Genomic DNA, 288358 nt, shown 5'->3' with positions numbered 1-288358 from the left:
ATGTCTCACCAACTTTGTACTAAGGTGGAAGTTCTTCAGTGGAGAACAAGATGTTACACATAATAGATACAAAAGCAATCCTCTTTCATTTTATTTTTATCTCTAAGTAAAAGCAATTCTTTTCCTATGAATATACCTTCTCTATCGAATAATGATCAGTAACTTCTAGTTAACCCATCCTCTAACACAAAATGCAGTAGGAACCTGGCAGCCCAACCCCACACTGCAGGCACCTACTACATCAGGGGCATGACACAGGTGGGGATGCTGGAAGCTTAAACATCATGAGGCAAAAAGCAAGCACCAGGGCAGGGAATATGTGAACAGACTGGAGTTCAGTAGTGTGTGTGTGGTCTGCTGTGATAGGGTTGTGGAGTGTGCTCATGGGAGACCTGATGATTGTAGTTCTCACTTTCCCCTGCCTCGTGCTTTCTCCTGCCAAACCTAACTCTCAGGATACACATGCATAGGAAATACTTTATTTTTATTTTCTTGTTGCAGGGATGCCAAGAAGGATTTTACCGTACCACCTTTGGAAAATGCTCTCCTTGCAACTGTAATGGCAATGCAAACAGATGCCTTGATGGATCGGGAATCTGTGTGGTAAGGAATTCCTCAGCCACTCCCTCAGAATGACTGCACTAGTTTTTGTATTTTCTTCTGATAAGATGAACCTTTTCATCTTCTTTTGCTCTTGCATAAGGTTTCGCATGAAAGAAATATTTCCCAGGCAAACCCAAGAAACTGTGGTCCATGGTCTAACTCCTATTAACACCAATGCCACCAATGCTCAGTTTCAATATAGAGCAAAAACTGTCTGTCCCACAGAAGCTTTCTGCTGAAAGTCAGGGCCAAGATCAAAACAATAATGAGATTATCATAGCCAAACTTCATTCTCACTTAAATGATCTCTGCAGAGTCAAAACACTTTTTAGTATGCAGTATTAGTGAGAGTCAGTATGCTGGGGAAAATTTTTAGTCCATCAGAAGTGTGGAAAGAGTTTTGTATCCCCCCAGAGAAAAATGCATAAATTCAAACACATTTCATTCTCCCTCTTATGAATACAGTACTGTATATCATATAAACAATTTACGATGCTGAGTGACCCCTGTGAGTGTATACACATGTGTTACCGATAGCAATTCTGCTGCATGGCAGCCTCCTGCTGTGAAGGAACAACACAAGGAGGTTGAAATAATATACCAAGGGAAGAGCATGTTGAACTCCAAGGTAGTATTACAATTTCCCATATGTTCGGTCTCACTCATTATCAGCTCAGACAAAAAGCTGTGAGTTGCATTAGTAGTTGATCGCTTGTAGCTCCACAGCAAAATTCAGGGCAGTAAAACCAACTTCAATTACTAATGCGTAATCAGAGCAGTAATATGGTAAAGAAAGGATGGAAGTTAATACTGTAATGTATCTGAACCACATAGCAAGAGCTAGGCATTAGTGTATTCTTTACAGGTTTGTATAGATCCCAGAGCTCCAGTCTTTGCCATGGATTTATTGTGTTACTTTTGACAAGTCATAAACCTTTGCCCTCAGTTTGTCTCTTTGTAAAATGGCCTTATAATACCCACATACCTTGCATTGCTGAAGCTTCTACCAAGTTTTCAGTTATAGCTATACACAGTGCCATGCTCCATGGAATATTTCCATTTCCATTCCCATGGGAGGAAGACAGTGTAGCTGTTCAGCCCAGGAATAATTATTATGGTTTGGCCACTGTAGTGTGCATAGGATCAGCTAGTTTCTGCAGAACACATATTGGCCTAATTGGTTAACATTAAATTTTTAAATGGTTTTACATTGTGAGGCATTCCCAGCTATTCTCTTTCACATGCACATGACTTCTGTGCATGGGAAAATGACAAGAGGAAGTTTCTGATGGAATACTTCAGAACAAGAGGGACAGTTTAGCAAACGTCTGCTTCTCGTGACTCTGGTAACCAAAGAGATTCTGAAGCAGAATATATGAGGTAGGAAAGTGATTATATCCTCAGTTTACAAACACAACAGAAGACTTGCTTCCTGTCTTCTACACAAAATGAGACTGATGTCAAGAGCTGGAGAGAAAGAAAAAAAAAAAAAAAAAAAGAAAAAAAAAGTTGCTGTATCATCAGGAAATAATCTCAAAGGATCTATTCTCAAATATATTCTCTAATCTCAAAGGATTCCTGACTGATGTTTCTCTGGGATACTAAACTCCTTGACGTGATCAGGTAGTAAAGAAGAAACTAAGAGCTAAAGCCCAGTTTACTGCTTGAGTTCAAATAAGCCATTGGATGGCTAGTCTGAATGGTTTAATAAGCCATTAAGCTCAGGCTACTTACTTCTGAATAAAGATGGACAGGGGAAAAAATAAAATAAAATAAAATAAAATAAAATAAAATAAAATAAAATAAAATAAAATAAAATAAAATAAAATAAAATAAAATAAAATTAAAATAAAATAAAATAAAATAAAATAAAATAAAATAAAATAAAATAAAATAAAATAAAATAAAATCAATGGCAAAATAAGAGTAAAAGGGAGAGGGAAACAGAGGGAGTGGTGCAAGGAAAGAGAAGCATGAAAAAGGGTTTTGAAGGCATGATAATAAAACAGAATGAGAGATACCCATGGGGACTACAACAACAGGACTTCCCTGAGGATGTGGAGGTCTCCAGGGAAGATCTTTCAATCTTTCAACTGGTGAAACTGGTAAACCACAAAGTGTGACTGAGATAGCCTGGGAGAATAAATGCTTAAAGAAAGAAAAATGTAATTTGGATTAAAACAGGCAGAAGCATGTTAGATGAATGAATGTGAATAATTTGGGGAAAAGAGAGTTGATGGTTAAGAACATGATTGGTGGTAGTATAAGTGGTCAAAGCAGCCACCCTTATGGACCATTTTCAAGAAGCACAGGAATGGATCTGACCAAAGTGTTCTGTGGGCTGAGTTTGGGTCAGAGAGCAGTAGGCACCTGTATGGCTGGGAATTTCAGGGAATAGGTAGGATTACATGGTAATAAGAGTTCACTGGTTTCTCCCTCCTTAATTTTTAGGCAAATTATTCCAATGAATGTTGCAGTGGCAACCACTACAACTGATAGTTAGACATATGACTTTCTGCATTCTGTTAATTTTTGAAATGCTGAGGAAGGAAGGGAGGAAAGGAGGAAGGGAGGAAGGAAATAGAGAGGAGAGAGAGAGAGATTCTGTTCATATCTTTCATTATTGTTGTTGTTGACTTGCATTTATATCCGTATAAACCTGTTATCTCCCTGTTTCTAACATGCAACTGTGTTCTGAAGTTTTATCACAGGCTTCCCAGTGGCAACCCAGGTTACCCTAACCATGTGTTATAGATGTTCATGAACAGTCTTAAGAGAAGATTTTTAGATGAACTGATGTTCAGCAAAGTTAAAAAGTTTTATGTTTGCATGTTTATTCACACAAATGAATTATTTAAATGTTAATATATATATATTTAAGTTAATTCTGCTAACAATGATGGGAGACAACGTGAAAACAATAACAATATTGTATTCTGTGGGTGGATAATTATTTTTTGTTGTTGCTTAAATAATAACTAAGCTGTAAGACCTGAATAAATGAACAAGCTTCAGGCATTATGAAAATGAAAAAGTACCCTACTTCAAAAGGGATGAAATGTAAGGGTCAGATTCCATACAATGCTCTAAGACCTTCATATTTTGCAAATCCCCCAAATCAGTTCAGTGAGTGTAGTTCCCACTGCATACAAATTAATGAAATTTTCATTGGCCTCTGCCCTCAATTTGAAATCAAATAAAATTAAACTGCTATCAACGAAGCCTTAGGGTAAAGTACTCACATCCTTAATTCCTGCTGACATAAGTATCTATCATCTGGTCCTGTTTTAAAATTTCTCTCAGCTTATTCATAGAGAGTAAATCCAACCCATTTGTCTCTAAAAGCTTATCAAATGATACAATCAATGAATCAACAATCTCATTGGGTAACCAGACAGAATAAATTATTGCAGAGAGTCTTTCTTGGATAAATGTCCACATAAAACTGGTGCAGAAATCAATCACGTCATCCTGTGATTATAACTGAAGAGCCACTCAGCCCAGCTTTTAATGTGCCCATGTTAGAAGAGCAGTCAACACAGTGCAAACTCCATTTATGATATAATATAATACAGATGTCAAATAATACTTCATTTCAAATACATTATCTGGTAATGCATGTAAGGCTGATAGGGGAAGAAACAGTAATTTTTAATATAGATTTTAGACTTTGATATTTTAATAGTATTTTAACCTTCTCAACCCTAGCTAAAATAGGAAAAGGAAGTCACTTGTAGGACCATGTAGCTTTTGATTTTGGAAAGATTCATACATGTAATAACTGGGTCAAAATGTAACAACTACAAGTTGCAGTCTGCTGACAGAGTGATGTGCATGTCTCCTGCATAAAGCCCAAGCAATGAGGTTTACTGTCAGTAAGATCTGAAGATACGAGGGGAACATTTTGCCTCTTTCACCACCTTCAGACCCTACCCCACCAACAATCCACAGCTGAGCTATTTCTTTAGAGTGTCTTTGTTGAGGGATCAGCTATTGAAAATTCAGCTATGGCTGCAGGCTTCAAATGACTTGAAAACTGAGCAGAACTTCACAGTAGCCATGATGATCATCTCTGATATGAGTGGCATACAGAGGTGAAAAAGCTTGCCTAAAGCAATGAGCTCTAATACCATATGCCATTAGCAACATAGTCAGGTTTTACAACATTAAAAATTTTGCTTTACATTAGGAAGGAAGTCACTTGAGGTGGCTGCACAGTACTATGACAGTAACTTCAGAAGAACACAGCAAAATGAATTGGCAGCCTGAAAGGATTAAAAAACTGCAAAGTTGGATGCCCTCACAAAATTTTTGTTGGACTGAGCTATCAGTGTGCAATAACCACAGAAAGTGGTTACTGCTATTAATGGAGGGTAAATATTATTCTGTGGCTAGGTCTTCATAAAGGCACACAGAGCAGGAACAGTAAGTCTGGAGAGAACATTACAGCTTGTGTGTGCCTACCTACAAAACTTCAAGTGCTATGTTATCCTCTGCTACATATATTTGATCGGTATGTATCTAAGGCATCCAAAGAGTACACAAAAAAAAAATAGATGCATCAATAGATAGATAAGTAGATAAAGACCATTTTCATAACAAGAAAGGCCAAAGAATCATAATGATGGAGAGGATAAATTCTCTCCTTTCCAGCCTTTTATGGAATTCTCAACAATAGAATGTATTGTCATGTAAGTGATTTGTGTTTTAGTGTTTGGGTTTACATCTGAGTGGAAAGGTTGGAACCAATTTGGCAGTTCTGCCTGAGAGGATAATATGTTCCACATGATTGCCAAGGCAGGTCTGGAGAACCGCCAGTGGATCTACAAGCATCCATCAAGCATGAGCACAAAACCACAGGGAGCTAGTAAAACTCTCCAGCTTATTAGGTACTACTGGCTTCATGAAGAGCCTTGCAGCTTACAGCTCACTCTTTCCTTCTTTAAAGATGGACTGCATCTATCTATAGTGCCCAAGGTGATACACCTTTGGAAAGTTAACAAGAACTACAACAATCTGATATTGAAATGCAGCCTTTGTCCAGAGGGTTTTTGTACACACTTGTTGTCAGAAGTGCCACTGTTTAATAGTGTCAGTGCCTCAGGTGGAGAAATTTCCCTCCCTCTTGGCTCTGTTTTAACATAGAATATTTGCTGTCCTAATGGTTTTACTATTGAAACTTTGCAACAACGACACTAACGTGATGAGTTTCCCTGCACCGCCTCTTCAAGAGGCTTGTAGGAAGCCAGACCAAGACTTCAAGGAAGTGTTGCCCTTTCTTTCACACTAAACTAAGGCAAGAGATGGCTGGAGAAGGCAGAGAGCCAAGTGTTTTTGGCAAGACATGAGCTTCTACTTTCCTCAGTTCATGACAAGTTCTACAAACCAAAACTTTGAAATAGATGGGCCGCACTGACCCAAACCAGACAAGTTTCAGAACTGAGTTGGGTTGCTATTCTCATTATTTTAGGTGGTCAGCTGTCTTCACTTTAGTAGAGGTTGCACAACATTTAGTGTTTCTTCTTAGCGCCTCATCTCTTCCATGAAATTTTGAAAGCTAACACTGCAGCTCACCCACAGTGGCTGGAGAGAGAAGGATAGGATCATAAACCTTAAAGATGAAAAATATAAAGCATGTAAATCTCATGGCTTTCAAGACATTATGCTGAAGCCCTTTTTTTACTATTATTATTTTGGGACAGCAATGAGTTTTGGCATGCTGGCATGTGCAACACTATGCAGCTCTGTAGGACACCTCCCAAATTTGGAGAAGTTTAAATCTACATCCAGATAACTATACCTCAGGCCAATCTCTACTGGCTTAGCAATAAATACAGACAGACTGGACAGTAATATAAACCAATTTCATCACTCTACACATATAATTTATTTATTCCCATTCAATCTTTCTGCATTAACAATTGCTACAAAACTGCCTCTAAGAAGAACAAGAAATAAGGGAGTAAAAAATGAATCAGTTCTTGCTATCTTGTAACAATGACTGCTTTCATTTGCAAAGTAATATTCAGAATTCCTAACTGAGGCTTGAGGGTACTTCCATATTGCACAGACAATATTTTTAGGGTTTATTTTTGTTAGTAGCAGTATTTTGTTCACTTTACTAGCCTCACTAGAAGCAGGGCTGGGTATTAACTTTTGTTGACCTGGAAAGCCTCCATACCATCCCACATTAGATGCCTAAAACAGGTGCCCTGCATCACTCTGTGCCGGGTCCTGTCTTCCTCCTTTAACTCTAGAGGGTACACAGAAAATTTGTCATCTGTCTCAGTTACCTGTGGAAGAGGTACAGCCTGCCTAAATTGCACTGTGTTAGCCTTTCAAGGAAATAACCTTCCTAAAGGAATTGCCTAAATGGCACATTTAACGAAGCCGGTGCCTTTGAAGACCATTAAAATGAGCTATTCTCTCTTCAGGATCCTAAGTTAAGGTGGGACAGATTCACACATCTTAGATTTTTAGTAATATTCATTTGCAGAAAAGCATGTTTGCCTTTTGGATGGACAAATTATAATTTTACTTGTCCTGCCTGACGAGAAGCAATAAACTCTTCAATATTATTTCTGCACAAGCATATTTACAGAGCAGAACTGCATCACACTAAGTGATCCGTGATCTCAGAACAGCAATTCTGGTTCTGCAGGGAAGTGCAGGAGCTCAGTGATGACAGTCACACACACACACACACACACACACACACACACACACACCAGCACCTTTTCATGTGCGAATATGTGGAATACAGATGGTTACAGTAAGGGCAAGGTAGAAATGCTCACCCTGACTGATGACAGTCCATGAGACTAGAGCAGTTTGACCAGCAAAGGTCAAACAAAGGCATTTTTTAACACAGGAAAATACAATCCAGCCACTCTGTCATATGACAAGTTGCTGCTGGTGTAATGAGGGATGAGTGATGGTGTGCTATATCCTCATATAGAAGCTTTCAGAAACCAGGCTGTTATCACATCAGATTACTTCCTCTGAAACTGGATTGTCCAAGGAGAAAGGATGCCTCTGCCTATTTTTGCTTTATGAAAATAAAGGCTGTATTAACATGGGCATATGGAAAGAATTAAGCATATAATTTTAGCTTAATGTAAATTCCAAACATAGTTTCCAAAAAAAAAAAAAAAAAAGAGTATTTTATAGCTTTGTTGCAATACTTTTCACTGCATAGCTGTATCTGTTTTTGTGAGCTGTATAACTGTATCATGTCTCACCCTGTTCTGTGCAAAGACAAGCAACAATTTTCTGCTAGCTTCAGTGCTTGATGTCCTTAAAGACATATCAAATGGCTACTTTCTAGAGATCTTTACTTCCATTTTCCTTGTCTTTCAAAGGAAACAAACAAAAAAATGTATACTGAGTTGCTTTATTTGGAAAAAAAAGGGGGGGGGGGGGGCACGAATATTACTAAACATTTCACAGTTTTGTGAATTCATTTGAACAAATCACTGAGACAGAGAAGGCTGTGAACAATCACACACACAGTCAGGTTTATGACACCTACTGTAAATGATGCCTTTCATTCTAAAACAGGTATGAATACTTGCACCAAGAATACCCCTTGTAATCCTTACAGCAAAGCACTTCCTTAATATCCAGTTTCTCAAAGAATGCTAAAAAAGGAATTCCATTTTTTTATCCCATGATTATTTCTCAGTCAAAAGTGGCCAGTTCAGAAGCAAAACGTTTATCTCAAACTACTAAACCAGCCCCACTCGGCTCTGAGGATCCCTCATGAGCTGCAGGGAGTGTATCCTCCCTCCTTCAGAGATGTCTCATAGGCTTACTGTAGTTAGTAGCTTTGTTGGAGATGCCAAGCTAACACAAAATAAAACATAAAAGGACACCTTTTATCACCGTAAAACTGTAATTCTAAATATCCACAGGAAAGCTGATTTGTTAAATAAGACAATGCCATTTCGCCATAATCACTAACTAGAGAAAAACCTCAAAAGTGCCTCCAGCACTCATCTACAATGTTCTTTGGGGTAAAAGGGCCTTTTAGGACTTCCCTTCAGTTTAGAAGATGAAAAGCATTGCAGATTTAAGGAGCAGCATTAGCTACCTTGATGCCCTGCTGTTATCATCACATTAGTGTCTGAGCTCTGGGAACCAATAACGGATTTATTCTGCTAGTACCCACACACTGTTTTGGGGAGCTGAGGCCAAGAAAGGTGATGTGAATTGCTCAGAGGGAGAACAACGAGCATGATAAAGGCTGCAATTGAATGCAGCCCACCTGAGGCCTCCACCAGCACATTAGATACAGGTTTCTTCTTTCTCTTTGAGCTCTCAATCCCCACACTCTCATCTCTTTCTTGCAGTGCATTAAAATTGCATGTGCATTGAATAATGACAAACACGAGCTATTTTTTTAATGGCGTTTATGTTTATGCTCTGCAACTATTGGTTTCTAATTCATTTACAGATCCATGGAAAAAGAGACTGACCTTTATTTTCTTTTTTCCTTGTCTTATTCTACCTGATATAGAGTTCTCTGGCCAAATCATAGCTTTGTAGAAATAAATAATTGCTGTGCAATGAATTTTGTATAACTAGAAAAATGCAACAACACAAAGTCTCCTTGAATCAAAAGAGGTCTAACTAAATTAATAAGTCCTAACTGGGGGACTTTAATGAGATTCAAATAAAGAAGATTGGCTAAAAAACATCAGATGTGCTCTGGCAAGAGTGATTGTCCTTTACTAAAATGATGCTTTTCAATTGAGATTGATGATATTGGCACATAGGTTTATGAAAACAAACCATCAGTGTTGCCAGGGCAAAATTCTGCCACTAAACCAAACTTTTAATATTGGGATACAAAACTCATTTAGCAATGCATGCATGTGCGAGTGAAACACAACTATTTGTTTTCATTAAACATCTTCCTGAATCTCATTCCTCTTTCCTCATACTATTTTATTCAAAGAACACGCCATGTTTGGAGTAGAAAGCGAGTTTCAGATCTGTAGGGTCTTGGCTCGGCAGGACAGCAGCAAGCTAAGCTCAGCCACCCCCAGCCTGGTGGTACTGAAGAAGCTCTGCCCACAGAACCCAGTGTGAAACACCACCAGTGCTCCCAAAATCTGACACACAACTTCCGAGTTCTTCCAGACACCACCAGCAGCTGACAGCTTGGAGACTTCTGTGATGAGATTAAGTGACTGCCGGAGGAGAAACCAGGGCACCACAGTCATTTCCTAGCACCTGCACCAACTTGGAACACCACATAAGAGGTCCCCTTGCAGGGCCTTAACCAAAGGTCTCTGCAGTCAACATTGTGTCTCCCGTGGTGGCAATAGGACATGTTGTTTGGGGATAACATCTAGCCTGGCCTGTTTCTCAGGTCTCTTGGCTTCATACTCCACCAGCACTCACAGCTGCTTTATTAAGGAACATTAATATATATAAATATGTAGCATACAGACATCCTGAATCCTCTTAGTGTTAATTTATGAACACATTCTCCATGAATCTCTCTTGGAAATTTTCACCCCTGCAAAAATTGTTGCCTCCTGGCAGCAAGTTGCAGAAGTTTCTTATCTTCTGGATAAAGAAGTACCTTTTAAAGTCAAACCTCCTAAAAGTGAAGTCTCCTAATAATTTTACTGAGTGTTCCTCTTCTCCTGTACTACAGATTTTGAATGAACAATTGTCCTGCATTCAGTTTATTCAGTTTATTTATTTTAAAGATAAATAAATATATTTATTTATCTTTATTTTACATATCTCAAATACCCTCTCCTGTCGGCCTTTCTCTCCTACCTGAACAGCCCTAGCATTTTTGGTCTCTATTCATAAGACACTGGTGAATACTGAACAAATCTGTTCTCAGGACCAAAGCTTAGGTGATCTAAATAGTGACTTCCCCATCCTGAAAAGTGACCATTACACCTGACCCTTTGCTTCCTAGCCTTTACCAGATTTCAATTTGCAAAAGAAACATTCTTCAAGTCCTCTGACAATTTAGTTGACTTTTTTGAAAGTCCGGAAATGTCCTCTGAATCCCCTTCATACACTTGCTTATTTGCACCATTATACAGCAGGTTAGTGAAGCAGGACTCCCTGACTCAGATGGTGCTTAGCCACATACGCTGAGACCTTCTTCTTCATTACAGATGCTGTCATCTCACCAGGGATGGAAATTACATTCATCAGTCTATAGCTTCCATGATCTGCTGTTTGTAGGTCTGAAGAGGAGAATCAAGGACATGAACCCAAAACCACAGCAAATATGCACTGCACAGTGCTCTGCACACTTCTGCCATGGACCTGGCTCTTTGCTTGCTTTGCATTGCTGTTTGCATCCATACTGTATCAGTAAGAAGTGGTGTCATTGCAGAGTTCTCGTTCAGGGATATTGCAAAACCCATTGCACAGTTGCAAGAAAGAAAACTGCTTCTGCACCCTTCCTACTCTCTGAAAAGCAATTCAACAAGACAGTTAGAATTTGGAGGGTTGTGTGTTTTCAATGGCAGCTTCTGGGTATTTTACTGAAATGAAGGTGGGAGCATTGCCATGTGCACAGGGGAAAGCCCACGTAATCTGTCACATCTGTGTGTATCCATTTTTAAATTAAATGATGTAAAAATGCTTATTTGGGCCTGCAGAACCTCTGAATTCAATTTAGTGTCATTTACAGAGAAATTTGACTTTTGTATGTATGTTATCTGAGAGGCACAATTTTGTACCCAGCATCATGAAATATTTTCAAATAAATATTCTGTATAAGTTACCATAGCTTGATTTATTGTCATGGAACTCCAGTGGCTGATTTTCCTCTACATGGGGAATTATATTTCCTCAGAAATATCAGACTGCAGAGATAAAATTTGCTTAGAAAGTGAGAGACATTTTGTGCAGTTGCTCTGTATTTTATAGAAAAGCCGCTGCAAATGTAGTTTGGCATGAGAAAGAAATATATTAGGCTCCCAATTCTTCCCACCATTAAGCAGACCTCCTTTAAGATGAGAACATGGCATAATGATAAAGCATCCCTTGATACTGTAACAGATTTCATCTCAGGAGAAAAGCATCAGAGCCACATGGTGTATTAGCCACCATTTGCCTGCAGATTCCCCTGATGCTCTTTTCCAATCATCGAGCCCAAGGAGAAGCCTCACTGAAACCTGCCTAGACTGAAATATGTTGACAGCATTTACCATCAGACATTTTTCATGTTGTTTTGATAGCAGCAAAAGGGATCTTTCCTGCTGGCACTTACAACTCAGAGCAAAGCTGACCGCTACACCTGAGTACCCATGGCATCTCTGACAGCAGCCGGTGCTGTTTCTGCTCCAGCACCCAGCACGCACATATGTCTGTTTTGTCCTCTCCTGCACCTTGCCAACATTTGCTGGCTGGCCAGTGTGATCATTTAGAGCATTTTTATTTGTAGCTGTGCTAGCTAATAATGGGTCTGGTTTCATCCTTTGATTCCTTGAAGGATTGGGGTCTGGCATAAACCCCTATTCTGCTTGGCCAGGTGTTTAGCTAAATGATTTCTTTCTGAACTAGGCAGTACTTTCATCTGACTTTCATCACTCTCTCTCTTTTCACTGAAGGGCTGCCAAAGAAACACGACAGGGGAGCACTGCGATCAGTGTCCGGACGGCTTCATCGGTGACGTTGTCAGAGGAGTGCCCACCTTCTGCCAGCCTTGCCCTTGTCCCCTGCCAGGAGCTGCCAAGTACGTAGAGTCTTTGTTTGTCTTTGGTTTGGGCTGCTTTGGGCCCTTTGTAAGGTGGGGGCAGCATCCCTGCCTGGGTGCATGAGACAAAGCTGCTGCCCTTCCCAGAAGAGGAAAATAGGAAGGCACTTATAATCACAATATTTGATATATGAACAAATTCAGGTTCTCCCTCTCTTATGTAGGAGAGATTACTCAGCTGAAAGATAAAAGGAAGGAGTGGGAGAGCTCTGTGACAGGCATGCTGCCACTTCAGCTGACACACAGCCACCTTCAGGAAAGAAGCTCTGAGGCCTAGTAGAAAACCAAAGATGAGCCAACGGGATCCAGGTGTCACCCACTTTTTGCCTTCTGAAGAAGCAAAAAGCTACAAACTGTAACCACTTGTTGGAGACCTAGTGGCACATCAGTAGTGCAGATGAACAGTATATTATCAGCTTCCTCTTTCTTGAGTTCCACACTCCACAAGAAAGACATCCAGGCAAATTGCAATGCAGGGCCCAGAAGAAATGCTATTAAACACTTGCCAATAGGTTGAGGCTATTTTTAATTGAGCTACCTACTCCCCTTGTGTGTTTTTCTGTTGTTGTTTTTTTTTTTTTCTTTTTTTTTCTTTCCCATTCCACTTCCAAGCGGGGCTTGTCACAAAGGGCGAATTTTCTTATTGTGTTTGTTTGTGGTTGCTATAGCATTACTCATCCAGTCCTAAGGTGGGATGAGCCTGCTCGGTGGCACAAGCCCAAACTGGCAACAGGACAAAATCTCTCTGGCCAAAGTCCTACAGGTCACCTCCTGGCTTTCGTGGCGAGGTGCAGACATGAGGAGAGCCGTGGGGTGAAGAACAGCTGTTGTTGAAAACCCACAGCTCTGACTAGGTTAGAGAGAAAACCCTCAAGAGACAGGGGGAGAACCTATTTTTGCTTACATTTATAAAAGCTTAGGAGGGGGGGTGCTCACAGACAAGGCTTCCTGCTTCCTCCAGTTTCAGTAGCAGAGGTAATGCCAGAAATAGTAGAAGTACAACAGTCGGAAGCTGTGCTTTCTCCTTAGCAAAAGGGATTTTTTTTAACCTATTGGGCACAAAGCAGCCACATGGGTGTAAGGAGCAGCACTGCCAACCACACACAGCCTGGGTTGCCTGCTCCCAAAACCCAACCAGGACACAGCAGGGTGGCTCAGGCACACCTCCAGGCCTTCCTCCCTGCAGTGCCACTTGGCAGAGCATGGCCGCTTCTGCCTGAGCCCAGACCCTGCCTGAGCCCACAGACCACCAGGCTTTGTGGCAGTGCCCCCAGCCACAAGCAGCCCTACAGATAAGGAGCTCCTAGAGATAAGGAAGCCCTGAACCCAAAAGGTCAGAAGTGTGGGATAGGGAACAGGACTTGCTAGGAGCCTTCATGAGGAAGCTTCAACATCTGCATGCAACCCCTTTAGAATTATCCCTGTAAAAATACACTTCAGTTTTTCAGAGTTTTCCTTGGAATCAAGTCCTGAAGGCAACATCTAAAATAGTGTCCTGACACAACTTGCCTTATGCCTGTATTTCAATAACACGCAGAAATTTCCTGTGCAGCTTCTTGCATGACAGAGACCTGACCACAGCAATAGCCTTCAGCTGGGTCTGGAACGCAAATAATAAAGACTGAGCAACATTCAGCCTTGCATAACTAAATTCAAAGGCCAGCCATTCTTTCTTATTCTTGTATTTTTCCTCCATTAGTCCTACTCCATGTATAGTAAGGCAAAACAGTAATTCTAGCAGACAGCAGAGAAGCATTAAATGCCTTAAATAAAGAATACGTAAAGGTTATTGTTTTGAACTCTGTTTCTCTTTAGAAATAACCAGTGAATCTGTAATAGTTAGACAAAGTGACCAAATCTGTAAACTGACAGACTCATCAGATACATATTTGTTCTTGGGATTCATCTGCGTGTCATCAGCTTTTCTGGCCAGACCATCTTCATGTCTACTGTCCAGGGAACTTTTGGAGTAAACCACATGAAGTGTAATGTCATCTCTTCGGAATAAAAAAGGGGGATGGGCATTACTTCACAGTCCAGCAGATGTTACTTCTTTTTAAACCTTTGGGAATTGTATGACCTTTTCTTCCCCTAAGAGGTCACAAAAAATACAAAATCTCAGGAAGGCTTCAGTCTTATTTCATAACGTAAATCCACAATGCGGTTTGTATAACTACGTGAAGGAATTAGGCTTTGTAAAAAAAGAGGAAGGCTGCCAAACTCTCATGATTTTCTTGACATGTTCTCATAAAAGCTTTACTGAAGTCAATTTGTGAATTCTGCGAGAAGGATCTCATTTTGTGTTCTCTCTGGTTATATGAAATGTTTTGAGACAACACAGACCCAGACACAGTTTTATTTGACCCTGGGTGTCCTAGTAGCTGAGAAATGCTGATGGAAAATCAAATTTTGCAGGAATTCTTGTCACCTTTCAATGCAGCTCTTTCCTGGAACAAGCAGTGTGTAGATCATGCTCTTTCCCATTGCTCTGAGTCTTTTGAAATCCTGTGCAAAAGGGATGCAAACTGCTACAGCTGCCCAGCACAGCTCAGCATCATACTGGAACAGGAGACAGAGAGGAAGATACAGACTTACAGTCTTGATGCTGTCATTTCTCAAGGGGCACACTACCCTTTAGGAACCAGAGGTGGTACCACTCAGGATGTTAGCTGCAGGTCTCAGGGCCTCCATTTTAGAAATCGTGGGCCTGCAGCTGACATCTACTGCCACTTAGTGTGCCAGTTGCTTCCCAGTACTGGGAACAGATCTTGAACAGATTGCAATCTAACTGGAAACACCTCTAGGACGTATGTCTTCTAACAGCAGATGTATTTAAGTCATATATATCACTGTATTTGAAGTGTATGGAATTTGCACTTTCCAAATTTGGCTGCTGCTCTTTCTTGTCTCCTATTTTGTTGCACAGTTGTTAAATCCTGAAAACATCAGAAAGCAAGGAATCAATGGTTTAGAATCATGACAATGCAAATTACAGTACAAGACATTACTGCAATCAGTATCACTAAAGGGCAAGTTGATCTCACAAGGGGCCCCAGGGTCTTTCCAGATTTCTCAGAGAGACCATGGAGAATCCTCAATTACTGTAGATGAGGACAGCACCAATTAGTTCAGTTTTCCACTTGCTACTTCCAGATCAGATTTAAGGAAAATTGTGGGATTTGCACAGGAAATTACTGTACCCATTCCAGAGTCTAAATTCCTGAAGGGCGCTCTGCAGTGCCTTTTAAAAGCAATATCATGTCCATTAAAGTACAAGAGAGAAAGCAATTAGGTTTGCATGACATACATATTTATCCAAGTCCCTGGTCTAAAAGACGTGAAATAAAACCTGAAGGTGTCTCCGATCTACACTGCAATACAGAAATGTACATATATCTGGGAATTATATAGCTCCATAGTGTCATACACTAATTAGTGCTTTCTATACTCAATAAAAGACTAGACAAGGAGTATAGTGTACATCACATATGAAGTTTAAGGATACCTGTGAAAATATATTTAGTCATGAGGAACCAAGAGACAGAGTTTGCACTGACAGCACATGTCCATCATTTATAAAGATAAACTCCCAAGTGTTTGCCATTGCCTGCTATTCTAATGATTTACTCTAATGAAATTCCAGCTTTGCAGACTCCTGTTACCGAAAAAATGGAAGCGTGCGCTGTGTGTGTAAGGAAAACTATGCAGGACCTAACTGTGAAAGGTAAGAAACTAACAGGATGACTTACTGGTCAAAATGCCGAAGTCCATGAGCCTTCAAAGGAATCTTTGCACACTGGGGAGAAACATTGTGGATGTGTATTCATTTGACTGAATCATGTTTGTCAAAGGATTTCATTCAGTTCATAATAAAATCTGTAAGGATTCGCTGTGGAGACATCTCAGGGTAGGACAGGCTTCTACATCTGATGTATTTTGATCCAGTTCTTGCACTTTGTATACCCTCATGTGGTGATCTTTGTAAAAGGAATACAACTTACAAATCAAAATACAAACCAGAAACAGCAGCTGAAGTGAAAAATTGCTACCACAAAAATGCCTCTTGCAATTCCCTGCTCTGAAAAGATATCAGGCTTCTGCCAATTAAATGCTTCAAAAGCAAAGGAGAAAATGCCTTATCTGCTCACATTCTTAATGAGCAGATTCCTTCTTCGTTAAATTTTAAATGTATTTCACAGACATAATTAAAGCAAACAACCACAGGTCAGTGCTGCTTTTCAACTTTCCTTATACCCACAAGCAATTTCCAGTAAATATCTTCTAAATTACAAAGTACACAAATAAATGGAGCTATGCAGAGAAATATAGCTCTCCTGTCTCGTAAAGGCCTATCTTACTCACCATGGACACACATGGACAGTGTTTCAGTGAAGAAACGTGATTATAATTCAAAAATTCTCCTTGAGCATCCAATAAATTAAAAGTCATCGAACACAAAGACTGAGGGGATAGTTCAGACCCTGAATTTCTCAATGCTTCATTTTCATTTTCCTTTAAGCCCCTGAAGTATTTAAAAATTCAATCCACTGTCATTAATGGGCAAGGTCTGAATTCAGACAATACTTTTCTAGAGAACAGAGAAAGGGTATTTTCTCCCGATGCAAAGAGAAATCAATGTGAAAAGGGTAAGATGGAAATAGATAGATAGATAGATAGATAGATAGATAGATAGATAGATAGATAGATAGGTAAGTGAAGACTTTTGCCCTTATAGAGGGTGTAAAAATGTCAGCCTATTACCTCCACAGCACTAGCACAATGACAGCAATAGTGAAAGCCCTCTTGACAGATGGCACAAAAATGTGAGGGGGGGAAAAAAAAAAAGAAAGCCTTCTTTCCAGGCCTGTGGCTGTATGCTTTTGTTCTTAAGAAATGTCAGATGTATGCACAAAGGATAACACAGACAATTAAAAGGTCAGTGAGGTTTCCTAATAGTTATTAAAATGTCATCCTAAACTACAAGCAAATCAAATTGTATGAAATGAGCAGCATATTTATTGCAGCAGCAGAGAATGGCAGCAGCTTTCTTTTCTAACAGCCACTACTCAGCCTTACACGCTGCAGCTGTCTCAAGGAAGGCAAAACTGCATAGATGGGTTAGGAAAAGCTACAGAAAGAAATCAACCTGCCCTGGTCACTGGGTTAAGTCCTTGACAAGCTGCTAGGGTAAGTGTCAAGCAGTGACAAAGGGCACTTCCCTCCTCCTGGATTGCTGGTCCTGCTCCCATCTGTGACAAATAGGACAAAAAGCATTTCAAAGACTAATGAGAGATGCCTTGCTCATCCCTGTCCCCTCGCCAAAGAGCAAGCCCCTGCCCTGTTCACACTGCTGCTGGGCATCACCACCACTGCCTGCTGGTGCTGGCAGCAGTCGCAGTGTAGGAGCACCAGATGAGAGGGGACATTGCCCCTGCCCTTCCTGCATCCCATAGAGCAGCTCATGTCCCCAGGGCAGAGGAAGGCAAGGTCCCACTGCCCTTCATCCCTCCCTCCCCTCCCTCGGGGCAGCGAGCTGCGGATACGCTCCTTGGGCAGTGCCTGGCAGACAGCCCGCTCCGTTTCCCCTGGTGCTTGAGTAGGAGGTTCCTTTGTGCTGCTCCAAGGACTTGGCACAAGTCTAGCTGGTTTCTTTAATGTGTGCCAGTGGACAGTGTGGTGGAAAGCCTGTGCTAAGAACTGGGAAAACACACCTCCCAGTTCAACATTTGCTCCTGGACTCCAGCAATAAAGCACTGAGGTGGTAGCAGCTGAAATCCAGGTTTTCTTAGTGCCCAAAAGTTAAAAAAGATAATTGAGAGAATGATGCTTTAATGTCCAAAGTGAATAGATGAGAAAGGTCCTTTTGGCATTGCCAGTGAAGAGGAAGTTAATTTTTTACTCACAAATAATTGCAGGAAGCAAACACGGCTGTAAGATGAAACAAAGTTTAACTTAGCAGCTTTAGTATTTCCACAATGCTGATAAATCACAAGGGAGAGGAAATGTTCTTAGCAACAAAGAGCCCCTTATTGATACAACAGAGGAAAAAGACATTTACCACAGGCCTCTACTTTTTCAGACCATAAAGTGCAGAGATGGAGCAATGCTTCCATCCATCCATCCCTGCTCTTCCCAAGTGCTACCAACCATTCAAAAGAGGCCAGCCACAATCCAAGCCTGTGACATGCCCTCAGTGGCAAAGGGAAGGAGAAAGTGAAGTTGACACATTTATTCACACTCTAAAATTTCCTATTTATTTTAGACAGCTATTCCAGATGAGGAGATATGGCTAATAAAAGTGAGTCAGATGGTCATAAAAAGCAGCATTCACTTCCAGGCCCACAAGTGTATCTGTGAGGATGTGAGCAACTGCCACTGCATTTCTGGCAAGTGAACTCAATGTCGTATTTCAGAAAATTAAAAAAAAAAAAATCATCTTGCCTTCATAAGAGGGCAGAAACTGTAGGCCTGATGGGAATCTTTGCAGTCTTTGCTCGTCACTGTCTGAAAGCCAAAGCTTTGCAGTAAGCAAAGCACCCTTCTCACCCAAGCATTGCTCAGTGGCTTCTGTGAGTTGGTGGACATGTGAAACAGACAGGCATTTGGAAAATGCCTAAGCACAGAAAATTAAAGGGAAATGCTGCAAGATTTTGAGAGTTCAGAAGAAATCATATAGTACAACCTTTTTTTTTTTTTTTTAAATCAGAGGGGCATGTTTTTCTTTTTTAAACTTCATAAACATTTTGAAATTTGGAAAATATTACTATCCCACATTGTCTGAAATGTCCAAAAACTATAGTAAGCCTTTTGGCATAGCTGTGTAGGAGCATCACCCATCATTGCCTGCTCTAACTCCCATGGAAATAGGGAGTGACTCCATCAAAGTCAGTTAAATCACAATCTTTACACTCAGCATCACATTCATGTTTCTTCAAGGGGTGCAGAGAACTCCAGGTCACACTTTTATTCTTTACATCTGGGTCACCCAAGTGATAAGATCTGCACCGAAAGTTCTGGCAGTGCTGCAAAGAGACAAATAGACTCTTTGCCATTGGCAAAGGCAGTATTTGAGGCAGCCAAGTGGTTTGTATTAGGATGCTTAATATTTTATATGTGTTTTTACTGTGGGGGTTCAGGCCTGGAACATGAACAAAGCAGCACTGAGGAAATTACTTTCTTTATTAAAAAAAAAAAAAAAAAACCTTCAGCAAATGTAGGAACAGATCAAAACTGGAAGCTCTTATCAGATCTCCCACATTTTCATTGCTCAGACACAGCATAACCCAGACTTGTCTATGTTCACATTTTAGGAGACAACAGGCCTCAGCCCAGGTCCCCAGCCAGAAACTTGGAGAAATTAAACCAAACTGCCTGAGAGCTCACCCTCCCCACACACAAAGAGCAGAACAAACAGCGTCTGAAAACAGGGCTTTATGGACAGGAGAAAAGACAAGGACAACAGGGTGATAAAACAGGATGACACAGAGTACTCCTTACCTAAATCACACTGACAGCCATTCAACCCTCTGATATCTTCAGTGAACAATCGCTGTGCCAACTAGTTACCCCATGGTCATTCTTCATCCCCAGTTTGGGGCATGAGTCCTCAGCCTCTGTAGCGCAGGCTACGAGGTCACTCATGCTCCTGCAGTGACACCATGGGTGGCATGGGCTGTCCCCATCCTGCCAGCTGAACCCCCCAGTCTCTCTCTTTCTCTTTCTCTTTCTCTTTCTCTTTCTCTTTCTCTTTCTCTTTCTCTTTCTCTTTCTCTTTCTCTTTCTCTTTCTCTTTCTCTTTCTCTTTCTCTTTCTCTTTCTCTTTCTCTTTCTCTTTCTCCTTCTGTTTCTCTCTTTCTCCCTCTCCAAACCTCCAAAGGCATCCTCCACTCCTCCTGGGCTCTTACACTTCTGGCCTCAGCCACCAGGCTAACATAGAACAAATCTGAAACACAGTGGGGATGTAAAGGGAGGCTGTTTTCGTGCCTGTTTGATTTTGCAAAAGCCAGGCGCCATCCCAATACCATGTCATAAATGTATTTATTCAGCCCCCTTCCGGTCAGAGCTCTGGTATCTGCATTATAACGAAAATGTCTGAACTTCCTCTGAGTTTCCACATCATGAAAGGCAGTCTCTTGCCCCAGTTTCCTATATAACACAATATAGTTGGAGAGATCCAAAGCTGAAAAGACGAAAATAAACACTGGGACTGCATCTCTGCCAAGGTCATGCTGTCATATATTTTAAAACAATGGGAACAAATCATTGCACTGCTAAGGATACAAAAAAAAATAATGCAGACTGAAGTGATTGAGATACCAGGAGTGTTCAAGAAGGGGAAAATAAATAACTGTACAGATTGAGACTAGAGCACAAAACAGCCTCTGCAGAAATACAGCTCCTAATTTGCCTTCTGTCCTTTTGTAGTTGCTGACCGTCATCAATTCATGGGGACATAAATAAGGTCAGAGAAAAAATGCTACCACAGATGGCAATGTCATTGCAAGTCGTCTCTGGGCTCTCTTTTCCTTTCAGGTGTGCCCCTGGTTACTATGGGAACCCTTTGCTAATTGGAAGCACTTGTAAGAAATGTGACTGCAGTGGCAACTCAGACCCAAACCTGATTTTTGAAGACTGTGATGAAGTGACTGGCCAGTGCCGCAACTGCCTGCGCAACACCACGGGTTTCAAGTGTGAACGATGCGCCCCGGGGTACTATGGGGATGCCAGATTTGCTAAAAACTGTACAGGTATTGTCTGAATCATTTCATAAAACATCTGGGAGTGGGTCTGGGAGGCAGAGGGTGCTCCTGGCCACCTGGTGGGATGATTTGGGTGCTCCATTGGATCAGCCCTGGCACTAGTCCCCTGTCATTGCCCATGAGCAAGTCTCAGAGTACAGACCCCAACATCCCAGCTAAATGCCTGGGCACAACACTGCCTACATCTTGTTTTAAACAAGGTTCCTTGAGCTTCTTTTGTGTAGACACATCACCTTTGTGTTTGTTGATAACACTCACAACACAGCCAAAGCATGCAACCACCATGAACATCTGAAGTCCCCCTGGGTTCAAGGTATAGGGCTATAGGCCTTGGGGCATTTGTGATGTCTTGATCAAACTTACACCCTTCTTGAAATTCACTGTACATCTGGACTTCTTACTAGCTTATTACAAAGTGCTAAGGTGTGTTTGGAGACATGGAGATTGGAGGCCAGGAGGATATTCTGGACTCAAGCATCTTATGTGCTGCAGTCGTCATTTATGGGCATATTATGCCACTAGCAGTCCCTTCTAGTTTTGTTCCTGTCTCTAGGATTAATTCACATCTTTAAGTCACACACTTAAATTCCATTTACACTGAATGAAAGAGATGGTGCCCACACACAGCAACACAAAAAGCCAATCCCAGGTATCCAATCCAGCCAAAAAGACAATGGCTGTAGGGAGCAGTGTGTCTCAAAGCTCAGCTCATGCTTGGATCTGGCCACCCAACCCAGGCCTGCAGCTCAATCTCTTGAGGTTGCAAAAGCAAACCCTATTTATGTGCTTCACTGCCTAACTCAGCTCACCAGAGATGATTTAACAGCAGTTCTCCCATATAGAATAACAGGATGTAGCTACAGATAGCAGTTTTCAGCCTCTTTTCAATAAATTTCTTAGCCATTTGTCCTTCAGCCACACTTCCAAGCTTTCTACAAATGTCACTCAGAAATAAAGGTAAATTTAGAACCTTTCTCCACCAATAAACCACAACAGTGTTCAAAGCCTTAATTCCATATTAAAAGCTTGGTACCTCACAAAGATGAAATATTATCAGAAGTGCTTTTGAAATGAATTCACTCTAAACATTTCTGTAAAAAGCTAAGAATTATCAAGTTAAATAAGAAGACAATTTGGTTTTCTTGAGCAGCAACCTAATCCAAATTTTAATCTTAGAACCGTAATCTTGCCAACTGTTTTGGGGGCTAGATTAGATCCTGTCATACAGGTGAGACTTTTCTTTCACTTCTTGATAAAAGAACTAACAAATGAAAGCATTGTAGATGCAGGAGCTGGGAGACACCAATTCATACTTGTGGAGAGATCAAAAGGTTGATTACCCTACAAAATTCATAACCAAATTGTGTTCTCACATTAGTACAAAAAATGAGTAGTTCCACTAACTGTGGTTCAGTTTCAGAGAAATACTCCAATGTTAGCACATCATGTTTAACTTTGAGGCTGTCTTACACATTTTCATTGAAAATACCATGGATGTTCCATGTGGAATGTAAATACGAAGACAATTCATAGAGAACAATGAATGGGCTGCAATAAAATAGCAGTAAACAATTTGGTTATATGAGATTCTGCTGAAACCATGAATCACAAAAGCAAAATGAATGCCAGATAAGTCACTACTGTTTTTCTGTTCTGCTAGAGATTTTGTTATTCTATCAAAGTGTTCCAAGAATATTTTAATCTTTAAAATAATATATTTTAGAAGGTCAATTAAATCCTGAGAGAGACACTTTAGAGTAAAAATAATACTTTTTGAAAAGCCACTTGTGCTGGCAGGAGAAATGCAGCTTACTCAAGTTAAAAAAATGTAAAACCCCACTTACTCTTCATTGTAAGTGGTAGGAGATATTTACTTTTTGATATGCTCAAGCTGATGATGGAATTGGAGTCTACCATCAATCCCCCATAGCTGGAAACCTTAATTTAGTGGGAGCCTGACACAGCATTGAGAAATTCCACAGGCTTGCAGAGAGATATGTAACTAATAATTAACTTCAGCTGTACTGCTTTCCTTAGCCCATTTCCCAGACATCACCCTCTCTAGAAGGTGATGTTTTGGGACTACTTTTTTTCGCCAGCTGGGAAGCTTTGAATAAGTCTCTTCAGCACAGGCTTTCTGCTTTTTTTTCTCATATTCAATCTTTTTTTATCATATTTAACATTTTTTCTCATATTTTTTTCTCATTTTTAACCTGAGAAGCCCTTGATTTTGGTTTGACTATCTGTGCAGAATCCTATGTATAATTATTACATCGGTCTTGGGATGGGAAAAGTGGGTTGGACGTTTTGAAGACTATTAATTTTAAGACCCTTTCTTTTTCCCCCAGAATGTAACTGTGGAGGGAGAATGTGTGACAGCCAGACCGGAGAATGCCTTGCAGACAGTCCCGCAGTTTCTACTGGCACAGACTGCCCCACCATTAGTAAGAATAATACTATGAGAACACCAAAAGTGACTGCTGTTCTTGTATTTCAATGCTTGCAGATACTAACTTAAGAGCTTGGCTCTCCAGTGAGCTTGGCACTTATACCTTGATCCTGCAGTGCACTTAAACATGTGAAGATGCGCAATGTCCTGCTGATTGTGTATTTAAAATATATGCTCAAGTGCATGTGAGCGCACAAGTACGTTTTGCAATACAGACTGAATATTTAGCTACCAACTGTGGAGCAGTAGAGATGTATCACCAAAGCCACTTCTCTAGACATAGTGACTGCAAAAAAATATTCCAGCCCTAAAAATTGCCATGACTACTTTATTGCCACAACTACTGTCTTGCATTTCACTTCTGTTTTTTCTAGTTGTACATCTAGTATAAATTGTTACTGTTGAGAATTTGACATATACACATCAGTCAGTTGCTTTTCTGCTCTCTCTTATTCTAACTATAGGAAGCTTGTGGAGTTTCCAAAAGTACTATGTTGTAACTACTAGTAAGCATTGATTATTATATTTTTTTAATGCTAGTATTATTACATCTGTGGTTTAATGCAGAACACATAGGACATACAGGCTCCTAACCTGTTCCCAAGAAGAAGGGGGTCCCAAAATGCAACCAGAATGAGAACATTTGGCAGCTTCTGCCAACAAGAATACAGAATAGATGATACAAGCAAAAGTTCCTGTAGGAATCTGTTTCACGTTCATCTAAATCTCTAATTTTACTGGTGGCACAAATATCGCTAAAAACAAGGTAGCACTGGAGGCATTCAGCCAGAACAAGGATGTAGTGCTGTGCAAGCATAATTCAAATGTGTTGCAATTGTGCTTTTAGAAGTTGTCTTCCTAATCAAATATGCATCCAAGTGTCCAGCTGTTGGACATCCTTACTTCTCATACCACCAGATTTTAAATACAGAATTCTGGCTTCTGGCAAAATTAACTTGTTTCTCCGCGCCCCCCCCCCCCCCCCATCTGTTGTTCTTTGGGACACAAACAGGAGGAGCCTCTAGGGAATAGCCAGGAAATGCCTCATCTCTCTCTCCCTACTGATTACAGAGCCGCCTCGACAGCCCCTCAGAGCAGTCCCATCTGGTGCTGCTCAGCTGGAAGCACTGTGACTGTGTTGTGGGACCTTTGGAAGTGGTATATGAAAGTGAAAAAAAAAAAATGGTATCCATCAGGACCCATCAATGACAAAGAGCGGGAACCCAATGGGGCAAGGGCACTCAAAAGTAAATTCAGGATGTCTGTTGTTAACTGATACAAACACTAAAAGAAAAAAAAAATGACGCTTTTATTTTCTTATCAGGCTGTGATAAATGTATTTGGGATTTGACAGATGACATCCAATTAGCAGTCCTGGCTATCGATGAAAGCAAAACAATTTTACTGAGCATTTCTACAGGTGTTGCAGCTCAAAAACGCTTGAATGACCTGAACCTCACTGCTACCTATCTCCAGGTACAAACAGTGGTGATGTTTCACTTTTTTAATTTAATTTCATTATATGAATTTCCACTCCATTTGCTTAAATTTCAATTCCTGCCCTCACTAAAGAAACTTTCTTCGCGGGTGCACTGACTTCTTTTCCCCCACACACAGGCAGCGATGTCTGAAAAAAAGAACCACTCTGTGATTTGGACCATCCAAGTTGATGATGCTGCAGATGAAATGAATGATCTCCTCAGAGAGGCAGAGACCCTTGAAGACCAGGTTTGTTCACAGCCTCCTGCCAGAGCACAGAGGCTTTGCAGCTTGTCATATTCACATGCTGGCATAGGAGGCTCACCAAACAAGGGTAGCTGAGAAAGCTTTCCATTTTTAAACCTTCTACTTTACTTAGGCTCAGAATTAGAAGTATAAAATCAAGTCATCAAACTTGATGACTTGATCTTCTTGAAGATGACTTCATCTTCTTGATTCAATCAAGAAGATGAATCAAGTCATCTTCTCAGAAAAGGAAGGGAGCAGGGCCAAAGTCTGCTGAGGATGGTCAGAGGTTTGTCAGCTCCCCTCAGGACCCAAGTTCCCACTTCAGTCCCTACACCCCAGGCACAACATTTGATCTGAGGTAGACACACTGCCTTAGTGTTTCAGAGCAAAGTAACCAACATTAAAGTAATTTGGACTGACTTTGGGAGCCCTTGTACTATATTTATTTTACATGTACGCCCTTGTAAAAATCCATTTAGCCTGATTAGACACTTCACAATACGCTATGAAGCTGCCAGTGTAAAAGCCTTTTGAGGTACCCACTAAGACAGAAGCTGATCAGTACTCAAGATATGTTTTAACACAATTATAATCGTAAATGTTATATCCTCATTCAATTGACAAGCTATAAAATTAAGGTTATCTACTCTCAGCTCACATAACACTTCTACTGCACCCTAAAAGAATACTGATATATGTTAAGAGAAGAAATAAGGTTCAAAAATTGTTTCTCCTCTATTTTAAACAGGTATTATTATCCAGTTTTCTGTTGCTGATATATATATATATATATATATATACATACATATAGTGAAATACATCATGTGATGTTATTCCCAAGCAGAGATAACCACAGCTGCAGTATGACTAGAGTATATTTCATGCTTATTGCAAAAAGCCAGACCTTGTATTCACTTACAATTCCTTCACGAGACAAATTTATACCTTAGGCTAAAACTGAGATACAGGAGCAAGAAGAAGAAACACAAAGGAAGAGAAAAAAGGGTTGTATGGAGATGTGGAAGAGAAAATGTGAGGGTTAGTATTTTTTAATCGTCACTTAACAGAAAGGGCACTGCAGAATTACAGACTGTGTGTTCAAAAGAGAGGTTTGAATAAGAATAATAAATGGGATCTGAAACTCCCAGAGTCTGCTGGGGATGAGCTTAGAGTAAAATCACACAAAGCTCAATCCTAAATGTTTGGCAGAGCCCTGGGGGAGCCATGCACCTCTCCTTCCCAGGCTCTGGGCAGATTCCAGGACAAGTCTCCCTGTGCCAGTGGAAATTTGAGGATAACTGAGAGCACCCCTCACTCATGCTGCTATGCTTCCCATCAAATTTGTGGCAATTGGGAAACCTGTCTCAGTAATTGCCCATGCAATTAATAGTTAATAAAATGTTTGGTGAGGAAAGAGCATTATGCAAATGTGTTCTGCAAAAGGCACCTCCATCGCTGCCTTCCAACTCACCCTGGTGCCACTGCAGGCTGCGTGGCAGGAGGGAGGCTGCAGCCCCTGGCCTGGTGGGATTAAACAGGCATGAAGCCAGCACAGCAGCAGCCTAAAATCTTCCTGGCTTATCTCCCAAACTCAAACTGGTTTTACAGTGGGGATTCTTGCTGCTGCAGCCCCACCAGGGGCTTTAAACCAAAAACCTTGCTATTGGCATGCTTGTGGTGCTGTCTTACATGTGCACACACACACTCCAAGCCCAGGAAATGTTGAGAGTAGCCATATTTCCTCCTCCTTCCTGAGACATAGTAGTGAAAATTAAATCCAAGGGCTCCCAAAGTTAATGGCTGTTTAGGAAACACGATAACTGTGTCATGGTTCACTTCCCTTACATCCTCACCTAGTGCCTCACCATCACCCTTTTGGGGCCATGTCACCTCGTGCCTACATAGGGGAACACAGTATGGTGTACAGCCTCCACCATAATATAGGATAGGAGTGTGGCTATGCTCATTTTGAACCCTGACTCTCATTTTCTTAATTTAACAAGTTGCATAACTGGCAGCCTCGCATGAGGGAGACAGTGATCTAAAAATGGTGGGGAGCTTCGCACCTTGTTCTTCAGTCTATATGTTTACTCAGGAAACATGATACACAGCAAAATGAGCCAGCCCTGCTGAATGCCTAGGAGACTCAGCAGATGGGAGTTTTACAACTGTACATAATTTATGGCAATTTGATTGCAGCAAATGATGGATAAATATGGGACAGATTTTAATCTCTCACTCTGCAATTCTGAAAATACCGACAAGACAGCCCTTCACTTCAGACTGTAAATGCTACTTTATATGATAAATGGACTTTCACATACTCATCAGGAGAAAGCAAAATGTGTGTTTACACTGCTCATCACCACACACACATATGGATCTGAAAAAAAATCTAATATCTTGCTCACATGGTTTATTCATAGGGAAATCAAGCATCCAGCAAAGGCCTACTGATACAGAAGGAAACCATGAAGACCAACAACCGTGCTACACAGCTCATACAGCAGCTCCATAATATGAAGGATAACATTCAAGGTAAATAGATTTCTTTCTGTTTCAGCTCAATGTGAAGCATGTGTTAATGAAACCTCCAGCAAAAAAAATGTCATTGCACCTGGGCACTCTCACAAAGCAACCCATAGGCTTTAAACATAAGGCTCTTAGAACCTGCAATGCCATGATGAAAAGTTGTCTCTCTTCAAAGGCAACTGACACTATGGGTTGATTTGGTCTGACAACCAGAATAAGAGCTTCTCTTTTTTTCTCTCTCTGAAAGAGAAAAATAATTATAAATAGGTTTACATGGAATACTTCAAAGTAATTCAATTTGTAGTCTCTGACTGAATAGCTGCTGAAGGTATTTGTATAAACATGTGGAGAAAAGAAAAAAAAAAGAGCTGGTATCAGACTAGGGCTGAGTGCAGCCACAAACACAAGCACAGGATGGGAAGTGAAAGTGCTTAATGGCTTCCCTGTTAGAAGATTCATGCAAATGCACTTTTCTGATCATGCTGGTAAATAATTGAGGGCATGTGAACAGCTAGACAGATTTTTTCAAAAAAAAGATGTTTCCTTTTGAACCCACGGTAGTCAGTTAGATCTGACTAACTCTGGTGATCTCTCTGTTGAGTTTTACTTCCGTTCAATTTTTTGCATTTTAGGAAATTGTTCCTGTGTAGGATTTCTCTGATTCATATAACTTCATGCAAATGCTTCTTAAAAGCAAAAGTTGCTGAATAGTACATCATTTCGTGAATTTGCCATTTCTCCAAGCTCAGTGTGGAAGGTGAAAGATAAACTTGATGACGAAAATCTCCCAAAATTAGAAGAATGTATCCAAGTGCATTTTTATGTTACAATGGGACAAACTGTCACCATGTTCTGCTCATCTGTGTGTATGATGTGAGGGAATGCAGATAAAACTTTTATCCATCTTTGGACAACATGATAGAGCAATAACTGCATCTCTAGAACTAACATAAATTTCAGAACATTACTTTTCTTCTGACTGTAAATGTAGGTATTTTAGACCTTTGCAGATGAAGATTTTTGATTTACAGCCTCAGAGACTGCTTGGATCTTCAAGAATTTTTACTGTACCATACCTCTAAGGATAAATGGCAACAGTGAACACTTTCCCAAGCACAATTGCACTTTAAAAAGTTTTCCTAGTCAGAGAAGATCATCTTTATCTGGAGTATCTCTGACATAATGTTATTTGTGTTCATATATATAACTAAATACGTGTTCATATATAAAACTAAGATTAAACCAGTTGTAGCCTCTTCTTCTGTAACTTCAGAAAGCAATAAAACCCCAGGTGAGCGTACACAGAAGCATCCCTGTCCCCTGTAAACCCGCATCATGAAAGTATCCATCCTGCAGTAGAGAACACTAATTTCTCCCAGTCCTTTGCAAAGCCAACAGTGTAAAAAGCTGTTTATGGCACCAGAATAGAAAGGCTGATGGGCAGATGAAGTTAACTAGCCCTTTTTCAGTTAATAGAAATCCTTGATTAACAGACCCGAGTAGTTCTGATTTAACACAATTATTGCAAGTTCTGTGGCAACTTTTGTAAGGAAGATCTGTAATACCCCAAACATTATCCTTGCTGATCATTACCTCCATGGGTGCTTCAACCAATATTTCAATTTTAGTAAACATAGTTAGCAATCCTGTCACAAAGATGAGGCAAGCTAAGACCATGCACACAGCATGTTAGAAATGTTCTACTTTCTTATACCTACAGTGGTAGATCACTTCTGATTACTGCTGCATCTCTCACTTTTTATTTCTATAGTTACTGAGTACAGGTGTCAGCCTAAGCCTTGTTGTATGTCACCAGCATTCACTGGCTGACTTGTGTGGATAGTTCTTTTGTATCATTAGTTGTCTGGGGGAGGACAGGAATTACAGAAGGCAGAAATGTGTCTAGTTTGGGGCACAAATAGCAGAAGTCATGTTGGCCTGTCATAGAAGAAGCAGCGCCTATGTCTGTGATGAAAAAGAGTGTTTGTTCAACCCAAAAAAAAGTTGCAAGCAAGTGGGTGAAAGTTATTTTCACCGTGCATAAAAATATTCTCCAGCATCACTACTGCAGAAGGCAAGCCAGGCTCTACTGAAGGTAAGCTGAATGTGTATGCACATATCTGTATGTGTATACATGTGTGCCAGTATGAGAAGGAAAAAGAAAGCCATGGAGGCACTTGTGGTCATCAATTGCTGCTGAGACTGAGCATTTAAAGCTTCACTAATGAGTTCAGGAGCCATCCAGAAACTGCATGAAAGGACATTCTGCCAGAGAATCAGTTGTGCCACAAGTACACATAGATATTTTATTAAAAAATTATAAGATCCGTAGAGCTGCCTTGCCAGATCTGGCTATCCACAAATCCAGTAATGAATGCAAGCCAAAGCTACTCACAGGGTATGAAAGAGGAGGTGGTTGGTGTTCAAGGCCAAGGATTGAAAAGTGAGAAAACTTTGTAATGCTTGCTCAGGGAATGGGTAAACTCAATTTCAGCTGCAAGGATTCAACAGCATTTTTTGAACTGAGACCAAAACCTTGAAATAATATCCATCTCCAAACCAGCTAGGCAGCATTGTGCCAGAAGCCTTATGTTACGTCTTTAGGGTGCCTCAAACTTCTTCAGAGGGACAAAGAGATTATTTCAGTCTCTTTGCTGATGTTGTTGTTTAATAAGCATCACATTTTTGCAGTAGCTCTTAAAAACCACGATCTTGGAGGAAAGCCCTGGTCTGCTACATGCCGCAGAGCTCAGAATAAAAAGACGATCCCAGCCTGTGAGAACTGCCAAGCCAAATAATGCAAACTACCCATGCCTATTTAATCTCATCCTCTTCTGATGAGACCCCCACATATGCCATGAAGTGTGATTTATTTACAGCTTTAATTTTAAGACTGTATTAAAGATACTAATTATCCATCATAGAGTGGTAGCATAATTAAAATTTTCTTTCGCCAGCAGCAAGAGATGGATTCACAAAAGTAAGAGTACTCCACAGAAGAGCGCTTACTTCTCTATAGCATGCTGGATTGACCATCTGTTCCTTTTTTCCCACAGAAATCAGCAGCAAGATGAAATACTATGCAATTCAACAAGAGCTGAGCCCTGAGGAAATTGCCCAGAAGCTGAGTGTGGCTGAGGAGATGCTGAAGGAGATCAAACGCCGTAAGCCTTTCACTAATCAGAGGCAACTTGCAGCTGAGGAGGAAGATGCAGCAGAGGACTGTAAGTTTTGAATCTGTTTTCAATTCATCCAGATGTTGATGCACAGCTGGCAGGAGCTGGGCAGCTTGGGACATAATGCTGTGCCCCTGGGGAGGACCAGGAGGTGCTGGTGGGCTGGGCGGCTGCAGACATCACAGTTTAGGAGAATATAAGACCAAGTATATGAGACCTGTGTGCCCATTAGCAGACTTCTATCCGTAATTATTTACACAGGAAGTGAAAGAGATTAAATAATAATTCCTGCTCCTGATGGTTGGAAGAAAAAAAAAGCGCACAAGATCAAATCTGGGAAAGAAAAGAATAGGAAAAGTGTTATCTGCCAACATGAAAGGAATTCTGGTTTCAGTCCCTGAGTGTGGTTCATCACAGCCTGTCTCCTAACCCAAGCCAGTACAACTCTGCTGACTTCAGGAGACTGTCAAGCATTAAACAAACATAAGGACTACAGCTTTTCCTTTCCCTGCCTTTCTCCACACCGCTAACAGAGCAGTGGAAAAGGGGCCAGCAGAGGCATAGCTCTGATGGACACGCTCACTGAGCCCATCACAGCAGCCAGAGGTGACACTGTTTCCAAATGCCTACCCCAGGTCTCTCCTTGCTGCTCCCATGGCAGAACAAGCAGCAAAATGTGTTTGTGTTGCACATGTGTCTGTGTGTGTGTACGTTTGTCTGTGCCTGCTATGGATTAATCAGTGACATCTGATTTTTTTCCCAGTGCTACAGAGAGTTGAAGAGTTTCATGAGAGGTACAATGACACCAGATCTCTAGTTTCTGATGTGAAGGAGCAGTTCCGTGAATATGATATGAAGCTGTCAGACTTGGAGGAGACAGTAAACCAGGCATTTGACTATGTTATACAAACAGAGGATATGAATCAGGAAAACACAGCCAATCTTCAAGAACATGAGGTATTATGCAGTATATTTATCATAAGTATCTGTGAATAGTTCATGTTTGCCAGTGCTTAAAAGAGTGGATTGCAAACAATTGAGATTCAGGAATTACCACACACACACACACACACAAAAAAAAAAGGAAATCCTTGGGCTACTCAGCAGGATGAGCTTGACACTCCAGTTCTACACAATAAGTTGAGAAGTACAAGGTGTATTACTTATTCATGAAGTCACAATAAATGCCAGATTTTGGCACAGCATGTCGCAGCTGGCCGAGGAAAAGATGGTTACTAATGCCTAAACATAGGAAGTTGTATTACAGCAAAACCCAAGAAGCTTAAGATTCCAACTAGCATGGCTGCTATAAATACTGTGGTGGAAATGTTTCACCTGTTATGTACTGATTTATAATGTGACACTGGAACATGTTGCCCAGAGAGGCTGTGGAGATGTTGAAGGTCAGGTTGGATGAGGCCCTGAGCAACCTGGTCTGGTGGGAGGTGTCCCTGCCTATGGTAGAAGGGTTGAACTGGATAATATTTGAGGTCCCTTCAAACCCAAACCATTCTATGATTCTATCATGATGAAGGACTTCATGCTCTCTGAAGTAATTACATTCTCTTGAAATAAATATTTATAAAGGCAGTGCCAAATTCATGCCCTGGTGACTGGTTTCATACTGTCCCATCCAAACTTTCTCCCTGGTCCTCTTTAAACGAAATGCCTCAGTTTTTCATGAAGAGCAGATGACTATCTTTATATCAGGAAGCACAAAGCCATTCTCTAATTGCTCCACAACAGATATCTTAAAACTGTGTTTCCTACTTGGTGGGTGAACTGCCTTGCTATGAGGCTACAGCAGTTTTCCCTTATGCTCTGTCCAGATGAATAGTTCTAGTATTTTGAACAAAGCAATTGGTCCAGAGGAGAGCTCAGATATCTTCCTCCTAGAACCCCTGTGGAAGGGGGAACATTTGCATGTCAGTGGTGGTGTTAGGTTCAGATAACATCTGGAAATTGAACTTTCAAGTCCTTCATCCCAGAAAGATACTTAACTCATCAGTCATATAGAGAGATTGTGGTGGGGTTTTTTTGTTTGTTTGTTTTGTTGTTGATTTTTTTTCCTTCCAGAAGTTCTGTGACTCTTCTTTGTTTTCTTAAGAGATGCAAAACCAGAATGTCCCACCTAAATATGTTTTCCTCAGTTACTTTTTCATCGGGGAAAAAAATGACAAAGATAACAGTTCGGGACCATTTGATCCTAACTGCTTTCATTTCAATGGCTGAAATTGTTTGGAGTCTGGAAGAGAGCAGTTTGTGATCTTGTGTGATCACAAGAATGATCTTCTGAATTCAGGCTAATCTCTGGGTTTCATAGCACCAGTGGCTGCACTTTGAGCTCTTGAAATCTGCCATGCTCAAAGTTCATGCTGATGTGGAAGGTTTACTAATTCAAAAGATAAAACAGGCACATTAAAGGTTCTTGTGAATCCTTCTATGAGGACCTTGGGATCTTTATTTATAAAGAGTCTTCTGCTTTTTCATTTTTAATTATTATAATGCCAAACTGCAGATTATCTCACATTTATGAATTGAAGCCTTAATTATGCTGGTTGTAGTCATAATTTTTCTGGTTTTAACCATTTGGATTTTCACTATTCCTCGCAGTGAAGGCACATGCTGTATAAAAATATTGTTCACATTAGCTTCATTATTGACATGAAAAAGAATTCTCAAGACTGTAAGAATTCTCAAGACTACAGACAAAAAAAAAAAGTTTCCAGGCCACAATGAAAAGTCCATGTTTAATTTGTTTCTGCTGGCAATGCACTGAATAATGCTTCATCCCAGTAACTGCTCAGGCTGTAATATGAAAAGAAATTAATTCATACAAATAAAAAAAAATATTTCACAAGGACAAGAAAATGTAAGAAACAACATTATAGTATGCAGCTATTAGGGTTATCTATTAAAAACAGACTTAATTTACCTGAAATCTACTTTATCACTTTATCTTTTGAATTAACTTTAGTAACATGACAAAAACAGTAATACTGTTCTAGCAGTTCACAAACATTTTTGGATGTTTTTTTTTTTTTTTTTTTTTTTTTGTAGAAACAACATGAGAAAATAAAAGAGCAGGTAGATGAAGTGAATGGCATTCTGCTAAGTGCCACAACTACTTTGGCAGGACCACAAAAGATCAACTCAGAGTTAAGTGAGGTAATAAAGGTAGGTGCCATAGTGACTTGTTTAAATGGTATGTCCTGAATTTCTGAACTTTTGAAAAGTCATGTGCTTAGATCACTGAGTGAAAACCTCTAGTTTTTTTTTACTGCTTCAAAGAAATACTGATGAATATTTCCCAAAAAATGTGTAAATCTTCCTGAATGGAAAGCCTTGTAATTACATTTTGCTGTCTTGGAAAAATAATATATTAGAAGTATACCTTACTGCAGGCACATCTACTGAAGGATTTTGCTGTAGGGTTCTCATTTCATAATGAGCAGCTGCCAAAAGGCCCAAAGGTACTCCGTTGGCAGATTGCACTTTGCTAATTCCACCAAGTGAGCATGGGAGACAGCTTAAGATCCCACATCTCGGTATTAAAAGCAGTGATGGTCAGAATGTAAAATTTACATATAAACATATTGTCTTATTGAAATCCTCATCTGCAACTGTCGAATCCAGTGTTATGAATGAGACAAGGTGTTGTGGGAAATTTTTACTTTAAAATTCCACATGGTTTTTGTTTTTTCTATATTTTTTTTTAAATAAAAGTGGGATTTTGCTAACTAAAACTTTTGCCATTTTAAAAAAACTTTTATTTCCATGTCTTACATTAAGATTTTGAGATAGTTTAAGACAAATTAAAATTCTCCAAAAGTGATCATTTTAGTCATAGGTGCCCAAAGCAACACAAAAGCAAATACCAAACCCGTTCATTTTTCTTTGGAAAAGTAATTTGTGAAAGAAGAAAGAAGACAGCTTTCTTTAACTATAGCAATCCCAGGGTGATCAAGCAGTATGATTTTTTTTTTCTCCTGTGTTTTCTGTAAAATAAATTGCTGCAGCTTATCGTTCAGTATCCCCCACTCCTGTGGGTAAGTCTGCACATACAGATGTTTACTCTGCAGGGAAGTAGTATGAGAACATCATGTATCTTCCATCCTCACCAGCGATGAGTATCTTCACGCTCCACTCATTCATTCTTTTTCACTCCCTCACTTTCATCCTTTTTTTTCTGGTATTTTGAGGCCACAATGATGATCACCAAATTTACCAGCAAGGTTGTATATTGGAGACATGAATGCAGGTCCAACAGATCTTCCCCACAAATACTTCACATAAGGAAGGCATATGGCTAAGGCAAAGCGATGCTACTTCTCCTTGCCTATACATACACAGAGTTAGCAGTCTGAAGGAGTCCTGTAAGTCAGACTAGCCCAAGATGTCCTCCTTCCATGAGGGCTATCTCTATGCAAAGAGAGAGAATGTGATGAGGGCCTGTTCTCACAGCTGTGTGTGGCACAGCTTACAGCTGTATTGCTAAACTCCCTGCTCCTCTCCAGCATCACCTCCCCTACAGATTGCCCCTGAGGCACAGGCACTTCTCCATGTTATTCTCCAAAGAAGCAGGTCTGGGAGGGCGGCAGCTGGCCAGGGCCAAAACAGTGCCAAGGATCAAGCAATAATAGGATGTTGTGAAAGCCAGCCCACCCCAGCACTATTTCGTTTGCTTGTATAGATAGAGTTTAAAAGTCCCAAATGCTAATGTCTGTCCTGCAGTCTTACAGAGAAGAGTTTTTTAAAAAAATGGTTTCCATCTCCTAATTTAGTAAAAACCACAATGAGTGGATCTTGCAAAGTTTTGGTTTAATTATTCCACCTATTAGCAATTCACACCAAAAAGCTTCACATTGGCACCATTCTGGAGCAAATATAAAGGGTGGTAAGATATTGTTCAGCTGTCTCTCTTTTATATTTCATGAATGTTTCTCCAATATCTTTTAAAGGGATTTCTGGAATTTTTGCTGATTTTTATTTACCTGTGTTTGCCTTGATCCACCAACATTCATGACAGACTCTTTCCTGACCTTTACTCTCCATTTTATGCTAAGTGTATAACAAAAAACAAAATAAAAGCATTATAATAATGTAGAAAGGTACAATAAAACATAATAATCAAAATATAGGTTTGATTTTTTTACAATATTCATCTTCTTTCCTTCCTTGTATATTTTGTTCAGAATGTGTCAGGGCTCTCCGCAGAAATAGATGGAGCGAAAAAGGAACTGCAAGAAAAAATAGCCAATCTGTCTCTGTTTGATGATGATTTGGTAGAAAAGGCTATGCATCATGCACACAACCTACAAGGACTTGCTGATGAGCTGGACCGGTAAAATTTAACTTCAGCAGACTCTGTTCATAGAAATGCTACTGATTGAACAGCTGAGTGAACTTAGAGACAGGCAGAAACACCGTAACATTAGATATGCTGTCTGTAAATAGGTATTAAACAAATTGCTGGGAACTCATGTATGGGAGGAAACGTCATGGTCCAGAGGCAACAGCTGAAATTGAGCAAAGCAAAATCTATTCATCTTGTCAAAGAATAAACAAACATATATCTCATGTGGTATTATTCTCTTTCAAATTTGGCACATTCTCTTCTTCCCATAGCAAGAGAATAGGAAAGGTAGATTACTAAAAGTAATACAATACAGGCAAATTAAACGGGGTTTACAGAAACAGCTTATGTCAATAAGTTATGTCACATTACTGTTTAGCAGTGTGGGCCAAAACAAATGGGATTTGTGATAATTTTTGTTTGAGAACTGGTTTACACATGTAGTTCTGAAAGAGTGGATTGTACACCAATGAAACTAGCCCCCTGCAACACCAAACATTTACGGCAAGGCTATTTTGCTATTTTGCTGAAAAATAGCAAATACATAAACTTTCCTTCAGTTTACTAAAAAGTCACCTCTAGGCAGATTTGAAAGTTGACTTTATCTCCAATTGGTACTAGACGTGAAAAAATCACTGCTGCAAATGATTTGTTATAGAAAATGCCTCACCAAATTCTACCTTAAGTAACATCATAGACATATGTTTTTGGAAGATAAACTAATAACTACTAATCAAGTGTATTATCTAAATACCAGTTGTTTCTTAATATTAGTATGCACTAGATGGGAGATTAAAACAGAGAAAAAATAACAGATGGTTTTCTTTTAAAAAACTGCATAAAGCTGCCATCTGAAACTGTTGTTCTATAATGCTACACAAACTACAGACAACCTAAAAAACAAACAATATGTTCAGTCTGAGATCGGCTATCTGGGGGTAGCAGAATTGCTTGAAAGAAAATACCCCATATGGCTAGCCTTCATCCCTCACTACAATAATTTAAACATGATTACCAACTCCAACACATTCAGAATTTAATAGAAAGCAAGCAGAAATAATTACAAAATATCCAGATGGAAATGTGCTGACTCTTTTATTTGTTGAGAAGATTGTCCTGCAGTAAAACTTTAATCCTTTAAAACTTTTAGCCTGTCTTCAAATCTTTTTTTTTTTTTTTTTTTTTTTTTTTTTTATGGGTTTGCTTTATAAGCCCATTAGGCTTTTATTTGGTAGAGGTTCTTCTTTTGTCTTGGGGGAATATAGCAGGAAATTCTTGCAACAGTTCTGGAAACTGGAAAATTTATAAGTCCTCAGTGTGCAATTACTTTGAAGTGAATACACATACATACATATAAGTATATATTATATATATAGTGTGTATATATAATATAATATATATAATAATGTATATTATATAACAATATAATCTATCTAATATGTATATAGGTTATAATATATATATCTAATATATACTCTAAATTCTGTTTATCAGAAGAATATTAAAAATAATACTTGAAGTTACTAACAGTTGAAGGTTGAGCTCTAAACCAGCTGCTGTTTTAATGTCCCCTGAAGACCAGTTGCAACCTAAAATACAAATCAAGCTCTACCATGCCAGCAACGCTATAATGCATTTCTTAATTTTAACTTTTTGCAAAATTTCATGACCAATAGACAGTTCTATATCTGATCTTCCCCCTTTTCCCATTTACATTTGGAAAATACAAACAGCCTGGTGTTACAGCTCTTCTGATCACTCGTACGCATAGATCTTTCTATTCATAGCCAGAAGTTATCCCTGTAGAAGGGAATGGATCTATTATTCTTTCAATTTATGGAATATGTAATCTAGAATTTTAAAAAAAAATAATAATGATAAAAGCTTAGATGTTACTTGTTGTCTCTCACAAAGATATTAAAGGCAACATTCCCGACATTAAACGTCTGGGAAGTACCTTATATCCACATAGTTTTCTCCTGCTTTAGTTTGGCACAGATGGTCATACCCAATGAAGAGAACATGGCTCAGGCTAAGTGTATTTGTATGCAATTATTTAGTCAGAATTCACAGAATATTAAGAAAGCTACTAAATTTGAAGCTAGTTTGATTTACTTTGTCTTCTTCCTCCTTTTACTGTCCCTTTAACAGGAATTTACATGGTGTTGATACAAATGGGTTGGTACAAAGGGCAATAAATGCTTCAAATGTATATGAAAACATTGCCAGTTACATTGAAGAAGCTAATAAAGCCGCACTGCTAGCACTGAACACAACAAACCGGGTCAATGATGTAAGTAGTTTTCATAATATCAGCTTTTACTTTGCAATGCTGCAGGGGCTTTGGATACCTAAGTATGAAGAAAAAACAAGATCTGGCTTCACAGTCAGCATCAAAGTTCTCACTGCACATTTTGATTCATTTACTATTTCCTCAATTAAATACTAGGTCATTAATTACTCTGCCAACCTAAATTTCCCTGTTATATGAAAAGATACAATAGGTCCTTCCTGTCCTTAAGTAAAGAAGCATCATAGGGAGATGCTTCTTTGTGCTGTTCACACAAACTGAGGCACTCCTGTAAAAGTCCAGACAACTCCCTGGCCATGTAGGAACCCAGAGCTGACATTCAGTGTTTGAGTCCTCCTACTCCACACAGCACCGTGTGGTAGGAAAGGTGGTCAGCACACCTAAGAGGAGCATCGCTATTTCTCATTAAAAGTTAAAATGAGGCAAGTAGCCCACTTGCATACTCACTGCTGTGATGAGGATGCTAATTTTGTCTAGGGCAAATATTTTATGTGAATTTCTGTATGTGTAGAGTTTTAAAAGTCTTTAAAAGTAGCAATTTGTTAGTGGAAGAGAAAGAGGAATCAGCTGTATTGACCCCTAAGGATCACTGGGCTGTCAAGCCCTCTGCTTACAGCATGCTACTAGGGACCATAAACAGCCCCCCATGCAGCACGTGCGTTCATTACCCATCAGAGGCGACAGTCAAAACAAACACAGTGCCCAAATAATGTGCATCATGAATACCAAGTTGGTCAGATTGAAGTTGATAAACTAAGAGGACTTCTGTGCTTTCTGCATCTTTGTTATTCGGTATTGCTCTCCAGAAAGTATGCATTTCTCTGAACTTTTATTGCCGTCCACAGAAAAATTGCTTTTAGACTTCTTTTTCTATTCCAGCTGCTAATCTTAAAATGTCAACAAGGAGAATGAAACCACTGTGATTTTGCAATTGCATTTATATCAAGTAATACGTTACCTACAATTAAACACAATAAAAAGTAAACATTTGGTAAGCATTATTATGACTTTATTTTTTGGAACATACTTGCAGGCTGCAGTTGGAATTGATACTCAGGTCATCTACCATAGAGGTAAAAGCGAAGAACTTCTCAACCGAGCCATGCAGCTGCAACAGACAGCAGATTACAGTAAATATATATCCTTTCTACCTTCCCTGTAAGTTTATAAACATGTACACTAAAAGACATTTCAGAAGAACATCACTAAGGCAGAACTATTGCTGTAACAGAAGAGTGTATTGATCGAAGTGATAATACAAAGTATTGAAAAGGCTACGGGCACAGTTTGAGTAGTGCATGTGTCGTCATCCTGCCAGGTATTGAATGTTTATTTCATTTACAAAAGGACCGTTTAAGATATAACCACTATTTAAATATCTGATCCCACAAACAGGTTTTCACATGTAAATATAATCAAAGTAGTTGACTGAAATCAATTCTTAATAGTTTAAGTGCTCAGAAAGCTGAATTTAACCAGTGAAGGATAATAGTAAATGTTAAAGGATTTTGACCTCTTTTTCACTGAAAACGAAGGAAAGTACTAAGATTACAGAAATGGCCTCTTCAGTTTTTCTGGACCTTCTGAATTCCTTAAAACTTCTCCTTTTGGAGCTATTCCAGCAGTCCAGGTTAATCAAAGAGAGATGGTGGTGACTGAAATACAGTTTTCCAGATTTTTCTAAGGAGCCCTGGGGAAAGAAAATAATGGCAATGAGTTTCAAGGTTGCTCTTGACATTGGATTATGTGAAGTTAAGAGTGCTACTGTGCCATATAGTAAAAGATGTCCTAGCATATTGCCAATGGTGTATTAAAGGCTAAACATACCTCTACAGGAGAAAACATACCTTTTTCAAATGTGTCTTTGATGCCATTCATCTATACCTCCTGTTTTTCCCCCGCAGGTAATGATTTAACTGTTGCAGACACCAGCCAGCATGTTAATGGCACTCTGGCCAGAATGAATGCTCTGCGAGGCCAGCTGATGAGAGCCATCACAAAAATGCAGTCAGCAGAGCCAGGTTGTACAAGACTTCTTTATGATGCATTATCTTCAAATGCTTAAGAATGTATTTTATCTTTGCATATGGCCTATGAAGATGGTATTAAGATTTCAGTCCCAGGAAGACCCAAAGGAATTTGGCTGAAACAAGAGCTAGTCAGTAAAGATAAAAATTTAACATACTCATGGTGAAACATTTTTCCATCTGAAATTATTAACATACTTTTTGATCCTCCTTGCTACAATTACCCTCCCCCACGTAACTCTAGATCATTTCAGGGCTTAGAGATCATACAACCCTATGGACAAAAGCAATTTTGTCAACTTTCGTTGTCAATTCACATATACATCATGTCTGCCATATAGTGTATCTGGGAGGTAATTACTGACAGTCTTGACTGACAAAATCTCACCTTCATTTTTCAGTAAACAGACATCATAGAGCATACAGCAAGTATACTCAAAGATGTTCAAAGTTTCTTTCACTAACTCTAACTAAAAATATTTTTTACTGCTAAGATGTTGTATTATGTAAAATAACACAATTTTACAAATTAATTTAAAAAGAAAAAAAAAGTCAGATATGGAATAACAAAAACACCTCAGTGTTTTTGGATTTCTCTCCTTGAAAAATAATTTTGATGAAAAATATTCAACATTTACATGCATTATTAAAAAATAAATAAAATGAAAAACAATGCACTTTTTCACCTCTGTTCCAACATCCTTGGGTATACAATATCCATCAAAATCCAGGGATAATGAAAATTTTGAACAATCCAGAATGATGACGAAATGAAATTTATTAAAATTAAGAACTAATGTAACTGTGGACCAACTGCAATGAGTTTTGACTATTCCTTGTGGAAATCAAGAGAAAAACAAAAAACTGAGGTTCGGTACCCATTCTGCAGAAGGTAAAATCCTCTTAGTCTCATCATTTTCAAAGTGCTGGCAACAGATGGTTTGAATCTTTGGCAAAGTTCATTTCTTTTCATTCCCTATTATTATGTAGTAGAGGCCAGACAGCGCTTGGAGCAAGCTAAGCAGAAGACTGCACAGGCTGAGAGCACTACCATGACAGTAAATCAGGCTACAACTCCCATGGATGAGAACGTGAGGTTGTGGTCTCAGAACATGCAAGACTTCCAGCACAGCTCAGCTGCATACAAGAGTGCCGTGCATTCAGCTGGGGATGCAGGTATGGTGGCCTGAGTTTTGCTATTCCATAGTGTTAAAAACGAAGGGAACCATAGATTCATAGAATCACAGAATGGTTTGGGTTGGAAGGGACGTCCGAGACCGCCTAATTCCACCCCCCTGCCATGGGCAGGGACACCTCCCACTGGCCAGGTTGCCCAGGGCCCACCCAGCCTGGCCTTGGACACCTCCAGGGATGGGGCATCCACAGCTTCTCTGGGCAGCCTGTGCCAGGGCCTCACCACCCTCTGAGTGAAGAATTTCTTCCTAACATCTAATATAACCCTACCCTCTTTTAATTTAAAGCCATTACCCCTTGTCCTATCACTGCACTCCCTGACAAAGAGTCCTTCTCCAGCTTTCCTGTAGGCCCCCTTTAGGCACTGGAAGGCTACTGTAAGGTCTCCCTCTCTTCTCCAGGCTGAAAAAAAACAAATCCTTCAGCCTGTCTTCACAGGAGATCTTCATATGAAGATTCATAGGAAGATTTACACTGTACTTTCATTTCTTATAATCTTACAGAATTTTATCTATAGGAAAAAAAAATAAAAATAAAAAATAAAAAATAAAAAATAAAAAATAAAAATTGCAGTTGCTAGAGATTCATTCTCCTTTAAAACTTTTGGATACATGGGCATTTCCAAAAATGACTTAAACACTTAAGGGCTGAAGTCTTGCTGGTTTCTCAATCAGTTTTACCAGGGTGCCAAGGCCACACTGAAAGGTAGGCAGATTGTTTAAATAATGCTTGCTATTATCATTGGCAGCTCAGCTATTATTTTTGTAACATTGGGAGGCATTTGGAAACAGTGCCCTTTTGTCCTCAGTAGTACAAACATGGAGTTGAAACTGCCCCTGATTTGAGGAGCTTGTAGTCTAAATAAAGGGGACAAAGAGGATTAGGCAGGAAATATAATACTTAAGCGGGAAGATTGCTGAAGAAGCTTGTAAACATCATATTAATTCCACTTTTATTATGAGGGGGGCGGAGGAAGAATAGTAAAAGAATTAAAAAAAAAGTGAGGGTTTGTTATGAAAAGCACAGGGTACTGCTACAAAGGGGGCTGGCATGGGAAGTGCTCCAGTTAGATGTGGCTGTGATTCATAGCCTGGGGAGACAGATGCTGACATGCCTGGGGACCGCAGAGGGCTCTCAGATCAGCTCTGTGCATTGCCAGGAGGGGATGACCTGGCAAGAGGAACGTCCATCAAGGCCCAAGAGAAAGTTACAAAATATGTTCAGCCAGGTGCCTGCACCATCATGCCAATAACACTGCTATGGCAGAGGAAGTCTGTAAGCTGACATGCTCAAACTGTCTTTGAATAAAGCTTTCATTTCATTTTTGGAAGGGTAAGAACATGTCTTGGCTGTACAATTTGAGAAGCTTCCCTGTGTTGCCATTGCACAGGAAATTGATGGGCTTCAGCAGAGAGGTTGAAAGACAGTTTGGGAAGGAACGCACAAAAGGAGAAAGTGTCTGGAAGGTTATAGTCAAGGTTATTTCCTCCTTGACAGTTTGCCTTCTATTATTTTTTGTATTTTAGTACTGGGTAAGAGTAGCTTTCACCTTCATCCCAAAGACTAAAATAAATAAATAAATAAAAATCAATATTCTTCTATGTTGAAGAATGCCATTATAAAGGGCAAAAGGAAGAGATTTATGGTGATATTTTATAATAGTACTAGGAGTAATAGATGCTAGTTTGGTGCTTCCATGTCACAGTTGTGTTTCAATTTTCATACCTCCAGTTTCAAATAAATTAAAAGCCAGCTTTTCAATATATCAGATCAGATACAGTTTCAATTCATTTGCTGATTATTGTTTTAAAGGGACATTTGAAATTTTCTATATCACTTTCTGAGCTTGCAATTTCTTACTTTAAGACTAAAGTTGCTTTGTTTTGTTTTTCCAAATGATCATTGTAACATAATTCATTTCAAAAGGCAGAGCAAAATTCTGTAAGTTGATTATTTTACTATGGTGTTGTGATGTGTTTTTTTTTTTTAATGTAGAATGTTTAATGAATACTAGAATTAATATGTTACATTAATTCACTTTGCTTCTTTCACGATTTGTTGAAATAATGGCACTTTAATATACAGTAAGGTTTATATGGAATATCTGAGTACTGATCCCCTACATATAAGGACTTTGAGGTCTTAAGGGGAATAACTGGAAGATTGGGTCCTCTACCTGCCTCTCTACTATCTTAAGAGACAATAGGAAAAATACAAGTGGAGAAAAATAAGAACAGGTAGGAGCAAGTTGAAAACCCCTAAAATATAACTGAAAACCCTACAAATCTGTTCTTAACCTTTGTAGTGAATCCATGTCATTAAAAATTAACTATGAATACCAGATCTTTCTTACATGCATGCAGCTTGTGGCTAAAATCGCATTTAATTATACTCAGCTAGTTATACCTACACCTAATTAAAAATGAAGAATTATATGATGTGTAAATATCCTTCAAAGGGCACCATGTCAGTGCAATCTGATGTGACGAAATTGGATTATAATTAGGGGCAGTCATTTTATCTTCTCTTTATTTTTTGAACACAATAAAGCAATAGATTTCCCCTTGACCACGATCCTTCTCCCACATGTACCAGGAGACACAGCATTGAAAGACTGGAGGTCCAGGATTCTGATTCATGACCCTGGCAGAAGTAGGCAGGAAAGCTGAAGAGTCGGGTAGTAAGTACAGTTTAGGTGCACTGCGTCGTTCACTAAGGCTCTCTACCACTGTACAGCATGGAGCTGTTATCACAGCCTGAAAGCATCAGTGTTACGGTTAGCACGCTGAGCTAACAACCATCACCTCTGCAGCTGTTGCTGCTATCTGGGTGATAACCTCAGGGAAAGACACACAGCTGAGAGCAGAGGGAAGCAACCTCTCCAGCTCCCCTAAATTGAATATGAAAAGCTCATGAGCCACAGTTTCTCTGTGCAGTTCCCAGGTCAGATGCAGATCTCCAGTGCGATGGTGAACAGTCCTTCTGCTCCAGTTGCCCTGTCTGTAAGATTAGGTTTAACATTTATCTGCCTTGAATGAAGATGAAAAGGTTAAAATGATTAACATTTGCAAAGCTCCTCGAGGAAAGTGTTACAGAGGTACAACATCACAGCAGTAACTAGAAGTCCCATAAACAAGTAGCCACTTTTGTGCAAAGAAGACATCTTTCCAAAAACCTTTGCAATACTACATTGTGATAAATCACTACCCTTCTGAAATCTCACACACCACAGCTAGGACTTGTTCTGAAAGTATAAGGAGATAGGCTGGCTAAAGTAAGAGAACAAGGAACAATTTTCCTGGTGTAAACCCAGTGTTACGAAGAGGAAAAAATTAAAGCCATCACTTCTTTTCTAACTGCAGTGCAGAAACTTGAAGAAGTCTTCCCTCAACTCCTGAACAAACTGCACACAGTAGAACAGAAGGCACCAGCAAACAACATTTCTTCCAGCATTCGGAGGATCAGAGAGTTAATTGCCCAAACCAGGAGTGTAGCAAGCAAGGTAAAACTTTTGGATGGGACATTGGGATACTAGTGCTAATCATCATATGCATCTTCCCAGGGGCTTCATTTTCTTGGGCTATGTTAGAAGCCTGAACCTTGACATCTCCTCCCAACAACTGGATAAACAAAGCACTGTGAAAGTCATTAAAATCTTTGCAGTTGCTATTTGCAAGCAATTAACATTACCATTGTATTCACCATGGACTATTTCTAGTGCCAGCAACTTTATTTAAGTAATTGGCATAGCGTTAATGATTGCCACAGTAAAAGAACCATTTACAGGTAAAACTAATAGTTCATTACTCAACTGGCAATATTAGTTACAAGCAATAGTAATTATGGCAACTTAATACGAACTCTTCTGAGTTGACAGCATTCCTTTTTTTTTCTTTAAATTAATTTTCTGCAGAGTAGGAGAATCTTTGGCTCATACATATTTAATGGAGAAAAATACTTTCATTTTCATACATAAATTATGAGGGATTTTTCTGTAACGAGAACACTGAGGTCAAAAATTAAAACAATATATTTGAGTTAATTCACGTAAATAAAAAAAAAAAAATCAGTCCATTATTATACATTCACAATGCTGGAATATGCTGCCCGTATAAATTTAAAAAAAAAAAAAGGGGGGGGGGGGGCAGAATTCATTTAGTACATGAGTGCATGTGCAGAGTTTGTTCTTCAAATATATTCCATTATCCAGGCCTATTGTGCTTACACTTGAAATCATTATTTCAGTTGTGTTGAAGTTCATTTTGAACTAAAATCCTTTTAAATTTGAATAGTATTTCATATATATCTCTACAGATTCAGCAGTAAACCAGGATTACTTGTGAAATCCTGGCCATACTATTCTGAGAGCAAAGAAACAAATTATGGGCAGAAGTTTTAAAGTCCTGTAAGAACTGCACTATGGGTATACACAGTGATGTTGCCCTGATTCAGCTAAGCACACACCCATGTCCCATTGAAATGTAATTTACATTAGCAATATATTTAAGCATAGTTAATGAGGAGCTTCAATCATTTTTAAAATTAATTTTCTACATCCTCTTTACAGTGTCTTCCACAAGTTATTGTTATAAACATACAATTTTGAATGGCACATACATAGGTGCCAATTCCATTCCAGCAGTAAGGGAGGCCGCTGGCTAAATGTTCTTGCACGCTTACCTTAAGTAAGGTCCCCAGGCAGCAATAGTGTGTCTCACTTAGAATATTTGCAACCTCAGGTCCAAGTTTCTATGACGTTTGGAGGCCAATCAGCAGTTGAAGTCAATCCAAAGATCAACGTGGAGGAACTGAAGTCTTTCACTTCCATGAGCTTGTACGTAAAGCTTCAGAAAGACAACCCACAACTGGCAGCATCTCCAGACAGATTCATCCTTTACCTTGGAAGCAAAAGTGTAAGAGAATCACCCATTTCATTTATATATATATATATGTACATATATATATATTTATATTTATATTTAAAAAATAATAATAAGTTGTGATAGGTTTGAAATTTATTTACCCTTGTTTTTCCTCTCACCTTTTCTCCGTGTCTCAAAATAAGACGTGTCTACTAAAAAACTGCCATTGATTAAGTGCCAAGCTTAGAACAAGTGTTCCCAACATCCCTGTCCTTGAAAGTTCTCACCCCAAGAGCAGTGAAGGGTTCTCTCTAAGAGGCAAATTAGGCTGCCTATGCAGAATGCCACTGTGATTGTCACTACTGCAAGCCACAGTTGCCATCTTCACTGCCAGTACTGAGCTGTTCTGAAGCAGCTACTGTTATCCATCTGGCTTTCATGGGCCACATTTTAGCCAGTTTTATGCTGCTGAGAGCACCGATTCCAGGCCTCCAAGGCCAGAAGTCCACAAGATAAGAAGGTTGCCTTACCTGTGACTTACACTGCTGTTGTACATCCGTACATCTCTACTTTGAAACACCTGGAAAGGCCATATGCTTTCATGATCTGCAAGTGTTGTGAAACAACAGCTCATTAAATTCTGGTTCCTGAAAGAAAAAGAATCGTATCTCACAAGCCAGGTATAATCCTGGCAAGCTGTTAGTTGAGTAAATCAGCATGCTTTTCTTTTTAAGCTTTTCTAAAAAGAACATCTACTGAATATAAATTAAGAGAAACCCCTCTTGGCAGAAGATTTAATTGCAGTGTAGTACCTGGCCTTCAGACGAACACTTCTTCCTATTTTCTACATATGACACTGCACTGTAAATAGCGATGAACAGCTTCCCATTAAACATGACCAATTTACAGTCAGTAAACATCTTATCAGCTTGTATTTACCTGATTAAAAATGGGGAAAATATCAGAGATTTTTTTTCTGTACAGCTCTTTTGGTGAAGGAAACTAATTAGAGAATTAAGCTTTTGTTTGTTATATTTATAGGATATGTATATGACACCTTATATTTAAAGGTGTCATTTTGTCATATATAGCCCATGCCTTACTAACATTATGCAATAAATTTGTTTTGACGTAGGAGCTCTGACATCTTTCTCCATTGTTTTTTTAGGTTAAAAATTACATGGGCCTTGCAATTAAAAATGACAACCTTGTCTACATTTATAATCTGGGGGGCCAAGATGTGGAGATACCGCTGGACTCCAAGCCAGTCAGCACCTGGCCTTCTTACTTCAGCATCATCAAAATCGAAAGGTAAATAGATAATGTACATTTCACCAGAATCAAAAAGCTAATAGAAGAAAATCAAAAAGAAAAAGCTGGGTCAGAATTGCCCATCAGTAGTCTTACGTGTCTGGTTCTATCCCTGCTGAAATAAAAGGAAATTCTCTTCCCTTTCAGACAGACAGGACCCATGGGGCCTTGAGGGGGAAGGGAAAGTGTCATTTTTCTCTTTCTTTTCCTGCAGAATACCAGCCTTCTAATGAGGAAATAAAAACTCTTCCTGGAGCTAGAGACTTGCTTGTTGATTTATTATTTTTTTTAAGTCTAGCAAACACAAAACTCTCTTCTCTTGCAATTCCCTTCTGCAGGATTGGAAGACATGGCAAAATACTTTTAACTGTGCCCAGTCTTAGCAGCACAGCTGAAGAAAAATTCATCAAAACAGGAGAGACCCTTGGGCCTGGCTCTCTCCTGAATTTGGAACCTGAAAATACTGTTTTCTATGTTGGTGGAGTGCCTTCAGACTTCAAGGTTGGTCAGATAAATGCTCTACACTCAAATAATACAAGCTTATCTTGCTGGGCTTCCCTTTTAACACAGAAATGGTTAATAAATGAAATGTCCTTATTTAGTCTCTTATCATCCTAGGACTCTTTATCTTCTAGCTCTAGCAAAAACTATTACTTTCTCTGTAGTGGTTGTATCTTATCACCGTATTGTATCATGTCATAAAGTACAATGATGAGATTCCTACTAGCTGTCAGTAAGGTTTTCTGAAAAGTAATAATAAGGAAAAAAAAAAAAGCTTATTGACTTTTTAAATTAAATTAGATTATTAAATTAAGGCCTAGTAGCCCAGCTCAGTAGTGCAGTGAAGTTTTCAAGCTACCAGTTTATTTCAATGCTATGGGTTCTTGGTACTTACAATTTTTCTTTTCCAACAGTCACAAAAGTGAAAGGTAGCACACTCTTAACATTAACATGGTGTAGCAGAATACAGTGATTTGTTTGAACTTAATTTATCACTGGCTTAAATCCAGCCTTACAATGGCATGAATACTTGCCCATGCAAAACACACCTGAGGACTTGCATGAGGCTGGTGCTTCAGCCTGGTTCCTAGTGGACAGCACCCACCCCATCACAGTCAGCATGAGTTAACACCTACCTCACTTACCCACCTCATATCAGGCCATCTTTTTGGATTTAGAAAATGTTATGAATGATCTTTGCTATGAAAATTGACCTGTCTGACTGAAAACAAACTTTAGGAAGACTTTGAGAATGCTACCTTCTTGAAACTGACTGTAGTAGGTGCTAAAATGTCCAGCTGTTCCACAAGCAGCCCTTCTAACTACATCAAAACAAAGATTAATTCAATTCACTTACATACTCCTGAGCTTTCACATTGTTGTGACTACCAGATATATACCATGATTTGAATTTTAGATTACTAAACCCTGGAAATACAGTGCAAATTACCTGGGAATAGGACTAAGGAATAAGTAACAGTTGCACAGGAAAAAAAAAAAAAAAAAAAAGTAAAAGTAATATGGCAAATGATCCCTCCAGGTTTGGTCCAGTGCAGATGAAAAGAGAAAAAGAGAAAAATGAAGAACAGGAAGGAGAATGGAAAGCAAAGGATTCATGGCTTCATTTGTTAAGCATATGTGTCTCTTGCCCGTTTAGGAATAGGCACCTCACATTTTTGTTTATTAACATACAATCTGTTTTGCTAAAAGCTAAATGCCATAGCATCCCTATGGTAAATGTTAAAATACAAAATGTGCCACTTAACCATTAGACATCACATGCTTAAAATAATTTAACAGAATAGTAGAAAAAAAAAAAATGGAAAAAGAAAAAAAAAGATCATTTGCCAAATCACAGGTTCTGTGCTGCAGATGAGAATCTCATTTTCTCTTACAGCTCCGTATATTCTGTATTGCTGCATTACAGTTATTATTATATTGTAAGCAAAATGGAAATAATGAGAAGCCAAAGAAAAGTTACTGGCAGTGATCAGACTCTGAAGTACAAGAGGTGTTATTAATATCACACCTGTTCCACAGGGCAGAGTATTTTAATATTAAAAGAATGATTCACTAGCTCTGTCAGCTTTATTCTATTGTATTTTTCCCTACACCAGTGTGGCTATTTAAATTCCATTTGCAGTGACCTTTGTTAAAAAAAGGAGTTTCTATATCCTGCTAACTGTTTAAAATAATACCTACTGAGACTTAGACACTGGTACAGTCTTTGAATCCAAGTACCCTGGGTTTAAAGTGTTCTTTCATTTCTTTCTCTTTCATCATGGTATGAAATTATTTTTCAGGCAGCAAAAGACATCTATACGTTAGACATTAAATGTCTGCTGAGAGGGTGAAATACATCCAGCAAGGTCTGTGATTAGTCAAATCCTAACTCTTTTTCTTTTTTCCAGGTGCACTTCCTTCAAAACTGCAAGAAAGGTTCTTGCTGGCAGTCGCCTCACCTGCCCTGACGTTCTCTGTGAGGGCATTTACAAGCTCCGTTTTCACTTACAGGGCATTATCACGATAAGTACTGCAGGGACTATTCCAAGTCAGCAGCACCCCATTTGTCTCAAAATATGAAGAGCACACAGAGAAAACTGAGGCTTTCGTGATATCCGGATAAAGCAAGTGTCTTTTTACTTTTCCTCTCCCTCTGCACAGCTCCCTCATAGCTTAGACCTCCCTGGCTTCATCGGCTGCCTGGAGCTGGCTACCCTGAACGACGATGTGATCAGCCTGTACAACTTCAGGAACGTCTACAACATCGACACCACCACATCGCCACCTTGTGCTAGGTAGGGGACAGTCACTGATTTGTACGAAGTGCCACTCCTGGTAGTTCAAACCTGATTCAGAGTGCAGATGGGAAGGGGATGCTGCGGTGCCCAGGAGGAACTTTGTCGCCTTTAATTTCTAGCCACTCCTGGGCAGCAGAGCCCATCCTCGGTTAAAGGCCACAGAGAATTCAAGTGAATTTTGGCACAAACCAGACAAGCTTTTAATAGGAATATATATATATTCTTATAATGAGGAGGTGTCTTTACCCTGCCACTTAACAAAGATGAGCAAAGAATTTTCCCATCCTCTACATACAGCACAGGATAAAAGCATGATCTAACGACAAGGGAGGTAGATACACCTTTAAAGTTATACATTAATTTTCAGGAAAAAAAAAAAAAAAAATCCCAGAAAGAATTTGAAAGAAAAATTCATCAGTCTCACCACTTCCAGAAGCAAGCATCAGTTCAGAACAATAATTTCAAAAAAATACTTTTATTGTAAAGGCCTTTAAATTTCCCAAAAGGAAAATGGTGCTGACACTGCCAAAATTTGCTCCCCTGTATGGTTTTGTTTTGTTTTGTTGTTTTTTTCATAGAAATAAGTTGGCTTTCACCCAGAGCCGAGCTGTGAGCTATTTCTTTGATGGTTCTGGCTATGCTGTGGCAAGAAACATTGAGAGAAGGGGAAGATTCAGCCAGGTGACTCGGTTTGACATTGAAGTTCGAACACCTACAGACAACGGATTGATCCTGCTGATGGTTAACGGGGTGAGTACCAAATTCTGCTGGTAGCCTTTAGCCATGAGCACCACAAGTTCTCCAGTAGTTACAACGTCTTGTGAAATCCCAAATATTTATGTCCTTATATTTAACTTCTGGAAAGAGAAAATATGTTGTGTCCATCTGGCGCATATACGCATTAGGAGAAGAGCTGGATTCTGCTGTAATCCAGAGACATCTAGGACTTCAGGGTGTTTATACTGCTGTGGCAACACTCTGAGAGAAACTCCCATTAAGACCAGTATTGCATCTTTGTTTAAATGTGAATGCACAGCCAAATCTATAGGAAATTTCTGTGAAATAGCTCCTATAAAGCAGTGACTTCATGATAGCTGCCACTTTATAGCTGTATCTCAGGGAGTACTGCAGCTAAACAGTTATTTAAGTTACTGAAAATAGAAAGAAACCCAAATAAAAAGGCTAGATCCAAATGTCACCAGCTTTTCAGACATTTGATGGTGATGCAAACTCAGAAATGGTTTAGAGAAAGAAGATGCCATATGCAAATATCCTCTGAAGACAACTCAGATTACTTTTTTTATCTTTGGGTGTCTCCACATCAAACTCCTGTCTTGTGTGGATTACAGCTTGGTAAAGCCACAGAAAACAATTTACTATGTAGATTCAGACCACAGACATACACTTGTCTACATACTACAAAGGAACAAATCTATTCTCAGTACAGAGCTAACCTCTAGTTTGTACCTTAAGGATAACTTCCCGAGGAGAGTTATGGTGAGCAATTTGCTCTGCAGCATAGCATGCCACCACTAACCTTTGTTCTTAGGAGGTTCTGGTCTAAGCAACTGCTTTTAAAAGTTTAACAGCCTCCACTGTGGATCAGTCATGTCTCTTCTAAGCAAAAGTGCCTGGAGGTTTGTTGGATATGTATGCTCTTTGTATGTAACGATGAAAATTGTGATCAAGTTGGATGTTAGTTGTAGAAGCCCATGCCTGTGCACAGACACTTTAGAAAGACTGCGTAAGATGCTCCATTATTCAGTTCTGCAAGGACAGCTCATAAATATTCCAAGTTCCATTTTCAAGTTTTGCTTTTCAAGACAAACCCAAGCTGCAGTTTCATAGAAAAGCACTAGATTAAAACCTACTTTTACTATTCTAAGTAATGACTCTTGAGGGTGGAACCACTTGTGTCACAGGCAGCAGTTCCTGGCCTGCAGTTGTTTTTTGAGAGTTATTGTTCCCATGTCTCCATTAGGCATGGGAACAACAGCATGAGCACTAGAAGAGAACACAAATATTAACGTTAAAAGCATTAACCCAGATCCACAGCTGCTGTAAACGTTCCTTTCTGCTTCTTTATGTTCAGATTTGGAATAAGTCTGTGCTACAGGTCTTCATTTCAAACACTCCCTAAAGGTTTCCTGGAGTAGAGCTTCCATTTACAAAGTCTAGGACTGAACCACAGAAAAGAAGCCAAACCAAGAAGCAGGAATGGTCAGAAAATCCAGAAATCAAATACACAGTAACTATTGCTCAGCCTTCACTACCTACATGTATATACCTATTCACCACTATATACCTATTCTACCTATTGCTCAGCCTTCAACAAATGCAATGGTGCTGATCAGGGCTGTGAAAAGATATAATGCTGTGCTATTATAGGCATCCTCACAGAAGCTGCTAATGCAGACACAGCCATTCTAGCACAACATTGCTTTTACCAGTATAACATCTTGCCTTGGAGCATGAGTTATTACTTTATAAGAAAATGGATGTGTTCACATTAGGAATACTTCACCGATGAAGAATATTGACATACCTGTGCTACCAAACACTATTTCCATAGACAAGCAGTTCATTGAGCCTTCAGAGAAGTGGTATTCATCAAACAATTATCTGTGCCTCTCTCTGTATATATATATACACATATAATATACATAAATCCTGAAACTGTTCTACTTCTGCAAACAAAAAGACCTTTTCCCAGTACCACACTGTTCACAATGTCAGACACTCTCATTGCACTGCTTTTTGTGTTTGTTTGTTTTTAATTGCTGTCACAACGATAGTGCTTTTCTGATTGCTGTTTCTATTTTATGCAGAGTATGTTCTTCAGTCTTGAGATGCACAACGGGTTCTTGTACCTCCGCTATGACTTTGGCTTCAGCACTGGCCCCATGCTGCTAGAGGACTCTATGAAGAAGGCTCAGATAAACGATGCCAAATTTCATGAGGTAGAGATGGGGATACAATCACAGCTATTTGACTAATTATCCCAGCAGCTCCAAAACAGCAAGGATTTGATGTAACACCATTTCAAAGAGCAAAAGGATGAGGAGCCAGGTGGTGATGCAGTAGAGGGGGTAGATGAGTAGAGCGTACACATACCCTGCATGTGAAAGAGCACATCAGTCCCACCAGCGCTGAGCCATGGAGGGCTCTCCCCACCTCCTGGTAAATCAGTGCTTGTGGACAGATTCTGCACACTGCTAGCCAAGGACAGGACTGTTCATGTGGGACAAAAAGTGTTAGAATTCATAATGAAATTATAGCAGTGACAATTATATTCTTCAAATATACAGTTCTCCTGAACTAAAAACATGTCATGATATTAACTTGACCACCTTAGTTGTTATACGCTGTATTACAAGAAGGAATGCATTTCCTGTTTCATTCAAAGTAAGAATTATTCAGGTAGCAGTCTTTTATATATGGATAGCATTTTATGGACTTTTGAAGATCATAAACACCAAGTTGTACTTGTTTTAAGATAATTTACCTTAAGCCAGTGTAACTGTGGCAGTGGCAATAGCAAATTAGTGGCTTGCTTATCCTGCTATTTATTTGATGTAAATTCAAAGGCTGATTCCTGATCCACTACTACAGCTACAGCTTCAGTTCTGCTCAAACAGTTTAAGCAGGGCAAAATTATGCTTTTTATGCTTTGACGATGAAACAAGTTTTTTTAGAAGTATGCCCTAATTTCCTGGATAAATCAATGAAGCGCTCCAACATTAATGGAGTTTGTCAGCTTGCTGAAGTGTAGAATTTGGCATGGGGTAATTTTGTGTGGTTTTAATCATAAATGAAATAACCTGTTTTTTCAGACAGCAGATAAATTGTGGCATCAACATAAGTTCCCTACTAGTAATTGTTGTCAACCTCTCCTGATTCACAAACAACTTTTTCAATAAATGGGAGTAGCTGTTCAAACAAAAAGACATAAAGATACGATCGATCTTGCAAAATCACCATGACAACTTACAAAAGATGACATTTTGGACACTTTTAAAAACATGTTTTTCTTTTCAGATTTCTATTATATATCACAATTCTAAGAAGATGATCTTGGTAGTAGACAGACGACATATAAAAAGCGTTGACAATGAAAGAACAGCAATGCCGTTCACAGACATCTACATCGGAGGAGCACCTGCTGAGATCTTACAGTCCAGGTTGGTTTACAACTGGCATTCAATCATTATCTTCAAGTAATTTAAGTTGCATTTTGTGACTTGCACTTGCAGTAAAACATTTTTATTTCTCAGGAAACATTTGTTTCTTTATTCAGGAAACACTTCTTTACTGTGCAGGTGACTGGGCACTGGCACAAGTTTTCCAGAGCGGTTATGGAATCTCCCCCTTTGGAGAGACTTGAAAGTTGTCCAGGCATGGTCTTGGGCAACCTACTCTAGATGTTCGATCTTGAGCAGGGGAGTTGGATCAGATGACCTCCAGAGGTCCCTTCAAACCTCAATCGTTCTGTGATTGTGTTGTTTTTTTCTCAGTTTCAATACCTTTACATGAAACAATCCCTAAGACAAACTCCTAAGGTTTTGTATATAGCTCTACAGTAGTAAGGATTAGGCTGGATCCAGCACAGCAAAGTTCTGCTGAAACCGGTTCATTTTTAGTAATGTTAACAGAAACTGTTATCTTTAAAAAAAAAAAAAAAAAAAAAAAAGAAAGGCAATTTCAAACACAGGAAAATATAGAATCACTATTTCTTCTCACTCTGCAGAAAAGTGATCTTTGTAAAGTAAAAAATGTGTTAGCTGAAGAATCAAAACCCTTTACCAAATGCATTTTCAAATCTAAAGGTGATGTCTTTCCTATGTATTTCAATTCTGATGAGTCTCAGTTTCTCTCTTGACTTAAGTCAGTTGTCTATGTGTAGGTGTGAGAAGAAAAGAAAAAGTCTAATTTTCCCATCGTACCATTTGACAGAAGCCAAACTTAATCCCAGTAGACCATACAGCTCCCAGTTCCTGTAATGATAATGCAGTGAAGCTGGGTCACACTCTGGGAAAGCAGGACAGACGCTTGAAGAAGCACATGATAGGCACCATGCGTTCTCTTGATCAGACAGCTCAGCTAGCATTTTCAAAAGGTCTCCAGCTGCTAACTGAAAACTCACAACTACTGACAGAAATATAGGCTCTCTTTAAAATAACCTCTATGTATAAAAAGAGGAAGACAGCAAATGCTGCAGAATAATTTCTAGGAATTACTGGTAAATCCTGAAACCTTATTTTGTTGTCAGGAGATCCTTTTGTAGAATTGATATATAATGAGATATAATGATAATATTGTCTGTGATGTATACCACGGATTAAGCTTTTATGATAGTGACAAACCTCCTGTAAAGGAAAATGATGCTTTTTGATCCCATGCAATTACCCAAACATGCAAACAAAATGTTGGGCAAGGGAGAAATAGCCTATGCAATTTATTGGGCCTTTCAAATAGTTCTTCATAAGGGTCTGCTATAAAGGGCTACTGAGAAAACTAGTGACACCAAGGGAGGAAAGAGTGTGGTGGATTAGAAAGTAGCTGGGAAAGAGAAAATAAGACATTGTTACCATTCAATTTTCACGGTATAAAAGGTCTACACCACATGCCCAGAGGATCTCTCTTAGGATTGATATTGAACACATTAATGATCCAGAAACAAGGGCAAAAGAATGGTGAAAAATACTTTAGTTAATCAAGCCTAGAGAAAACTTAAAAAGCCCAGAAGGCCTAGAAATCTAGGCAATTGAGCAGCCCCATGGCAAATGAAACTTGCTCACAAATGTAGGATACAGGATGAATCACATGAATTATGCCTGCAGTTTTCTGAGTGCATTGTGGTCATTATACAAAACACTGTCAAAGATACTGTCACTGGAAGATACTGTCAAAGCAAAAAAATAAATAAAAATAAAAATAAAAATAAAAATGCAACTAAGTGAGCAAGTGGTAACAGAGAAAAAATATGGACATTGTAAGAATATGATCAACATTGAAAAATGTGTACTGAAATGATTTAAGTAGAGCTACATCTTTGCCTTGTATATTGTACCCAGTTCTGGTTCTCCTGAAAAGGGTACACAGCAAAAAGCATGGTCTAAATGTGGTGACATCTTTCCATTTCCAAAAGGTGTATAAGTTGTTGCTAGAGTTATATCATCAATGAACTAAGACTTTCTGTCTATCTTTCTACTGCTAGTATCTACTATTTATATTTCTGCATCCTTTTTTTAGACAGATTTACATTTGACTGACATTGGGCTGCAGCAGTGGTGGGAAAAGTAGCTGTAGTCTTAGCGGGAAGTATAATTTTCTTTCAAAGCAGTATATTTTCCTTCACCTCAACAGCAATTTCCTCTGTCAATTGTCTTTTAAATGAATCTGGAAGTAACATTATATGTTATTTTCCTACCACTTCACTCCCTGCATAAAGCAAAGGGGGATATAAGGGGAGCTAGGAGCTCTTGGGGCTGGGAACTATAAGAACAAATTCAGAAGAAAAAGTTCTTTAGTTTTAAGCCTATCTTCTTTAGTTCCAGTTGCTCCTGGAAATTGTTGTTAATGGCGTGTTTGTAGCATCCAGCCATAGTCAATCAGAGTGGAGATAAAACTGATTGACTGATACCCTGCACTTTGAGCCAGGTCTCAGTGAGAATGACTGAAGCCTTTCTGTTGATTTAGCCTTCCCACTCATTTCACTGAGGGGCAGATGATGCCCCTACAGTGTTCTTCTTCTCACCTTATTTCAGACATGTGCATCTGCACTCTTTCACATGATGGTCCACTTTAGCCAACATAGAAAAACAAATGTTTCCAGAACTTGATTCATTTTCATGTGTCCAATGTCTACCTTACAATGAGATAAATCAAAACTCTTTATTTCACATTCATTCTTTCAGTGTATTTGTTCCTTGGTTATCTCCTGGACTGGTACCCAGCAGGTAGCATGTCATTTCCTTGCTCTGTCAAAACCCCTCTGTGATTTTAGGCAAATTTCTCCTTTGTGCCACATAAGTATTCAGTGATATGTCCCGTGCTGTGATGCTGTGATATCTTGATAAAGGTGGAGTCGAAAATGTAGAGCAGTGAGCAGGAGCAGCTGGGATGTACTGCTATGCTATGGACCTCAAATCTGACACAGAAAGGAACCTGGAAGCCCACCTGCTGCTCACATTTACAGTTATGTAAACCCATTCATCAGCAATCAGAATTTACTCTTAATTCCTTAACCTCTGTTACTAATACATGTTAAGGAACATGACTGCATTTGCTCCCCAATGCAATAATAGAGCTTGCCAGTAATACCAAGAAAGGAAAATTAACACAGAAGTTTTCTAAAATGTCAGGTGGAGATAAAAATCCAATGATTTTCATTGTAAGTGGGTACAAACCCATTTTAAAATGTTCTTTTATTTCAGCTGATATTTTTATTTTCTTAAAGTTACTCTGTATGTGCCTTCCCTCTGAACTGTCATACATGTATTTCTCCCTGTAACATTTATTACAGCTGGTGCATCTTGACTTTTCAAAACACCCAATGTGGTTAAGTAGTTGTTTTACATAAAGACGTAGGAACTGGGCACTAGTGGTGCAAGTGACTGAGGCTCTTCAAAGTTTTTTTAACACCTTTGCAACAAAAGTATATTAAAAAAGGCAAGGAATATGTAATCGCACTTTGACATTGTTTTCCAACAGCATTAGCTCACATCTGGCAGGAAGTATTGGCTTTAAAGGCTGCATGAAGGGTTTCCAGTTCCAAAAGAAGGATTTCAACTTGTTAGAAGAACCAGGAACCCTGGGAATTAGCTATGGATGCCCAGAGGATTCACTGGTAAGCATAATATCATTTGTGAGATAAAAACAAAATTTTGGCAGTGGATACGCCCATGAGATAGACTTTTAACTCCAAAAAAATAGAAAGGAAGTTTTCAACAAAGGAAATGACAACAAGCTCATTGACTGGTGTGTGTATGTACACATGTGTGTGTAAGTTTGCTGGTATATTATCCAATTTTCACTATGAATTGCAGCACAAGGTATTTTGCTATTATTATCGTATGTGAGATTGCAATGTGAAGGTTGAATTTGAAATAAGTTGTGTGCTGTATTCTGGAAGGAAATATTCCCTTGTAATTCAGTTTTTATTAAAGAGACAAGGAGAATTCTTCTCAAATGTGTCCTAATATAGATATATGGAATGAAAAAGACAGCAAGATCCCCTTCGGATGAGTTGTCAGACCCCTCAAGTCAATCCAATTCTACCTCTGTGACACACAAATCAACTGCATCAACTTCAACACTGAGGAAATTGCCATTTCTTTTCTGATCCTTTCCATCATTTATCAGTTGTTCATTACAGTGCAAAACTGGTAAATCTAAACAGTGTTTGTGGTCTGCATCCTATGGCCATATCTATTCAATATACCCATGAGAATCCATGAAGAGGAAAGAGCTCACCACTTGTAGAGTTCATCACTCAATCTCAGTCTCTGCAAAGGAGGAAGCCAGATGCAATTTGTTCTGCTCCAGACCCAGTTTTCCTTCCAAGCCTCAGAGGGCTATAGACACTCAACCCCCCACACCAGCATTCAGTCCAACAAGAAAATTCATACATCACATGCTGGGGAGGTGACTCAGTGCCACACGGTTCAAACAGGGCCTTAAGCCCCCTCTGCTTCTAGCCTGCATGTTCATTAACATCAGCAGACTTATCATGGGGCCAGAAATCCCAGGAAACTGAGAACAATTTGGCTTATGCTGTCTAAAATGACTACACTTTCTTAAGATTTTCATAGCCTGCAAGGGACAGCCAGTATAAATTAGGTTAAGACATGCAGAAAAAAAAAAAAAAAAAAAAAAAAAAAAAGGAGTTTTTATAGAACTGAATTGCCTGCATCTTTAAATGAAAGACATAGATCATTCTTTTAATGATTTGAATGTTGTCTGCAGTTTACATGTAAATTTGTTTTATTTAATACACAGATGTCCCGGAAAGCATACTTCAATGGAGAGAGCTTCATTGCATCAAGCCAAAAAGTGTCCCTCTTAAGTGAATTTGAAGGAGGCTTTAATTTCCGCACACTGCAGCCCAATGGGCTGCTGTTCTACTATTCTGAAGGAGTGAGTATATTTTTCTTTACAGTTTGTTTTATTTTAGCTTTGGATTGTTTCTCAGGAGAATACTAAGGGCATAAAAGAATTTCTCACTTCATCTTTTAATAAAAGAGAAAGCAGTCCACAATACAGAAGCATTCATTGATGGCCTCATTTTCACAGTTCATGTTTGATCTACAGATGAACCCAGCAATGCCTAGACATTATTTTGATGTTGTGAAGAGCATGTGATCATATGCCTAGAATTGAAGTCCTGAGGGTAGAAATACACAGTGGATCTCACTGTACTCAGCAGCACTGCAATCCCTATTTGGACCTGTAGATGCTACCAAAGTACAAACAATACTGAGGGCCTGACATTTTCCTCCCAGAGGCAATATCCAACAAGCAAAGGCAGAAAGTTTGTTTGGATTAGTGGGACTTTATTCTGAGCATTGCAGAGTTTACAGAAATTAGTTGGGAAATTGTCTGTATTCCCCAATGGTACTTAGACCTCCATGTGTGACCAGGAAAAGCAGCAATTGAGAATGACTCCTTGCAGTTATGGAAAGCCAAGCTGCTCCAAATGCCCCCTCAGAGGTGTGCCATGGGCAGAAATAGGGACTTGCACTCCAATGTTGAGTGAGACAAAGTGATTCTAGGATTCTGCCGTCTCAAACTTAAACCAGCAGCACCCATGAGCTCAAATGCCAGAACATTTGCAACCACCCCAAATGTCTGCTCTGACATATTTGCAGAAGATCACAAGCAATGCAGCAGGGAAGGCTGTATGACACCTATAACCACTCCTGAACTTTTCCATTTTACAGTGTGGAGTATTGCCTTAAATTGAAATCAGTAACCATGTCAGCTATCCATGCTGCTTGCATAAATGAGACCCCACACACCACTTCTGGTTTTAACTCAGAATCGCTAATCCTATGAGATGCCAAGTGCCCTATTTAACAAATAGAGGTGCAGCAATTTAGCACTTGACGGAATTAGACAGCGTGATTCCTCTGAGTGCACAGTGCCCGTGCTTGCACTAATGGAACAGATAATATTCCTGCTACATGGCGCTGTGATCCCGTATGCCTGACCCAGATAGAGGATCATATCTCTAAGATAATTTTGAGTGACTGAACAGCTCTGATCAGAGGGAATTAGGAAAAGAAAAAAAAATGTGTTGTTTTTATGACAGTGGTAATCTTGCAGTACAGCTGGGGTACCATAGCTGGGGTACCAGAAGCACAAATGAAATGTAAACATCATACATCTATGCTAGAGGTAAGGAGTTCATGTGACAGAAACATGAGACATAATCAGTAGCAGAATTCTCAGAATTCGATCTTAAAAAACAGCAAGAATATCACATCTCCTGTTTTGCTTCTCAATTTATCTTCCTGGAAAAAACAAAACAAAACAAAACAAAACAAAACAAAACAAAACTCTTTGGTTGTAGAAAACAAATACAACAGGAAAATAAACAGAACTGTTAACTTTCCTGTGTTACACTTGCTTATGAAGATGATTTTGTCTGTATTTCAGTCAGACATGTTATCCATCTCTATGGACAGAGGTGCTGTTGTTTTAAATGCAAGTGGAATCAAAATCCAATCACCAGACAGAAATTACAACGATGGAAAAACCCACTTCATCATTACTTCCATCACACCAGAAAGGTAAAACTGTCCAGCAACTTTTATTCCCTACCTTCAGAATAAAATATTTCTTGTAAAGAGCATATTAGCATTCAATATTTGCTCTCAAAGTGATTTTAGGAGTTTTTTGTTTTTGTTTTTTTTTTCCATTGATATGTTAAACTAATTAATTCAGTTTAAAAGAAAATAAATCAAAGCCAAAATCTCGGATTGAAATTTGGCCTGTGTTGCCTGAGCATGAGATGTTGGGAAATGTTATTAAAACTAAAAGAAAAGAATAGTGTTTCTAAAAGCTTAGTTCTTCTTTTTTTTTTTTTTTTTTTTTTTTTTTGTCCTTAGGTATGAAAGCAGTTTAATATAATTAAAAGGTAGCATGAAGTTCTTTCTTCATTGGGATTGACTCTTCTGATTTGCTAATGTAATCCCAAATTGACCCTGAAGTAATTGAGGCATCTTCAGAAAAAACATTCATTTGGGATATACAGAGTGGAACATGTTTAAAATATTTTTAATACTGACAAACATAAATGTAACATTAAATATGGCAGTGGGAAATAAATCTATATCTGCTTCTCAGAAAACTTGAAAGCGTTGTTTTGTTGGTATGTATTTTACTGTTGTTTCCCGTGTTTAGAATTTTCTTAGAAGGTAAATACTTGAACAATCTTTCTTCAAGAACCTTGCCTGATACAACCAGGTCATTCTCAGTTTTCTAACTGAAATGGAGGTTTGTAAACATGGTTTGAAAAGCTCCAAGTGCATAAAGGTGTCCTGGAAAAGTGCTGAAGGCTGTCACACTTCCCTGAAAGTTTTGAATTCCAAACTCACCAAACAAAATCCCTGTTTGATGCTTTAGCTATATTCAGTTTCTTATTAAAGCTGTAGAATCCTTCCTGCCATCTGCAGCAATTAATGTGCTTGTTGCGAAATTATATTAGGTAAAGGACATTGTATAAGCCCAAACATCCATATACTGTGGTGAAAGAGAAGGAAAAAGGGATAGGGACATGAAAAAGAAGGAATAGCATGAGCTTAGATCCTATATTACACAAACAGTAGCTCCATCCATTTATTAGCAATTCCTTGGTTTATTTATCTTCACTGAGTGGACCGTATTTTTTTGGACTTTATGATTAATCTCAGGATATTATGACATCTGTGGGCCTCTGGACTGTAAGATGCCAGTGGGCTAATTTTACTGCTGCTTGTGGCACAGATGTGAGAAGGTCTCATGACTTTGGGCACTATCATTCAGTGATTTAACACATTGAACTGAATATTTTAGGTGCATGTAATATGCTGTCTAACCACCATCATGGACTTTTCCAAAACCAGCCTACAAAATGGATGCTTTGTCTTTGCAGATACGAGCTGAGTGTTGATGACAAGAAACAAAGCAAGAAGAATCCAGCAAAGGACAGAGCAGGGAAAAGCCCTGACAGCATTAAGAAGTTCTATTTTGGTGGCTCACCCCTCAAAACACAGCAAGCCAACTTCACTGGCTGCATAAGCAATGCATACTTCACTAGGTGCGTAGCATCCTCCTAAACTCATTACTAGGCAATCGTTGCCTGACAGCTCGGGTAATAGCTCAAGAGAGCTGATTGATTTTCACAATAAAAATCCCTCTCTCATTTTGTGAGGCTAGACAGTATGTGTGAATAAGCTTCTCGCCTTATTTTCTATGGAATCTGTTGGTGCAGACCTGCTAGGTTGAGATATTTTTAAAGTGGGAAGAACTTGATGCAAATCAGCTTTCATGCTAATGGTGTTGGTGCAATGCAGAATTTGAATAGCTGTAATTTACACTTATATTATGTAGCTGCATCTCTGCCTTTGAAACAAAATGATACTAAGGCATCTCACAGACATTGCTGAAGTCAGGAGTTTGGTCAAGTGAAAATGGTCCAAATTTGTTGCTCTTAATCACTTTATGAAATATTCTTATACAGATTTTAAAGCAAAGTTGGTGTTGGAGATTCAGACTCTCTGTTTATGAGAGCATGGGTACAACAGACAAAGGTAGTATAGGCTGCCTATAATACTCAAACGTTTACTGATTAATCTGTAGTTTTTAATCCACAATCCAAGAATGAAAAAGCCCAACAAAATATCATTTAAAATTCAAATGTAAATACTGTGATCTTTGTAAGAATTCCAACACTTGGAAAAATGTTGTTTTTGTCATCCCCTCTTTTAAACACAGATTGGATCAGGAGGTTGAAGTGGAAGATTTCCAACGGTACTCGGAGAAAGTTCAGACTTCTTTTTACGGATGCCCTGTTGAATCCCCTCCTGTTGCTCTTCTCCATAAGAAAGGAAAGAACTCATCAAAAGCCAAAGGAAACCGTAATAAAAAGGTTTGCTACAAACTGTGTCAGTTCCACTTTAGAATTTTCCACAGTTGATACATACTCCATCATGACTGTAAATCCTCCAAGTTATGGATACCAAAAATGTAACACTTGGACATAGAAAAGGAAAGGATTCCATTCCTTTATACATTATATCACTACAAATGACTGCCCTGACCCAGCGTATCTGGCCTACGCTTGCATCACTCCTTCTTGGTAGAACTGTAAAACAGAATTTCTGTCATCTTTTATGAAGTCCTGCAGAAAAAGCCCATCTTGATTGCTAGCTTCTGTTTTCAGGTGCTTCCACGTGGCTCTCTCTCCTGCGTGCAGCTAACATACGCCAACATAAATGGAAAAAAAAAAAACCTCTTCCAGCATGCAGAACTTTTGGTCCAAGTGTGTTTTTTTATGTCTGTGCTATAGCTTATATCATCAAAAACAGAGAGGAAGAGTTGAACAGGAAAAGTGCAAAAGTATTGGATTATAATTATATACAAGTATTCTGATTATCCCTTCTCCTTCCCTACATGGGCATCTATAGTAGATCTCTGTAAGGAAAATCTGACTTGGAACTATTCCTAGTACTTTTGTAAGGAAAAAGCATATTGTTGACTTGTATATAAATAATACTCATTTATTTATTTGTTTGTTTGTTATATGTCCAATCTTAGTTAAATATCTGATTAATGGTTCTCTTTCTGTGAAGGTGGGGAGAGATAAAGACAAGATCTCACAACCTTCAACTGGCCTCAAAAAAATGTATCAAGAAGTGAATATGCAAAAAGACCCTCAGTGCCAATTGCCAATGAACCCCAAAGCAACTGAAAATGCTTATCAGTTTGGAGGAACAGCAAACAGCCGGCAAGAATTTGATCACATACCAAAGGATTTAAGTGAAAGGTAAAAGGACTTCAGAAATAAACATAATACATACTGGGAAGGCAAAAGATGTATATGAAAGGGAAAAAAAAAAAAAAAGACATATTTCTGTTGGCCTTTTTTGTTATATCTTAGGCAAATTTTTCAATAGAGTACATTGTTAGGATACATTAATAGGCATTTCAGCTGAGAAAAAGTAATAAATACAATGTGTTTCCAGTTACATTCCTTTTTTGGGACCTTCATCTGTATTGTATATTTAAAAATAAATGTGTCTCCTTGCCTATTTATATGAAGACTTTGAGAATGTAGTCTCTAAACAAGCAGTGTATCATCAGTCTCTTCATGCCAGAAGTAATGTCATTAGAGCAGAGCTGGAAAACATGATAGTTCACCAAGAAATTAAATATAGTTATGTGTTGAGTGGACATTGGCAGCTGTTTAATGTTTAGGAGTCTATGGAGTGCAGTAGGACATAAAGCTATGAAAACCATGTCCAATTCAAGCCATTACGGAAATACAAGTAATTAATATCAAGTCGAGATATTGTGGACATTTATTTCTCAGGCTCCCAAAGAATACACCATATGGTGTGTTATGACCAGCAAAGGATTTTGGTTTAATACTTTCCATGAAAGACTATAAATTCAACAACACAGCACTTCCTGGAAGCATACCAGACCACTAATGCAGAAAAGAAGAGTGCTATTGCCTGACTTAAGTAACAAAAGCATTAGGTTTGTTTTAATTCAACAGTGTTTTGCTTAGGTAGTCCTGATGGTGCCCATATGAGATGGAAGAACAAAAACCCAAACTCTAACGTGTCCTTTCATCTTTACAAGACATATTTGTTTTACAACTGTTATTACAGAATTTTCATTGTTATGCACATAAAAAAAAAAAAAGACTTGTGATGTTTTAAAACAACTGATACTGGCAAGGGCCTAAGTGTGTGTGGAATGTACACACACATGCAATGGCAAATATAACAAGCCCTTCTGAAAATATCAGGAATGGGAGCTAAGCTAGTCACCTGTTATGAGAAGCAGGACTAATCAATTCTGTCTCTATGCTACACTAATGCAGTTTTGCCTTTTTTAGACCCAAAGTAATAATACCAATCACTCAAGAAATCTTCACTGCTTACCATGTTGAACAGAGCAGGTATAACTTTCCATGCTGTAGTGGACTTAATGAGGACCTATTGGGATGCAGAAGCTTAGCAGCAAGTCTGGAATAACAGAAAAGATTTGTGAACAGTACCATCACAAGAGAATTTATCTCTGTTCAACAGGAATGGAAATATATAGACTATCATTTATTCATGGTCTATTCTGATTTTATTCACTTGAGAGATTTTGATTTTTGAAAACAAGTTTGGAAGGCAGCTTATTCTCCAACTTTGAGTTCTACTCCAAAACTAATGGGAAGTTTCTCAGAAACACCACTTCCATAAAGGAGATATATATTCCTTAGGATGAGAAAAAAATCTCAGGCTTCCTCTGCTGAAGTTTGATTTCAGTTACTTGTATCTGTTTTAATACTGATACTGTTTTTGTTTGCCAGAGCTCAGTTCTCTATCAGTCTGAAAACTCTCTCATCTCATGGAATGATTTTCTACGTCTCAGACCAAAAAGAGACCAATTTCATGGCCCTTTTTGTCGCCCATGGCCGACTCATTTTTATGTTTAATGCTGGTCATCAGAAGATAAGGATTAAGAGCCAAGAGAAATACAACGATGGCCTTTGGCACAATGTAAGTAAAAAATATATATATATACGTTATAATGCTACAATAAAAACACTGATGATCTGACAGATCAGTGAATTTCCATTCATGTTTTCACAACCACACCTATATGTTGAGAAGTTTCTGCCAAAACTTTCATGCAGTATTTTAATAAGTCGTTAACTATGGACAGGGAAGTGAATCAGTTATAAAAATCCAGCAACTCCCAACACTGAATAGAAATGACAGAAGCAAGTAGAATAGCGAAACAAGCAAACAAATGAACAAAAAAGTTAGCTAGGAAAGGAAGGATTGATTGTTCAAAAAATTTCTTGGAAGTGCCTAAGCAAGGAGTATAGCTCTCTTAGGCTCCCTCTGTAGTCCGTGAAAAGAAATAGCAGTATAAGGGCAAGGTGAATTTCCCTCTGTACATACCCATTTCTCAGAAGTCTACAGTTACTAAGCTCCTAAATTGGGCACTTAAGTGTTTAAAGCAGGTTGCATGAATCCAAGCCATAAAACTGGAGAAGTCCATGAAAATACTGTGATAGCACTGTAGCAACCAATCATATATGCAAATATAAGATGAGCAGATCTCAGTAGACCTTGTGACACCTGGGATATTTCTGCCTTGTACCCTAAAACGGTAAGAATGCAGTTCTACTATTTACCTTTACATAAATGTGGAGAGAGTTGTCCAGCAAAAAGTATTGGCAGTCAGTAAAATAGGCTTGTAGATGATGACTCGCAAGCTTTTCTTCTCAAACTTCTTACCTTCCACTGAAGAGAAGTGTTCCCTCAACTGATGAAAGTAATCTTCCAAATACTTTTTCTCTGTTTCTAGGTAATATTTATTAGAGGAAAAAATATTGGCCGCTTGATCATTGATGGTCTCCGAGTACTGGAAGAACCTTTCAGTGGTAACATGAATACCTGGCAAGTGACTGAACCACTCTATATTGGGGGTGTGGCTCCAGGAAAAGCTGTGAAGAACATCCAGGTAAATCTGATATACATTACATCATCCTATACCTCTGTGTACAGCTAATGCAAAAGTTGCCTGTAGGGATTAGTTCAAAGAAAAGCATGTTATGATCCCAATTCTCAGCATGCTGAGGAGCACGCAGCTCCGTTTGAGTGGATAGCAAAGCTCCCGCAGGGCTGAGCTGGTGGTAATGGGGCTAGATATCAGTAAATTTGCAGCAGTAGCTGGAAAGCCAGTGGTCCCTGAGGAAGAAAGAAATCTTAGCAACATCCAAGTTTAGGTGAGTCAGCTGAAGTTAGATGAGATCAATTTCACCCTAAGGTCTGAGATACATGAGTTTCAGAGAGGCTTAGTGTTGGCTCAGTATCTCTGTTTTGAGACAGTACCAAGGAATCAGGAATCTGCTCTACGTCCATGATATTGATGTATATAGAAAGGAGTGTTAAAGCAAATTCAAACACAACCAAGACCCCTTCGAGGTAATCTTTGGTGATATGTGCCTAACAAGATAGCTACACTACTTAGGAAAAGTAGGCCTCTGCCTTGCCTCGGGGTTGTGTGGTATGTATAAAACTGTCTTGCTCTAGTTGCACTTTGGTTCTACTAATCATGCTTTTTCCCCCACATTCAGATTAACTCAGTCTACAGTTTTAGTGGCTGTCTCAGCAATTTGCAGCTCAATGGAAGATCAATTACATCGGCTTCGCAGACCTTTAGTGTAACGCCTTGCTTTGAAGGCCCATCAGAAGTGGGAACATACTTTTCATCAGAAGGAGGATATGTTGTCCTTGGTAATACACTTCCAAAATGTATTTAATAAGACTGCCATTTTCACTGTACTTCAAAATGGTATATTTCACTAAAGGATGTGGTAATTTCCAAGGCTGGGAGCTGTAAGGATTATTAGATACAGACCATTATTGTGGTAAGCAGCTGATGTTGAAAGATAAGAATGTCTCCATGAAACTTAACAAGTTGCTAGATAAGTATATCTATATGTGTATGTACACATATTTAAAATAATTAGAATAATTGCAGCAGAGAACAGTTTATAATACAGTAAAAATTATAGACATACAAGACAATCCAGCTAAAACCAAGTACACTAGCAAGAGGTCATCTCTTAGTTTGTAATTAATAAAATAATATGTCATTCAAAAATCCTGAGGAAAAGCCTTCTGTACATCCTGACAATGAACAGCATGATAGACACATCTTTTCTGTCATGGAGGCCTGCTGTGTTCCAGGAATTGTTTTAAGAGGACGTTCTTTTGGTCACATAGGCTCAGATCTGAACAGGGAAGGAAACTGCACAACCCTATTTATATTTGGCAATGCCCAGAAGAGCCACACAGTGTTTCTAATTTGCTCCCTGGCCTGCCAGCAGATTGAAAAAGGGACTTTCTGCTATTGAATCATCAAAGCTCAAGTGAACTCCCACTCACTGCATAAAGACTGCTGAAAGTCTAGCAAATTGCACAATAAGAAACTGCCAAAAAATCTAAATGGAACCTATTTTCTGATGTTGCTATTTTTTTTAACTGAATACCTATTTTTTTGAATGAGAAACATACAGAAACCTTTATTATTACTTCAAGCAAATGTAATCAAAACAAAAGTTGAAGTGGGTCATTGATGGAACACCATGACATCTCTTCAATTATGTGTACTGGCACATGTTCTAATACTTTTGTGGACAAGGCAAATAGGTTCCACCCTGGGACTTTGAATTTCCATGTTGACTTTGAGTAGATGTCCGGTTTCACCATTAACTCAGTACTTAATGTTATTCTTCTTCCCTCACAGATGAATCCTTCAGTCTAGGCCTGAAATTTGAAGTTGTTTTTGAAATACGTCCCCGAAGCAGCTCAGGAATTCTACTGCATGGCCACAGCGTGAATGGGGAGTACTTGAATATGCACATGAGAAATGGACAGGTATAACTAAGATCACATTTCTTCCACTGCTCTGACGGTTTCTTCTGCTATGCGTTTGGGGTCTGTTATATGAAGCTTTTGTCTTACAAATTTGCCATTACTCAATTCTTATTCCTCTGCTAGATATGTTAACTGCTTAGATTAGGCAACCCAGATACTTCTTTTAACATACAAAAACATAACACCAAAGACAAAATCGGATCACTTTACTGATATCAACAATTAATATTTAATGAGCAGAGCACTGGTGCTTTGGTACTGTTCTTTCATCCATTCATTAAAAATGTATAACAAGTAAGGTGATTTGATTTCACTTGATTGATTTTTATTTCTTGTATGCTAAGAGTCTGAGTTGTGCTCACTCTCTTCTTGCTTTAATAGTTGTGTATGATGGGGAGTGTGGAGGAAAAGGCAAAGTTCTGATTGTCTGTCTACCCAGCCTCTAGACCCCTGGATTTTTCTAAGGCTGTTAATTGAAAGAGAGAAGTTTGAAATTAATTTATCAGATAGTTGTTGCTGTTGCTTTTTTTTTATGTTCATCACTAGACTCTGGATCCCTCCATACTAGGCATTCTAAACATGCAGCAATACGCTGCAGTCTAAATAGACAAAAAAAGCAGAGGCTTAGAACAGAAAAAAAAAAAAAAATATATATATATATATATATGTATATATTTTTTACCTTTTTGTAAAAAAGAATCTCAGAGACTAGGCAGTGTGAATATTCTGTGGCCACTGCAATGCACTACCCAATACCAAACTGTCAGGCAAACAGAAGGATATTTAAGTGAGGCTGGCTGAATCTCAGGTAGAAATGCAACACCTGAGGAAACATGTTGCCACTTCTCTTACAAGAACAGAACTTTACAATGGAGAACCAGAGCGGACAGTTCAACACGGTCATTCAACCCATCCTAACGCAGGTGTCTAGCATAGGTGGGATGAGCTATCTTTCAGAGAATCTGTTTTTCTATAGTGAAGACAATAGGTGCTTCAGTAAGGCACCAAACTTTTGGCAGCCCATTCTTACAGATGTAGCTACTCATTGGTAAATTAACAAAGAAATTAACATAGCACATTTCATTGCTATGTATCGTGCCACTCTTAAAGGTTGCACCTCTGTACAAGTGCACCAGCCTAGTACTTCTGTAAAGATCTGAAGGAATACTGGCATGTCCAGAAGGTTGTCCGTTTTTCTAGCTGTTGGTCTTACAAAAGCTATCACCTCACTTTTTACTTCAGACCTCACTTCCTGCATAATGCATATGCAAAACCAAAATCCATTATGGAAAAGCAGTTCTTCCCTGCCTGTCACTGCAACAGGTATGACAGGTATGCTAGTTACCCTCTTAGTAAGCATCTGTGTTTTTACCATCATCTATCTGCTCTCCTTGAATTCATTACCAAAGACCTGTTTTGTGAAAACATTTCTGCTGGAGAAACAAGAATGATCAGTATGTTTAGTCCATTTTTCAAATGCCTGTATCTCTCCCTGTCAGTATAGCTTGTCTAAGTGATTTATTAAGGAGTCACTTTCTCTAAAAAATCTTCATTTGCTTTAATCACTTCTATGTATTTTGTCCAAGGGTGGATGAAAGAGAAGATGAGGGTCATTGCATTTCTGTTTGCTGGTGCCCTTGTGAAGGAAAAGAAAAACAAAGAAGAAAAAAAAGTTTTAAAATTTTCTTGGTTACAACTACACTGAAACAGAGATCCTCTAAAATTAAATATACATTGGTTTCTTACAACATTTTTAGCCAACAATCTGTCAGTATTGTCAGGGACAACTTAGACATTTGCCAAGCCTGAGACGCTTGTGTTTGGAGTTCTCTGGCAATCACCACTGGCAATCTTGTGCCCTGCAGCAGGGACATGGCGCTGCCCTGCCATTGCTGTGGTGTTAGCATGCAGGAAGATATTCATCCACGTGATTAATGCAGAGGTGAAAAATTCAGAATTAGGTTCAGTTTCTAGCTCTGCCAAAGGCTTCCTGGTAAGCATGAAGAAATAGCTTAGAGGTTGTTCTTAGATATTTCTTTCTATTCCTTTCTCACATCTTGACTGCTTATTTATACTCAGTTTTTTCATGAATGTTTTCCTTATTAAGTGGCTATAAAAATGCCAAAACATCATCTGATGCCTCTGAACACTAATTTAACACCCAGAAAATTATAGAGGAGAAGTACTAGAAATTTTGAGTGAAATTAGTTGTTAGTTTTGAATCTTTTTTTTTTTTTTTTTTGAACTCTTCTCTGAGTTCAAATAAGAAATGTTTCAGAACTGTTAAATCCTAAAACTAAAAATCAAAATCTGTGAATTAGATGTGCTATTCTAAGAAATTTCATGAACTGTTATTCTATTACTGGTTTTGAGTGGGGAATACCGCATGATTACAACAGAAGGAAAAAAAAATAAAAAAGAAAAACAGAGAGAGAGAGAGAAAACAGAAGGGGTTTTACAGTGACTGTTACATTGTTTTCCCCCAGGTTACTGTGAAACTGAATAATGGAATCAGGGATTTTTCAACTTCAGTGACACTGAAACAGAGTCTCTGTGATGGCAGGTGGCACCGAATTGCAGGTCAGTAAAATTTGATCATCCCCTTCAGAAATGTAACAAAGCCCAATTCTCCCTCCCCAGCTATCCATCTCCGTGGACCAGTGCACTGGAAATGGAGTCATATTTTCACTTCTTCTCTTTCACCTGTCAAGATGCAAGTTCATGTGAAAGTGGCAGTCCTTTTCCTTGATCAGACATAGAAACTGTAGAGCTTCATGGGAGGACAAGCACAAAGTTCCCGCTGAATACCAAAAAGATGGATGCTTATTGTTCAGGAAACACAAAGCAGCCTAGCTGAAACACTGGCAACCTTTTCCAAGTTCTATACCAGATGTTATTCTTCTTTTGCCAAATTTTCCAATTAGAGGTTAAATATACTGATATTTAATCCAATACTGAGCACAGGTCAAATTGGGGACCTGGGGACCCCAACCTAACACAGAAAGAGATCTACAGTCAATTTTTTTTTCCCTGTGGCAGACAGCCATCCTTCATTCCCAGGTTTGAAAGTCAAAAAGTACATCTAAACCTCAGGTACTCTAGATTCCTCTACCTTCCTCTCTGGGAAGGTCGTTTGGGATGCCTCCCATCGTCACATCCAGAAGAGATCTGAGTGTGTGGTCTTTCGCCATGCATTCTGGTTTCCTTCTGAAGGAAGCCAAGGCACAGAAGCAAGGAAGAATCCTCAGAGCATGCCAGTAGGTCCCCTATTGGGAATGGCTACCAGTTTTACTCAGCAGCCCACCATTGCGTGCTCATACCTTGCAGCCTAGACACAGCCACCAGCAATCAAGAATCTCACTCAGAAGCACCCTTTTCCTGTGCTCTATCTTGCATTGGCCCTGCTCTGTACCAGAATCTGCTCAGGCGTTGGTGCTGGCACTGATAATGGTTCACACCTAGTCTAGTAAATACTAAATCAAACCACTTAGCTCAAACAGATACTCCTTTCTTTCATAAAATCTTCAAATGCTGTTTTTTTACCATCTTTTTCATCTCTGTTCCTTCTCCTTTCAGTTATTAGAGATGCCAATGTAGTGCAGCTGGATGTAGATTCTGAAGTCAACCATGTAGTAGGGCCACTAAACCCAAAGGCAATTGACCACAGGGAGCCAGTGTTTATTGGAGGTGTACCAGGTAAGTATTTGGCAGTTTTGTTCTCAAATTTCAACACGGTTTCCACAGGAAGCATAAAAACTGAAGAGGGACTCTGTCAGGGAGTATAGTGATAGGACAAGGGGTAATGGTTTTAAACTAAAAGACGGTCAGTTTAGATTAAACGTTGGGAAGAAATTCTTTACTCAGAGGATGGTTAGGCACTGGCACAGGTTGCCCAGAGAAGCTGAGAATGCCCCATCCCTGGAGGTATTCAAGGACAGGTTGTGTGGCCCTGGGCAACCTGGTCTAGCACGAAGTTCCCTGCCTATGGCAGAGGGTTGGAATTAGGTGGTCTTTAAGGTCCCTTCCAACCCAAAGCATACTATGACTCTATGATTCTATGATTCTATGATTCTAAGCTTAGTTTTAACTAAAAAAAAAAAAAAAAAAAAAAAAAAAAAAAAAAAAAAAAGAATAACCTGGCAAAATTCAAAGGCTCAAGAGCTGATCAGAAATGTTCTGCCTCACATTCTGGAAGAAAAATGTCCTGCTTCATTGAAATCATTGAAATTAAAATGTTCATAGTTGCTAGAGAGTTGGGTATGGGCTCAGTCCTCTAGTCTGCTAGCTAGAAAAAATCACTGTTTTCCACTTTCCTTTCCAGTAAGGGCTTACTGCTTCAAATAAGTTATTTATTTAGTTAGTTGTTTATTCATTTACGGGATTGGAAACTCACTGTAAATGGAATCATAAGGATTTGTTGCTGGTAGGCTGCTTTCCTCTTCTGCAAGGAATGGCGTCTTTGAACACAATACCAAACATGAGGATCCTTTTTTTGACTTGTGATTCCTATTGCACAGATGTCTGCTAATGTGAATTTGTGACTCACAGACCATCTGTGTAGCGTGGGCCAAGATTACTACATTTACTTCCCTTATTCAACAGACAGAGCTACTCTGTTGGGGTTCATATGCAAACTGTAATCAACACTACGTGATTCAATTTTTAAGTCATCTCCTGTACATTTCTCATTGAAAGCTTGCAGCATTATTTCTGTGTGCCTTGCATGTCAATCACGAGCAGCTCTAACTATACAATTTATTATATTGCTTATCTTGGATTAGTGGCTTGAGTGCATGATGTTCTCATCCAACCAACACTACCAGGAGAAAAAATGAGCCCAAAGGGAATCATAAAATCTATGCACACATGCCTGTTCACTCTTTAAATCCAAATTGGAGTTTTATTAGGATAGAATTCTTCCCAGAGAGGTAATATAAAGTGGTAATTGCAAATGCTGTTCTGCGTCATAACAGAGCTTTCTATTTCTACATTAATTATAGAATACTAAAGCAATGCCATCCATTGGCTCTCTATATATTATTATCACCCTGGCACAAAAGAATCTTATAATGAACTTCACAACAACAAACAAAATACAGCACTATTGCCAGTTAAATACAGGAAACTAAATGCAACCTAACAAATCACAGACAATGATTCATGTAACGTTAATAGAAAATGCAATCATGCAGCCTGGAATTCATCTACTCTGTTACTTAAAATGCAGTTACCCAAAAATGCAAGACTGAACCTCTGTTGACTATGTACTATTAAGAGTTTTACCTACATGTAGATAACTCCCCATATTTACTCTAGTGGCCTCTGGACTAGACATTAGTGGACTGGTCCAGACATTAAATGACCCTTGGCAAAGATGCAGTTAGTAGCAAACAAAAAGGAAAGAATTCACGGAAGATTCTTGTCACACACATAGACTAGATTGCAGACACCAACCTTCCTTTCATCCATGCAAGCTATTCAGTGGAACAAAAATATTTTTAGTGTATTCTGACTCTTCCAAAAGCTGGTTACTCCAGTAGCTAAACTTTTCTATAAAGCTAAACCTTTCTATAGAATTCAGGCTTTGGTTTTCTGTGTGACCTCGTCAGAAGTAGGATCTATTACAGCATGGGCTTTAGAATTGAACACTGAACTGCAATTGAGGAGACTCAGTTTCCAGTACAGATTATGCCACCAAACTGATTATTTTGGTCTTTCTAAACTCTAACTTCTTTTTCCTTAAAATCTGTTTCTTCCAGAGTCTCTGCTAACATCCAGCCTGACGACACGCAACTCCTTCATTGGCTGTATTCGTAATTTCATGATTGATGAAAAACCAGTGAGTTTTAGTAAAGCAGCTTTGGTTAGTGGTGCTGTAAGCATCAATTCATGTCCAGCAGCCTGATAGTGCACTGCATCAATCCTGTAAAGTTTCTGTGGTCCTGTAAAGACCACAAGAAGGAAAAATAGAGCAAAAGTGTTCTACCCATCACCAATGTTGAGAAGAAAAAAAAGAAAAAAGAAAATATCAAGGATCCATCTACAGAAAGGATTAAGTTTAAGGGTCACTTCTAATGTTTATGTGCAAACAAAAATCACTGAAGAATAAAGAGCTATGGCTTCTGCAGTTCTCTTATTATACCACAAGAGTGAGCTTTACCATTTCTTTTAGTGTGTGTGGCCAATCTGTCACATGAAAATGTGGAATCATAAAAGAAATTTAAAATATATTAAATATGTTACTTCCAAGATAGATCCTGTACGTGATTTCATATTTTAGGTCACCATTTGTGTCCCAGGAAAAGATCTGCTACTGTACATTAAAAAATAAAGCTCACACTGCAAATAACCATGGTCAAAGATTTAAAACAACAACAACAACAACAAATCAACTCATTTATATATTCCTCAATTAAACTGAGTGGCAGAGAGAATACCATGTCAGTCTTAACCAGTATCTTCCCCAGTCTCAGTAGGCAAAGGTTTAACAGACAGAAGTGGTCTTGGCTCATTCTAGATGAAAAACGGCAAGCTCTGGACAGACTGGCACAGGGACTCCCTGGCAGATGGGATGCCATCATTGCCTCTCCACTCATCTACACAGCCCAGTGTTGTGGCTCAATAGCCACAAGAGAATGGACAAGAGAAGAGAGCATGGCTCCAGGAGGAGACAGGAAAGCATGCCTTTCCTTCCACCAACCTTGTCAGCTCTGCTTATGGCTTCAGCCCCATACCTGCTCTGCCTTCTGGACACACCTCCCATTCTTGTCGCTGCAACTCTAAGCCCCCAGGACTAATGGCCCCTTATTTCTGGGAGTGGTGCCCAGCCCTCTCCTTTCATCACTCCACAGCCCACTGTTTAGAAGTTTAGAAGCAAGCAGAGTGAGTATCCCTCATTACCAAGCACATCAGGGGGTCCCCAAACCCAGCTGCCTTCAAATGTTGTATTTTTCTCAGATATCAAAAGTAATATGCCTGCTCAACTCTTTCCTTTTTCCAGCCACTACTAAGACTGTGAGTAGAAAACTTTTAGGCCTTCTGGACTGGGATTTTTTTATTATTGATGCCAGGGTGATATCCTCAGGTCAGTGAGCTGGACTCCCAGTGGGTTCTGGAGACTGCATGGTGTCAGGGCTGTGCAGCTGGGACAAAGACTAAAAAGGGGAGCAGAAGTCTCTCTTGGTTCTGATGCAGCGATTTGTTAGATTGGCCTAATTTTTTGATGCCACAACTTCAGCTAAGCTTCCTCTGGCCCTGGGCTCCTGAACCCCATTGCTGGAGAGAAAAGAACAGCAGATTCACAGCTTAGATAGGTTCGTTACAAGGATTACCAAAATTCCTTTCAAGGCTGTCTGCAGCTGCTAAGCAGAGATAGCTGAGAATAGCATATGCTTGTGCCCTGTAAGAGCATCACAGTTTAGCGAATGCTGGTATTAAGTGGAGCATTATATGTTAACTGGTACACATATACTCACAATATTTTTCCATCTTACATTTACTTCAGACTAAAGCACATTTTCTCATATCCACATCCAAGCTCTGTCTGGTAAAAACAGTATTTTTCTTAGACATATTTGCTGCAATAAGAGTTGGGTTTGTTCAGTGGTTTTATATATAGAAATGACTTTTCTGATTAATCAGTCCTTTGCATACTATATATATATATGCAAAACAACAAAAAAAAATACAGTAAAATAGTACGTGAATAAAATGCACATTAAAATTTATAAATTGCTACCATTCCGTTTACTTCTCTTTAATACACCCCCAGCTAATGAAACACAGCAACAGTGGAGGACATCTTCCTCAAGTGTCCTGTCTAGGCCTCAGAGATGCAGGTTTTCTCTCTGCAGAATAGGGTTTCCAAAAAATAAAAAATAAAATTAAAAAAAAAAAAAAAAAAAAAAGCCTACAAACTGGACAATTCTTGTAGTCAGAGGAGAATAGAGAATAACTTGAGTTCCTCTGCTCCCAACACTCTCATGAACCTTGAAATTACCATTCCACATGCACCCAAAAACTCTGTCTGATGCATTACATCACACATACCTGCAATCATTTCAAAGCTCCTGGTGTTTAGGAACAGGTAACTGCCTAAGCAGAAATCTTAACAGAATTAAATTCACCTTTCTGTCTTAAAACTCATAGCTATAGGGCAGAAAACACTTCATTTACAAAGATCTGGGGAAAAAACTGCATGTTCTCAGGTACAGTGTTAGATTGTTCATTTGCATTTTCAATATGAATATAAGTAACTCAATTCTGCATGAAGACAAAACACACACACACACACACAATAAATAAATAAATAAATAAATAAATAAAAGACCTTAAGGAGCTTATACATTTCCTCTGACACCTTCAAGATTTTAATGTGTTGTTACATCATGGAGTATTCTGAAATTTGACATTTCGATGGCTATATAAGAAAGAATCCAACTTCAAGCTGAAACACTCAAAAAAATGCTTCAAAGTAGACTATTTAATTAGGATCTCTGCCCTCTCTCTTTTATTTCTGAAGATCTGTAGAGATCTCCCACAGTTCCTATAAACCTTCTTTCTCCTCAGGGATCAAGAGTATGGACAATAGCCTGAAAAGGAAAATGAAAGATGAAAGGTTAGAGATTTGACAATAATTCTCCAACAGCCAACAATTCCAAGTAAAACAACTTAGTATGTGAGCTAAGCAATGATAAAAATCCAGGAATAACATTGGTTCAAATTACAGTGTATTCTCCCTCCAGCAACATGTGACCTAAATAGTCAAATTAAAAAGTTGCTGAAAGCATAGCACATACATTCATGATGCACATTTGGCTCTTCTTCGGATTGGGATTTAAGGGTTAGGTTATTCACAGATTCACAGTGGGCCATGTCAACTCATTTCCTCTCAATAACATTGTAAGTTACTCCTACAATTCAACTCATGTTCCAAAGCTCTGCATGCTATTGTTGTACAACATCAACAATAAAAATTACTGAGAAAATAAGGGTAAGAAACATGCAGTAGCATAAGATTGGTGATTAAATAATTCATATAGGCAAGAAGTCTCTGAGGGAACTAGATTCATCTGTTTATACTATGGTAACCAGGAGCTTGAACTGCAATGAAACAGGTCAGTGCGTGACTATTTCTTTTGCACAGTTGAACTGCCTTCATTAAGCCTCCAAGCGCATGCATCAAGCCAAACTGGTAATTATGTACCCACTTTCTGCCCTTCAGACCTCTTTTGGAAGCTAAAAAGTATTCCCATATGAACATGAAACTTAATGCATCCATGATTCAGAATGTTTCCTACCCCAGGGAGAACAATCATTTGCCATCACAGACCTCTTAATAGAACATTGGAAGACAACGCCTGGGGTTTCTTGCTGCAGCCTGATGTGCAATGGAGCAAATCCCACTAAGATGAATTGTGATGGGACATAGACCACAAAAACTACAGCTAAATGAAACAAAAAGTAGAAAGTGTAACTAACTGGAAAACAAAACAAAACAAAACAAAACAAAACAAAACAAAAAAAAAAGCCAGAGACAGTAACAGAAGAGACTTCTGTAGACTTTAAATTAAGCTTTAAAATGTTTACAAGCACTGTGGCACTGTTTTTAGCCAAAGTTAGGCCAAAAAGACACATGAAGGGAAGACTTTAAGGACATGATCATACTCAAAATTATAGAAATAGCCTCACATCCAGCAGCTAGAACAGACCACAGTTTTGAACCAGTCTTGGTAATCACAGGGAACAAAAGCTACAGATTACACTTAGTCTGTTCAGAGAAATGTGAAATTACTGTCTGCTTTCCTGATTAATATTCATGTAGTTTTACACTAGTGGTTGTTTATAAAAGAAGAGTTTGAGGCAGCATTATTCTATTCAGGCAGTATTACTCTATTCATACTGAGGTTTCCATCCATCTGTAACAATGAACCCACTGGTCCTTTGCAACTTCAAATGTGAGGCCTGTGTAAGCTTAAACTACTCTGTACTTTTCCTTAAGAACTTAAAACACTACAAATTTCCAGTAGACAGATTCTTTTCTTTCAACTCAGTTTTTAAAAATTAATTTGGATATGTATTTCTTATATTTATTTCTTATATATCAAGTATTACTATTATTGTTTGCAGCAATACATAGTCAATATTTTCAGGGAAGTTTTTTTTAGTCATTTGCTATAACTTTGTTTTACTGGGGACTTGTAATCTCTGTGGGATCCTAGGTCATGTCCAGGAGTCAGCACTATGGTTGTGCCAGTCAATAAAGGTTTAGGGCATACTGACTGGGTCCCAAAGCTGCTGTGTTCAACACTGAGGAGAAACCACCGTCTTAGCCCACTGTGGACAGTTATTTGCTCAAGAAACATTAAACTGAGCTTAAAAAAAAATGTAATTTACGGGTTTGGTGGGAGGGCATGTCATTGGGCATTCCCAAGTGAGCCTGTTTTTATTTTATTTTTGATTTATAGTTATGTATAGTTTCATATAATTTAATATATTTTGCACCAGCGAGTGAATCATGTATTTGGGAAATATATTTGGGAAAAAAAATGTATCTTTTTCACACAGTTTTTGACAAAAATAATAATATCGAGTTGAATTCCGTATTCCCCACAGAACGCGTTCTCCTCCCTCGGCAGCGGCGGCCGTTGGGACGCGCGGGCACCATGCCCAGCCCCACCCTAGGCACCGCCCACCCTCCACACCGCACCCCCCTCTCCCGGAACGTTCCATTCCACGCGGCCCAGCCCCCTCGGCGAGCCCGGCGGGTGGAACATTCCACTGCGGGGAAGGCGGGGGGGGGGGATGTACAGAGCAGCGCCGAGCTGTGAGGCGGCCGTGAGGCGGCTGTGGCGGCCATGACGCAGTCGGTGGTGGTGCAGGGTAAGGGGCCTCAGCGCCGTCCCGCCGCCATTTGCCGTGCCCTGTCCTGCCTTTCCCTGCCTGACCCGTCCCCTGTCTCTCCCCTTTGCAGTGGGCCAGTGCGGGAACCAAGTGGGCTGCCGCTTCTGGGACCTAGCGCTGCGGGAGCACGCCGCCGTCAACAAGGTAACGGCGCCGCTTCCCGGGGCAGGCGGCCCTCACACGCTGCCTGCTTCGTTACATTAAAGGCCGCGCTGTCCCCTGAGGGCCGGCCTTGCCGTGTGTGAGGAAACGGGAGGGTTGGTCACTGCCGGCTCTGTCACCTTGGCCCTGGAGTCCTCGGCAATAAAGCTAAAAAACCGCCACCCCAAAGCCTTTCCATACCAGCACATGATGTGAGGTGACTTGCTCTGCAGGTGTATGGACCAAAATAGTGGGGTGAAGAGGGCATAGGGATGTGCTGAGCACCCTGTGCAAAGTGTACTCTTCATGCTGCTCCTGATAGAGATACCAGACAAATACCTGGTGTTAGTAAAGGTAATGGTAAGCAGACCCTCGCAATGCCTTTTGCTGAAGCAGCAATAGTAAGGCAATAAGTGAAGTTCGTATGTATATAGAGCATCTCTTGGTTTTAGTGTCATAGGGAACGCTGACTCCCAAACTCTGCTTCATCAGGACTTGAAGACTGATAATCTGGAAAAGGTTAATGACGTTAAAGCATACGAAGCTGACAAATATCTTTAGCTTTATGGTGGGAGAAGTGATTTACACGTCATCCCTCAGCAGGGAGCTTGGAAATCACTGATACGGCAGCGTATGGTGCTTTCATTTCCACAGAACATCTTGGGCATGGAACTGTCCCAGCGTCACATCACTGATGAGCTGAACCAGCTAGACAGCAGCCATTTAGTAATTTCATTGAGATCTTCAGTAAAATCCTAAATCTTTAAAAATGAGGGAAAAGTACTTATTTAATCTTTGGCTGAAAAATTCATTTGCTAACTACATCCTCCTGTTGGTTTTTACTATCAACTGACACTTCAGTGAAATGTGTTTTAATGCTGACTGGAGCTGGTTGGATAGAACTCTGATGTGTACCCTGGTTTGAGTGGGGATGTTTGATAACCCTCAGAGGTTCACTCTAACGTAAATTATTCTGTGAAAAAGCACAGAGAAGTTCTGACATAACATCTTATCTCATTTTTTTTTATTTTCAGAAAGGAATTTATGATGAAGCATTAAGCAGTTTCTTCAGGAATGTAGATACAAGGTAAGACTTCTTATCAAGAAACCCGTGAGTTTAACACAATAGATCAACAATTCTAGTCCCTCCTCTTAACCTTTAATTTAAAGTTTTTTAAAGATTTCTGTTTTTTTCAGGTCATATTTATTATGTACTAGAAAAAGATTTTCTGTCTTCATTTTTGTCTTCTCCTCAAAACGCTATCTTACCTTTCCATTCTAAATATATTTACTTCAATAACTAAATTTGTTGAAAGTGTCTGGCTTTGCTTTTCTTTCCTCATATCCAAAAAATGGACAGTCAAGATCTGATAAGTTTTGCCCCTGCCAATCATGATCAGATTGCGAGCTCTCTGAATAATAACTTAGCAGCATGTATTGAAGAGTTGTAGGAGGAATTACATATAAGATAGAAAAGGTCCTGTCAGTTTTTAAATCCCCTTTACCTGATTTTTATCTGTAGGTTGCTGCACAGAGTGGTGGTTGTAATTTTTTTTTTAAGTTATCCAATTCATACCTTAAAAATCTTATCTGTCTGTCCAGCTACAGAAATCTTTGTAGTGGGCACCTGGATATTGTTGTTATGTCGTAATTTGTTAAAAAGTATTTGACCAGCCTCTGTTTACTTCCATCATACAGCAAAAATACAGTACTCAATTGTAGCTGGAATGGCGTTGGAATCATATTTTGTCACAATTCTTTATCTTAGAAATTCTTAGAATATCTTTTTTTTTTGTCAAGAACATCTAATTGTAAACAATGTCTGTGTTTTTATATGTGCCAGATGAAAGCACCAATTTTTCCGGAAATCAGAGATTACAGCGTTCAACAAAGGGAACATCTGAAAACCTCCTATATTGATGGCAGCAACGGCCAGAAGGCCAGCTTGCTCCTATAGACTGAGAAGCAAAATACTTTCCCCTACCTTTATCTGGTTGTATAATGATAACTACTAAAAGCAACTTAGATCAGCCAAAATAATTACCCGGTTTTAAAGTGAACATATGTGTATGTGACCATGAAGGGTGCTAATGAGCTAATTGCATAACGCAGTTTCCATATTTTAGTCTTCTTGTGGTAAATTTACGTACCCAAAACATCTATTAAATATGGCTGGTGATGTCTTACCCCAAAGATCATGCATGTTGCATTCAGACTGGATGGACTTAATAAAAAAATGCATGGTTTTATATGCAGAAAAGCACATCTTAAATAAGCCAAGGGGATTCATCAAAGTGAATGGAAGTACAAGCTGTCGTGAAAGACGGCAAAGACTAGCTAAAGAAAGATACAGGGTTTGTTTGTTCACTTGTTTATTTTCTCTTTGGATTTTGTTAGTCCCTGAAGAGAAATAGAACTTCTCTGGCTGGATTTTGTGGTGCTACAGCGGACTCATACAGGGAGCTGCATAGGCTAGAGTAATCAACATGAGTACTGTAGGCTGTAGTTAGCTGCTCAGCAAATGAGAAGTGTTTAGAGAGCTGCTTTGAGCGAGACTGTAGAAGCTCCTTTAGCAGTCCAGTGCAGCCCCATCCTCTTTCTCCCACTTGATACCTGATGGGACTGAGCATGGTCAGAACATTTGGTGCTTTCAGCTGACATTTTGGATTATTACTGTGGCTGAATGTAGAATAGTCTAAGAGATATTTCATATAGTGTGATTTTAGGGTTGACTGGCCCCCAAACTAGGTAAGTTGAGGGAAAAATAAGTCATTTTCCACTATCTCCCCCCCCCTTTTTTTTTTTAATTTTTTATTGAATACATTTGGTCCAGACCAGAATATCTCATCCTTTGAGTGCAGAAGCACCAGCATTTAATTATGGAAAAAAGCACTTGTACAAAATGCACAGACCTCTGGACTGACTCAGTACAACCAATCCTGGAAAAAAAAAAAAAAAGGATACTAAAGCTGTGTCAGCACAGCATGATTTCTGACCTAGTAAATCTTAATGGCAGAGTAAGCCAGGCACTAGTGCTGTTATGCTGCTTTCACACCTCAAGCAGTAAAACAGTGCTGTACTACCCCCACTGAAAATCTAGCAGTGTTATTTGGTGAAGTATCTACCATTATACGATGCAGATGCATGACATGCTAGAGAAAAAGAGGGTACTTTCAGATTTGGCAACGCTTGTAGAACTCAATTAGAGGCTGTAGTGGAGAGGAATGTTTCGATGCTTATCCTTTTCAGCCTCGTGAAGTACTGCTTAGAATATTCCTCAATGAGATTGTATCCCGTAATTGTATGCTTTTAGGAAATTACGAGGCATTTCTTAGGGTGCATTTCAGGGTGTTTCTGTTTGTATTGTAATAGCCCTCTGAACATTGAAAATTAAGGAGGGAATTGTATTCCAATACACATTGCCTTATTTTCTATTATGGTTCTGAGCTTGATTTTTTTTTTTTCTTTTTTTCCAGAAGTGATGGTGATGGTCCTGGTATTTACAAAGGAAAAATCTGCTCTTTAAAAGCACGAGTAAGGCAATCTGTAACAGCTGTTCTTTTCACATTACATACTTATGTTCAACTGTGTAAAGATTTTCCTAATATTCTTATAAATGTATATGTTTTGATTTACTATTTTGAATATCAAAATTTCCAGCAGTAACTTATGGTTCAGTGGAGTAATGCAGTTTGCAGCCAGGCTTGTTCCTTAATTTAAAGTATAATTTTTAATAAAACAATTGCAGATATTATCAAGCAAGGCTTTATTTGTAAATTTTAAGGGGGGCAGGGGAGGTGAGCCACTTCTTTCTAAGTGATTGATAAGCAACAAAACATGAAACACAACTGCTTCAATTCCTTTACTTCTAAGTATTTGGGGAAAAGTATTATTAACATTTTAACACAATTGCAGTATCTGAAATACCCTTCTATTGAATGACTTCTGGCAAAGCAGGCAAGGTGAATGTTACAAGTTAGCCTCTTAGTTAACAAGTGGGGAAAAAAGTCTCTCTGGAGCACAGTAGAAACAACATACATTTGATACTGTAAATAATTTTCTATTTCTTTTGTTATTGTTTCAAAGAGTGGCTTTCTTACTGCCTGAATTGTAACACATGCCTTTCTCACAGGCGCTGTTGATTGACATGGAGGAGGGTGTGGTAAATGAAATTCTGCAGGGACCATTGAGAGATGTGTTTGATAGCAAGCAGCTTATCACAGATGTTTCTGGTTCAGGAAACAACTGGTGAGATCCTCTTCAGAAAGTACTTCTTAGTAACTAATTAGATGGCATTTGAAAAGGGAAATGATAACAGTAGCTTTCTAGTTCATTCTGCTGCACCTGGGGAGCTGCAGCATACTACCAGTGAACTTCGGAGTCACTGTTGCCTGGAGGAGGGCTTTGAAAAGCATTTTGCAGGAGGATAATTCTGCTGATAAATCATTTCTTCTGTTTTTTTCTTTTAATTTTTCTTTCAAAATAACATGCTTTATGTTTTGCTTTTTATTGTTGGGTTTGTTGGGGGTTTTTTTTGGCATTCAGCTGTTGCCATTGCTCAGTCAAACCCCTAATCAATCTAGTTTGAGACTGTGCAGCTAGTGTAGAAATGAGATATATGAACAAATGCATTTCAGATTTCTATGCATCATGGAGTCTGGCTTTGTGCATATAAACTACATTAGCAAAAAGATAAATTAAGAAAAAGTTTGATTAACGTAATGAATTCCAAATTTTCACTGCATCCAGCTCTGATCTCTTGAACTGTTAGTCAATATCTTACAAAATGTCAAATAGAAGGAGCCAAAAAACTGAAAGACTAATTGTTGGAGGTTGTTTTTCATTTGTTTGTTTGTTTTTCTTATATTTAGGGCAGTAGGTCACAAGGTATATGGCTGTCAGTACCGGGAAAACATTGTGGAAAAGCTGAGGAAAACTGCGGAACATTGTGATTGTCTACAGTGTTTTTTTATAATTCATTCTATGGGAGGTGGTAAGTATGCTTTTCATAGTAAGTATGATCCCACATGCTGCAGGTGAAAAGAAAAAGAAAACCGTAGATCTTGAAAAGAAGGTTGCTGTAATAATCTACATCATGCTGAATGCAGAAAAAAAAGCACAGTCCAATTAGGCAGACTCATAATTATTTATTATTTGTTTTGTTAGAGTACTGAGGAGTCCTAATCATGAACTTACTGAAGTAAGTTAGAACAGAAATATGTTTTCAATCTGAAAGAGAAGAGAAGACAGCAGATACATTTAGACAATTTACATCAAATACAAGGAAACGCTGAGATAATACTGATCAGAAGAAGGGCCAGTTGCCTCAGAATGTTGAAATAATTGCTGTAATCAAGTTGTTTTTAATTGTATGGAAAATGTTTTCAGGAAGGCTTTGAAGGAGACTCGGTTGCTTAACTTCATTGTTTTTCAATTTTCCTTCCACACAATTCTGTTGAATTCTGTTAATAAATCAGACGGGACAATCCATTGTGGTGACAATTTTGTCATTTCTGTATTGCTGCTAAGTATTCCTCCCCCAGAAACACAGCGGGGAAGAGGGGTCAGGAGCATGTATTATAAACGGTTATGATACCAAAACAGACACTGAAAATAGCTCTAAATATGACACAGGAGCTTTGTCAAGGGCCTTTTTTGTGGTCATTTGCTTAATTTGAGACCCTAGTTATTTCCATTACGGCAGAAAATCACTGTGTTGTTTGTAGATAAAAATTGTCTGCTGCTGAGAATGTGAGCTGTCCAAGACAGGAAAAATAGTTTAATTCTCTGACTTGAACTTAGTGCTATGTGCTTAGTGCTAATAAGGAAAAAAGTGTGTGTGCTGGGATAAAGGAGTCACTCTTTTTTGACTGGAGATTGAGGGAGTTTCGTAAATTCCCCAGGAGAAAAGTAAACTTAATAATTGCTTGGATTAGTTGTGTTTTTTAAACAAATGTTTTGTTTCAAAATTCAAATTAAAGGCTTTATAGAAACAGAAGTCCTAGGTCAAAAAAAAAAGAAACGGTTACGTATTATGACTTCTTGGTTTGCAGAAATTTTTGAGATTGTTTACTTGATCCTGTCTGGTACTGTTTGGGAAAAACTTCTATCATGTAATTATTTCTTGTCTTGGAAAAACTTTCCTTCCTTAAATTACATCCAAGTAGCTTCCACTGTCTTCCAAATGCTTCAGAAAATGCTCACTAATATAAATAATTGAAAAGTTGTATGTTTCCAACATATGAGACTAAGTGCTTATAAGAACATGGGGGACTTCCTCTCATTCTGGCTTCCTCCCTAATTATTTTTAGGGACCGGATCTGGTCTTGGAACTTTCGTACTAAATTTGCTTGAGGATGAATTCCCAGAAGTATATAGATTTGTTACTGCAGTTTATCCCTCTGGTGAAGATGATGTTATTACTTCTCCATATAACAGTGTTCTGGCTATGAAGGAGCTTAATGAACATGCAGACTGTGTGCTACCAATAGAGAATGAAGTAAGGAATAACATTCTGTTTCTATCAATTTCTTTTTTACTAGACTGAATATAGGAAATACTTCTTCCTCCTGAGTGTTGATAAGAGTGATAATTGAACTCCTGAGTAACTTGCAGGCTTTTGAAATGAATCACTTAAAAGATGCTCTGTACTTTGCTTCCACCTGCAAAGATGTCTAGAGTGATATATGTATTTTTTTTCATGATTATTTCAAGGTAGGTAGTGAGAAACTCCTGTTTACTAAAGCTGAAATTCCTACATCTTTTAGCATCAATTTGTATGTAGTATTAGTATACTGCTAATGTACTAATATTCTATTTTTAAGGGAAATGACTAACCCCACCAAATTCCAACAGGCGTGGCTTTAGTCACGAGTGATTTGGGCATCATAGACATACGTGACTGCACAAACAGAAGCAAGAGAAAGTAAAATATATTTAAGGAGTATATTTTTGCTTTCACAGGAATTATGAGGATTTTGAGTAGTTAAATAAAATTCAAATTTCTGAGTCAAGCTATGTACGTTTGTGACATGTAAGGAACAGACGTTTAGAAACACTTCAGTCAATTGGAACTGGTCAAAAGTTGGGCATATGTGTATCAAAGGTATAATCTCTGAACAAGCACTAAAGTCTTATTTTTTTCTTTAACTGAAATGGAAAAATCGGGGTACAGCATTTGAAAGCTCTGTATACAACGCTTCTTGCATGCTTTTTGTTGTGCTTTTTTTTTTTCTCTCTCTCAAAGTCTCTGTTTGATATAGTTAACAAAATTCATCAGATGATGAATTCTGGGAAGCTAGGGTCAACTGTGAAGCCAAACAGCTTGGTAACATCAAGTGCAGGCATCACAAAAGCCGTACAGGAGAAGCCATTTGATGCAATGAATAATATCGTAGCCAACTTGCTGCTGAACCTGACAAGGTAAGGTTATAGACTCTGTACAAGTAATATTGCTGGAGGCACAGTGTGTGCTGCAAATATGCAGGTCTGCATCAGCTCAAAGAAAATTGTTTTCAATTTGATACTAGTCTCCTCTTTTTCAGAATTGCTTATTAAATGTTGAAGTGCTTGGATGTATTTATATTGCAGAGGTTTTGTTGTAGCTGTAATAGTCTTAGATCTGAAGTACGAACAGGTTCATGGACAAAAGGATGTTGCCCTCTATCAATGCTTAATGGCACCCAGGGAGGTTAGCAGTTCTGGGCCAACTATATTATTTTATAAGTATCATCTGACCATTGTTGCTAGTAAACTGTCTATTGCTGCAGGAAATTTTTGGTGAAACAGAATTTCAAAGTATTAGTCTGTTTTTCTTTTAAACAGTTTGTCATGACTACTAGGTCACACGTGTTTCATTACAGCCCATTTATTAACACTGGCGTCAAGCAGCTATGTCCACACACTGAAAAACAGTGCTAAAGACTACAGTTGGGAAGGTTAAGGTCTCATTCTTGATGATTAATTGTTCTATAATGAGAAATATAAGGAAATAAGAAATTGCAGTGTTACTGCCAAATGTGAAAGTTTAGTAGTTATATATAAAGTGTTTCTTGAACAATGCATTGTTTGTTTTTTTTGTAGGTAACTGTTGAAATACATACATATATATATATATATATATATATGTCTGTATGTTTACATTATAAAAGTTATTTACTTTGCTTATGACTATTTTGTAACAAGTCTGTTAATTTCTCAGCTCTGCTAGGTTTGAAGGTTCCCTTAACATGGATCTTAATGAAATCAGCATGAATTTAGTTCCATTTCCTCGCCTTCATTACTTGGTTTCAAGCTTGACCCCTCTGTATACACTGGCTGATGTTAATGTACCTTCTAGAAGGTAAGAAGAAAGCGTTATTGTGGAGGTTTTACATTTGAAGCTTAATTTCTAATTCTTCCAGTTTCCATTTAAAAATAAATGAATCCATTTTATAGCAAATCTAAGGGTAGATGTTTTAAAAAGTTTAAAAGCCTGCCATGTTTTCAAATTCATCCTGCTGATCTTGGGAACTTCCTTTGTCCCTTTAATTGTTAAGCCAGCAAACTTAAAATGTGTTTTTGATATTTCTGTCAGAGAACTGTACTACTAAATGATAAGTAGAATCCACACCACAAGTTCCTTTGAATAACACTTTGCAGTTGACTCACAAAATACTATAAAGAGAAACAAGAAATTAAACTAGACTTCTTGGGAAGTAATGGTATCTTACTTGAGCCTGGAGATGTATTTAACAGGTTATTTTAACAATAAGTAGTCGCTTGTGAAACTTTGTGAGAGGTTTAATCCCATTGACACATCAGAAAAATAACCACTAATAATAGATTTTTCTGGTTTTAATGAGTTAAATTGAGTCAGCAAAAGGTCCAAATAGATAGAGACAAATAGGTCCAAATGATAGAGACAGTCATGGAAGTACACAGAGTTGAGCAGAGGGCAGGACCATACAGGACCCCTCTTTCTGTGCTAGCAAGTTCTGACAGTTCAGTTTGTTGAAACCATACCCTGAGGAGACAGTACAGCACTGGAGGGAAGGTAGCCAACTATAGGGCAATACTTAGTCATGTTTCAGAATAAGGTGGAAAGGGTAGTATTTTTTTTCCTCATTTTGTCTCTTTTTTTATTTTAATAGGTAGATTGTTGCAGAGGTGATTTTAAAAATAATTAAATAGAGACAGTAAGTGTAGAGTTTAGAACAAATAGAAAGAATGACTTATATGTTATAGGTCCTTAGAGACCTCTTAAAAACAGGACCATTGGTATCCCACGTTGCAGTAGAACTTGCTTAAGGAGATGAAGAGAGGAAGAATATGATCTGCTATATCAGCCTTTAAAGTAGACATACATAATAAAATCAGAGTAAGTGGACAAATGTGTATACACTCTTCTTAAGTCATTAATTGAAATTAATACAAATGCAAAAATTAATTGAAATTAATACAATTATATGATTAATACTGATATGACATAATTAATACAATGATCTGATTGATGGATCCCTTTAAATAGTGAAGTGTAGCAGGCAGATAACCAGTCATGGTTGGCAGCACTTTGTAATTTCCTGTCAGATCCATCACAAGCAGTGAGATTGTCCATTCAAATTGCCGTATAACCAGAACCTCAAATAGTTAAATCGTCTTAAATATCTAACAGTTTGTAACTATTGACCTACATGTAAAAATTCTCAATAAATGTCTCTTAGTCCCTTCACTTCTCTTACTTCAGGATCAACAGTTGGTTGTAACAGAGAGAAGAGAGGGAAAATAGGTTTCATCTGTTTTTCAAAACTTTTACTGCCAACATAGAGATATATAAAGGTTTGAATCTTTTTGCTGTCATTCACAGTACCAGGTTAAATGTACCTTTATTTCATAGAATCATTCAGGTTGGAAAAGACCTCTAAGATCATCTAGTCCAACCTTTAGGTTTCTTGGACTTCACAAAATTTGAAACGCTGAAGGTGGGTATTCTGAAGAATTTTTGTAGCCTTAGTTATTAAGAGAGAGAACTGTTTTCTCTTTACCTAGGTTGGATCAGATGTTTTCAGATGCTTTTAGTAGAGATCATCAACTAATTCAAGCAGATCCACAGCATAGCCTCTATCTTGCTTGTGCACTTCTTGTTCGAGGAAATGTGCAAGTTTCAGACCTTCGCAGAAATATTGAAAGGTTTGTACTACCACAAGAAGTAGTCATGGTATTTGTTAGAGAAGTGTTTTGTTGTCCAGAGCACTCTCAAAATGAACCAACTAGAAGTAGGGTTTTTTTGTTGTTATGGTGTTTTTCTTTCTGAATGAAAGTCAGCTATTTCATGGTTACTCTCATATACATGTAGCTAGGGAATCACGCTTACATTAACAGTTCTGTATTGTTAGCAATCATTTTCTACTTTTTACAGTTAGACTTATTGTCCCCATACAGTATTAATCTGCCCCTCTCATAAATCTAGGAGTAATTGCAGTCCCTTTTATAGAAATGAGTGCTTGTAACTTTACTTTTAAACACCAATGCATTAAATTAACAAAATAAAATTGATATTTGCACTGTGAATTTAAATACATACTGTTAAAGTCTGGAGTCTAAAATGCCTTATTCAAAATGCTAATTCTAACTGGTTTGCTTAGTCACTAAGTCTTTAATATTGACCTTTTCAGTCTGTTTTTGGTCTGTTTGTTAGCAAAGGAAACTCTGGCTTTGTGTTGTCTATGTTCTATAGATAACTAAAGGTTTTTTTTCACAGGTTGAAGCCTTCCCTGCACTTTGTCTCATGGAATCAAGAGGGCTGGAAAACTGGTTTGTGTTCAGTACCTCCTGTGGGCCATTCCCATTCCCTTCTGGCTCTAGCAAACAACACCTGTGTGAAACCCACTTTTATGGAACTCAGAGACAGATTCATGAGGCTCTACAAGAAAAAGGTTTGTCTCTGTTGTCATTATAACTTCTGTAGCCACTAGTCATTAGCATCTTGCAGTATTGGGAAACAAATCTTGGTATCACAGAGAAACTGCTTAAAAGTAACAGCCCAGGATTTATTTATTTATTTTGTGGTACCTATCAGAATCATTTTAACAGCTACTGCTTAAAAAGTGTAAATCCCTTATTAACTTGTACCTACCAGGTGATATGTTTACTTTCTTCAACAATGAGGCAGTTATCTGACAGATCTGTCTACCTGTTTGTTGAAGTGTACCAAAGAAGACAGAATGCAGAAAGATGAATGTATAAGAAAACAGTAATGCCAAATGTGGTTACATGGGGGTTTATTCCTAAAGTTGCTAAGTATGTAAGCAAGGGTTGTCATAAAGTAAATCTTTAAATCTACTTTCTACAGTGCTTGTACTCCCCTCTTCATTGCAGGCTAAACGATGCTTTTTGAGCCAAATGAATTATGTTAGATGCCAACAAAAAAGATAACACCAACTTTATTATTGTCATAGGCTCATCTTCACCATTATCTGCAAGTAGATGGGATGGAGCAAAGCTGTTTTTCTGAAGCTGTATTGTCTTTGTCTGACCTAATAGAAGAGTATAATGAACTGGATGCCACAAAAGGTGGACCTAGAGCAGATCCATCAAGACTGAAGATAGCTGTGTGAAGAAGAACTGTGACTTAAGAAAAAAAAAAAAAAAAAGCATCCAATCACTTCAGTTAACCAGAATGAATTGCAGAGTGCCTATCTATTTATTGTCATTCCAAAGTGAGACTGGGACAACTGCTTCCTCAGCTCCCTGAGAAGTGTCATGCTAAGTGACAGGTCCAGCCTGTAAGAAAGATTTGCAGGCACCTAATTATGGTGGATATCAGTAAGAACATTCTTTCTAACTGTAGAATAAATTCACATACCATATGTTGCAAAGAGAAGAAAGAAGTTGTAGCAGCCAAAGAGGTAATTCTTCTCTCAGGCTTTCACCTTACAGTAAACTAAAGGCAGGCCTTAGTTCAGAGAAGGATCACTGTTGCTAGGCTTTTTATTTTTTAAAACTGCAGTGATGAAGAGAAGAAAAGCCTGCATATTCTTTTTGTAGACTTTGCAGACTAGTAATCATTTCAGAATGCTCTAAGCTATGTTCATAGCTTCAGCGTTTTCACTTCCTTCTCATAGCTCCATTAGAGCATTCTGGATTGATAACAAAATTGTGAATTACAGAAAATGCATTTTCTTTCAAGTTTTATACTTGGAATATTAATATGTTATTTTAATGATTCATATTTATGAATGCTGATTTGCACTTGATAATCAGATAATAACAGTATACCTCTGAGTAAGTGAAACATGCATGTGTAATAAAGGCTGTTTGGAGAAAAAAAGTTTATATGCTTTAAAGAATGCAAGTAAAATGCTTTAATATTTATAATTACTGGGGTAAGTAGATTTGTATATTACAATGGGAACTTTTACAAAATAAAATGTACAGCTATTTCCAATTACTTGCCAACCTTGACTGTCTTAGAACATCAAGACGAATGAATTGTTACTGATCAGAGCGGGCCAATACATTGTTTTCCTAAAGCTTGAAGTCCTTCTAGCAGAGTTTGAGTGGGTGTGTAAGTTAGCACAATTTTCACTGTATAAGTCCAGAAGTATTCAACAAATCATTGTGATAACATTTGTTTAGAGAGTATTTTTAAGAAAACACTCTATACAGTCATCTGCTTCAAATTTTGGAGTTGTATTAGCTGTAACGTCCACTTATTTTTTCCTTTACAAGTACATTGTTTGCATTTACAGTACTAGAGAAAGATTATCTGCTGCAAAGAGCAATCTGAGCTCAAAATTGATTTATGCTGTTTGAAGCAGCATTGTTGTGTTTTATCTTGGCAGATATAGTAGAAAATGTTAATATGAGAATACAAAACAATAGGTGAAGTATTACAGGGTAATTCATTTAGCTTTTTTTTTTTGTAATCAGGCAGATTATCTGTAAATTTACATGCATTTCTCATTTTGGGCAGCTTCTTAAAGTAGAGTAAAGCTGTCTTGTTCTGCTTTCTTAAAATACCTTCTTTTCACAAAACTAGTTCTTTTGACAAAACTAGTGTTACATATGTAATTCTCGACAATGTCATTCCACATATAAAAACAATTAAGTTTAAAAGGATGCACTCTTGCGTTTTCCAGGTGTTTTTTTTTTTTGTTGTTGTTTTATTAATATTCACATATGTAGTTTCAGTATAAAGATTGCTGGGGTGACAAGTAGCGCTAACTCTTCAGGATGGGACTGTGCTGTCTGTCACCCTTGAAGTATATTACAGTCGATGGTGTAACTCAAAAAATTTTGAGTTCAGAAAAGATATCTCCTGGATCACTGCAAATCCGCTGACATACACAAGACGTTATCCACATCATCTTCCATTTAAAGAAGCCTTCATTGGGACACTCAAACTGTACAGTGATCATTTTGGACTTATTAGGTATGCAGCATCTCTTGTCCAAACACACACCACAGAAAGTTAGTTTGTAGGTTTGTGAAGATGAGCACCCAGAAAAAATGAGTTTCTCTGCTGTAGGAAGCTGGAATGTTGGTTGACAAGTTTTTCCTTTTGGAATCTGTAATAGTAAAACAAAGAAAAGCCTGTCTTTTGACACACAGAAAATGGAACACGTAAGATTCTGCAATGTTTACATATAAATATCTTGAAAATTACTCCCTCAAAAATACATTTTTTTTTAAGTTAACAAATAAATATTATGAGTAACTGAGCGATAGGACAGCCTTTTGAAATTGTACATCTGTAGTTTACTATTGAAAGCTGACCATTGAAGGTAGAAAAGGGAGAAGAGGCTTTTTTTATGACTTAAAGTATTTGCTATTAAATCCATTTTTCCATTACTTCTGGTATTTTTGTTTTCTATTAACAATTAATTTTACATACAAGGTACCTTTACTGTCTTCAGGATATTGGTCAGACAAGGCTGGATGAAGCATAATCTCTTTTCTTTTTTCATTTCACATTTATTGTTTTCATTGGTCACTCTGCTGGACATGCCTATGCCACAGGTCCTGGAACAGGGTGTCCAAGGAGTTGCCTGTACTAGGCACTTTTTCTTCATAACTAGTGGTAAGTTTCTGTAAACTGAGACAGCAATATGTTATCTATGCAGCATAAATAATTGAAAACAAAAGGTTAAGAATTTTGTTTCTGTTCATGTAGGTAAATGTAAAGATAAGGCATAAAAAAAAGTTACTCGTAAGTCTTAACCCTGAGCTGCTGTCCTGGTTTCAGATGGGATAAAGTTAATTTTCCTTCTAGTAGCTAGTATGGTGCTGTGTTTTGGATTTAGGATGAGGATAATGCTATAACAAACCAATGTTTTTAGTTCCTCTCTGATCAAATTAGTGACGTTCTCTAGAAACGTGCTTTGAAGTTGGTTGCCTTACTGAGTGTGGCTTTACATACTGCCTTAAATAAGTTTCTATAAAATGTCTTTGCACTAGGTATTGTCATAACTTTGAAACAAAGGCAAGCTTCCTTCCTCATTTTTGCTAACTCGCATAACCATTGGTAACTTTTTGGAGTTGTCCAAACTGAACTTCAGATTTTATCTTCAGACTGCTTATCTTCAGATTGGCTCATGTGCTTCTACTTATTAATCTGCGGTCTTTTGGGAAGGTTTTCTGATCAGTTTTGGGTTCCCTTTTTATTGTATTGATCCATGATAACGATTCAAACCATGATTTCTCCATAATTTAGGTTGCCACCAAATAAATGGCTTAAATGGCTTTCTGGTACCTGCGTTAGTTGTAATGAAGGTGCATTTCATCTTGTAAACATGCACAGGGATGAAGACCCAGGGAAGGGCCAGGATAGCTTTAATTGGCAGTGAAGCTTCCTTAAAGTGAGTGAGAGGACTACCGTGTTAGCAGCAGAGCAAGAATGAGGTTAAAAGGAGTATCAGCTGGCCCTGGCAGAACTGCATGGACAAATTGTTGTGGGTTTTGATAAGACTATGTGGAGAAGAAACTGGGGGGAGTGCTGTCCTTGCAGTGACCTGATGTTCTGTGAATTGAGGAAAGGTCGAAGGCAGCTTTGACCAATTCCCTGCTAACAGAAGCCAAAAGACTTTTTGCTTTTCATACTCCTCGGGTTTAGAGAATAGAATCTGTCACCTAAGAGTAAGAGGGTTAATTGGGACAGACCAGTCCCCTGGCAAAGGCCTTGAGCGAGAGCTGAGAAATTGCCAGGGCGCTGGCAGCCTGGCTGCTGGAGCCAGGGACACTGAATGAAGCAAGACTCGTGCACAGAAGCGTTTACCAGGGTAGCTGGGCACACCTGACATCAGTCTGTAGTTGGTTGATTGAAGCTGCTTCTGCTTTCCCGGGCCACAGACGGACTGTCCAGGCTTCTTCCTGCCCGCATGCCTGGTGCAGGGACTTTTTGCTAATTTGGGTGTGAATACAGGCGTACATCCAATGGCCCCACTGACACACAGGCACTTATAGAGCGGGTTAGGCTGGAAGGTCTGCCCGTTAAGATAGTAAACTCCATTGAGCTCGCATCCTACAGCTACCAGATCTGCAATGGTAAACAACAGTTAGTGGTCTTGCCTACAGAGTGCTTCGTGTTAGCATCCTTTCCTGCATTCCCAGCTTCAAGTTCTCCCCAGCCCAAGCACATCTTTGTTATTTCTGCCTTTTATAGCTATTATAGCTACAGTTGCTTTGCTTGAAATCAGCCCTGAGCACACCTGCGAATAACAGGCATGTGCGCTGTGAGCTGGTCTCACCGATGCCGAGGCAGTAAGTACAAAGACAGTCCCTGCCCTGGTCTCAGGGGCTCTGAACAGCAGGAAGCCTAAATTTACATCAGTTGCACCAGCAAGCCAAGTTTCCCTTCCCAACCCTTCACCTGCCTGCTCCCACCCTCCTGGATGTGCAGAAGAGAACGTGAAAGCACAACTTACATGCACACACGCCTGTTTCATACCTAGGCTCGTCTGCCGAGTAGTCACAGTAGAGGCCCTTGTGGGGATCGCAGATGTCTGCCTCGTTGCAGCTCTCTCCCGCCTGCTTGGCACAGACCTTGCAGCAGCCACAACCGTCCTTCACCAGGCTCACGCCGGGGCTGCAGGCGGGCACGGGCGGGCAGCGGCACGGCCAGTGGCACAGCTCCTGGCGCGGCTGGGCCTCGCTGCTTTCCGGAGGTTTTCCCCCAGGCTTCAGATGTGGGCCGTGGGCTTGCGCCCTGCAGAAAAACTTACAGACAGTGGGATGCTTTGAGAGGTGAGTATTTTATGTAGAGCTGGTATAGCATAAGATGAAGGTGGGAGGGAAAATACTGGGGAGTTTCATGAAGACACCTTTTCATAAGCTCACAGGATCAAAAAAAAGTGAGACACTTCAAATCTTAAGTAGGAACCAGATGACCAGTTTCACAAGTGGGTATAACCTACTGCTTGTTGGAAACCCAACTCATCGGTCCCTCCTTTTCCTTCAGTAGAACAAAGCCTATAGCAGAGCTGAAGTAAGAAAAAATGTGTATTAATTAATTATTCCTTTTCACAAACCTTCTATCAAATTAATTAGCTTCTGACTCATCCCACTATTTGGTAGCCAACTTTTTGTGCCACTTCTGATGGCAAAAACCTTTCAAAATAGTAAACGTTTTGAATGTTACTTTGGCTCAAAAACCCACGTAGCTGTTTTGGAAGGAGTATTATATTATTTATAAATTCTCTTGCGCTAGCTGCACCAACTGGATCCTGTGATTAATAAGGGGAACTAGTAATTGCATGTATATACATATATACACGTGAAGCCCCAGCTATCCGTTTCTCTTTGTTCCTCGAAGCCACAGGGCAGGACTGTAGCAGAAAGCAGGCTCCTGCCCAGACAGCAAGCAGCAGCTGGGGAGGGGTCGCTGCTGGTTTGCCTTTCAGTCAGGTCTCCGACTGGAAGCATCTGCAGAATTCAGCATTTCATCTGTCATATCGCGTGAAAGCTCTTGCAGCACAATTGAGCTGGCCTAATTGCATGCAGTGTTAAATGACCTTTTAAAAGGCTCTTTTTCTGCCATTAATTTCCATTTTTTATGGTTATTTGGAACTGTACTTACAATATCTTAATCCACAGCTACTAATGAAGCTCCAAAGTAGTAGCTTTCAAGTTTCTTTGGCTGACTGATTTTTAAGATACCTATTCATTCACAAAAGCAATTCATGCAGTCCTATGCTATGAATATTAAACCTGTGTGATGAATATTAAGCCTTGTCATCTGGTATTCCTTATAGCAGGCAAAAGATAGTTTCATAAATGATTTTGCTAATCGTTAATCATTGGCTGATAAAGGATTTCTTCTAATGCTTTTTATTTAAATGCAGCAATGATACAGAAACAATTAACTTCAGTACCCTTTTTTCAAACTTCAAAGCCTTTCTCCAAAGCGTGATGTTAATTTGATGAACACATGCTTTGGAGTGTTAGAGGCTTATTAAAGGCTTGTTCTAAAGCAGGTTACATGGCAAACAGGTGTTACTATATGTTTCACAGTATTCGAGAGTGTCTGGTTGCTTTAGAAAATTCACTTGCTGCTCAGTGTATTTTTTTTCTTCTTTTTAAGCAAAGTATTATTTTCACAAATTTGGGCCTGTGCCAACTACATGAGCTTATGTTTAAGTCAGGTATCTCACTTCAGAATGGATACATGCAGCAGGAAGCAATGTGTGCCTCAACCAGTAAGTTTAAACTGTATTACAAATTAAAATGTGCTTTAAACCTACAGAATGCTACCTAAACAAGCATTTGCTCTTTCCCTTTTTAGGGACAGATGTCAGCAGAGAGGTGTGAGACTTCAAAGTTTCTCTGGAAGAAAAACACCACCAGGCACGCATCCGATAATTTTCACTGTGGAATTAGTGAATACCTCAGTCTACCTGAAAAATCTTCAAAAATGTTATGTTACAATGAAAATTTAGAGTGCTTGTAAAGTTTACAGGCCAAATATTTTCTAATTCTTGTTTCCCCAAGTTTCTATACCAAAGCTATCCGCATCGCACAAAGCTATCCACATCACTCGAGACCACTGCATACTTTTCCTGATCCTGTGAGCAGATCAGAAAATGAGACCATTGTATGGCAGCCCTTCATGTGCTGTTATTTGTTTTCATGTGTTTCAAAGACTGAAGGTTTGTATGGCATAAATAAACAAACAGCAGAAGTAGGCAATGTATTATTAGTAATCTTCAGGCTTTAAATATTCAGAAAGTTAGCAGAGGTAGACAATCACTTGAAAAATTTCTATTTTCTATTTATCTTGATTGCAGATGAAAAATACACTGGGTATTTTTACATATGTGTTTATACACACAAGACGTACTTTCAAAATTAAGAAAATAAATAGTGAACTTGGCTCTTGACACAAATCCCTTCAGCAAAAGCTGTTGTTGAAACTGTTCTCATAAGAGACACACCAGAACCCAGCCCAGGTGCTTTCCTAATTTGCAAAACTAGCCTGACTTAAGATCACTATGTGTGTATATATATATGTATATAAATATATGGAATATAAGCATGGACAAGATGTTTATTTCCTTACACTACATCAGATAACCATTTGTGCTTACATAAAAAAAAAAAAAAAAAAAAAGGAAAAAGAAAAGGGGGTGGGGGGAAGTCAGATCACTGACAATTTGAACTTCCCTAACGTTTTTTTTTTTTTTTCCACAGAATCCTGTTAATATACAGAATAGAGGAAAAAGTACGAAGATCAGGCCTGATGCCACAAATAAGCTACACATGAAATTTACTCAGGAGTAGGGAATGGCTCCTTATTCTTTACGAGGAATTTGCTTCTCTGAAATTTATTTTGTCATTAAGCAAATAAAAACTGTAAACCCGGACAGGGCGACGAAGGGAGAAATCTTTTTGTCCCATTTAAGGAACTTACCTGTTGCGTACAAGGGATGATGAAGATGGTGGGAAAAAGGAGCCACCGCATGTTCCCGCACATTCAGAAGTGGAACTGAGAGATAGGGAGCAGGCTGAGCTGTGTCAGAGCAAGCACAGCACACAAAGCTCTCCTCTGTCTCCCTTGCCAACCCAACTTTCCTCAGCACATGCATGAACACATACACACATTCACACTTGGAATTCTCCACTTCACGCAGATCCAGCTTCACGCTGAAATTTCCAGCCAATCTTCTTTTCTCTGCCCTGCACTGGGATCCAGATTTTCACACCCTGCTTGGTCCCATCCAGCTGCTTCAGCAGATTCTTCCTGACCTAATTGAGGTCGGGTGGGGTGACAGCTGATTCTTAAAATCTTCCTGCTGGAGATGCAGTGTTATTTTTAACTTGTATTCAAGTCTATATTACAGGAATCTCTGAAATCTGAAGGGCAGGGTGCAAATACCTGTATTTTTTGAGGCAGGGAAAGCAGCATTTCTCAGAATTTCTAACATGTTGTGCCTAGCAGAATCATAATGTAAAAATTAACACCCTCCACGCAAGCTCTCTAAGCAGGGAGAGAGATGCCATGGTGTGCCGTTGTGCTAGTACATACTTTGCACTGCTGCTTGCTGTGGAATCCTAATGGGTTTTTGCTTGGAGCATGCAACCTGTCTCACTGCTATGCCACCCTGCTAAACCAGCAGGCTGGTAAAATCTCCAGCTTTCCTCCTCCCCAGTGCTATTGAGGGGGTATGCCTGACTTTTAGGCTAATGAGGATAAAATAAAAGCTCCACCCCTGCAGCAGCAGTGGTGGTAGTGCCCTGGTGAATGCTCTTCCTTCCCATTTGCCCTCCCTGTCATCTCCCGTGGAGCTTCAGAGCTAGGCGAGGATGCTGCCAACCACCATGCTCACATAGTAGCTCTCTATGGACAGAGGCTATGGTGGCAGCATCGAATCAACCCCAGCCTGAGCAGTTCTGGTTTGCTCCCAGGCCTGGAGCACCACATCCCCTCTGCAGCTGCAAATGAATCCTGAACTGGGCATCTGAGCTCTTGATCAGTGAGAACGGCTCTTCTTTTGCACATCCACTTTGTCACCCACATCAACACAGAGTCAAAACAATACCTGGGTACCAAGTGGAATCTGCAAATCAGTTTTTTCAGTGGTGTTACTATGAGTGTGCATCAGTTGTCTTTTCCATGAAATGCCTATGAACATAGCACCTAGGTTTCTTTTCCATTCGAAAATCTCATCTGTCTAGTTTCACATCATCATCTGGGATGGAAAAGACCTTCAAGATCAAGTCAACCTGACCTACCAAGTTCCGTCACTAAACCATGTCCCTTAGTGCCACTGCATGCATTTCAAAGCACAGCTCGTGTTATAGGATCAGAGGTTAACTGAGGTTGGAGGGGATCCAGAAGGTCTCTGGTCCAGCCCCTGCTCAAGCCGGGACAGCTCCGAGGTCAGACTGGATTACTCAGGGCTCTCTATTTTGGGCTGGAAAACCTCCAAGAATGGTGACTGCACAGGCTCTCCAGGCAACCTGCTGGAGTGATAAAAGCAAGAAAGGCAGGTTGTCTGAGAAGATCCCAAGTGCAGCTCTTCCTCCTGCAGACCCAAAGAACACCCTTCTCAGTCTCCAACCTGGAAGAAATGAGGAAGGGGACTGGGTCATCCATCCTCCTTCTGCTAGGACCACAGGGAAGCACACAGCATTCATTTGAAATGTGTTCCTCCTCTTTGTACCCTGCAAATAAAGCAGATGGCCAGTGCAGGGCTGGGAATGCTCTACATGAGCTGGCAATAACCCTGTAGGGTTATCCATTTGTTTTGTATGCTTTATTTTGTTGGAATTCACCTGGAGAGCACAGTATCTTCAGGATCAGAGAGCAAGACTGAGTCTGGAGTTTAAGATAAACTTTTTGCTTTATAAATATAATTAAGCTGACAGAAACTTTGGGGTTTGGGAGGGGTGGGAGAAAGGTTTCACCCTGCAGAAGACATTCAGGTGGTATGACACATTAAAGCGTGGTTTAAAGTGGCTAGATGGCTGCCCCATGCGTGCAAAGCAACCTGCATGCTTCTTCAGTCCAGGCAGGGCTGGCTCCTAGGAGCAGTGCTCCTGCCAGGAGGACCTGGATCTCCAAAGCAGCAATGTGCCTTCCTTGCATCTCACCAGCATATGCATTAATTGAGCCTGGCTGCCTGAGCTTGCAGGACCTGCAGGATTAAGCCCTGGATGTATCTGATAAGGAGCCACAAGGTCCACAAGTACAGACAAACACCGACTCCCTTGCATCAATAACGCGCCAATGCTTTGACGGCATCAGAGCCTGTGTCTCTGTTAGTACCAGCTTTGATTTAAATAAATGGAGGCTGTGTGCCCTTTTGGTATCCTGCAAATCTTCAGTGATCCCCCACAACTTAAGATTTAATGTTCTCAGTGCTATGTCCAGACTCAGCAATAGTTTGTCTGTATGCATCCTTCTTGCCAAATCTCCCTTGCAGATTTGATTACATAAAGCATCATTCATTTCCTGAACTAAACCTGCTCTGTCGTCTGGTGCCATTCTAATACTATCCTGAAGGAAAATGTAATTTGGTTGTATATTCAGTGATCTCCACATACAGCACACATTTCTTTGGCGCTGAAAATCATCCTCCTTTCAGTGAAATATGCCATGTAAATCCATTGTTTCAAGAGACAGAGATGAAAATGTATGGGCTATAAAGCCATAAATGAATATAACCATTTATTCTAGCAAAATACCCTGTCTTAGATAAAATGCCAGAAGTGTTTACTATTGATATTTGTTATAAGCCAGGATTTTCAATACCCCTGCAGGGCTGGTGGAGTCACTGTGACAATATCCAGCAAAGCCAGGGCTGGGTTCAGCCCCTCCTAATAACTGGGTGTCTGTCCCTAGGGCACAGCAGAACCAGGGGCTCACCTCACATTTGGCAGCAAGGTTTTAACATTTTGTCGCTATTTGTGCGTTGACGTTACAAAGAGACTCCTCTGTTTCTGTCAGTAAAACCTACTGTCTGTGTCCCTGCTCAAAAAAAATAAACAGATGAGTAAAAAGAAACAGGCACGTTATATGACAACGTATTGCCCTTGGCTCACGTTTAGTGTTTTCTTACAGGCCGTTTGCCCACAAGGGCTTTGCAGAGAAGCTGTCTTCTTCAAAACAGCCACCTCTGTACCTCACTGAGAAGCGTGCTGGCTGTTGGCAGCAGCCTGGCTGCACAGGGACACGCACCCCACAGCATCCATGTAGATGTGGTGCTTAGGGACATGGCTTAGCATAGACTTGACAGTGCTGGGTTAAGGGTTGGGCTTGATGACCTGAGAGATCTTTTCCAACCTAAATGACTCTAAATGACTCCTGGAAGTGGAAGAGCTTGCTCCTGAGCAGCACAGTGTGCCCCTGCCCCAGGCTTCACCAGGCCCAAAGGCAGGGTGAAGCCAGCCTGGGCAGGCCGGGAGCATGGCGGCCCTTGTGGAGGAACCCCCTGTCACTGAGGCACTGAGGTGCTGCCCTTCTCAGCTGGCCAGCTGTTTGGCCCTTGTAAATTTGGGCCCGTTTTGCTTCTCTTCAAATTGTGTTGCAGAAATGAGTTGTGCTTGAAAATGTAACTCTTCTCCTGGAGCTCTTCTGCTAACAGCACTTTCCATGGTGCAGGGGGATAGAAACAGTTTTTACAAGAAGTAGCCATAAAATGATCCTCGCCGTGTGTTCCAGCTGATGTCTACTTCCAAACTAATTTATAAAGCTTCTCAGATATGCAACCCAATTCATCAAGATATTCAGACATTGATTTAAGATGTCTAAATCCCATTTTTTAAAATTTATGCGGGTAGGTGTCAATTTCCTATTCTCTTCTAATGAGCCTTAGACTCAGAAAAGATGCCATAAAGTGCCTGTAGTTCTAAGGATACATCTCTGAAATGCCTCATCTTTACACAATTGTCAACTCTATGAAAAAAGAAATCCTCAGAAGTGCTTAAGCTGAATATTTGTCAGCAAACGCAGGCTTAAGTCTCCTGTTAGCTGATCTTTTAAAAATCCCATAGATGCTGAACAAAATTGTTCTGCACTCTGCCCAGCTCTAAGACAGACTCTTCAACCCATCCAGAGAGACAAAGACTATAAAATATAGCTTAGGAAGAGTGAAGGCAGAGACAGGAATAAAAATGAAGATGAATTGGGGACCCACTAGGCAAGGCAAAGAAGGATAACCATGCCACACTAACCCATTACATGCTGAAACTGTGAAATTGGCCAGTTCTGCCTACAGAGCAGTGGCTCTGCTTTCTCTTTTTGATTTGATACTGAATTTTCCAATGACAGAATAAAGTCAGATCAGCAGAACTACTATTTTCCAAGCAGCTTTTCCTGTCCTGACAGCTCCAGCCTCGGCCATAGGCACTTTGCAGAGCATGCACCAGGCTCTACAAATCATCACAATGAGTATCTGAGCATAGCGGCTGGTCCTGCCATGCAAGCTGCCCAAGTCAGGGGATCAGATGACTCTCAAAGGGTTTCCATTGTTAATTTCACCAGGAAATAGTAAAGCGGCTTCCCAAACTCCTGTGCTGTTTACTCATGTAGTTTGCGTGCCAGCTAAAAAACATTCCCGATGGAAATGAAAATAAGGTCCCCGCCAATGTCCTACCCAAGCCTTCCATGAGGGGAGGGCATGGGAGACACACACAGAAAAAGTGTCTTGTGTTTTTTTTCCCAAAGTACTGGTTGAGCAATTTTTCTGTTTTATTCCCAGTAGATACTTTACTAATGTTTTGAGAAACATCCCACCGAAATATTGGTGTATTCCCACTGCTATCTCCAGATTTATTTTGTCACCCAATCACCTGAAAAAGAAACTGAGCTTTTTGGTCTACAGGGTAAAGATCTGATGGTCTCTACAGAGACACCCATAAATTTTAGAGCACTGTCTGGACCAGGCGCCCATTTTTTCATGGCAAGTGTCTGAACCGAAAGGTGAGAACCCCCTGGCAAGGGGAAGGAAGGCTGTGCCCATCCCTCTCCTCTCAGATGGGGTGGTCACCTCCACCTCTCTCCTCTCCTGTACAAGAAAGCTGTTCCGTGTCTCAGAACTGATAGGATTTGCTTCTTCATTGTATGGTTCCCTTTAAAATAGTGGAAACAGGAGAATTGGTGGTTGAGAGCCCAAAGAGTACTGGGTGGGCACTTCCAATCCAAGCAAGGTCCAGGTTTCCCAGAAATGGTGACAGCCTGTCTTCAAGCTCTCACAAAGAGGGTTTCCAATAGGGCATAAAACAGCTCTTGCCCCAGCCCTCAGGCTGTGTAGTTTAGGCACTAGAAAGCAGTAAACATCCAAAGGAAAAAAATAAAATAAAGATCCTTGCCTCTTTATTGCAAAGGTATGCAAAATAGTGAAATTTCTGTATTTTACTATTTAAGAATCTCACTTCAGCATGTGTGTATGAAAGAATGCAAAAAAACATAGGAAACTCAGTTTAACCAGACATACTTGGTTTCTTTTCGGTTTCATATATATAAAAAGCATCAAACTAAATATGTCCAAGAAGAAACCCACATCAGCTTAAACTCTCCAGAGGGCTTGCAAGCTTGTCTGGCTTGCAAGAAAATGTTGCCGAGCGGTGTTGGGTTGACCACCCCAGCAATTCAGCTGCATAGTTGCCCTTTCTTTTTCATGCCTACAGCAGAATTCCTTGTAAATCATCGGGGGAAATGAAAATAACCACCTCCGTTGCACAGCTGTGTCCATTTACTTCACCCCAGCGCTTCATTCCAAATAACGCATCCGTCACCACCAGGCTGAAGTAAGGAGGAGAGGTGGCAGACAGGGGCTGGCTGGTGGGCTGCCCAAATCCTGTTTGCCACAGGGGATGAGGGGGTGAAGGAAAAAGAAGCAGGAGGGGGTGAAGGCAGAGGTCTCCTGGCGAACGCCTGCACCTCGGTGATCACAGATCCCATGGGAGAGCTCAAACAAACAAGTGATTAATGTGTCCGAGATCCAAGGCTCTCGCTCCTGTTTTGCAGAAAGGACTATTTAATTTGTATTCTCCACAAATGAGTCACAGCCTACCGATGGCTACAAAAGTCTCCATATTTTTTCTGCGTACACTTGGCCTCGGTGATGTTGCCTTGCTTCTTTTATTCAGCATTAAATTCCTGGATCCCTGTGCTCTGGGGAGCTCTTGTGTCAGCAGCTGGGAACATTGCAGCTGCAGAAAGCAAGAATAGAGGATAGATACCCTGCACGTACCTGCGTAGATACACAGAAGGCCTCTGAATAAACCAGGCACAGCCCTATATTGCAAAGCTAAGAAGAAATTAGGAAAATTCATTTCATTTTCCAATGGAATTATAAGAAAGAAAAAAAAAAGAAAAAAAAAGATATTAGAGGGTTTTTTTTTAACATATATTTAGCAATGCATGGATCCCTGAATCCCTGTCCTTCCAAATCTCTTACAGACTACCTTAAATTCATGGGAGAAGTGCTCTATCTTGTATTAGGTACAGTCCTGCCATCTGTCGGATATTTTTAAAATTAAACCCTCATTTAATATAAGAAAGGGAAAAAAAAAAAAAAAAAGCCACTGACAGCAGTTGTTTGTTTGCTTTTTTTATTATTATTATTTCAGTCAAGTGCCTGTTTGCTTTTCTAAAGGACTTCAGCAACCAGCAGCGACCCTGACATTTCCTTGGGGTCCAGCTAACCAGGGGCTCCACCCGGCCAGCCTCCAGACACAAATATTTACCGGAGGATGCAGTATAACACAACATATGGAGGGAAGCGGTAGGTCTCTGCCTTTTGGGTCAGGATTCTGCTAGATGCCCTCCAACACAGACAGCTACACGTGAACCAGGGACCTTCCCATCTCTGGGGAGCAGCAGGCATTTTCACCGTGCAGTTCATCTGTTCAGATGGACACTTCAATCTCAGGAGGAGATGAATCACATCCTCAGAATACCTCTATACCTTTTTTTTCTCTGGTGACTATAAAGAGAGCTCGGCATCTGGTCAGAGAATTGCACCTTTCATTGTCTGGGCATCTTTCTGGCAGAAGAACCTGAGCCAAAGACAAATACCAGTGCCCACAGCTCAGGTGGCCAGGAGCAGTGTACAGCCTGACACTTGGATGCCCTCAGGTGATTTTGCAGCCCCTTCTGGCCTTGCTCTCTGTGCTTCTGGGGCTGGCGTCACTGCAGACCCATCAGCATGGCACTGCCTGCTTGGCATAGGTGGTCAGGGCCATCCCATCGTCTGGATGATAGTGAAAATTGCTTTGGCTCCCTGGTCTATGTGAGAGGCAATCAGAGGGGATGCCCCTCAGCAGTGCTCAGGGTCCAGTCACAGGGGAAATCATCAGCAGCAGCCCTGCAAACACTCACACTGCAGCTACATCTAGCTCACCAGCCACCAAATCCTTCCTTTTAACAAGAGCCGGGCTTCAGAAAAAAGAATCAAAGCAAAACAAAACAAAGCACTTTCCAGTGAGGCTCTGAACAGGGTGGATATTTTCAGGCCTCAGAAACGTGCGAATTACCATCGCTCTGACTCAAGCCTCTGATGGTTATGGATGTGCTTACATTACTCATTGGCTCTGAACAGAAGAAACAAGCTCTCTGGTCTCTGCTTTCACATACTTAAGTTATGTTCAAGAGATAAGAAGCCCCAAGTGTTTTTTCGTTGTGGGAACCAGGCAAGGTTAGCTAAACTGACAACTGGATCTTTTTTCTGATGAAAATATGGAAGGCACGTTTCAGAAACTGCTTGCTGAAGAGGCTATTGCAGCTGCATACAATGGCAGAAAACATTTTAGAAAAGTTGGTGCATTCACAGGGGGGAGCTCGCACAGTTCTTGCAATAGTCTTGTCCAGTTTCACACTGCTGCTCTTACTGTTGTGTCAAAACACAAGCAAATTTCCTCTCTGAAAGCCAGCAGGCAGCTAAGGAAGCCACTGCAGATAACACCATGTGTTCTCTATGCTGTACCAAAAACATCAGGAAAAGCTCATATCTGGTCTGGGCTTGGGAGGTTTTCCTACCCCCAGTCCTTCTTCACAAATAACTGATGCAAAATGTCCCAGGGAACTTGCTCCTGCCCTGACTGCAGCTGGAGCCTGACAAAAATAATGCGGAAACCAGGCAAAAACGCTTCCCTGAGTCATGTCTGTGATTTGAGGCAAGGTCACAGCGTGCTGGGAGACAGCCCGGGGCGAACACGCTTGGATGAGCAACGTTGGCTGATGCCCAGCTATGACAGCAGCGAGAAGGTGACATTAAGTGAGCCGCACAACATGCACTCCTGCCCTTTGCCACGGGCAAGCACACATCTCGGACATATCCCAGGGGTTGCATCTACACTGGTGTGGAGGAATAAAGCTCAGCTGCCTATTAAAACCTCAGCAAAGCCTCGCTTATTGTCCATGCTGTTCATACTCATGAATGTGCAGCATGAACTTGGCCCAGGCTTGGAGGATGCAGCAGTGGAGGAGGAAAAAACACACCAGTCAGGGTGCCCACACTGTTTAATCTTAGCTGGACATGTGTGGTTTGTAACACCTCAGCTCTACGTGGTCTCCAGCCACTTTCAAAGCACTTGGCCAGCCTGGACCTTTCCCCAGTAATGCTGGACCTCCAGCTGCTCATGCCCCAGCAGAGAGCACCAGGCACAGCCCAGGGGTTAGCCTGGCTCTGGCACTCCCCACAGGAGTTGTGGTTGAGACACAGATGTGGTTTGTGGGGTAAGTGGATGTGGTGGTACAGATAGGAGCTGGTTTGTGTGGGCTGGCCTTAGGGCCAGGTCTGTTTTATAGAGAGACAGCCTCTGGGTCTAAAACATACCTGATAATTTTCTTTGTGTACCTTCTCCTAACAGGATCTGGAGTAGAATCTCCTACTATGCATTAAACGGGGAAATTACTATCATTAAAAATCACTTTATTCAATCAGTTTTATAGTCATCGGGTGGTTAACAACTTTTGCCTTCAAGTGCACATTGAAAGTGTGCCTACGTGACTGTCAGTCCTCTGCAGGTCTGATGGAAATACCAGGCACACCTTTATAATGTCTGGCTGGGGTCCTGCAAACAGAGTTGCCATGGCAGTGCAGAGCTAAGCCCAGCAGGAGATGTTGACTTGCCTTCCAAAGGTGACAAACCCTTTGGAGCATCTAATGGATACTTGCTAAAAACAAACTCTAGAAGCACAGAAGCACAGAACCACAGAGTGGTTGGGGTTGGAAGGGACCTTAAAGATTTCAATTCCAACCCCCTGCCATGGGCAGGGACACCTCCCAGTAGACCAGGTTGCCCAAACCCCATGCAGCTGGGCTTTAAACGCTTAAACTGGCTTGCCCCACTCCCTTTGAGCATCAACCTGAAACCTAAAGACACTGGCCACCTCAGGAAAGGGGTAAGCCTGTGGTGAGCCTTCTCCCCTTCTGCAGACAGCTGTCGAGACAGCCACTACTGCCATCAAATCTACCTGGTTTTGTTCTCTTTCATTTCTTTCCTTCTGACAGGAGAAATTACAGCACTTGGAAAGTAAACAGCTTTCACTGCTGTTCTGAATGTCAATACTGCTCTAAAACGTCTAGGAAAAAAAACACACACACACACACAATGCAGGAAAATAAACAATGCTGAATACAGATTGTTAGTATTTTCGTCATGCCATGGGAGTGCCTAACGTTTGAATGAAATTAAAGGGCAAGCTGGGAGCATCTGCCCTCCAGGACCTCTGGCCTCACTTCTTTAAGGACTTCAGGATGTGGTCTCATCCACGCAGAGCAGCAGTGCAGAGGGGCTGTTTGATGTGTGTGAAGGTCTTGCCTCAGTATTTTCAGGGCTGGAGCCTGACCTGGCAAGCACAGAAAATTGAAGAAAACTGGTAAAAGTAGCAGAGGAATTAAATTTTGATTAGACAAAATTGAAGCTGAGGCACTCAGTGGCACAAAATCCATTTATGACTGGTAACTTCTGTCCCTGTGAGAGAGGGACACAGGAGCTGTTCCTAAATGCTCAGCCTAATGAATCTGGTCAAGACCTGATGGTTTAGAGGGGTGCAAACATCCCCAGCTCCATCATGCTGCTCCCACCATATGTGTCCAGCTGCGCCATGATGAACATGAGGAAGGAACAAAGGAATCTGGTCTGATCTATGCCATGAAGCATGACCCACAATTTAAAGCCTCTGAGACTCATACACAGTAACATCCAGCCTCACCCAGACCTTTATTTTGAGCCAGATAACTCCAGAGCTGAGCACAAAAGCCTCCTGCTGGCCTACAGCATTCCCATCTGCACAGTACCCAGTCTGCAGCCGAGGAATCCCCTTTCCCTGGATAAACAAGTCCAACGCATCCAAATCTGGATGTTCAGACAGTTGACTACATTTGTTCCTGTTCCATATGGATATATTGACCCCTCTCTGAACGTGCCCCAGACATTTACTTATAGGCCGTAAGCAACTCTCCCATTCACCTCTGTCACAGCCCACAAGATCTCTTGCATCTTCTTTCATATTTTCTTTCTCATTTTCCCGTGGTGAGCATTTCTTCATCGAGCCATCTCAGCTCCTTTTTGTGCTTCTGCCCCTTGGCAGAGCAGGCTCCCCCGCACTGCAAGCCCCAGGGAAGAGCCCTGCGCTGGGCAAGGGGCTCCCTCTGGCTCAGCCTCCCACAGCCACTGTCTCCTGCAAGGGACATCTTGTTCCCAGCAGGGACCATGCTCGTCAGCTGCCCAATAAAACACCAGATCACCTATGCTGCTATTTCTTTATTCTTGGTTTTTATTCTCCCTCCTTCTACATGGGAGAGAGCAGAGAGACACTGCCCCATGTCCCACGGCAGGTGCAGCATGGCCAACTTTTCTCACTGCTTGGGTATTTCATTCCAGTTTGGGAACACCAAACAGAGCACTACAGATGAGGCAGACTCTGATAATCAGGAAGAAACAACACAGCAAGCAGGAAGGTGGCTTTGCTGAGGTGTTCTTGGATGGCTGCAGCTCTGAGAGGCAGCCACTGAAGGTTTCTTTTTATAGCAACAACCGCTCCTAATGGCAACTGAGAATCTGGGTCATATTAAGGGGGGGCTCATGCAAGAGAGACATCTAGAAATGGCTCTGCTCTGCATGGTGCTGCAGAATGAGCACTGGCAGGTAGGAGAGGAAAATCAGAACTGGTGCATGGGCGTCTTCCTTGCCCTCCCCACCCCAAAGCACCACAGCTCAGCAGTCAGGGCACACAGCGGGACATTTTTCCATTGTGCTGTGTTTCCTGGTCATTTGTCACAGGGGCAGCATCAGCACGGTTTGGGCTGGGAGGGTTGCAGCACGATTTATAGGCAGACAGCTTCTTGCCTTACCTAATGAAGCAGGGCAGGGCGGCTGGGATGAACCGTGCTCCCAGCACCCAGGAGATGCTGCTGGTCTCCAACCCTGTGGCAGAGAAACCCTTTTCTGAGCTTTCTGACCTAGAGATAAGCTGCTTAGCTATTGCCTAAGCACCTGTGAGTAAAGAAGGCAGCGTAAGTTCTAAATTTGTTGGGAGAAATATTAATAATGAATGGATGGAAATAGGTTAGCAAAACGGGCTGTTCATTGGATCAGTGGCAGTCTGGGAAAAGTTACAGGCAATGATGTGCTGACTTTGCTAAGAATAGAAATACATTTAATTTAGCTTCAGCTGTACCATGCCACGGAGGCTACGCAGGTGTCTCTACTGTGACCATTGCTATGGTTTCAAAAGGAAAAAGAAAAAAAATCTGCTGCAAGAGGTTTCAGTCTTAGGATGTAATTTGTGGTGTGTGTATAACACCTGTTCATGTTCTCCACCTTTCCTCCCTCAGCCCTTGCCCTCATATCAGATCTTACAAACACTGGAGAGGTCTGCAGGCACAACCTCCTTTATTGGGTGTACGTTCACACTGGGTGGTGCGGGTAAAGCCATGCTTTGGGTTCTTCATTTTTAAACAGCAGATGGTGTCACCTACTCATGCAGCAGGCAGAGGAGATGGGGCTGTACCCCATGTGTGCTCCCCCTGGCACAGCCCAGCGCAGCCCCAGCAAATCCCAGAGCCCCAGTTTCTCTCAAATTGGAGGCATCTCTGGCATTTGATCCTTCTCTTCCCCATAGAATGTTTTTGAGAGCCCTTGAATGCCACAGGGCAACAAGTTTCAGTAAAAAAGCCAAATTGTAAAGTTTAGTCTTTCATTGGAAAATACAAAATTTGCTCTAAAACAGTTTTGGGCCAAGGCGGTGTGTTGTCTTCAAAACGAAGGCAGCAGCCAGGTCAGATGCCCCAACCCACGTTTTCATCCAGACTAGCAGGACACCAGCTCTCCTCCACCAAAGGACAATGGAGCATTGCAAGGTCCCTGGAAAAGTTACAGATTTGGGCTCCTCGGAGCAGAATCAGAGCCCCCATCACTTGTTCCTGACAAAGGAGTGGTCCCATGCCAGTGTGCAGGGGAGGAAGAACATTATCCTCCTGAACGTGAGTCGATGCTGCCAAGTTATCACACTCAGCAATCATGCCACAAACCTCAAAGCTCATATAAAGTTGTTTTGAAAAGCACATGATTAAAAAAATGAACTTTTAAGAATTATTTTTCTGTTTACTCAGTCTCTAGACTTCCATTCCCTGAAGTCAGTTCTGCAGCCAAAAGGCCACAGGCTTTTTCCAAAAATGAAAGCCAAAATTGTCAAGGAATTGTTTAGTCACAGAAAATGAGACTTTAAGGAAAAAAAAAAAAAAAAAAAAAAAAGCACTGAAGATCACAAGACTTCTGATAATTTTCTGGACTTGTCATCAGATAGGATTTGTCATGCAAGCCTGTAGAGAAGGATGATTTCAAAATTCTCCAAAACAGGCCCTGGTTTTATGAAAACTCTTGAAGAACTGAATTTTGGGGGTTTTATTTTGTTTTTTTTTTTTTTTATTTTTTCCTCTTTGTTTATTTTTAATTTGTTGTTTTGTTTCATTTTGTTTTGTTTTGGGTTAGCTTGGTACCTAGCACTTAGACTATTTATATACTGAGCATTTCAGACTTTCACTACATTGAGGAACATTCAGAAAGAGGCAGTTTCCCATATATCCAGCTGGATTTAGCTGGGAACCTCTGTCCCCTGCCTGCAGTGTATTTTCTAATACAGATTCTCAAATAACATTAAAGTAGTGTAAATAAACTGACTTCTCCCATTCTAAAGACATACCCACTAAACACTTGTGAATCTAAAGACATACCCACTAAACACTTGTGAAACCAGACAAATGCATAGTACAGGAAAAAAATGAATCCATAAAATAGGTAAAAATAGTTTTGTCAGATTTTCTCATTTAGAATCCTACATACAGTCCTGTTAACCTGCTGAAATAAATAATAAAATTAAGTAGCTTACTACCGCGGCCTTACTACAAAATGGGAGGCAGCAAAATGTTGCACTGGCACGCATTTTGTCTGCTTGCACTGTCAGTCAGATCATGGAGAGGAGCAGCTGGAAATCAGAATTCAGCACTTCCTTCTCCGGAGTATTAGCATGCATGGATATTTTGTGCCAGGCACTTCAGGAGACCCAGCACGTGCATTTTTGAAGCTGTGGAGTTTCTGTGTGTGCTGTCACAAGGCCTTTCATGACAGAGAGTGCTGGGCACCCCCATCCCAGTGTCCTTACATCCCCTGAGGCCTCAGTCTGCAAACTGGTGCCATTTCCCTGTAACTTCAACAGTGTCAGGATCACAGCAGGACTCTCCCTCCAGTTTCTCTCTGGTTTAATAAACAAACATCTTACAGCACTTGCTAAGCTACAGGAAAATTTGCTTTTCAGAAATGTGACTGTGACAGCCACATTTCCTCTTCCACTCACCAGCATGTACACAAGGACCCTCCGTTAAAGTGTCCAGCCTTAGCAATGAAATGAAATCCTGATGTTGTCATAATAGTCCAGCTTTTCACCCTCTTTCACTCAAAGAAAGGAAAAGTTGCACAAGACCTGTCTTCCCAACAACACACACTACTCCTTGAGGTTAAATATCTCACACTGCATGGCTGCCTTTGCTTCTTGCATGTAATTATATTTTCTGTGTAAATCTGTGTGTTCCTCATCTCAGCAATTCATAGGGACATACTCTTGTGGCATACTCATGTGCCAGCCTTTGGAAATTGTCTGTTTTCTGTGAGATTAAGTTCTTCCCTCCTAATTAAAAGAATTGCTCAAATTTGGCAAAATTAATTGAATATAATATTAACTAATTTATTTTTAGTTAGACCTCAGGGAAAATCCGGTTTGAGATGATGAAGTCCGACAGCAAGTCTCCATTTCCCCCTTCCTCTCAAGAAGCCATTTCTGATGATCCAAAGCCTCCCAGCCTGTCCCACCTCCAGCACACCACTACCCCACCAGGCTGAGTGGACAGCCACGTGTGATTGTCCATGCTCGGCGACAAACCAAGCCACCCATGGGACCTGAAGCCCAGTTGGTGGAGACTCCCTGTGGCTGCTGCTCCCTCCACCGCCTTGAATGTGTAGAAGTCATTAGGCATCTTCTTCAGGCAGTAAGGAAGCCTGGGTTGTAAGGATGTGGAGACAAGAGATGCACTTCATCTTGAGAGGTTTTTTTCTCTCGTGTGGATTTATTTGGATTATCAGCAATGCAGCTGTCTCTGCTGTTCGTCCTCTGGTAGAACTCAGTGCGTGCAGGGGGGAGGAAGGAGTTTTCAGTGTCACAGCTAAAAACTAGCTGTTAGCAGTAAATGATGCACTTCAAAAGAAAGCTTACTGTGCCAGAAATAGAAGATTGCCATGTGAATACATATACACACCACTACTGCGGATGTGCCGCGTAGTACACCTAGCCCATTAGCAGCTATTATTCAGGTGAACAAAGAGGAGAAAAATGTTTGCAGGCAAAAATATATATACATATATATATATAGTTTATACACATATATAATTTATACATATATATATAATTTATATATATATATATATAAGAAGAAAATAGGAAGCTATCTGCTATCACAAATATACACAACAATTACATTGGCCTATTGCTGTGCCCCCTCTCCAGCCTCAAGGCTGTCCAAAGGCAGGAGGACATGCCAATGGCTCTCTGCAGGGTTGTCCCTCTGCTATGTGAAGTCTTCCTGTCCAGACTAAAAATCTTGTATTCAGCAGCCTATTTGAAGTCTGGATGCTGTTGCTCCTGCCCATCCCTGCTCAGCACACAGCCGTAGGGCAACCAGGCTTTCCAGCATCCTCAGCAGGAAAGCGAGTGGCCTCAGGGCTGCTCAGCCACCCTGGGGCTGGTGGAAAGCAGAAAGCAGGGTCTGAGGAGGTCAAGAAACACCTACATCCATCCATCACCCAGACCTGCTCTCAGAGAGGTGCAGGCTCCCCTCCTGCTAGCACCCTCACGTAGGCGAGGTTGGGACAGCCATCTGAAATCTTAGGGGTTTTGAGTGTGAAAAACCTATGCTGCCTGATGGCTTTTTCCTAAACACATGGATATCTGGGCTGTGGTCCCAGTGGAGTGCTAGAAGTTGAACCATAGCATTAACACCTCACCCAAAGACTTGGACAAAGCATAAAGCAGGATAATATATTTCCTTGTTTTATATTTCCTTGGTTTTACTGCTGCTGTTTCTCATCCTGTTGTAGTATCTTAGTCCAGCAGTGACCATCAAGATCGTAGGTTCCAGTGGGACAAACTGTGTTAATTACTAAATTGGTCAACTGGCCACTTGCCACGTCATGAAACCTGCCGGTAACCCCTTTTTACAGAGAACTGCAGATTTTCCTAGAAGACTGAGGTCATATTCTGGGAGGGTGACACTCAAGGCCTGGCTTGTTTCATAGTGTCAGAAAGAAGCAGAAGTTAAATAGCTGCATTAGGGACTGGCAAATCATGTCTAACAGCTTCTCGTTGATCTCCTTTAGGTGAAGACGTCCAACAAGCCATCCACCGAATGAATGTAACACCTCTGGTGCTACAGCTCCCCCCACCTTTTGTTTTGAGACAACCACCAACTTAACTCTTACCGATGGATGGCTGATTAGGTATATTAGCATACAGATTTCTACCTACCTATATAAAAACTGATTTAATTTCAGTCAACTCTATAGGTCTCTTAAGCTATGCTCTCCAAAAAAAAGACTAGAGAATGGAAAGCAGAGACACTGCACAGATATCACTAATTATGCAATTTAAATTTCTTGAAATAGAAGGTAGGAAAATGCGTATGTTTAGATTGCTTATTCTCAGGTTGGTAGCAGAAGCAGGGAAATACAAAGCTAAATGTCATCGAGAGTTGGTGTAAAGAACCTGATGGTCTAGAGTCTTTCCTCTTTACCTGGTTGTAGAACAGGCCCTCTCCACACCAAGGAGGCTGAGCAAGTGAAATATTTCAAGAGACAGAGAAAATACAGCTTGCAAAGGGTGAAGCAGAGAGCCAGTAGGTATGGTGGTATCATCACACTGTGTTTAGCTTCTAGCTACCGTGAGTTTCACTCTTAGCTCCTGTCAAACTCCCCTCTCACGTTCATAATGCTTAACAGTAAATAGGCTTTCTCTTTTATTAAAATTTTCAGAGTAAAAAAACTCTAACTAAAGAGTAAGCAAAGGGACTGTAGAAACAAAGATGTCTGTTTTCATGATAAATTTAGTGGATATAGTAAATAGATACATCACCTTCTATAAATTATGGAAGCTAAGGAGGTGATTGGTGACAGCCAACATGGCTTCACTAAGGGCAGCTCATGCCTGACAAATCTGGTGGCCTTCCACGATGGGGTCACAGCATTGTTGGATAGGGGGAGAGCAACTGACACCATCTACCTGGACTTGTGCAAAGCATTTGACACTGTCCCCCACATTATCCTTGTCTCTAAAGCGGTGAGACATGGATTTGATGGATAGGTAGGTAAGGAATTGGCTGGATGGTCACAATCAATGAGTTGCAGTCAATGGCTCAGTGTCAAGGCAGAGATCAGTAATGAGTGGTGTTCCTCAGGGGTCAGTACTGGGATCTGTGCTGTCTGACAGCTTTGTTGATGACATGCAGTGGGATTGAGCGTACCCTCAGCAAGTTCGCCAATGACCCCAAGCTGTGTGGTCAACATGCTGGAGGGAAGGGATGCCATCCAGAGGGACCTGGACAGGGTTGAGAAGTGGGCCTGAGCGAACCTCATGAGGTTCAACAAGGCCAAGTGCAAGGTCCTGCATCTGGGCTGGAGCAATCCCAAGCACAAATACATGTTGGGCAGAGAGCAGCCCTGAGAAGAAGGATCTGGGGAAGATGGTTGACAAGAAGTTTGACACGAGCAGGCAACGTGCGCTTGCAGGCCACAAAGCCAACCTCTTCCTCCCCTGGCAGTTTTTCATCCAATACAATGTCTTCCTGGGGGAGATCTTGTCTCCCGTCTACTGCAGAGGGATGCATCTCTCTTCATGTGTGCTCTCACTACTCCTGGTTGCCCAGAAGATCACACATGGCTTGGAGAACAGCCAGGCATCTGTGCCGTGCTCAGGGTAGCGAGTGTCATCTGTTTTCTCCCCTAAGAACGATGAGGCTTTCTCCGGATAAACTCAGAAATAACAAACCTCTTGCTCTGCTCTCAAATGTTCTCCCTTATGGAAAATGCAAGCCCCAGGAAACAGTTATGGCTCTAAATCATTTCAGACAGGGCCTGGCCACAGCCAGATTTTCAAAGCCCTGTTAAAAATAGGTTTTCACTCCCCAGTTTCATTTTCTATCCAATTTTCTTTCTGTACTGCACCACACCCACACTATTTCTCCTTCAGCTGAAATGATTCCCACCACTGCTTCCTTTCAACACCCCTCACAAGGTCTGTCATTTACTGTACATCTGCATTTTGCAAGCCACTGCCAGCAACCGAAAGGACTGAGCCCTTCATGTTTTGCTTAGCACCAGAGGGGAAAAAGCAACACATTAAAAGAACACCCCAGCAGCTGACAAGCCACTGCAGAAGAGGTGCCAGGCTGAAGGAGGGCTGTGGCAATACTCACACAGCACACATCTGCTCGCTGGAGTGGCTCTATAGGACTTATGCATAGAAGACACTTGGACAGCCTGACAGATGGAGGGTATTTAGGGATAAGAGCTTTTTGAAGTAAGGATTCCTCTGTAGTTGCCTACAGAGAGGACAATTTTAATAGTTAAGTCAGTATTGCAATGAGTGAAGGTGATGAGACGGGATAAATCTCATAAAAGCCTCAAGTTCTCCTCTACTTGATCCCTTCTTATGGTAGGAAAGTACCACATGAAAATGTATACAGGAGGACAGGAGGGTTTGTGGATGGCAGAAAATTTAGGAGCCATTTGGAGGAGAGACTTAAAATACAGCAGAGGCTAGATAAATTGTAGAAATAGAGTACAACCAAACTGAGATTTAAAAAAAAAAAAAAAAAAAAAAAAGTGAAATGCTTGCTATCTAAGGAAAAAGTCAGATGTATAAATATAGAGTAGAAATGGTGCTTGCCCAGCACGGTCCAACCTAGAAGGATTATAGATACCAGAATGGATAATGGATCCCAGGTTGCACAGGAGGCATCGTCACATGGGCAAGTGGATCCCAAGCTGGATTATTTCTCAAGCATAAAGCAGGTGGGGGCTTTTCGCCAGCTAGGCTGCTACAGGTAGGTCTTAGTTTGAACACAGCTTTTATCTGGGGGCATCCTCCTTTCAGAACTGACAAGAAAACTTCTGAGGAAGTTCAAAGAGACATGAGAGGGGAAAAAAAAAAAAAAAAAAAAAGGATAAGAAAAAAAAAAAATCTGCCAGTGGAACAAAGTTAAAAAAACTGAGCATGTTCATGCAGGGGTAAGAGGATATCCAAGGGAGGTCAGTGAGCTGTAGAAGAGTATTTCCACAATTGCACAGACTACTGTCTTTTCATCTAGGACAGAATAAAAAGCAGGAGACAAGGAGGGAAAACGGGGATAAAATTATATGTCAAAATTGTGTGAATTCCCTCTGAGTGGAGACTCAAAGCATCATATCAGCCAGCACAGAGAGGTGCCGAGGGACCTTCCTGAGCCATGACAGCTTCAGCAGGCTCACTCCGCCCCATTTCTGAGCTGAGCATTGTCGCCAGTAGAAAAAATAGACTGCTCTTTAGAAATGCTCAGTATAATTTTTTAATCCTTTTCCTAATTTCAGGGCTTTTTTTCCCCACCCAAATATTGTAATCTGGACTTTCTGAAAGTTCTTTTTTTTTTTTTTTTTTTGCTATTGTTTTTTAATTATTCACTGGGAAGCATACGTCGCCCACTAGCCTCCTTCCAGGGGTCACTCCTGCCAAGGCTCAGGATCAGGTCCCAAGCCCCCTAGAGCCATGGGGCTGGCCAAATCTCATCTCTCCTTCTGCTTAGAGGGGGTCATGCTGCTCTTGTCTTTCACCAGGCCCTTTGCTGTTTAGTTTTTATATTTAGACAGCACCTTCCATATGAGAAACCATGTGTGTATGTGCGTGTGTAGGTTATGTCACTTGGAGGCAGAGGGTACTGCAGCAAGGCATGACAGATATGCCCATACATGTACATGTTAAATGTCTGGCTATACGATGCACAAAAGACCTTTCATCTATGTAAAGATAATGAAAGACTGCATGTACAGTCTGACAGCAGGAGGTGTCCCAGAATCCTAATAGATTCACTCCAACATCTGCACAATAATAGACTTTTTCTTTTCCTTTTTCAAAATTTTGTTCAGTTTGAAAAGAAGAAAACAAGCAAAACCACAGGGCACAGTAAACTGCACAGGAGGACAATGATCTGAAGTTGTAGAAATCATCACAGTGCTGTGTTAGGATGCTGGGAATTCAAAATGTTCAGCAATAAAAAGAGAGCTGGCATTCAAAGGTGACATTCAAAAGCAATTCAAATGGCATAATAAAGCATATGTAATTAGGTACACAGTTTGTATCAAAGGTCCTCTTATTAAAGGGCTGCTGAGTGTGCTATGCAAAAGGGCTTCAAATAGACATTTCTGGTTAAACAACGTCTCGTTTCTAGCATATCTTCCTTTTCTACTTGTTCCTGCAGCCAGGGAGGTCATGTCATATGGCTAAATTTATGACGACATAACTGTTTCCATGGCAGCAAACTATTGTCATAAACACTGAGCTTTATGATTTCACAGCTGGATTAAGAGAGAAAGAGAGAGGGAGAGAGAGAATCAGGCTGGAGAGGGAGGAAGTTTTTTATTCCAATGAGAGTTAGGGGAATACACAAGATTGCAGGCAAAGAAAATTGCTTTTTGCGTAAATGTTCTTTTTTAAGTTTACCCCAGTGTGAAAGTCCCTTTTAAGGGATATAATCTGGGTAACGATCCCTCTCCTATTTAAATGTTCATAAGGCTAATGAGCCAGCTTGTCTATTTTTGGAGCACTTCAGCAGTAAGGCTGGATGTTTTGCAGCAGGAAGCCAACCAGATTGAAATGTGTTTTCTCCACTTTCCTACCAGCTCTTGACCCCTTTCTCCATGAATTTCTGTAACTTCACAAACTAGAAATCAATGTAGGTGAGGCTAGGTTATTGATTACAATGCATAGGCCCTACTAGCTACCACTTATTTCCTCATTACATCATTATGTTTCATTTTTGTCAATTATGCTGTCAATCTGGTCAAGATGGACAGATTGAAAGATAATCACATGTTTTTAGGAAGAGTGGTTTCCCTTACAAGGTCATTTAAGCCCTTACAGCTAAATTAATACTGGTAACTAATAATAGTCCTTGAACGTGGAACTGCAATCAGAAAACCCGGTCATGGAAGGTTGGAGATGCCCCCTGCCAGTGCATCACCAGGAAATCTAATAAAAAATATCAGATGATGGGACTCATGGTGGAGGCAAAGCCCAGGCCAGCTTTGTGGTCATGAAAACCCAATAGCTGAATGCCCCATAGCCCTGGTCCCTGCCTATGGACCCCTCTGTGGCTAAGAGAGAGGCCCAGAGACTTCCCTAGTGTACATCTCTTGCCACTGGGGAGCTCCTGTCCCAGCACCAGCCAGTTCTGCTTGCAGGCAAGATGAGGATGGAGTGGTTGTAAGTCATCTGGGTGATCTATAGGGGGACAAAGCTCCAGTTTTTTGTGAGCCCACCATGGTACATGGAAAGGGACATGGGCATCTCAGGGCCACCTCAGTCCTGCCTTCCTACCCTTCTGCAATGACCAGAAAACTCGCCTGTGTAAGAGATGTCCCTTCAGGCAGCTACCAGTGGGCAGGACAACCTCTATCCTTGCTGACAGGGAACGTGATGTCAAGAAAAAAACACCACATGACAAAGTGCTCAATATTCCCTCGGGGATACAAGTGCTGAAATGTCCAGCATTGGCCTCCATCAAAGACGGAGCTCAGAGCTAAGGAAAGATTATTACTGCATCTCCTGGTGATTCCCCTGGAATTTCTACAGCAGAAACAAATTAAACATAACTCATCTTTCAAGTAATTAGCATTTTTCATTTCAAGAAATCCCAGCTGACTTTACCTACCAGACAATAGATTACTATGTCCTGCACTAAAATGTGCCTGAGATTCAGCTTTCTAACAAAGCTTTATTTGTGTGCAGGTAATCTAGATTGTCAAAACATAAAATGACGGCACAGGCAGCACTACAGGCTGCAAAATTTCTCACAGAGCCACACCAAAATGAGGATGCTTTAGAGCACAAGGGCTGGGCAAAGGCAGATCTAACATTGTGCTGTTGGTCTTCTATCAATTATCAAGGTCTCAAGGGAGCGCTTTAATTTTCTTTGAGCAGAATCCAAAATAAACAGAAAGGTCACTTTGTGTGGCTGCTTCCTTCCCATGAGGTAGAAAATGGCCTTGCTCTGCAAGGGGAAGTGCCAGGCCTGGATACTGAGAGCTGTACACTAGAGGTCACTGCTATAATAAAAGAAAGAGCAAGCCAGCAGGTAAGGCAGGTTTCATTCTCCACCTTATTACAAGGTCACTCACAGCAAAAAGCAACAGCTAACTGAATGATACTGTACTTCATTATATGTGAAGAATTACTGAATAAGAACTATTCGGTTAGAGAGAGATCTTCAGATGTGTGGAGAAAGGGATAATGACAGAGGAATGGGGCCATTTATTTTGAAAAAGAAAAAAAAATGTTCATTTTCATCAGTTTCACTTGATAAACAGTGCTGGTAATAAATGTTCATAGGGCACTTTAATATGAATCGCAGATGCAAACCAGTGGGTAATTAGCTGAGGATTACAGGTGGGATGCTAATGAAGTAGATGCCTGTAGAGAGAGAGTCACTGCCAACCATGTGCCAGTCAACTTATCCCAAGGCCTCCCAAGTCTCCAGGCAAGCTTACATTCTTACATCTTTATGTTTCTATGAACTCTTAATTAGTGTCTGGGACTGTTTATTTAATGAGGCATCCCACATTCCGGCAGGGGTAATTTCTCTCTGTCACATGTTGCCAAGCAGACATGATCAGCCTGAATTTTCGGTCTGCCTTCTGTAGGCTTCTGTCATAATGTTAGGATGCTATTTAAACTCCTTCTTCCCAACCCCTGGCAGATTATTAATTTGACTGCAGATTGAGCCATGTAACCTGTCCAGGGCCTGCTTGCTGATGATTCATGACATGCTTCCTGTTTTCTTTCCTCTATAGGAACCATGGTTCCTGATGATTTTGCACATCTTCGCGTGGCACATCCTGTCCAGGGAATTTCTTATCACAGTGGCCAACAGTGTATTTCGTCAGCTGTTTCTCTTTATTCAGTCAGCTCCAGTGTTTCATGTCTGCGTGGCATTCCTTTATCCTACTCACTTCATTTTCACAAATTTGTTCTTTCCTTTTGTCAAATGACACAGGAAGCAGGAACATGGCAGGGAAAGGTATTTTTGTGGTGGGCAGCCCTGATAACAGAAAATCAGCTCATCTCACAGTCCTGGCCCGCCTCCATGATAGCTTCTTGTGTGTTTTGTCGTGTTTCATCTTTCATCTTGATCAGATATCATACAGCAAGAGAGGAACCCATCACCACTACAGAAACTCATCTAAGATCTAGCCAAGGGTCATCCCAGCCCTATACAGCCTTCTGCCAAAACACTCTCCATGACACCCAGTTTTAAATATTTCTATTGTAACTATCAGCTTTCCTTTCCCTATGTAGTCTTCCTGGCTTTGTCTGTTTTCCCAGCCTAGGGATAGCCAAAGAATATTTCTTCATCTCCTGTAGCAACACTGTTCAAATATTTGCTAATTATTTCTCTTTCTTCTAAAATTTCATATATATTTAGGCCCTTTAGGCTTTATATCTACACATGAAACTTACATTCAGCTTTCTAAAGCCACTTCATATTATAGTTTCAGGTTTAGTTCATCCTTTGCCTGTGTCTGTTACTTCTCTTGTGCCTTTTTCAGCACAATAATTTCACATGTTTTCTACCTGTCTTCGAGTATCCATCTCCAGTTTGTATACATCAGGCACTATAAGACTGGATTGTTTCCAGCATTAATCTCATTGTTACAGGTCTCTCCCTGTCCAAGAAAGCATTAATTTGAAGACAAAAAAAAATAATAAAAAATAAAATTGCATTTTATTTCAGTCTTATAATTTTCATTTAAAGTAACATTTTCCATGTAAAGCATACAATGTGCTAGAGAAAATGTCAGGGAGGAACAATCTGGAACTATGAATCTGGGGAGTGTTTTCTGCATAGTGTAACATTATGTTCTGCCAAAATGTCTCTGGTCATGTTCATCACCTTTCTGACACCCATTTGTGACGGGGAAAAGAATAAAATTAAAAAAAAAAAAAAAAAAAAAAAAACCTTGTGATACCATTGAAATGCAGAGAGGCTAAAAAGAAAAGCAGACCAATTCCCTTCCAGACTTTGCACATAGTTAACTGTAGTCTATTGATCACTTGGAGGAATTCATGTCACAGCACAGCTCCCATAACTGCAAAGATTTTCTATCAAAGACACAAATGCTTCCTGCTCTGCCACACTTCTACAGACAGAAGTCCCCACCAACAACCCCATCAGCAGCCCAGCATCACCCCCTCTCTGAAGCTTCCTCAAACATCCCTGTGCTGCACCGCCTGCCCCAAGCCTTGTGGCAGGGATCCAGCTGGCCTGCTGAGGCATCATCCCCTCCTCATCTTTGGCTGCTGCGACCTGGTCCTGAAGCATCTCTGCAGAGATGGACTTGCAACACAAGTAAATAAGAAGCAAGGGGCCTGCCTCAGAGCTGCTGGCCAGCCAGCTTTTCTAGGTCAATGGTTCCCTCTCTTGAAGTGGTGAGCTTGGGAGCACTGATGTCACTGCCACTTGAGGCCACAAAAGAACAAGGTCATGAGAAGAAAAGTTTGAAAATCAGTGCATTAGATGATCGTAAGCTTTTTTTTTTTTTTTTTTTTTTTTTAAAGGGACTTTCCTTCAAATGCTTTTATAAAACATTACTCACACTGACCTTTCTAAAATGTCATATGAAATAGTGGAGACAGCGTTAAGATAAGGTGTATTTTGATGCTGTTGCATACAATAAATCCAGACGCTGACTCCTTTTCTAAGCTGGGCTGCTGTACATTCTCTGAATCAATACATGGTCATCATTCTCCCCCATAGGGTCCAAACTTGGGTGCACACACATTTTTTCAGATTACATCTTTACTCCTTTATTTGCAAGTACTTGGTATCCTGAGATCTGATCCAGATTTTGCATGATCATCACCATACTTTTCTCTGGAAAGCTTTTTATAAGGTATACGTAACAGCTGGGGAGGGCAGGTCACTCTTCAGAAGACCACAATAGGTATACATGTATTTCTCAATTTTAATCAAGCAAAAGCAGACTACATAGTGTAGTAACTTCATTCAGGTTCCTATTCCTACAAATTCACCCTGTGAAGGAACGGTTTGGGAGATTCTAGTAAGGCTAAAAGTCAGATAACATTATATTTCAGCTCCACATTTTATATAATGCTGTGCTGGGCATCCCATTTCCATTAAAACAAATTCTATATTTGCATGAAAAGAGAAAAATAAACTAATCATAACGTGTGTTGTTTCATCAAGAATTTACCCAGACTGCATGAACAGTCTTGGGTGCAAATGTGAGCAATAATTCTGATGTCAGATTTAAGTTTCTGAAATGAGTGGGGGAAGGACAGGCCCCTTGTTAGCTTTAGGATGGAGCTGGAAAGAGATTCATGACATGGCTTCCTGCAAGCACAGGACCTTTGCAACACCCGAGGTCCTTTCTGAGCTGGGTTTTCCACATCTGCTCTATCCCAGCTTCCCAGCAGATCAGTCTGATCGCGCTGCACTGCTCCCCAAGTGAGGTCATGCTCTCGCACAGTACTTGTATGGATGAAGGTTTTCATTGTTTTCGAGTGATGTCAAGGAGTAGGATAGCAACTGTACACTCAAAATTTCATTGTGTCACTTGGCTGAATGCTCCTTGGGACTGGGATGGAGGCGTATGATGAATTTTTGGATGCTAAATGAATCACTATTAATGCTTAGCATGATGTACTGCTAAGTTGTGGAGATATCTATGCAGGATTTTGATTGATTTTGGCTTCTCCTTTTTTCCCAGGTGGACTTCTGAGAATGTTAAAGGCCTGAAACCAGCTTTCTTATAACCCTCTCCTTGTTTTTTGTAAACATGCTTTTGAAAAGTTCACAGAGACTAACACCAGGCTGCACAGGGAGACCTAGGAACCACAGAGTTAATTCTCAGTCATTTAGTCCTGCTTTTGTGACCGGAGGCTTTAAACCACTTTTGCATCTCCTGTAATCTGGGGCCATTTAGGACACTAGTCTGTCTCCATGGTATAAAAATAGCAAGGAAGTTTGTGTAGTCCTCAAGTGCCGTCCCTTTGAGCTGTGGCCACCATCCTAACTGGGCATATCTTAATGAGGCATCTTCACTGGAAACTGCAGGTATGCCTCTGTGGAGACCTTGGAAAGATCTTCAGTGACCAGAGAGGCCCTTTGGGCAGCAATTTTCCTTATTGTACAACTTGTTTTAAAATCTCTTTGTGTTCATTGACTGGTGTTTGTCACAGGCTTAGGCCGTGGAGATTCCTGAGCCTCTGTGAGTGTAACAGAAGATTCCCAAACCATTTCTTAAGGATCTGCAGTGTGCAGGCCTGGTGCCCCCCAGCAAAGCCATGCAGGTTCCCCCATGATACAAAGGAAAGAGCGTGCATCCTCATGGAGATCTCTCTTTGACTCTCACCTGCTTTTTCCTCCTTTCCCATTCCATCCCTCCCTGCCTAGCAGAAGAGTGTACTGACTGCAAGCATATTGCTGTCTTTTGCATGTGGAAAAACATGTCAAAACAACAGCAAGCTATCTGCTAAGGGTAGCATTAACAAAGCCTCTCTGCCTCAGAGGATGGCGAAGTTCATTAATTTATTTGCAAGATGTTCTGACTGGAGTAATGAGCCTGTAATTACCTTCTACTTCTGCATCACCAATGTCTTTATTTACTCTTGGTGGGAAACAAAGGAAAATGTAAGGGAAGCGGTACTCAGATTAAAATAAAACAGGCAAGGGAGTCTTCTGCTGACATGATGTGATGCGAATGGAGCTGGCTCTTTTTCTAAGGCTTTCAGTGCCCAGATGAATGACCACTTCCCCCTCCAGATAATGGGAGTTTCATGAATGTTGGTGACCCTGTGGCCCCAGGAATGTAGGATTTATGGAGATGGGCACAAGGCTGCATTGTGTAATAAAACTTGCGTGAAACAGGGCCACCAACTCTTTCTTGATGGTTGCCTGATCCTCACCTGCCACCACACCATGCCAGCAGGACCTCATCTCACCTCCAGAGCTGTGGCCAGACACATCTTCCCCCCACCAACGCTGCCTGTCAGTGCAATGAGACACTGCCAGCACCAGCAACTGGAGTTAATCTTTAAAAAGGGTGGGGAGAGGAATCAATGGTAAGCAAATCTTTGTTCCCGTGTAACACACTTACATGCAAATGCATTTTGAATACATCCAGCTAGCACTAAGGCCTGTTGTCACATATCAGATATGAAAAGTCCCCTTTTGTAAGAAAAGCAGGGCTGTAATAGTTGGTTATTGCTGCTTGTCAGGGTGTCGCCAAGAAGCCTTGGTTTGCAGAGGCAAGAGCAGGGGAAGCACAGCCTCACCTCAACATTGGGAATAAACACAAGACAAGCAAGGGAAAGGGCATTGCATGGCCGGCCCAGTGCCATTGGCAGCGAGAGGGAGCCCAACAGCACAACCCACAAATATACATAACAAATTTACAAGAAAAAGGGAGGCAACGAGGATGCCCTAATTAGTGCAAGGGGAAAAGGAAAGCAAAATGTACCAAGGCAGCCATGCTTCCCAATAGGATGGCAGCAGCTAACCCAATATCTCCAGAGTCTGTGTCTAATCTAACTGTATTGATATTCTTTCTCTCTGTTTGACTCATGTACAACCAGATGACTAATCCATCACATCATTTAACAGGCACACAACATAGAAGGTGCCACGGCTTGGACACTAATCTGATACACTTCTATCTTGGCTAAGCTGTGGAGGGCGAAGTGATTCAAAGTTTGTTAATGAAAACTCACTTTAAAAACCTGCCGTGTGTGAATCCGCAATTTTTCATATCAGAAGAGAGACATTTATTTACTACGTCTTTCACACAGAACAGTGCAGGAAATGTTACCTACATATTTCACAGGGAAGGCACTGTAGAGAAATTAACTGAACAGAAGGAGCTAATGGAGCTGATCTTTACAGCATCTGAAGCAGATAAATAGCCTGCAATCTAAAACCAAACTCATCATTCAAAATGTTTTGGGTAAAAAGGCGAAGAAATCCATGACAGAGCACCATCTCTCTCTCATGACAAGTCCAGAGAAACATAGAGCATGAGCGATTTTCATTCTGCTATTCCAAAGAAAAACACCCTTACAAAAGTTTTCCCCAGCAATCGCATTATGCATATTACCATGCCCACTGCTGCAAATCAGGCTGGACAAAGAGTTGCCAGATGACCATTTTCCGGTTCAGTTTTGAAGTCATCATCTCAAAAGAACATTCTTTGTCCTAAGAGATGTGCAAGAAAAACTCCAGAAGAATGTATGTGCTAAAATAGAGCCTTGAAAGGAGAAAAAGTACAAAAGAGGAATAAAACTTGAAGAACTTAATGCAGTTGGTACTAACATGTCTACTGGTGGCTACAGCATTTGCTCAGAAAATGGCTGTATTTCTCTCTTCTTTCCCCACTGAGTTATAGCACACAAGAAGTAGATTTTGACTAACTCGGAGCATCTGTTCTAAAACTACAAGTCGTTCACTGCCAGTCAGGGAACTTGACCATTGGGAAATGAAGTAGGGCAATATGAGAAACAAATTAATCTTTTTAAAGTTGCAGGGAAGTCAAGTTCTCATGCTGTTGGTATGAGAAACTTTAACTAAAAACGATTAGGCTCCAAAGAGAGGTAATAATGCTGGAAGAAGAGAAACGAGTGTCCCAAAGGAAAAGAGCCCAGAGATTTCCAGCAAAGACTCATAAAGCACAGACAAATGTCCTTCCATGCCAGAACTTCCCTGGTTTCTCGTTCACATCCAAACGGAGGAAACAGCAGTAGCAGTTGTACACAGACAGAACTGCTATGAATCAAAGATGATTCACGATGTCCCATAAAGGGTCTACGAGCAACAGGCACGGGATATGCTTCAACCCAGAGAATCGCCTACCTGCTGACATTAGGTCAAGCAAGGGAACAGCAGGGGACTTATCTCAAGACCATATTTGACTCTGTTGAGCAGATGAATAAGATTTTACTGAGCTTACCCTACCCAGTGTCGAAGACATGTAGCCAGTTCCTCACTGCATATGCAACGTTCCCCACTGAACACTACCTTACAGGTCATACACCTCCCTTCCAAACATAATATTGCCTCATAATAAAACTTAGGAAAATATACTGAAGGGTAAATATAACAGTAATAAAGCTCTTTTACTTATTCAAGGTCTCTATTTCCAATAATCTGTCATTAATCTTCCACTTTGAATAGCTGCATAAACACTGGCATACTTTATTAGGCTGACATTTTGAGTTTGGGTGGATGGTGTTAAAGTGTTAATCCTTGCACGCACTTAAACACCCAAACCAGGCTGCGTAACTAAAATATTTGAGGCCTCCTGGGCTCTCTCTCTGCTTTCCTATGAGCAGTTTCCCCTAACCTAATCCTGAGCGCCCTGCAGGAGTTCACTTTACATTCCAGCTGTATGTTGTAGGGTGGGGGAGAGAACTGGGAAACAGCAAAACTCATGAGTTCAAATAAAGACAGCTTAATAGGACAGAAAAGGAAGGGGAAATAATAATAATAGTAATAATAATAATAGTTGTTATTACTGTTATACAATTATATACACTCAAAACAGGGGAGTTGCTCACCACTCACCAACCAATGCCCAGGCAGTCCCTGAGCAGTGGCAGCCCCCCAGCCAACTCCCACCACATTATTTTGTTCAGCACGGTGCCACATGGTGCGGGACATCCCTTTGGGCAGCCTGGGCCAGCTGTCCTGGCCATGTCCCCTCCCAGCTCCTGGGGCACCCCCAGCCTCCTTGCTGGCCAGGCAGCACCAGGAGCAAGAAAGACCACAGCTCTGTGCGAGCACTGCTCTGCAGCAACTGAAACATCCATCTGGTATCAACTTGTTTCTCTCCTAAATCCCAAATACTACGTCATACCAGCCACTATGAAGAAAATCAGCCAAAACCAGGAGATCGTGACATCCTCATCAGTAGGTATTTAGCCTCAGCACAGGGAAGCAAAGCTGAGGGTGGGCCAGATGATGGTGAGCTAAGTGGAGCAAGCTGCTTCCTCTTGCCCCAACATGAAGGTTTCCTTCTGGTGGAAACCAGATCATGGAGAGCAAAAAGGGAATTACCAGTGTCCAGGCATTGTCCTGACTGCATTGGGAAGCTCTCCCATGTCTCACCATCAAACTCAAAATACTTCTCACAGACCAGCATGCAGGATGGATGCAAGAGGAGCAGGATGTTGGTGGGCACGCATCATCCAGTACACAGGTCCCTGCATGAGCTCGCTCCAGCCTCTGCTCCAGCCCAGGCTTCATCACTGGATCCACACAGGTCAGGATTGCCCCAAGGGTCCCTGCTGTGACCCAGCAGTGGGGATGATTGCTCCCCACAAAGGGCTGATAGAACATGCCTTGGGTGACAATGCAGGAAGGAAATGTGGAAAAATTTGGGGCAAGGGGGCTGGTTAAGCCCTTAGACTTGGGACTTGCACAAAGGCAAGGTAAAGATGATGGGTTAATGCAGCCTCACTGAAGCTTGGTACCTTCTGCTGGAAAAGGCTACAAGCACAGCAACAGGCAGGTATAAAATTAATTTGCCCTAACTTGATTATGTGTTGTTTGTACCTTCACACTTGAACAATGAGCTATTTATTTCCTATTGTATCATGTGAAACGATAGTTTTAATTGAAACCTAAGAGCTCTGCATCCATGATGGATCCTGAGTCTCCCATGACAATAAAATCAGGTAATGAATTTGATATGAATAAAAAATGTCAAATATTACAGTTCAACCTTTCATGCAGTTTCTCAGCTCTTATCCAGCACTCTTACACCAACTAGAGCTAAGTCCTGAAAGGAATGGAGAGCACCTCGCTTCAGTCTCCAAATTCATGTAGCTATTGTAAACCAAAGGTGGCAGAGGATAGGAAGCATTGCCTGTATGTACACCTAGCTCCAGAACAGCTGGTGCACGGGGTTGCACCCGGGCTGGAGTTTCCCTGTCGGTCGCTTTGGACGACACTCCCGCATCTGCAGCAGCACCATTTGCGCTTTCCATTACGCACACTCAGGAAGTGCACCCAGTAAATTCAGCACTCTCCTTTTGAACACAGGCTCAAGCCACAAGGCTGTTACAACAGGAAATTCAGCACCTCGGCGACCGGGACGTGACTTATCTACACAAATTAGGCGAGTCACAGTTTCCCTCGCACGTCCGCTACGCCTGCGTGCGCCCGATGGCTGCTGGCACACCAAGGCTGATGCCTTATTTTTGGCAAAGAAGAGCAGCAAGGCGGGGTGTATGGGTGGGAGAGGGCCTGGGGAGATGTCAGGGCCCTGCTACACGCAGGAGGAGGGTGGCCGAGGTTTGGGCACCGGAGAGGCACCAGGGGGAGCTCGGGGCGCACGGCGCGCCCAGCCGGGAGCACCCGGTGCCCTGTCCGCTGTGGAGCCCCACAAAACTATCCCAAAACTATCCCATGTCAATATTAACACGTTGGGGAGCCTCTCGCCTTTGTCTAGGAATCAAGGGAGGCCGATCGGACGGAGAGGGAGCCTGGGGGGCAGCTCCACAGCTTGCAGCACCAGCCTCGCCGCGGCCGGGCCGGGAGCGGTGCAGAGAGCGTGGTGAACAGAGGAAGCAGTGCTGGGCTGAGTGAATCATATTTTCCGTGGTCGGCTGCAATCCGTGTGCTTTCTGTATCTCAGGGCAAAACTCACTGAAGCCCAAGCTGCCGCCGGGTTTCAGTGCCCTGTGAGCTTCTGTCTGGTTCCCCTCTGCAATTGCCTCCACGGTTGGGAAGTGGTGCTCACCCCCGTGTGCTCACACAGCCCTCAGGGTGCTCACACCTCGGTGGTCTTCTTGGTGGTCTCAGAAGCCTTCCTTCTCTCCCCTTTGTCTGTGTCTGCCTTCCTGCAGCAGGGCACTGAGAAGGAAAACTCCTGCTCACCTACCCCTGAACCCCAGGAACAGGGATCTGCCTGTGGGAGAGGGCAGGGAGCATTTGGAAGGCACCCCTCACGCCCCTGGCAAGCCTGTGAGGATTTTGGTCCCTCCGTCCACGTTGGGATGTGTCAGTGGGGGGGGGGGGGGGGGACCATGTCACAGGATCACGGGATGGCTGAGGTGGGAAGGGGCCTCTGGAGGCCAGCTGGTCCAACCCGCTGCTCGTTCAGGGACACCCAGAGCCCAGGAGGCCTTTTAACATTTTACATGTGCGCTGCTCCCCTTGCTTTGGCTGAGGACACACGTCTAACTAAAAATCAAGCATCTGCCTCTGACTGTGCCATCAGAAAAGCAGCGGTCTGGCCATGGCTCTCAGCAGGCCGAGGAGAGCGATGCTCTCTGTGTTCTCCACATCTTCACCACCCACGTGGACTTGGCTTTTACATTGCACTGCAGCCCTTGCCCAAGCTGCCCGAGTCAGGGCAGATGTCTTAGTCACTTCCCGACCTACCAGACAGTGTCACAACAGCCTCTCCATGTGACAGGGCACTGGTTTTTATACCCTGTCCCCCTCCCCCAGCAAACTGGGCCATGTGGCGCCGCAGCCGCCATCCTGGGGCTTTCCCATTGATCTGCACCTGCACCCCGCAGCTCTCCCAGACAGCACCCAGCTGCTGTCTAAGGCCACAGGCAGCGTGGGTGCAGGCACCTGGGTGGAGGTGAAGCACGTAGCTACATCAGCACAGCCCACGCTGCGTCGCAGGGGCAGCAAATGGACCCCAGCCCATTTTATGGACAGGGTAAGGGCTAACGAGCCATGCTGCTCTGTTTTGTGTGGTTATCCCCTTCTGCACTGCGCTGTGTGTACATCTTTGGGTAGGCTTTGCTTCACCAAAGGTGAAGAAGAGCTGCAGTCATTAGTCTGCCTTCCTAGTAAAGAAACAGAAACAGGAACCTCTAATGGGCATCCTAAAATAGATGGGGTGAGTCACCAACAGGAGACGTCTGTTACTATCCACTAATTAAAGATGGAGCCCAGAGGATTAACTCAGACATCCATCTTCACAAGGCTAAACTCGGGTGATGTCAATCGTGCTTTATGTGGCTTTGCCTCTTAGCTACCTCGCGGAGCCCGAGGACAAAAGGCAGCAAGGCATGCACACCGTCAGTCACACTGCTGCATTACTGGTGCACAGGCACTAGTGCAAGCTATGCTTTCATGAACTGATGGTTCCTGACTCCTGAATTATTATTATTATTATATATTTTTTCAGAATTAATGTTCTGAACAGTTGCTTTCCAGAGGAATACATGTCATGCACAATCTGGATTCTGGCTTCACGTCATAAATGAATTTCAGACACATTTTTGACCAACATGCATGTTCCCTGAGTTATATAGCACACGGCTGAAGGAGGATATATACTTCTCTCCAGTTCACTGGATCCCTTTAAATTAGTCCTCCCGACTGCTCAAGCAGAAATGGATCAGTAGCAGTGAGCCTCTCCAGCATATATAAGAATGAACATCAGCGGCAACTTAATTTTGTGCCCACCGATGGTGGCATTTCTGACAGCCTGGAATAAATTAGATGCTCTGTAGTGGCTCTGCCTGAGTCCTGTTCCTTTCACTGCTTGATGTACTCCACCGTTGCAGCAAGGATGAGGAACAAGCGGTCAGAAGGATGCGTATTTCCTTCCTCACAGTTCATAAAACAGTGCTCTGACAACACCCTTTGAAATACCAATAAAAACCCATTTTCCTCTCGCCTCCATGTGCTCACGAGTGTGTGAGTAAATATAACCTGACATGTAATGTGTGTGTGTGTGTGCAACGCTCTGAGGCACCATTTTCCTTCATGCTCCAGACCGCCGTGCAGCCTGTTTATTCCCCTTGCTCCCGTGGAGTTAGTCTTCCCCTCTCAAATTCCTCTGATTTTTCCCCTCGTTGAAGCACGTGAGTTACTATGGAAACTGATCTGTGGGTACAGAGCTCAGTGGCATCCACTCGGAGGGATGCTTCCCGGGCACCCAAATATCAGCTGGGTGGTGATATGTGACCTCCATGTGTGGCTTACACTTGGTAAAAGCTTGCAGGAAGCCGCTGAGGGAGAAGAGGTAGCAGCTGCGGTTATGATGGCTGAAACCCCAAATCCAGCCACTGGCATGTCCTGCAGCCCCGTGACTTCCAGGCCCTGTGACTCAGAGGGAAGCCAGCAGAGAGGAGCTGTGCCCCCATGCTTTTGGTGAAAGTGCACATCGCTTTCTGGCACAGAGGTGCATGTGAAGCCAGAGGGGTGGCTGGAGAGCAAGCAAAGCCCATGTCCAGAAGCCCACCCTGCTCCTGGCCCAGCACCGTTGTGTTACTGAGCCTTGCCCAGTTTGCGCCGCCAATTCAGTTTGCTTTCGGAGAGGGATGAAATCCTCTGATTAGAGGTGCTGTTTGACTTGGTTAGGTCTGTGCTGGCTTTGTGTCTTGTGGGATTTCAGTCCAGCTACACACAGGCCAGCTGGCTGCCTCGGGGTGCAGCAATCCCACTTTTTACCTGGATGCAGGGCGTGGGTTGGGCTGGCTCACCCCGCAGGCCTGAGTGGGGCTGGCTCAGGCTGCCCTGCCCACCCCCGAGCAGAAATAGGCCAGGGAAGAGTTAGGGATTAAGGGCTGAGAATGAAATCGGATCCAATTGCAGGCTCCTCTTGAAAGTTTTTTTCTTTTTCATTTTAAATTCAATCCTTTTTGGAGATTGGTCCTGTTGCACCCGTAGCCGAACCTATTACGGGCAGCAGGGTAAAAAGGTAGAGAGTGCACTTTGAAAGACAGTAAGTGGGACTCTCCTCCAAGACAAGCGAGTAATTTAACACCTTGCACTGTGCAGTCACATTTTCATTTAGCAGCTACGTGAAAAGTCATCATGTCCCATTTTTAGATGGCCACTTCCCTGTTTGCACTGGTCTTTATAACAAGCATGCAAATGCCTGTCTATATCTAAAGCGGGCTCTTTGCAGAACCCTGGGAATTTCAGACAGATAGACATCTGGGACTGAACAGGGATGAGCACACAAAAATCCCAACTTTTGCCATTTGCCTAAACCTCAAGGGCTGGCTCCCCGTCCCCAGGTTCTCGCCCACCTTCCCTTTCCCTGCTTTCCCTGGGGACAAGCTGTGCCCAGGCTGCCCCAGCGAGGAGGGGCCTCCAGCACATTCCCTGCTCACTCCTCAGTGTGTCAGCCACTGGGATTTTCCAGAGAGCTTTTTTAGACCCACCTGTTGTTTGTTCGGTGAGCTCCACTGAACATATAAACCTGTTTTACTTGAAAAGGGAATGCAGGCCAGCCTCTCCATGCGGTCACATTGAGCTGTCTGCCTGCTTTCAGCCGAGGAAAAGATGCCAGCTTGAAGGAACAATTTACCTGAGTGACACCTGAAGAGGAACTGAGTGAATCCCCTAAATCAAGCTTTCTCTGCAGCTGCAGGGCGAAATCTCTGTCCCATTCACACGTTTTTTCTCCATTTCCCCTCCAAGTCTGCATGGGGAGTGATGGCTCCAGTCTTTTCCTACTTGAAATTGGCTTGCCCACCCCTAACCAAAACAAGTGTTTCAGATCTGCCAAAGGAGCAGCTGTCCAAAAATCAACAATGAACTGATGACCCAGATGTAGACTGTAATTGCCAAAAACTCAGGTTCTAAAATATGTGTGTTCAAAATGAACATTACATAAATATTGCTAGATACCAATGAAGAAGCTGCAGGAATAGTCTGGAAAATCGTACTGATGGCTTTGCAGGAATCTTATGTGCTACATACACTCAGAAAAAAAAAAAAAAAAAAAAAAAAAAAGTGAGGCAACAGTACAAATTCCACAGGGTGGGAAATGAATGGTCTACAATCCATGTCCATGCTGGTTAGAGAATGATTGCACATCATAATGAGTTGTACTGAGCAATAACGGAGTGGAGAAATGGAAAGGAAATTGAGTAGCAGCATCTCTGCATCTTACCCAACAAGGTCCCAAAATCTAGCAACCCTTTTGAGATGGTAAAAAATAGTTTCAAAGCAATCAGCAGGAGTGGTGATGTCTGGGAGCTGCAGAGTCCGAGGGTGGAAAAAATGCTGCTGAATGTTGGCTAACATTGTCTGTCTGCACACAAGGGATGCTACAGGGAAAGGAAGCAGAAAGTCCTGAACCAAGGCTTGCAATAAGGTCAAAAATGAAAGCCAAGACAGGGAGAAGATTAACAGAAGGGCAGCACCATGCTAACCAACAGGACCTCTCCCCTGTTCACACTCGTTTTTGTATCCTGATGTGAAATCTGGACTTGGAGATGAGGGATTGTGTTTTCATCAGGTGCAGGATGAAACAGCAGTGCAGCAAGGCCTGCGTGCCCTCTGTCTAGCTGCTCACTACAAGTCCACTGGGTGGGGGCAAGCATCAGGGAGAGGGAAGCACTGTTTCAGCTTGGAGAGATGTTGCAAGAAGAACAAGGGGTTGTGAAAGGGCAGGGACGTGCACAGGCAATGCCACAGCCTGCAGCGGGAGAGGCTGAGCCTCAGCTGCCTCCCCAGCCTCAGCCTCCCCATCCCTGGGAGCAGCACATGGGCTGGCACGTGCCATGAGCTGGGATGCGGGTGTGAGGATCGAGGGGTTTCAAAGCCCACAGGCACATTTGGGCAGCTGCATGGCCCCAGGAGGAGGAAGGCTGAGGATGATGGTGATGCCAGGACTGCTGGCATGGGGGCACAGCGTGCCCTGGTGCCTTTGTCCTCTCCAGCAACACCAGCATCTCAGGCAGGTCTGCGCAGGATGTTTGCAGGATTGGTGAAGCTGCCCTGAAGGCCTTGACTAGAAAGAGCAGGTTTCAACCCGAAAATGGAGCATCCCCACAAGGAAGCTGCCAGCAGCAGTCACTTTAGAATAAATGTGAAAAACAGAATAAATATCCAAAAAAATACCAAAAATTAAATACATGGTAAAAATAAAATAAATACTAGGAGTGGAGTGCTGCAGCTTACTTCTTCCCTTCTGGGGCTCAGAAGAACACAGCTGGACAAACTTTTCCCCATTGAGCAGCAGGGAGGCAGGAGGGGTCAGTGCTTGCCCTACTGGGGACCATTCACCCACCCTGTCCCACGGGTGTCCCTCACCCCCAGCCCCACAGAGTCCCTCTATGGACTCCAGCCTACAGCAGCAGCTTCCCTCTCGCTAGAAAAGTACTTTCAGTAATTAGCTGGACCATTACCACCGTGTTTAAAAGGCTATTGTCATTTTACAGATGGCCCCTTTTCTTTTCTTTCTTTCCTTTTTTTCTTTTTTTATTGCCAGGACTTGAAGATAAATAGAAATGTTTTGAAAGAGTTGGTTTTGGGGGGGTCCGTTCCAGTAAAAACAGCTGGGTTTAGACAAATAAATATTATGTTACTATGTAATATCCACAGCACAAACAATGCAGGCCTAACAGTGAAACTGCCCACACACACGAGAAAAGCTGCATTTCAGTTACCCAGCCAAGAAAAAAGCACAAAATTTAAAGGGAGATTTTTTATCATATCTTAAATTTAATATTTTCAGGTATTGCTGGTAGTGGTAGTAAAGCAATACATGTACATGTTTTAAATATAAATTTTCAATGCTGAAAGCAAGAGTATGGACTACAGGGTATAATAGTTTCCCCAAAGTGAAACTATTCCTTTCCAAAACCAAAATATAGAGCAAGAAATCTGAAAAACACAGGACTTGGGAGGGTTGCACAGGCCTCGTCTGAAGTACACGCACCGAGCATGAAAGCAGTGCTGCCATGAGAATCAGTGATGTCTAAATTGAATCCTTTTGTTGGTTTCCATCCAAATTCATTTCATTCTTAGCTGGCAAGATCACATCAGCAGGAAGACCGTTGGCTTGTGGTCACGTCTTAGCAGCATCCTTGCTGCACGGTGTAAAAAAAGCTTTCACCAGACCTATGCTGTCCCCCATCGCAGTTACAGAGGGTTGCAATCAGTTAAGATAATGGCTTAATCTCATTCTTACTGCACAACTCTGACCATGAAGGGTTTGGGAGCCCCCTCGGAGGGTTATTTGTAGACTTGCAGCGCTGGAGTCATGCAAGCAAACATGGGAACGGTCCTTGCTGGGGATTTTTCCCCAAAGAGGGGCAGCCATCTGGGGGTTGCTGTTACCAGCCCAGGCTGCTGCAGTCCAGGCCTAGACAGGAGAGGTCGAAGGCTCAAAAGCTGAGTCCACTCTTTCCCTGTATGGGCACTCAAAGACGCAGCCAGGTAGCCCCAAAACAAGCTTGGCAGCTCCTGATGGCTGCTTCCAGCTCCCCTCGATTCCCTAGGCCATGGGGAAGCACTGCTGGCCTCTTATCACCTCCCAGCCTGCATGGTTGTATGCAAACCTATGAAGGAGTTGCATGGAGGGGAGATTGTGCCCATACCAGGGTGTGAGGGAGTGGAAGAGCAAGACACACAACGCCGGGGAGGGAGGGGACACCACTGAGGACACCAGGCTCCATCTGCAAACCTGGGGGAGCCAGGCAGGCCTACAACAGGGTGTGGAAGCGACCTTATCTCATCAGCTGCTTTTCTGCTTCATGTTTGCTGCCGGGCGGCTTTAAACCACATCCCAGGGGCTGGGAAGGGTGAGGGCAGAGCTGTATTGCCAGCTCCCTGCTGCCTCCATAGCAGGGGAATGCCTTTTGTACCCAAAATCACCACGGGGCTTAGCATGGAACTCGCGTTGATGCTCTCTCACTGTGAATTGTGCTGTTATGTTATCTGTTCACTTTTCTCTCTAAGTCCCCAGCTGCAGTAACTTTCCATCCCCAGGCCAAGCCACCACTGTCTGAACCAGAATTTCCATGAAGTTGCACACACCTATTTCTGGCCTTATTTTACCTTTTTTTTTTTTTTTTTTTTTTTTTTTTTCCCTTAGTGAGCTCAGGCAAGAGATGTGAAACTCTGACTAGAGAGAAAAATCTGCTCCAACATTTGGCTATCAGCTGGCAGAGCACAGACAGGCTCAGGGCGCGCAGGGACCGTGCCCAGATGTGTCTCTGCCAAACAGCCTGATGCTAGAGAGTATTGCTTGTCATACAGGGTGGTGTTTTTAACTTCAGATCGTAAGCCCTGTAGCCAAACTAATGTTGTTTGCCTGGAAAGCATTTCTGGCTGAGGAAAGAAGGGAGCACCTACTTGGAGATGGTGCTGCACAAAGCCACTGCAAACACAATAAAGGGGGCTGCAAACAAGCGAGCCTGCATCCTGAGAGGGGCAGCCGGAGTTAAAAGCTGCACCTTTCCCAAGCCATTTTTGTCTTTCTGTCCTTTTCAGCAGGGCATCCTTTGTCTCAGCCATTCCTGCAACTTCAGAGAGGGAGGAGGAAAGCTGAGGTTTTAGACCACTTGGTCCTGATGCTGAGAAGAATCCCAGCCATGTCCCCACCTCACAATCATCTGGAAGAGCCTCGTCTTACTCACCCTGACTTTGTACTGGCTCTCACTGCCAGTGGTCTTTCACGTTAAGGGTGTCATGGATGTCACACAAGGCTGCAAAGCCTGGCTGTCCATACAACTAGTGGGCTAAAACTGACTGAAGTCCAGCTGAGATCCCCATGAAAAGGTGATGTGAAACTCCCCTGGGGGCACTATCACAGGGTTAGGAGTCCCCAGCCTTTGCCCACATAATGGTGAGACTGGTGGAAAACAGCAGGACTGGGACCAGTAGCACTGAGTACCTCAGCTTTCCTTGGGTGTGATCCAGCTACAGTATGGCCAGTGCTGATTCCCCCTAGGAAGCAGGGATCCCCCTGAGGCAGACTTTCCAAAAGAAGCTCAGTTTCTGCAGGCAGTTACTCCACAAAACTTGGCAACTTGCAGCACAAAGCCTTTTGAAGTCATTTATTTTCCCACTCTCCCTGCCCCTACCGCCACACGCACATCATGCCTGGGACCCCAGAGAGGAATCAGAGCAGGAAAACAGTTTGACTAGGAAACCTTTCCAACGTCAACATCCTCCATCCTGGGGCCTGGCTTTCCGGAAAAAGATGTGCTTTGTGTACACGTTTGTGTGGACGGGGCTTAAAGGCAAAGATCTGTCTACCGTCAAAAATAAAATTAAAAAAAAAAAAAAAATTAAAAGGTGTTCTGCAGACTAAACAGATAGAGCTCCCCGAGTACTCTAAGGATGTATGTAGCAATAGTTCCTGCTTCCGTCATTGGAGTAAAGATTGAGCAAAAATGAAGGCATTTCAAAGTGCAGGGAAGCCCTGGGGCCACTGGACCCCATCCTGTGTCAGAACCCATCTACACCAACACAGTGGACTGCTGCTCCAGTCTTCAGAGAAACCTGTGGTCAGTGATATAGGGGCACGCACGCTTTTCAGACTCCAAGGACCTGGGCTGGGACACCCACAGCTACACAGATCCCTAAAGCTTTTATGTCCTCACCCATAATTTCTACAGGAGTGGCAGAGAGCTGGCTTAATCAGCTGCCATGACTTCTCCATGTAGCCAGTCCTACTAGGGCAGAGATAGGAAATTGAACCAGCGCCTGATGGCTGAAAGTCAAACCAGTAGGGGCTGGTCCCAAAGAGCAATCAGGCAGGCTCTGCTGAACTGCACAACTTGGTTCAACCAGTGGTTAGGACTTTCCGCAGCATCATTGTCTCTACCATGCCCTGTCCCTTCTCAACCCCAAGGCTGTTGAAAAGTAATCCTTGAAGCCAAGTTACCCAAACTATGCTTCCCTTATGGACACATATCCTTGTCCAAAAGAGAACAAGGGCCTTTGTCACTACCATGTTGAAATACTGCTATTTCAATAGAAATATTACAATACTGAAAGACAGAAAGGCATGAGCATTTTGAGAGGGCACGTTACCAAGAAGCAGGTTAGTTCACAAGAATGAGATGCATATTATTTTGAAGGAAGCTTTGTCCGTGGCTAAAAATACACCTATGCTGTGTTTCCCTATTTGAACTTCCTGTAAATCTTCAAAGAACACAGAAACCCAAGCAAGCCATTCCCTTTGAAGGAAACATTTGAGATCATTAGCAACTTGCCTGCTGGGAGGATCTCAGATCCAGATGTCTTTGTGGTAAATTTGCACAGAGCATTTGCTATCCTATTTATCCCCTCATTTAAAAACCATGTGCTACTCGTAAAGTCAGCACTGCATTAAGAGAGGCATGACTGGTGGCAGCTCTGCTTACAATAGAGAGGCACTGGATTAAGATGAGGTTTCATTGTTAAGTGAAAAGTTAACTTCTTAATTTAAAACATCTGAAAAATTAACATTCTCTTTTGGGCATCTTTCCAGGTCAGATGGTAGCTCCTGAAAGTTCCCTGGACAAACTATCTCATCCACAGTAAGTGGCTAAATGCTTGGCTCACTTCTCTAATGTATGTAAGTGAAGAATGGTGTTGTTTTTATTAATCATTCCAGAATCAGATCAGCATCCCACATCACAAGATTTTGTTCCATCACTGCTGCTCACTTCCTAAAACCAGAACGCTTGTGTCACAAGCTCTGACACTCCCCACACGCTTCAGCAGTTTCGGATGACTCGGATGACTCCAATTGCTTTCATCTTGGATAGCGTCTTGACTTCCTTCAACACTTGTCATATCTACATCTTAAATAGGTTATCAGCCTCTTTTGGTTTGTTTGTTTGTTCTCTAGAACAAGTTAAGATCTCTTAATTTGTTCTTATTCCAGAAATTCAAAGAGATTGAAAAATGGAGAGGGAGGGACTGTTTTCATAGTGCTTGCTACAGTTGGTCCCTGTTCTTTTGGTTTGGTTTCCAGGCTTTCTGTATTACATCTTCCAATGGCACCTGCTTGTTGTCACTGTGGTCTTTAGCAGTCCCTCAAAGGAAGTGACTTGCACATCAGCCTTCAGAGATGTTGGCTTGCAAGACTGATAAAAGTTACAATGGACTTCAGTAAGCCATGTAGAAGAACTCTTCTTAAAACATATAAAATAATCTTACTGTTCTATTGTCACGAATAATGCCTCTGCTAGAGAATAACAACCAGCAGAGGCACTAAGCTTCAAAAAAGATGTAGAATTATTGGACAGAAACAAAAACCTGAGGCTGTAGAAACATGACATACCAAGAAAGGTTGAAGTTAATCAGTTTAGCAAAAGATAATAATAAAAAGAAAATCAACACAGAAAAAAAATACAAACAAAGAAACAAACAACAACAAAAATACCTAAGGAGATCCTTGAGAGCCTTGAAGGGCAAGAGAGATGCAAAAAGGGAGAAAATAAATTACATTTACGTTCTTTGGAGATAGGACAAGAGTAATGCATTTTGATTGCACCAAGAGAGACAGAGGGTTGGTGCTAGAGACAACCTACTCTAGTGATAAAGGCAGTAAACAGTGGAAAAAGTTGCCTAGGGATGTTGAGGAATATCCATCACTCTTGGTTTCTAAGAATAAATGTGACAGAAGCAAGTTAGGACTCATTCTGGTAGAGCTGGACCTGCCTTTGGGCAAGGACTGTGGACGAGTTTATTCCTCGGGGTACCTTCCAGAGCTATTTATTTAATACTTGGTGATACTGTGCCTCATATATATATGAAGCATATATATATATATATATATATATGTATATATATATATATATATATATAAAGAGCAGTAAATATTGAATACTACAAACAAAACCATCTCAAGGAAAAAAAAAAAAGAAAAAAAAAAAAGAAAAAAAAAAAAGTGGAAAAAGAGGCCTTAGCCTTTGCAAGGTTTGGAGAGAGAGTGTGTGGCTTGGTCTTCAAAGAATAGCCTGCTCTGTTTTGGTTTTGCATAAGGTTAATGTGAATGATCATTTTGTAGGCAGCCTGTTGACTTAAGAGAAGTCACTTATGGAAGATAAGCTGGGTGGGTGCTGGAGCCATTTGGGATACCCCATCAAGTTTCTCATATCTGCTCTAGTCACAGGCCTCATCACAGAAAGCGCATATACTGCTTGGCTGAGAGAAGGGTCGTGCTAAAAAATGTTCAGAATTTTTTTAAGGGAATCACAGTTTAAAGTAAAAGTGGTTTTTTTTTTTTGTTTGTTTGTTTGTTTTTAACAACAACAACAAACAAACAAAAAAAAGGCCATGCACACCACGCAGACAAAAAGCCCCGCTCCAGGAAGATGAAGTAGAGCTTAAATACCATGTACTGAAAGGAAGAGAGAATTAAGCTGGCCATAAATGTTTATGCTAAAAATATTGGAGATGTGGTCACTGTTTATGTTGTGGAGTCTCAGTTTGTCATGCTTCATGCTATGCAGAAGGATTTCAGACTTCCAGGGTTTGGGAGGAGGTTGCTGGGTTATCTCCTCCTTCCCATGGAAGAATCGAGAGCATCTGTCTTGCGAGTCCAACAGAACCATCACAGGATTCCAGTTTATTTCCTTCCCTTCTTAAAATTATCCGGTACTTTTACATGAGCCTCCTAAATCTTCTTCACTGATACTTCAGTAAAATCCAGTACCATATCCATCTTCTTAAAATGTCTTCCCCAATAGTAACCCATTTTCCAAATTTTGACTTCACTGGCACACAGGACTTAATGAACTGCTGAGATTCAAAGCAAAATTCAGATGATGGGAAAATTGAGGTCTGAAACAGCAAAGGCATAAGATGACAAATTTCTAAGGGCTTCACAGCCTTTATTTCTGTGAATATTCTCATCTGTGCTAGTATAAACTGGGAGCAGTAACACTAAATATAGCAAGTGTAGTCCCACTGTGACAGCATAATCAGTCCTGAAAGTGTTCTCATCAATTGTCATTTAGATGCTACCTTTCTTGAAAGCCTCTAGCAATAATTGAGAAGAACAACAACTCTAAATAAAGGCACTTCACTGTTCTACTCACTGCAGAATGACACCTTATAAAAAGGGAATACCTGTATGTTTTCATTTAGCAAGCTGATTTGCTTTCCAAATGCATACAGCAAAGCCAAAGTACTTAAAACAATAAAACATTTCCAAGACAAATACTGTCAGTTTTGAGATAATATATGAAAAGTGGCTGAGTGGGTGTGAAAATATTATTTGACAGGTTACGGGTACACTGGAGATAAAGAAGCAAAGGACTGGCTGAAATGGTACACAGGCTGTTGTAACAGTCAGGGTTTTTAAGCCGTAGGAAGTAGATTTGTAATAGCAATTAATGTTTCCTTTTCCAATATACTCAAAACCATCTCAAATAGCAAAGTTCTTTAAGAAACAAACAAAAGCTGTGGAGATATCTACCTGTATTTTGGTACTATTGTAAGCCTTAAACTAAGGTCTGATCAATTGGGATGGTTTGTACTTCTTTGGATAATTAGGTTAGAAAACTTTTCTTTTCGTCAGGCTTTATGGACCACTCAAATCTCTCTCAAACTGCAGGCAACTTATTTTATCTGTTTTCAGCTGGAAAGCTGGAGAGGCCTGAGTTTCCAACAGGTGTTTTCAGTTCTTTTTTTTTTTTTTTTTTTTTTTTTCTTGAAATAGAAAACTAGGTTTTGAGTCCATGCAGTATGAAGTGAAAGCAAAAGCACCAAACATATCTAATCCACAGCCTAAATCTGCCAAGTTTGCATAACAAAAAGAGAGAGAGAGAGAGAGAGAGAGAGAGAGAAAGAGAGAGAGAGAGAGAAAGAGAAAGAGAATGGTTTCGTTGCTAAATGACAAGAGTAGTTGAAGATGAATGAAGAAAAGTGAATGCTGTGTGTTTGTATTGTGTGGAATAATTTATGGGGCATGAATGCCTTTGAACGCTTTCACCATTGATATATGAATACTTTTGATCATGGAAAACACCCTCAGCGAAGAATAAAGAAATGACAAGATTTCAGTACTCTAGAATTGCATATGAAAAACCCATGCTGCATAACAATAAAAATCACAGATTCTTATAAATGAGTACAATTAGTCATAGTTATATGAATGTAAGTATACATCCAATCTGTATGTACATATTAAATACAATAAAATAAATATAATTTTTTTTTCTTCAGAATAAGGCATAACATGCTGAGCAAAATTACAGAACAGATAGGAAATGCTTTCTTTTGGAGGAGAAAGAGAGCCTGAGTGCTATTGCAATAAAGGACACGGGGGCTGCCAGCCCACACTGTGTTGGAGCAGGGGCTCACCACAGAGCATATTTCTCCTTCTTGGCCCGCAGTGAGGATGATAACACCATCATCCTGTTCTCCAGTGACATGTCCATTTATGTACAAGTGCAGATGGCTAATTCCATACACACTAACTGTTGGAGTCAAACACTGTAATTTACTTTTTTTTACTGCATCTGGCTCAAGGAAGCAATCCCAACAGCCTGCTGCATAGCTCAGGTGGCCAGGCCAGATCACTCAGATGTTTCTAACACTGAACAGAGGCAGTTTAGGCAAAATACAAAGGACTTCTAAGTCCCCTATTTATTTTGCTAGTTATCTGTCAGGTGACCTGGAGTCTCCTAAATTTGTGCCTGAGCCAGATATTCCTATTCTTGGACACAAGCTGGTCCAGCTCTTCACAGCTACTTACACCCTTACACCTCTCCATTTGCCCTTCTGTGAATTTTAAAATATAAAATGTAAACATTGCAGTTACTAGACGTATGATACATCCTAAGACGGTATTTATCAGACAATTTTGAGCACCTCTCCTGGCATTTCATTTCTAGCTTCATGCAGCTGCTATTTAGAAAAAAATACCCTTGCTACAATGCATTCACTTCCTTCCTTGCAAACTTGAAATTGGTCCCTAGTTGTCCTAGCACAGATTATTTCATGCCATTAACTGATCCTTAGATTTGATCTAATGTAACTCAAAAGCTGGAAAATGACAACTGTAGATAGCATAATGCTAGTTATTGTATTTGGTGACTGATTTAAAAAATCTTGCCAGGAATGGCATCTGCTGCAGGCTCCCTTTCATCTCAGGCCACAAGCTTGTTCATAATCCTTCCCAGTCAGTATAGGAAAGGGGGGGACCTTGTGTACTTTCTATAAGGAGGCAAAGGAAGGAGCAGCTCAGGCTCTCCTTTCTGCCCAGGGTGCAAGGCACAACACGCTCTGATGTTTTGCATATTCTCAGATGTTTACAACGTGCAGCATAGTTGGCCACCATGAAGAACTCCATCTAGCAAAGCTATCCCAGGACATACATGGTGCCTCAGCTGCTTACTCCCAACAGATATCAAAGCGTATAGGAGTTAAATTCTGTTAAGGGTATGGATACAATAACTGTCATAAGCAAGTTGTAGTTTTTACCCAAGCAAAATTGTTAATATATATATATATGATACTGATGATACCTCTCTCCTGTTCCAGAATAGCTCATGTGATACCAACTGGTGGATCTCTGCAGTGCGCTGCATTGCACTGTGGTGAGTGGTAATGCCCTTCATTTCCTCCCGTCATTAATACTGATTAGAACTTGAGTCTCTGCACTTCAAGATGCAGGGCATGGGACAAATACTGTGCCAGCACCAGCTCGCGAGAAAAGCCCAGATTAGAACAAGGGGGAGAAGCAGTAGCTTGCTGATTCTCTGTGCATTTTGGGATTGCTTCTGGAGGGTTTCCAGATGTAGTCTTTTCAGTGATAGTATTTAGCAATGCACATTTTGAAAAGAACTGCTTCCATCAGAGATTCAGAGAAGACTGTGAGTAAAAAGCATACCACACATGGTATGTAAAAGAGTAGTTTTACCAAACTGAGCCTCTTTCTTTATGTCCATGAAACATCCCCATTGTGAAATCCCTTGTGTTTTTTGTTTTTTGTTTTTTTTTCAGTGTGCTGAACCTAAAGATTCCCTTTGTCCTAAGGGAACCAGCTCAGTGGCCAGATAACATGGCTTTTTGCACCATTTGACTCCAAGTATCTGTGAGGTGTTGAAACACAAACCTCTGCAAATTAGCTTGCTTTGTCAAAAAATCAGCTTTCACTTCAAATATTCCAGACCCAAGCAATGTCAATGTAAAATGTGCATGCCTCAAAGCAGAAAAAAAAAAAAAAAGTAAAAGACCCCAAAGAGAAAAGGGAGACTCTTGGCTTAAGATTTAAATGCAGGTGTCAGCCTCAATTTCCCTTTCCTTAAATTTAAATTACAAAAATATTTTTCAAAGTATGAATCTCTTGGGCACTGTCATATTACGTCGCCAAATAATTCATTAAAGAATGTTAGCTCTACTGCTGCCCTTTGAAGTGTCACTGTTTTCTTTGCTTGAAACTGCCTCTTATTCCCAGGGATGGAGGAAAGAAGAGGGTTCTCTTTGTATTTTCCTTTCAGCGCACAATGGATTAAAAAATAAATAAAGAATCAGTACTAAGATAATAATGAGAGATCTCTTTCTGAAGGATCCTAGCACGCCATAATGGTATGTTGACATACGGATGGGGGCAAGGCTCTTCTCCTTCCCTGTGCACAGACTGCTTGGTTGCACTCCCTGCCGCAGTTTGTTTCCTAATATTCAGTGTGACATTTCCTGTTTCTGGCCTTGGGCTTGAACGGGTTTGATCCAGCCTGCCCTGAAATTAATGGAAACACTGCTATTTACCTCAGTGTCCCCTTTTACCTCTTACTGCTGTCCATTGGCTGCTCCGACGATTTCTCTCTCTTTCATTTTGGCTGGCCTTCAAGCCCTTCCCAAGCACCATGCCTTTCCTCTGCACACAAGCACGGGCAGAGGGAGGGAGATAATAAGCCCTTCAGCTCAAATGCCTTCCCTGCGTGCCCTGTCCAAGGGGCAGGGAGCAGTTCACAGGCAGGGGCTCAGGTGCTGGAGCCTCCCCAGCTGCTGCCCCTTGGCTGCAGGTGCCAGCTCCAGCACAGCCAGCAGCCACGCTGCAGCTCTCTGCATTCACCAAGAACCATGTGCTGAGTTTTTGAGGTCCCTGGATGTGATCCCACAGCTGGTCATGGTATAAAGCCCCCTTCTTGGATAATTTTCACTGTACCATTTCTTTTAGCCCCAGCCTTACGAGATAGCACGAATCCTGCTCCTTGTTGTATCACAGCACTTAGCCTACTGTCTACAGAGATAATCTCTCTTTGGCTGATCTGCTTGCTTGGCTGCTTTCCCCTGGGTTTTTGAGGTATTGCAAGACATCAGGTGTACACTTTCCAGGTGCTTGATGCTGAAATATGGACAATATTTTCTCCCCCTGACAATCAATTGCCTTGCACTTCCAGCGCTGTGCTATTTAGTCATTACGTGCTGATACATTTTTGTCTGGATTTATCAATTTAGCACAGTTCTTGGAGGTCTGTGGCTTGCCCACAGCGGCAGGCTTTAGCCCATAGGTGTTTCTCTTTTGTCCTATTTCTTGCTCTCACTGCCAGTGCTGCTTACAGGAGCTAAGTACCGAGGTATGTATTCATCTTGACAGCAAGCATTTTCACCAGACTGCTGTTAACACTTTCTGCAGGGAAGATTTCTCCATTCAGGAACAGTTTGACATGTGTTTTCTTTTTTAGCAGCTCCCTTTAATAGAACCATAGCAATTTGAAGCAGTGATTAAGCTTTGTCATTGTAACAGGAGAGCGATGTAGATCTCCCATCCCATGCTAAATCATCTACACAGAGTGGCCAAAAGCAGGGTCAAGGGGAGGGTCAGGGTGTGATCATTGGTCCCAATTTCCACATGGCACAGACTAGCTCGTTTCCACCTATCTCTGGGGTAGTTGCCTATAAAAAAGAAAAGTGTGACCCATCCAAGAGAAGAGGTATCTACAAGGCAAGGGACTTGACAATTAAACGGAGCAGACAGCATCCTACCAATGCTCAAGTTCATTTCCACACTGTCCCTTATTTAAAGCCCGGAGGAACCAAATGCTATATACATTTCATCAGCTTCAGGTTGTTTTTGCACATTCCCAGATGAACCCCCCAACTGTTTACCAGGTCTTTGATATCCCTGGTCATGTCTGCCAAGCAGTGACATCTCCAGGTTTTTGGAGAGACACTTCAGTTTCAGGAGGCGCTCTGAGAAAGCTTCTGGGATCCGAGCACTGTGAGCCAACTGCCTCTGACTACGGTGCTATCTCGTATGCTCAGACTGTCCTGATAATTCAAGCACTCGGCGAATGTGGGTGGGAGCTCTCCTTTGGCATATGCCCAGCTCTACAGAATGATAGATATAAGTGCTTGTTTCATATGGTTTGTTCTCAGATTCCTTTCTGGCACTTCCTTGACAATTGTAAATAATTGGCTTGATTGCTTTCTGTGCCTTTCTGCCATCCATTTTTCTAGCAATTTGAGGATCTCATATTTTGGTTCATTTGCTGTACTTTCATGACAGGGATACAAAGTCATCTATGTATATCTAATTCCCTCTTTTCATTGCACGTCTCAAAATTGTAGCATTGCAGTTTCAGCATCATGGAGACTCACTAGCAGTAATTCCTTAAAAATGCTCCCTGGTGATTTAGTGTCATTTTCTACTTGAGTTGCTTTACATCCTCAAACATAATGATGAAACAACTCACAGCAAACACAATCACTGGATATTTTTACTCGGTTTGGGTGTCTCTTGGTTCTGGGGTAATAATGAACTCAGTCCAAAAGCTACCAGCTCTCTCTGCTGCAGGAATTAATACGCCAAACTACAACTCACTAACAACACACTGTGTGGCTGTCTTTTCAGTCACACTGCCATGTTTTTGGATGGCATAAACATTCATCTGTTCTCTGGTGGGATGCAATTGTTATACGTGGTAGTCAAGTTCATGTTTTGTTTTTTTTTTTTCCCAGAAATCTGAGGCTGTCTGATACTGGAAAATCAGTAGATATAATGACAACTAGTGTAAAAACAATAATATCAAAGGCCTTTAGAAATTGCCTTTAGACATGGCTGTATTGTTTTTAATGCTATGGTGCATAATCCTTGGGAGGTTGTGAATGACGTGGCAGAAATGTGCAACTTACTGTGCTCCCAGCCAGTTTTCAATCCACTTCCCAAACTCTCTCAGAGCTGATTGTGGCCATGATAAGTGTCAGCTGCTGCCATGTGTTTCCTCGGTGCAGCAGGAAGTTACGAGATACGTGCTGCTGCCAGTAGATCCAATCAATCCCATTTCTATTGTTGACGATAATTACGCCCTTCTTCTGCAAATGGGATCCTAAATGCCATTCCCAACTTTCAGTGCCTACATGAGGCAAGAGTATTGCAGGGGAGCCACCTGACTTACCTGAGTGCTCTTCCCTGTTTGCCACACATGCAAGTGCTTCAGGAACATGTGAGAGGTGTTTTGGGGCAAAGGAAGCTTGATTACCAGCCAACTCCTCTAAGCTCTCAAATGAAAGAAGCACTGAAGCAAAGCAAAGGACAGGCATCTGAAAACAAGGAGCATCCTGTTTGGTAGGTAAGTGTGCAAGGGAAGGGTGCAGTGAAACATTCACGCACTCATGCAGTCACGATACGTAAGGAAAGATGCTTATCCTTCCTGAGTGGGTACAGTCATTCACATGGTGACACACACTACCGCACTCCTGACCTCACCCTTGAGGGACTCCAGGGAATAGTGACAGCAGCCTGCAAGTTATGACATCCTGCCACCATTACAGCACTCCAGTAGGCTTTGTCTGGCTGCATTGTATCCAGGCTACGCTGGGGAAGTCTTTGTAGCTTCACATATTTACTACTGCCTTAGTGTTTGTTTGGCACCCGATGTACTGAGGTTTTTTCTATGTTTGTTTTGTTTGTCAGTTTGTTTGTTTCCATTTGTACCACTGGGCTTGATCTGGGGTAGTTTCCGGTGTTGATTTGTTTGTTTGCTTATTTGTTTTTGATGCCATCTTGTATTTGCGTCACCAGTTATACAGGAGGATTTCATTTTCCATGACTTTGCACTGTGTTAATATTATAAGCCTGCAAAATCTCGGTCTGTTCCTGCCTCCTTGATAAGTCATTTCATAGGTTTTTTTTGTTTGTTTGTTTTTTATCAGTACATTTTAACTCAATGGATTCTTTTTCCACAATTATTGTATTCAAAATCTTCATGCAGGACACTCTTTATTATGCCTCAGATTATTCGTGTTTCCCTTTACATTTTATTTTTCTCCCTTTTTTATGACTATCCATTTGTTTATTTGCATTCAGATTAGTACATTTTTATCTTTTAATTCCTTTGCTTGGTGGATGGATAATTCTAGTTCTGCTCCACCTTTAACCTCGCATTTACTTGGGAACCTGCACCTTTTCTTTATGCCTCTCCAGCTTTCGTAGGCTTGTTAAGCATTCTTAAGTTTTAAAATTCTTGCAGTTCAGTCCTTTAAGATTTGATAATCACATGAATCTTGAACTGTTCAGCAAGATGCTCATCTGTTCCAGTCTTCCAACTGCATGCGCTGAGCAGATACTCTTTCTGGGTACAAGCACTCGTAGACTTTTTTAGGACTTCACCAGGGGGCACATCGCTAAGTGCCAAAACCTCTGTTCATCTTACAGCTGCATGTCTGCTGCAGAGTGCTGTGTGGCTGGGTTTATTTTATTTTTTTTCCTCCTTCTGTCTGGCTTCGCTACATCCTGTATCTGTTTTCCATTGCAAGCCAGAGAATATCCACATTATGAGCGCAGTCTATCTGCGTAGAGGCAGCTGTGGCGTGGTGCCATGATTATGGCTGTTTCTTTAGTTGAAAGATCCAGAATTTATCCTTAATGATGGATGTAATTACAAATTCCAAGGAAAAAAAAAAAAAAAAAAAAACGACCTAGTTAGAAATGAAGCCTATGAGGGCGCACATTCACTCTGATACTGTCAACAATATAGCCAACTCCAGATAGTACAGGAGGTGAGAACCAGGCAAAACGAGGGTGGTGGAACTCAAACCTGCAGCTCCACAAGAGCAGCCCACAGGGATGCAAACGTGACGACTGCCAAGGTGGTGGCTGTTCCATGGGAGAGTCGCGCTGAATCACATCCGTTTGCAGGTGCCAGCAGCGTGGTGCGGGCAAAGAGTATGACGAGCACTCTGCTGGCTTCGATGAGTTCTCCTTGGAGATAACAGCAGCAGGAGAGGCTCCTATCAATAAGCTGAAAGCAAATGAGATTTATTAATCCTTACTTGGAACCCAGTCCACGGTGCATCATTAGAAATAGGGTTAGTGTGAGTAAAGCAGTGCTTCAAAGCCCTAGGCAGAGGACAGGCTCCACTGATGGGGCACTAGAGTGAAGACAGCCTCTGTGAGTGGGAGGAGAAAGGGGTGGATTTGGGAAAGAAGGTGAGCAAGAGGATCTGTGAGAAGGTGGACCTCTGCCCTAAACTGTGGCACAGTGCTCCACTGGCAGCAGAAAGCTGGAAACACGCCGGTGAAACATGCACTTTGTACCTTCCTAATTGCTGACCTACACGGATGATGACAGCCCACTGCTTCTGGGTGGTAACTGCAGCACCCAGGAGGAGGAGTGCAGGCAGCCTAACAACTCTCCCAACCCTCTAATAGGCTCATTAGCATACGTCTCTGCTAATGATACATATGGAACCAGACTACTTCCATATGAAATATCTCTGGGTTACTTTACCATTAAAAAAAAAAAAATAAAATAAAATAAAAATCTAAAACCAAAACACTGGGAAACTGCATCAAAAAATAGATTAAAAGAACATTAGAAGTGGAAGGTCAGGCATCCAACAGTTGGGTAATGCCAGAATTTGGGCTCCTTACATAAGTTTATTTAACTTCTTTGAGCGAATATAGTTGTTAGTCACAAGACGGTGGGGCTTTTTCCAAAGAATCATGACTAATTTGGTGATATAATGGCCAAAAGGATTAAAGAAAAGAAATATTGCTCTCCTCTAATTCAGGATGTGGCAGCCCATAATATTCCCTGTGCAGAAATTTTGTCCCACAGTGGAAATGAAATTATTGAATTTCCTCATGAGCTTCAGCAATACACTCTTCCCAAAATATTTTAATTTTTTTACAAATAGGAATTCATCCTCACACTACACAAGTAAGCAGATATTGTTATCCCCATTTTAGACGCAGGGAATAAAAGCACTAAAATCAGGGTAAAAGTTTTCCCTTGGGTAAAGGGAACCCATATGGGGTGAGCTATACTTAGAAACGTGCATTTCAGACATGAAGAATGCTGTTTTAGTTCTGTCATACGGTGTGGCTTGGAGACAGACGAGACAAGAAAGAGTTTGATTTTTTGGTATTTGGGGATAATTGACTGGAAAGTACATCCTCCTGGGAATCACAAGGTCCTGCATGGGCCTATTTTGGGGGAGACAGAGTATACGTGTGCAATTTATCTGCTATCGGATTAGTCTCTGAGCAAATTAAGAAATTTAAGAATAAACTTGGGCTTTTTGCCCCAGATTTACTCTACCACTGAAAGCCAACCTTCCCGGAGTTCCTCTGGTGCTCAGCACGGGGCTAATATTGATAGCAGAAAAACAATGACGCAACTTTAATTGTATTAACTGTTCTTCATTTCCACAAAATCATGTAATGCAATATACGTGTTGCCTCCTGTATCTTCCAAAAGATACTGTCCCCATAAAAGAATTAATATCTTTCTTGGCTGGATTATGGATGCACTGCTGCTCCCAGTGTTCTTCTCCCACGGGCTCTTCACTGTCACTAAAAATATATATATATTTTTACTGAAAGTCAATACATTTTATGAACTAGGACAGAGAGTTTAAAATGTTTACTTGAGTAATTAAAATGAGACTTTTTTCTGACTTTTCATAAGTCTGAAAGTTATGAAAAGATGCAGTTAATATTTTAATGTTATTTCTGGATTTCCCTAGGAAATTCCACATTGTTTTTTTTTCCCCCATGTCTGTGTGTAGCCACACAGGCTACAAACACATCCGAACCTCATAAACAGAAACTTAGCTTTCAAAAACTGCATGATCCCATTTGAAGATGTTATTTTTACAGTTTAGCACCTGGTTTGCTGGCTTGGGAAAACGTCTGTGAAGTGTCTGAGGAAACGCCTCCTCCAACTTGTGCTTTACAGACATTGTAAGACAATAATACAAAAAGACTGGTATAAACATTCAAGATTAGACTATACAGCAGTAAGGAAGGCCTCTTCTGTTTATTTTTTAAAGATACAGTCATGATTGAGTCTCCTTTGTCGACCTGCTCTCTATATTATGCAAAATGCAAAGCCCCTGCCAATTCCCTTCCTTCGGTTTGAGTGCATTATTTGCATTATTAGGATTCACGAGGAGGATGAAGAGCTCAGCTCAAACCCTTCCCTTCCACTTCGAGGCTGTTGTTCCTACATCGGAAACGGTGTCCCCAGGGAGCCAGATCTGCCACCTCAACATCCCCTTGCAGTAATCAGCAGTGAGTCAGCAGGACCCATTTAGCACTCCCCAGCCGAAGCAACTCTTGAAAACACAGTGGGATGTTTCAGGCAAATACTGTCAGCCTCTTAAAATACTGTAGGCAAGTTCTGATCATTTTTTTTCCCCGCTACTCTGTAATTATTATTATAATATGCTGTACATGGCAGTCTATAGCTGTCTATAGCTGGCAAAATACACACAACCAAAACCAAAACAAATGGTAGTGTTACCGAGTTAATAATGTAAAAAGGGAGGAAGCATAAGAGAATATATGAAATGGTGAAGCTGACTAGTGATCTCTTAGTCTATTTGTGATCAGTGCATTGTTCTGAATGAGGAATTTGAAGATAACATTTGGCTACCTTCTGAAAGGTAGCACCAATCAAAAAGTTCATGAAAAAAAAAAAAAAAAAAAAAAAGACACTGTAAAATTAAACACTCTTTGGAGATCTCTTTAAATTTCTTATATTCTCATTTTTTCAAATTACAGCTTGGAAGAATCCACAGAGTAATGCTGAAGTGTTTTGCTCTTGGTGCAGCCTGGCTTTACAAACAGGAGTTTGAAACATCCAAGAGAACTGAACGGATGTCCTGTGTAGTTCTTCAAAAGGGCTACCTTTACATCTCCCTGCTATTACAAATTTCAGCATGCTTTACTTCTCAGAATATTACATTTCAGACAATTTGGGGCTATCGTTCATTCAGCATAGATTCACACCTATTCCTGATTTCTTGTTCATTGAGAAGTCTGCCAGGCAGCAATGCAATAGTGTCTCATTTTGTGACTGTTGTACCACACTCCCAGGAGCTAAATTAATAATACGAGTAAATCTTAATGAGGCTCCATGATTTTCATGTCGCTCAACTGCAAAAATGGCATGGGGTTTTCTTACTCTGCAAGAAGACAGGAGCACAGAATGGGAAGGAAAAGGGAAAATCCTGATACATTATTTATTACAAATAACTATTTCCAGAACTAAGATCTTGACATTATTTTTCATGTTTTCTATACAGGCTGATGAAGAAGAAGCATTTTAGTGGACATTATTTGAAAATTTTACTGATGAAGTGTTTGAAGGTGAGTCTGGAGAAAGGAGAAAGTAGTTTGGAATGAGGAGAAAGGTCACTTGAAGGAAGGTGTCCCCAGGGAGCCAGCAGCATTACAGGCTCTAAGCTAAGATGGTTATAAAATTTGAGGAAGAGAAGTGTAAAAAGCCTCTTCTGTACTTCTCTAAGTACATTTAATTATTTCTTTTGTTTAGCTGGGAGGCTGCCTGTCAGATTTTCCAGGTGATTCCTGAAGGCAGGCACTGACATCATCAGAACAGGGTGGTGAAGGCCAAAGAACATAACTTCTGGGAGGAAGAACTGCTGTGTGCAAGAGATGGCTTCACCCACTTAGGAGGCTACGCTCCAGCACATCTAACCTCTGCCACGGGTCCATGGGAACTCCCAGCAACTCTCCTAGTCTTTATGATCCTAAAGAAATTGCAGCTTCCCTAAAGGGGAAACCCAAGGCTTCCTCCCATGCTTCCAACTACCAGGACTTGCTTTCTGACTCCACACCTCATTCATTCCTCTTCAGCTGTACTAGCTCAGAGCGTCAGACTTTCTACTACGGCATGCTGCCAAGCCAGTTTATCTGCCCCGGCTTCCAGCGGCTCTGTGGCTGATGTATGATATTGTTTTGGTCTGCCTTCATTGATCAGTTGGTTACTGTCTGGTTTGGCTCAAAAAAGAGTGGCTGTTCTTTTTCTCTTTTTTCTCCTTTGTCCCATTCTGCTTTTCATTGGCAAGAGCACCCATAGTTTTGGACACATATTGTTTTTTCTCACTTGCTTGATTATAAATTAAGTACATTTTTTTTTCCTGTATCTCTTGCAGGAAGAACATCTGGTTCTTTGATTAATTTCCCGGATGCCTATGATCACACAAATATAAACATCTATTGACTTGTGGGGAGTTAAGATTACTCATGACTTTGTTAAAAAGGATAAATTTGGGGCATGCAAAAATGCACCTTTTTGTAAAAACAGGCACTTATATATATATATATAGAAGAGCCTGGGATATCGAAGCACCATTTGCAGTCCTGATAGTCTCCAAGCTGCAAGCCCGTAATTCTGCTCTCCCTTCATACTCTGCTGAGGCTGGTCTCTGGTCAGAGGCTGTGCACTTCCAGAGCTGCTGCTGCTGCTTCTGGCCTGGTGGATGAATCCCAAGCACTTCAGAGACGATGGGATCGGGATTCCAGGACAAGGTGAGCCAGACCACTCTACTCTACTCATGTCAGTACCCACCAGGATGCAAAGCAAAAACTGTTTTTTCAATTGACCTGTACATTTTTGCTCCTGTGCTGTTTGTACCTTCTATATGATAAAATATAAAAAGTATATCACTGTACATGGAAAGACTAAAAATTTTTAGGGAAACTGAAAATAAGCTGCCCAAGAGCCCGAAAATTATGCTTGCTTTTACATCTATAATCAGATTTAAAATAAAATTACTTGAGTAACACTTTCTTTTGCAGTTCCCATCCTAATATGAATTAGTGGGATAAACTCTTTAGGGTCCTGAAACGTTATGGTCAAGAGTCACCTACACAACTTTCACTGTCACCTACACAGGCAAGTGAAATGTTTTTGCTGTGAACACACGGTTATGTGTGTACTGATAGAAAACAAGGTTACACTTGAACATATATACATATAAAACTGTAAGAAATCAAGAAACATCAAGAAATCAAGTCATCAGGATGAAATTATTCTCTGGGTTAATTATGAGCAGACAAAAATGAAATCTGGGGAAGAGAGAAAGGTAAACCTTATTTATTGGATATTTCCATTATAGATCTCTTTCCTAATTCAAGCTGTTTTATTAAGCTTCTGTTTGCATCCGTACTTTACATGTGTTCTTGCTGAAGGCTAAAATATGATGATTTTTTCAGTGCTAAGGCAAAAGAGTTCTCCAAACCCTGAGAGATGAGTGACAGAGAGATGTGCCAATCTGCCAACACCGGAGCATCCAAGGTCACATGCAGGGCTGTGTTTAGAGAAGGCGCCTGAAGCTGGAGCACATGGCTCTCGGTGGACACAAACACCTTGAGCAACGCCGGGAGGAGTCACGGCATCGCCGAGGACAGGGAGGGAACAAAGTGTACGGACACCTTGCCCTGCTACCTGCCTGTGGAGCAAGGCGTACTGCGACTCGAGGGCAGCAAAGCCTGCGTGTGTTGGACACTGTGCAAGGCTCCGGCGACGGCTTCTGGCTGTGGTGAGGAGCCAGTGGTCGCACCTCCTTGAAGATGGCCATGGCGAGGTCGCAGCAACGCCCAGCGTGGCCACCTGAAACGCTCAGTGCCTAGCACAGAACCAAGAAACCTTGAGAGCCTCCACACGCTTCGTTTCTCCACTCCCTTCCCACCCGCTACCACCGATTCCAAGAATTATGGATACCAGGTGAGGTATTAGGAAGAACTGCTTTACTGAAAGGGTTGTTGGGCACTGGGAAGCGGTGGAGCCACCATCCCCGGGGGTCTTTAGGAGATGTGTAGATGCAGAGCTCGGTGATAGGGGTTAGCGGAGGGCTGGTTAGGGGTTGGACAGGGTGAGCGTGGAGGTCTCCTCCAACCTAGGTGATTCTGTGACTAAACCCAGCCTCCCTGAGGCTGCTCTGCCCGTCAGGGCAGGCTGCATCCCTCAGCCCCTCCATCCCCGGGCATCCCCCCCGACCCCCACCAGCCGGTGCGGAGATGGCGGCGCTGCGCGGCGCCCCCCCCTCCCACACCCAGCGGGCGCTGAGGCGCGGCCTCGCTCTCCCCGCCCTCCCCTCCCTTTCGTCCAATGGGAGCAGCGGCAGCCGCGGGCCGCGCTCTCCCATAGGCCGGCGGCGCTGCCACTCTCGCTCCGCCCCCGCGGCGGGGCGCGGCGGGCGGGGGAGGCGGCGGGGCGGCTGCGCCATCTGTCAGCAGCCGCGGCGGGAGGGGAGCGCCCGGGCGGAGCCGGCACCGGCAGCGGCACCGACACCGGCACCGACAGCGGAGCGGAGCGGAGCGGGGACAGCGCGGCTCCCACCCCCCCCCCCAGCCCCGAGAGCCCCGTCCCGGTGCTCGGTGGGCTCCGCCCGGCTGTGCACGGCTCTGCGCAGCGTTAGCGGGAGCCGCCGCCACCGCCCGCGGACAGGGGGCAGCGGGGAGCGGGGCGAGGAGGATGGGAGCGGAGCCGCCGCAGGTAAGAGAGGGAGGAGGAGGAGGAGGAGGAGGAGGAGGAGGGGGTGGTGGGGGTGATGCTGCGGCGCGGGGCTTCCTTTGTGCGCCCAGCCGCGGGGGGACCCCTGCCCGCAGCCCCCGGCATCGCCGCTTCGATCCCCACCCCCCCCCCCCAGCACCCAGCACGAAATAAAAGGCTGCGGGGCCGGGAGGAGGGCGCTGGGGACGCCTCGGGGACCTTGTCGCTTTTCCTCGCTGTGTGCGAGCTCCGTGACTCCCACATCCTGCCGTCCAGCCTCCCCGCGGCTGGCAGCCAGCAGCCCCTCCGCACAGGCGCATCGCGGGCTCGGGGGGTTTTGTCCCCCCAGTGTCTGTGGCGTGCTGTGGCCGAAGCCCAGGACGATTGTAGGTGACAAACCCGTGTGTTGGTGGAAGCCCTTTTCATTCAGGTTGACTCGTCTGGTCTCCCCAAAGAGGAGCGGTGAGCAGGAGGGATGCCACTGGCTCGAAATGCAGAGGATGTGAGTCCCACCCGCGGGACCCCTGCGGCTCCCCTGAGCCCGTCTCCTGGCCGCGTGGGCTCATCGCACTGCAAGGCAGTGGGAACGCTGCAGCAGGCTTCAAACAAAGTTCTGCGAGCGAACAAAGGAAGCCCCAGGAAGAATATCAGAGTGGGAAGGGAAGGAAGCGCCTCCAACTATTCGGTTGTATCCATTTCAGCCACAGCTGGGCCCAGTGGGAAGCTCGGGGAGGGAGAGAAGCCACTCTTTGTTCGTTTCTCAAGTTGAGTGCTCGCTTCGTATCTCTAAAGAGGCAGATTGATACCGTGCCCCAGCGAGGCGGGAGGCAGGCAGCGTGTTGGTGTACGTGCTCAGCAAGCTGGTAGCACGCGGTGGATGTCAGTAGGTCCACGACTTCTCAAACTTCTTAATGAAAAAAAAAAGGGAATTCAGGGGGAACAATGGGTTCCTTCTTGACTCCCTTTTCCTCACAAAGCTGTGATTTGATGAAGAAGAGAAAGCAATGTCAATTCATTCCTTCAAAATTCATATTTCATTGGTAGTAGGTGACGGATTTCTCTTACTTTGTTGGAAGTTTCAGGTGACTCATGGGTTTGCCTGCAAGCCTGCTTCTTTTCCACCTCCAATAAATTAGTGCCTCATCTGAAAGGTTCATCTTTGGCGAGAATAAGAATTTCCCCTGTGAGGTTGTCTAATGGCAGGCTGCTGGCTTTGGTGTTTTGTGGTTTATGCTTCGGGCACATTGTTTCAGAAATTCCACATTACCTGCTGGGGGAAGGTGTAGTGGCATGAAATGTCAGTGAAGTATAAAGCCCTGAACTGGCTTCTCTGGGAGTTGTTTTGATGTTGCTTAAATACACGTCTTCAGTGAATGGTAAACAACTTTGGCGTGTGGACGTGGCCATCAGCGTAAGACAGAAGAGAGGAAGGTGGTTGCTTATCAACCCCTTTCATTCTAGGAGTCTCTGAAAGTCAGTACCCATTGACAAACTTCTGTTTCGTTTGAGTAAGAAAGCCAAAGCATTGCTGAGGAGTTGTTGTGAAATCTATGGTATGTCAAAAATAACTCTGCGTGAAACGCCTGAGTAGTGTTATCCAAAACGCATGGGTGGAGTTGGACACGGGAAGGACTTGGGAATTAAACTGAATATGCTAATCTGGCCGTGGTGTGGTCTGTGGCACGTTCATGGGGCAATACAGCTGTGGTGAGACGCATGAGAGCTGTCCGGTGCCTCTGTGGGGATGTCGCGTTGTGACATGATCCATCTGTGGCATCACGCATTTGGTTATGGTAACGAAGACGTGGAGTTGTTTGCTATCTTATGCCTCATTAGTGATACTTAGCCAGTAATCTTCCCGGCGCTGCCTTCCCGCGTCAGAGGGCTTTAACTGCAGGGAGGGAATGTGTTGCGTGCTTGTGTTTTCCCTTCCTTGCGCTCTCTCCGGTAGGCATTAATATTCGATCCAAACTTGTTTGGTACAGTTCTGCCCAAGTCGGCCTGGGTAGTATTTGAATGGCTAATAATGGAATTCGTTTCTGTCATGGCCAGCGCTTTGTAATTTGCTTTATGGGCAGGTCTGCTCTGACAGCGTGTGTTGGCAAAGTGACCTTCAAGAGGAAGAAAATTAATAACTCTTTACCCTTTCCCACCCCTGCAGCTCCCACACAAGTGTCTTCACAAGTAATTTCGGCCCATTACTCCCCAAACAGGACTTGAACCAGACAAATCTAATTCACCCGAGCAGTCTCATTGAAATCTAGCAATTAAGGACTCCTTTGGTGACAAAAGGCCTGCAGATCTGTGTAGTGCGAGTCAGCGATTTGCTTTGAGTGAAAGCCACAAGAGGATTCGTGTGCTTCAGTGCGGAGCATCATGAGATGAGGCTTTGCTGCAAGGGTGTTTGCAAGCCCCGTGGACTTTGGCATCCCCGAGCGTGGGATGTGGATGCTCGCTACGTGCTGTTGGACATCGTGCAAGCACCTCCGAGTCACCGGGGTGCCGAGGGAGATGCTGGCTGGGCCACCCCAACCAAAACACCTCAGGGAGAGGGGAAGCTTCAGTGCTGCATCTGCCTGCTGGGTTATCTCGCTTTGCACAGCAGCAGCTTGCCCTTAAAATTTAAAATCCCCAGTCTGCTTTTGATAAGATGGCTGAAAAGCCACCAGCAACGAAAAACCACTTGAAATGTCAATAGGTGGCAAACGTGCGGATGTAGGAGGAGGATTTTGAGCATTCGCATCCCCTCGCAGGTTTTGCCCTTAGTGCCTGACTTCCTCCTAGACCGAGAGTTGTCAGGATGAGAGGTGCAGGGCGTTAGATGTTGTGCTGCCTCAGAGCCATGTACCCCGCTCCTGGAGGATCAGAGCGTGGAGCCTGAGAGCTCAGCATCGCTCCTTAAGGGCCAGTTTGATTTCAGGCAGGTAAGCAGGCTGCTGGTGGTAAAGAGAGTGGTAAAAGCTACTGTGGGAGATGTCCTTGAGTTGTGAAACCAGAGACCAGCTTGACCTCACGGAAATTTGCAGCCAAGGAGAAGTGCCCCGTTGTTCTCCTTACAATCGGCTGCAGGAAAACAGTGACATTTTGTAAAGAGCTTTCAGAACTTTCCTTCACTTGGAACTGGGACAAAGCCTGACGATATCAACACTTCCACTGAAGGAAATGAAAAAATGAGATTAATTCAAGTCAACCAAAACATGCCACCTCATCATGCCTCTGACTGCTTTGAGCTGTAACTCCTTCGGAAATAAAGGATTACAGCTCAAAATACGTGCAACTGTTTGGAGTAAAATAAAACCATTGACACTATGACTTTTTATTGAAGATTCCAATTAAATAAAACATAAAATTACATAAAATTAGCAAAATGACTTCTAGATGTGGCTAGAACTGAGTAGTCTTGCAGGGAATGACTGTCAGATTTTTCCTGACTAGTTCACCATGCACCTGAGTGAATATTTTTCACCTGAAAAAGCCATCCAAAAGCTAGTCTTGCACTATCAGCTGATGGGAATTAGATGGCTTGAGTGCAGTCAGCTCATCACAGAAAGTCAATCTTACTTTGTTGCCCTTCCCAAAATGGCTCTACTGATGTGCTTGTGGCAATGTGAGACAGGGAGAGGTTACCCCAGGTTTTCCAGATGAGCTTCTGCCGGTTCAAGGAAGCCTTGCACCTCTGGAGGCTGTTTGTTTTTCTATGCTATAATTTTCCAGAGCATCTCTAAGTCGTAAATCCGACTTGCTTAAGCCGGTGGCCTAAATTCTTAGTGCAAGTTAGTTGGTGCTCTTCATGTTGAGACATACAAGGGGCTATACAAGGCAGCTGTGATGTGTCAATGACTTGGTGGGATCAAAGAGGGTGGGTGGCAAGTGTTTCACACCACTTAAACTCACAGATAACTTTTGTTTTAACGATTTGGGGAGGAGGAGGGAGGAAACCTCAAATGGTTGGCTAGGCTTGGTTGAAATACTTCCTCTGTTTGCCATTGGCCTTTTCCTCTCGGTTCCAGTTTTCCCTCTTTAACAGATTTGACCGAAATAATCCTTAAGCTTTGGTGTACTTCAGGATGAAAGCATTATTGCCAATTAATTCGTACCTTGTCAGGCATCGCTTTGGTAGATGAAGCTATACAGAAAAGTTAAACAGGATATGATAGTGAAAAATAATATTAAATACCCATTCAGATATTTTTTTTAAAGAACTTCTCTGTTTTACAAGAGCTCTCTAATGAGTGTCTCTGGCTGTTCCTAGCATTGTTCTTCTTTAAACTTTGTAATTTTTTTTACTAGTTCACTTTTTTTTTAAACAAATAGATCTCGTCATTCATTTGAAGCACGCTCATTGTGCTCATAAAGACCTTGCAACCCCCTTATCACAGAGCAGCCTGCGTGGGGAAGAACGCCTTGTGCAACTTGCATCTCCGACTTGCAGCTGTAGCAGCTAGGAAGGTTTTCCTGGCGTGACTTCGGGCCATCACACAGTTCCTATCGTGGCTCCTGATGTTGGTGTACAGTTGAGTATTGAGTTATATATATATTTTTACAAATATGTTGGTTTTTCTTCCCTTTTGTGCCTGGTCTTTAAACTGCAAAACTGCCCTGGGAGTTATAATTGAAGGAGGAGATGCTCTCACTCAGAATAACTTGGAAGCCCTGCTGCTATCCAGCCTGAAAGCTCCCCCAGCCAGAAGCTTGGGGCCGTCACTGAGACACACCGTACCAGCACTCACAGACTGCCTCTAGCTCTTTCTAGCCTGCACAAAACTTCACCACCCTGCTAAAAAGGACAGTAGCTATCTGTATCAACCAACATCCTGCTGCTGTCAGGGCTGGCTTGGCTGTGGCCTTCCCCTGAAACATACAGCAGCACTTGTCTGCTACTTTTTAACTCCTGGGTTTGTATCAGTTCCACACAGAAGTATTTTTCTCCTCCTGGGACAACTTCATTCCATACCTGGTCATCTCTTACTCCTGACCAGACGATTGCAGGGTGGAGCTGGTTGCATCCCATAGCCAGGTGCTGTTCCCCCAGGGGAGGAGAGCAGGGGTAGGAGAAAGCAGCTCTCACCCCACTGAAGGACAGAGTATTTGTTTGTTGCTCAGATTGGGTTTTTCTTTGTGGGCAGCCTCTTGCTAGGAAGCAACGATGCATTTTTCCAGGAAAAATGCAGCGCTGTGACTTGGAATGAAACCCTCTATTTTTCGGAGTTGGATCTTGGACTGTTTTGTGCCTTAAACTGTATGAGAGGCCCGTGTTTGTTTTTAGTGGTGAGGCTAATGGTGTTCTGTTGGTTTCTTTTTTTATGGTGAGGTTAATGACCTCTTGCATGTTTATAGACCTCCCTGTGGACAGATCCTTGTGCACGCTGTTGCTGTATGCTGAGTGTTTGGAAAGGGGCAGGTCTGAATCCTGTGCTCTTGGAGCTAATAACCATGTGCTGGCATCTGGGAGAAGATGACAGGAGCAGTATTTGGTCACTGCAAGCTTTTTTTTTCTTTCTACCCTCTCCCACTTTCTTGCAATGTCCTTTGCTTTCCCTATTGATCACTTATTTTCTCCTTCAGAAAACAAGTTAAGAGCTTGAAGTTGCTTGGGACACTGTTTCCCAGTCGCATTTACTGTGCCCTTGCACAAGTGGTTAACAGCAGTCACTAACAAGATTTCAGAGGGAGCCACCTCCCCACCTCACGTTCAGTAAGATTGTTCTCCTAATCCTTTTAATAGCCCACTCTGATGCCTTTCATAACTATCATGTAAAGCATCCAGCTGAATATGCAGCCCTTTAATCGCAAATATCAAGTTTTCCAGGTGTCTGTGAATGGTCAGTGACCTTATATTCACAAGACCTGATACGTTGGACTGGTGAGGAGGAATAGCGACTGGATTTTGGATTTTCCTTGTAATTCACAGAAGGTCGGTGTACAACAGATGGCTAACTGAAGAATCAGATATAACTCTCAGTGTAAGAGTGTGCTCTCAAAAATGTGTGTAGTGTTGGCTCTAATTTATTTTGAGCACCGCTCTTGGAGTTTTCCTTCTGTAGGAAATGTAATGAACCCAAAGGTTTGGCTGAGAGGAGAGCCACCGAATGATGTAGCACTGTGGAGGAAATGTCTTTTAAATCTGAAGGTCACAAATTACCTCGTGTGCATTGGGGGAGGTAGGAGACAGGCACTGACTGTCTTTCTTGCTTAGGGCAGCATTACTGCCACGCTTCAAAACTGCAGAACTTGTTGTCCCAATGTTGAAGTGGGGCTGCCAAAAATGAACAAATACGGCTGGGGACACAGTGCGTAAGGAGGCTGTGTGCCTCTTCCTCCTGCCCAGTCATTGCAGGCAGAACAGCAAGAGCATCGATGGCTTTGCACTGCCGGATGACTCGACATTCAGAGCGATTTGCTGCCACTCTTCTGAGAGGTTAAAAACCATTTTCCTTCTACAGGCTTTTTTTTTTTTTTTTTTTTTTTTTTTTTTTTTTTTTTTTAAGTTGTGGGCTTCCTTTAGCATCAGTGTGATTCAGTGACTTCAAGGGTGAGGTGACCTTGTCTTCGCTCTTGCTATGTTTTTAGCAAGCGTTGATTTGAACTGTTGAAAGGTTAGGCTGGTTGGCTGCTTTTTTGTTTTGTTTTTCTCCCCCATGCTAAATAATTAGTTCTGCTTTATGAAGCTGACTGTATGGCTGTAGATGTTGAACAAGCCAGTGAAATTTTGCTTTTGTGGTCAACTCTCACTATTTGCCTTGTAAGCTTGTGTCTTAGTAAGACCAGTTGCTGTCTGCTAGAGCTAGCGTGGCACAGCAGGACGTGCTGAGAATAATCTCGAGCTGGATGTGAAGGCTAGATCAAAAAAAAAGCACTGCTTTCTTTGTACTTCCCAGGGCAGGGTTGGATGCACATCCACATTGCTGCAGTTGTGAACAGAGGAGCTTGTGGGTGAGAATCAGGGTATCCCCAGCAGTCCAGGAGCAGAACCACACTGATGTGCCTGCACCATGTCCAGGGCCCCAGAGACTGGGTGCTAGGTACTGTGAGTGCACCTACACAGCATGGTCTGGTGCTGGAGAGGCTGCACTTGGCTTGGTTTTGACACAGAAAAGAAGAGGCATGAGAGAAGTGACCTGAAAGAGTGGATTAACTAAATAAATGTTCATTTTCACAGCACTAAAGACTATTCAAACTAGTTTGCTTAAAAAAATTAGTGCTAAACTGTGGTGAAACTCTTCTTTTTATACATTATCTGCCCCACTGAAGAAGAGTGATTATATTCCTGGGAAGCTCCATCTCTAACAGCTACCCACAAGCTTAAAAATGACGTGGTGCTACACTTGTATGCAGTGGTTATTTTCAGTCTTTTTTTTCTTTTTTTTTCTTTTTTTTTTCTTTTTTTAAGGATGGACTAGCCATTCAAATCATACTGCCACAAAAGTGGCAGAGTGGTATAAGAGTCCTTCTCTTGATGAGTCAAGGTGTTTGAAAGTAAACTGGTTTAGGATTGCTTGTCTCAGATTTAGTTTTGAAGTGTTAATACATTTCTATGGATATCTTGGTGTAACCAGACTATTGTTAACACCCTCTTCCTACAGAGAAATATCACAGATCTCGAGATAATGCAGGTATAAACAACTGGTTTATATAATAATAATTATATATAAAAGATAATGCAGGTATAAACAACTGTACAAACAAAATAAGGTCTGTATTTGGCAATAAGGTGGTCACCCCAAACTGCAACATGAGTTTCTTCCATAATCAGCGGTATGTTGTCACTCGAGCATAATTTCTGAGAAAATATCTTGAAAATGACAGTGAAACCGCACTGTGTAGATTTGCTTTGTGATTGTTGGTATGGGAACTTGCTCAGCTGCCTATCATGACAAGTGTGTAGCTTTGGACTCCGATATCATGCTTTGAACCTAGGGAAGAAAAAATAAAAATAAAAACACCCAAAGTGTTGTTCCATTTTAAGGGAACTATCACCTGCAGTTGTTTTTTGTTCTTGTTTTTTCTTCCTGCAATCATATTGTAACAGCTTCTTTGTGACTGAGCTCTCTAGAGCTAACAGACTTGTCTGCTAAAATTACTTTTTAATAGTTCTTCTATTAAACTACTTCTTAATAGTCCTTCCAGCTCCTCTGAGAAGTGTTATTCTTCCGTTTAAAATTTAATCACTGAAGAGTTGAGGCTTTGGGAACCTCTGGAAAACATCTCCCTTCACAGAACAGGGCTGGCCTCAAGGCTGGCTCTGACGGAGGGGTTGGTGCCTCATCCTTCTGAGCATCTCCAGGAGCGGAGGTTACACGGCCTCTCTGGGCAGCACATTCAAGGGCACAATCCCTCTCATTGTGAACATCTTTCCTTACTCTCCAGCAGGAATTTCCCCCGGTGCCACTCAACTCTGTTGTTCCTTGTCACTTCATGTGTGCCTCTAAGAAGAATCCGGCCTCAGCTTCTCCTCCACCGCCTGCTGGGCGTTTGGACAGAGATGCTGCCTCCATCTCTCAGCCTGCTCTGTCTCAGACCGTGCAAACCCAGCTCCCCCCAGCTGTCCTCACCCACCAAGTGCTCCGGTATCCTGCTGGCCATCCACTGGACCTGCTTGAGTGTGGACCTGCTTGAGTGCATCCAGCTTTCTCTTCCCAGTGTTCCCCAACCCAGACCGAGCGCTCCAGATGTGGTCTCACAGGCACTGCACAGGGGGAATAATTACCTCCTTCCACCTGCCGCCTAATTAAGAGGCTTATTTTGAGCCAGATCTTCAGCTGCTGCCTCCTTTCCCTTGCTGAGGAGCTGTATCAGCGGAGTGCTTTTAGGCTTCTTGTCACCTCAGAGCTGGAACTGAGGCAGGGCCTTGCTCGAATGAAACGAAGCAGATAACCCAGCCAGTGTTTACGTACACAGACCTGTAACATTTTCCATTGCCCTGTAGTGAGTAATTCACGCTGCATGCAGCAGTATAACCCGCAGCAATGAGATGTTATTGCCTTGATTATTTTAGTAAAACGGTGAGGAAAATGCATAGTAAACACCACACAACAAACTGAATTTACGCAGTGTGTCTGTTTTTCCTCGCAGCGCCTTAGCTATGAGACAAGTTACCTTCTTGAATGTTTGCTAACAAATATGAGGACTGAAGTAACAGATGTGCCACCCAGATGAGCCTCGTGGGAGCTGGGGCCCAACAACACCTGCTTATAGCTGTAGTAAATCCAGAAGGGGTTTCTTACCCACTGGGTTTCTGAGACCTAGGCATTGCGTGCTGCATTGTTATTGGTGCCTGAAGTACCTGTGACTAGCTAGAGTCTGTGCTTTTTAAATGTTTCATCATCTCTGTTTGATTTTTTTTTTTAATGTATGTTTTTAAACACACACAAAATGAAAATGTTATGATGAACTGTTTAAGTACTTGCATGTATGTTTGCTTGGAGGGAGGAAAAAAAAAAGGTAAAGCAGTCGGAATAACAGAGAAACCCACAACCACCACCAAACCCGTGTGTGTGGGATTTGTCCTGCACTTGCTGTTGCTTCGAGGTGTGTGTGGCTCACAGCACTTGGCTCAGAAGTTGTCTTGCTGTGGTGTGCATACGCATGCTTTAATGTAATGCAAGCTCTTAGTTCAGGAAATTCTGGCTCCCTAAAAGCTGTGGAAGCCTCTCTTTCTATTTCGGCTGTTGCTGCCACTGTGTTTACTTTTTTTTTTTTAAGTATTCTTACTACCTCCATGGCACTGGCTGTGGCAGTCAGGCCTCCAGCACAAGAGAGAAATAGGCCTGTTGGAGCAAGCCTAGAGGAGGGCCACAGGGATGATCAAGAAGCTGGAGCACCTCTACTATGAGGACAGGCTGAGAGATTTGGTGTTGTTCAGCCTGGGAAGAGAAGGCTCCAAGGAGGCCTTGTAGTGGCCTGCCAGTACCTAAAGGGGGCCTACAGGGAAGCTGGGGAGGGACTCTTTGTCAGGGAGTGTGGTGATATGACAAGGGGAGATGGCTTAAAACTGAAAGAGGATAGGATTAGAAGAGATGTTAGGAGGAAATTCTTCACTCAGAGGGTGGTGAGGCCCTGGCACAGGCTGCCCAGAGAAGCTGTGGATGCCCCATCCCTGGAGGTGCTCAAGACCAGGCTGGATGGGGCCTTGGGCAGCCTGGGCTGGTGGGAGGTGTCCCTGCCATGGCAGGGGGGTGGAATTAGGTGGTCTCAAACCCAAACTATGGTCTTTCAACCCAAACCATTCAGTGATTCTGTCTCTTTTTTGCACATTTTTCCCATAGCCCTGCTTGCAGCAATCCTGCCCTCATGCCTGTTTACCTCAGCCTTCTCTGTCGCTTACCTCCCTTTCATTACCCTCGGATCACGCCACCGAGCTGTTTATCCTCAAACTAATAGATGCCTCGAATACTCCGATCACAATGCCGCAGAACTGCTTATATTCATGGCGATTAAAAAATAAAAAGTGGATTATTTTTTGCCCTACCCCAGAGAATTAGTTGTATATTTTTACTCCGTACAGTTGTCACTGTAGGTTACGTTGAATAGGACTCAGAGGTGACTAAGAAGCCCCTTTTAGTATGGCAATGAGCCTTACATACCGTAGCTTGTTCGGGTTATCCAGGCATCGTTGTGCAGCAGAAGAACAGCATGAGGTAGCTATATGCCAAGCTGAGGCTTATTACTGACCAGATCCTTGTATTCTGTGGTGAAGTGGGGAGTTTTGCCTGTAGGCTGTAATAAATGGCCCCTCCTGGACCCTTCAGAAACCTGTGTCTTCCTCAGAGCCCGTGAGCAGTGCTGGAGAACATCTTTGTGGCTGCTCACGTGTGGTCGGCTGTCTCAGGAGGGTGCGTGCTCCTTCAAGAACAGAAAAGCCTCTTCTATTTATTTGCTTTCCTTGAGCCAGAAATTAGGGCGGCTTTGTGCCATATGCAAGCTCCCGTGGGGGAAGATGCTGAGAGTTTAAAGTGTTTCAGATTTTTGTTCCAGATTTGACTGAATTCGCCTGAGAAGCTCACGAGCTTTCTGGTGTTCAGCGGCAGCTTGAGTAAAATAGTTTCAGTGGGAAGATGAGGGGGATGCATATCAGCTTGTAGTTAATATTTGTTTAAGCGGGTTATGCAAAACAATTTAGGTTATTGTTAGCAAACTAGAGAAGTTGCAAAAGATGTCCTTCTCTGATGAGTATAAAATACATTCTCTTGGTAGAAACCCTGGGAGATAAGGCACCAGCACTGAGCACAGGAGGTTAATACCCACTCCAGATAACGCCAGCGCCTACAGTCTCCCGCATCCCATCCCTGAACACTCATTTGAGTAAAATCTGGGTGGTGACGGGACTGGAACCAAGTGTTGCCAACCCCAAGCATTTAAATATTTTGGTGATTTTGGAGAGGAGGAAGAACAGGCTGGAGCTGGGAGCTTCCCAATGGTACAACCAACAGCACTGGACAGGAGGCTGTGCTCACATCCAGGCTGGGGGTGGCTGCCACTGAGCATCTCAAATGCTGCTGCTTCCTACAGAATACGTGTGTTTGTGCTCTCGTTAACACCTTCTAATTAAATCTAAGATATTCAAATCAGGCTGGAGTTGAGTTCCACCAGCGTGACTCAGGTATTTTTCATATGTGCCTGATACATACATTTTCACTGGGCTGTCTGGAGTTGTTAGTGTTGAGCTGGGGCTAACTCCTGCTGTTAGGAAATTGCTGGTGCGTAGACTGGTGGAATAGAGGTTGATCCTTAAAATATTCTGTTTTTTTTCTTTTGTTAATGTTGGCAGGTGTTTCCAAACAACACACTGACTTCTTTGTATATTGTGTTTAATCTCTCTGGAGAAAAAATAAAGAAGAAACATAGCAAAGGTCTCTATAAAAGGAATGGCGAGATCAGGGTGTTGCTCAGGATGAGGCACTTGAAGCCATCCCAACATGTGTTTAGAAGAAATAAGTAGTTTAAAAAAGCTTTCTCTCCTCCGTTTGCGCTTGTTAGAGCAATGTCAGTGTTGCCCTAAGCAGACAAGCTCACCACCCCACCTCCCTGCCAAAATACCCCATACCTTCCTCAGGATGCGTACGGCTCCCAGAAGAGCTGGCCTTGGGCTGGTCAAGTACACCCACTGTCCGCATGCAATCTGTGCATGAACAAAAAAGCCAGAAACGTTCCTCTAATACTATAGATATGAGTCAGATTTCCCATCATCTCATGACTTTATTCTCTGACAAACTTGTGGTGGTTTACTGCTTGCAGTGAGGTTTCTTAGCTTTTGCCCCCAAGCACATCACGTTTTGGCTGCCTTTCCGAGTTGCCTCCTTGTTTCCTCTGATTCGTTTCTTGTCGAGGTTTCCAAGTGTCAGCCTTGTCAGGAATTGCTTCCTAGCACCTGGAAACCAATTATCACATCTGCTAAAGACCCAAAGCAGGGGATACAGTGTGTTTAAAGGGAAAAAAAAAAAAAAAAAAAAAAACAGGGATGGAAGAGGAGGTTGCTAAAAAGTAATCTCTAAAACCTCATTTTGCAAATTAGCGTTGCTGGAGCATCTGCATATGTGTCACATGCTTGCACCAGAGGTAGTAGTTTATGCAATGGCCTGTGTATGTAGATAACTTGTTTTTGACAGTTTTTTCTCTTTGTTGTTGTGGTTTTCTTTTGTGGGAGAAACATCTTTAAGAAGGAATCTGACTCCCTTTTTTGACTCAAGAAGAAAGAGATCTCACTGATGGTCTTTACTTGTTAGCAGTGGCTGAGTGCTGATAAAGCAGCGTAAGCCTTCTTGCCAGTAGTTCTTGATATTTTTATTTTTCAGCTTTATTTTTTCTTTATGTTTGGCGAGAAACTGCTGAACTAATTTTGGTATTCCTCTTAGAGCTCATTTATGTGGAGTTGCCAGAATTCCCCAAATGAATGTTAAGTGCCTTGTCGGCACCTGTGGGTTAGGGTTTTGCTGTTGTTGTTGCTGCTTGGGCTTTTTAATGCCATTTCACTTTTTCCGTTTGTACAACTTTGCTTTCTTTAGGAAGAATTTTTATCAAACTAAGCCTAAGAGTATGAAGTAGAGTAAGTTCTCCAGGTCTCCATAACGAGTCCTTTCAGTTTTTGTGCCACTTCTATGGCTTTCTTTTGGTCCCTCGGAGCAGATTTGGGGCTGGCTGTGAGTTGTCTTCATGGGCTCTGCTCTTATCCCTCCTCAAGGGACGGTCAGACTCGGTGCGTTGGGCTGTCAGACCGCCGACGGCTGCCAAACCAAATCAGCATGTAGGTTTTGCTCGACCAGCCGTAGATGTTTTCTCATCTCTTTAGGGTGTCAGGAGATGTGGAAGGAAAGAGTAGATGAAAGGGAAGGCCGAGGGATCCCAGGGCCAGGAAGGGAGGGCAGGGAAGGGACGCAGCTGTAGGAAGCAAAGCTTCATTGGCCCACAGCTTGCAGCTTGGTTTTTAAATTCAGTGACCTTTATTTCTAAAGAAATAAAAGTTTCAAAGGCAGATCCATTGTCATTAGGCCTATTTATCAGGTCTTTCATGAGCAGATGAAGGTTTATCTTTTTTTTTTTTTTTTTTTTTTTGGTAATAGAAACAAACAAAACCACAAGCCACTTCAACTAGCAGCGGTAAAATAAAAAAAAGAAGAAAGAAAATAAAGGATTTTAAAAACTGATAACCAGTTTGCCTTCTAGGCATACCCAGGAACCTCACCAGCTTGCTCTACCAGCCAGCCGCAGCGTTTCAGCAATGGGAATCGAAGGCATCTGTGTCTGAGGAATGTGCCTTCTGAAGTCTGTCGGAAAACTGGTCAACTTGTGTGCAACCAGGAATAATGCCTTACCAAGTTTACATGCATGAGGTTAACACGCAGAATGTGTCGAATTAATTTTCTATCCCTTCTTCCTAGGACCAGGGATTTCTGACATCCTTAAAAGTGAAGGTTTGTTTGCAACTTCTCATTTACAGTTCCAGGAGTTGTCTGCCAGGGCCCTTACAGGGTTTCCCTGCCTGATTTCAGTGACAATTATGGGGACTGCTTAGTGTAAGAGAGAGGAAAAGCAAAACTTTTCCATTCGGTTTCTAGGCTGAGGTTTCCCCTCTCTGCCTCTTAATCTAGCAGCTTTGACTCAGCCCTTTCCTCTGCGAGCCTTGGGCTTCTGACCCTTTGTGTTTGTGCTGGGTTTTCAACAGCAGCCCAGCTTTTTCTGCTTTTACTGGGCTTCAGGATAAACACAGCCTCTAGGGAAAAGGAAGGAGGAATGGAGGCAGCGGAAGAAAACTGTTGCTGCAGTTTTGGGGGGGGTGAGGAACTTGGTTTCTCTGCTTATACAGGCTGACCGAGCTGCAGGGACTGATGGCGTGGACACAGATAACCTGCCCTCGCTGCGAAGGAGACGATGGCACCCTGAGCTGTGGCTGCTCGCGTCTGACAAAACCTGTTCCTTTCTTCCCAGTCTAAGAAAGCGAGCTGTGCACAGTCCTTTGTTTTTGTAATCTTCCCGGCGCTGTATGTTTGTGTGGGCTGCTAGTACATGTCCAGGACAGATCATTCCTACTTCAGAGGTAGGAACGTGTCGTTGCAGCAGCTCTGCTGCTTTTCAAGAAAGACCTGATACACTCGGAAGGAGAGCAGAGTGTTCAGGGGAGCACTGCTCCTCGTATCGCCGATACGTCTGTGCTAATAACCTACTGCTTCTGCAAGGGAAATTGTTTGTCCTAAGCACTGGTATGGCAAAGAGGAAAATAATAGTCTTCTGTTGCCAGCCCGCTTACAAACACGTGGCTGGAGCTCTCTGGCTGCAGCAGCAGCACACAAGTGGGTGCTAGGTGGGAGGGGTGCTGCCCATAATCTCCACCAAATACCTCGCTTGGCTTTTTCGCGCTGTCTGTATCCAGTACTGCCATAACATGCGTATATTTAAGTCTGCATTGACTCAGGCAAGGCCCTAAACCACAAAGCACACAGGCATGTTGAAATAAGGGCAGCTGGATGCAAAATGAATTTTTGCATCTTGCTTTTCTAAGAAAAGCTTTGGTAGGTGGCACAGAGTTGTGCATGGTAGGAACTTGGGGCAGGGAAGGGATCTTAAGTCACTGCAGCCTTCATGGTCAGAGTTAGGGCACGGTGAACTCAGGCTGTTGGTGACCTGTCTTAGCCTAACCCCTTCTTAGACAGCTTAAGACATGAGTATCTCCCACCTCTTCTCTTTTCTACATGGCAGTGGTTGGACAGCTTCTGCTAATATCCAGCTTAGTGCTCCATACAGAGCATCTTTGCTAACTTCAGCATACATGGAGAAATGGGAAGATTGAGAGGCCATCGGTCCCAAAAGCTTGTCCATACATCCCTGTGTGCATTACTTATGCTAGCAAAAAAACCCTGCCACTTTGTGCAAAGCCCGCGTCCTTGGAACACCCTTTTCCTTCTTTCAAGGCTGAGAGTATACACCCTTCCCATTTTCTCCCTTTTTTTTTTTATTAACTTGGCTGATTTCTCTAGCCTTTCTGCGTAGGCCAAGGCATGGAAAAGACCTTCAGGCAGGTTGAGGAAGAAGTCTTGGTTTGTCTGATTTGGATTGCTTGGGCAAGGAGACCAGCAAAGGCTGAGAAAAACCTTTACCCACTGGACTTTTTTTTTTCCTTCTCCTTAGGCTGTGGAGGTAATTGAGCTGAGGATTTGAGGGCTTTTTTTCCATCTGCTGGTAACAACAACCCATGAAATCTGTCCATAAACGTAGCATTGTGTGCCCCACGACCACCGCCGCCCCTCCTTTCTGGCTAGCACAGAGGCAGAAGCAGCATGAAGTTTTCAATTTCTTCCCTGAGCTTAAACAGGAGAGATTGTGCATCAGCCTGCTGATTAATCACAGGCGCTCATGTGATGAACATTCCTCTGGGGATGGGAAAGGTTAGTTTGCTTTTAACAGTCTTAAAATAGCCTCGTTTCAAAGAACATTTCCATGATTTTTTTTTTTTTTTCCCTGAAGCCGAGGACGCAGAAGCATTTGCAGCGTTAGGCTGTGTGCATGGTCTGTGGTTGTATGGTGTGCTCCTGGGCTTTTGGCCTGTCAGCATCCCTCGCTGGACCAGCAGATTGCTCCAGACAGCGACCAAACCTGGGAGATGGGTTTCTGCAGGACCACGGCGTAACTCGCTGCAGGAGCTGGGAGCTGCCACGAGAAGGAGGCGGCGAAGTTTGTGGGAGGGAAAGGGAGAGGATCTGCCAGGCATCTGGGGGACAAAATCTGCTTCAGCACACAGTTATGAAAAGTGACTGATTTTTCCCTGCGCACCCACGCTAATAGGCTACGGGGTGACTGGAGGAGTGTTGAGTACATGCAACTGCAAACGAAGTCAATGGGCTCATTGCTCTGAGCGTACTGAATAGTCAGGCCCCATTTGTCTCCGACTGGGCACCTAAATAAAGGGCACTTTTGAATTTATCTTCTCTCTGTCAGTTCCTGTCATAAAGTGCCAATAATGCTCCTGGTGTCTTAGGATGCTGTAAGGAAAAAAAATGCACGCTTTGTGGGGGAAAACTCGGGTGCTGAGCGCTGCGGGGACCCATGAGTAAACTTGTTTTGTGTTCAGAGCAGGCTGGGAATAGTAGTCTGTATATAAATTATATATATATTAAAAAAAAAAAAAAGTATTAAATGATGACACTGAATAAGTACCAGTCATTAGGCACTGAAGGAGACGGGACTCTTGCAGAAACCTCTCTGCGTGCTCGCATACCAAAGAGCTGCATCACCGCAAAGCCACGAGCTAGGAGAGAACAGGTGAATGAAGGCAGTGTGACCAGGAGCAGCTCTGGAGAGATGTAGGTTTGTGCCCACCGTTTGTACCTTTTGCATTTCTGTCGTGCAGGGTGGTGCAATTGGTCCTTGAATGCAAATCTGTGGTGAGGTGCGGGGCGCTGAGAGCTGGGGAGCGCGGCTTCGCAACGCGCCAGGTAAACAGAGGGCTCGCCGCTCGCCCGTGCTGCAAGTCAGCACATGTGAACCGTGCTCCTCTGCTGCTGCATGCAGTGCTTGTGGCAAAGATGACAAACCGGCCTTTGTGTGAGCACAAAACCGGGCAGACCGAGCGCAGGGTGGAAATTCGGTGCTGTCACAGAGGTGGGTGTTGGCGGGGCTTCTCCCCTGCGTTCCCTCCAGTGGGGCGGGTGAAAAAGAAAGGGTCTGAGCCTCAGGTTGGCTTTGTGAGGCGCCTGGGTGGGTTAGAGGGAGCTGTGCTGTGTAAGGAGAGGAAGGCTGGGACCCTAGGGGCTCTTAAAACTGTTTTTCTAATTGTCTGGCTCATAGCACGTGTTTTTTAGATGTCCAAAGTGGCTTTTTTTTTCTTTAAACACTAATAGTTAAGAACCCGTTCTGTATCATGCTAAGAACCCAGTAACTCTGCAGTTAAAAACAATGTAAAACAGCTCTCTAATTGTTATATATTAAAACTTACTGTCCTTTCCAGGTAACACAAAGGAAATTCAGAGCATAAACAAGCAACCCCATGTATATCAGCACAGTTCCTCTGCTTTATTTTCAGCCCAATTATATTTGGAAGGTGCAGGGGAAATTGAGAACTTGACTTTTGGCACTTATCAGCGCGATCTTAATTACCCATCACTTTTCATGCGTTTCTGTGAAGAGCTCCAGCTCTGTGATCTCATTTCCCTCCTCTCATTTGAGAGTTAATACTCGCAGGTAAATTTGTCTCAATTTCATAACCTAGCGTATCTCCTGCTTAAAAGTAAGTGGCAAAACACTTCTGAAAGCTGTTTGGAGGCCCCCCTGTGTGTCAGAGCAGGAGTCATCATCCTTTTCTGACTCTCAGCAGAAGACTTCAGGGAAATGTATAAATATCTGGAGTGCCTGCAGTGGGGGTAATAGAATATTATGAAATGCGCTTGTGCTGTTAAGCAGGATTATAGGATGCACAGAAGACATGCGAGGAAGCAGCTAAATACAGCCTTTACTCGCTAAATGAGGTGTTTGTAAATGAACCCTTTTGTTAAATGTGAATTGAATTTTTTCATCGTTTCTACTGACAGAGCACAAAGAAATATAATGCATAAAGGCAACCGTTGAATAGCTGGCACTGTTGCAGCCAGCCAAATTTTATAAATAGCAATAGAAAGGAAAAGCTAAGTTTTTTGCCTTTTTAAAATTCTGGTTTTGAGTGTCATGATGATTTTTAAACTAAAGGCAACAGGCCTGATAAATTATCAGACAGAATTTTAAAAAGTTATTTTAGTTACTGGGAGAAGGAGGAGTTTATTTTCCTCTCTTGTTTTTTGCTACCGCCTCGTTGTTTGAAAGCAAAGGGGATAGGATCATGAGAGGAAGGAAAGGGGTTAGGGGAGATGAGATCTTGTTTGGTGATTGACTTCTATTTGAAGTAAAGATATTTTTAAAGCCACAAAATAGCATTTGATTCACATAATCCCTGGTGTGCTTGTATAATCTGCTTATAATTTATAATACAAAAGCAAAATCCCCCCCAGGCCCTTGGTCAGAAGGATTTGGGCACTTGATACACTTCAAGGAGTCTAAAGAGAGGAAAATAAATAAATAGGTAAACAGAGCCTAGTGCTCGTTAACATTGTTGTATGAATAACAGCTGATTCACTGCCCGTGCTGCATGTCCCCAACATGCTGGTGATGACATTTTGAGAGAGGTGGGTAAACATTTATACTGGGCTCTGAGAAAAGGTTAGGTGAAAGCCTTTTGATGGGACTTGAATTTGCAGTTTTATTCTTGCTTCTTTAAACAACAACAACAAAAAATAAAAAAACAGCTGTGTCTGTGAGAGGTTTACTTCTTTTCACTAAGAGGAAAAGTAAACCAGGTCATAAGTGCTATATGCATGTCAAACAGGTTTTGTGTCAGGGCTTCCAGACAGAAATCTACGTATGTTTATCCAAGAATATCTTTATAATTTTTAAAATAGAAATAGCAAGAGCTTCTACACAACGTGATGTTGCTTGCGGTTGTAGCTTTAACAACAACCTGATTGTGTTTCAGGACACAAACCAACAGAGCTTACACTTAACTTGCTCATTTTGAACGGGTACATCCTGTGACTGGTTTCCTGAGGACTCCCGAGGACAGTGGTCTTTTCCATTGTCATTCTGTTCACCAGTAGAAAGTAGAGATTATCTGCTTTCTGCCATTTCCTCTCCTCTCTGTTTCTTTCTGGGGAGAAGGGGAAATAAATTCTCCCTCTGGCTAATGCAGCTGTTAGCACGGCGTGAAACTTCTGTCGCTCCAGCTCTGGGAAACCTTGCCCAAATGGACCATACAGGCTCGTTGGTCTTATTCTGTCTTTTTGCTTGTTTAAGATTGGTACTATGCTGGTTTTGCACTGGAAAAAAAAAAAAAAAGCTTTACTGCAGCAATGTTTGTTGTGGAGATGTGATCAATTTTTGGAGACTTGTCAGTTAAATGCCACATGAAAGGCAAATTATTTAACAAAAATGTAATGCAAGTGTGCTGGAGCTATATTTCATAAAGTCTAGGAAAGAAGCTCTTAAGCAAGATTACAATAGTACATACGTGACCAAAGCATCTATGCCATGAAAAACACTGTGAAAAGATTATAGATGTCCATAGAATTGAGTTGTGTATTTTTTTTCCCTTCTTTAACAACTGAATTTCTCTGCCACCTGCCGTTTGGTTCAGACCTCTTCCATTCTACCTGTGGACTTTGATGCAGCCACTGCTTCGGTCTGGTTGGGTCTCGCTGCAATGAAAACCTCGCTTGGGAAGCTCCGCTGCAATCTACATAAGAAAATGCTGCATTTGTATTATTCCCAAGTACTGCTTAAGGATCAGGAAGAGAAATACAATATTAAAAATTAAAAATAAATAAAGGAAGGACTTAAATTTCTCTGCGTTTTTCTCCTTGCCCTCTGCCCCACCGATGCGCTGCCCTGTGATATCAGGGTTTCCACTCAGGGAAGTCACCGCAGCGTCCGATGGCTGTTGTGTTGGAGAGGTCAGGGGATGAAGAGGCACGAAAACCACGCCGACTCGGTCTGTGTTCAGGGGAAAAGTCGTGCTAGAAAAACAAGAGATGGTAGAAATTGTAGCTTTGCAACATTTCCCTTTCCGTACTGCTTTCCTCCTGTCCCCAGTGGAGACTGGTCGTTTGGAAACTAAACCTGCTCCTCTGCTTGGGGTGAACTGGCTCTGTCCTTTGTTGAGGGAAGGCACAGCTCTGCTGGAGGGCCTCCTGGGACCACCACGAGGTACAAGAGGACAAAGGGCAGTGTCTGGGAGCTGTGTGCTGTCCCCTCGGGTGTTATGGGGTCTGGGGGAGGCAAAGCACAAGCAAGGCTGGGAGCCTGTGTGAGTATCAGAGTGTGGGTGTGGTGAGGAAGAAGATGGGGGCTTTTTACTAAGCGTTGAGAAAAAAAAGGTGTGGTGGTGGAGATGGAAAATACAGCCAGGACAGGAAAGAGCCTGCGGAAGGCACAAGTGTTGAAGCTAAAACAAAAAAAACACACTTGAAACAAGCAGAAACCCACAGCAGTGTGTAATACAGATGAGAATGGATCGAAGCCAAGAAGTCAAAAGACGTTTTTAACGAAACCACAGGAGATGCTGTGAGTTCATTGACAAGAAAGCTGTTTGGTTGCGTTATAATTAAATGCTGTAATAAGCGCTTTGGCGTTTCAGAGGGGGCCTGCTTGGGATGTGGCAGCGCAGAGCTTTCCTGCTTAATCTGAGCTATCCTTCAGGAGTGGGATAATGGTTTTCCTGTTGTCCCAGTTTGAGCACGAGGCTGGAGAGGAAGCACGTAGGTGTGCAGAGAGAATCTGTGAAGCTTCATCTGGGATGGAGGTGATGGTGCTGAGATGGGGGAGGCTGAGCCAGAACAGCTCAGCACGAGGGGCGGGGAGGCAGCTGTAGGAAGGAGACTCCTTGGAGAGGGATTGCCCCACGGGAGGAGAGAAGGGAAGAGATGCTGTAGCAGTGTTTCCAGGGCAGTTAGGGGGCAGAGGAGGTGACAGGCTTGTAGAGTGTCACCTGCCAGAGCGGCTGGCTGTGCTTCTGGGGGGCCGGAGGCAGCCCCTACAACCCCATGGCTGCAGGGGCCTGGGCCAGGGAGGGCTGCTCCTAGCACCTCACAGTGTGGTTTTCATCATCCTTCTGTGGCTCATTGGGGCAGGGGGAGCTCAGGGGAAGCTAATAGGAAGCACGAGTTGGGAATCAGCTTCCCTCATCAGCACAGGTGCTATTTTTACAGCACCGGGCCTTGCTGCAGGAGGCAGAGCCATCTCTCACCGTGCCTGAAGCAGAGGGAGGCTTTGGCATCCAAGGAAATCCGTGCAGCCAAATCGGGTGAGGCTCAGCCTGCCGGTAGCCTGCGAGAGGGATGATGTTACATCGAGATAAAGAGCAGGTTATATGCTGCTGAACCAGGCCTGGGGGCCAGGTGCCAGGGTGATTTACATGGGAGTTACTGGGATAAGGAAACCCAGCAGCCTCTCAGCCTGCCAGTCCCTGCCTGCCTTCCCAGCAGAGCGAGCACGTGGTAAAATGTCAAAATACTTCTGCGTGTTTTTAGGTAGCTTAGAGTGGGAGATGCTAAGGTTTGGGGCTCTTATTTGCTCTTAGTTCCTTCGTGTTTCCTTCTTGGGTGAGCATTTGGGTTGTGTTTTTTTTGGTTTTGGAAGCCCTGCAAACACCTACCTGCCCATCTCTGTGAGCAAAGCAAGTGTAATGCCACTAACACACATTTTCTTTTGCTCCTTTTCTCTACTAGTTCATCTCAAGATAAACTTCAAAATTCGAAGGACCAAATAAAAGAGTTACATATAGGGCAGCAAAATTGCCATGCCCCACAGCTTGGTGTGCAGCACAATAGGGAACTCTTTCAGAGAACCTAGAAATCACGGCAAAGAAATGAGACAAATGTTCAAAAATGCTCTTAATTAACTTGCATTATCAGTAACTGCACTGAGTTGGTTTCTCATTTAAATTTTCAATCTAGAGCTCCTCTGACTAGAGTATTTCATCATTACTGCTACAATTTAGCCTTTGCAATCTGAACGTTTCAAACATGATGGACTTTCCTATCTGAGGAAAAGCTGCACCAAGTTCAGGCTTTTAAACCTTAAAACTCATTCTGATATAAATGAGAAAAGGGTAGTCTCACTATGAATCTTTCTTTCTGAGAAAGTTGAGAGGTTTTCATATTTATTTAGATAGTGGTGTTTTAAAATTTGCATACAGTTCTTTGAAATTCCACGTTTTGTTGCTGCAAATGTCATTTTTAGTTCTAAATGGAAAATGATAAATACTTCTCCAGGAGTCTGGAGCTCCAGGATTAATGTGGTTGAACTAGTTAAATGTTAAATCTATTCAAAGTAAAACTGCACAGAGACTGCAAATGTTCCTGCATGCAAGTAAATCCTTTTTATATTGAGCCTGGTTTGCTAAAGACGTAACTGCTCTGCCAGCTTGTTCTGTACAGATAAGTTATGTACGGTACAGGTACTTTATCTTAAGGTGTTATATTTGCTGTCCCCATTAATGCTAAGCTGAGCTCACAATTTAATTCTGCTTTGTACTAAAATGAGAACCAGCCTGTTTGAATGGAAGGAGAGGTGCTGTAGAACATGGTGAATTTCATACCAATGCTTCAAATGCTTGGTGGGTAGAAGTAAAAGTTTCTCAAGAAAATTGTGTGGACTCTGATAGCAGTTTAAATGTCTCTCTTACCTCTTTGAAATAAATCTCTCTTCAAACTTCATCTGATAAGAGTCCTCAATGGACATTAGCTACGGTTCATCTTGCAGACATACCCAGCGTGTTGCGTATCCCAACACCATAGTGTGGTGTCCATGAGTGCTGTTGGGGCTGCTGCCTACCAAGTGACTGAGAAGTCTTAATTCTGTCCCTTGATTTAGCAACCCAGCCACATGTTCCCTTTTACCACATTTTAAATGGAAAGGTTTGCAAAACGGAGGTCAGGATGATGTTTTAATTTCACTTAGCTTACCAGAGCCCCTGGATAAAATGTCGCGGAAGAGACCCATGCAGATTCCAAGCTCGAGTACTCAGAAGTTGGGGAGTGAAAAGCATTTGCACTGGGACGAGTTTCAATGCCCTGTGTTCTCTAAATAAAAGGTTCTTGTTTTTGCCCAGCTATTTTCTTGGAAGTGACCGGGTTGTTTTGGCTGCAGCTCCTCAGAAAACTCAGTCTGGACTTGATACATTGGGATTCAGCACAAAAGGTCTAAAGAGTCGCAAAGGTTTCCTAAGCAATGAACAGCAATGCGTTGGAAAGCTATAGATACCCCCAAATGTAAATCACTGCTTTTCTTTTCAGCATTTGGGGTTTTATATTTGCATGTCAGAATTCACTTTGGGCCATTTTTTGTCTCTTTTCTGCCATTGTTATCCCATAGCCTTTTCTTTTTGTCCATATGAAACAAAAGCCAGAGAATTGCTACACCTGTGCCATGCCTGTGGCACTACTAAATCCAGTAAATCGTCTCTGACTTAACCAGATCAGGGTGCTTTAGGAAAGGTTTTTAGCACCACAGGGAGGAAATAAGGAATCTTCTCTTAGCTCCTTTGTAATTAGACTGTAATAAAAGAATACACGTGATGTTTAATAGCCCTTCTAATGCCGTTACCAGCATTACAACAAAACTGGGCGCTGTTTCATGTATAACAAAGTACAGAGACTGACATACACAGAATCATACATTCCAGGCCCGCAGATTTCTCATGATGGTGAGTTCAGCAGGCTCCCAGCTCATATGAAAACATATTCCTTCTACTGTGGCTTAATTTCCATCATAGCTTTTCTTACCAAATTTCAGATGGGTATCATTAATTTCTGTTCTCCTGATATATTTGCCTTGTGATATATACATTTTCCCTGTTTGTTCTGCACCTCTCAGTTTATACAAACCTAATGTTCCATTCCCTCCTACTGGGTCATGGCCACTCTTTTCTGAACCTCATGGGTCCATTTTATCCTCAAAGTTGTCCCTCTGTTTAATGGGGTGATCATGATGGTGCCCAGTGTTCCAGATGGTGCCCAAGCCTCTGTAAATGTTCAGCTTTGAGTGCTCCATCTCCCTCCCAGCCCAACCACCCCCTGGGGGCTGTGATATCCTGAGCCAGGTCCCACGTTCACTGCGCCAGCACCTCACCGCCCTAGCTGGTTCTGAGGAGGCCAGATGTTGTCACGCACCATCTCTTCATCTGGGCGTTTCAGAAGGTGACATTAATCTGGGCCTCAGTCTTTCTTCAGGATTGATGTGATCCTGAAGTAGTTTTTCCAAATAAAACACCAGGAACATCCGCAGTTAATGAAGCCTCTGCCGGAGATGGGTCTGAAGGTGTAAGTGTAGCGTTAGCTTTTCAGAGCTGGGGCTTGAGGATGATCCACAAGGCTTAAGGTGAGAGGACGTGTATACCTACATACCCACATACTTATGAAATCAGGAAGAGAGAAGTCGTGTCACTAGATGCTAATTCTAATCGCTTCTGCTATGCGATACTGAAAAGAAGAGAGTGACTTACCCTGCTTCTGGTTGCAAGATCACTACGCTGGAACCCACTCACCTATAAATGGAAACCTCTGCAACATCCTTTGTTTCCCTGAGTACTATAAGAGCTGTACAATTACTGTGATTGAATCAGACGGAAACCCATCCAAGAAGCAAGCAGGGTGTTTCCAAAAATGATCCTGGTTAGTGTATAATAAGTTTTGAGTCTGTGCTGTTATATATAAAATCTGTGGCCAAAAACTTGGTAAAAACTTTAAAAAAAAATGTTTCTGCTTCAAAGAGAAGATTTATTTAGCCTTAAGTAATCACAAGGCAAACGTGGCTGTGGTCTGTAATTTTTATGGATGTAGTTAAAGAGTATTTTTGGAGGTTTGGGAGCTGTTGATAAGATGACAAACTACTTGCGGCTCATGAGCATTTCCCTCACTCTGGAAATGGTAAATGCACTAGAGAGTAGTGGGGATACGTTATGCATTGCATCCATAAATAATACATGCTTATGTTAATATATTTCATCATTATGTGGGATCCGTGCAGAAATTATTCTGTCTCCAACCTAATGTTACCTTTATTGTTTTCAGCGTGTGATTATTTGAGTGCTGAGGCAGGGCCTTTCTGCTGGGGGGGAGATGGATAGGGGGACAATGCCTGTCATACTTCTGTCAGCTCAGGCTGTGTGTGTGATGCTTGATGTCCACACCTAAATGTCCCCTTGCTAGGCTGTTACAGCTCATTTTAGCATCTATTGTGGATGCCTCCCAACCACCTGGGTGGGTTAGGGCAGCACTGCGCAGGGACTCCTTGCCCTGCCCCTGAAAGCCCTTTGGGGCTGATGTGAAGAAGCTTTAGGCAGTTTTAAGCCTCCAGCAGGAGGAGCTGCCCCTGCCTCCTGAAGTCATCTGCCTTTCGTCCCTTTCTCTTTTGCTTGATTAGTTTTGTTGTTGCTGTTTTTAGTTTTGCTTGATACAACCAGGAGCCTTCTGAACTGCTGCTGATAATGAGCAGCTGAAACAGTGGTTGTGAACTTCGTCCTGTCAAACAGAAACTTTCCTTCAGCAAACCTCAGTTGTATTCATTTTAATCGGGCATTGTCCCCACCACGATTTTTGAAAAGAATAGGATGACTTTCAGTTCGGGAAGCGTGTTGAAATGAAGCAATTCTGTGACAAAATGGATAAACTTTGCCCATGTTGCTTATATAAAATAATAAAATAAAAAGAGCCCCAGGGTTATTCTGTCAAATTAGCTTTGTAGCTAAGATAAACAAGTACCATGGAAAAAAAAAAAAAAGATCTGTTTAACGGACTTGAATGTGCAGGTATTGGTTTGTAGCAGATTTGTGCTGCTTCTGTCACGTTTTTCTTTCTTCTGTACTTCCTTTGTTGTACCTTGCCTTTAATTATTTTTGAAATCCTAAGAAGCCGTGCTTGTGCTGGATTTCCTAGGGTAGAGACACAGGGATGCCTCGGCAGTCTCTGAAGTGCTGCAGAATAAGCTCTAAGAAGTAGAAATGATGGAACAGGCTGCAGCTGAAATTCCTTTTATCAGGCTATTTAGCGCTGCAGCCTTCATGAAATGGCAAAATCAGGTCAAAATTGCCAGACCCCTACTTTCTGAAGGGAAATTGTGTGTCAACCTGCCACTTCAAGCTTCTGGAAGAGAGGCAGGAGTTTATAAGCAAGTATCATTATGGTTTATAAGACAGAAAACAGTATTAAAATAAATATGTTGTGGCTTATTTCAGAATTTTTCTCCACTCGATATCGTAGTATTTGTGGTTTCTGAATAAAGTCTATATTCGGACTCTCCAGTCCTTCACTGCTAGGAAGGTTCTGGCGAAGCGCTCCCTAAAGCAGCCGGTGGTGCTGCCAGGCCTTTGCCTTGGCTGAGCCCTAAACCAGCCAGGAGGAGGTAAGTGGTTACGACCGGTTCGGGTTGAGGCTGAGGCATGGCCAGAAACACAGCTGAGGCCCCTTCCTGCATGGTCTCTGCAGAGGCTGTGACGAGCTGGAGGTGTGGGGAGCGTGTGGTCCTCCACCACATCGGCAGGGACCTGCAGAGGCTGTCTGCTCCAACCCCTGCTCAAGCAGGGACACCCAGAGCTGCTTGCCCAGGACCATCTCCAGGTGGCTTTTGAAGATCTCTCCAAGGAGGAGACCCCACAGCCTCTCTGGGCAACCTGTGCCAGTGACTCTTAAGTCCTGGGAAGTAAAGCAAAGGGCCTAATTCCAGCAAGCTTTCATCTCTTCAATCAGGATGTTTGATGGCAAGACGAAATGCTCAGCTTCCAGTTTTCCTCCCGGTCAGCACCTCCTTGTCAGTGCCAGCTTCTTCCTTCCCTCCTCCTGTGAATTTATTCTGACTAAACTTGTGTCAGTTTGATCTAAGTGAGTCGGTGTTTTTCACCAAACACAAGTATTTGCTGGAGATTTCTGCTTCTGCTACATACGTCACTGGCAGCCGTAAGAAAACTGGAATCATCTTGGCTGCTGAAGCGGTTTGGTAATTTATTGTACTTGTTTCAGTAGCACTAATCAGAGCTAGATTTGGCCAAATTAAATTTAAAATCCTGTTTACTACTTCACCAGTCAATGGAAGTATTGAAATGTCTTTTGGGAGCTTGATGAGATCTCATTGCACAAGCCAGGAGGATTGGTCTTAATTGAACCTGACCTTTACCAGTTTGTTATCTGGAGCTGTGTTTCTGTTCTTCTCTTTAGTGCTTGCCAATGCAGTCTGTATCTTCTGCAACCTAAGCTGAGCCTTGCAGACTGCACGCATGCAAAACTCCACAGCTTCAGAGACATTTCCTTTGCCAAAATGACTGTGAGGTTGCCCCACTTTGGTGCGTTCATACATTTTTCATACACAAGAACAGTTGCATATACCAGTTGCTTAGTAGATGGATTTGAGTAAAAGTAAAAATACTTTTAAATGCTTGGTTTATGAATCTGAGTTACAATGAACTTCAATTGTGTATTTGTATTTTTAAGTTTGACAGGCAAGATGTGGAGCGATCCAAAATTTTCTGTTAAGCATGTGAGCAGCCTTTGACTGCTCCTTTCTTTCCGTGTATTCTGGAGAGTACAGTTTCATCCTCTTGGTTGCTTCCAACTGGGAAATTAACTTCTAAGATGTTTGCCATCAGTAAATAGGTGGAAGAAAAAAAAAAAAAAGATGCCTGCAAAATTTTTTTAGAGGTTATTTAATGTGAACTTTATTCTAGTAATAACTGCACTAAATGAGTGCTGGGAGCACTATCCACTTAAGAGAAATAAGACATTAAGAGGAAACAAGTCAGTATGGGACAAGTCGGGATCTAAGCTTGCAGCCAGTGTATTTCTGAGCAGCAACTGCTGTGCAAATGATCTGACTTTGTGTGTTCTGCATTTACCTTAGGCTGCTTACTCCCTGCTCTTCTCCAGTTGCTACAAAAGGTGAAAATGTGCTTGTGGGCAGCCACCCCACCAGATGCATGTTCTAGCAGAAGTTCACGAGCTACAAGTTACCGCGTAGCTGTTACCGTCGCAAACCATGAAGTAGCACTTCTGGCCCACGGTTCATGAAATTTAGGCCACGCAGATCGTATTTCTGTTCACCGAGAAGTCTGTGTTAAATGTTTTCCTTGTAGCTGTGTTAGTGCAATCTGCATGGGAGGACAGAAGGTTTGAAGGCTGTGTTCCTCCCTTATAGTGAATGATGCTTCCTGGTTTTAATCTGTGTAAGGACCTTAGTTATCTTTATCTGTGTGTTAAGTTCAGTTCCAGGTGGCCATGACATTAAACTCCTGTATAAATTGGCACCTATCCTCATTTAAAATATGCAGATTCAGGATCTAATCACTCAGCTCTCTTGAGCTGTCATTGTTTACTGGTCTCTGTGGCCATTCTGGACCTGTGACTTTAAGACTGACCTCACTTTAAAATAGCACAAGAGGAACTAGATACTTGGCTTGGGTTAGTTTTCACTGTTTCTTAATAACAGAGTATTCTAAAACCAAAACCTGATACATATATATATATATATATATATATACAATCACCTTTCTGAATATAAATAGATAGTACAAGTTTCATTTCATGGTATTGTGACAAGCTGATGCTTATCTTGGTGAAAACGTAGTCTCAGCTTCGTTGTAGCAATAAAGCCAAAAACAGCTCTGGAGCAACAGGGAGGGAAATGAGAATTGAACATCCCTCTCCTTTTTTTTTTTTTCTCCCTGGGGTATTCTGATGCCCTGTTAGGAGATTGTTAATGAAACATAATATTGCCAAGATATTTTAAGTTATTTTGCAGATTATTAATTTGGCCAAAATTTGTGCGTGATAGGTAAAGGACCTACATGACACTTGTGTATCAGAGGAGCATCATGCAAGAGCCAGAAAGCAGAGCAGCACCATTACTATCTCGTGCCCAGTTCAGATCCAGCAACACTCCAGTCGCACTTACAGCTTCCTTCACAGCACTGAGGGCTTACAGCTTCAATGACATTGCCAGTATTGGGGCAGGACGGGTGGTAAACCACCAGCCTCAGCTATAAGCCAAATCTTGCCTCTTTGCTGTCCTATTTTAAATCCTTTTTAACAACGAAAATCTGGCAGATTGATCAGGAGCTTACTGAAATTAATGGGAAGACCTTAATTTAACATCAGTGGAACTTGAATCACGCATTTATAGTGCCTTTGGAGAAAAGGCTCTTCTGTGATAGTCTTTCTGCAAGTATTTCTGTAAAAGCAGAGAAGATGTGACTGTCTGTAACCATTTTCAGTCCCTTTTAATGTGCCAGTTCCTAGTTATCACGAACAGTTAACAGCTCTTTGTGCTTACCATGTGCATGGCTGCATGTGCAGTGATATCACGGGCTGCTGAAGAACAGATTTCGGTGAAGCCATTGGGTGTGTACCGAGAGCTCAGCTGCAGATGGGAAGTGCCTTTCCTGTGGAATTTAGATTAAAATTGCCATATGTAAAATATCATTCTGCAGTTCGAAAATCTAGATTAGGTTGGAATTGATAAAGCAGATATTAAAATTCTGAGTATCTAATCTTGCTGGCTGAAGTCATTCTTCCCCCAAGATCAGTGGTGTCTGTTTATATAAAGCAACTTCATGAGATTTTTACAGGAAAAAATTAAGCTGTGTTTTGACTCTTAGGTGCGAGCCTAGAGATGAAATATTACTGGGTATTGTTTCCTGTAAATTCTCTGTTCATGTATGGGTGTGTGAGTGCGGATGTGTCTCTGCTTATCTCATTAATCATGCTATTAATCATGCTTAAAACGAATAAGCTTTTAAAACATACCTATAACACCATGTGGTTTTGTGTTTAATTAAACGTGTGTCTAATCCTACAGTTGTTAATTTGTCAAAGTCCCACTGGAACTTAGAGCCATCTGATCAAACAAAGGAGAGCTGGATAAAATCTCAGATAAGGTCTTCAGAAAGCGAGTGAATGTCTAAGAGAAATCTTTTTCCTAATTTAGAATAATACTGTAGTACCATGTAAGCTTTTGGTTATGTAGTGGTTAAAGTGTTTCCTATTTTGACACTGAATTGCTCTATCTGTTTAATTTTCCTTGGATCATTTCCTGTCCACAAAAGGCTATCGTAATTCTCAGCCTTTCTAGTAAACACTCAATAGATAGGAAGTTATAACTTCATAATAGACCACATCCACGCAGAAATCTGTAAACATCCTTTTTGCATCCCTTTCTTTGGAGGTTTACTCATTAGTTATTCCTGCCACACTGCTTCTTTGTGTGACAGATTGGCTAGTCAATGGTTGTAAAACGGGACCCTTCCGACTGTGTCGGTGTACCAAGCTACAGTTATACCAAGAACGTGTCCCAGTTTGAATGTTAAGATATTGTATGTAGCCTAAAATGTAAACAGAATAACCTGGTGTAGATTTTGTTCTTGTCCAAGGGAACATATCTATCTATCTATATTTTTTTTTTTTGCACAAATACAAAAATTGCCTAGTGCCCTTGGAAATATTTTTTTTTCATTATTATCACTTTTTAAAAGGTTAATACCAGGATTGGAATAAGTTGGCGACTACAGATTAAATATCTTTACTGGGTAACGTGAAACACATTGGATTTTGTGCTGAGCTGGCAGTCCTGCCCATAGGGTTATCAGAGTATTTTTCCTCATTTCCAGCTTATTCTTTGCACATTGAAGAATGTCTTAACCAATTAGCGTCTGAGTCATGAAGTTTCATGCATGAGATTCCTATCACAGTGGGAATCCTACCCCGCGCTGTGTCACAGGCTCCAGGAGCATGGGCACAGCAGTGAGCGTCTCTGGCTCTGGGACCACGGCTGAGCCCCATGTGGCTGCTCAATCTGGCCTGCACCGTCCTGGTCCAGAGGGGAACCCCAGCACCACAAAATATCTGGAGGTCTTGCACTTCCCTTCAGCCACAGCTTCTTTTCCATCCTGCGCCATGATCCATCCCCAGGAGGGATACGGGAAATATAATTCTGTCAAGGGCATCTGTTCTATTCAATGTATCTCTCCATTCTATACGGATCAAGACAAACAGAAATTACCTCAGTCCAGCTGGACTTTTTCTGTACCTGTCAGCATGTTTCTTGTCCTTGTTTGGTTCAAAAGTTGAGATTTATTTCCAAGGAATTCACTTGCGTGCATATGTTGTGTATGTACATAACACATTAGTGATTTCATCATCTGCTTTCTCATAGTTACTGACTTCATTATAACAGCTCCTAGGAGAGATGGACAAACAGTCCTGCTTGAAGTTGTTTGAATTAAGACTTTAAGTCCCGAGAACCGAGAGGGTCTTGCTTTCTAATTCCAGGTAACTCACTGTTGACATTAGTGTTTCTAATTCCTTTTCCATCTAGTTTGGCAAAGTGATGATAAGGCTAAGAAACCTCCAAATCCTGACAGTTTGGAAGGGAAAGGTGTCTATTTCCTTTCCCCCTGTGACTTCTAATCTTACTTCTGAGCCCGTAAATTAGTGGCAACCTCAGAGGTGGCCAATGTAATTTCTTAGGAGCTCAACAGCTTTGTTCTCCAGGCAGCCACGTCCCTTTCTCTCAGCTCAGGGAGTGCATCTGCTGCTTCTACACTTCTCCTTTCTCAAGCTAGCCAAAGAATAGAGGAATGTCCTGCCTTCATGCTGACTGAACCAAGATTTCAAATTCTGTGTGTATGCTGAGGCTTTCTTCCTATGAAACAGTCCTGAGGAGTACTGCTTGCCTTAATCTGCTGAATTCATCTGAATTTTGGGGGTTTTAATTTTTAATTTCTGCATGGTGCCTGGGAAAACTGGCAGGGACACCATCTCGGACTGTGCTTTGTTCCTCTGCTGCAATGAAGACCAAAGTAGAGAACTTCTTAGGCCGATGTGCCACAAAAATTAGCTTGCTTTCTCTCAAATCTCAGATCTGTCTGCTTTTCTTTATTGCTCATCCTGTTTCCTTTTCATGCTTGTATGCTGTACAAAATCTCTGTATTTCTGCATGTCTGCTTTATATTATTGAATGTCAAAGGAAATGCCAAATATCCCTTTCCCAAAACTTTTTGGACAACTAACTGGTAGAAGGAAGTGTACTTGTGTATTTGAATTACTGACACAGTCTCCAAATATCTCAGATTGCCAAGTCAGAAAAGTCTTTGCAATGAACACCATTTCAATGAAAACAACACTTCAAAGAGGTAATTCTTTCAAATAGACAAACTGTGCAGAATCATAACTATCTACTCTTTTTTGATGGATCTGAAGTTAATGATGAGTTAGGAGTTTGGTCTTTTGCGTGTGAATTCTGACTGTCCTGTTCCTAAATGTAGTGCGATGCAGAGGATCATGTTGTTTGTGTTTATCAAGAATTAGCATTCTCTCATGTTTTGTGCTTTCCATGATCCAAGAGAAGCACAGATTTATTTATTTTTTCCCAGATATTGTTCCATTTTTATTTCTGCATGAATTAGCTGCCAAAGAAGATTCTGCAAGTCTCCCATCCTACCCTCATACTGAACATAGGAAAAAGGAAGCAAATCTAAAGCTAGCTGGTCTTTGCCATCATTCTTTGCTCTGATATTAGCAGTCCTGCACATTCTGATTCATTCTTTCCTTAGAACAACCACTCATGAATGTCCTTTTCTATTTACTTGAATACTATTAAGTGTAACAAAAATTGCATAAAGACCCAGATCAGTATCCCATAATCAGAATAAGTTTAAAAAACAAATCACACTTGACTTAGAAGACTCCTTGTGTATCTTTCATCTTGAAAAGGAATGTTTCTGCAGCTTATATTACATGTGTTGATTTATAATCTGTCTGCTGATGAGCATGAGGTATCAGGATACTGAACAACTGTGCTAGCAAAAGCTGGATGTAGAGCTGTTATAGTAACCACGGTCTTGTCCTAGCTGGAAACAATAATGTGATGAATAACATCACATGGTTTGGTATGAGTGGTGGTGAACGTGGTTTGGCCTGTGCCTATATTAACTGTTAAGTTGACCTCAGCGTGTTTAGTCCTGTGAAGTCCAGCACACGTGTAGAAATGGCAATGTTCTGGGTCACAGGATGCTAATATCCACTGGTGCTTACAGATGCCCCTTCCTGTGTGGTCATGGTCACTGTAACCATGGCTCAAGTGGGAGACTTTGGTCTCGGAGGTGTCGCTCTGTCACTGGTGCAGATGACCAAAGCGTCTCCTTCCCCTGCAGCACCATCACTTGAGTAGAGCTCCCTCTCAGCTCTCTGCTAGCACCACTGGGGCATTATTTCAGCTGCAGGCGTATGACTGTCCAGAAGCAGATGACTTATCTTCTGTAGAAAATCCTCAAGCTGAGCGGTGTTGCAACACGTACTGAGTAAACGATGAACAAAAGTTCAAAAGAAATCAATTATGTTCACTTTCCTGGTGAAAAAGAGAAGTGCTTCAGAGATCAGCTGTGTGGAGCTGCTATCCTACGCACAGCTCTGCTGTTGACTGTTGAGCAAGTCGTGGTAACCACGCTTAATGCTGGACGTGGAGAGGGCGGATGTGAAGAGGAAGCTCTAGCATAAAAAACCTCTGATCTCATGGCACACAGCATCTAAATTAATCATGTAACGCCATCATACTTCTGGCAGGACAGCAGAGCAAGAGGTGGTGGAGCTGAGAGCAGCAGACTTAGGAAGGCCTTTGGACTGGAAGAAAGTTTAGCTAGTGCACAGAAAGGTTACAGCTTTTAGGCACAGCCGTCTGAAGACCAATCTGCAGATAGGTGTCGATGCTGCCTACCGATTTTTACACCGTGAAAGGAAACTGGTGGATAAAGGGTAAAGATTAGCTGTTTCTGTGAAACGGCTCTCACTGGTAAGCGAGAAGGGAGGTAGCTGCCATTAGCCTCCCGCCTAGGAGCTCGTAACTGATGGTGCAATAACAGTAGCTATCTTGACGATCATGTGGCCTTGAGGAAAAAGAAGTAATTGCTTCTCAGGTCTTTGGTTTTCCTGCTGCGTTGCGATGCCTTTTGTGGTGCTGCTCGAGACTCTTTTTGCTCAGGTGCAAAGGAAGAAGGTCGTTTTGCATGCAGTGCCTTGGCAGCAAGGATTTCTGTTCCATATTTGAGATTAGCTTTGCAAGGCAAGCAAATTTGGGCACTGGGAGGGAAACGTTCAGTTGTGACTGATCTGAGAGCAAATTAGATTAATACTCTAACTGTACAAACATGTCTCTCGTGGGGTGTTCAGAGGGGCTTTTAAGATTTCATTCTTCTCCAGCTACCTTTCCCTGTACCAGGCTTTCTAAGAAAACAAGGGATCTGTTTTTTGATTTTCATCTGTAACAGTCTGCAGGGCACCCAAAGGTGGTATTGTCACTAAGGGACCTGTACTTCTTGGAGTTATCTAGGAAAACTGTCCAAAAAAAATCCAGTTCCATCCAAATGTCAAATCGTATGCCTAGGGTATCTAATCTCGTTGTTGTTGTTTTAATTAAAAATGATAATTTACATTTAGATGCCTACTCCTTTTAGTGTTTTGGAGCTGTTCTGTATAATGTTCAACTCCTTACTTGCATGGACCTCCAAGTGCTTCAAAGACTGAGCATGCTTGCTAGCATGGAATAGTCATTTCATACCAACTTTTTAACTGGGATTTTATTAGGAGTAGGTACAATTCATTGTTTTTCCATATGAGGCTCAGAGGGAGCTGTAGACCAGCAATTACAAGCCATCAAGTACTGCTTTCTCTGGGTATGTAAAATGCTTTTTTGTTGTTGTTTTGTTATATTTTGCCATATAGTCAAAGCCTTGAGCTTTTACTGTCTCATGTGGCTGAGGAAATCTGCATGTGTGGAATCCCAATTTGTGTCCTTTTCCAGTACTGGTCTTGCGAGCTGGGGAAACGTATGGACTACAAGATTTTGTAGATAGTTAATGGAGCATTTTAATTTTTGAAACATCATTTTCCGCTAGGAACAAGTCGATGCTCAAAGTACTTTCAGAAGGATCTTGATGTCAACAGAAATCTCCAGTGAAACAGCACTCCAAAAAACACTATGGAAACTGGAAGCTCTTTTCGTTCTGGAGGGATCTGGCTCAATGTACTAGATTACAGACAAGAGAGCATCATTAGTGCCTGTGTTGAACCCTGGGTTACTCTCTCTCTCCATCTACTTTCCTGCAAACACAACACAGGGGGTTGGAAGTGGGCATCTCAGATACCACATAGTGTCTGGGGGAGAATGGTTTGAACAGTTTGTTCTGCCCTCTCCCTTTTTTCTCCAATGAAATATTGGTCCTTAAGAGTTTGTCAAGGTGTATACATGTATACATATATATAGCGAGTTGTCATTCCCACTGGTTGCAGAGGCCGGTTGGAGTACTGCCTGAATTTGTCCTGTATACTCCCCTGAACGTGGTGAGCCCGAGGATGCTTTTCTTGGGTGCGCTGAGGAACCTTTATAGAGTGACCACAGCAACAAGTGGCATCCACACCCCCTGACCTTGCTGTGACTAAGTGATCTTCCTCTTCCAAGCACACGTGACTAATCAGAGCTACAGATGGCTACGAGGAAGGGAAAGAGAAAGCAGACCAACACAGATGTTTTGCAAGCCCAGAGTTGCATGGTCACCCATGTCAGTCAGGTTACAAATAACGAAAGCTGCCATGCTTTACACGCATGCGTACATCCCATGGCTGCTTGCAGTTGTGTTTAGCTGTCTGGGGGGGGTGTTTCTAATGCAGATTACATTCAGAAATGTATGTGCCAGATATTTAAAACCCTTCTTTTTCAGTCACTGGTGCATACCAGAGACTTCCTGATTTTCTTTTTCAATAAGAAGCATAATCTAGTTATTTTGTAGCATTATCTTCCATGAAAGAATGTGAAGTAGAGAGAACTTTGAAGTTGAAATCAAGCAATTATTCAAAATGTTGTTGGCTTCTCCCTTAAAGCTGTAGGGCTAAAGTCAAAGAGGTATTTAAGAATTTAAATTTACATTGAACAGGATTTAAGAACTGGATTCATAAATATATATTTTTTTGGATTTGTCCCTAAATCTTTAAACGGTAGTTGCCATGTTCATCTTTCTTGCCACAGCTGAGAAAGCTCCGTACCATCTTTCAGTGTGAAAGAAAAAGAGGGGAGAGCAGAAGAGTGCAGAAATGCATGAAGCCATGACCTTGTTAGGTTGCTGTTTACTACCAGCAGGCGAAGGTCTCCCTAGCTGCTGCCCGAAAATGTGGGTGATGGAAGAGGAGGTGAGGCCAGAAGCGGTGTCCCCAGCAACGCGGGCTTCCTCCAAAAGATGAGAGCCATCACTGGCACTGGCCAGCAGCCCTCGCAGAGGAGACCTGCAGCTGACACAGCCTGCATCAGCACCGGACCCGAAATTCAGATGTGCCGACGGGTCTGCTCCCTCCTCAGAAGCCATCCTCCAGGGAAGGCAGTGGCGGCTTTCTAGCAGGAATGAGCTCTTACCTGGAGGGAAATGGTGGCATGCACCATCACAGCACAGCTGATACCATATGTTCATCTTCGAGCTACAAAACCCTTGTGCCAGCCCACGCAGGCTCTGCTGGGAATGCCCCCGCTCCTCGCCTGAGCAGAGTCGGGGTATTTCGGTCATTCAGGGCACGTGTGTGTGCACACACGTGAATCGTAAGCTACGGCTGCTTGAGTCTCAGCTGTGAGGCGTGCAGCGCTCGAGAGCTTCTTCAGCAAGTCTTGTGTCGTCACCAGAGGCTGCCCAGGACCCGCGCACGTTTCTGATCTGCTGGGTTTGGTTTCACACCTCCTGCCACCGCTGCCTCCCTGCCCCCTTCCCCGCTGGGGGAGGATGGTGCAGACCTGCGCTGAGCCCTGCACAGAGCAGAGGCTGCCAGTGGCGGGCTGCTGGGAGGAGCGTTGGTGGGGATTTTTGTGTGGCGGTACCTTCCCCCCCCTCCCCACCCACAACCTTGTTCACTGCCCTTGCAATTCCCTTACAGGAAGCGGGCAATATGACCTGGCACTGACTTAAACCACTTCCATAAGCTTTTTTAAGGACTTCTTCCTGCCATTAGGTTTTTAGCCCATTCCTGTCCCTTCACAGTTTAAGATTTCTTCTGAGGCTTTTATGCAGCAAGGAACATTTGGCCCACTATCAACCTGCTTTCCAGTGTTTCCTCTTTAGTTCCACTCCCACTGCTGGGGTTTTTATAACTGATGTTTCCCTGAAATGCTGGAGGAGCATCATCAGCCATGCTCTGAGCTCATGGGCAAGGAGTACTCCCCAGCCAGGCACAGACCATCTGCAGGTGCTGGCTGGCTGGCTGGCTTGAGAGCAGGAGATAGCATCCCTGGCTGTCAAAGAGGTCACCTGGACCAGCTCCCCAATCTACTCTTTTAGTGTGTCCTGGGGTTTGCTGCTGTTTGGGGTCTTTGCTCATTTTCTGTCCCTTTCAAAAGTTTGCTTTGCCTTGGGGTTGAGATTTCTATAGTAGTGTTAAGGTGAAACAAAAGGTCGCGGTTCATTTCTGAGGTTTTCAGACAAAAAGGTTAAATGGTTTGCCTCTTTCATGGTCAACGGGTTTTGTCTCTGAAGGCCTGCCACATATTTTCACCACGGTGTCACATTTTATTTCAGAAGAAAATGGTTACAACTTTCTAAACATGCTTTTTGTAGTTGACTCTGCTACTTTGTGGATAGGAACCTCCTGCATTTTTCCGGCAGGAAGAAGGCAGCTGTGCATGCTTTGTGTTTTTTTCCCTGTCTGTGGGAGCCTGCGCCTAGAGAAACGAGTGGGAATTTTCCCTCTGATGTTGGCAGAGAGGGTGATCAGAGAAATGGGTAGCTTTGCAAAGTTTCCGTGCTCGGTGTCTCTGGCAGTCCCTAGTGGTGTTGGTCCTTTTGATGTAGAGCATCTGGTTTTCCCCTGGGAAGATGATGCTCCATAAAATCCTCGTTGATGAAAACGGTGATTTCTGGATGCATGGTGATATTAAAATCGCGTTTCCCCTCCACAGCAGAAACTTTGAGATGCCGGCACAGAGAGGTTGCCATCAGAAACTCTGAAAGACAGAGGGTGTCAAAACCTGTGAGAGGGGGAAAACACACATAGCTGGTGACTATTTGTCTCATGTTCATTTAATGGCATGAAGCTGGCTTAGCAGGAGCAAAAAACATCAGTAGCACTGAAGGTTTGGCTGAAAGTGGGCGTAGCACTGACAAAGGTTTAGTGCTTGTGATTTAACTTGGTCAGCTCACCCAAGTCTTGCAGCTTTTTAAAGCGATGCAGAAGAGCAGTTTCCAGGTTAAATATATATATATATATAGTATAAAAGCTATCCTTTTTTCCTGCCAGCATTCATTTAATGTCAGTTTACTTTGTGAGTATGGATGCGTTTAATAAAAATTCTCCATCTGCTCAAGGAAAAAAATAGAAGCTGTTAAAGTTCATCTGCAAAGACACTTTACTGTGGCTTAGCAAATGCAAAGGACTGGGAGATACATTCAGTCGTTTTGAGTCTGAAGAGATTCGTATTTCATTTTGCCCAGAGACCTCCTTCTTTTAAGTGGGAAGCTTTGAGGAAGGGTTACTCGCTGGGCTTTGTACAGGAGGGCTGATAGGACTGTGTGTGCAGGACGTGTCAGCTGCAGCGTCGCCACATTCATCCCCAGTGCCAAGCAACTCCAATTACTCTTTGGTCAAACAAACTTCTTATTCATGGAGGTGCAGTTGTTTGCCAGAGCCGTTTGCAATCATGTGGCGGAGGGGGCATAATTAATGCATTGTAAAAATGAATTATTTTTTAATGGCATATGCTATGGAGATGTAATAGAGCCCCGCTGGCGTTCGTCTGAGGGGTGGTGCAGGGCCAGGTTGAGGAGTTGCCAGCTCAGAGGAGAGCGCTAGAAAGTCTCCAACCAGCACGAAAAGAAAACGTGAGCACGAGAGCCCCCGTGGGAACTGCATTTTGGTTTCAGCACCGTCGGTTAACGTTGTCAAACTGCCTGCCTCAAACTGTTAGGACTGATGAAGTGCCAGTAATTATCATTTAGAAAGCTGGTGGCTGCCAAGCCCATCGCACACTTCACATGTGTTGGTTGGGCTGGTTCGAAGTCACTTTGCTTTAAAAAAAATAATAATAATAAAGGAAGAAATTACTGAGCCTGCACTCTGATCCAAGAATAGCGTTGAGTTTTGACAAATGGCAGTCGGTGCTGGCAGTAATTATTTTTGGTGCTTGGAGTAGGCTTGGGGGGTGCTTTCTTCGAGTGCATCACGGGTGCTGTTTGTCTTGTGGGTAACGGGGCTGCCGTTACCTCTGGATATTTACAGCAGATGAAAATAAGTAACAAGCTAGGGGGGTCTCCCTTTCCTCTCCTGTGAAACTGGACGGAAAGAAAATTATAATTAGCCCTCTTTTGAAGGAAAAACGTCCTTATTTTGCAGTTAATTTCCAGCAACTGTAGAGAAACAGATTCAGAGTGGAAGGGCTGAGCAGGGCAGGAGAAGCTGTTAGAAGGAGCTCTGCCTGCACAGCACCATCGCTTCGTCTGCTCCCAGCCCTCTCAAGCAGCCTGTGTGTAAAAGCCATGGCTGGAGGCAGAGTAAATGTCATCGATTTCCTTTTGAAGGAGTCTGAGTGTGGCTCTTACTGGGAGCTGAGGGTGACATGGACACAGTTGGATCACCCATTGCTGGGACAGGAGATGGTGATGGAGGAAAGACCATGCAGAAGCTTGCACCGTATTTTTCATACGGAGATTTGTGACTTCATCGGTCATCAGTGAAAAAGCTGGTGAGAAAATCTCCCGGTCACATTGCTTATCGGGTCTGTGAGTCTGAAGGGCTCCAAGGGCAAGCTGTCAGTCCGTCCAAGAACTTATCACTTGTGGGTGTTCTCTGCTTTTCCCTTAAGCATGTGGCTTGAGACTGGTCTTCTGAGGCCGCATAGCCAGCCTCCGAAGCTCCTGGTCTCCTGGGCCGCTCACCCGCTGCTGCCTCTGCATAGAAAACCAAATGTTTTGTCTCAGTGTGGTTGATTTTGAATGCCAGGCTCTCAAAATCCAGTGGTTGGTGTGTCTTAACCAACAGGTAAGGTGTTGAGCTGATGTAGGAAGGAACATCAGCACCTAAGGAATGGGAACAGATTGGGGCATTTTTCATCCACATCATCACACCTTTACAATAGCTAAAGTCATATGCCAGCTTAAGCTAAGTCTTCATGGGACACAGAAGGAGAAACTACTCCTTTCAAATATAATTTCAAGACCTGTGAATCAAGATGCTTGCTTATGGCCTAGAGAGCACCAAATATTGCATCATGAAAATTAACAAGCAAACATGCTCCATTTCATTATTTCATCTGCGTGAGCACTTCACTGCGTCTAATTCTGTTCATCTAAAATTATAAACAAACTTACCCTGATATAATCTAATTTTCATCATAGACGCCAAATTCTGTTCTGCTGGGCAACAAATTGGCTTAAGATAATTCTGTCTTTAGAAAATATAGTTGTAATCAACGGATTTATAGTTTAATAAAGTCTCGTGATATATCTGTGCCCAATAGCTTACAGAGCTTTATTTTCAGTTCAGTGCTCCCATTAGTCTAATTTAGGTTTATTGGTACAATCATTAGATGTAAGATATATGCTTTTATTTGTAACCAACAAGGAGTGTCAACGTGAGATATGGAAAGAAACAGAAACCAATTATGAGGCATTTGGCTGCAAAGCTGTTGATGGATGCTATCTAGGGATGATGAGAGCAATGAGATCCCGTGTTTTGTCTAGAATATGAAGGGGCAGGGGACAGTGAGAATATATAGGGTCCCAACTAGAAAAAGTGAGATGATTTTAGTCTGAAAAAAAAAAAGAAAGTGTTTGCCCCAAAATCTTTTTACTTTCCTTTTTCCCTCCCAGCCAGGTCTAAACTGTAATTTCTGAACGCTGTGGTGTTCAGCAGCTCTCCCATACATATGGATGGGGAGAATTAATTGCATCTTATTTGTGGACATATTTAAGCAAGAGAGAAGAGGGAAGGCTAATTGGAAATCTTTCTCATGTGGTTTGTCTGTTTGCATGTGTGTGTTTTAGTTTCTCGTGCATTTGTTTACCTACCTGCTTGTACGCGAAAGAGTGAACCTGTTAGGTTTTGCTTTTTATGTTTTTCAGAAGAGCTTTTTGTTTTATTAAGGAAAGTCACGTGCCCGCAGCTCACTCAGCTTCTTTCTTGTCTGGGTAAACCGGTAGAAATAATTTATTGGGCTCACATAGAAAAAATAAGCAGTAGGGAAAAACCATAAGAAAAATGAGATGAAAAGCAGTTATACAAAGAGAAAGAATGAAGAATAGTAATTTTTTCTCCCAAAAGTTTGATGGTGTGGGGGAGTGTGAGGGCATCCCCAGATAAACTGAGAAGCTTTAGCCTCAGTTTAGATGAAAGGGAGGGGCAAATACATTTTTAGCTGTGACCCATTGCTCTTTTGTGTAGGAAATGAAGCCCGAAAACCTAAACTAAACTATTGTTTTCTATGCAAATTTGTTTATTTCTTCACAGCATTTTACTACTGCCTCCTTCTTTAAAATAGGTTGTTGGGTTTTGTTGGTGGTGAATGGCTAAGTGCAACAAAAAGTGCCCCAGTTCTGGATTTCGGAGTGTGCGGCATGTGCTGGCGGTCGGTGCCAGCGTTCCCTGGGAGTGCTGCAAACAATCTCCACGCCACTGCTTTGATTTCGGAAGGGGAATGATTTATGTCCGTGCCCAGAGCAGGGAGTACGTTGGAGGAAATACCGGTGTGTGAGCAAACGGACACGTGGTAAGAGGCTGAGGAGCTGGGTCATTTATAACACGTAGGTGAGATTCGGTGTGACAATTCTGCAGGCTGCTCAAAATCCTGAGCAGGTGTGCACATGGCTGGGAGTTTCTAGCTGGCCGACTGCGTGTGATCGGGATGAAAGTATGTGTACTTTTATTTTAAGAGTGTAGAAAGCGAGGATGTGTGCACATGCTCTGCTGTAGGATCTTTGACTGGTGGTTTATCCCCGTTTCAAGGGGGATTGACAGGGGCTGTTGTCTTCCATAGGTATATACATTTTAGCATTGACTAAAAGCCCGTGGCTAAAGGCAGGCAGCCTGAGAAGGAGCAATCCCTCGTGGTTACTGCGGCACCCATCAGCAGGATGGACACGGCTGAGCTGTGAGGGATGTGTGGCCATACGGGCGGCTCTCGCGCTGCGGCCCTCTCACCAAGACACACTGAGGAAAAATGGTGGAAAAATGGTGTCTCCAGCCGGGACCGAAGGCTTGTGCTGGCAGGACAGGGAGACCTTATCTCTGGTATAATGGGAGGTAACAGGGGGTATGTCGGGCACCAGCATCCCGTTCTGCCCCCCCAGCCCTACCTCCCATGCTTTTGGATTGAAGAGAGGGTTTCTCCAGTTAGAAAGCTGCGTTTCACAGGGACAGGAACCAAGAGACAGTTCATTTCTGTGGAGGGTTGCTATAAATAGCTTGCTCTGTTAACATACATTCTTTCACCAAATGAATCCTACAAACAGGGTTTTGTTCCAAGCCCACAGAATACTTTCTATGCCCTCGTCGCTTCGCGCGTGCTCATTCGGACACCAGCTCTTCCCCCTCTACACGAGAGGTAAACCTGCCCCTTGTGCAGTGAGGCTTGTGTAGCCTCCATAAATGTTCCTCTTTCATTTTTTCCATCACTGATAGCAAAGGACCACTGGGCGTGTGTGTTGTTAAGGCAAATGGGGCGGAACTTGCTGGAGCCCATGCTTGCTGCTGGTTCAAATTTCAACCTCCTCGTCATGCTTCATGCCGCCCCGATCTCTCCGAATGCTGCAGCCTTGGTCAGAAGCTGCAGCTACTGCAGACCTTGAGAGCTGCGCTGGGCTTTTAGGAAGCTTGTAATTGCTCCGCTGTGGATACTTGAGTGAGAAAGAGCTTCCCCAGGAGAAAAATGTCTTCTGTTACTGCTAGAGCAACGCGAATGCTGCAGAGATAAGCAGTTCCAGCTGTATGGCACATCTATAAGTACCGAGAAACTACAGCTTTCATTTTCTTCCTCATTTGTAGGCCTCGTGCTGGAAATCCTCTCCTTGGGAGAAGGCTTTCAACTTCCATTTAAATCTGTGGTTCTTTTTTGAGCTGGGCTGTCTGAAGCCCAGCCCATGGCCCTTCCCCACTGCTGAAATGTTATCAGAGCTGGGCAATGAGACCTCAAGGTGTCTGCCTGGAAAAGGGATGCAACTGGGAGTTCAGAGGGTTGATAAAACATCTGTGTTTATGAAGAAGCATACCCTTAGTCTGCCCTTTTAAAATCTATCTGTCTGCTTGTGGGGACCATACTGTTTCCACTCCACATGATGAGGTCGAACGCTTCCTTTTCTCGATGCGCTGTCATGTGTGCGGTGCTTCAAAGCACTTCCTATGGCCCTGTGTCTATGCAGGTGGGTTAAAAGTAGGGGCAAGCCATGGATGAGCATGTGTGTGACAAGGGGAGGGGAAGATGACACAATAAATTGGTTGTCATCGGTGGCCACGGCTGCGGGGCACGGAGAAAAGGGTTTGTGGATGTGACAGGTAGAGGTTCCACATAGGCTTCCCAGCTGCAGTGCCAGTGGCATTGTAGGGCTGTGGTAGTCCCAGATTCTGTTGACACTCTGCCATGAGAGGTAAGCATACATGTGAGAGAAGTGAACTTGACATTTTTGGCACGTGTGGGTTGTTTTTAAAACGTGGCTATCGATCTGTTGATTTAGTGGCTCCTGTAGCTGCTGCTGGTGATGTTTGCTGCTGAAATCCACACAGCTGACCCTTGCAGCTGCTCCCAGATTGTGCTAATGACTTTTGGAGGGGAAATTAATGAGCTTGCTTTCATACTCAAAAAAAAAAAAAAAAAGTGTTGCCTCTTTGTGGTTCTTAGGCACATATCCCCCTTTTTTCCCAGGGGCTTGTTATGGATCTGTACTCGCAGGAACCGTACCATCAGCCCGCACCACGCATACATTTTCCAGAATTCATAACTCGGTGCCTTTGCGGCTGCGGCCGCGCACGTGCTACTCTGAATGCTCCTTCTCAGATGTCCCTGCTCCTGGTGGCCCCATGCCACAGCCGGTGAATGGCACGCCTTGTGCTCTGCGGGGCGGTTTCTAGGGCAAAATCGAACGTGACATTTCCAAAACGCACAGGTCCAAACTAGTTTCAGCACTGAGAAGCGGAGCCCGCGAGTGCTTTCTGTGTGTTTGTTTCTTGCCTTATTCTCAGCGATTTACAGTCTCTCTTATGGCGGGGAGCACGGAGGCTGAATGTGCTTTTATAAATCCCGTTTACATCTGCAGAACTGTCCCAGGACGGGGTTCCCTGCTTTTTGGCTAGCAGACATGGTAAGAGCTGCCAGCCCCATTCCTCATCCCACTCCCTGCCGCACTCATCCCCAGGGTGGTCGCGGGCACATTGGGAGCAGGCAGTGACCCAGATGTGCTGCTCCCAATGTGCTGCGTGCCCTTTGTTTCCAGCGCTGAGCATGACGGTGGATTTGACACACGGTTAAGCACACGTTTGTCACCAGGCCGAAATGCGCATCCCCAGTGTTACACAGGCTGTTGTACCAGCAGGGTGACTGCCGACACGGGTAGCTGCTGGCCTGCCCTGCGAGGCACGTGGCCACGTGGGTGCTACCCACGCAGCAGGGAGCGGGTTGTCATGCTGTGAGGTGCCGAAGCTGATGTAGCCCACTTCCTCAGAGAGGTTAAGCACTGTTGTAAAGGCTCTGAAATATATTGCAAATAGCAGTGTTGTGCTTTGACATCCATTTCTGTATTGCAACCTTTTTTTTTCTTTTTTTCTTTTTTTCTTTTAACTGCTTAAACTTTCCATGGGGTTAGCAGGCAAGCATTTTACTGCTGTGGGTTTCGCTAGCTGAAACGGTACAAAAAAGGAACAGTGGCAAAGCCCTTTTTCCACTTCTGTGTTTGGCAGGAGATACAGGGCAGCGCTTTTCCTCAAATCATAGTCTTCTGACTACAATTTCATTTTGGGTTCCTTCATCTACAGACAGATCTATTGCATCTATATACACAAAAATACAAATAATCTTTCATATATGTATGTATATATACACATATACATATAAAAAGTCATCACAGAGTCATAGCTGTATAGATATACATCTATGTGATTCTTACAGCTGGAACAGAAAACTAGACCTCTCTCTCCTTGTCCAAGCTATAATCTCAATTGGGCTTTCTTCACTTCTTTGTGGATCCCAACTCATGAAGAGTCATTCAGCATGGCTAAACAGTTATCCATTGATACAGCTCCACCTGCAGCTCTCCCCATTATCTCCCGTCTCTGTTGCCATGGACAACACCAGGGTCCCTCAGCGAGGCCAAAATCTGCATGCGTCCATCTCCAAGTTCCCTACATCTTCAATCAGAGATCAGTGGATTCTTCCCGTGTGATGTCTCTTCACAAATGCCCTCTGCTCTCCAGACCATGCTGATGAAATTCACATCCAAGTGCTCATTTCATGTCTTGAATTACTGCAGCATCCTTTTCTCTGCCCTCTACAGATTATAGTTCTGTCTGTCCAGAATGTCTTTGCTAAGGGAATTTGTCCAGCTCCCTCATTTCTTAACATTGTAGCCTCCCTTGCTCACTCCTCAGTTGACTCCTTTATGCACACCAGCTGCCTGTCTTCAACCCCAAAGACTTCTTCTCCATCTCTGCTTTCCACCTGTCCTTCAGGTCTCCGAGGTCTCCTCCTGCCACCCATGCTGCCAGTCTCTCCAGTGGGTACAAGTTGCTTTCCAAATGGCATCTGTGGGTATTCTGCAGACCTCACACACCCCGTTAACGTTGGCAAGACTACTTCATTGTTGTCCTCCAGGTCTTTCCGTCAAAGTGCTCTTTCCTTGGGATGCTTCCAAAGGCCCTGGGGCTGCCAGCATGCTGAGGCTGGCTGGCTCTTGCGCTTGCCCTTTCTTGTGTTGCGCACGGGGGTTTATATCTACCAATTTTCAGCTGGTTTCGGGGCGATGCAGAGTCCCCGCTCCGGGCCCTTCACGATCTGTGTTCACGTTGAGCGTGGCCCTTCCCTTGTGCAGCCGGCGGCTTGGAGGAGTGTTAGACCTTGCTGAGATTAAGCCCGTAGCCAACACCCCCTGCCACGGCAGGCTTGCAGAAATAGGCCAGGAGTGCGCGGCAGCAGCGGCAGCGTAGCCATGGCAATGCGAACAGGCCGCGGTGGTGGGCGGGCAGCACTCCCCAGGCCAGCTGGGGCAGGCCAGCATGGCGAGGGGGTCGGGCTGGGGAGGGGGCTCGGCGCCCACAAACGTCCCTCCTTTCCCCCAGCTGCGTCGGTGGCCTAAGAAAAAGAAAAGCATTCATGCTGGAGATGCTGCGTGAGCAGGGATGCGACCTAGGTGGTCACTCACATTCCCTTTAATCCCACGGCTCTGTTTTAACACAGAGAGATGGTTTCTCCCTTTCTGTTTTACGGGCGCTCAGGCGTGTGCTGATCTTCTGCTGATACCGAGAGAAGGTCTCTGAATATCAAGAAACCAGAATACCCTCATTAGGGATCCACTCTGAGGATGTGAGAGTAATATATTGCTGCTAGAGACGAGGCCGGCTTTGTGCAGCAGTAAAACAAGAATATTAAACAGGAAGCCAATGACACTCCTGAAACATGCATGAGACAGTCATCCAGATGCTGTTCTGGGAGACAGCACAGCCCTCCAGCCTTCCATCTACGCTACTCCTTTCTTATTTTTTCTACGCTGCATCTGCGGGGTTGGGGGCGGGGTGGGGGCGCAGCGAGGGGAAAGCCGGATTTTCAGCCTGGTTTCCTGAGGAAGCGGGGGCGAGGCTGTCAGCGGTGCGTCTGCGGCTCAGGCCTCATCTCTACAGCTTGCCAGGCTGTCACCATCCAGGGAGGGGGCTTCTGCCCCTGGCACCCTCCTGGCCGGCCGCCGGCGCTGCCCCGCTGATGCCGATGGGCACCGGGGGACAGAGGCTGCAGCTGGTGACGTGGGGGAGCTTCGTGCTGGAGGAGCTCACGTTGTCCATCTGGAGTCACGATTTCCTTGGGTGGTGAACCCCCGGCTGCCCCAAGCAAGCTGGAAATCCAGGTTCGTTAGCTCCCCCCCCACAGGTTTTTGCTTAATCTTTAAAGCAAGGGAGTAGGGGGTGTTGCTGAGCAATACTGTTCAGCATAAAAATGCTCAGTTAAATCCATAGGATATTTCAGCAAAATACGGGCTTTTGTGTGGCTTTTGTGTTGCAGAGGGGTTTGTATTAATATAGCACGATCCTGGAATTACAAGAGCCCCGCGTTTGTTCTGGTTCATGCTGGGACACTTGCTTTCGAAGGAGGGACCTGATGGATTTGAGAACAGCGTGAAGGAATAAAGACTTGATCTGCACTCCAGGCTGAAGCATTATGTCACTGCAAAATCTTTTCATTTGTACTTCTGCTGTGTTGTCCTGAGGATTTAATTTCCTGTTTTTCATTATGTGGGAGTCTTTTTTGGAAGCTACAAGAGAGCAGGGGGTTTTTGTTGGAAAGTAAACTGTCAAAATACAGTGACTTTTTTTGTGTTGTTTTTCCACTTTCCTGAATCCAGAACTCGCCAACATGAAATTTAATTATGAAAATAAATAAATGAGTAAATAAGAAAATCAGTGAAGTAACATGGAGACAGCACTTTTCTTTCCCTTTTTCCCCCCACAGACCACCAGCAGCTTTACATAGGTTTTCACACCAGTGCTTCTCTAACTTAAAGCTCTTATTCCTTCCTTGCTTCATGCCACGTGACAAGCAAGGACCTTCTTTATTTGCTTTATGATACTTGTCTGATTAGAAAATGTTGTGTTGTTTTATTTTTCATATTCCTCAAGTTTCAGTATTTTGAAACTTCCAGAAAGATAAGGAGTATTTATTTATTTTGAAATTTTCAGAAAGGTAAGAACAGATTAGGCAAAAAGGCTCTCCAGAGCAATCCTTTAAAAACACCAGACCCACACTGCAGCTGATGGGTTGTAACTGCTGGGCTTCCTTTTTGGGGACGGAAGGTGGGCAGAGAGGATGTTTTCTTTGTAGGTTTGCTCTACTCATCTGATCTTGGATTTGATAAGCTCCACAATTTTAAAACTCTGACCTCCTTTTTTTTCCCCATCCTTGTGTCTTAAAAGGCTAACGTGAAGAGGGCGAGAAGGAAACAGTTTGTTTTCAGCTTGTCGTAGTTAATCATTAGTTTACAGTGCAGTGTTTTCATTGCTTGCCTTTTAATCCCATTGCTGTATTCTTTTCTTGCACTGTTTACTTTTTCCTTTACAGGCGTTCTTTGATACAGAAATAAGTTTACAAATAGCTTGTTCTCACAGAATTTCAGCACTTTTTCAACGTTTTCTCTTCAGCATCAGGCAGTGGGGACCACGTGTAGGTGGCGGGGCGCCTGCTGAGATCGGGTGCTTGGGCTCCACCAGCCCCAGCCCGCCCAGCCTGCGGGTTCCTTGCAGAAAGTGCTGCTCCTTTGTGTTGCTCCGGGGTAATTTCTGAATTACAGTAGTTAGGAAAACCAAATGTGCAAACTATTTTTTTTCCACAGTCAAGGACATAGCACAGGAAGCCACAATAATCTGTGCACATGGATGGGGCCCTGCGCTGTGGGTTCAGTTTCCAGCTGTCTCGTGGCTTGCTCCGTGTAGCTCACACACTGCTCAACCTCTTCGCTTTGCTTTGCTTTACTGCATGGGATGAAGAACGGCACTAGCCACGTGCTGGCCTGGAGATGAGTCAATCCTGTGAGGCTGGGCTGCGCTCAGGAACGTCAGGTAGCTTGTTCTGGGGTGAATAATCCATTAAAGCATTGCACAGACATACCTAATCCTATCGACTGACTGAACTACAAGGAGTCCTTAGTTACATACAGGACCCCTTTCACCTCCAGTGTGTCCTAAGAATACAGGATAGATGCTCAATTCTGCATAAGTTTAAAGCCTTGAAGTAAATTGGCCATGACTTGAGACTGTTTCTTCCCATGGGTGTATTTTTTGTGATTTCTTGCACAGGGGGAATGGCTGACACTGGGGGCACTGCAACCTTAGCATATTTCTTCTACATACAGCGTACATGCATGCATTCATTTTTGTTGTACGGCATGGCTATAATGTACTAAACGTTCTAAAAGCCTGCATTATGCTGGCTGCTGTTTTTCTTGCTGTTCTTTTTTCCCCTTTCCTGGTCCCAGAAACAGTCCCCATGTGTCACAGGGACACGAGGCAGCGTGGGCTGGCAGGCCGGGGGTGCAGGGGAGGGATGCGTGCTGCCTGCAGTGGCCTCGCGCCCTCCCTCAGCTCCAGCCGTACCCAGCAGCATTCTTGAGAGCCAGCTAAGAGGGTCAGGGAGTGCGATCTATTCTTAGGACTATGGGACCCATTCATTTCTTAAAAATAAAAAATAAAATTGTTTGGTGCAGAGCACTTCTCATTTTTCTGTAGAGAGAAATGCGAGCACTCTTCCCACAATTAATGAAGTCATTTTCCTACAGTTTTGAGAACTGAAGTACATCTCTGCCATCACATGCCCCTCGTATATTAATGGGATTTTCAGCCTCGATGCCTGCCCCATTGGGCTGGCTGGAGGTTCCCCCATGGATGGCTCTGTCCAGGTGGTTGTGGGTGCCTGACACAGAGGCTGACCAGTCCCATGGCTTGGGTGAGGTATGTGGCACACAAGTTGGCTTCCAGCTTAAAAAGGCAGCTAGAAGACATGATTGCTTCTCTTTTAGGCAGTGTGGATGCCAAAGCTTTGGGGATCTTCCCAGATTTTGAAAGGCAGAGTTCATGAGCAGTCTTGCATGCCTTTCAATCACCAGTACCCCTCCTCTTTCCTTCTCATGCTAGAGCCCTCTTCCGCTTGCTCATGACACCTCCTAGTTGTCCCATGATGTATTTCATAATGCTTTTGCATCTTTGTATTTGTGGTATCTGCCCTCAATATTTCTCTTTAAACATTAGCACACTTCTACCAGTATTAGCCCTTCCCACGCCGTAGTGCTTAGTTAGGTGCCTCCTTTCTGCTTTCAGGTCCCGGATCCGTTGTGTTTTCTGCTTTCTCAGTGGGCCTGTAGCTGTTGTGTTACAAAGCAAGTTGATGCCTAGGAAAGCAGCAGAAAGATTTGGTTTAGTTTAGCCTGCCTGAAAGTTGAGAGGGAAAAAGGAACTAGTGTCAGCAGTACGGAGCTGGCAACATCAACTGTGTCAGCGAGGGGCTGAAGCTCTCTTTGGTAGCGAAGCATCGCAGGGAAAAGGAAACCACGCAGCATGCTTGGGCAGGGCTGGTAGTAAAGGATGTGCAGGATATAGGGACCCGCTGACAGCAGCACATACACTAAGGATGAGTCAGTAGATCTGGTGCACGAGGAGATTTGAGTGGCACGGAGAAGAAGCAGTTTAGCTTATAATCCTTAACACAGTTTTGTGCTGTGGGTTTGGTTTGTTGGTTTTTCTTTCTTTTTTTTTTTTTTTTTTTTTTTTTCCTTTTCATAAACTAGAAGCTGAAGCAAAGCCTCTTTATTCTCCTGAAGTTTTTTTCCCCCTCTTTCCTGCTTCTCAGGACTTGCTGGCACTGCGAAAGTGACCTTGGATCTGTTCAGAGAGTTCCTCCTGCTCCAAACGGGAAGGGCAGCAGTTTGAGAGATGTGGTTTTTATAGAGCTGCAAGTTTGATGGTGGGGACAGATGGTTTTGTTTTGGTAGTACGAACTTTCTTTGGGACTCTAGGAGAGGGACCTGGTTATCCGTATTTATGTCCTGTAACTGCACAAAGCTTTCAGGTGGCTGTTTCAGATACCCAGTGAGGTTCAGGAGGCAGATGCCTGCCCTGCTGTGTAGCCACCATCCTCTTTCAAATTCTGTCACACAGGAGGAGGAATCAACAAGAATCGTAATGTTTGGTCTTAGCAGAGTCTTGTAATGGTGTTGCTGTCTCTTTTCCTCTGCAGATGCCCAGGGCCATGCCTGTCCTAGTTGCACAAGTTGCTTTTTGCAGGAGCTCCTGCCTCAGCTCCCCCCGATGCTGGCTGGGCTTCCTCGTGTCACGCGCGGCTCCCTGGGTCTCCCCCCCCAGCAAGGAAGAGGCTCAGGGTAACAGTGAGGCTTCTGTCCCTGTCTAAGAGCAAGCCTATAAGCTTCCTTTAAACTTTAAACGTTTTATTGTTGGAAAGCTTTCAGATGTTCACTGGATAAGGGGTCTTTATATATAATCTGGCATCGCACAGTAAAAGATTGCTTTATGTAAGCTAAGTTTAAGATGTGCAGTCCCTTTATAAGCTCGTCATATAAACTCAGCATGCAGAAATTTTTTTTCTTCTCGTGTTCAACATTGCTTTTTAAAAGGGTTTTCTAAGTGTTTTTTGATATTATTACTTCTTTTAAAAAATAAGATTATAAATCTTAAGGGGGAAATATCAGGAAAATGCTGCACCCCAGGCAAAATTGAGCATGCTTCTGTGAGTTTGTTCAAATGTGTCAGCAACCTCCTGTAGAGTCCTCGACCTGCTCTGAGGGGCTCCAGGTCTTGGTACTGTAAGGCCAGAGCAACCCACTACTGAAAAGTACTTCCTCGATTAATTCATGGCCCAAAACCTCCTTGGTATGGTGCGTAGCATAATGAACACAAATTATATTAGAACATACATGTATGAAAAAAAGAAGACTATTGCTTGGCAGAGTAACCGACATTTCCTTTACAAAGTGGATCTAGCTAATTTACAGATCACGCACCCTGGTCCAGGGACTTTCATTTGTAAAGTGTTCTCCACACAGAAAACTTTCTTCTTCCCAATTTTTACCAAGGAACATTGAAGCCCAAGAACTGGGGATGCGTGGTTCTACTCAAGGTTTGAAAAGGCAGCAACAAAAGCATGTCACTAGTAGAAAACTGTCAGATGTTTATCATCATCTGGATTTCATTCTGTGCCTGAGTATCACAAAGTGAATTGCATGTACTGGGATCCATCTGAAAATTATTTATGACTTCAGCCAGTCGCTTCCTCCAGCTGGGCCAAGCCTGCGTGCAAACTGCAACACCTGCAGCGTGTACCAGACCAGAATCCTTCACGTAACTGCTTTAATGCCTTAAATCATGGCTTTAACTGTTTTATACAGTGGGTAAACTGTCACTGAAGGATTTTTGCTCTAATGGAAATCAGTTTTTGTTTGTGGGTTCTTGTCTAGGTTTGTTCACTGTGGACTTGTTCCAGAGATCCTGGAAGTTGGTGGGTGTTAATGGATTTTGGCATGGAGGCTTGGAAAAAGAAGTAGTTACTGTGTCTGCTGTCAGTGATTTCTCTTTTGCCAGTGGTAATAAACTTAATTCTGATCCCAGTATGAACTGACAAAAACATATCTGAAAAACTGATGAGGGTAAACAGGGGTTTGTCTCATAAAGCCCGCAAAGTAAGGAAACAAACGTGCTGGTGACGTGATTCTACTCACCGCATCGTATTTCACACAATACTTTCCTCTGCACAGAAAGAAGGCAACTTTTGCACAAAGCTACATAAAAGCACCACTAGTATATGTGCAACGCTGCAGGGGGGGATGGCTTTTTGTTGTGTATTTTTTTTTTTTCAGTAAAAAATTCCGATTTGTTGAAGCTGATGCTGCTTACAGGAAATGGCTGTTCTTGGCAGACAATAAGCCTGATTATCTCCCAAGACTACTTTTTTTTTTTTTTTTTTTTTTTTTTAAGTTTCAAATAAAGTCTCTTCTTTGAGACTCAGAGCAATTTCTCCCATCTGGTGGTTTGCTAAGTGTTTTACCATGCCATGCCATTTAGGAGAAGATGCTTGGACAGCTTTGGTATGTGTGACACAGTTTGGGGTGACCCTGCTGTAAGCGTTTTGGGCTGGGATGGGAAGCAAATCACAGCAACTTGCGGGAAGCTGATATTGCTTAAACCTAATCCCATTCATTTGATTGTACTTTAAACAGCCTCATTTTGTATTTGATTTTAGATGGCAAGTGGAAGGAGAGCTCAGCGTGATTTTGTCCAGCAAAGGTTTTCATTCTCAATGTTTTTCCTTCTGCACCACTTCTAATGTTCATTTATTTGCACCTCCTATGCTGTTTTCTCCAAAGGTCAGCAAAGCTTTCTGAGAAGTGCTGGTCAGAATCTGTAGCTAAGTAACATTATCCAAAGCCCTCAAGGAAGAGGCTCAATGTTCCTTCTACGTAGTTAGGTAGAAGGAAAATCGTTAAGGCTGAAGCTGAGGTCTGTACAGCCCCTAGACTGAATGCAAAGAAAGAGCGAGGAGTCTTTGGGTTTCTCTTACACAGTTTCTCCAAGGGCTTGAACAGGGCTCCTTCAGCATGTACTAAGGCGCCTGCATCCAGTTGGTCTTAATGCTGGCTGCTTCTCCATCCTCATGTGCACAGGCATTTGTGCAGGGGTGTGGGAGCAAGGCCGGGGCCGTGTCCAGAAGCTACAGACAAGCACAGGGGGGCTCTGCCCTCTTTGGCAGCAGTGCCAGCCTCTGCCTGTCAGGGATTCGTGGCTCCGACAGCGTGGAGTACAGAGTTTCCCCGTACGTGTCGCTTCTCTGGCTTGGTGCAAGAGAAAATAATGAGCTAAGCTAGAGCTGAGGTGCTGCTGGACTGACTCGAACTTGGCTCCTCTCTTAAGCTCCCAACTTTTCTCTATGCAGATGTTATCCAATTAGTTGGGAGGCAGGAGCAGTTTCTTGACTCAATTTTGCTTTCCAGGCCAAATGCCTGGAAGCTAAGGAGGGAAACGGATGGTACTGGAATAATAACCACCTTCCCCGAGCCTGAGCAGAGTGGTTAAGACCCATCTTTTTTTCAGTGTTATTACGAATTCTGCCAAGCTGTACAATAGATGTTGGGGGAGGAGGCTTTGCTGTGTTTTTTTTTCTTTATTCCTTGATACATCCAGGATTTCTTTTTTTTTTCAACCACTAAGCTAAGAAAGCAAGCAGGGAAGAATACGCTGTGATTTGCAGTTGTTTGATTAAAAACGTTTATTCCTTAAACCTCTCACAAAAACGTCTTCTGATTTTTAATGTCTTTTTTTCCTTTCTCTCCCCACCCTGACTTCTCTAGCCAGAATGACATTTCAGCCTTATGAAATCAGAGGTCTGCTTTCTTACCGGGATTTAGAACAGCATAACCCAGTTGCCGTGATTTTGAAGAATTACTTGCTTATTCCTTAAGAGCAGTTTTATTTTCCTAGCTTCTTTTCACGGAACAAGGACCAGTGAAAGCAATTTGAGCGGAGAAGCCATGCCCCCTTCTCCAGCATCCCTCACAAAAGGCACTGCTGCAAAGATCTGCTGCTGCTTCTGCAGCTGGGGCGGGTTTTCTCCATCAATAATGCAGGCCCCGAAGTCAGCTGTGTGCAGTTGTAAAGTTACTCATTCAGCAGTAATTTCACAAATGCCTCTCTCGTGGAAAATTCAGCCATGTACTTGGGGGGGGGGCGGAGGAGGAATGTGAGCGTTTCTGAAAGCAGGTCAAATTCAGTCTGACCTCACTGGTTTGGACAGCAGGACACTGAAATGTGTGCCCTCCTCTGCTGCACACTCACCGTTCCCAAACCTGAGCACCAGCAAAACCGTAGCTCCCCCATCTTCCAGGCGCTTCCAAAAGAAATGTTTTAACATCATTGTTAGCCCGTGCTCCGCGAGCTGCTCTTTCAAAGATTTCGCCTTGAGGGGAAATAAGGAGTTGCTGTCATTTGAAATTTACTCAGCATTGGCTAAACGATGGCATTTGTCACTTCTGCTCTGCGTGTTGTTCAAACCAGCCCTCGTGCGTGTCAGGCTGGATGCTGTGTTTGCTTACTTGCTCTCCGTCTTTGTTCCTCGGGAGAGCAGGGGACAATTAATATCGCCTAAAAACGTGGCGTGGCACAACCCTTTTTTTCTTTGTGTAGCTTTCACACACGGATGCCATCAAGAGCGTTACGTGCATCCCGTTTCAAAAGCACTTCGGTGAAGCAAAATCACTAGGAGACACTGACCGATTTTTTAGGAATGGATCTGAAATAATTGGCACGCTTGCTTTATGCCGCAGCTTGCTTCGTGCTGCTGACCTTGTATCCCTGACGTCTGAATCACTGTCATGTTGGTGACAGTGATGTGTCTGAGCAGTCCGAAGGAATCCTGCAATTACTTTAATATTTTGCATAATGCTGGTGGAATTTCATGATTTGTTGTGAGGGGATCACATCCAATTACCTCATTCATTAAAACAGGGAAAATAGTGGAAGTTTGGCGATACGTGCCAGGAGAGTGAGAAAGAAGTGTAATGTCATTTGTGATGTCCTAGTCACTAATTTTTTCTTTCCCTTTCTCTCTCACTTTACAGGTCATGTTTCTGAGCCATTTTTGAGGAAATGTGGTGAAGGTCAACTTGCTCTGTTTTGGGGGAAAATTCTGGTAAGTGGTACCGTCTTGATCACTTTTGGGTTTCAATGACAAATTCAGACAGATTGTTTTAACATTTATTTCAGTTTTATTTTTTTTTTTCACTTGATGGGAAATGCAGCTCACAGAGATGTAGCTGATTACACATATTTTTCTTCCTCTGGTATGGGGGCTCACAGTGGGAGAAGCACTGACAGAAAGCAGCATGCTGGGCCTCAAGGCAAGGAATGCAGTTTCATTTGCTCCAGTGGCATCTGCTTATTGTGTTTGTAGCTGCTATACTCAGCTGAAGAGTGGTTGAGCTAAAATCTATAGTAGAAGAAACACAAAGCCTAACTGAAAAACAAGAAAGAAAAAAAGAAAAAAAAAGGCGTGGTAGAGCTATAAACAATCAGGAGAAAAATAGTAATGTAGGGGGAGCACATACCTCCCAAAGCAGTGGGGGTCTGCAGTCAACTGGGAAATTTCCCACTAGGGAACGTGCTTTGGCAGGGGGGTTGGACCTGGTGATCTCTTGAGGTCCCTTCTAACCCCTACAATTCTGTGATTGTGTGAAATCTGTCTGTTCCCAGAGCATCTGACCAGCATGCTTGCCTCTAGCTTCCATGTGGAGCCAGGACATTTTGCTTATTGCTGTGAGATAAGGAGGCAGTAGGTGCTCCTGTGTGATGTACCAGCCTTCATATTCCTCCTTTCCATCCCACATGGCAAACTTTGCTGCTTCTCTGGTTGGTCTCTGGACACCACACTTCCAGAGGCTTCTGGTCCTACGGGTGCTGTGGGATCGTGGCGTGTTGTGGGTGATGTGTCTGTGCCCAGTCATGCCCCTGGGAGGAGAAGGAGGCAGAGAAGAATGGAAGATAATTAGTGATGTGCCCCCAGCTAGAAGGGAGTAGTCCTGAGAAAACTCTTCCTAGTTTTCACTTATCTCCAGCCTAACCTGAAAAAAAAGCAAAACTGTTTTACATTAGTTTGTAGATTCATCTTGCTTTTTCCCCTTGGAGACTCAATGTATGCAGCTGTGGCTGGTGCCAATTGATCACCATCACCCTTGGAAAAAAAAAATGCCTGCAGAAGATTATGTCCTTTCTTTCCCTTGGCCGAGCAGGGTCTTGGACAGAAATATTTTCTTCAGCCAGCGTGTGCAGATTGCAGATGAAAACTGGCTTCTTCTCCACTAGCAGAAGACTTCAGAGTAAGATGGCCTGCAGGGGTAGAAAACTGAAAATCAAAGAGTGGCTCTGTGAGAACACTTATTCTTTTCTGTGATTTAAAACAAACAATAACCAAAAAAAAAACCAACAACCAACACCACAAAACAGATGTTGTTACATCATACAGAAGGATCAGGATTAGCTAGCAGATGTTTAAGTGTAGATCATTTAGCCTTCTGCAGCGTGGATAGTCTTAAAGATCAGAAAAGATGACCAAGATCAGAATTTAAAAAAAAAGTCAGCCAAAAGCATGAAACACTTTGTTCAACGGTACCTTGGTAAACCCTACCACAGACCTTTTAAGCATTTTTTTCTCTACAGTTTGGCTTTTTTGACAATTGTTCATGTTGTAAAGCTTCCACTTACATCCCTATACAGGAAAATATGACTACAATTAATTACCTGGAATTTAGTTGTAGGCCCAAAGGTGAGCTACAGACCAGCTGCATGAACTCGTTAATCCATGAGATTTTGTGCGGACTTCTGTTACTGCAAGAGAAGATAGGATGTATATCTAGTTTGCTCTTTGGTGATAAGAACTATACTTTGAGACTAAAGTTGTCCAGTGCCCTTACATATTGGCTGATCTCTGTGTGACAAAGCTATGGTGCTGTCAGGTCTAGAAGCAGCACTGTAATGCAAAAATGGTGTTGCTATGTAACACAAAGGAAAATAAGTTTATGGGCAGCCCTGGTAGTCAGATTGTTGTGTTTAAATTTCCCTTCAAAATTGCATCAGCTGAGACTGGTCTAGGCTCCGTGGCTGTCCTTAATGAAGAAACATAGCTCAAGAGCAGCAAGGGGAAAGGGATGAAAGAAACATGTTTATCAGAATCATAGAATAAATTTGGTGGAAGAAACTGATCCATATGGAGCATCTTCTCTGCCAGTGAGAGGGGTTTTGGAGAAGACCCTCCCAACCCCACATCAGGCAAGCTGCTTCCTGTGGCTCCAAAGAAATGTGGTGTCACATAGATGCAGCAAACTTGTCAGTGAGGGGAAAAACAGTCTGGTTTACCGAGAGCCTACTTGCACAATGTTTCTCACCCTTTAGTTCGTGTCCAGACTTGGGGAGCATGGCTGCTGACTTGGCTGAATCTCAAACTCAGAAGAAGGTTAGCTGACAAACTGATGCTCCTGAAAATCACCTGTTTCCCTGAGTAGCTCAGACATAACCTAATAAACAGAGACACTTCTCACTGCTGGTTTTTGTACACACCCTGGAATTTCTTCAAGCCAGCCTGGAAATGAGTTTGTGGCACTCCATGCTCCAGGATTTTGCACCAAAATTTAGTATTGTTTTCCATTATGATATGTAAACAGCCTCTGCAACTTCTGCTTGTTTTCATAGCTGTTCCTTTCCCTCCTTCTACTTCAAACAGTTTGCAAAATCTCATTTTGAGGTAGAACAGTCAGGAATCTTGAGTTTCTTGTCTGTAAGGATCTCTGAAACATCTCCCCGCCCACTGTAGATTTCCCTATGGCATTCCAAATTCACAGAGACGTTAAAAATAATTGCAAAAATGCAAGGGAAGGAAATAGTTTTGACCAGCCTCTGTCCCTAAACCACTGAATCCAAGAAGGACTGGGCACCAAGAGAACATTTTGAATTTATCCTGACATAGCATCTGAGCACAGAAGTCACTTATTCATCCTGGATCAAAGTCCTGGAAAAGGTCATGCAGGCTCCAGATCAAAAATTCATAATGGACGTAGGAGCTGATTAGAGAAGTATACTTGAATGCTGCAAGGGGAATCTTGACTGAATTCAAAACTCACTCAGCTGAGCTGATGATATCTTCCTGAGCAGTGTGAGTAGAGACCTCTTTTGATGAGATTTCTGTAAAGCAGCCTCATGGATGTCAGAGCAGGTACTGTCAACACTTACATATTTGACCCTTGTGTTGAACACCCGTGGTGTTCGGTGGGCAGTCACGGAGCCACCACCTCTCCAGCACATGAAATACTTACACAACTGCAAGGAGCCCCAGGAGTGCTTCCTGCTGCAGGTGTGATGCTGTACATTCGTCCTGTCTTACAGATTTACTCTTTCCAGGAACTCTGTGAATGCTTGAAACACAGGTCTTGAAACTGAAAGTATACTTGGGAAATCCACTGCTCCTTTCAATCCGAATTTAGGCAGGGGCACCCTCCTAGGTGCTGGGCTTTTGGATGTTTCAGTTGAAATCAGAGATGCTGCGCTTCCATCTGAACACTTGTCAATACATTCAAAGCAACTGCACATCTTAAACAGTGGTTTCAGCTATTTTTAGTTGCTCAGTTATATCATGGAAAATTTGTATTTCAGCTGCTAAGACACACCTCTGGTTTTTTGATGGTGTGGTTGTTTGTTTTTTTTTCCCATTAAGGGCAGTCAGATTCCTCCCCTCTATTTTAAACAAATAAAAAAATTAGCAGGTAGTGCCTGCTTTGATTTTTAGAGATTATATGAAAACAACTTGTCAGTAACTTTATGCACACTAAGTTTGTTTGCCTGTAGAAGGATGGTGATGCTCTGTGCATTCCTGGGTGTCTGATTTCTGTGGCACAATTATTTACATCCAGGACACCTACCAAAAATGCTTTTGAATTTCTCATGGTGATTCTTCTCACTTGTCAAGCTTCTGACATAAAGTATTACAGATCAACTATGTACTATCTGCAAAGAGCTTGGAATAAGTGCTCTTATTGCAAAAATAACCCAGCATAACTTGTGCATCATTACCTGTATTCTGCCATGCCCACAAGAGGCTTTGCCAGAATCATTAGCTGTTCTTTGTAATTATGGTTGACCTGGTGTATTTTAGTCCTGTTTCTAGTAGCTTTTAGTTTTCCAGAGTAATTAATTTGGGCACTGACACACCTCATGATGTGCTTCTGTTGTGTAACTTCATTACCCCTTCCTGCTGGCTGCAGATTATCGTGCCTATTTAGGAAGAAAAATATGTGGAAATTCACGAGCATTTAAAATATCTTGGGTTTTACTGAGATTTGCTACACTATGCTAGTAATTCCTCCAATTCTAGTCTGTTTCTTTTCTTCCAGTCTCCTCCATCCCAAAGATGTGCATTTAGTAATGCATTTAGTTTAGCTGTTGGGGTTCTGGGGGGCTGAAGTTGAGGTGATCCAAAGAGAGTCGGTCTGTGGGCCATCCGTCTGGAGAACCCTCCTGAATTAGCCACTGGATAAGAAATAAGGAAGGACTGGTAAGACAGCAAACAGTAGAGTACCACATGCTGCTGCATCCCCTGGCTTTCTTAGCTGGCTCAGCAGCAGAGACCTTTGAACCGTGGTGTTACGGCAACTCGGAGATCCATCACAGAATGTTGTAAGTGATAAACTGTTTTTCTGTGGTTTTGGGTTTTTGTTTTTGTTAACAAGCTCTCCAAACGCTCCACTGAAAGAAGAGCATTAAATTTGCAAATTCAGATGTTTGCTGTAGGGAGTGTTACATCAACTTTGCTCTTTTCTGCACGTGCTTCGGGGTGTTTTTGTCGCTGCTCAGTTGATACAAAAGCTCCTGTTCCCTCATACTTGCATGTTCTTGTAACTTCTGTTCCCCTTCCTCCCCTCTGGAGGACTGAATAAAAATGTTTGTGCAATATGCTGTAGGGGTCACTGCCATCAAACCTGTTGTGAGCTCAGATTTAGATGCAGAGCAAACTTGCACCTGGTTTCACATATTTAAGAGTAGGTCAGCTTGCAGCAGGCTGGTCCCGCCAACCTGGTAGCAGGATCCTGGGCATTGTAGCTGTAATCCCAAAGAATGGAGTCACTAGGAAATAATACTTCTTTAGTGAGCCCTTGCAAATGGATTTTTATTTTTTTTTCAGAGGTCAGTAATTTATTACTTGTTTTTTCAGAGGTCGGTAATTTGGTCGTCTTTGGGAGGAGTGTTTTGCAGAGGTCAAAATACAAAGATTTTGCCTTGCCACCTTACAGGCTTTTGGTCCAAATCACAAAACCTCTCAAGCTGCTCGAGGAGTGACCAGAGGCTTTTAACATGGACAAATCACTCTGATTTCCCATGCCTTGTTTCGGAATTAGCTTGAAAAAAAATCGGGCTGAAGTCATGCCAAAAATCCCAAACGGCAACAAAGTAAAGAAAAAAACCTCACAGCAAACATCCAGCCTGGAGAAGGTTGCCAGAGCTGGAAGCTGTGCCAAGTTTCTAATCAGGCAGCACCAGGGTCTCGGTAGGTAATGTTGCCACCCGGCAGCGACCCGTGTGAGAGGCGAGGAAGCAGGATCCGTGTGACGTGCAGCGCCGTGCATGGACCAGACCCAAGATTACCAGGACTAGCGAACGTGATTTCTGAGCATCAGATAAGGCACTGACTGCAGATAAGACTCATGGTAACTGACTGCACGCTGCAGTACTGAATACATCTATAGATACAGACCAAGGTATGTGGACGGGTGTAAATTTCCCCTTCCTGACACGAGCACGCTATGTTTTGTAGTAGAGCCAAGGCACCGGCTTATTTCTAGAGTTTCTTTTATGAAATCTTGGGAGGAAGGGGGTGGTTAATGTAATTCTCTCGACATTAATTCTGTCTCATCAATACTTCATGGATTTAATAGATTTTAGAGCTAAAATAATTTGGGAGATTGTTTTATCCGCCAAGCATAGCAGAGGCTGCTGAAGCTAAATGGAGGACAGAAGGCATCAGGGTGTGTTACAGGGTACTGCAGCACCCAAATGTAACTATTGTGGGGTTTGTTTCTGTCTGCCTTTTGTGAAACTTTACATTGGGCACTAAATACTTTGCATATAGGCAAGCTACCTCCTTGGTAAGAGCTTGTTAAAGGTCTCTAGACACAAGTGTGTTTCCACCTCACAGCATAAGCACACTGCTTTAGTTCTTCACCTCCCCTTCCATCTCCCTCCTGCTTAAATGCTCCTCTGGCATGGGCATAATGAAACTGCATAGAAAGGAGCACGAAGGAGAGGAGAGATCTCCCTGCAGATTAACAAAGCCAAGTATTTCTGGACATTGAGTTATTTATATCAATCAGTTTGCTAAGCTCAAAGATAAAAGCAAGCCTGGGAAGCAATCCAGAAAAAAATAAAATAAAAATAAAGAAGACAGTGTGAAGACGCAGCATTGGTGAGTGTTTTCGGGCGGCCTGCAGTGCTGTATGGCAATAGCCATTTCAAAATAAAAGTGAGATGGGCGGATCTGGAGGGCCGCTGCTCAGAGGTGGGGGAGATCCCTGCTGGATGTGTCAGGCTGGGTAAGCTCGGCGCTGCTGGAGCGCCCTGCGTCATCCTGCAGCATCCCTGCTGCCAGCAGCGAGCAGTGCTCCTCGGCTCCAAGGGGTCCCTCGCAGCCACCACCAGTGTGGGGAAGGCAGCTCTTCCCAAGGCACGTTATCAAGGGCACGTTATCAGGGAAATAAAGCACGGACGGTGCCGTTTAGAGAATAGCCATTTTTAGACAATATCCACCAGCGTAAGGCTGTGATTATGCTGTATCATCCTGAGAGCCTCGGAGCTAACAGAGGTTTGTACAGCCTTTAATAAATAGTGTTTTGTCCATACCTACACTGTGCCCACGGATAGGAATATATCTAGTGTAGTACATCATAATGCTTCCATTGTTTTTAGGGAAAATTGTAAAAGATTCAACTGTGTAAATGCCATTCCCGCCCAGCCCACTTAGTACTACGAGACAGGGAGAAGTCTGCTTTGAAATTCTCCCTCCAGCAAAAGCTTGAAAAGCCTTGAAGATTGCGTGCATCCTTGATCATGTCATGCAGCAGCAGCCCTGAGAAATACAGAATCTCGTAGCTCAGGCTGCTAGCGTTTTGAATGCCCTTCTGGGTGTGGAGAATCCTGCCTTTCTGCTGTAACGAGGTGGTATCTCATCCTGCAACAACTTCTCAGACCATATTGACTTCCTGGCACAGGTTTTGCATTTTTTAATCAAACTATTTCTTCTTGTATTTTACCTTGTGCAAAAATCGTGACAACCCAAAGCAAGTAGCTTTACAGATAAAATGATAAAAATATAAGTGGCATGAGAGTTTTTGCATTCTTTCTGTAATTACTAGATAAAAAGCATGCATGTATCTTAGATGTGATTTGAAACATCAGCCTGCTTTGGTCCTTTTTTTTTTTTCCAATTTGTACAGTTAAATGCTAGTTAGAAGGAAGATGGTATGGAAAGAAACACTGCACACTTTGTAAACATGAGTTCAGGTCATTTCTTGTCCTCTTTCGTTGCTCATCAAGTTAGAAGTTTTGTCATTTTTTCAGTGGGATCTTGCACCAGATTCTAGCACAACTTGCTTTAAAGCTAGTGGTTACATCAGTGCACCAGCACCCATTGCTGCTAGGTGCTCATTCTGGTGAGCTGTAATTGCAGCAAATCATCAGTTTTGGAAAGTCCTCATTTAGCTGTTATGTCTGTTGGCTGTGTATGACAATTAGGAGTTGTCCATTCTTTCCCCACAGCTTGTTCCATGTTATTAGGGCACTAGTCTCTCTCTACATGCCATTTACTGTCAAAACACAATCCTTTTATCCCCCATTTCGTCTGGTTTACATCACTTGATGGGTTTGGACAATTGTGTATCTTTATTCTTCTAAGATGGAGGCTGATAGAAGATTCAGTACATGAAGTTCTGCTCTACCTATAGAGCAGGATATCTGCAAATACATCTGTAGCCATATAGAAAATATAGAAGCTGACAGCTGAGAGATCCTGTAGACTTCTCATTGTTTTCTACCATGGTGCTCATCTGTCAAAACACAGAGAAACAAATCTGTATATGAATGAAGTGGCTTTTTTTACGTTGTCTAGGAAGACCAAGCAACATCCACAGTCCTATTTTTAAGATATCCTTTCTGCCCGTGTTGGTATGTGCTAAGTATCTTCGCAGGAGCCCGAGATCGTTGCATTTGCTTTTTAATAAGTTTTGCTCTTGAGTTTTGCCCTCTAAGTGACTGTAATTACACAGGGAGGCTTAGCTCGGGTCTAACCACCAGTTTTCCTGTATGTCATTAGATGTTGTTAGGGGATCAGCCTGCCCGGTTGTAAATGACAGCATACATCTTCCTCTAATCCTTTTCTGGATGAGGCTGGCTATAAGGCAGGCGCTTTGGAAGAGAGGGAGCACTATTCTAAGCTGACGAGGCAGAAGGAAGGCTTGTGTTGAATCAGGGGCTGCTTGCAACAACATTTTGATCGTGGTTCACGTTGAAGCACCTCGAAGATGCAAGCCCCATCGCTGTAGCCTAACAGAATTCCTGCATGTTAGCACTGAAGTATTCATCATTTCTGGGCTATTAGCGTGGCATGTGCCCTCCACATGTCTGTCATCCTCTGCAAGCGGTGGAGATGTTATCCAGAAACAGTTGTGTGCAGAAACTTGCCAGGTCACGCATGGGAAACGTGCTACTGACTTCTCAACGGGAGCGAGTCCTGCACAGCGCTGTGGCTTGCGGCTTCGTCCCACCACCTTCACGTGGCTGATGCTCAGAGGTGCACCCTGCCTGTGATCACAGCAGCCTCCAGGAGGGCTGTATGTTGTGTAATACGCAGAAAACATCCCACCTGAAAGACATCTCAGCAGCCCAGCGCTGGGCAGGGCTCTGAGACCAGAGGTCTGGGTTTGAAGGCAGGGATCAAAGCCCTCGGCTGTGCACGGGTGGGAGTGCTTGGGAAGAGCTCGCACAAAGATGGGGTTTGTTACTTTGCCTTTCCCATCTGGTTTAGGTCCCTGGACTTGTAACTGCTTTTACCCAAGTAAGATTTGGGTGAATTTACATGGGAATTCAGTTTTAAATTTTGGGAGGAAACGTGGACTGTTAATCTCCTGTTACCAGACCGCTTTTACAGCACCTTTCAGATTCCAGAAGTCAAAAAAAGAGTGTGCTTTCCCTCTGAGGCGTATATTTGAGGCATCTTTGAAAGTCACATGTACCACAGGAGACTTAGCAAAAGCACAGTGGTTTCTTTTGCTGTATTAAATATTTCCCTAGCTGTACTTCTGATTAAAGAAATAAATTCCTAAGCCATGACTTTTAACCACCTCTTCTCTAGGAAAACTCTTCATAACCACAGTGAGAGAACAGCCCCAGCTCAGGCCACTGTCCTGCTTCAGCAGGAGCTGTAAGAGGGCTGCCATGTAGAGAATTTTTATCTCAAATTATCACTGCTGTTCACTTCCACTGTAAAAAGCAATTCTCATGGTATTTTTTTTCCTAGAATATTCCTCTTCTTGTAGAGGATACCCATGAATATATTCAATGTCTTGCTCTCTTCTTTATTCTTTTGTATCTCTTATGTCTGGGAAAAATTCCAGGAGCTTTATGGTGTAGCTTTAGGCGCTTCTGGGTTGGAAATGCTTCTACGTGTCACGCAGACAAGAACTGTCCTTGTTTAAAAAAAAAAAAAAAAAAAAAAAAAAACACAGAAAACTCTTCAGTTCCATGATGGAGGAGGAGGAAGGTGCCCTAGGCACAGCTGGCTATTAGTTGTATAGTTTCTTCAGGTTGATAACCAGCTCTGATAGAAATCTGTTCGTTGATGGACAGTTCCCTAATGATACTGGACAGGGAGAGCAGCAAATTTAATACGCTCCACAAGTCGGGGTTGGGTGAAACACCAGAAAACTCTTGGAAGTCTGAGATAAATCCCCTTGGAGCTTGCTTTGTCTGCTTGCGACTTTCCCTTTCTGGTATTTAACCAAGTTTGAATCCAGGTCATCTCTCCTAGGCTAATCTATGTCAGTGGAGTGGTGGAGTGTGAAGGGAGCTTTTCCTTTCTTTCTCTCTCTCACTCACCTGGAACACATAAGCAAAAGAGCAGGCGGTACTGAAGCTGAAACTGTGGCAGTCCACACATGTCGAAGTAGCTGCTGGGAACCGCAGCAACAGAAATCTGGTCTTGGTCAGTTTGGCAAAGCATAAACTAGCCAGTGACTCATCAAATGTACTTCTGCAGTCATTCGGCAGGTAATGCTGTACATTTGCTAATGTTAATAAGCTTGACTGTAGCTTAAAAAGGTCCAGCAACCTCCAATTAAACTTTCTGTAATTTTCAGAAGTAATTGAAGTAATTCCTTCTCATGTTGCGTGCTGTTTCTCTGCAAGGATCCGGAAACATCCACGTAATCACAATCCATTTGTTACGTTTAATAGATGTTGCTCATCTTATACTTAAAAAAAGTTTGAAAAAATAGAATTCTTTAATGGAGCCCAGTTAAATCTTTTGCAAAGGCTTTTAAAGTGTCAGATAGGGCTTGCAAATAGCAGAGACTGGCGCTGCGGATTATTTAAATCTGTATGACATCACCAGTGGATAATTTTAAAAAAAAAACACACTTATTATGTAAATGTATTCAGTAACCAGTAAGGTTATGTATGTGAGAAATCATACTTTTGTGCGCTTTAAGTCAGCTCACCTGCGTTGTGTTTGTTCTCGGCAGAGCACAGCATCTGATTGTGACTTGGAACATCTCCAGGGAGCTCATCTCCAAATTGCTGCTGTGATTTACGGGAACTGAATCATGAAGCTTCTTGAACCTTTCAGAGCTTCCTGCTTCTTTGTTGGTCTTTTTAGATCTAACATAGTTTTAAATACTTCTCAGCGATTAGATTAGGTGCAGGCAATTTCCTTTTCAAATTGCCTGAGCAGGCCCTTTGGTAAACAGTAATAACCTTGTTGTGGCTCAATAGGGTTTGGCAGGCTAATTAAAATGGACTTCGGGGCTGCAAATAGGTATGCAGGAAAACTCTACAGGTCTGCTCAGAGGCTTGATTGGGTTTCCATGGACGTTGGTTCAGTTGTGACCATGCGTGTCTTCTGTTTATGGTTTCCACTGTAATCTGTACATTGTTTGCTTCAGAAAATCATAGTTTATAAGCAGGTTGATTGATAAAACACTTCTATTTCCTACCCCATAACTGCTTCAACCACCCAATCCATTAGATGGATGCATCTTGATTAATGCCATCTCTTCTGTAGGAGTTTATGCTAAAACTGCTTTAATCCCTGAATGTTCAGGATTTTTTAAGGCAGAGGAAATAGAGAGGAGTTAAAGATTTCACACAAGTCAAGAATTGCCGTACGAGGATCTTTCCAAATAAGTCCGAGATTTGTACAAAACTGATGACTGCGTTTTCATGCAGGGCCTGTATTGATTTTGTGCTGCATGACACATCCTGCTAGGTCTTTGTGCACAATAAACCACACTGACCTCCCGACCCTTCCCCTGACAACCTCATCGTTTTCCAGCTGAATGTGCCTGGTCACCCTGCAGCTATCGCCATAAACACATATGTAACTTTCAAAATCATTTCTTGAGCTTTTTTCATTTCAGAGAGCGCAGAGAAAGCAGTGTCCCTGTCCACACACGGGCATACCCACACATTTCCAACCAGTAGTCAGATTGCTAAAAAAAAAAAAAAGCCCATGGGTAATTAGCACTGTGAGTATAGTTAATCGATTTCAAATTAAATGCCACCGGCACTGGCAAAAGGTCACACTAGGTTTTGTTATGGGTTTGAGAAACCCCCTGGTTTAGTGTGCACTGTCTCTGGGAACGGTTATTGTCTTTGTGTGCTGCCTGTGATAATAAAGGAGCAAGGACTGCAGTTTTTGCAAATGATGCTGTACATTTTATTATTATTTTAATATACATCATGGTTTTCTATGTTGATTTTAAGAAAAAAACTCTTCAATGTAAGGAGGCAGTTGTATCTTTTTAAGCATGGAAAAAAGAGCTGGGGCGAGGATGGGGTAGGAACCTCATCTCTGGCTTCCTAGTCCACCATTCTCATTATTAGACGGTTTTGCCTCCTAGGCAGACAGATTACTTCATATTTTCATTCATTAATGATTTATCAGACAGCTCCTCCCCTACAGGCTCATCTCCTCTGTTATCCGCGCGGCCCACACGCAACCAGCAGCACGCAGCTGCCAGCTGGCACTTGCACGTGAAGCGTGTGCTTTACTACCTGTACTTAAAGCAAAACAAGTGAGAGAGATGAGGCGACCCCGCATGTAAAGCAGCAGCTCTTGTGCCTTTGTTATGGGAATGCTTGGTGGCCTCTGAAAGCTCTGGGCGTTTTGGTGGGCAGGTGTGCTTGGTGGCAGCTTCCATTTTAGTCCCAGGTAGTATTAGTTCGAGAAGAGGGAGTGCTGGGGAGAAAATGAAAGAGCTTTGTCTGTGAACAGGAAGGTGTGGGTTGGCTTTAATTTCAGGTTTTGCTATCAGGTTCTTGGCACAACAGCTCTTTTGAAATCCTTTTCCAGTTGTCTGTATGAGAGAGTGATTTTTATCACACCACTAAAGATTAACGCTATTCTTGTTCTCCTTTCTGCTCTCAGAAATCAGTTGTGCTCCGAGGCCTGGGAAAGGGAGCCCAAATGAAATCCCATGATGAAAGGGAAGAAGCCCGGAGTTGCTTACCACTCTCCAGTTTGTCCACCCCAAAGAGGTTGTGACTGGGCGCAACAGGGGAACAAGGGTTGTAGAACAGGAGGGAAGAGTATAACTTAGGAGAGGAGTAATAAATCTCATTATTTTAGCAGGTTACAATGGAAATTATGCACTAAAGGTGCAATGAGCACCTCAGCAGGGAGAAACCGACTGCCCCTAGGATACCTAAAATATCTTTTCACCCTCACTATTTTCAAGAACTTCCTCGGTTGTTCAGGCTGAGCTGGAGCTTTACACTGCTGTTGTAAGGGGAGAGCTAGCAGGAGAAGGGGATACAGGCTGCCACACATAATGGATTAGCTGTTCTGTTGTGTGCTGCAAGACTAATCGATTTGAATGCCTCTGGCTTCGGCGGGGAGAGAGGTGGGTGAGAACAGTAGGCGTCTGTGTGCTCTGGGCAGCCAGGTGTCAGCACAAGCACTGTGAGCGCTGAGGGAGATGAGGCTCTTGCTGCTCCTTGCCGGCCTCCCCCGGGGCTGGGTGGGAGGCCCTGGTGGGGCTGTGCTCACACAGGCCGAGGAAAGAGGTCACTGTGTGGTGGCTCAGGATAGCATAGAGGGAAACCAAGACAAAACTACAACTAACTCATTTCAAGGGGTAGTTTGTGAGCAGAGCAGGGAGTTGGGACACAGATCTTACATGTCCCCAGGCCAAGGGCACAGCCCGTCGGTGTCAGCACAACTGGTTCATCCCAGCTGGATGGGGACAGCACTTGCCGTCAGTAAAGCCAAGTGTATGTTTACAGCACCCTGACTGCTTCACAGTAATTCCCTGCACACGGAGCACGTTGCCTCACACAGCATGCATGAAGTGTACAAGAGGTTGGTGCAGCATAAAGTCTGCACTGAATTTCCACCCAGTGCTAACTGCCTGTGGTAAACCACTGCTCGCCAAGCAGCTGTTTGGGTTTTTTTTTCTGTGCATCTCATAGCTCCACCACTCGCATTAGAACACAGGTTCTGAAAAAAGCAGGAATTTGAACCATGCCATTTCCTCACAAAATGCGTGCTGTGTTTTTTGCTACGTTACTGAATTGCTGCATTTGTCTCTAGTTTCCTGGAAGGAAGGAGAGGAGGATGCTGTTAAGTGCAGCAGATCTGTCTGTGACCTGACAGAATCACAAAACTGCTGGGGTTAGACAGGACCTCTGGAGGTGATCCACCCCCTGTTCAAACCAGGGTCCGCTTGAAATTGGTATCTCAGAGCTGTGTCCCTTTGGGTTTTGAGTATCTCCGGCACTGGAGAAATCACAGCCTCTCTGGACAGCCAGTTCCAGTGCTCAACACCCTCGCAATAGAAAAGTTTCTTTTCCTGTATTTAAATGACATTTCCTGTATTTTACTCTGTGCCCATTGCTGCTTTCTCTGTCACTGGCACCACTGAGATGTCTTGCCTTGTCTTCTTTGCTGCCTCTCATCAGGCATTTGCACACCTTGATCAGATCCACCTCACCCTTCTCTCCTCTAGGCTAAATGTTCCCAACTTTATCAGCTTTTCTTCACATGACAAAAGCTCCAATCTCTTACTATCTTTGTGGCTCTTTGCTGACCTCACTCCAGTGCATCCATGTGTGTTGTGCACTGGGAAGCCCCAAACTGGACACAGCACTCCTTAAGAGCCTCAGCAGTGCTGAGTAAAGGGGAAGGATCACCTCCCTTGATGTACTGGCCATGCACTTTCTAACACAATCCAGGGTGCTGTTGGCCATCTTTGCCATAAGGAAACACGGCTGGTTTACGTTCAACTTAGCATCCATTGGGACACCCAGTTTTTTTCCTGCTTTCTAGCTGGTCGGCCCTCAATATGTTCTCCCTAGCATTTGGTTATTTCCCCCCGAGCACAGAACTTTGTATTTCACTTTGTTGAACTTTATGAGGTTGTTGGCCCATTTCTCCAGCCTGTCAAGGTACTCATGAATGGCAGCACAACCATCTCATGTACCAGCTATTCCTCCCAAACTTTCTGAAGATGCACACTCTGGCATTAATGAAGAAATTAAACAGTACTGACACCAGTGTCAACTTCTGGAGCACACCACTAGTGCCCCATTCAGCAGCAGGCCCACGTTTTCCCTAGTCTTACTTTTGCTGCTGATATTCATACAGAAAAGCTTCTTGCTGCTTTTCACATCTCTTGAATTCAGCTCCTTTGGGTTTCCTAACCCTCTCTGACCCCATTTCCAGCTTTTGTGCATTTCCATTTTATGTTTGACTTCAGTCAGGAGCTTCTTGTTCATTCATGTGGGTCTCCTGCTACCACTGTTTAGCTTCCTACATATTGAGATGGAGCATTGTGGAGCATCCAGGAGGTGATCCCTGAAAATGAACCAGCTCTCCTGGACCCCTGTTTTCTCTGGGGCTGTATCCCATGTGATTCTTGTAATCCTATGTAATTCTTGTAATTCCATGCAATGCAATGCACATTCCTGAAGAAGCCAAAATTGGCTTTTTGGAAAAAAGGCAACCGCCATCTCCCGGTCATTGCAGCCATTACTGCTCCTGACCTTCACATCCCGTGGTCCTTGTTTGTAAGCATGGTGTCCAGCACAGCATTCCCCATTGTTGGCTCTTCGATCACCTCTGTTAGGAAGTTACCATCAGTGCTCTTCAGGAACCCCTCCTGGAACATTGATTCCCATTGCTGATTTCAGCCTTTTCCCATGTTAAACATGTCTGTGGCTGCTATTTCTTTGTGCAAGCTACTTGATCATTTTACACGGCCAAACTTTTGAACCCCATCCTGAAATGATGTCATGTGGAGAGCAGCTCGCAAAAGAAGGCTATGTGAGGCTTGTACCAAAGTGCAACCCGTAACCCACCTAACGTGTTGGGTTTTATTTCCACCTCTTTTCTCACGCTTAAATGTAAAATAAGCATTATGCTGTTGGAACCAGGCAAAGGCTAATTTGCCTCATTTGAATGTGAAAAGGAGCCCACATCCTTCCTGTGCCCTGCAAAGAATGCAAAAAGACTTTACAGAGAAAACAGATGTACTAATATGTATCACTTGTGGGGGGCAGGGGGAATCGGGGTGCTGCCACTAAAGCAGTGCTGAGCTTGCAAGGAAACAAAAGAGCCAGCGTACAAAATATTGTGCTGGGAAGCGGACAAAGTTGGGACTGTTCTCTTTCACTTACATTTATGCTCCTGGCATCTGAAAACCACTCTGAAAAATATATACAAAAGAAAACATGTAGCCTCCTTCTTCACGCTCAAGAAAACCTGCACTGAAGACGCTTAGAGTGCTCAGATGCAAACAAAAAACAGAAGCTTTTGATCCTTAGAGAAATCTGAGTTTCAGGGACAATATTGCCTTGCCAGAAAAGTAAGCTACTCAAAACCATAAATGAAGTAAACATAACTTTTGGAAGTGTCCACTAATTTTATTTATATTTTGAATTCCCCTACATCTCTTACACACAAATATGAAAGAGTTAGTGCTGTCAGCTCTCCAAAAATACAGGATGTAGTGGGGATGGTTTTAATGGTTTAGAACAGCATGGAAGATAGACAACAAATGAACTCCGGAATTATTTCTACAGCTGTACAACCCACTTCAGAATACCGTCTTTTCCTGAGCGATCTGTTTATTCCTCTTCAAGTACTTCAGTAACGAGCAGTCAGCACTGGTCGGTCAGCTTGTGAATCTGCTGATGCTCAAAACTCCCCAAATTCGCCAGCCTGCCTGCTGCAGGTTTGGCCCAGAAGCGTAACAGAGTCCCTTGCCAGTGATTAGCTTGTAGACAGGAGGCAGTTGTTTGTGGCCATTCATAATTTATAACATACATGTATTGCAGGTCGCAGTAATAAATGGGATTCTACAGGAGAATGAATGCTTCTTCTTAAAAGGCTACCTCAGACTTCCTAAATTAAAAACTGGTTTTATGAAAGCAAAGATTTGAAACGTGTCAATTAGTCCTTTTCATTATTTTTTTTCAGCAGTAGCATTTGGGGAACAGCCATGGAGGGTGCAATGCTTTATGAAGGCATTGTGCTGTTCTCCCTAAATGCAGCATGCAGTTGTCCTACAACCTGGAATACTAGAGCTCAGGACCATAAAAAGGACCCTTCAGAACTGATGCTTCCTCTTCAACATACTGTTTGCATCTTCAGGAAGTGTTCTTAATTCACGGGAGTTTGAAAACCACAGCATTGATGCAAAAACTAACTTGTAGATATAGGAGCTTCAGTAATGCTGAAAAGAGAAATTTTAAGCCCACTTACACAAGTGTGAATGCAATACAACAGCTTGAGATGTTTGAATGTGGTTTACCTGCAGGCTTGTTTTGTAGGATCAGGCTAAATAAAATCTTGGCCTTGAACTACTATCTGTGTTTTGGAACAAACATCGCAATGCAGCACGCTGCAGAAGGAAGGAAGCAGAATAGAAGCTAGATCACTTTCCTTTCCTGCATTATTTCTTGTAAGTGTAGTCTTCGTACATATGGAATAAACATTTCCTGTTGTAAAAATACTGTCACAGCCTGCAGTAGCCAAATAACCGATAAACCACTGTCACCAAAAACTGGAAGTCAATTAGACTGGCACGTTTAAGGAGAAATGTTCAAAGCATGCAGATGGTCAGCAATCCACTGCTCTGGAAAGACGGTGAGCATGCACAACCTGATAACTGCTGTGGTTGTCAACAAATGCAGCCTTGTTGTATGGAAGGAATTATAAACCTTGACTCGTGCAAATGGCAGTGTAATGATATGGGCACATTTGGTTCCTGCTTTTTGCTTTGTGTCGTCTATGCAGCTAGACAAAATGGTGTAGGTATCTTATCCTCTCTGTTTCATGTGCTTTAATTCTACTGTGCAGATACTTTATTTATCTCTGTCTGGAGTAATACTGCTTTGTAACACTACTCCTCAAGCTGTCTGACAGCACTATTAAATCCTTGCTGTGCTAACCGCCCTGTCATTGTACTGTGATAGCAGCCCCAGAGCTGGGAATCCAATTTAACACTAATAAACTTCTATTTTGGTTAAAGCCCCCTCCTCATTCCTAGTACTAGGAAAACGTTTCAACTGTGTTGTTGCATCCTGTACAAATGCTTTAAAAATTTAACAAAACAGCATGAGAAAGACAGGGAACTCCTTTGGATGTCCAGTCTTATTTTTGACCAGCCTTTGTCCTCTGGCTCTCTGGAGCAGTGCCTACAAAGTTTTCTTTCTGTTAGGTTGCACAAGGGGCAGAACACCATACACTACCGTGGCTGAAGTGTTTGATAATTCCTGATGATTGGAGATCTTAAAACCCGAGTTCCCTGGACATCAAAACACTCACGTAGGTCCCAAAATGTCTGACAAAGCCTGTCAAAGCATGTCTGACTGCAATGATGATGCAAACGTGGGCCACACTTTGTGGCCGTATTGTGGGAGCAGATCCCATAAAGGGTAGGAGATGAAGGGCAGGAGTTTGTTTCTTCATTTGTGCGCGGGTGGTTTAATATTCTGGATCAAGGAGTTTAGTGGCTGCAACATGTAATCACTCATCTCTCAGAGACCCTGCTTCTTATGGATGTTCAAGCAGTGATTTTTATCTGTCATGGTCAGACAGCAGATGTGGACTCTTATTGTGACAGAGTTACCCACACAAGTAGCTGCAGAAAAGGGAAGTGAGAATCAATTTCTTCATAAGACTTTCTCCTTGGAAGTATTCTAGGTACACAGAAAGGGGAAGCCTTGAGGATCTTGTCTGTTTTTTGCGTGATAGCATTACAGGCAGCCTGTCTGGATGGACTGATGGGGAGCTGGAGGAATGGGAGAAAAGGAAAATTGTGAGTTGCAAGGGTGGAAACCTTTCTTAGCAAGGAGGTAGAGGGAGGAGGGCATCAGCTTGGGATTTGCTTGTTTGGTCTGTGTTCATTGTACAAACCTGGGGGAAGAGCCATGTTCAACCCTGGTATTTTCCCATATGAGTTCTAAAAACTGTACCACCGCTGTATGTTCTTCTCTCTTTTCCTTTCATAGAGGAATTATTTCAGGAGCAACTGCAACTAGTCAGAAAGTTTTATTCTCAGGATTGTCATTGTGGCTTCCTTGATCTGGTTTCCTACCACAATTCATCCTTCTCTTGGAAAAAAGCATCCCCAGCTTTCGTTCTTACATTCCCTGAGCAGAAAAATAAGCGTCGCCGCGATGTTCTCTGACATCAAGCTCTGCAGCCACAAAGCTGCTAAAGCTTGGGCATTTAAATGAGTGGCAGGGCAGAAATGTGTCATCCTGACCGTGGCGTTGAGAGCAGCACCCTGAATTTTACAAGAAGGGGAGAAGGGGAAGAAGAGCAGTGCTGTAAGGGGAGGGGAGTGTGTTAGTAAGCTTTTTGAGTGCACAGTGGCCATAAAGGACTGAATTATGCTGCTCCTGGGGTTGTAGATGAATATCCTCTATGGAACAGATGTTTCGTGTGAGTTATATGCAAAGAGCAAGTTATATACACAAGTCGTGTAAATTTAAACTATAAATCAAACACCATCTATATATCTAAATGATACTTTGGAAGAGTTTGCCTCAGTTTGCTGTTTCTCAGCCAACATGCATGAGTTCTGCTGCTGAGAGGTGAGCATGTGTTTGGCTGGGCTTTGGGTAGTGCTGTTTTCTCTTACTGTTTTTTTCAGTGAGCAGAGGAGACCTGGTGAAACCCTTTTCTAGACTCTGTTTACATCAGCACCTTCGATCTGCCTGCGTCCAAAAGAATTATGTCAAAGCAATTGCCTGCGTTTGTTTCTTAGCGTGTTCTCCGGCAGCACTGTCGCTTGAGGGTCAAACTGGAACACATTAAACTGGAATTGGGGCAGAAACTGCAGGCAGCCTCAGGTCAATGATGCCTCTTGAGATCTGTGAAAGTGACACTTCTGGGGTTCATTGCGTTCACGTCCATAGCATTGCTGTGTCTGGGCTGGCTGAGCTACAGAGGCGGATGGTTAGGCTCACAGTCTCCCATTTAATTCTCTCTCTGTGTGTCTGGAGTAAAAGGAAAAGCCTAGGATTGACTTATTTCTTAATATTTCAAAAAGTTAGGGTTTTCAAAATCCATATGCTAAGGCTATTTTTGTCTACGTAGTCTCTACACATTTATGGTTAGGAAATTACCACAATAAAGCCATCCTTTGAAATAAATCTGTGGATTCCAGTTATGTGATCTTTGTAATCTAAGTACTAAAATAGTACATCTTTTCTTATAAAAAAGCCTTTAGAAGGTTTAAAAACTTACTTGGACACGTGCTTAACAGAACACCCTAATGCTGTAGGTTGTAGGTGGGATTGTGCCAGAGGAAGGGGGAGAAAAACGCATCCAGGAGGACAGCAAGTATTTATACATAAAAATGCACTGTTCAAACTGTACTTTATCAGGCTCTGATTCACATTCTATTAGTAGCTCTGAAACCTTGCTCTTGATTAACTTTTCCAAAACCTTTGCTTCTTTAGTTAATAAAGAGTTGCTGATCGCATCCTTTTGAGCCTTGAGATAAAACAGAGAGGAATACCAGGTATAGCAGAGACCATTTGGTATTGGCAAGTGTGAATGCATGTGCACATATATACATATCTATTACACTTGGACAGGCCTTTTTACTCCCTAAAATTTTCACAAGCTTTCTTGCTTTAGTTCACTCTACAGAAGTTGTGTATTACGATCAATTTATTGAGGATGGGATGCCGCTTCTGGGTCTGTAACCTGCTAGCACAATTTTACTTACATAGTGTATGCTGTGTTTTGGCAGGCATTGCTCAGTGAAAGGGACCGAAAGTTTGGAAAACACACTCTTTTCCCACCTGTTGAACAGAAAATTATCTGTAGAATCATGAGTCATTAACTATAATGAGATGTTTGTATGAAATAAAGCCTTTTAAATCTTGGACAAAAACCTTGTACCGTGTCCTTAAAACCCACCAAGTGTAAATATTGTAGGACAAGGTAAATTCAGTGTCCCCTGCAGAGCACGTGGTCCTTATGAGACCACCTGCCTGGGGACGCAGAGCCAGCAGCCTTCTTGGTGGCACCCAGGTCCCTTGGCAGGGCCATCCATACTGAGACAGCACCTCAGCCCCGGAAGGCTGAGGTTTCCTCCAGTGTCACTTAGTGTGCCATGAGCTGGTCCTGGCTGTCAGGATTACTGACAAGAAGAGGAAAAGGAGTGTGTGTTTTTTTAGTGGAAACAAGACGCTGTCTGATGCTGTGATCACTCATTTGGCCTCCGACGTTTTGCAGGCAGTCGATCTTACCTGAAAGAGCTCCTAATAACCAAAGCTGAATGGGGATGCATCCTTTTTAAATCAACCATGATCATCTTCACAACTTGGCGGAGATGGCCAGTACATCACAACACGTGGTGTGAAGTGGTTAATTACCCATAACTGATCATTACTTTAAAAAAAAAAAAAAAAAAAGCCTCTAAAAAAGCCTCTTTACATTCTGGATTGGATTAGTTTCCAGTTCCAGTGAGTTTTCCACCTTTGCTAGGCTGGAACCCACAGTTACCAGATTTATTTCCCATATGAATACTCCTATACTATGAACAAAATTAGAAAATTTCCTTTAAGCTTTTTGTTTATAACGAAGCCTTCTGCTCCTCAGTGTTTTCAGTTCTTCAGTCGCTCTCCCCTAGACATTCATCTTTTTTTTTTTCCACACTTCATTTAAAAAATGGAGCAGCAGAACCTGATACATTATTCAAGTAGCAGAGGAACAAGAGCCAAATGCAGAGTTACTATAACCTACCTACTCATCTTTTGATTTTCATTTGTTTGTACAGCTGAGGCTCGCGTTAGCCCTTTTGGCCACAGCCTTGCGTTGGGAATTCATGTTGAGCTGATTGCCTGCCAGGACGCCTGGTCTCGTATTCAGTCTCTGCTTCGGAGGATAGAGTCCTCTCTCTCCCTCTCATCCTGTAAGTATGGCCTGTATTCTTTATTGTAATACAACCGTTTTACACTTGGCCATATTAACACCCAAACTGGTGCTGCCTGCCTTCTCCAGTTCCCACTTGCTCTGTCTCAGACTTGTTCTTTTGTTGTTTGTTTTTTTGCTGTCCCCACTCTTGCTATCTAACCGTACTTAACTTTAATCCAGGTCGCTGATAGGGCTATTAAATAGCAAAGGGATGATCCTGTGGGAACCCAATAGGAACCCATCTGTTTGTTAATAGTTTCCCATTTAAAGTTACACTTGCACTTAATTTATCGACTTTTTAATACATTTAATATGATTGTGGACTCGGAACTGACTTCAGTATAAAATACGTTTGATTTTTTTCCATGACCTCATGTAGTACTCTCCATGTATAGAATCCTGCTGTCCATGAATGGATGAAGCACACTGCACGTGGACTTCAAAGCATTCTGTTTCTTGATAAAGATGTCCTACAGACAAGGATAGATGACTTAGGCTTGTCGTGCTGTCAACAACACTGCCTTTATCAAGTGAACTTGTAATATTTGCAAGAAGTTATATCAGATCATTTTGTACAACCTCTTTTTCTTAAAGCCAAGTTGACTTTAATTGCAGAGCTTTGAAAAAATATCTATTAATTTACTCCTGTGTTGGCTGTTCTAATCTATGCAAAATACTAAGATAAATAAATAAATAAGCCAACTAAAACTAAGCCAACTGGCCAGTAATTACTTTTTACGTTTCGCAAGCACTGACCAAACAAGAGCCATCTTTCTGCCCCTGGTACATCCCCAGCAGCCCAGAACTGTGTAGAAGTGGCAGCAGCAGCAGCTCAGAGGCTAGCTATCTGAAAGCTTCTGAGACAAGTTTGTCTACCAACTAATTGGAAACACCTAGAATCTTGTACACATTGCTTAGCGTCCTCTCTAGTTTCTGCTGTGGTGGGAAATTATTTCATCATAATCCTAGACAGAACACCTGGCCTTTTACTTGTGTGCTAATCAGAAATATTTGCTAAGTAACTTCTGCCTCTGTTGTGTTGTTCTGAATTATTCTACCATGTTTATTGCTCAGAATCTGTCTTTCATAATCTGCTTAGAATAATAAAAAATCTCATATCTGATTTATCTGTCTTAATTTTTCATAGCATCTTCTTGCCTCTTTGATATGATCTTTATCTTGTTATTATCTTTTCCTCTTTTTCTCTTCATATGTAGGTTTTATATATAACACATCATATCTTTTTTTCACTTCCCTGGTAAGCCCAGCTGTTGCTGTTGTTTTTTGTTTTTTTTTTCATTGTGTGTTATTTTTATCTATCCTAGTCTTCTTTTCACAGTTGTAATATTGTAGGCATTTAGGAAATGTCTTAAACCATTCGCAGATGTCAGCAACTTCAAATTCTGTCGACAGCCTGATTTGACTCCCATTTGCTTTAGTTTTGTGAAATTCCCTCTCAGAAAGCATGCACTGTTTTTAATTTATGTATAGATGAAGAGTGTATGTTCATATAACACATAAAATTTTACTGGTCTGGATTTGATTGCAGACAGTGTTAGCTATTTGCACAGAAAGTGTCAGTGCTTTTCAGTCTAAACAACCAGTAACCTTCTAGGTTGTGATCATTTCCTTTCTACTGAGACAAAGTTTGCAGCAGGGATTGTCTGGCTCCTCTCTTAATCCAGCCACATCGTATGGCCAGCACTGTGCTGTGCTTGTGGCAGCACTGCAGCTCCTGCACGTTGCTGTCCCTGGGGCTGGGGCAAGGAGCACGGCACCCAGTCCGGCTTGCTTGACATGGTAGGCTAACCACAGGGTTTGGCAGTAAGCTGTGCAGTTTAGCAACGTCCCATAAGCTGTTCACGTTGTGATCCGCATTCTGTGAACTCTGAGTTCTCCATTCCCTGTGGTGCTGCAAGGTCTACACTACATATGACTCATTGGCAAGTGTCAACTTACTGGCAAGAGACACTGAAGAAGCCAGTTATCCTAATCCCTACTGTGGTGACAGCAGCTTGTGGCAGACACCAGCTAATACCTCAAATGGGTGCATCTTCATTCATAAATATCCAAGATTACTTAGATTACGTACTTCCAAGTTCTCAGTGACTCAGACATCGTTTCTGACATACAGGGACTGTCAATTCCCCTCTTCCATTTGGACTTCTTGAGTTGATTACAACTATTTCTTTTAATATTCTAATAACCTACATCTAGCCAGTAGTTTTCAGGAATATTCATTGCATTGCTCCTCTGCAGACAAAAGGTTTGTCTGTTTTTACAGATGCTTATAATTAACATATAAGGAACTGAAAAGGGTCATCCTCTTACAATATCTGCTTTGGTTAGTGTTGTGCTCAGTACCATGGTTTTGTGCTGAATGTGCTTTTGGGTGCGTATTTAACCTAGCTTGTTTTGCCAGCCTGGTTTATGGAGTGCGTATTCTTTCCCCATCAAGAGGTCACTTTTTCTCTGCCACACTCTCTCCCCATGATCCACATATCTGACATCTGTACTCTGCTATTCACCTAGTTGTTAACTTCAGCAGTCTTCAGGTTTTGTCTTTTTGTGCAAGGAAACAGGGAAGAAGTCCAGGCAGGATCTCCAGATCTCCTGAATTATCTGCAGTTGTGTAGTCTACCAGGCGTATCACAAAGCAGTCACTTCTAGTGAAGCCAAGCCTGTCTGCTCCAGGTCATCATCCCATTCTCCACTTCCCTTTTTTGTCTTAAATACAAAGAAACAGAAACCTCTGTTGTCCGCCTCTTCCTCACAGAGTGCTCTTTTCATTTTTTTTCCAGTGAGGGTGGTTGGAGCTGTCCGCAGGAGCACTTTGGGTCAATGCTTTGTTAACTGTTCATACCCAGAGAACCAGTAAAACCGAGGAGGGCATGCAGGGAGTGTGAGGGGGAGATCAAGCACCATCTGCATAATGCTGCCAGAGTCCAGGGGATGTGTATGTGCTTGGTCATGCATGAGCTATGGGCTTGTGGACCACCTGATGGGTTTTGGGCCCCAGTGCTCCCTTGGATCACAGGTCAAGGAACACTGTTGTAGATAATCCTGCATGCCAGGTTGAGCAAATGTCCATTTGGGCAAACATCCACACTCTGTTCTGCATGACTAACAGAATTTTCAGGTGTGTTGTTAGACGTTTGCAAATGTACCTTCATTCACAGGCCTGACTTAAAGCATAGTTTCTTTTCTTAAGCATATGGATCCTGGGAGAGAAAGAAAGAAAGAAAGTGGGAGAAAAAACAATAATAAATCATAGTTCTGGGTGGATACTTCTGGCTTGAGAGGAGGGAATACAAGAAGTATTGACGTTTGCTGTTTTTATCGCTCATTGAGTCATAGAAAAATAATCTGAAAGCGACTAGTCCATGCTTCTGAGCAGAGGCAGTGCCGTGACTGGTGGCTAACCTTCACATTGCCTTGGGCTGTTTTGCTGTCCTTGCCAGCAGAAAGGATTTTCATCCCTGACACCAATGTAAATATCCACAACTGCCATTCAGTCCTTTATTTCAATGTGACTTTCTGCTTAGGCTATGAAGGATTAAAGTAGGACCTCCTATAGTTGCAGTGAGCAGGTTGCAGGAGCTTTAACCTGAAGGCCCAGGTTCTGACCTGTAGCTGAGGGTCGCTACACATGAGTAACCCTTGGAGATCATTCCCAGAGATCATTCCCAGAGCTGTATGTGCAATAACCTCAGGTTCATGATGAAATCAAATTAATGCATCCTTCTCCATTCTACTTGCCCTCAGACATGGACATAAAGCTTTAAAACAGATCTGCCTGCCATGTGTTTAGCAATACTTAAATATTTTGATCCGTGTGGTAGGGTCTTGTAGCTGTTTGCTGGCTTTTGGAAAATGCACATTATCATAGCAGGATCTATTTTCGTGGCCCTTAGCCCTTGATGTCTTTTTAAGCTCCATCTTCACTGGCTAACAGAAGAGACCTGCAGTTTGTAGAGTACATAGCAAAACAGAGCTGGGAATCTTGAGTCTTAGTGGCCTCTATAGCTGGACAGCAGAGGACTGCATGCATTGGTACTGCCACTCTTCTGTATGAGAGAATGCAAGTGAGGACCTGTTTCCTTCTGTGTCCCACTGTCCAGAGTGTTTATCACTGTAATCTCAGCCTGCTATGCTCTCATTTTGAGATTTCAATATCTCTGCTAAAAAAGGAAGAGATGGTAATGTGTCATTTTATAATCCAAATTGATCTCCAGGCAGCATCTCAATTCTTGCCCATCAGGTGAACACAGTTTAACCTGTGTGCCTCTGAAGTTATTTTCCAGGCCAGGAACAGAAAGACTTACATATTGCTCACTGCGGTGTGCTGACCCCAGCTAGCAGCTAATCTCCCACCCAGCTGCTCATTCACTGTCCCCCATCAGCATGGGGGAGAGGATCAGAAGGGCAAAAGCAAAAGGAATTCATGGGCTGAGATATATAGGGTTTAATAAGTGAAGGAAATGAAAAGAAAACAAGTGATGTAAAGGCACTCCCTCACCAACTCCCACCAGCAGAGCAGTGCCCAGCCAGCCTCTGAGCTATGGCTGTTTTCAGAAAATCCCCCCCAGTTTCACTGCTGAGCATGATGCTATATGGTCTGGAATATGTCTATGGTCAGTTTGTGCCAGCTGTCCCAGCTGTGTCTCCTCCCAGCCTGTTGCACATCCCTGTGGTGGTTTTACCCTGCTAGGCAGCTGAACTCCACCACAGCCCTCTCTCAGACCCCTCCTCAAAGGAAAAGGGGGAGAAAATAGGATGGAAAAGGGCTCAAAGGTAAGGACAGAGGAATCACTCAACAATGATCATTATGGGCAAAACAGACTCAGCATAGAGAGATTAATATAATTTATTTTCTATCACTAGCAGACTAGAACAATGAGAAACTAAAAGCAAACTAAAAACCACCTTCCCCTCCATCCACCTTATTCTACATTCTCCCCCAAGAGGTGCAGGGGAACAGGGAATGGGGGCTGTGGTCAGTCCCTGAGGCTTCATCTCTGCCGCTCCCTCACGGTCCCTCTCTGCCCCTGCTCCCCATGGGGTCCCTCCCAGGGGATGCTGTCCTTCCCAAACTGAGCCTGAGGGGCTGCCCACAGGCAGCAGCTCTTCAAGAACTGCTCCCACACAGCTCCGTCCCATGAGGTCCATCCATCCCCCAGGAGCAAACGGCCCCACTATGGGTCCCCCATGGGCCACAGCCTCCTCCAGGCCACATCCACCTGCTCCACTGGGGGCTCGTCCACCCATGGGGGGGCTGCAGCATGGAGATCTGCTCCATGTGGGACCCATGGGCTGCAGGGGGACAGCCTGCTCCACCAGGGGCCTCTCCACAGGCCGCAGGGGAACTGCTGCTGTGTGCCTGGAGCACCTCCTGCCCTCCTGCTGCACTCACCTTCATGTTCTCATTCCTCTCTCCCACTTGCTGTTGCACAGCAGTTTTCTTCCCCTTCCTTTAGTCTGCTCTCCCAGAGGCCCACCCAGCATTGCTCCCTGGCCTGGCTCTGGCCAGCAGCGGGTCCCTTTTGGAGCTGTCTGGAGCTGGCTCTGCTCTGACCTGGGGCAGCTGCTGGGCTCTGCTCACAGAGGCCACCCCTGGAGCCCTCCCGCTACCAAAACCTTGCCATGTAAACCCAATGCAACCCCTAGCCTCATCTCTGTGGGAGCAGAATAAGAAACAGAAAAATCCTTGAAGCTGTGCAAGCAGTGCACAGCAACGGCTAAAACACTGGTGTGCTCTCAACATGTGTTGGTCACAAATCTAAACCAGCACCTGACTGGCTACTATGAAGAAAATTAACTCCATCCCAGCCACCCAGTACACTCTACCTAGGGTAATTCGGCTGTTGTGCAGTAAAACCACAGTGGCAACACTGAGTTTGAGAAAATAGGTCTCACTTGTAGCACCTTTTTTTAATTTTGTGTCAGTGTAGGCAGAGTTTTAGTGTCTTCCTGCTACTGATGTAGTCTGACTTCAGTGCTTCAGTTGTTCACTGACCTTTGTCACCATGTGGTTGCCATCCTCCCTGGGGGTCTCTACCTGTGAGTATCTTTGCCCTTGTAGCTAAAGCCAGTTGCAGTTATGGTATGAAGACTGGAGATTGTTTTGTGACCTGGCCATAAGCTAATTTTTGCTCCTGTTAAGGAAGGAGAGATATTTTTTTTTTTCACCAACGTAACTTGACAAATAAGGAATCTAAGTAACACTTCTAAAATACGAGCAGTAGTAACCTAGATGAAATGCGAGCCCCTTTGGGAGGGAACAGATTCTTGAATGGTCTCAAAGTAAATTCTCAATGTTTCTGAGGCTCAGCTTGCTCCCATTTCCTTGCTGTCACATCCTCCCGAGTTCTTCAGTCACAAGCCAGAAATCAGACAAGGCAGAGATGTTAGTTTCATTTGTGCATAGGCAAAGGGAGGTGCGGAGACAGCAATGTTTGTGTTTTGTGGGGCTGTTTTTTTGAAAATCTTACTCTCTGCTTCTTACATGTTTGAAAGAAGCAAGCAGGATAAACTTCTTCATCCCTCCCTTTTTCCCCTCCCTTTTCTGCCCATCCTGATTCACATTTTGCATTCTCCTCTGTGCAGCTCTCATACTGCGAATCAGATGAACACCCATTAATCCTGGGTGGATTCTAAAAATAAGAATTGAGAGAAAAAAAATCAGAAGTGTGCATCAACCTGCAATCATCTTTCTGTTCTCCTAGGGGAGAGAAGAAAGAGGAAATCAGCAGAGACACTGTTTCACTTCTTCTCTTTCCTAGATAAAATGATTCTGACATTTGCGGCAGTTGTTCTTTTGATACAGGATTTCTAATGTATATACTTAAAAGGCACTTTAAAATTTAGGCACATTAGCTCAAAATGCTTATGCAGACCATCCACCCACTTCTCTCGGCTAGTGAATAGAGCCACCACAAGCAACTTGATGAAGGAGGAACGTAGCTTGAAATCATGCTATTGAATTTACATTGTCTTCTTGTGTGTTACTCAGAACCGAGGACAGACTCATCCTCTCTGGGTTTTGCATTGCAGAGTAAGCAGTGTGTTCACTGTGTGTAGCTGCTGCCTTTAGCTGTTAATTTCAAACCTTCCCTTAACTCATTTTAAGAGCAAGAAAGAGAAAAGAAATCCTGACTGAAGGTTTGAGTCTGACTCGCTCATCAGTGCGAATGTAAAACCTGCAGGCACTCCTTATCAACTTGGCTGTAAGTAAGCTTCTTTCTTTTAGATTACAACTGAAGTCTGGATGTTGGTGGCAAAAGAAAAAAATAAAAAAAAAAAAAAAAGAAAACATGAGAGAACCTCTCCTCACAATTGATCTTTCTGTGCTGCATTTTTCCAGGGCATTTTTTTTAAAGAAACAAATACCCTAAGATAGTGCAAGGTGTAACTCAACTACTGCTACTTTAAGAGATTGCAGGGTGAGATGTTTTTAAAATTACTTTTTACGTTTTGTTCTGTTTTATTTTTTTTTTCTGAAAGGAGTATGTCACAGAGAATGGAAAAGAATTTGCTGTTGTTTTTTTTTTAAAGATGAGGCCATGACATTCATAGACTTGGCTGACAAAGGAACTAGAAACAGAGAGGTGGCCAAGTGTCCTTTTGTTGGCAGGAGGGTTTTTCTCCTGCTCTTTCCTCTTTCCACTGGGAAAGCTTTTGCATTGGGAAATCAAAAGCACAAGCTTTTGATTTTGGCTGGGCAGACAGCTGCGTTGTGCTCGTGCATTTCCTCATGGCCTTGATGGTGTCCCCTCCCCAGCCAGCTACTGGCCGGCCCCACCACCACGGTCCCTCCAGCCAGCACCACATGGGGAGGCTTTTACTGTCACTCCTGCCCAACGGGAACACCGACTTCCTTTTCCCTCTCTAGTCTGTAATAAATGTGACCTAGTTTTGAGTAGTTCTCTCACACTGAAGCAACACAGGGGCTGGAGAATGCCAGACCCATTGAGCAGCACCAGCAGGGCAATGGGGCTGTTTGTCAAGACATCATCACTCTTTCTTCTTGGCTTTCAGTGGTCCTGCCCTAGGGAAAGCTTTGTTCACAGCCTCGGAAAGAAACCAACAGTCTGGTTGTAGTTTAGTGAAATCCTTCAGCTTGCACCTTCCCTTCACTGGTCCTGGCCTCAGAGGCTGGCTGAAGCTGAGCAGGCAAGGAGCAGCACAAATCTCTTAGTCTTGCATAAGTGGCTTTTAGTTCAGGCCCCAGAGGGGGCAAGAAGGGAAGGCAAGCACAGCTGCGGACATGTGTTAGAACTTCAACATGGTCTGTGGTGTCAGGAGGTCGCCGTTTCCACAGCTGCATCCCCCGTCGGGCTGTCACTGGGGAGGAGCAGCGGGACGGACAGCGGCACTTCAAAGCTCCCTGCAAGCTCTGCTCGTCTCATGGCCCACGGGAGCTGTTCATTCTCCTGAGTGGCTTCAGCCACCACTGCAGAAGACTTCCAAAGCAACTTTATGCCGACAAGAAACAAGAGTGAGGGTGCTCCAACACGGTAAAAGGCATTAGCTTTGAGCCAGAGCACTATGGCAGCAGGAGCTCATCTGAGATGGCTCTTCCTGTTGTTCCTGCATGGAGGGTAGCTGTCACTGTGCACTGGCCTGCTCCTGTTGTCAGACTTTGGGCTGCTGCAGGCAAACAAGCCTGCATTAAAATGCGGAGATTCTTCTGTTCAGCCCACTAAAGGAGAAACTGGGGGTGGAGCTTTAAAGGACTCCTTTCAAAAATCAAATGAATGCAGCCTAAGCATTTTTCAGTGTTGTTTTTCTCGTGAAAATGCAGTTTCAATGCATTCATTGTTCCTGAAAAATACTTGACCTGATACATACAAAACTTGAAGTTTTGCCCTGTTGTGTCAGGCCTTTTGTTCAGGCATACCACATGGTGTATGTGCAATTTTGTACATATTCTTATGTACTTATGTACATAGTCATTGTACATCCAGTTGTAGGACAGGTGTAGTGCATGTGTAGATTTAGAGGAAGTCTATACAAATCCACGTTCTCTATCATCTTATAAGGCTGAACCAAATCCATCACATTGCAGTAAACTTCCCTTCTTTCCAGATTGGGACGTTAGTTACACTGGTTCTGCTGAGTATAAAAATGGTATGTATTTATACAGAAATCAGTAACCTACCAGCCTGAGAACTAATGAATAATGCTCAACAGTTCCAGTTACGTTACAACATTTCTTGTATCTTTCTGCCCTGCTCCATGACTCCTGTAAGTTGTGGAATCACTGGTCAAGCTGGAGGCAGTCCTCTAACAGGTCTGCCAGGGTCCAGTACTCCCTGACCGGCTTCTTTGAGATATTCCACATGTTGCTTTTGAAACAGGCCCAGACTGGATTCTGGAAATTCAGCGTGCTACTATCAGCGTACATGCAAGTCAACAAGAGGTCAGCTAGCAGACTGTGTGAGAATTCCCAGTCTGTGTAGCACTAGTTTTAAGTGCTCATTTGTTGCCCATCTTGGGCTGCCTTCCTATGGCTTGTAATAGTCAAAGTGGGTGAGCAAGAGTTTCCTGAAAATCGTATTTTTTAATGTGTCTCAGGCTTATGTTTCAAAATACTTACTCCATCAGTTTCTCTCCGGGGAGCTACTAATGGTGACGTGAAAAGTCAGACGTTTCAATTTCGGGATAAAGTTATGTGTTGATTATTCCCTCTATCTAGCCTGCAGGAGGCATTTCCACAGAAAGCTGAAATGTCTCTTAACAGTTCTTGTAGTTCTTATTCTTGGAAAGCTTTTTCTGTTCTTCATCTTCACGATAACCCAGAATGTGGCATTTTGAATATTAAATCCTACTGTAAGTCATGAAATTTGGCTCATTTGATGTCATAGACTGATAATTCTTTGCTGCTTTCAGCAAAACATAAAACACCAAGAAGATGTCCCTTAGAGGATGTTTTTCTTCACTGCCATGCTGGATGCAAGCCTTGGTTTGATTAGCAAACACATTCACCACAGAGGCGGAATAAAAGCCAAGGATTTTGTTCTTCCGATTCCCTTTCAACATGCCTGTTCTTTAATTTGGCTTTCCTGCTGGTGCTTTCCAGTCAAGATTTGTAAGGTTTGGTCAGAAAAAGAGTTACCGTTCACCCAGCCTTTCTCTTTCATCTCTCTCACTTACTTGAAAGAAGTTCTCCTGAAAATGCACAAGCGGATTTCCTTCCACAGAAAGCTGTGCAGAGGAAGAGGAACAAAGCACTATGGGCTCTGCACTCACTCCCCAGCTCTCCTGCCGATCGAAGCTCTCTCCCCTGGAGTGATCTCCATCCCCAGGCAAGGGATGCCAAGGAGACCATGGCATGGGTGGGAGTGCGTAGAACAGGTGGATGTCTCCCTTCATCTCCCTGTGTATGTCCCTCAAGCATTTCAAGGACCTACTTTCTCCTAGAATACTCAAAAAAAAGCAGGTTCAGGAAAAGCAGGTTTGGGAAAATTCAGTATTTTCAGGCACTAGTTGCAAAATCTTATGGAAAAGCTTCTGATGAAGCAATGAATTTACACCAGTTGTCTTCCCATCCATCTCTTGATGGTTTACAGCTGCAGAAGCTAGAGTAGTCTGTGGCTCATCAATACTTTTTACTTTTCAAATATCACAAGTTGGAGCTTTTTCTTTTAAAGTCAAAGTATGAAAAACAGACTTTTGCTTTCTAGTACTCTTGGCCTTTCCTTAGGCTTTGATTACCAACCAGGCAACAGTGCTAAACATAATTAAGGAGCTATTATTACATAAATTAATTAGTAGTGATAAAAATAATTTTATATCTTTGTCAAATAATGGCATGTCAAATAAATTTGTCAAATAAATCCATGTGGGTGGAAACTACTCTTCTGGGTGAACTGATGAGAGATTACTTGCAATGTAAATGTTCGAGTTGAAGAAATATAACAAGGTCAAGAAAGGAGACAAATAATGGGTATTTTCACTTGTCTCTGAGGAAGTCTCAAAAAAACGTACATGTTTTATATTTTAATGAAAACACATTTTATATCGCCCATAAAAATGCATCTTTAAAACAAACAAATGGAATACGTTTGCATAAGAAAAGTTAATTTTAATTAGGCTAGTTACATACCTCTTAGCAGTTCCAGTGGCAAATTATGATAATGCCGCATGACCCCATAACACATGCATCTGAGAAATGCTGCCTTTCCTAATGGAAATGGAATAAAATCTTGTTCCTTTACCGTAAGTTGCATAGCATGTTGGTTGAACAACACTGTGTGCTCGTCTCCAGAGAATTCAGTGTAAAACAGCTCCAGATTTTGTTTTTTTGGTGATCTCAGAGCTGGCTGAAGAACTCCAGCCTTCCAGAGCTCCAAGTGCTAACATGCAGGGTGAGCAGACTTTAGGATATGAAATGCCTGCTCTGTGATACTGAAGGAGATTGGGTTTTGGAATCCATTCATTGATACAAAGGCTGATGCTGAATGGAGGTTATATTTATTGTCTAGGAAAACCCTTAGTTAGCTGAAATTGCTTGAAGCGTGCGCATGCATCCATGTATTCTCTCACATTTAAACTCCCCCTGACACAACGCAGCTAGCTGGCTCCTTTCAGCCAGGAATAAACAACTTCCAAGGACTTGGCTCAAAAAGATGCATGCATGTAACACCCTCTGTCACATTTTACAAGAGACTACAATCAAGTAGTCTTCATGCTCGGATTGTCTGGACACTGTGACAGACTAGAAGGGGGCAACAGAAAGAAAAAACCCTTTCTGTCAGTCACCGACTTTGCATCAAATTTTCCTTCCTTGTGTGCTGCCACTGCAGCAAAATATAAAAGGAGAAGAAAAAAAAAATACCAAGGCACTGATAATTCAGAGGTTTTCTATTCATGTCATTCCTTATAAAAATAACCTCCCAAACCATTATTATTCTACGTACTGCTGGTACGTATGTGTACCATCTCCTGGTTTATTCACTTTCTTCAGAATTAATGCATTGATTATTTTTGCAGCAGATTTGTAGTTTTTGCTTTTTCCTTACCAATTGACTAAAATGAGTAAATGAAGTGTGTAGGGCTGTCCTGGGAGCCCTCATGGCATGATATGTGAAATCTTCCCAGATTTCAGTGGAGGGTTTTTCCCCTGCTCAGCTGAAAGTTTGCAAATGAGCAATAGGGCTGGCTGAACAATAATTCTCTCATACATATTTTTTCATGTCTGCAAAAGCAGCAGCCACAAGAAAATCTCTTTCTCCTGTACTATTCTAGACTTCGTGTTTCCCATCTCTTTCTTTTACTTTCATTCTTTTGCTTTCTTTTCTACTTTTCTTTTTCCAGTGAAAACACATGGGAACAAATAAGAGGAGAAACAGAGCTGGGAGAGGGAAGGGGAGGAGGCACTAGAGTTTCACAGGGAGGTAAGGTTTCAAGGCAACAAAAAGGCTGCTGAGATTCTGCATTAAATAGTAAAGCCTGCGTTATCACTTCACTAGTCTGGAGTGAATGAATGTGTGTGCCAGCACTTGCACCTATTAATCTGAGCACTACAATGGCTCACTCTTTCCCATCTGAGCCTCCTGATCAGGGATTCCCCCATGGTGTCACCCTGTGCAGCAGCATTTGCTCAGCTGCCTGGGCCTTGCTTTCTGTGCATGGATCTAAGCACCAAGTCCCTGACCCATCCCTCTGACCCAACGTGCTGCACTGGGTTCCCCCTCTCTCTTGCCCAGAGAAGCTGTGGGTGCCCCATCCCTGGAGGTGCTCAAGGCCAGGCTGGATGGGGCTTTGGGCAACCTGGGCTGGTGGGAGGTGTCCCTGCCCATGGCAGGGGCTGGAACTGAATGGGCTTTAAGGTCTCTTCCAACCCAAACCAGTCTGTGATTCTGTGCGAGCTGGCTTGGGCACCTCCACACAAAAGTTTTGATACGGGCACGCTGCTGAGTGAATGAAGAAATGGAGAAATGCAAAAAGAGCGCCTTCAAGTTAAGCTAAGAGCAGGAGATGGTGGATGTGTGCTGACTGCAGGCAGTATGGCTCAGGGAAATATATTAAAATGGAAATTGTTTTTCAGAACGGGCTTGCAGAATAGCTGATGGTATCTTCAAATTGTGGAAAACACCCTTCAACAGAAGGTTTTTCTAATTAGGCAGGTTAGACTTACGGAGCAGGTGTCTAGGTGTCTGTGAGCTGTCACAGACTAACAGGGAGCTGCCGCATGTTTTTCAGGCATTAGCAGCAGAGGAATATGCTTTTTCTGAATCCCAGGAGTTTGTCAAAGCTAATTTCCTGTGTTGATGTTGGGGTAAGGCATACAAAATAGGCAGCCTGGCAGCTACAGAAAAACGAGGATATTTGAAAAAGGATATGCTTTTTATTTACTCTAAGTGACGGATATTGGCTGAAATGTGAGAAGAAATAAGGGGGGGAAATGTGCTTTGCTATCTTTTTTTTTTTTTTTCCTGAGCTGTGCATTTTCTCGCTGCCTATTTATATATCCCGGAGAAAGTATGTCCTGCAATTCATTTTTTTTTTTAAAGATTTTTCTGTTGTCACTGCTCTTTCTTGCAGCATGAGCATCTCGAGCCCAGTGCCTGTGTGCCGGGTTACATGTAGGATTCACCATAGCTGTTTGGATTAAGGGTCCATCCAGACAGGTATCTGATTCCCTACATACATCACGCATGATTTCAAAAACTTTGGTTTTGTGCCAAGATTCAGCTTGTGTCACAAGCAAAGAGTGTGGTAGCAGCAGCACACAGATCCTACAGTGTTGGAGCTCACAGAGGGAAAATAGCAGCAGGTAACGGAGCTGACCTGACAGAGGGCTGTGCCTAAATGTGGTGGCTCACCCTCTGTCTCCCTCTACAGAGTAAGCTTCTTCACACAGAAGTAGGCTCCTAACTTGTCTGCAGATAAAATTACAAGAGATCAACCCTCCAGGCCCTTGCAGTGCCCCTTGAGGATGGTGAATTTGAGGTTATGAGAATTAGAAAACTTAGAGAAAACTTCTCCAAAGTGAGCCTTCTCAGTCTCTACAAGTCAGGAACCTGGGCTTTGAGACCGCCTGCATTTAACATGTTAATTCCTCCACGACTTTCTCTGCTTTCTTAGATCATTTATACTTCTGGCTACCCCAGCATCCGGTATCAGGACGCCTTACCCTTCAGTTCGGCATAGCATAAAGGAGCACTTGCTTTTGTTTTACATCTGCTATCTGATGAGTTCCCTCCTACTTTCCTGTGCTGTGATAATTATCAGCTCATTATCTGCTTTTCTGTCTGTGGCACAGAGCTCCAGCAATGAAAAAACGCCACACTGCCTTTCCATGAAGTCAAAGGAGCTCTTGCATGGTTGGCAATGTTAGAAATGAATGAGTTAAGTGCCTCGTGTTTTGGGGCCAGACCTGAACACCTCCAGCAGTACTTTTTGGCTGTGTCTTTGCCTGGCAGTTGTGCTTTCCTAGTAAAGGATGAGCGAGGGAGATTTCTTCCTCCTACCCTCCTGCAAGCGAGCAGTTTTCAGCCTTTGAGCTGAGGCTCCTACAAGAACAGGAGGGACCTCCTCAGCCCTGATGGGAAAGCACTGTGAGGTAGAATTTGATGTGAGCTTTTTCAACACGTTGCTGTTTATTTTCAAACGTGTTGTCAATGCTTTGATTTTTTTTTTTTTCCAAAATAAATAAATAAATAGGTTTTGAGCAGTGAACTTAGTTTGATCCTCATCATACGTGAGTTTGAGGGAGGTCTGATGATCATAAATGTGTGAACGGTTCTCTTTTCCTTTCTCCTCTAGGATTTTAGATAATGGGCTGTGTGCAATGTAAGGACAAAGAAGCAACAAAACTGACTGATGAGAGGGATGGGAGTTTAACGCAAAGTTCAGGCTACCGCTATGGCACAGATCCCACGCCACAGCACTATCCCAGCTTCGGTGTGACTTCAATTCCAAACTACAACAACTTCCATGCCACAGGAGGCCAAGGACTGACGGTGTTTGGTGGAGTCAACTCCTCCTCTCATACAGGGACACTGCGTACAAGAGGAGGAACAGGTGACTGTCAAAGTCTTGTTTCAGTGCACTCGTTGGGCATCAATCCCGTTATTACACTGGGGTCCCAGCTGTCTTGGCATGCTCTTTTGTGTAAATGTTACCTTATAAATTAACGCAAAGAATTGGGGTGGAGCTGGGTCCTCAGCCCTGCCTTTGCAAACTTGCAGATGTTAGTTTGTATGGGGGATGAGAAATTATATATACAGCACGGCCAACTGACCACCTCGTCCCTCTGCCTGGGAATGGAAGGTGTTGTTTGAGGCACCTCAGGTGGTTAACGGGAGATATTTGGTGTAGGTACATCTCAACTCTTCCAAAACACCTTGCCTACTTGGTATCCCTGCATTGTGTGTGGGTGCCAAACCAAGACGACTGATGACTCTAAAATCTGAAGGAGGTGGCGTGCCCACTAGCTGCATGAAAGCACAAGGATTAGTGGGAGGCTAGAGCAGGAGACTTCAGTTTATTTTTCTCCCCAGCAACTGGAATGGCTTACATTAAGCTTAGCCACCTGCTCTCCTGAAGCTCATTTTTCTTCTGTTTTTGGTGATGGAGTGTAACTCACCTATCTTCTTCTTTAGGTGTAACTCTTTTTGTGGCGCTTTATGACTATGAAGCAAGAACAGAAGATGACTTAAGTTTTCACAAAGGAGAAAAATTTCAAATACTTAACAGCTCGTAAGTTTTAGGCTTGTGAATATGCTTTTTAATATTTTTAAACTTGTAACATTGACAATTATATTTGCTTATGTCATTAGTAAAATATAATGTTGGATATTCAATATATGTAGGGCTTTTACTCGTTTACTTGTCTTTGCCTTTCAAGTGTTTATTACAGAAAAACAACTCAACCACATGCAGCTTTACTTCAAAAGTAAGCATTAGATTGTGTGATTCACTGCTTACATTTCACAGTAAACTCACATTCAGACCTGAGAGTACCAGCCCTGTGCTTTACCAGAAGCCACAGAAGCTCTGCAAGATTTATACTAGCACTTTCTGCAATCTGCTGCAAGCATCTCTACACAAGAACAAGCTAAAAACCAATTTACAAAAGAGAACTTGCACAGACTTGCATGTCAACATACGCTTAGAAGTGACAATTCTTTTTGTTTTAAAGGTAGGTGATATAATCTGGACTTGCTAGTAAGTTAAGTGAAAACACATCACTGCACAGTTGCATTTCATATAAAAAACACACTTTCATCCTGGAAGCCATCAACTCAAAATTAATTTCATTAACTGTCCAGAGGAAAAAAAATTAACAATTTAAAATAACATCTAAAATTACTGTGCTACTGACCTATATCAGAACATCTTTCGATTCCTGGCTCAAAACAGAAAGTTGAAAGCTACGTAGCATGTACAAGTAAAAATGGGTTAACAAGCAAGTGTGTAGCTTTTAGAGGCTTTGTAATATTGCTCTCATCTTTTTTCTTATACTATGTGACAGTGAAGAAAATTCATCCCTGGTGCAGCTCCTGTTAATTTTAATTGAACAACTCCAGGCTTGGAGTTGGCTCAATGTGAATTAAAGTGGTAAAAAAAAATAATCAGGTAATTCTGGAGAATATTTCATGAAGCCATGGAGCTGAGGACCTTTGATGTAGATGAAAGCACAGAAACTTCAGTTACAACTAGTAGAGGGAGCAGCACTATAAAGACCTCTCTACTTCTAAATTACCACTTGGAAAAAAAAAAAAAAAGACACCTTTTTTAAAGTATTATCCTTTTTTTTTTTTTTTCTTTTGTGTTGCGTGCTGCTTTCCCAACTTTACTATGTTGTAACCTGAAATAAATAGAAATTGCATGCATTGTGAATTCCTTACACGTGCCAGCTGATGGAATTAGGGGGTGCTCACAGGGATGTGCAGAGCAATGATACTCAGAGTCAGTGGGACAGAGAGATTGTGGGTGGTTGTGGTAAAGGCATTTTAATGCAGGTAATTACTGCCAGGAGGAAAGCTTTTTAAGAGAAGAAAAAAAAAAATCATTCAGTGACTTTCCTGTAGGCTTATAGATGCACAGTTCCCATCGAAGCCAGCTCTGCTTATAAACACAGGACCTAACCACGCTCCTGGAGGACTGACAGCCAGGCTGGGAATCTCCAGGGAGCAGCTTTTCTGTGAGAATGTTTCATCTCTCCACTTATATCAGAAATGACATGAAAGCAGACCATTTTTTGGAGTCTGCCACTGCTGCCCGCCCCAAGGAAGTACAAAAGTGCACTCAACCAGTTTTTCGGGAATGTTGTGAGAAGGTCGGGTTTGTCTTAACTCCGAAGGAACAAAATTTGATTTGCGCTTTGGGTGAAAGGTTGAGGTCAGCACCACCTGAAATGGCACATAGAGGGCATCCCTGCCATTTGATGTCAGAAGTGGTCCGTTTCTGGGGCGGTTCAGAGCAGACTTCAGAGCTCAGAAACACTCCATCCCCATGGCCACTCCTGCATACCCTGGCTAGCTGCACTGAGTGGCCTCCTCCTAACTTAGGCTCATCAGGTGGGTGTCTGCTGTATTCCTCCTTCCTGGCAGCGCTTTGAGAGATTCAGGCTCCTCTCTTAAAGCAGAGGGGGGTTTTCCTGATGTTAAGATCTAGGGCACGTCTTTTTTCCCTCCCTAGGTGCGATGAGATACCTCCATCTAGTGGACTGTCTGTGCAGTAAGGAGAATAAATGGGAACCAGTGATACTGGTACAGTTCTGCTGCTGACTGTTCATGCCAGCCATCAAGGAGCTGAGCTGTGTATCAACCACAGCATGGCACAATCTCCCAGAAATCATCTGCAGCAGCATATGGGGGTAGTGTTAGCTCTGCAGCTGGTAAAGTTAGGGACATAAACAGGGTCATTAGCCTGACATACTAATACACAAGTAATATGTATTAAAACAGTGACAGCTGCCAGCATCTAGAAAAGCTAGTTTTTCTTCAGTTTTGGAGCTGTAGCATTGGAAACATTACTTTTTTGATTCATCACAGCTGTTTTCTAGTTGTTTTCCATATTCTTTCTAGCTATAAAAGAAGGTGGAGTTGAAAATTTAAAATAAGAGAGCTCACCCTCACACAACCTTTCCTGCCTGTTTGTAACAGTCCAGACAATGTACTTTCTTTAACTGCTTGCTTATTGAAGAGGCAGGATTTTCTGAATTTTCTGGCCATGTTTGATAATAGCGTTTAATTTAGTGAACAAATCTTTTTTTAATTTTATTTATTTATTTTTTTTCAGAGAAGGAAACCAAGAATTTTCTAAACAGTCCAGAAGTAGAAAATGCTTGTTAGGAGCAGTAGGAGTTATATATCAGGGAATTTGGTACTGAGAACTAAATACAAATTGCTCGATCCCAAATCATTGCATCCCGGTAAATGTCTGTTACAGCTGTGAGTTGTGCAGCAACATGCACTGTCTGAAGTGGGACCCCATGTCCCACTGTACACATGTATGACAAAAATTGATGCTGAGCCTGTGGAGCACTGCCATAAGGTGGTCCTGCATGGACTCCTTCGTATTTAAATATTGTAGAAAAATGTGGTTTTTTAAGTATTTAAAAATGCAGCAAAGTCCTTTGCTATTTAAGATATCTCCTCCAGGTGGCCAGGAGAGGTAACCTAGAGAATGAAGTGTGATCTTTAAGGGCTACTTAAAACTCTGTGTTGATAGGTGGCTTTTTAATGTCTTGGGGTTTCAGATGAATAATGCTCGTGGAAGTTTGAATGTCGTGTTAAAATTAGCAGTGGATCTGAGTGTGTTCAATTTTGCCGTTCTCCTATAAGCTCTCTCAAGGGTCTGTATTAGAATAATTGCTATGGAGACAGTTTTCAATATTCCAGTCCAAATTCAGCCGTAACCAAACCTGATTTCACTGGGTTGTTACGCCTGTTTATGCCATTATGCTCCATTTGGAAGGCTACGTTCCTAATAATAACGGATGCAAAGAAATGTGTAGATTATTGTGGCTGAGATGCAAACAGCTTTCTCAGAAGTACACCCATGACACAGAGAGGAGCTGCTGTGAATTCCTGCCACACACGTTGCAGGTGTCGTTAGCAGTAAGAGCACCGTCTGTACAGCTGTGTCTCTCTCTCACTTTTCCTCACCTCTTTTTCTGCAGGGAAGGAGACTGGTGGGAGGCCCGGTCCTTGACAACAGGCGAAACTGGTTACATTCCCAGTAATTATGTGGCTCCAGTCGATTCCATCCAAGCAGAGGAGTATGTTTTCTTTTCACTGTAAAGACCCATTAGTGCTGTATTAGAAGAAGATTTGAGGAGTTTGTTTTGATTGATTGCAGTGATTTTTCAAATGGCTTACATTATTTTTATTTCACTTCTTGACTGCACTGATAAATAATTAGGTAATTAGTAACAAAAGAAGCACAAGCTCAGTGCTTTTTCAATGTCAAAACATAGGAAGAAAACCTAAAGGAACACTGGTCTGCTTCCTTTATTCGAGTGTCAGCTAATTTCAGGCTTTAAGCAAAAGACGCCCTTGTGTTTCCTGAAACGATTTGCAAAAATGTTCAGAGTCAATTAGTGTGCAAACCATCTCAGAAACGGGGCACATTGGATCAACATATGCCTATCTATGCCTACAAAGCATAGAACAGGATGCATAGAACAGGATGCCACAAAGTATGGCTTGTGGGGATCTGTGCATTTTCTGAATCAGCTCTGCAGAAGGCCATGGACTCTACTGTTGAACTACTGCAGTTTGTACCTTAGTTTACATTTTGCTGTAGTTCATTGGCATTTTTCTGATAACTCAGTTATAAGGATACAGACATCATCTGGAATGGCTCTGTCCTGATTGCCTGTGAAATCAAAAAAATATATATTAATTGCTGCCGGAAAGAAAAAGGTATTGAAATTATAAAAGCCTTATAGAACCGCAGTAAAGTGGTTGCATCTGGTCCTTCTACTGGGGTTTTGTAGCTGTGCCGGAGCAAAAAATGTTGAATACTAATCTGCCACTATGTAAGTCAAATATATAGTTTATTGAAATATCTACAAAAATGCTGCTTTTCAGCAGCAGTGCATTTTTCTGCCCTCTTTCTTGCCCATTCCTTCCCCCTCCAAGTCTTGCTTACAGTTTGTCCCAATGTGGCCTTTGCTGTGAGACGCCAAACAAGTGTTCTCAGCATCTACTGATTATAGGCATAATGCACAGGTTATTGTACAAAACATACAACATCTACTTCATAGATCTGCAACATTGCTTCCACGCTACAACAAAAGAGACATAATATGACAATAGTGGTTGAATATACATAGTTTCCACAAATTGTCTACCATGTCTGAGCTCTGTGGCACTACCTATAATAAAGTAATAAGGTAATCCTATATAGATAGCATTTTTCTTACTATTTCTGATGTTTCCTTAAGGTGGTACTTTGGCAAACTTGGCCGGAAAGATGCTGAGAGACAGCTGTTGTCGTTTGGAAACCCAAGAGGTACCTTCCTGATCCGGGAAAGTGAAACTACCAAAGGTATGCTGGCCAAGGCTTTTCTGACAACAAATGAGAAGAAGTGACAAAAAAATCACGCTAAGTTTGTAAAACACCGTTTTCATTGCTATGAAGGTAGAGAAAAGTGCCATGTTGCATGCATTTGATGGAACATCCTGAGTTATGGAGTGAGTGTTAGAAGCAGAGAACAACCCAAGAACCCAAGAAAAACCATGCCAAGCTCTGTGCATGGCATCTGCAGTTCAGGTTGTGCTCAGGCAGGGTGCTCTGCTCTGCTGTCACACTCTGAACATGGTGCTGTCTCTCAATGAGTTGAGGTTAGCACCACTGCAGTGGAGCTGGGTGGAGACGGGCCCCTCAGAACAGCACTGTGGGGCTGCCAGAGGTAGAGGTGGTTAGCTTACTGGGAATAGGTGCTGGGAATCTGCAGTGTAGTTTGGGGAGATTTACTGCTTTCCTCAGAACAAGCAGAATATCTGGATCTTCTTGGCCATAGGATGAAGTTTGTGGGTGTGGAGGGTGCTGATTATTATTTAGGGAAGGTTAGGATTGGTTTGGTTTTTTGTCTTTCCTCTCTGAAATGCTGGATCCCTGGGGAAAAATAGTTTTAAATTCATAGACTAGTGATGAGAAAACTTTACAATATGTACAATGAATATATTCAGAAAGTATTCAGCTGTATACATTCTGTTGAAATCAAGTGGAAGGATGTATTCTCCTCCTCCCCTGTAAAAATACTGGAGGCATTCCAGTTTTCCTGGTGGGTGCTATCATTGCTTCTACATTTAGTTCGTGAGGCCTGTCAACATCTTCTTCAAAGCTTTGTATGTATGGAAAGATCTTTCTAACTCATACAGCTGTTGAGGAGAAAACATGCAACTAACTGAAAACAAACTTGGCTATTTCTCAACTAACCAGCAATATGAAACAATAGCTTTGGGAAGCATAAGTCACTGGAATTAAGTTCTGAAGTCTAATGGTGGTTCATGTAATTAAAGCACTGAGTTGTCAGTGCTTTGATCAGAGCACACTCCGTCAGCTCATGTTAGCATGCAAAGTGGTTGGAGTCGTGGCTGGAATAAGGGCTTAAAGAAGCACCACTGCTCCCTTCTCTCTGAGCTATCTTCAGGCGCTGCGTTCTGCCTCTTGAATCTGTCAGTTTTAGAATTTTGCCTGCTGCAGTCACTGGAATCCTCCTTCACTGTACCAACCTCGAGGACCATTAATGATGCAAAATCAGCCTCAACGTGCTGTTGTTTCAGACAGCTGATTTCCCATCTTGCCACCCCGCAGCTTCATCATCCCTTATCTTGCAGTGAGGCACTCTCACCAGGACCAAGATCTGCCCGAACTTGCTCTTTTTCTGCAAATAGCCTCCACCTGTCCATTTTCACCAGCAGTTGTTGTGTATGTGAGAAGCAGGCAGGCTTCATTCCAGTCTGTGCTGAGTTTAAGAACTCTCTAATACAAGCATGCTTGGATCCTAAAAACAACATTGTTTCCCTAAACCCTGTTATCTGTTTAGTCTGTTCTGACCTTCTTTACACAGTGATAGGGGATATGTTTTGCAGGACTGTTTACATAGCTAAGTAAGTCAGGTTTCTTACTAGAGCTTCTTGTAATTGGGGAAAATGGAACAATCCATCCATCACGGTGGGGTTTGTAGCAGCAAGCTGGATTTCTCTGCATTAAGGCTTAAGGCTTTCTGCATCTTCAGGCTGAGTTTGCATCACAGCCATTGGCAAAAACAAAACATGCATGTTTTTTGTCAAAAATGCCTGTGTCCCTTCTAATCTTTGTGGCGTGTAAATATGTTCTCAGAAGACAAAAAAGGGAGTTTGTTGTTCATGGGAAAGGAAAAAAACGACTGGGAGGACTGCAATGTGCATTCTCCACTAAGTCCTCTCAAAGTGCCTTGCCCCAGCTAGTCATCTTGGGCTTGAGGCAGGAATTGTTTGGTGACCTAGAATTGTCCCGTCTGCTTTAAATAATAACAATAATAAAATTAATCAAGATCATGTTAAAAGTATCATCATGGATGACTTCAGCATGAATGACCTCCCTTGATCATGGTTGCCTTCTCTCCTTACTTCCAAAATAAATCAGTCAGGGCTGGCTTTTCGTTTCTTTCAATGCCTCGCTACCCAGGTACTTCATCAGCTCTTGTCTGGATAATCCTTCACCTGGTTTCAATCTCCACCCTCCAGTGCTGTCTGGTTTTAGGTTCATTTTTTAAAAAAATCATTAGAATGATATATTGTAATGTCATATTTCTACCCAATTTTTTATTACTTGTGTCTTTTATATTTCAATCTATCCGCGGATAATAATGAGTAGTCTAAATAACCAACAGCCTAAATAAATGAATGATAAAATCCATCTTGGTTCTTGTTTTTGTCCAGATTTGAACTAAAGCTCCAGTCCTGCAACTTGATCCGAGGTCATCGGGGGTCCACGAAGGGCCACCCACGCAGATCTGATTGCAGACCTGGAGCCAGGGATTGTTTACATTTTCCTAAAGAATCCGAAATAGTGACCAGATAGGCAGGGAGTGTGACTAAAGAAAATACAGCTGCTGCTGTGTTTGTGGGTCAAAACTCACAACTGCAGAGGTGGAAAGCCCTGCCTGGAAAAATGTGAAAGTAGGCAGACAGCGTACAACCAGCAGTGCTGGTACAAGGCAGGCACAAAATTAGCTTGCAAATCCCCCAAACGCTTTGAACTCCTAGCTTAGAGAGATGTCCTTTCTTAGTGGGAGAATCTCCTCAGAAAAATAACCTAAACAAACAGTATTTTTCTACACTTAGAAATAAAAACCCTGTCACTTCTCTGAGGGTGTCTGCCATTCACATAAAACAGAATCATGTGTGTAAGTGCTGGCTCTTTTCCTCCTATTTAGAGGATAAACAACAGGGAATTTGAGAAGCCCTTGGTGTCAGGGAGTCAGGGTGGAGAAGTTTTGTTCTCCTCTGCTGCTCCACTCGGTGGTGAGCCATTTACCAGTGTGACCTGTTGCAGTATAACACAGTCAAATAAATTTTAGAGTCTCATAAAACATCCTCCTGGGGAGAGGGGAGACATCCAAGAAAGGCATTTCATATCAGGAATCTCAGCCACGTAACCGTGTTTTTTTAAAACTATTTCATTTAGCTGGAGGTGATCCTGGAGGATGTGAATCTGTCACGTGTGTTGAAAAGTACTGTGATTTGGATCATCAGCAGTCCGTGCCATCAGACTGTAGGAATCATTCTGCCTTTCAGACTATCCAAAATTGTCTGCCGGTGGTTTTCCTTCCCTGTTCTTAGCTGACATGGTTACCAGTGCAAGCAGCCTGGACTCCAGAAGGAGGACCTTTCTGACATCTCTTGCAGCTGCCAGTTACCTTTGTATTTTTCTTCTGATTCCTGAATTACCCTTGAGTAAACACAACATCAGTCTGAACCCTGAGCAAAGACATGACTTCACTGCCTTTGAGATGGCCATGTTTTTGCTCAGAAAACTGCATTGTGCTATAAAATACGGCTTTATCTCTGAATCTATAGAGAACCAACAGATCATTAAGACACCTGAATGTGCAGGTCCCCATGTTGGTGGCCCAGCCTGTGGGAAAACTGCTGCCAAGCAGGATGTCTCGAGGCATCTCACATGGCCCTTAACCCCTGTGTTTGGGCATCTGAATCCCATCAGTAAGCTCTAAAGTTCCAGCATGGATTTGAGAAGTGAAATGTTCAGTTCTTGCAGGTCTTCTGGTGCATAGTGTTAGCAGTGTACAACCTTCCCAGGACTGTGATGTACAAAATATGCTATTTTTTTTGTGAAGAAGCTTGGGATCCATCTGGGTGACAATGCTACCTGTATATAAAGTCATTATTTCCAGTGCTCCGTATGAAAATCTTGACATTTACCACCTACTGGCATTTAGCTGAAAAAGAGTATTTGCAGAATGACCTGGCACTTAAAATGGGAAAAGTCAATTTAATAACCTGAAGCACTAAATGTTAAAATACGAGTTTTCATTTACATAGACATCCTGATTTCCTTCCAGAAAAGTATGAAAGGGACACGGCGTGAACACTAAAATTTCCGTGATACCTCCTTTAATGTGGTAGATTCTCTTGTTATTTTCAAGATACAATAGGTATTTTTGAAGCAATTTCTCTTTCACTTTATAACAAATGACCAGCAAATGAAAATTTGTGTCTAAAAAGCCATTTACAATTTTTTCTTTCTCCTTTTCTTGGAACAGGTGCCTATTCCCTGTCTATTCGTGACTGGGATGATATGAAAGGAGATCATGTCAAACATTATAAGATTCGCAAACTTGACAATGGTGGATATTATATCACAACTCGGGCACAATTTGAAACTCTTCAGCAGCTGGTTCAGCATTATTCAGGTAACTTTTCAGATAATACGTAGCACTCTTAAGTACTTTAAAGCAAGTGTTTACTGCTGAGCTGACGGATGTGTAAGATGCCCTAAAGAGTCATTTGAGCTATGTCTCTTGCTTGTTGTAATGCATCTTCCATTATCCCTTTCCCATTACAGTTATAAATGGCTTTGAGTGCTGTTCACAGCATACAGTGGCTGAGCTTTTAAAAGCTAGCACTCTGCTGAGGTAAAGGCTTTGCCTGCTCTCCCTTTTCTAAGCAAACAGAATTACTCAATTTGACTAGCACATCTGAATTCCCTCTGCATAAGCCAGTGCTAACACGTACCTTTTGCAGCACAGTATTCCTAATAAAGCAAATAGGGAATTGCAGTGTGGAATTCAGTCACTTAAAGCAATGACCAAAAGGTTTGCGTATATAACCTGACTCAAATTTTCCCATTGAGTTTGTGTTCATTGTGGAGAGTATTAACATTTAAATTTTAATTGGTCTAATTTTAAAAATAAATACAGCAAGGCGGGTGTTTCTCTATGCATACTGCATCCACCCACCAAGCTCTTTTTTTTTTTTTCTAAATTCCTGTGATTAAAATGTAACATGAACTATTCAACCCAAAAGTGCATCCTGGTGTCACTGGGGATTGGTATACAATAGTTACAACTAAAAAAACCCCAGACCTCTGCATAAGACCACTGTTTTTTATGTAAGATTGCCATGCTTCTCAGCATGGGCATTTTCAAAGCAGAAGTTTGAATTTTAAATTATTCTTTTTATTTTCTCCTTACTTTAGCTTTTCATATTAGCAAGTGACCCCAAATGCTCGCTGCTCAAAAACTTTTCATAAATTTTACTGGAAAATCAACTTCTTTGTGGGGTGTTTTTTTTATGTATTCTTTGTATTCTGTCTGCTGTATTCTTATGCTATTCATACTAGACATCTGGCTGTCTTCTCCGCCCAGTTTCTCGTGGGTGTATGCTGCCTGGGAGAATTTCTAGCTGTTTCTGGTGACTCTGCATTAAGCTAAGCTAAAGAATGTATAAAAACTCACATCTAAGCATGATAATTTTCAAACTCCTTATACCAACTGGTATACGCCAACTTTTAGTTATCTGTGGTCAAAATATTTGGGTTGCGTATTTCCCGTGCACAGATGCAGAGACACATTTGTCTCTGGACAAATATGGGAAAAGTCATTTCCTTGCCTCACAGATCAGTGAGATCCAGGCAGGGTAGCTCAGGAGCTGATGGTACAGACCCATCCCACAGCGGTTTCACCTGCAGTCTCCCATGCCCAGGCCCAGCTGACTCAAAACATAAATACTGCCTCTAACTACCTGCTCAGCACTCTGGATTCAGGGAGAGAGGTTTATGACTGCCTAGATTTACTTTTAGAAAGTGCTCAGTGATGCCCAAATGGCTCTGTAAAGATCAGCATGGTTCCTGAAGAACCCTGAAGAGTCCATAGGTCAGCACCTCCAGCTTTCATCCCTTCGCTGTCCAGTCCTGGGTCAGGAGTTGGAAGTACCAAGTGTGGCTTTGCACAGACACCATTCACCATTCCCTAACAACAAATCTTTCAAGGATAAGTATTGTTCTGGTGCATGCAGCCCGGGCTTACTGGAGCACCAGCATGCCAACTTGCTTGTTTGTTGTTGTTGTTTCAATTAAATAAGACAAGGAGGTCTTGTAAACCTCTAGTTCTTTTCTGCAGCTATCCAAAATTGTAAGGAAGCTTTCCAGATACTGTCCGTATTTGGAGTAGTCCCTACCCTGATGTTCCTATTGGAATTATCTTGGAATAAGATGTGCCAACTGACCAGTTCATCTTCCCATTCTGTGGACTTTGCTGTCCTGCTGCAGGAAGCCCACGGTTCCTGTCAGGGTGTCTCTGGGGACTGACCCACCACCTCATAACAGCTGTGCTGAGGAGGGAGAGTGTGGTGTTGCAGGAACTTTGGTGTTTGCCCACCCTGTGATGCTGAAAGAAACTTTTCACCTTCCCAGAAAGAAGTCTTGTTCAGCAGAATAAAGATTGTATTTGAGACTAAAAACCAGTAGCAGTTGCCCACCTTGTCCTGCTCTGCTGTCCCGTTTTAAGATACAAGCTGCTCTGCAGCTTTATATCATAGCCTACTTGGTGCTGCATAGTACATTACACAACATGTATGTGTAGGTGTGTATGTATATATATATATATATATAAATCATTGGTTTTACTCTGGCTAAAATATTTTGTGACTTTTGTCACAGTTCAGTCTTCTGTGAAGCTTTGCAAGAGATAAGTACAATGAATCTGCCCCAAATGATGCAGGACTGTCTTCATACACTAATAAAAGTCTGTTTTATTAGGAATGCTAGAAAAAGACTGCTAGAGGATACCCAGAACAATACATTTTCACAGAATAGGATATAAAAAATACCATTTCAGAGGTCACATTAAAAAAATTGCAAAAACTCTGCCTAATTTTCATCACTGTGATTCTCAGAAAATCTGAATCCTCCCTATGTTTCTGTTACTTAGTTCAGGAACAAATCAGCTTGTAAGTTACTGATGATATTTAAAAAGTTATGCTGTACTATATACTATACCAGTTACTTATGCAGTTATCTTAATGCAGCTTTGTGGGAGAAGGGAAATCCTGAGTCCATAAGAGAAACCATAGATGGTCACCTTCAATTGCAGGCTGTGGAAGCAGAAACTAAAATATTTCCTGTTCTGTCTCAGATGAATATGTTTCAGTGTTCGATTTCTAATCTTCCAGGATGCTTTGTGGTATGCAACTAACAGCTGTTGTGAGTAGCATTGTTTTTATGCTTACTGTTTTTGTTTCATGTCACACTTTTTTTTCTTTCCTCTTCTTTGCTGTTGGCTTCACTTCTGGCTCCATCAGAGAGAGCTGCAGGTCTTTGCTGCCGCTTAGTAGTCCCCTGTCATAAAGGAATGCCAAGGCTTACTGATCTGTCTGTCAAAACCAAAGATGTCTGGGAAATTCCACGAGAATCCCTACAGTTGATCAAGAGACTGGGAAATGGGCAGTTTGGGGAAGTATGGATGGGTATGGAGCAAAATAATTATTCTAAAATAGCTCTCTGTGTGGGGATTGCAAGATGGAAGGTGAAAATGTAGGACATCGTGACCCACAGGAAAAAAAAAAAAAAGCAAAACTCAAATTGTTAGGAGAAATACCTTTGCAATCACGACTCTGACCCTGAAATTATTTAATTTAATCTTCAACTTTTACTGTAATGGATGGCAAAAGAAAACTGAAATTTCATGTTTCCTTGGAAGGCTTCAATTATGACAAATTACCACCATTTTAATAATAAATCACAGCTCACATAGCAATCTGTTAATTATACCGGTGAGCCTTTTCCTGCAAGCTAATAAAAATGTCTTTACCTTCAGTATCCAAAAATCAGTGTTTGCAAATGAACCTTAATGCAGCACTGAAACACAAGTCACCTTCCATCTTTCTCAATGCATGCATAATTTTGGATTATAAGTGTGTTTTTTTATTAATTTCCTCTCCTATAGAGAAAGCTGATGGTTTGTGTTTTAACTTAACTGTGATTGCTACGAATAATACCCCACAAACTGTTGGATTGGCTAAAGATGCATGGGAAGTTGCACGTGATTCATTATTTCTGGAACAGAAGCTTGGTCAGGGCTGTTTCGCTGAAGTGTGGCGTGGTAAGGCAGAGAATATATTTTCCTTTGGATGGATCTTTTAAGGCCCTCTTGGCTGAAATAAGCATTTCAAGTAGAGATCTTAAGGCTAAAAGATCAGAATAATGCAAAATGTTAGACTATATCACCTCAAACAGACATACATACAGTAATCCCCATGGAAACTTGCTTTCATTTTCACACACTGATAGGAGAGTGCAGGGCTTTCAACTTCATTAATTGCATTGAGTTTATTTGAGTGACTACACAGTTGTCAGGTTTTAAAACAGAAAGGATGCTGAACCTTTAAAGTAGAATGGCTAACCAGAAATTAACCTGGTAAACAGGCATTTTTCTTTCCTCATCTGTTTTAGCATTGCTGGGGTCAGACCCTGAAATTGCTTCCATCCCCTCCCCCAGATTTAAAGATTAGCAAGCTAATATTGTCAAGCCAGCTTTCCCATGCATCCACTCCATTAATTCAGTTTTGAAATTTGTATCTGCAGCAGAATCCTGTAACTCAATATAGAGACCAGGGACAATAGAGTCAAGACTTGCCCAGCCCAGCTGAACCCACACTTTGAAGTCCAGAAACACTGACATTTTCCAAATCCACTGACATTGTTTTCTGCCCACTTGCCAGCTTTACTTACTACTCCCTTTCTATGGGCCTCATTCTTTTAACGACTACAGAACAATAGCAATTAAAAATATATATAAATCTTAGAATGGCCGTAGCATTGAAACACAATGTAGTGGCCATTTAATAAGAGGTGGGCTCAATTTTGGTGCCAAACTGCACTCTGTGTAGCCTCTTTTAAAACGTCTGATTCAAATAAAGACTCACCATATGTTGTTTCTTTACTTCATAGGCATTTGGTGGAGTGGTTTGGTCGTTCTTTTTGTTGCAGCGACACAAAGAATGTAAAACCAAAATAACCAGTGGGTTCTCCTGGGCTCTTGCAGCTGTTTTCCGTTGCAAGACTACAGCAAGGAGCATGGCAGCAAGTCTGAAATTTATAGAATGTGTTTGAGCTATTACCAAAAAAAAAAAAAAAAAAAAGATAAAAACAAACTATGTTTTATATTAGCATCCCTATATAACTGCAGTTTCACCTTCTTGTTTTCCATCTTGAATGCACGTGAGAGTTTCACGTTGATATTAATAGTTAGTGGCCAGCTTTTTTTGTGATCTTAAACTGTTACAATAAGCTAAAGTAAGAAATGTAATTAAAAAAAAAAATCAGCTATGAGAAACAAAGTGCCAAGTGCCAGTACCAAATATCTGTCAGAAATGGAGAAAATATTATTACAGTTGTGACATTATTTTTCCTAATGTACAGTAAAAATGTTAATAGCCCTGAAGCGTTACCAAATTGGAATAGATTAACACGGTAAAAAAGAATAAAAAAGCCATTAAGTAGTAACTAACTACCTGCGGGAGGAGTTCAGAGGGAGGGCTCCGCTAAGGAAAGTTATTTAATTGTCTGTGAGATATAAAGATACCAAAACACAACAAGAAAATTTTACGATTTAAATTGGATGAGAGAATAAGTTTACCTTTCTGTCTGATTTTCTTTTCTTAACCAAAGGTAAAATCCTAGTTTATTGATGTCAGTGACAAAAACCCTGGTGTCCGTGAGGCTCGGGTTCTGCCCAGTTTGTGTAACTGGTGCTGCTCCTGCGAGTGACTGGGACCAAAGCGCTCTGTGGGTCCATGGCTCAATGGCTCTATACAGGACACCCTCCCTTTCACCCATCCCAAAAGGTTTTGGCCACTCTGCTTGTGAAGCCAAGAGCTCAGGAGCCTGCCTTAGGTGCTCTCAGGTGCTCAGGACATCACTCCAGCCCCAGCAGTGGTCACAGCACTTAGCGCTGAGCTGGCAGAAGAAAACCAAGGTGTAGTGAAAACCAAACTCATACTGCACACATATTCTGGCTAATATGCTTCTCAACCCCTCCTCAAACAGCCTGTAGCTGCATGAGCAGCCCTGGAAGCAACAGGCAGCATTCGCAGCAGCTCCCCCACCGCTTCTCCCCTGCCCTGGATGAGGCGAGATGGCAGCTGGGAACTGACTGCTCACACAAAGAGCAACCCACTTCATTTATGCCCTGGCAGGCTGCAAGAGCTCACAGTGAAGTTATTTTGGCTTAACCAGTTCCTGTGCAGCAGCTGAGCCACGGTAACTGATAGTCAATGCGCTTTTCACAGATACATACTAGGAATTACCCTTTTTGTTGACACCCTAATTTATAGAAGCTAGATTTGAGCCTCAACCTTCAATGTACTTTGTAGGTCTTCTGCTATTTTCATGTTCATGTGCAGCAGAGTAGGTTTCTCCCAGCACAATTTACATCTGAAGTCACATAGTGCTGCTCTCCAGCCTTGTTAAAACACAGCTCCCTGTTCACACACTGTAGGGGATCTTTGGGATCCCAATTAAAAGAATGGCACTGCTGCACTCTCCAGTCAGTGCGTGCTCTGTAGAGAGACGATGGGGAGAGCATGGACTGCTTATAATTGCATAAATATATCTATATAAATTTAGTTACTTTAAAAGTAACGTAATAAATAAACTGCCATTGCTTCCATTGCTCCTCTTTACTGTAGGACCAGAGCAGTGAATTTATCAGTAAAGGCAGTCGAGGATTTCTCTGAACACCCGTAGCTCTGTGTGTGTCTGACAACTCCACAGCGCTGTATGAAAACACACAGCTGAGATGTGTTCGCCTGGACTTCTGCCAGCTCACAGAGCAAGCTGCTGGGGATCCTGCGCTTCCAGGGCTGGTGGCTTCAGCCCTCACTGCAGGCTGCTGCGAGCTCAGGGCTCCCGCTCGGCTCCACGGCAGCCCTGCCTCTGAAGCAGGGTTCGGGGAAACCTGGCCCAGGGGCAACCAGAAGGCGCTAGGGAAGCGGTATTTCTGCCCGCTTTCGTTTTCTGCACTTGCCCTTCCCCTGAGCCCCAGAGAAACCTGTTAACGTAGGTAGCTGTTGATTTTTTCCTTTCCATTCCTCCCTCTCCTCCTTGCAAACTCCCAAGTGCCACCCCACCACTTGTGGGAAGCCCTGAGTCAGCCTCCCCTGGTTCTCCCCAGCTCCTCGTGCAGGCTTTTGGGGTCCAAAGCCAGGTGCCTCCCTTCCTTGCCCTGCACCCCAGCACCCCAGGGCCTCTGCACCCCTTTGGCTCTCCCCACAAGGATGCCCCAGCCCCTCGGGAGCAGCTCTGGCACATCCTCAGCCCCACTGTGAGGGTTGGTAGATCATGGTGTGACCATGTCAGTCCCAACCACGAGCAGAGAACAAGGTGAGGTGGGGAGGAACCTCCTCATTTTCAGCCAGCAGCTGCCGGGCTTCCAGGGGTGAGGAGGGGAAGGGAAAAGACACATTTTGGTCTGGAGACAGGCCCATGTTTGTGAAATGAAATCGATTCCGAATTTGTTCCTTGGGAATTTTTCTCATATATTTTTTTCCTCTGACTCAGAAGAAAAACAACATGTCAAAATGTCTTGCAAATGGAAAGTTCTGGGTTTAACCAGTTCTGCTATCCAAATCTGTGACTGGAGCTGTGTTGTTGTCTGGAGTCATTCCTTATTAGCAGGGAAATGCATAAAGATGGATTTCAGCAGTTTTGCATTTTTTACTCAGAGGAGGTTTCCGTGGACATCACTGGAAGCGTTGTCTGAGTAAGACAAGAGAGATCACACCCCAGTGCCAATGGGAGTATTATTTTTTGGTATAATAGAAAAAGACTAAGACATGAGGGAGGCGTGGGAGGAATGTAAATGAAAAGGCAAGATGTGAAACCACTCTTAAAAAAAAAAAAAACAGTCTTGTGTCCTTGCTAGTTTACTCCTCTGTTTTATGTATCAGTCAGAAAAAGGAGCAGAAGATGTTTAATCTAACTAACTGTCTGTGCTTGTAGGTACGTGGAATGGAAATACTAAAGTGGCTATCAAGACTCTGAAGCCTGGCACTATGTCTCCAGAGTCATTCCTGGAGGAAGCCCAAATCATGAAGAAGCTAAAACATGACAAACTGGTCCAGCTTTACGCCGTGGTATCTGAAGAACCCATTTATATTGTCACGGAGTACATGAGCAAAGGTGAAGCCAGAGCTGCTGCCCTTGATAACAGTGTTTTTTCTTTCTCGAAGCTCAGAGGAAGTCTCTGAGTCTCATACAGAGTCATTCAACTCTGAATGGGGCCCAAAAACTAAAATCCCCCCTAGGTGTACAAGCAAGAATCACATAAAGAAAGTTTGCATGAGGTGGACAAGGGAGAAGCCAGTGCATCTTAAGTGTTTTCAACTGCATCATTGTAATATATGATTTGCACATATGATTCTTTTTTCTTTTCCCTGTTCTTTCCCCTTCCCTTTTTCATTCTCCCTTCTCTTTTTCTTTAAGCTACCTAACTGGTAACAACAAAGTAAAATGAGAAAAGAAAAACTTTCAGCTCCATCAGATCTCCAGCAGGGGTGCTGAGAGTAGAGCAAAAAAATCTGCCTGTTTTGGAAAAGCAAAGGAACCAAATAGGAAACATAAGTTCTCACAGGGAAATTTCATTGTACATTGGAGGATACACTCTGAATTTTTCAGTACATTTTTTCAGCCTATTTGGAGTTGATTTTTATTTTCCTGGCAGGTGCCTGCCCACCTCCCTGCTCAGAGGCATCCAAACGCTGACTAACTCACACTTTAATCATATGTCTTAGTGACAAGCATGTGCTTTTTCCCATTAAAAGAAAAAAAAGAGAAAAGAACAAGAAAAAGAAAGAAAGAAAAAAACAACTTCTCAAAAGCCTTCTGAAATATGTGGTTTATTTTGGCTTAGTTTACTATTTTTTACTGTACCATTTTCCGTCTTTGTTTCTGAGGTTGTGGCTGAGGATTTATCAAGGGAGAAATGTCTAATCAACTTTCTTTTCCCCTTATTTATTAAACCAATTCACTGACCTTATTTAAAGGAGACTGCTACACTTCTCTGCTTAAATAAAAGGTTGAGAAGAGAGCTGTAGCACTTTATGCTATTTTTAAAAGCTACAGGGGACTTCCTTGCTTTTCCTTACAAGAGGGGCTTGTGTCCATATTGCTTTTGCTAAAATCACTTCCATTTGATCTCTGCTTGGTCTTCTCTAGTTTTGAACAGTGATCATCTAAAATTAATGGTTCATGTTTGTTAACTAGAGAAGGAGGGCTACAAATAGCATGGTTACCAATTTCCTAAAGAAAATTAGCCTTTGTTAGTGCTATCCCATTTGGAGTTACCAAGCTCCAGGCTGACCTTTCTTTTGGAGCAGGTTGAGCTGGGATCTGACTTTTTCCATAGCTTGTGTGGCTTGGAACCAAGCTGATGCTTTTCAGCGGGCTGAGGCCTTTTGAGAGCAGCAGGTATACAGTTTCAAAGAGCACTGGAAAAGTTAAGAAAGATCAGCTTCCTTAGTAATGATCAGGAAAATTAAAAACAACTTTCTTCTCCCTGCAACTTTCTTTGGACTAGTGACATACTCTTCTGCAAGCCAACCTTAATGCAGAGTGAAACAAGTATAGCAGGAAAATTTTAAACTCTTGTGTTTGCTTTTTTCTGGTTTTGTTTTGTTTTGTTTTGAAATTGTCCACTTGCACTCAAAGCATTATTGTCTTTAATATTGCACATATTGTTGCATCTCCAACCTGATAGCCACTGTTTCCTCAACATTTCTGTATTGTGTCTACTTTGCTTTTACAGGGAGTTTGCTAGATTTCTTAAAAGACGGCGAAGGAAGAGCCTTGAAGTTACCGAATTTAGTGGACATGGCAGCCCAGGTCTGTTTTCAGAGTACTGAGCACTGAGGTGTGCATGTTGTGTAGCCCACTGATGTCTGAGTTCCTTTTAAAATGCACCCATTGTGTTTCATGCAGGTGGCTGCAGGCATGGCGTACATCGAAAGGATGAATTATATACACAGAGATCTGCGATCTGCAAACATTCTGGTGGGAAATGGCCTAATATGCAAGATTGCTGACTTCGGATTAGCAAGGCTGATTGAAGACAATGAGTATACAGCAAGACAAGGTACATACAGCAGCAAGCGTAGCACTGAGCATCATTTTTGTGACAGGGGAAGGAAGAGTAGAACATCATTAAAAAAAAACAACAACTCTCTCCTGTGCTTTAGAGTTGCCTTCAGTAAATCTTGAACTCACATTAACTCCTAGCCCAGAACTCCACTGCCAAATGCATCCCTTACAGGGCAGGTCTGATTAGTTGTTTTTGTTTCATTTTGGTCAGTTTTTAAATGAAAGATGATGAATAGACACATGGGTGGGTGAAGTGACAGTAAAGATGAGATCCTCATGGTGCTGCAACAGAGAAGATGCTTTACTTTGCACAGTAGAAAGCCTGACTGGGGACAGAAAAGCCTGTTAGCTAGTTCTTTAATGGTGTGCCTTCTAGTATTTACTAACCACTATCAACATTGCTGTGCTATTCTTGATTTCTGTATTTCCAACTGGTCAAAGAAATCTGTTTGAGAATTACGTCTTTATGCAATAGAGCTGTCTCCTTGAAAACTGTTAACTTGGAGAATTTAAAGTTACTTTAATAGGAAAGCCATTTTCCAGTGCCACACAGAATGCTGGGCACCGCCGACCACTGATATGCTGTAAGAACAAATCAAAGAGTACCACAGCTTTTTGAAAAAGCATGCGTGTGTGTGTGTGTGTGTGTGTGTGTGTGTGTGTGTGTGTTCAGACTGAGCCATGACACAGGCCCTTTGTAGTTAGTTGTTCTTTACAAGTTGTGCTTAGTTGTCAGATGTTGGTCCAAGTCTGCAGAGCTACGGTTTTGTTCTCCTTCTGCTGGCAGCCCGCTGGTAGTGCTTGCTCAATATGTGTCGGTAAATACCGCTCCGGCCCTTCTCAGTTCCAAAGCCAGCGAGTGTCTTACTAAACCACGCTGTGTGTCATCAGAAAGTGAGTGAAGCTGAGTGCCTCATAACCCACATTTACCCCTTCCTATTGCAAGTTTTTTCTCTTCGCCAGAAGTCCCTCTTTTAGCACAAGTTTCGCCATTAATTTCGCCAGTAAGGGGCTAATCCCTTTCTCTAACTTCCAAGCGCTGACAGAAGGAGCCAGAGAGTTTCCAGAAAACCTTCTTGCCTGGGAGCAGAAGCTCTCCCACTGCTCACACCCCTCCTAATTGCTGTCAGCAGTACCTAGTCACGGGGACGGGTAGCACGGGCTGCCTCCACGCTAACAGTTCACATTCAGGAGGGAAGCCCTGATTATTTCGTGGGGGCCCTTAAGGAACCTGTGGTAGGTACTAATGCAGAGCTAACCACTACTGAGTGGAGCCTGAGGGTGAGAATTGCTCCTTGTGAGCAAAATAGCCTCGTGTCAGTCTCTCTGGAGTAACAACAGTGTCTGCAAGCTCTGCTCAGCAGAAAGCTGCCTGCTGGCCCTTCCCCTGTGCAAAACAAGACGAGTTTGCCTTGAAAAAGGCAGCCAGATCCAGTCTGTAAAATGGCTTTGAAACCGTTTTCTATATTATCTTCATTTTTGTCTGTTTCACTGCCATGTCTTTTGTTCCCCTTGGAAATGTCCCAGTGTATAGTTTGACAGGACTAATTATTCATTTGAATAGACAACTATGTAACCTACTTCTGGCCAAGTCTCTTCAAGCTCATGATCCCTAGGAAATCCTCTGATGACCTGTTTGCTTCCTGGTTTAAATGTCTTAGAATAGTTGTGCCCTCTTGACGTGTTAAAAATCCTTAAATACCCGACTGACTGATGTGGAGGAAAAGCTCAGATTTTATAAGACAATAAAAGTTGTTGGATTTGGAGTGGGAAAGCTTTGAGCTGCAGGAAGCGAAATGGCAGGGGGAGGGAGCGTGGTCGTAGGTATGTCCTGCCCATGGAAATTACTTGTGGAAAAAGTGGCTGGGAAAGGGGGAATGGCTTGGCCTTTAGCCTGTGTCACTGATGGTCAGGACACCAAGCCAGGTGGGCAGCCAGGGTTGAGCCTCGGACGTCTAATTTATTGAGGATGATGGCTTCTGATATGCCACTGGAACTTTTCTCCAAGTGCAGTTCAGTCCCGTTTTGTTGTGTTCAGCTTCAGTTTTGATCGCTGCTTGGTGGCGACCACAGTATCAGAAGGAAATGGTTGCCTGTGCTCATTTCCCATGACCTATCCCTTCGGCATCTGGGGACTGCCGTGTTTCTCAAGCCGGCTTCTGCCGCGGTGGGAGTTTAGACACGGGAGGAGAGCCCGGCTGAGGGAAGGGGGTGGGCAGCGCTGCAGACCGGCAGCTCCTGTGGGAGGGAGGAAATGTTTTGCCTCCTGAAATCTGCAGATTAAAGCCTTCGGTCACTCTCTCCTCAGCAGTTTTGCTTCTCAGGGCTTAAGTGTGCTCACAGGGAGCTTGTTGTCGGCCTGAGGAAGAGGTGGTTTTCTCCGGCCTCGCTTGATCTCCTGCTCCCTTCCCCCACTGTCACTTTTGTCTCTGATTAAATATTTTGAAAGGAAACAGATGGGGATGCTTTGAGCCCCGGCGGGTTAGAGTGCGGGATTCCTGAACCTGTGTGGGTATTACTCAGCCTGGTGGTAACGTTTCACCGACCAGCTTATTTTCTCGTTGGGTTGAACAAAGGAGGCCCGGCCGCTCCTGATTTATGAGAGGTAAATAAAAAGCAGTTCGTTGTCTGCGCTGCCATTTCTCAGCAGTGGTCAGGAAGGAAAGAGATGGTCACACCGCTGATGATTTACAGTGTGTGACTAGCAGCCATGCACCGCCATTAAATAATACCCCCCCAAAAAAAAAAAAAAAAAAAGTTCTTGGCTCGTAATGAACACTTGGCTCCTCTTGCTCTGAGAGGAAGTGAGTAATCAAAGGGGAAAAACATGCCTATTAAAGCGACGCCCATCTGAAAGGCTGCAGTGGGGAACTGTGCTGCTGCAGCCTGCACCGTCAGGGCTTGCTTCTTCTGGCAGCCGCTGTTGCAACATCATTTTCCCCCCACACAGTGTCGGGCGTATTCAGTCTTGTTTCCTTCCATCCGTGATTTTGCCTGTGTTAAAGGCAAGCCTCGAGACTCCTGGTGTTCTGCAGGACAGAGAGAAACTTCCCATCACCTGAGGCACAGGGTTTCCCAGCTCTGCTACCCTCGCACTTATCTGGTTCACAGCTCTGCGGAGTTTTGGCCAAGCACATGGCATTTTTGTGGAGAGTGCTGAGTGCTCCACAGAGCTGCTAGGGAAGAGCTGTTACTATTCTAAGCAGTAGCAGCTGATACAAATTTAAATTTGCCTTAATTAAAAAAAAAAAAAAAAAAAGAGCAGAATTATTTACCAGGCCATGATTCTGCTGCATTCACTGGCAGGGCCTGCAGCAGCACTGCTCCGAGCACACATGAAACAATAAGGATCTTATGCCTTCCAGGCAAGTCACAGCTATTTTGAGAGCTCTCCTACATGTTTGTAAACTTTCGGATCAACTTTTGCCTCCGTAATGCTTAGAAACATCTCCTTCCCGCCTGTCTTAGAAACGAGTGATGCTTCTTATTTTTGTTTTCTCAAAAAGAGCGGGGGTTTCTTTGGTTTCTTTTCCCCAACCCATGTGTGGAGTCTTGGCTCCAAGCTCACCAGCTCCTCAGAGCTCCTTGTGCTGGCCACCAGCTGCAGCATCTGTGGCTTTGCCCTCACTCCATGCCCATCTTTCCCTGGTCCATCATGGACCAGGCAGGACGGATGGTTCCTGCTTCTCAACAGCAACCCCTGAGGTCCCAGAGGGATAGCAGAGGTGCCATCTGCTCCTCAGCAAGGAGCAGGACCAGGTCAGGAGGAGTCAAGGACACAGGGCAAAGGCCAGGGCTGCGTTTGGGCCCGTGGTTGTGCCCCTTGTTCCCTGCTTCCTGAGGAGGGATCGGCCTCCCTATTTCACTTTATTTCTCACAGCTCAAAAAATGTAATTGCGCAGTCCCTCCCACACAGCACTCACCATTGCCTACCCAGGCTGACTCGTTTCCTGTTACATGCTTGCTTCAGCGTTTCATTTCTACCTTTTGTGGCTTTCCCTTTTCACCCTCGGGAGCGTTGTGGTTCTGAGCTGCGCCCTCCGGCTCTCACCCGGCAGTTCCCATGCTCCTGTCTCCTGGCACTGGGGGTGCTGGGCTTGCTTTTAAGGTATGAGAGGCAGCAGCTTCGTAGCATTTCTGGAAAAACGGCTGTTATCAAGCCAGCAGTGGCTCTGGGGCATTAATCACAGGGGTTTGTGCTTTGTCGAGACTGAGATCTGACAGACAAAGCTCCAAGAGATTTTCGCTGGCCTCAGAAGAAACCACACAGAGAGCTGTACATCGAGGGCGTTTGGCTATCCCAGGCCCTTCTGCTCCTCCTCCTCACGCAGCCTGGCTGGGCTGGAGGAAGACTTAAAGCAGGATCAGGGGCTGCTTTTCCCAGGGGATCCCCCCTGAGTGGGAGGTGACCTCCTGGGTGCGAACACTGGGGCAGAGCAGGGCCTGGGCTCACAGAAATCCTCAGAGGCAAAAGGCAGGGCCACAGCTCTGCCCCAGCATTGTACCAGGAGCTTTGGCTCGCCTCACAGTGCAGGAGCCCAAAAAAGTCTTTCGCTGTGCTGAAATGTTTCCGAAGAGGAATGGAGATAAAAGCCACAGACAGTGACCTCGCTTTTGGGCAAAGACAGGCTATCCTGACCTAGGAATGCAGCCTGCGATCTGTTTGTACAGACAGAGTTACTGACTTGCTAGTTTGTAATAAAGCATGTTCCAGAAAAAATTAACAAAAAAGAGACGAATCCCCCCCAGCGATGCGTTTCTGCCTTGACAGAAGCAGATAGATAGGCTGCCTTGTCAGCGGGGGTAATTCGGCTTATCAGATTTATTAAGATGCTTGTCAGTACTACGCTTTTTATCTGATGATCTGATGCTGCAATTTGTGTGCAGCACGGAGTCAGCTTGTTTAATAAGCTGCCGAGGCCTGGGCAGGGGGCTGCTCTTTCTAACACCGTGCTGGGGACAGGGTTGTGGGTGTGCAGAGGCTGCATGTCAGCCAGGAGCTCTGCTGAGCAAGGGGAGCAGTGTCCGGCCTGCACGAGTGCCTCCAGCAGCAGTGGGAGGCTTCGGAGTGGTGCTCAGCACCTTTTGGGGTTTAGCAGCAAATGTGGAAGGTAAAAATGCTGGGGGAATTGCCCCGAAGGAGTCTGAAGAGATTTCTGTCCTCCAAAGATGACCTGTAGGCGGTCGCCTCCTTTCTATCTGAGCGTCAAGAACAGAGTCATTGAGTGGCTTGAGGTCAGAAGGGACCTCTGAAGGTCATTTGGCCCAAACGGGAAGCACAAGTGCTCATCTTCCAACACAGCTGATCATAAATAAATAAATAAATAAATAAATAAATAAATAAATGTTGAATGAAATGTGTGCAACACATGAACAAGCAAACCCTCAGGCTTGGCCATCTCACACACCACCAGACACCATGCTGCTGTAGAGACCTCAGACATCCCAGCCATGGTGGATTTTAAAATAAAATGAAGTTCTGCAAATTTTGAGTCTTGTAAACCAAGATTGGTCCCATGAAGCCGGGGAGACTGAGGCCAAAGCTGAGCACCTGAATTATAGCTCCTGCCTGCAGGCCAGCTGATGGAAATACAGAAGAGGCAGGCTGGTTTGAAAGTGAATAGACATCTACAAATCCTTCAGCGCCTTTGCAAATCTAACCACTTATGTGTTGATGCTTAACTAGCCTTAAGTTCCTTACTTCAGGCATTAGGGATTTGAAGCTCTGTCTTATGTCTTTTAATATAGCAGTACTTACTTGAGCATCTGCAATTTTTACTAGAAAAAAAAAAAAAAAAGAAAAGTATTTGTTTCTGAGTAATATTCTCTCTTAGGATCGATTACAAGTAGAGTAGAAAAAAATTTAGCACACCTCATGTTTTACTAAGTAAGGGGATGAGAATTGCCATGTCTGCTCTGTACTCTTGGTCCAACTCAGACTGCAGCATATAGCAGAAGATGCGAGGCACTGAGCACTGGATATGGCAGCAGAACAGTGCCCGCAGAGAACTGTAAACAGCGCCATAACTTAACTCCCTGAGAGTGATTTGTCCACGTTACAATTTCCACACTCCTCCCGAAAGCTAAGGGAGCTTTTATGAGAGGGTGGTGAGAAGTCAAAGTCAGTATGTTTCAAAATGTGAGTGTTTGTCACTTGGGATCCGCAATAAGCAACGCAACTCTTTTGCCTGTATGTTAATACAAGGCACCAGGGAAATGTCTGCATATTTTTTCATACATACTACAAGTTAATTATTACCACAAGACTTTTCTTTAAAGTCATACTGAAAATATTTTCCCTAAGAAAACAGTAAATGATTGGAAAAGCAAATAAATCAGAGTTTAAAGGCTTGTTATCGTACCATCCTTACCACAACTGGCTCCTGCAAGCTCTGTTGATGGATGAGCACATTAGGCTGCACGTATTAAAGGCACTACAGGCTTTTCAATGCCAGGAGCTTAAAGTACACTGTCAAGTTATAAATCACAGGGTGAAGTTGTGCCTTGACATCGCTGTACTCCAAGCAACTTGAATGGCAATCTTATTTTTAAATCCTTGCATGTTTCTAATGAAATATTAGGTTTGGTTTTAATTTACATTTTTACCATGTTTGTTTGTTTTGTGTTTTGCTCAGTTTGATCAGGGAATCTGGGAGGTACATTTCTAATAAATCTCACGCCTATTCATATGTGCTAACTGCGTGTGACTCGCAAATGTCACAGGGAAATGTTAATTTGAAACACTTTAGGAGAAAGATTTTCTATTACATTGAGCTTACTGGCTTTTAAACCTTTTTTTTTTTTTGCGTTATAAAACTTCAAATCTGAATTAAAACTTCTTAACCCTCTCTTGGGATGTGGGGACAAACCCACTCCTTGCCTGCTAAGCCTTTCCTTCTGCCCTACATGTTTCATCTGTCTGTGAGCATCCTCCATGGACCTGTTTGTTAATACTTGCGTGCAGCTCCATCAGCCTGCAGGTGTTGCAGAACAAAACAGTCACCTGCGAAGTGGTACTTTGATTCTGTCTCTGTTCTGATTAAGATTTATTTCTTCCTTCGCTAGGTGCAAAGTTTCCCATTAAATGGACTGCGCCAGAAGCGGCACTGTATGGAAGGTTCACAATAAAGTCGGACGTGTGGTCTTTTGGGATCCTACTGACAGAGCTGGTAACAAAAGGGAGAGTGCCATACCCAGGTAAGAAAATAGTCTGAGCCCTGCATCACCTGGGAAAGGAGTGGGAATGAGCTATATACTTATATTGGAAAGTGTGTTTATTTTCATTGGGCTCAAAGGAGGATGGTTATCATGCATAGGTTCTGCTTGTGCTTGAAATTGGTCCTGACTGAAAGACAGTGTGTGATCATCATGGTAAAAGTAACAAGAGGCAGAAAATCCAACATACTCATTTCTATTTTTTTAATTTGTTTTCAATTCATTTACATTGTAGCAAAATAATGAAAGCAAGGTAAAACAACTACCTAACAGAGCAAACAGCTCTCCCCAGTATTGCATTCACTTTAAAATACCAACCAGCTCCCAGAGTCGCACTACTGCATTTATTCTGTCAGTCTGGTTCTGTACAAGGTCTGATGACTGTCTGGATGTCTGGTATTACCAAATCTCCTTCTTATGAACTCTTAGATTTGAATCCTTGCATTAGACATGGATGGAAAGGAAAGGAAAAAAAAATGTGTAATGTGCAGGCCAGAGCTCACGGCAAGGTCAGAGAGGGGCCAGGTTCTCTGCATGGGGGAACCGGAGGCCCCGTGACTCTTTGTTGAAAGCCTGCCAAGTATCCCGTGGATTAAGATTTGTAGCCGGGGTGACTGGATCTGCCTGTGCAGAAAGAGCTTTACCTTCTGCTGCCGCCCCTGGAGACTGCAGGCATTCAGGTAAAGGGGAAAGGGGTGAGGAGAAAGCAGCGCATTACATGGAAAAGGATTTAATCCCTTTGTTTACCTATCACCACGGATACTAACAACAGGGCATCTGGCTGCATCTTTATTCTTTTTGGGTTTTAATTCCTCACCAGTACACCTCGGCTGTGTATGCTAGGGCTGATTTAGTAGAAAGTGTCCTAAAGCAGTTTCAGTCTCCCAGTCTGTGCTGTTATCAAGCAGGCAGAGCCATACATCAAATCCAGCAAGAAAAGCATCAAGATGGAGTCCAATTTATCCTGCTGTATCTCACGCCACTTCAGAAGGCTGAGCTCAGCAAAACTGAACTCCCAGAGCTTTTCCAGAAGGTTCAGCTTTGCTAGTTCCTAGCAGCCAGCAGCCAGTATTTGGGAAGAGAACCTGAGGACTGGAGGGGTTCTCATGATCGGAGGTGAATTTTGGCATGATTTTCAGGGAGCAGCTTAGCAAAGCTGTGACTGTGCCAGCAGTCACAGAGCTGAGGTAGCAGAAAGTGGGGTGGGGTGTTTCTGTGGGATGGGTGAATCCCTCTGCCCTGCCCTTCCCCATGTGTGTGGTTGAAGAAAGCAGGGTGTTGCCACCGCATGGAGCAGTTGTGGCAGTGGCAGGCACAAAGGTCTTCTTACCCTGAGGATTACTGGCAGTGGCGTGGGGGAGCAGTGGTTTCCAGGAGGTTATTGAGGGCTCAATGAGCAGGCACGGACTGCGTGCAAAGGTTGAAGATAGAGAGAAGATGTGTAAGACATAGCTGATAGGGTGTTATTTTTATGGGATGGGCACAGATCCTGGCTGGGGTGCAGGAAGAGGATGCTCCCGGCCAGTGCTAGCAGAGTTGCTTTGCCAGCCGTGGCAGAATTAAGGATTTGTTTTTTTTTTTGTTGAGCCCTACATTTGTGGGGCAGCATTGCTCAGTGCCTAGCCTTTCATCATCTGCATGAGCTCAAGCAAATACACACAGAAAAAATACTCTTGGAGGCAAAAGTGTCCATCTAAGCCCTGTGTTAACTCACAGGTTTGTAAGTGAACCCTGTGTTGGCCAGGTCAGCAGAGGACATCTGCACTTCCCAAGTGTTTCTTTCCCTCCCTGTGGGAGAACGAGGCCACTGGATGTGCACTTAAGTGCTTGCAATATATAACTTCTTGTAGGATCCCTGACAGAAATCTCAGGCATGGTCTGTGTCCTGAAAATGCGGACAGTTTTATTAGATGGCAGCCGGAGCACATCAAAGACAGCTAGCGGCCTCTCTCCTCTTCCAGCACCGTCCTTCCCCTTCATCCTTCCCTGCATAAAGCCCTCACGCACTGAGAGTCCTTCCAGCTCACTCTCCCCTAGCCATGCTAGGAAGTCATCAAGAAGCTAGAAACGGCTTCTTGCGTGTTACATAGCTCGGAGTCAGCAGTTGGCTGGATGCTCACGTACTGCCTCGGTTATGCCCTGCCTGAGCTCTGTTCCTTCCTGCCAGGGCTTCCTCCGCTGCTCAGCCAGGCCTTAACCATCTCATGGTCACCTTCACTCCCCTCTCTGTCAGTTTTACCTAAGAGCAGGCTCGATTTCAAGGTTTTATTTCCAAAACCTTTAGAGATTTCCATTAGGTGTCATTTTCCAGACCCTAAGTGGGGAGGCATAAAAATGCCTAAAAAGGCCGAGGCAGTAGTGGAGGGGAACTGGGGCTTTCTCTTAAGCCTGCCTGTGCATGTGGGATGGAAAGAGGGCTGAGGTGAGAAAGTCCTCCTAAGTCTCTGAGAAAAAAGGCTCTTCTCCCCAGCATAGAAAAGTTCATTCATGTCCAGCTTCATGCTGGGGAGAGGAGGGACTTTCTGGAAGGACAAGGCTTCATGAATGTTGGTTCCTGACTGGGGCAGGCTTCAGACCCACCCATGGGACTTTTCCTACCTTTGTGCCATGGCTTGCATGAGGAGGAAAAGATGGAAGTTCAGCCACTCAGAGAGGCAGCACCGAGCCTCTCAGAGGACCGAGGGAATGCAGTTCAATGCTGACCAACTTGGTGTGTGGATTTGCAAGCTCTGAACGGGGTCAGCTTTGAAACAAAAAGGGTCATGGAGCTGACACTCTGCTGTAACACCCCTTTTTTCATAGTGGTGGGCACATTGTCTTGATGTTCCTGCTTTTAGCATGTAGCAGGCCAGGGAGAGCAGGGAAATGTCCTCAGACAAAGGAATTGCTCTCTTCCTTGACAATATCTTGGTGCCTGGAGAGGTTATGTACATCTGCACCCTGGTTCTCTGGTGGTAACCATGCCCACGGGGCACAGTAGGTGCCAAGGCCTTCTCCGAGGCCTCATGCCTTGGAGAACCAGGCACTGTTTTACGTTTGCACAGACGGAGGGAGAAACACCACAAGGAGAAGACAGGCAGTTTCTAGGAGGGGCACAGACTGTGTATGGAGTAGGACTTGGCATTCCTTGTCCCCCAGATTTCCACCAGATGGATGACCCCCTTTGGGAGGAAAAGCTGCAGCAGGGGCAGGGCACACAAACAGTAAAGATTTTGCTGGCAGAGGTGAAGATCAGGCTAGAGTTCACGATCAAGCCTTGCCCCCAGACATTGTAGCTCCCACAAGCAGGACTGACTTTTTGACAGCTGCCCCCATCTCCATCCTTCCACCAAGCCTGTTCCTTCATCGACAGACACAGCGCACTGCTGCCCAACAGTGCTTTCTCATCCTTTTCACAAGGCAGCAGGTTGGAATAAGCAGCTTTCACGGTCTTTCTGTGTGTTGAGGTTCTATTTTCACTGTCACAGTGGAGAAATAAAAACTGGATATGGGCAGAAGAGGAGCCAAGTGTAAAAAATAATCTGCTTAGTCAACCTTTTTCAGGTTCTGCTTCTTTCCACTTTCACAAATGTCCCCTTGGATCTTAGCGTCTTTTTAATGGAGGTTAAGAGTCAGAGGCTGCATTTCTGTAGCAGCAGTCTGTTTTATTAATACATTGCCTTTTGGATAGACAAAATTCTCAGCTGCACTAAACAAGCACCTCTGAACTTGCCCCTTCTGCTTTCTGCTGAACTTGTCACATGGAAAGTGTTTGCATTTTATGGCCATTCTGACAGCCACCACGATATTATCCACATTGCTGCCTCCAGCCAGCTTGGCCTTCAAGTTTGGACTCCAAGTAGCTCTGCAGTCCCTGGGGAGCTGTGTTCAGCCTCCTCCTCATCACTGCAGGAGGCTGGGGCCAGAAGGCTGGGGCTGAGTACACATCAGTGACCCAGCACGTGTGGGTACCATCGTCACGTGGATGGTAGCTAATGACAAGAGAGAGGTGTGTACTCAGCACATAGCACAGGTAAGCTCAGGTGGGTTTCTCTGTAAGCAGGAAAGCTCAGTCACAACTCTTATACCAAGCAAAAAATAAATATTTATATTTTAAATACTTTTAAATACTGTATTTAAAGTAATAATAATAAAAGATTTTGATAGCTTTGTTTTGTGGGTGTTCTGAGGGTGATAAGTACTTGGGGATTTTCAGGCCTTAATTTCTAAATAAAGTGGTATGACTTCCAGATGTTTAAAAATTGTTAATATTTTTGCACAAGAATAAGTTTGTATTATTCTCTGAAAAACATCATTGTGCTTCAAAGGGCACAGCTTTCCCATTCTCTTCACTGTATTATTTATGCAGTGTATGTCATGGTCTCCCTGCCTAAACCCCCCATCCCTCTCCTCTCACCTGTACCTTTTCTGTGGGGCTGTCCCCAGAACATAGGAATTCTGCACTTAGATCAAACCAAACAAAACCCACAAATCGACCTGTCTCCATTTTACCTCTCTGAGAGTGCCAGTTTTGATCTAGTCCCTACGGACAACTGCACGGTTTTACCTTCTCAACTGCACTAGGGATGTGCAAACCTGTCCAGGACTGAGGAACCTGTGAACACGAGCAGAGGCACAACTCTGGACTCTTGGAGAACCTGAAAGATAGCATATCAGGGGATGGGCAGCAGCTGAGCTGTTGTTTTAGGAGTCATACTTCAAGCATTTGTGTCTGTATTCGTGTTTAGTCATTGGTCTAAAATCATGCAGTGAGGGTTGAAGGAGCATAATTCTCAGTCCAATACAAGAAAATAAGAATAAAGTGTCTTAAAACCATCACTGTCCTCAGTGGACTTCACGTTGCCCAAAGTAATCTATACAACATCAGCTTTGGGTGTGGGGATGCTGCCTAGTTCCAGCAATCTTGTTTCCTGCCCTCTGGAGCAGCAGCGTTGCCCAGGTCTGTGCTATTTGCACATCTGCTGTGTTCTGTCTCACCAAGCTCCAGGGCTTTTTTTAGCCACAACTGGAAATTTTACATCCCCTATTATGTCACCGTAACTCTTACAATTGCAGCTTTTCCAGGAGGATTCAAACAGCGTTGCGTTTCTGTCTCTCATCTGTATGAGCTGGATTTTTATTGTACTGAGCTTTAAAGAGGCCGTATCACGTAGCACCCTAGGACTATTGCAAGTTTCACTAATAAAGCTGGGTGCTGGGAAGTTATTTCATTTTTGATTTTCTCGGGGACTGAGTAGTTAATGAAAAACCCGTCGCTTGGAAATTGGATGTTTACTTTTGGGTTCAAATGCTAATTCTAGAAATGTTATGAGCACAAACTGATTTTCAAGCAAGTGAAATAGCTGTAGTCAACAGAAGAACATTGCTGAATAGTTTATTCCACAGACTTACGTGTGTTTTTTTTTTAAATAAACTTTTAAGGTATCTAGAAGCGTATTGCAATCAGAATTTCATTTATTATTTACTAAAAGAGTTGAAACTCTCGGGTATTCATTAGGAGCGAAGAGTTGTACAGGCTGTTCAAATATTCTCTCTGTGGTGTTAGAAGTACAGATACAACAGGCTCCTGCCATCAAAAGAGAAACACTAAAACCTGTAGGATAAGCTAAGCAAATCCAGATAATGGGTTTGTAAACATAAATAGGCCCATTAAGAAGTAAAAAGCATACCTGACACATTGCTATTTTTATAAGTCTAAGTAATAATACAAGCAAGATTAATATATATATATGTATTTGAATCTCCCTTTTTAAATCAGTAGCACACAAAAGGATTCTGCAGCCCTTGCTGGACACATGAATTCCAGCAAGGAATGTGAGGATTGCTCGATTTAGTTTCATATCTGGGTTTTACTGGGAGGGAGGGGAAAGGACAAAGGCATGGAAGGGCGTTTTCCTGGATTATACTGTGATGAGCAAAACCTGGGACAGAAATGACTGTGACTCCAGGCAGCAAAGCCTCTTTTATGTTCTTCTCTCTATCTTTTTTAAAAGAAAAGAGAAGGGAAGAGCTGTTTGTGTTTTTACTCCCCACGCTCCCCTCCTCAGGGTTTTTCTTCCAGCACGGAGTTTGTTATCAAGTTTCAGTGTGTGCTTGCAGCACCAAGTAATACACCGGATAAAAACACCAAGCATTTGATATCTTAGAGTAACAAATCAGTTGGGAAGGAGCTTTCCTGCTGCTGTTGATTCCATCCTTGTTGTACTTAAAGGGGCACTGCCAAAATAAAAACAAAGAATTCAGTTTGTTTTGGGGTTAGGTATACACAGTAGATGAGTTACTGGTAACTCTTATTTGCATAGCTTTTACTAGTAAGGGAAGTAAAGCACAGAAGAACCTCTTAGCCCAAAAATTGAGGTAATTCAACTGATTCAAAGACACGGGTGTGAAAAAACAGTGCATAAAAAAGTGCATTTTTTTGTTCAAAACACACACACACACAAAAAAAATAAATAAGAGCACAACATGAGCAAAATGCTACTTTTTCGTGTAGCATCTCAGAAACAACAAGGCACCAGAAGGTTTGGGTTGAGTTGTTGCTGCCCTTGGGTTGGCGATGACTCACAGACCACTAGTGTTCTTTTTCAATTTAATAAAAAAAAAAAAAAAAAAAAAAAAAAAAGTAGAATATGTTTGCAAATGTTCTAGCTGGATAATGAGGAACATCCAGAAGTTTGTTCTGTGTGTGGCAAGCCTTCATCGTTTGTTGTGAGCCCGTGTGACCTAACAGCATCATCCTGAACCTGATAGCCCAGGAGAACATTAACTCCATGCAGAGCCCGATCTCTGCAGAGCACCATGGTTGCTGTTTCCATCACTCTGTAGAACCCTAACCAAGGATAGGAAACAGGATGTCGGTGCTGGTGTGGAAATCTAAGGTGATGCAGTAGGCTAACCAGGACTGTGAGTCAACCAGAACGTGACCAAACGAGAGACTGCACACCTGTGGGGCAGCCTGTGAGAAGCTTGGAAAGGGAGAAAGGGAAGGCAAGCAGCTTGTATTTGACATAGTAGGCAACAAGGAGCAAGTGGCAAGGCCGTGGAAGGGATGGTTGCAGCAGCAGGTTAGGAAAATGATCCTTACAGAGGTATTGCAAATGGATTATCAGCAGGAGGAAATTGCCCTGTCAAGATAAGAGGAGAAGGTGTTTTGTAATCATAACACGAGGTGAGAATCTAGATGTGGGTCGTCAGGAAAGGCTGTATCTTGCAGATGCTTCTTTCAAAACATCTAAGAATTAAAAACAACCGGGATGTGAGGACCCAGAGTAAAGATCAGACCCAAGGATACTGCTGAATTACCAACCTCAATGCCACTCAGCGTAAGGATACTGCGCCCACCAGTCAAGGTGCAGAGTAGACAAGTGTATCTGTGCTGGAAAAGGTGTTTGAATTATTTCTCCCAAGTAACTTCAGCTAAAATATGGAGTGGAAGGAGGAGGCCCCCTGGGTCCTGAACATGGTCAAGGGAGCACCGTGAAGGAACTGGGTGGCAGGATGGTGTCCTGGAAGTCAGGGGAAAGAGCAGCCAGCAGAAAGAGCAACACCAATGCATTTTTTTCTAGACTTGGTCATGGAGAAACTTCGGTGGTTCTCCTGGTTTTCCTGCAGAGCTGCTTGGCAGGGTCCACCAGGGCAGGGCAGTGAAGCCTGCAGATGTTTTTCAGCAAAGGACTGGGGCATGAGCTGGCAACTGGCAAGCATAAAGCTTGCAGTCAACGTGCATGCTTTCTCTGAAATATTTCCACATGCCTGTGGTGCCAGTGTTACCCTTGGTGCTGTTAAAAAGCCAAAGCAATAACTGGAAGAGATAAAGGAACTAAAGCTGAGGTTGACTGCAATTAATGTATGAAGAAAATCGTATGGTGAATTGTAACGTGTAATATAAAAACAGCAGAGGAAATGAGAGTTACATGGAAAATACAAGATAGCAAAGGGCCTGGCTTACCTCTTAAACAGAGACAAGCATGAGAGCATTTCTTTCTTTACTTAAGAGAGAGCCATGGTTATGCCATAGAGCTGTTTGGCTTGGCATTTGACTCATCTTCTGAGCAGCTTTGTTCTGTTCTGGGGCGGGCTGGAGCAAGACAATAAGCTAGAAGCAATACAGCACAGATCATTAGCAGTAGTGAGCTTCTGAACTGATGTGGAATTAACACTGCTGGATGTGCCTGGTAGCCTCAAGTCTGTCATCTTCTTTAACCTCAGCAGCACAACCTCACAAAGCCCTTAAAAAGGGGACATACTTGGAGTGTTTCAATAATTAATCTTAATTTCTAGAATTTTGAATAGCCTTTCTCATAAGGCAACCATTTCACATAATGTATTGTGTGGCCGCTGTTGTTGGGGAGGGAAGGTGCCAAACCCTACCCATTTTGACTAAGCCAAAAGGGAAACCATGGGAGCAGCATTTTAGCCATCGCTGGATTTTAAAACCCTCTACAGAAAAAGAAAGTAATCCAGGTTACTTTGCAGGAGATGGGGAGCTGAAACAGGACATTGAGGTGGTTTGGTTTACTTCTCCTCTTAACTGAAAGAAATAAGTAAGGTTGAGGAATATGTGTTGTAGAAACATAACTCGGATATTTGGGTTAATTTTCTGGTAACTCAGCAGTGTGGGTTTGTCTGTCCTTAACAGGCATGAATAACCGTGAAGTCTTGGAGCAAGTAGAGCGCGGTTATCGGATGCCGTGTCCTCAGGACTGTCCCATCTCCTTGCACGAGCTTATGATCCACTGCTGGAAAAAAGACCCGGAGGAGCGTCCAACTTTCGAATACTTGCAGGGTTTCCTCGAAGACTACTTCACTGCGACAGAACCCCAGTACCAGCCCGGCGACAACCTGTAAACCCCTGGTCTCCACACACTGTCACGAATTACCAGGTGTTCCTCAAGCCCTGCCCCGCCTGCCCTTCGGCTTCCAACTCTGTGATCGGCTTCCCAAGACTGCAGCAGCATCTTCCAGCACCGCCGGGCACAGGAGGGGCTGAAGCTGGGAGCTTCCGCAGCCCTCGCCTATGACCACTTGTCCTAACAATCTGAATGTCCTGGATGAAAAGGAGAAAAACACTTGTTTTTTCTTAATCAAAGACTCCAAAACTGCATTGTATTGATGTTATGTAAACTGCAAAACCTCCGTTCATTGTAAATAGTAACTCAGTGCCAATAACTGATCCTAGTGCTTTCCTTTTTTTAAAACGCAAAACCTATGTGATTTTAACTAGTCTTCTCCTGATTCAACTAAAAGTATTATTTTCCAGAAGTGGCCTCTTTGTCTAAAACATTTTTTTTCATGTTTTAACAAAAAAAAATAAAAAAAAAAAATCAGGACAGGTGTTTGGTTTTTTGCTTTTTTTATATATAAAATATATATAATATATATACATACCTGTACATACAGTATATGGGTGCTATTGCAGAGGAAACTCATTCTGAACGGAATGAATCCTGCTGCAGCAGTACCCAGAAAGTGATAATTTTACTGCAGACATGAAAGCACTGGTGGGATTCTGAAAGCCAGTGATCTAATTTTTGGCTTTTGCCAAGCATGATTTTTTTAAATTGGATTGCACTTTTTGTTTATGACTATGTACCTGTAGATGGTTGTAACTTTGCTCTTTCAGGAATCATGTGCTGTATTTACAGTAATGTTTCCAATGTTTGACAAGTGTGTGATGATTTGTTCTTGAAATTAAAATGAACATATTTAAAGCAAGAAAACTACACCATCACCGTTTGAACTGGAAAATTGAAACTGCAAGGACTTCTTGTAGCCAAACGTGTATACTGAAATGTTTCAAAAAAAGATTTATTAAACTGTGTAACCACATTCAGATGGTCTTCAGATCATAGCATTTTAGCCATGTCCACCTGCTAAACTGTTGGTCACGCAACTAGGATTTTTCTGTTTTATGTGTAACATTTTTCCATTGTAAAATGAGTGTGTTAAATGTCCTGTACTGCTAATGAAAGTACTTTCTCTGTGTCTGCAAGTTCTCCAGTGGAATTACTATGCACTTCTTTACATTTCATGGGGGATGCACAGAACAAAGTATTACCTTTTCAGTTGTCTGTACCAGCCTTGAATTACTTACGTTTAACCAAAAAAAAAAAATTCCTTTCTACTTCTATTGAGTTTTTAATACTGAGTTGCAAATTTTAAAGTCTTAATTACATTTTGTTATGGTTTATTTGCAAGTTTACATTTTAAAACTGTTTAACTTTCTTAATTTAGTAATTAAAAAAAAAAAAAAGAGCATTTTACATTTGGATAGTTGTTCTTTTGTTTAAACTGTGGAGGTAACGGTGGAGATGAGGTAAAAACTTTTCAAGGAGGGGTGTCATGCCCTTTGGGGTATCGTATTTAATGGGAGTACGCAGACGTACGGGTCATCATTTTCTGAATTATGAAGTGATATGTTTTTAAGCAGCTGGAGTTCAACTTTAAGGAATCTGGTTGAATTCATGGCTAGCCTCTCACCTCCCTGTTCTGCAGAGCAGTTTATTCTTTAATAGTCCTTTTGCTTTTCATGTGAATCCCTTTACAAGTGTTGCAGGAGAAAATTTCTATGCCTTGTATTGTTGGTATTGCTTTAAAATATTGCAGCCATGTAAGACTTCATGACAGTTGAATCCTTTTTTTCTTTTTTTTTTTAATTATTTAATAATTAGGTTGTGAACTCATAGTCTGAATAGTCACGCATTTTCTAAAGGGAACCTTTTCCAGTTTCTGAAATCTAACACAATAATGAATTGAGATTCAGAAAAGAAGTTGTCATCGTTGTTTTAATGCTTCCGATACAAAGCATCGACTGAGGATCCTCTTGCAGAGAAGCGGTCCACACTTTGCCTTTCTCAAGGTGTAAATTTGTACGGCCGTGTTGCTCGATCCCAGATTTCCGTGACAAATCGGTTAACATTTTCCATGTAGAGTCTGTAAGTAATGTTATGTACATGCTGTGTCCGGTGTTTCTGTACCTGTCGCTGTGGGACACCGAAGAGGCCATAATTCTTGTGGGGCTTTTTTAAAACCAGTCTTGACACTTACAAGGTGAGTTGTGGTCCTCTTTTTTTTCCCACAGCTACCCCCCTGCCTTAAAACATCGTCCACTGAGCTGAGCACTCAGCAGTAGCTCAGCTAGCTGGTGAAGCCAAAATGTACTCAGACAAGTGCTTGGTGGCAAAGCGTGGTCACACTGCCGAGGTCCTGAGCAGTCGGGATGAGGCTAAAACATTTGGGGTTTTGCCTGTGGTTCTCTTTGGAAGTAAGACTCGGACAGGGAGTCGTCGGGATTTTATGGCCTTTCTTTCTGACTCTGGGGTTTGCTGTTCCTTTATCACATTCGGTCTGTGAGTACCACCTCGGTCTCTGCCGTATCTCTGCCTGCAGCTGGCTTGTGTGCAGACTGGTGCCAGCACTTGCAGACCACTTCTCATCGGTAGCTCTTCTGCTTCTTTTTCTTAATGTCGGGAGTTTTGTTGTTTGGGGTTTTTAATCTCTCCAATAAAAACATCAGCAAAAATTTAAACAAGGTTGTTAGCATTTTTGCTCTAAGTTAGTGTAAAAACTTTTCTTAGGCACACATAGCTGGGTGGTGACTATCAGATTAAAAATATCCTCTCTGATATTTTTTTTATTAATATAAGGTTAAATAAATCACAACCAGAGAAAAACAATTGGCCAAAAGCTCCCCACACCAACCCACCTCACTCCTAACCAATCTTTGGTGTGACAGCGAAGTCCCAGAAGAGCTGAAGGGACTTGATGGGGTGACCCAGATATCTCCAGGCCAATTC

The 288358-nt window shown here is 42.5% G+C and overlaps 4 protein-coding genes and 1 long non-coding RNA gene across 16 annotated transcripts in view; 3 read left to right on the top strand and 2 right to left on the bottom strand.

The window, feature by feature from the left end:
• LAMA4 (laminin subunit alpha 4) overlaps positions 1–77248 on the top strand; it is a 98307-nt gene extending 21059 nt beyond the window's left edge. The window contains exons 2-38 of one of the 2 annotated variants that reach the window (XM_084514580.1): positions 502–603; positions 12198–12322; positions 15987–16067; positions 20876–21090; positions 23451–23546; positions 24876–25027; positions 25169–25279; positions 27706–27817; positions 30868–31035; positions 31751–31944; positions 34048–34164; positions 36183–36331; positions 38495–38636; positions 39688–39784; positions 40559–40675; positions 41675–41857; positions 45238–45377; positions 46615–46788; positions 47906–48048; positions 48387–48549; positions 50713–50846; positions 51428–51599; positions 53678–53809; positions 54888–55030; positions 58563–58698; positions 59850–59987; positions 61509–61642; positions 62986–63150; positions 63828–63981; positions 64685–64878; positions 66424–66613; positions 67431–67586; positions 68203–68362; positions 69378–69508; positions 71995–72088; positions 73085–73204; positions 75268–77248. In XM_084514580.1, coding sequence (XP_084370706.1) covers positions 502–603; positions 12198–12322; positions 15987–16067; positions 20876–21090; positions 23451–23546; positions 24876–25027; positions 25169–25279; positions 27706–27817; positions 30868–31035; positions 31751–31944; positions 34048–34164; positions 36183–36331; positions 38495–38636; positions 39688–39784; positions 40559–40675; positions 41675–41857; positions 45238–45377; positions 46615–46788; positions 47906–48048; positions 48387–48549; positions 50713–50846; positions 51428–51599; positions 53678–53809; positions 54888–55030; positions 58563–58698; positions 59850–59987; positions 61509–61642; positions 62986–63150; positions 63828–63981; positions 64685–64878; positions 66424–66613; positions 67431–67586; positions 68203–68362; positions 69378–69508; positions 71995–72088; positions 73085–73204; positions 75268–75413 — 5280 coding nt within the window. In that variant the 3' untranslated portion in view covers positions 75414–77248. Of the gene's footprint in view, positions 1–501; positions 604–12197; positions 12323–15986; positions 16068–20875; positions 21091–23450; positions 23547–24875; positions 25028–25168; positions 25280–27705; positions 27818–30867; positions 31036–31750; positions 31945–34047; positions 34165–36182; positions 36332–38494; positions 38637–39687; positions 39785–40558; positions 40676–41671; positions 41858–45237; positions 45378–46614; positions 46789–47905; positions 48049–48386; positions 48550–50712; positions 50847–51427; positions 51600–53677; positions 53810–54887; positions 55031–58562; positions 58699–59849; positions 59988–61508; positions 61643–62985; positions 63151–63827; positions 63982–64684; positions 64879–66423; positions 66614–67430; positions 67587–68202; positions 68363–69377; positions 69509–71994; positions 72089–73084; positions 73205–75267 lie in introns of both variants that reach the window. The other variant, XM_084514579.1, reaches the window with a different exon arrangement.
• Positions 75309–79101, bottom strand: LOC311434401. The gene is made up of 2 exons (XR_014691451.1): positions 78808–79101; positions 75309–78099 (listed from the first exon to the last, which is right to left on the bottom strand). It is a non-coding gene; the product is annotated as an uncharacterized lncRNA (long non-coding RNA).
• A 1214-nt stretch (positions 79102–80315) lies between these two features.
• TUBE1 (tubulin epsilon 1) lies at positions 80316–92975 on the top strand. 3 transcript variants are annotated; one of them, XM_084514381.1, is made up of 12 exons: positions 80316–80389; positions 80481–80554; positions 81586–81638; positions 84028–84085; positions 84684–84799; positions 85423–85544; positions 86863–87050; positions 87798–87973; positions 88752–88892; positions 90578–90718; positions 91290–91464; positions 91987–92975. In XM_084514381.1, exons 1-12 carry the CDS (start codon positions 80365–80367, stop codon positions 92143–92145), a joined length of 1428 nt encoding a protein of 475 aa, XP_084370507.1. In that variant the 5' UTR covers positions 80316–80364; the 3' UTR covers positions 92146–92975. The 3 variants fall into 3 exon arrangements, with proteins under 3 accessions (XP_084370507.1, XP_084370509.1, XP_084370508.1); XM_084514382.1 differs by having other exon boundaries at positions 80321–80389; positions 84031–84085; XM_084514383.1 differs by lacking the exon at positions 90578–90718.
• On the bottom strand, positions 92336–96781 carry CCN6 (cellular communication network factor 6; the record flags this gene model as incomplete). Its single annotated transcript, XM_084512167.1, has 4 exons — positions 92336–94098; positions 94432–94625; positions 95823–96065; positions 96454–96781. Coding segments are annotated over 4 exons (1047 nt in total), but the record flags the coding sequence as incomplete, so codon positions are not given.
• Positions 96782–157493: 60712 nt separating this feature from the next.
• On the top strand, positions 157494–288093 carry FYN (FYN proto-oncogene, Src family tyrosine kinase). Of its 9 annotated transcripts, none has more exons than XM_084513593.1 (14): positions 157495–157751; positions 213118–213188; positions 234604–234738; positions 249513–249770; positions 250352–250448; positions 253879–253977; positions 255148–255251; positions 259477–259626; positions 262514–262678; positions 267213–267392; positions 269017–269093; positions 269190–269343; positions 276414–276545; positions 285202–288093. In XM_084513593.1, exons 4-14 carry the CDS (start codon positions 249524–249526, stop codon positions 285408–285410), a joined length of 1614 nt encoding a protein of 537 aa, XP_084369719.1. In that variant the 5' UTR covers positions 157495–157751; positions 213118–213188; positions 234604–234738; positions 249513–249523; the 3' UTR covers positions 285411–288093. The 9 variants fall into 9 exon arrangements, with proteins under 9 accessions (XP_084369722.1, XP_084369719.1, XP_084369727.1 ...); XM_084513598.1 differs by lacking the exon at positions 262514–262678 and adding an exon at positions 263158–263313 and having other exon boundaries at positions 157497–157751; XM_084513594.1 differs by lacking the exon at positions 157495–157751 and adding an exon at positions 204639–204855.
• Positions 288094–288358: the final 265 nt, after the last annotated feature.

Source organism: Aythya ferina (genome assembly GCF_964211825.1).
Source record: "Aythya ferina genome assembly, chromosome: 3".
Lineage (NCBI taxonomy): Eukaryota > Metazoa > Chordata > Aves > Anseriformes > Anatidae > Aythya > Aythya ferina.
The sequence above is the reverse complement of the archived record's forward strand: the minus strand, read 5'-3'. Positions and strand labels throughout refer to the sequence as shown.

Bases quoted from the DNA above. Each gene is read 5' to 3' on its own strand.
- FYN (XM_084513596.1), top strand. From the start codon at position 249,524: ATGGGCTGTGTGCAATGTAAGGACAAAGAAGCAACAAAACTGACTGAT. The intron at 249,771-250,351 runs GTGACTGTCAAA...CTTCTTCTTTAG, and splicing joins GCGTACAAGAGGAGGAACAG to GTGTAACTCTTTTTGTGGCG. The intron at 259,627-262,513 runs GTAACTTTTCAG...TGGCTCCATCAG, and splicing joins GCTGGTTCAGCATTATTCAG to AGAGAGCTGCAGGTCTTTGC.
- TUBE1 (XM_084514381.1), top strand. From the start codon at position 80,365: ATGACGCAGTCGGTGGTGGTGCAGG. The intron at 85,545-86,862 runs GTAAGTATGCTT...AATTATTTTTAG, and splicing joins AATTCATTCTATGGGAGGTG to GGACCGGATCTGGTCTTGGA. The intron at 88,893-90,577 runs GTAAGAAGAAAG...CTCTTTACCTAG, and splicing joins GTTAATGTACCTTCTAGAAG to GTTGGATCAGATGTTTTCAG.